Source organism: Piliocolobus tephrosceles, chromosome 19 (genome assembly GCF_002776525.5).
Source record: "Piliocolobus tephrosceles isolate RC106 chromosome 19, ASM277652v3, whole genome shotgun sequence".
Lineage (NCBI taxonomy): Eukaryota > Metazoa > Chordata > Mammalia > Primates > Cercopithecidae > Piliocolobus > Piliocolobus tephrosceles.
Genome location: NC_045452.1, coordinates 41,843,770 through 42,082,755, shown reverse-complemented (window position 1 = coordinate 42,082,755; position 238,986 = coordinate 41,843,770). Strand labels below are relative to the sequence as shown.

The following is a 238,986-nucleotide window of genomic DNA, read 5'->3' as shown; positions in this document are numbered from 1 at the left end:
GGAGCTCCCAAATTTATGAACAATTAAGAATAGACCTAAGAAATGAGATAGACATCAACACAATAATAGTGGGGGACTTCAGTACTCCACTGACAGCACCAGAGAGGTCATCAAGACAGAAAGTCAACAAAGAAACAAATGAATTTAAACTATACCTTGGAACAAATGGGCTTAACAGGTATATACAGAACACTTCATCCAAAAACCACAGAATGCACGTTCTACTCAACAGTGCATGGAACTTTCTCCAAGACAGACCATATGATAGGCCATAAAATGAGCCTCAAATAATTTAAGGAAATTTGAAATTATATCAAGCACTCTCTCAGACCATAGTGGACTAAAACTGGATATAAAATCCAAAAGGAACCTTCAAAACCATGTAACTACATGAAAATTAAATAACCTGCTCCTGAATGAGCTTTGGGTCAAAAACAAAATCGAGATGTAAATTAAAAAATTATTCGAACCGAACAACAGTAATGACACAACCTATCAAAATCTTGGGGGTACAGCAAAGGCAGTGCTAAGAGGAAAGTTCATAGCCCTAAACACCTACAACAAAAAGACTGAAAGAGCACAAATTGACAATCCAAGGTCACACCTCAAGGACTAGAGAAAAAAGAACAAACCAAACTCAAACCCAGCAAAAGAAAGGAAATAACCAAGATCAGAGCAGAAATAAATGAAATTGAAACAAACAAACAAATACAAAAGATAAATGAAACAAAAAGCTGGTTCTTTGAAAAGATAAATAAAATTGATGACCATTAGCAAGATCAACCAAGGAAAGAGAGAAAATCTAAATAACCTCATTAAGAAATGAAACAGGAGATACTGCAACTGACACCATGGAAATACAAAAGGTCATTCAAGGCTACTGTGAATACCTTTACGCACATAAACTAGAAAACCTAGAAGAGATGCATAAATTCCTGGAAAAACACAATCCTCCAAGCTTCAATCAGGAAGAATTAGATACCCTGAACAGACCAATAACAAGTAGCGAGGCTGAAATGGTAATGAAAAAATCTACCAACAAAAAAAGGTCCAGGATCAGATGGATTCACAGGAGAATTCTACCGGACATTCAAAGAATTGGTACCAATCCTTTTGACACTATTCCACAAGATAGAGAAAGAAGGAATCCTCCCTAATTCATTCTATGAAGCCAGCATCATCCTAATACAAAAACCAGAAAAGGACAGAACCAAAAAAGAAAACTACAGACCAATATCCCTCAAGAACATAAATGCTAAAATCCTTAATAAAATACCAGCTAACTGAATCCAACAGCATATCAAAAAAAATAATCCACCATGATCAAGTGGGTTTCATACCAGCGATGCAGGGATGGTCTAACATCCGCAAGTCAATGCATGTGATGCACTACATAAACAGAATTAAAAACAAAAATCATGGCCGGGTGCGGTGGCTTATGCCTGTAATCCAAGCACCTTGGGTGGCTGAGGCGGGTGGATCGCCTGAGGTCAGGAGTTCAAGACCAACCTGATTAACATGGTAAAACTCTGTCTCTACTAAAAAATATTTTTAAAATTAGCTGGGTGTTGTGCCGGGCACCTGTAATCCCAGCTATATGGGAGGGTGAGGCAGGAGAATCGCTTGAACCCAGGAAGCAGAGGTTGCAGTGAGCCGAGATCACGCTATTGCACTCCAGCCTGGGTGAGAAGAGCGAAACTCCGTCTCAAAAAAAAAAAAAATCGCATGATCATCCTGATAAATGCAGAAAAAGCATTAGACAAAATCCAGCACCCCTTTATGATTAAAACTCTCAGAAAAATCAGCATATGAGGGACATACCGCAATGTAATAAAGGCCATCCATAGCTCACATAGTACTGAACGGGAAAAAAGTTGAAAGCATTCCCTCTGAGAACTGGAACAACAGAAGGATGCCCACTCTCACCACTCCTCTTCAACACTGTAATGGAAGTCCTAGCCAGAGCAATCAGACAAGAGAAAGAAATAAAGGGCAGGCGGGGTGTGGTGGCTCACGCCTGTGATCCCAGCACTTTGGGAAGCCAAGGCAGGCGGATCACGAGGTCAGGAATTTGAGACCTGCCTGACCAACATGGTAAAACCCCCTATCTACTAAAAATACAAAAATTAGCCAGGTGTGGTGGTGTGCTAGGAGGCTGAGGCAGGAGAATTGCTTGAACCCGGGAAGTGGAGGTTGCAGTGAGTCAAGATCGTGCCACCGTACTCCAGCCTGGGTGACACAGCGAGACTCTGTCTCAAAAAAAGAAAGAAAAAAAAAGAAATAATGGGCATCCAAATTGGTAAAGAGGAAGTCAAACTATCCCCGTTTGCTGGCAATATGATCGTTTACCTTGAAAACCCTAATGACTCCTCTAGAAAGCTCCCAGAACTGATCAAATAATTCAGCACAATTTCTGGATACAAGATTAATGTACACAAACTAGTAGCTCTTCTACATACCAACAGCGACCAAGCAAAGAATCAAATCAACAACTCAACCCCTTTACAATGGCTGGGGAAAAAAAAAAAAACAAAACCTTAGGAATATACCTAATTAAGGAGTCTAAAGACCTCTACAAGGAGAACTACAAAACACTGCTGAAAGGAATCACAGGCTAGGCGTGGTGGTTCACGCCTGTAATCCCAGCACTTTGGGAGGCTGAGGCGGGCGGATCACCTGAGGTCAGGAGCTTGAGACTAGCCTGGATAATACGGTGAAACCCCATTTCAAGAAATTAGTAACAAGAAATTAGTCGAGTGTGATAACAAGAAATTAGTCAAGTGTGATGGTGCGCACCTGTAATCCCAGCCACTCGGGAGGCTGAGGCAGGAGAATTGCTTGAACCTAGAAGGCAGAGGTTGCAGTGAGCTGAGACTGTACCACTGCACTCCAGCTTGGGCAACAAGAGCAAAACTCAGTCTCAAAAAAAAATTGAAAAAAAAATCACAGAGGACACAAACAAATGGAAACACAACCCATGCTCATGGATGAGTAGAACCAATATTGTGAAAATGACCATACTGCCACAGGCAATCTACAAATTCAACGCAATCCTCATCAAAATACCACCATAATTCTTCACATAATTAGAAAAAAAAATTCTAAATTAATATGGAACCAAAAACGAGCCCACAAGTCAAACCAAGACTAAGCAAAAAGAACAAATCTGCAGGCATCACGGTACTTGATTTCAAAATACTATAAGGTCACAGTCATCAAAACAGTATGGTGCTGGTATTAAAATAGGCACATAGATCAATGGAAAATAATAGAGAACCCAGAAGTAAACCCAAATACTTATAGCCAACTGATCTTCAACAAAGCAAACAAACACATAAAGTGGGGAAACAACACCCTTTTTAACAAATGGTGCTGGGATAATTGGCTAGTCACATGTAGGAGAATGAAACTGGATCCCCATCTTTCACCTTTTACAAAAATCAACTCAAGATCGATTAAGGACTTAAATCTAAGACCTGAAACTATAAAAATCCTATAAGATAACATTGGGAAAATCCTTCTAAACACTGGCTTTGGCAAGGATTTCATGACCAAGAACCCAAAAGCAAATGCAATAAAAACAAAGATAAATAGTTGGGACTTAATTAAACTAAAGAGCTTTTGCACAGCAAAAGGAACAGTCAGCAGAGTAAACAGATAACCTACAAAGTGGGAGTAAATCTTCACAATCTATGCATCTGACAAAGAACTAGTATCCAGAATTGCCAGGCGTGGTGGCTCACACTTGTAATCCCAGCACTTTGGGAGGCCAAGACAGGCAGATCACAAGGTCAGGAGTTCGAGACCAGCCTGGCCAACACAGTGAAACTCAATCTGTACTAAAAATACATAAATCAGCTGGGTGTGGTGGCAGGTGCCTGTAACCCCAGCTACTTGGGAGGCTGAGGCAAGAGAATTGCTTGAACCCAGGAGGCAGATATTGCAGTGAGCCAAGATCATGCCACTGCACTCCAGCTGGGGCGACAGAGCTAGACTCTGTCTCAAAATAATAATAATAATAATAATAATAATAATAATAATAATAATAATAATAAAATTAAAATAAAAAATAAAATATCCAGCATCTATAACAAACTAAAACAAATCAGTAAAAAAAAAAAAAAACAACAACAATCCCTTCAAAAACTAGGCTAAGGACATGAATAGACAGTTCTCAAAAGAAGATACACAAATGGCCAACAAACACATAAAAAAAAGTTCAACATCACTAATGATCAGGGAAATGTAAATTAAAACCACAATGCAATCCCACTTCACTCCTGCAAGAATGGCCATAATCAAAAAACCGAAAAACAGTAGATGTTGGTGTGGATGTGGTGATCAGGGAACACTCCTACACTGCTGGTGGGAGTGTAAACTAGTACAGTCACTATGGAAAACATAGTGGAGATTCCTTAAAGAACTGAAAGTAGAACTACTGAAAGAACTTTCAGTAGAACTGAAAGTGGGATTGATCCAGCAATCACACTACTGAGTATCTACCCAGAGGAAAAGAAGTCATTACACGAAAAAGATACTTGCACACGCATGTTTATAGCCACACAATTCACAATTGCAAAGTCATAGAACCAACCCAAATGTCCATCAATCAGAGTAGATAAACAAACTATGGTATATATATATGTGTATGTGTGTACATATATATATATGTCTGTGTATACACACACACACACACACACTGGAATACTACTCAGCCATAAAAAGGAATGCATTAACAGCATTTTCAGGCCAGGTGCAGTGGCTCACGCCTGTAATCCCAGCATTCTGGGTCATGAGGTCAGGAGTTTGAGACCAGCCTGACCAACATGGTGAAACCCTGTCTCTACTAAAAATACAAAAATTAGCTGAGCATGGTGGCAGGCCCCTGTAGTCCCACTACTCAGGAGGCTGAGGCAGGAGAATCGCTTGAACCTGGGAGATGGAGGTTGCAGTGAGCCGAGATCGCGCCATTGCACTCTAGCCTGGGTGAGAGAGCGAGACTCCGTCTCAAAAAAAAGCATTTGCGGCAACCTGGAGACTATTATTCTGAGTGAAGTCACTCAGGATGGAAAACCCAACACCTTGTGTTTTTGCTGATATGTGGGAGCTAAGCTACGAGGATGCAAAAGCGTAAGAATAATATGTTGGACTGTGGGGACTTGGGGGGAAGAGTGGGAGGGAGGCGAGGAATAAAAGACTACAAATATGGTACAGTGTATACTGCGCGGGAGATGGGTGCACCAAAATCTCACAAATCACCACTAAAGAACTTACTCATGTAACCAAATAAAACCTGTACCCCAATAACTTATGGAAAAATAAAAAAATAAATAAATAAAGGCCTGGCATGGTGACTCACGCCTGTAATCCCAGCACTTTGGGAAGCCGAGGAGGGTGGATCATGAGGTCAGGCGTTTGAGACCAGCCTGGCCAACATAGTGAAACCCTGTCTCTACTAAAAATACAAAAAATCAGCTGGGCGTGGTGGCGGGCACCTGTAATCCCAGATACTTGGGAGGCTGAGGCAGGAGAATTGCTTGAACCTGGGAGGTGGAGATTGCAGTGAGTCAAAATTGTGCCACTGCACTCCAGCCCAGGCAACAGTGCGAGACTCTGTCTCTAAATAAATAAATAAATAAATAAATAAATAAAATAAAAAGTTAACATCAAAAAAATAAAGAAAGAAGAAACACAGACAAAAAAAAAAAAAATAAATCAGGCAACTCCATAGCCAATTTTATTCTTGAAAAATAATTACCTTGTGTGTAAAGGGAATTTTCTTCTCTTTTCTTGTTTTATTAAGAGACAGGGTCTCTCTTGCGCTGTCACCCACGCTGGTGTGCAGTGATGCCATCATAGCTCACCGCAGCCTTGAACTCCTGGGCTCAAGCAGTCCTCTCACCTCGGCCTCCCAAATCACTGGGATTATAGGCCTGAGCCACCCGTACCTGAGCTGTGAAGGGGATTTCCTAAATGAGTTTGAAAGTTTAAGTCATGTCATATAAATAAGTGATTTCAGCCTCCTAGGCTGCCAGGAAGCTCTTAATACAAGTTTGCTAAGTAAATTCCTGTGAAACCATGGCCTGTCAGCTATCCAAACCATACTTTGTAATTTCTCTGAACTCATATTATTAATTTGCAAAATGATCATGGAAGATCTACTGTCATTTTCTTGAAAAATTAAAGCATAAAATGGTTATTAAATAAACAATCAATACGTAATGTGGACAAGTGAACAGTCATGCTTTGTTGGCGGGAATGTAAAATTGAGGCTACCTTGCTGGCAATTTGGTAATCCATAAGGGTGTCAGAAATTTTCTACTCCATTATCCTTCTAAAACTCTTTCCTAAGGACAAATCAGAGATAAGGACAAATATTTTTGTTCAAGAATATTTGCTGTTATGACATTTACAAAAATGAAAATTTAGAACCATCTCAAAAGTCCAATAATAGAGACTTTGTGAAATAAATGTTAGTGCATCCCCTTGGTGCAATTATAATATACCTGCTAAATGTTCACAATATAATATTGTTTTTAAAATAAGGAACACAAAATTATATTTGCAGTGTGATCCCACTTTTTTTTGTTAAATATACATCTATAACACACACATATGCTTACACGGACTTATACAAGACTATTAAGAGTAATTATCTTTCGGTGATGGATTATGGGTGATTTGAATTTTTTGTTATTCTCTATAGTTTTAAAATTTTCTACAATGAATAGACATTACTTCTAAAATAAGTGATACTTATTGAAAAGGAATAATAAAAATATTTAAAAATCAACCATCTGGTAACATTCCATTTTCATTACTTATGTAGACTTAAAAGACTATAATCATGAAATGACCTTAGCCAAAATTTTAGAGACTTTTAATCAAGGGTATTTCTGAAATCGTCTATCGATCCATAGAGAGTGTGGTCAATGTGCTTCATTAGTGCCTTTTTTTTGAGACGGAGTTTTGCTCTTGTTGCTGAGGCTGTAGGGCAGTGGCGTGATCTTGGCTCACTGCAACCTCTGCCTCCTGGATTCAAGTGATTCTCCTGCCTCAGCCTCCCCAGTAGCTGGGATTACAGGCACCCACCATCACGCCCGGCTAATTTTTGTATTTTTAGTAGACATGGGGTTTTGCCATGCTGGTCAGGCTGGTCATGAGCCATTAGTGCCTTTCAATCACTAAGTTATTTGGTTCATGACATTGTCTTGATTAACACAACAGAAAAAAATCTGATTTGGTCCAACACACGAACTACCACTCATCTTATTGGTGACAAGAAGCTCCTGATAAGGATGGGCTGAAGAGGTGAAAACGAGGGCAAGTTTTGGGATTTAACTTCACTGAAACCATTTTCTTTGAAGGACTGGATATCTGATCTGATGTCGTTTACTTCAGATCTTTGAACAAATCATTACACAGGTATGTTTGGGAAGGAAGGAGTTAAGTCTGAAAAGTGCTTGATTCAGGATTTGTTTTGGAATCACTTATCTATTGGGTTGCTGACAGCAATAAACATTTTCTAAATACCTAAAGGAAAGAAAGTAGAGTATCACCCAGTGAGAAGGTGGCAGGTGAAACTTGGTTATTTCTTTTTATTAGTTCAGCTGAATGTTAGAGTTAAAAAAAACCCCTAAAACAAAACAAAACAGATACAAGTTACCTTTTAAATTTGTCATGCATCTGTCACTGGTGTGTGGTCCTTTATAGCGTCCAAGACGGCCTATGGAAGATATTTATTTTGTAAAATAAAGTTCAAAAAGGCAAAGAGATCATCAGCTTAGACCAAACATGCAATAACTCCTGTAAATGGATTGTCAGCAGGCATTGACATACATTCTCTATTTAGGCCAGGAAGAGGTGGAGTTATTCTCAAGGTTAAGTAAAGGTCATCTCTCTCTGCCATACTGCCACTCAGCAGTGATGGAAAAGCAAAGCCTGAAGTTGGGTACCGGGAAATTTCACTTGGGAGACGGATGGCCCAGTCTGTCTGTGCACTCAGGTCATCTCGGTTAGTTTTCCCATAATTGTACTAGATCAGCAGTCAAGTGAAATGCCAGATTCATCACTGATAGAATCTCTGTCCTGGGTTGACAGTCCTTTAATTTGTGTGCCTTTGTGGCCAGAGGCCATTATTTCTAATTGCCTTTTTGTCCTGTAGCAGTTCATCTATCTTTCACACACACCAAATTTAATCTTCATGTTAGACAATGATGGGGAATTTGGGCTGAAGTCGTTATCAAATGAGTTTTATAAACTTTAGTAACCTCAGGGGAAAAAAAATCTTAAAAAACTTACCAAAATTTGAAAATAGAAAACAATGGTGGCTTTCCAGTAATTTAAGGTTGTTACAGGATCTCCATATTGATAATTCAAAATATCTGGGTCAATTATTTGACTCCTAAACGTAAGAAAGGAAAGTTTATACTTCTTTTATTGTACCTACAGTTTAATTATAACATATCTGATAATTTCTGATAGGAATGTCTCAATTTTTTTTTTTCCTCTTCACTCAACAACCATATATATATTGTAGCTGTCCTGAGTTAGGCACTGGGACCCAAGATGAATCAATGAAGTCCCTGTGAAGACAAATGAAACAGCCAAGTCTGCCTTTGGACCACGGTGTGTACCATAGGGTATATTCAGAGAGAAATGGAAGCCCATCTGGGGGTGCGGGTGGGGTTAGGGAACATGCAGTGAACAGCAGCAAGACCATGGGACAGGCTCTGTGAATACCAGGAGTTTCACCCACTCCACCTGATTCAGCCCTCGGGATAATGGAGAGAGGAGTCTCCATCTAACAGGTGAGGAAACAGAGGATTAGGGGGATTAGGATTAGTTTGGCTCTGTGTCCCCACCCAAATCTCATCTTGTAGCTCCCATAATTTCCACATGTGGGAGAGACCAGTGGGAGATAATTGAATCATAGAGGCAGGTCTTTCCCGTGCTGTTCTCATGATAGTGAATTAATCTCATGAGATCTGATGGTTTTAAAAATGGGAGTTTCCCTGCACAAGCTCTCTCTCTTCACCTGCTGCCACCCATGTAAGACCTGACTTGCTCCTCGTTTTCTGCCATGATTGTGAGGCTTCCCCAGCCATGTGGAACTGTAAGTTCACTAACCCCTTTTCCTATATAAATAAAGGCTCAGGTATGTCTTTATCAACAGCATGAAAACTATTACAGGGGATGAACACTCCCATGGCCTCACACAGCAAGAAGGAAGCGATGGGAATACTTGAGACCCAGTGTCCAGATCTGTGAGTTGAGTTGGTCCAGCTAAGCTGGGGTGATGGGAAGCAGTTGGGGTCAGGGAACTGCACAAAGGTCCCAGTTGCCCAGCCGACCAGGACAGAAAATGCTGAACTGTGAAACTATTTGGGGATTTGTCCTTTTTTTCTTTAATGGAAAGGACTTTTCTGCACATCCGTTCACTTTCCTGCCCACGCCAGCAGCTCAGCGACCCCATTTTTTTGGGTGAACGTTGCAGGCATGGTATAAAACCCATTCTACTTCCTGCATTGACTTTGCACAGGCCACATGGTCTCTTTTCTCTCAGATTCCTCACATGGCTCTCGTGAAGAGGGGTGGAAGAGAAGTTTACATTCCAACCTTCAGAGACAAGGCAGCCAAATTATGTCCCTCCATCTGTCCATCCGACTGTCCATCCATTAGAGCCAGGGCAAGCAGCATAGGGCTCTGGGTGGACAGCCCTCAAGATATGCTTTACCTCCACTGCCACTTTCTCTGCCTGGGTTACTCATTCATTGGGCAGGTATTTATTGAGGGCCCTTCTGCCTACCAGGCACTGAGCCAGGCCTTGGGGATGAGGTGACCAAACAGGCAGGGTTCCTGGCATGGTGTGGCTTGTACAAAAGGGTACATGGGAAATCACAGTTGTGAGCACTATTGTGGAGGATGGGCCTAAGGAAGGAAGCTCAGTGTGAAGGGAGAGGGGAAGGAGGGTGGAGGAGGAGGACGGGCGTTCGAGGCAGAAGAAACAGCAGATGTGGGCCCTGAGTGGGAGGGACAGGTCCTTCTGATGACCTGAAAGGAGCCGGGTGTGGCAAGTACTGGCCCACAGCCCTGTATAAGATGCCCAGACACGCTTCCTCTCTTTGAGGTGCTTAGACAAGAGGCCTGTTACAATCATACTGCTGAGGACAATTACAGAGACTGACATACGTAGATACAGAACCAGGTATGTTTCTGAGTATCACAGATGACAGAGAGAGATATGATAAGGCACAGTCATGCATCACTGAATAACAGGGATATGGTCTGAGAAATGTGTCATCAGGTGATTTTGTCACTGTGTGAACATCACAGAGTGACCTACACAAACCTAGATGGCATAGCCTCCTCACACCTAGGCTGCATGGTACAACCTCAGGCTCCGAGGCTACAGGCTGACACAGTGTGTTACCGCATGAATGCTGCACGTAGTGGTGACACAGTGGTGTTTGTGCATCTAAACAAATCTAAAGATAGAAACGGTACAGTAGGGGAATGGTGGCTCACACCTGTAATCCCAGCACTTGCAGAGGCTGAGGCGGGCGAATCCTTGAGCTCTGGAGTTTCATAATAGCCGGGGCAACACAGCAAAACCCCATTTCTACTAAAAATTAAAAAACAAAAAAACCCAACAAAAAACTAGCTGGGCGTGGTGGCACACACCTAAACTCCCAGCTACTCAGGAGGCTGAGGCAGGAGGATTGCTTGAGCCCAGGAAGTTGAGGCTGCAGTGAGCAGTGATCTAGGTGACAGAGTGATACCCTGTCTCAAATTACCCAGTCTTGGGTAGTTTTTTTTTTTTTTTTGAGGTACAGTTTCGCTCTGTCACCCAGGCTGGAGTGCAGGGTACAATCTTCGCTCACTGCAAACTCTGCCTCCTGGGTTCAAGTGATTCTCCTGACTCAGCCTCCTGAGTAGCTGAGATTACAGGCATGCACCACCATGCCTGGCTAATTTTTGTATTATCAGTAGAGACGGGGTTTCACCATGTTGGTCAGGCTGGTCTCAAACTCCTGACATTGTGATCCGCCCGCCTCGGCCTCCCAAAGTGCTGGGATTACAGGCATAAGCCACCGCGCCTGGCCTTAGGTAGTTCTTTATAGCAACGCGAGAACATGTCCCTAGAGGAGAGAGGCCGTGGGAGATTTGATGTATACTGAAGGGGAGCACCCACAGGATCACTGAGGCAGGCAGTGGGGAGATACAGCCACAAGCCAAGGAATGCGGCGTGAGGCTGGACAAGGCCAGGCAGCGTCCCCCTCCCACCTCTGGAGGGAGCTTGGCCCTGCTGAGGCCTTGATGGCCCTGAAGCTCACCTCAGTCTTGTGACCTCCAGGACAGCGAGATAATCCATTTCCATTGTTTGAAGCCACTCAGTTTGAGGTGATTTGTTACTGCAGCCCCAGGAAACAAACACAATGATGGACAGGAATCGGTGGAGACGAAGCACCAGAGTGGTGACCACCATGACGAAAAGTGTGGGGTACAGTAGTGATTACCATTACTCAAGGCCTGACTGTGGCCCAAGCATGGTTTTAAGCATTTTATACACTTCCTGTTTCCCAGTAGCCTATACAATAAGTGATGTTTACAGAGAGGTAATGTAACCTGCCAAGGTCACACTGGCAGGAAGTAGTATAGCTAAGACTTGAACTCAGTTCTAATAGATTCCCAAAGCCCATGCTCTTTTTACTTTGCTCCTTGGAGGCTGGCCACTTAAGTGCCACTTATTTATTTATTCACTATTTATTTGAATAAAAATACTGAGTTTTTATTCACTATTTGAATAAAAATACTGAGTTTTGTTAGTATTCCAATTTGCAAATTAAAAATACATACCATTCCTTTACTTAATTTCTTAGCAACAGTGGGACAAGTGGGAATTACTGAGCCACTTTCTGGCATCTGGCTCACTTTTTGTTGCTCTATTCTGGGCCACCACATGCCTTGTTAAAAATGGGGAACTCTTTCAAAGGCAGATGGGGAGAACAAACACAGAGATGCCAGAAGCCTCTGCCACAGGGCGTGCGCCCAACCCCAGCAGTGATGGCTGCTGATCCTGAGAATGGGACAGGCGGACACAGACTAATACAGTGGGTGTGCAGCAACCATGGAGGAGGGCCTTGAATAGCGAGTTGGTTGAGAACACAGTCTGCTGGACACAGAGCTCCAAGCCCTGTGAGCCTTTGGCAGTCTGTGAGGGAGAGGAGGGAGGAGGTGGAATAATGGGCCTCAATAAGGCACAATGGCAGTGACAGCAAATACCATGGATTAAAAACCAGTATCCTTTTCCATTTTCTTTGATAGAATAAGCATAAGTAACCCAAAGGAGGGTCAGGAAATCCCACAATAAATGACTCTGAAATGTCTGTTAATAATGAACTGTGGAAAATCAAAGCATATTCAGTTAGATTAGGAAAAATGGAACATCGTTACATTTTGTATACTCCAAATTTGAGGAACAACACATAAGGGTGCATGGGTAATCCCCAATGTTGGTGTTATAGGGAGTAAATTGATAGAATCCTTTTGGAGATCAGTCTGGTGTTTTATATTAAGTGTCTTAGTCTGTTTTGTACTAGTATTATTTGTATTAGTCTGTTCTTACACTGCTATAAAGATACTACCTGAGACTGGGTAATTTATAAACAACAGGTTTAACTGACTCACAGTTCCACATGGCTGGGGAGGCCTCAGGAAACTTACAATAATGGCAGAAGGTACAGGGGAAGCAAGGTATATCTTACATAGCAGCAGGAGAAAGAGATAGAGCGCAGGGGAAACTACCACATTTAAACCATCAGATCTCATGAGGACTCCCTCACTAGCAAGACAGCTTTGGGGAAACCACCCCCATGATCCAGTCACCTCCCACCAGGACCCTCCCTCAACACGTTGTACAATTCGAGATGAGATTTAGACGGGGACACAGAGCTGAACCATATCAACATTCAAGTTCTTTGACCCTGTAGTAATTCCAGTACAAGAAGCCTAGCCCAAGGACACAATTTCATAAAGTTTATCCACAAAAGATGTTTGCTGTACTCATTGTTTAATATAGGGGAAAACAGGAGACAACGAAAGTGGCTAGTATCTGGGAGCCATCATGTTTTTGCCTCAACAACTGTAACACTTCTGCATTTTTGGGGTAGTAGTGAGGAAGCCACTTCCACCACTGGCTTCCCTATATTCTTTTTTTTTTTTTGAGATGGAGTTTCACTCTTGTTGCCCAGACTGGAGTGCAATGGAGCGATCTCGGCTCACTGCAACCTCCACCTCCCAGGTTCAAGTGATTCTTCTGCCTCAGCCTCCCGAGTAGCTGGAATTACAGAAGCCCGCCACCATGCCCAGCTAATTTTGTATTTTTAGTAGAGACAGGGTTTCTCCATGTTCGTCAGGCTGGTCTCGAACCCCTGACCTCAGGTGATCCACCTGCCTCGGCCTCCCAAATTGCTGAGATTACAGGTGTGAGCCATCATGCCCAGCCCCCCATATTCTTTATACCCTTGGGAAGAGCTGTGACTTATCCGATGGGTGAAAATGAGCCAAGAGTGACTGCATGGAGTTGTCTGCTGTCCACCCGGCCCTGCCACCTCCTGAGCATGCAGCTGGTCAGGCCCCGTGTCTAGGTCTGCAGGCCCAGTCCTCCTTACATCACTCCCCAAGTCTAGATTTAGGGAAGAAAGCATGATTTTGGCTTTAGGCTTATGCAGCACTTGAAAATCTGGCTCCATCAGTAATAAGGTAGATGCTGTATTTTAATCCAGGTGCGTAAGTCCTTCACAGAAGGGTGGTGAGGAGTGAGTGATTGAACTTTCCCCAGGATGTGCCCACCCATGGTGCATTCACTGAGAACATTCAAAAGAGGTTGCCTTAGAAACCAAAGTATCACATGGAGAGATGGTCCCCTTGGGGCAGCCGCAGCAGCTGACACAGGCTGACTCACAACTGCTTCTAATATGCCAGGCTTTGTGTAAACAGGCTTTATGACACAAGTGGGCTGATTACAGTGCAAATGGAGTGTGACATCTGAGTCACTGTGAGGCTCTAGCTGGCTTCTTCCAGCCCTGGCCATAGAGTCTCCTGTGACTGTAACCTACACAAGCAGAGCTTGGGCATGCTGGATTTGCAGAAATAACCTTAGGCAGGTATTGAATTATTGGACAATATTTTCCCCTGCATTATGTGAAAATACAAATCTTGGTCCACAAAGGCACTTGTTCAAGAATTGTGTTTTCCACAGTGCCATCATTTCTGACTCTGCGACCCCTTTGGTCCCTAATTGAGATTTCCATTGCATTTCTGACCTCTGAGACTTAAGTGGTGATAAGGCACAGAGAGGAAAAGAATATCTGGTCCTCAGTCATAGGTCCAGATACGTAATTGCTGAAACATCCACTGTGCTTGTCCGTATGGCCCTGTTCAGATTTAGTGGCTATCTCAAAGTGCAGTTCTTTGAAAACTAAACTCTGTTATGATAAGCCATTGACATTTTAGGGTTTTTATTTATTTGTTTATTTATGTATTTATTTAATTTATTTAACCATGGAATGACAAACTCTCCTGACTAGAAAAGGTGGGACACGTACATTTCCTCCCACCCCGAAGTAGTAAATAGTGCCACCATTAACCTAATTGCATTAAACTGAGTGAGACCCATGAAAACTGCCACAGCCTGACCTGTACCCCAGCGAGACGAATCAAGAAGAATCTCTCTCCTCTTCTGTTTTCTGTCTTCCTCTCCCCATGTCCCATCAAGTCTGTTCTAGTTACTGGCTGGTGGGTCTGTACTATGCAATGTACTGGGTTCCAGGACTATTGCTGTAGGAGTTGATTTATTTGGGTTTTCAAAGTTCTATGTGGATAGGACTGTTAATATGACATTTTTGTATATCCTACTGAACCTTTAAAAAAGTGAGAGATGCAGGCCGGGCGCGGTGGCTCAAGCCTGTAATCCCAGCACTTTGGGAGGCCGAGACAGGCGGATCATGAGGTCAGGAGATCGAGACCATCCTGGCGAACACGGTGAAACCCCGTCTCTACTAAAAAAATACAAAAAATCAGCCGGGCGAGGTGGCGGGCGCTTGTAGTCCCAGCTACTCGGGAGGCTGAGGCAGGAGAATGGCGTAAACCTGGGAGGCGGAGCTTGCAGTGAGCTGAAATCCGGCCACTGCACTCCAGCCTGGGCGGCAGAGCGAGACTCGGTCTCAAAAAAAAAAAGTGAGAGATGCAAGAAATTTTGGGTTGGGTCAATGTGCTTAAGGATGACTCCCATTCTTATGACAGCCTAGGCAGCAGCTTCTTGAGGAAACTCAGGCATCTGATTGAGATCATTTCAACTAAAACAGGGCAGGTCAAGAAATTAGGGGGAGCAGAATTTTGGATTTCAATTATGTAGGCTTTTCATCAGGTGATTTCATACTGGGGCTTTTATCTCTCCCTGGGAGTTGAATCACTGCAGAAGGTTTTGTTAGTATATGGAAATTTTTGAATTATTGACACTTTCTATTTGGAGTATTTTATGTTATTATTAGGGCTCATTGCAAAACAGTGTCTTTCAAACTTTTTTCTTAAATTAGGACATGCTATATATACATCACGGCAGAAGCACAATTTTTACAAAAAAAAAAAAAAAACATCTCACAGCCTGGGCAACATAGGGAGACCCTGTCACAACAAAATAAATAAATAAATAAAAAGATTAGCTAGGCATAGTGGTGCATGCCTCTGGTCATGGCTACTGGCTACTCAGGAGGCTAAGGTGGGAGGATTGCTTCAGCCTGGGAGTTGGAGGTGCAGTGAGCCATGATGGCATCACTGCATTCCAGCTTGGGCAACAGGATAAGACCCTGTCTCAAAAAAACCAAAAACAAAAAGCATCTCAGCTGGAGTTCTGAAAGCAGAGGCTGGGACACAGGCTTGTGTGCAGGCAGTTTACTGGGAAAGTGACCACAGAGAGCAGGGCAAAGTAGCAGAGGGTACAAAACACAGCAGACAGACAAGCACGTGGGCTGAGTCCACCACCATCATGGTAACCGCAGCTCAATCCCACGAGACCTTCTGAGGAGCTCATGGAATGCAGTGCAGAACTGTCTCCTTGGGGCTGAAAGGCAGATGTGTATATCCACTGACACTTGTCCCAGGTTGGGTTCCAGGCTGGTCCCATGGGTGTTAACCCCTCTCCTTCCAGAGTGTACTATAAGGGGCACTTATGTAGATTTGGTTAAATTCGCATGAACTGTTTGGGGCATCTGTGGCTGGAGTAAGAGGTGAACAGAGAGGGTCTGAAGTGGTTGCAAGAGATGTTCAGTCAAAATATTTACCCTTACTGAGTGCAATGCACTGACAATATTCTACTCTAGTTCATTATACACACACTAGTGGAGGCCCACTAACCAGTGGTTCTCAAAGTCCGGGGGTCCCAAGACCATATTTCGGGGGCCTATGAGGTCAAAACTATTTTCCTACTACTGCTGAGATGTTTTTGTCTTTTTCATCCTTGTTCTCTCATGAGTATACAGTGGAGCTTTCCAGAGGCTTTGTGACAGGCACTAATGTCACAGACTGAATGCACAAGCAGGTATGAGAACCGGCTGTGTTCCATGAAGCCAGACATTAAAGAGACTTGCAGAAATGTAAAACAATCCTACTTATCTCACTGAAGTTTTTTGTTTAACAAAATATAGTTATTTCTCACAAATATGTTTATGCTAAATTTGTCTTTTTAGAATCAGCTTAGTATTACACAATGATTTGGGTGAAACATTTCTGTAACAGAAATTTTGTTTCTAATTATGTGATATGAATTAATTTTATAACTAAAAGGTAATGGATTTATTATTTATAAACAATTACTTAAAAATTTTTAATTTTAATTTTTTTTTTTTGAGGCGGAGTCTCGCTCTGTTGCCTGGACTGGAGTGCAGTGGCCAGATCTCAGCTCACTGCAAGCTCTGCCTCCTGGGTTTACGCCATTCTCCTGCCTCAGCCTCCCAAGTAGCTGGGACTACAGGCGCCCGCCACCTCGCCTGGCTAGTTTTTGTATTTTTAGTAGAGACGGGGTTTTACCGTAGTCTCGATCTCCTGACCTCGTGATCCGCCCGCCTCGGCCTCCCAAAGTGCTGGGATTACAGGCTTGAGCCACCGCACCCGGCCTGTATTTTAATTTTAAAATATATCTACATACACAAAAGGTCTTTGGGGCTCTCACTCTTTACAAGAATAAAGGGGTCCTAAGATTTTAAAAAAAGGTAGAGAATTGCTGCACTAAACTGATCATGACCCTCAAAAACACTGCTGCCCATAGTTTGCAAAACATTGGTGTTCCTTTCATGACCTGCAAGGACAGAGTGGTTGGAAATCAGAACGAAAAGTTAATTTCAGGCTTAACGCGCAGCAAAACACTAGAGTCCATGAAGGTTCTATTCTGACCCATTTCAAACCCGTCTCAGGTCCATCACCGGTCCTAGGGGAAGACAAGGGAATACCGCTGACATGAGCAGGAGTCTCACGAAGATGGGAGGGAACTGCTCGGATAACTGCTGGCTTTCTCTTTCAAAGCTTACAGCTACTGCCCTGCTTGACCAAAACTGTTAAGTCTAGTCATATAAGGGAGTCCAATCATGTAAGGGAGTCATTCTCGACCCTGGCTGCATATTGGACGCATCTGGGAGATGTTAAAAAATTACCCCTGATGGGCTCTACTCCAGACCAATGAATCAACATTTTCTGGAGGTGGGCATTGGTACTGGTACTGTTTCCCCCCCCCCCCCTTTTTATTGAGGTGTAACTTGTATCAGAAGCAGAAATCTTAATAACTTAATGATTTTTTAAAAACATGTATTACCTCCATGTAACCATAACCACCACCCAGATCAAGATGTAGGGCATTTTCAATTCACCAGCAGGCTCCTTCATGCCTCCTCCCAGTTAATACTCTTCTCCAAAGGTAACCATTATTCTAGTATTTGCCACCATAGATTAGTTTTTCCTGATTTTGAACTTCAAATAAAGGGAATCACACAGTAGTTTATTCTTTTGTATCTGCTTTTTTTGCCCAACTTTATGGCCATATTAATTCATACTATTAGGTAGAGAAGTAATGCATTCTTGTTTGCATGGCTGTGCAGTGTTCCACTGTAGAAACAGACCATGATTTATTTACCATTCTATACTTGCTGGATTTGGCTGGTTCCCTTACACTGCCTTTTTTTTCCTTGAGACGGTTGCCAAGGCAACCATCTCGCTCTGTTGTCAAGGCTGGAGTACAGTGGCACGATCTCGGATCACTGCAACCTCTGCCTCCCAGGCTCAAGCAATTCTCCTGCCTCAGCCTCCTGAATACCTGGGATTACAGACGCCTGCCAACACGCCTAATTTTTGTATTTTTAGTAGAGTTGGGGTTTTGCCATGTTGGCCAGGCTGGTCTCCAACACCTGACCTCAGGTGATCCACCTGCCTCAGCCTCCCAAAGTGCTGGGATTACAGGTGTGAACCACCACGTCCAGTCCCCTCATACTGCTCTTAAGTGTGGTGACATTGCTCTCACTATAATATAACAGGAACTGAGATGAACTAGGGAACAGGAAAAGCAGATTCATGTTATCTATCTCATGCTTACTGGCTAAGGATATGGTTATCGTCCCCTTCCCAGCTCCTCCTCTGAATCTATTTGCCACTCACCAGTCAGAATGACTTAAAAAACAGAAATCAGGCCATGTCACTCCTTTCCTTCAAGACTCCTAACAGCTTGATCCCAAAGTGCCTCAAACTCATCACACTTACACTTAAGTCCACACTTCCTACACTGATCTACAAAGCCCTTCACAATCTGAGCCTGGTCTCTCCAGGCTAACCTGGGACCACATTCTCTCTTGTTTGGTATGCTCTAAGGACAATGCCAGTCTTCTCTCTGTTCTTAGGACACACCAAGCTCCTTCCCACCTTATGAGGTCTTTGCCTCACTTGCTTTATACTTAGATCTCAACAGCCTCTCTCTGAGAGGCCTTCCTTGACCACCCAATGTGAACCAGTCATCCCTTTGCATTCTAGAATACATTATCTTAATTCTCTGCATAGCACTCATCAAATTGTATTTCCTTGTTTATTTGCTTAGTCACCTCACCCTGCCTCTAAAAATGTAAGCTCTTTGAGAGAGAATCTTACCATTACTTCATCCCCAGTGCCTAGAAAAATACCTGGTACACACTGAGTACTCAACAAATATTTGTGTCTTAGAAAAGAATCTGATGGCACAAGTACTAAATGTACCCTCCCCCAAAACTAAGGATTTGAATTCTGGGCCCCTCAGGATAAACAGGAGGAAAGACACCATTGCCCTTTGCAAATTACAATATAAAAGCCTCTCTGGAGGAACTTCTTGATTATACTGACACTGATTTTTTTTTAAGTCTGCTATATGGTAATGTAATATTGGATTTATTCTGTTCATTAACAATTAATACTTGAGAACATTTACAATATTCATTGAATATAATCTAAGAGAAGGTCAACTGACATTTTTTACTTCTCTATTAATAAGAGAGATGGTCAAATTAATTTATGGCCAAAATTATAATGGCAAAAACTTATAAATAAATACGTGCTTGGTGTTAGTATGGTTACATACAGTTCAGTTTTTGGTGTAAAGTTCTTTGGCTGCAAGAAAGAACACCTGGTTTACTTCACTAATAGAAATATCTCTTAATGCTGGAATGGCTTCCTCTTGGTATTTCTTCTGCTGTTGATTTTTAGCATAGTTATCTGTAAGAAAAGACCAAAAAGTTCTGTTTACCCAAGCAATTTCTTCTACAGTCTCTGTAGAAGTCTGATGGAGACCCACCACATAGTTTACTAGGCCGATGTTTGGATAGTGACAAACATCATGTTTAATATAATTAAATGATTACTTAAATTCTCTCTTTAGAAGAAATGTCCCTATTAAAATAAAAACATAATTGGTAAAGTATTTTTTTCATCTCTAACTTGGAAAGAAATTAGTATTTTTTTTTTTTTTTTTTTTTTTTTTGAGACAGAGTCTCGCTCTGTCGCCCAGGCTGGAGTGCAGTGGCCGGATCTCAGCTCACTGCAAGCTCCGCCTCCCAGGTTCACACCATTCTCCTGCCTCAGCCTCCCGAGTGGCTGGGACTACAGGTGCCCGCCACCTCACCTGGCTAGTTTTCTGTATTTTTTAGTAGAGACAGGGTTTCACCCTGTTCGCCAGGATGATCTCGATCTCCCGACCTCGTGATCCGCCCGTCTCGGCCTCCCAAAGTGCTGGGATTACAGGCTTGAGCCACCGTGCCCGGCCAGAAATTAGTATTTTAATCAACCGTACAATGATGATTAAAGTCTCATTTGCACATTTCTCATGGGAACAGAATTATATCCAGGCCTTGAAAATGTATTTAAATAAACACCACAAAACTATTAAATCATTTGGTATAAATATTCATGCAAACTTAACAATTTTCCCTCTTTGCACAAATTATCTATTTGCTGTCAATTCCAATCAAGAATGAATGGAATGCAGTGTATTAGAAAGACATTTAAAAATAATAGAATTGATTTTCGAAATAAATTGTAGAGGCTAATAAAGGTTTTGAAAAGTTGAAAAATCATACCAGGGAACTTAAAAAATATCTTACTTTCTAGAATTTAACCAAGCTCAGGAGTCTGATTTATTTTCATCTTTAGACTTGAAGGAACTTAAGAAAAAATAAAACCAGACGAATGTGTTGTGGCTCTTTTATCTACTTAATTGGAATAAGGAGTACACATGATCCTGAAGAGGATACACACCCCCAAAGTCCTTTTTCTGAACAAGGTCTGCATGTACTATTTGCTGTCTCTTGATCAACAGCGTCTGTTCAGGATAAAAGAAGTTTCTCTCAGGCAAAGTTAATGGGAACATATTATAGACACATACAGTATATACTTGTCATTTTATGGGAACATACACCTGCCAACCAGTGTTATAATTCATTATAATTTATTTCCTCCATGAATATAGCTAGTGCATATTCATCAGAACTTAATTCCCCCATGCAAATATTTCCTTTTGTATAAGTTTGTATTTATTTCTCTTAGTAGCTTCTTTTTACTGTCCCAATGTGTGTGTATGTGTGTTTTCTTTTAGGATGGCGTTTCATTCTTGTCGCCCAAGCTGGAGTGCAGTGGCGCGATCTTGGCTCACTGCAACCTCCGCCTCCTGGGTTCAAGTGATTCTCCTGCCTCAGCCTCCCAAGTAGCTGGGATTTCAGGCATGCACCACCACCGTGTGTTTTACAGCCTGTTCTTTGTTGCTTTTCTGGGTAAAAGTGCTAATACTGTACTCTTTCATTGCCCCAGCACTTTCCTTTTATATAAAGTTACCTGTGATTGTATGAATGGAGTCGAGTGGAGAGGTACTCATCATGTTAATCCCAAACAAGAGCACGTAGCCAATTACTATAGTAATAAGGAGGTAGACAGGTAATGCAACTGCCCAATACCTGCCAAAGAGAATATTAAAGTACATAATAGACACTTTAAAAAAGTTGTAATTCTCAAGAGTCAGTCACAAAGCCAACACGTTTTTTAAATGTAAATTTTATAAAGTAATACGTGTACATAGAGACAAACAGTTCCACAAGGCTTATAATGAAAAACTGCAGTTCTCTATCCCACCATTCCAACCTTGGGGTCTCACTCTCCAAAAAGAAATGCTTTGAGCACTTGAGCTGTCTTCTGGTACTTACCTCCTCATTGTTACAAAACATGCTCATAGTACTATTTCTTCCTTTTTTTCCATTACAGACATTTTCTCTAGACTTGCTAATATGGAGATGAGGAATTAACCTCCTCCTATCCTCTTCTCTACTTACATCACAATTTCTCATTATAGCAGCAGGTTTTAGAAATAATTGTAACTATATAAACAAGTTTGTAATGAGGATCTTCATGCATTATTATTATATATTTTCTTGTACGACATTTAGGGTTTTTTTCTGGAATAATTACATCCTTTTGTCCGTTCACTTGGTTTTCCATGTGTCCACCAATACCAGAGCGTCAAATTCTCTGACAGGACTCTATTATGCCTCTCAGTATCATCATGTACATGGAGTGCTATTTATTTATTTTTTTTGAGAGAGCATTTCCCTCTGTCACCCAGGCTGGAGTGCAATGGCACAGTCATGGCTCACTAGCCTCAACCTCCTGAGCTCACTTCAGTTCTGCAAGTAGCGAGACTATAGGCACACAACACCATGCCTGGCTAATTTTAAATTTTTTTTGTAGAAATGGGGTCTTAAGATGTTGGCCAGGCTTTTTTTTTTTTTTTTTTAATGATTTGTTCTGTATTATTTTCTCTTTCTGGAACTTCTAACAGTTAGATTTTTAACCATTATACTTTCTTCTACTTTCAATTTTTGTGTTCTAATTTCTAGAGATTACCTTTATTTTGCAATCTTTCAATTAAAATTTTAATTTTGGTTATCATGTTTACAATTTCCAAATACAATAATTTCCTGAACATTCCTTTTCCATAGCATTCTCTTCCTGTTTCATAGTTATAATTGTTTCTTACCTCTTTGAGAATTTTATGTTATTTAAAAATTTTTTTCTGTTTCCTGCATTATCTCTATTTCCTTCAAATTCCCTTTACTTTTCTGCTTTTTCATTTCATGCTAGAGACTTTATTTTAATGTCTGGTAACTTAGAGTAGTCCATTCATATTTATTTATTTATTTATTTATTTATTTATTTATTTATTTATATTTATTTATATATTTTTTTGAGATGGAGTCTTGCTCTTATTTTAATGTCTGGTAACTTAGAGTAGTCCATTCATATTTATTTATTTATTTATTTATTTATTTATTTATTTATTTATTTATTTATTTATATTTATATATTTTTTTGAGATGGAGTCTTGCTCTGTCGCCCAGGCTGGAGTGCAGTGGCTGGATCTCAGCTCAGGCGCCCGCCACCTTGCCCGGCTAGTTTTTTTGTATTTTTTAGTAGAGACGGGGTTTCACCGTGGTAGCCAGGATGGTCTCGATCTCCTGACCTCGTGATCCGCCCGTCTCGGCCTCCCAAAGTGCTGGGATTACAGGCTTGAGCCACCGCCCCCGGCCGTCCATTCATATTTAAAAATGAAGTGCTAACAAGTGAGTTGGAGCACTATGTGTATGTGGGCAGGGATGGTCAACTGGTGAGCCTCACTCTAAGAGACTTGGCCACTTCACTGGGGTCCTCTAAATGTCAGAAATTATAGATCCTTTCTCTTGGGCTGGTCAGCTTCCTCAGGAAATAACTATCTATCTTTTTCTGTAAGGAGTAGGGTCTATAAGCCTGGAAGCCCCAAGAGGGAAAACGGAGGAGGAGGTAAACCTTCTCATTAAGCCATTTTCCCCCAAGAGGGAAAACGGAGGAGGAGGTAAACCTTCTCATTTCACTTACTTCCCTGTTTTCAGTAAGACGCCTCATTCCCACACTCAGACTAAGAAGCCCCAACGCTAGAGACTCTTACTCAACCCTGCCAGAGAGTAAAACTCCTATTTTCTGCAGGGGAGGGCAGGGCGGTCTCCCAGCTTTGAGGGATGAGAGAGCGAGATTTGAAGGCTGAAGCCTTTAAACATGTTTTCAGTCCAACCCAGAATTAAAGAGCTACCTGGTACCCCAATGTCTGAGCTATTCTGGAGTTCTAGGGCACAAATATTCTTGCTGGCTTCCCTACTTCAGCAATGTAAAAATCACAGAAACAAAGGCAGTTACTTCTCACCTATCACAATCCACTTTCCAAAATGTGGTTGATAACTCTTTTCTGCTACCCTATTGTTTCTGGGGTTTATATCTTAAGTTGTTTTATTTTTCCTGTAGGGTCATTTTAACAAGATTTTTGGAGGAAATGGATGGAGATAAATATGCATGTTCATGCTACCATCTTTAATTAGAGAGGTATCAATAGCGATCTTTAAAAAGCTTTCAATTTCTATACGGCTATTGATGAATTTTAGGAGAATAAATATTTAAGATTTGGATAGGTTTAAGAAAGGATATGATTCCTCAAAATAGCATTAATTATATCCTCATTTAAGAAATATATTAAACTTACTTTTGAGGCCAATAGGTTAAACCTAAAGAGTTTAGCCAAGATTCAGGAATAAAGGCCCACACGAGGTAAAGTACTGTAGAAAAGAAAAGGAAAAAAAAAAGAAAAAAAAGAGGAAGAGAAGTCAGTAAGACATACATCTAATCTATCAATCTATTAAGATTCAGTTAAAACAGAAAGCTCTTTTGAAGTGTCCCTGATTCACTCAGAAATGATTTTTTCCTCCTTTCAGTTCTTCTAGCTCCTTGTTTGTACAATTCTTATAATACTTCTAATTACTGTATTAGTCATTTTTTTTAACATCTTAACTTTCACACTATATTTTAAGCAATTTCAAGGACACAAATCACGGCCTAGCAATTGTTGTAATCCTTATTACCTAGCAATTTGCTTTATGTACAGTAAGTATTCAATACTTCATCCCCACAAGGTTGAAGTAATTATAGACATTTAGTTGCTCAAAGGGAAATTTACCTATCCTAGTTCTCATCCACCACATGTTGAGCTTCTGCCTTATCTCTCAGAGTACAATGTTATTTTCCTCAATCCCAAATCTCTGTGGCACACTTTACTGTTATCCCATCATAACAATAACAATGGCTAAGTTCTGAGCACTCACTGTGGGTTAAGCACAGTTCCAAGCATTCTGTACCCATTATTTAAGATAATCTTCTAAGACAATCCTCTGAGGCAAGTATGCAATTTTAACTGATGAGGAGATGGAAGCTTAGAAAGGATTCATCACCTATCCAAGGTAAGCGGCAGAGACAAATTTTAACTACCTACTACATCAGTGATGATGCATTCTTTTCTTAACAAATATGTATTACAGAATTCTGTATGCCAGGAGTGTGAGACACAATATTGAATCCAAAAGAGATGGCTTCTGCCCTCCCTAAACTTAATATCTAGTGGTGAATAGAGAAAATTGGTATTTCCACTACATTGTGATAAGTGCTCATGAATGAGTAATAAAAGATGACGGTGGCTCACACCTGTAAGCTCAGCACTTTGGGAGGCCGAGGCGGGCGGATAACGAGGTCAGGAGATTGAGACCATCCTGACTAACGTGGTGAAACCCCGTCTCTACTAAAAAAAAATACAAAAAATTAGCCGGGCGTGGTGGTGGGCGCCTGTAGTCCCAGTTAGTTGGGAGGCTGAGGCAGGAGAATGGTGTGAATCCGAGGGGCGGAGCTTGCAGTGAGCCGAGATCACGCCACCGCACCTCCAGCCTAGGCGGCAGAGCGACACTTCATCTCAAAAAAAATAAAATAAAATAAATAAATAAAAAAATAAAAAAAAAAACAAATGACATAGAAGCACATTAAAAGGCCCTCCTTCCACTCCGTATCCTCCTTCCCCTTGCTTAATTTCTCCCCATGGACTTTATCACCTGATACTATATACGTTTTTCTTATTTAATTTGTCCATTGACTATCTCCCCCCAGTGTTAGAATAAAAACTCTATGAAAGCAGGGCATTTTTGGCTGTTTTGGTCCTTCCTAGCCTGTAACAGTGCCTGGCACATGGTAAGCACCAACAAATACTTGAATTACTTTTTGGTTGTGGGTATCATGGAATTTAATTTTTTTTTTTTTTTTTTGAGACAGAGTTTCGCTCTTGTTGCCCAGGCTGGAGTGCAATGGTGTGATCACCGCAACCTCCGCCTCCCGCGTTCAAGCGATTCTCCTGCCTCAGCCTCCCCAGTAGCTGGGATTACAGGCATGCGCCACCATGCCCGGCTAATTTTGTATTTTTAGTAGAGACGGGGTTTTTCCATGTTGGTCAGGCTGGTCTCAAACTCCCGACCTCAGGTGATATGCCTGCCTCGGCCACCCAAAGTGCTGGGATTACAGGCGTGAGCCACTGCGCTGGCCAGAATTTAAGTCTTAAAGTGATTGCTTTTATTTATTCATATAGCTTCTAATCCTTGATACACTTCTTTGAACAAAGATTTACGAAAGTGCTAACAATAACATCAGTAGCTAACACTTATTAAGTCCTTAACCGTTCCTAGGCATTATTTTACGTGCTTTACATAAATTACCCCGGTTAATCCTCACAACAGTCAGAAGAGGCAGCAGAGTGAAGTCAGTCAGCGTATTTGGGTTCAAATTTGAGGCCTATCATTTAGTAGCTTTGCAATCTTGAGCAAGTTACTGAAACCACAGGATGCTCACCTTTAAAGTAAGGACAATAATAACAGAACCTACCCCATAGAACTGTTTCATGTGTCATAAGCATTTAATAACCATCATTATCACTAACCTTTTACAGATAAGGAACCTGAGGTTCAAAAAATTTGCTGAGGGTCCCAGCTCACATGGCTAATCTGTGGAGGAGTCAGAATTTGAACTCAGTTGTAACTTCTTCACTTCATTTCAGTTGTAACAGCCTGGCCATTATATTCATCTGCAAGCAGTACTGATGGTGCAGGCTGATATATTTTAGTTAGGGTTCAGAAGTACTACCACTCCTCCACTTTCCTAGTTTCCAAAGAGTTGCAGAACGTTGGATCAGGGGCACTCAATTTTCTCCCTCTTGTGTGCCTCAAAATTCCCAAATCCTTTTGGGGAGAGACTTGGAGCTTGCTGAGTGACTGGGCATACTAGTGTCTCAGTGAGCGTCAGTCTCCATATCTGTAAAACGGAATGTTACCGGGATAAAGGGAGATCCAGGATGAAAAGGACACACCTTTCAACCCGACTTCCCTGGGCTACTTCTTTTGTTCCCCAGATCCCCGCAGGGCACACTGGTGCCACACCAAGCTCCTGGGGTCCAAACCCTTTCACGCCCTCATTCACGGCCTTTCCACGTCTTCCCTCTCTCCTACTCTTTTCTAATCAGCATCAGTGCCAGGGGGAAAGGCCTCTGTAAAAGCCTTGACTTTCCAGACTGGTTTCAACGTCTCTCCACCATGTTCCCCTGACACTCGTCACACTGAGCACTAACTGTAGATTTACTCATCTGTCTCCTCCACAAGACCACGACCTCCTTAAGGGCAGGGACCAGGCTTTATTCACTTTGCCATTGCGTCTGGTGCTGTATAAATATTTGTAGAGACTAAAACCTCCTAGGCTAGTGCTGGCACACAGAACACTCAACAAACACGAGTTCCCTTCAGATTTTCTTAAAAAAAGACATAGGGAGAAAGAATCAACAGTTCATGTGTGCACAGTCTAACCAATGGATTCTTCCCTTGTCACTGAACGCCAGAAAAAGCCCCTGGCCATCCATCAGGAAAGTACTTACTGAAGCCAAACTGGGAGCTTAAGAAAAGAACAAAGCCATAAATCGCTCTTTCTGGCAATGGCGACGGTGAATTTTCCACCATTTTTCCTGGGGCTTTAGACAATCTGTGGAAAAGGAACACAATCAGCCGTCAGCGAGGTGCTTTCAGGCACCATTGGTCCATTCTCGCCCCATCGCTCCGCCGCGGGCACGGCCCCCGCCGCGCAGAATCGCCTCCTGCGCCCGGGTCCGCAACCCGCGCCCCCGCCTCGCGCGCGACACAGGCACCCAGGCTGGCGCGCGCCCCGCAACAGAAGGGGTGGCGGGGGATAGGGCAGCGAGAGGGGATCCGGGGGACAAGAGGCGCGCTCCAGCTCTGCGAGCGTGGCCTCCCTGTGGAAGGGGAGGGCAGGGAACAAGGCTCGCGCGGCGCCCACCAGCACGCGGGCCTACTGGGTCGCGGCGCCCAGGCCCCGGGCCCTGCCCACTCGTGGAGATTTACATTTCTCATTCGAGGCAGGGTACTGGGCGGGGGGGAGCCCTCGACCTCGGGTCCTTCATACGCCCACCCGGGCCCCTCTCGACACCTCGGACACCTCAGCGCTGAGTTCTCTGCGCAAGCGCCGAACAGGCAGCCGCAGTGGGGGAGAAAAGAGGAAAACCTGAGGGAAAGGCCCAGGCGCAACGGCAACCCCCACCTTGGCGCAGGCGCACGACGACCCTCCCTAGGTGGGAGCCGGGGAGAGCGAGGCCGGCGTGATCCTGCGAATCGCGACGGCGAAGGAGGGGGCGGTGGCGTGCGACTGCGCAGGCGCGCTGCCCGTCCACGTGACGCACCTCCCTTTAGCGCAGCCGCCGGCTCCCTCCCGCTGTCGGCTGACGTGGAGGGCCGGAGGTGGCGGCGGCGGCGGCGGCTGCTGCTGCTGCTGCTGCTGCCTACGCCGAGGCTCGCGGGCGGCGGGCCCGGGTGAGTGCACACCCGGCGCGCGGCCGGGCTCCCGGATGTGTCACCTTGTCCCGCTGCAGCCGAGATGCCGGGGGAGCGGGGCATTCCACACCCCCTCCGTGGGTGTGTGGTGAGTGTGGGTGTGTGCGCGTCGCCCCGCGTCCCTCGCTGTGGTGCCTGTTGTGTGTCTGCATGGGTTGGGGCCCCGCGCGATGAGGGGGTGTGGCCGCTATTGCCTGCCTTAGTGGGTTTCTCCCCTTGGTCTGGTGCCCTTTTGCGAGCGAGGCCCTGGGATGCCGGTGCGAGGGTGGGAGTAGTCCCTTTGTGCGCATTGCCCCGCTGCCCGTGCCTCGGCCGGTGCGTGGCTGACACCCCCCTCTGGGTGGAGGGGCCCGCGCTCGCGTGTCGCCTCGTGGCCCCCTTTGTGTCGGTGTCCGCGCTCCCTGGCGGCTGCGGGGGCGCTCTCGGCCTCGCGGGTGGCCCCCCTTTGTGTCACTGCCCATGTCTGTGGGCTGCGCGTCCCCCAGCGCGCGTGGCCGCGCCTCCTGTAATCGCGACCCCCGCCTAGAGCCTTGCTCGCGCGAGTGTGCATCCTCGCGTGTCTCCGAGTGTCCCCAGAGAGTCTGCGCATGGGTCCTGTCGAGTGCGTGATCTCATGTGTGCGGGTTTAGTTTGGTCGAGTGGGTATCTCTTGTGTGCGGGTTTCGTTGGTGCGTGTTCGTGAACGTTCGTGCACACCCCTTGCTGTGTGTGCGTGTGTTCACGACTCTATTGTCACCTGTTTTCGTGTGAACTGGCAGTCCAGTCCAGGGCCTGTCCCTACTGGTACAGGAGGGGGGTAACCTCGCCTCTCCCCTCGCCCCCGCCCCTCTTTCTGAGCATCCTCCCCCACAGACGCTAAAGGGAAGAGGGGTGGACAGGATCGAGTCTGGCCAGTTATTCCGCAGTGTTGACGCTGCCAGTGTGGCCTCTTGAGCCAGCCTGTTCAGGGCACAGAATAGAGGGATCAAAGATAAAACATGGAGCCGAGACAGGTGAATTTGGGCTGGTAGCAGTTCGCAGTGCCTTTTCAAGCAGTGGCGCCCTGAACGTCAAAACCCCCTCAGTTGCAGAGACCTTTCAAAATGTATGCACACGCCTGCTGGGCGATGCCGTCCTTAGCCGTTCTTGATGATATTTAATGGTTTATAGAGTATTTTATGGCATTCACCTAAATCTCTTTCCATTTTGCCCAACATCCTGGCGAGGGAAACAAGGTAGAAATCTTACAGATTTTACTCCTTCGGAGGGAGCCTTTTCCTTATAACTACGACTCTAGTTAGGACATTTTTTTGTTGCAAGAAGTTCGCGATTTAATCTAAGGAAAATGGGATATATTATAAGGATACCTAGGGTAAGAAACTTCAAACCCGTTAGGGAACCAGCTACTGCTCCGTTTGCTCAAGGTTTCATGCTCTGCGCCCAAGGGCTGCGTTTTGGTGTCTTTGTTCTGCCCAATTTTCTTATTGTCTAATTTTCGTTTTTTAAAAAATTTTTTTGGAATATTTCAAATATCAGATACAGAGGGGGGAGCTAACCAATCCGTGATTCAGATTTTACAGACGTGATTATTTAATATTTTGCCAAATTTACCTCAGATTTTTTTTAAAGAAATAAAATTGCTCTCAGTTCCTTCCCCTCCTTTTCTAGAGAGCCACTGCGTTGAGGTTTGTGTATATCTTTACTTTGCATATTTTATACTTTGATCATGGTGAATCCACACACAATATATTCCATTGTTTTAAACTTTAATGGTATTAAAATATATATGCCTTTTTGCAACTTGCTTTTTTTTTTTTTTTTTTGCTCAGCATCATATTTTGAGGTTGATATATGAACAAATTGAATAACTGTGATATCTTTGGTTCATTCATTTTAGTTACTTGTATAGAATTACATTGTATGAATATACCATATTTATTTATACATTCCCCTGTTGATAGACTTTGAACTTGTGTCGGTTTTTGACTCTTAAAAACAGTCCTGCAATAAATATCTTTGTACTTGTCTGCTCGTGCACACATTTGGAAGTTTTCTGTAGGAAATACAACTAAGTAGTAGATTTGCTGGATTGTAGGCTATGTGCATCTTCAACTTAACCAAATATCACAGAAGCTCTCGAAGTGGTTGTACCAATTTTCACTGTTACTGGTTTTGAGTGAGAACACCATTTCCTCACAACCCTGCTAACACTTTGTATGTTATTAGACTTTACATTTTTGCCGTCTCTTTACTGACCAGCTTCCTTAAACGACTTTTGGTTGCTGCTAAATTTGCTTGTAGCCACCTTGGCTTCTCTTGTAGCCCTGTGTCAGCCTATGGATTTATCTCTTGCAGCTAATTGGCTTAGTCTTTATCTCCTTTGTTCTCATAAGAGTAATTCCAATGAACATTTATTGTATACCTAATGCATGTCAGTTCCTATGGTTGATGTATAGATAGAATTTTCATGATATGTTAAACATGTACCTCTTTAGTGGCAGGTGAGGTGATTTAATTAAAAGTATTTTTTTCATATGATAAATGTTTAAAAAAATTTTTCTTTTCCTCTCCATTTTATTGTAGTATTTGATAAATTCAAAATATATGTAAAACATATGCAAGCTGTATAGCAAAACAATAAAATGAACATCTATGAATTCACCACTCAATCCAGTAATCAAAATGACCAATATTGAATGTGCTTACTTCCAGAGGTGACTACTATCCTGAACTGTGTATATTATGCCTTGTTTTTAAAAATAATTTTATCAGATATGTATACATCCCTCAAAAAATGTATTGTATGGTTTCTGTTGTTTTTGAGTGGAAAAAAAATCATATTGGGTATAGTTTTCTGGGACTTGCTTATTTCACTTGATGTTATGTTTCCGAGTTACTAATATTGGGTATAGATGTAAGTCATTAATATTCACTGCTGTGTAATATTCCGTGTGTGAATATAACACAGTGTGTGCATTCTTCTGTTGATGGGTATTTTGGTTGTTTCTAGGTTTTGCTGTTATGAAGATGCTTGTACATACTTTTTGGTTCACAGTTGTAAGAATTTCTCTAATTTTCACACTGGGGTATAGGAGCCCCACAGTAGTAATGAAGATTTACTAAGGAGTGTGTGGGTACAAATAATGTTAATGAATCAGTTTCTAGATCATTACATTCCATAGGTACACTTTCCTAAAATTGGTAATACCTGAGGCTTCCTGCTAGTGCTACTTTCTCACCTTATGTTTCTAACGTTGCACTTTACATAAGAAAGGCAAACCACAGGTTCTTGTGGAATCTTACTCTGGCACTGCCCTAAGTGGGAAAACTCCCTTGGGGAAAACAACAGGATAATTTTTTTTTTTTTTTTTTGAGTGGAGTTTTGCTCTTTTTGCCCAGGCACGATCTCAGCTCACTGCAACCTCTGCCACCCAAGTTCAAGTGATTCTCTTGCCTCAGCCTCCCAAGTAGCTGGGATTACAGGCGCACACCACCACACCTAGCTCATTTTGTATTTTTAGTAGAGACGGGATTTCACCGTGTTGGCTAGGCGCGTGTTGAACTCCTGACCTCAGGTGATCTACCCAACGTGGCCTCCCAAAGTGCTGGGATTACAGGCTTAAGCCACCGTGCCCGGCCTACAAAATGATACTTTAAAATATCACTATAGTGTTAGGGAAAGCCTCTTAATCCTGGCACTTCCCCATCCATTTCCTTAAGAGATACATTTCCAATAAAGTTTCATTTTTTATGTTATCAGGGTATATTTTTTGGCCAACTATATGCTGGTAATAATTATACATTTAAAAGAATGAGATATCCGTTTTACTTTAAAATGTTACTGTGATATTCTAGAAATTCAAATTCACCCTTTGCAATTATTTAATCTTATGGTGATATTTTTTAAATGTCATCTTAATGGGTAAAGGGTATGTAATTTTAAAAAGCACTTTTAGTGGTTGGTGAGCAAAAAACAAAAAAAGGGGAGGGGTTGGAATACCACTATGTTAATTTGTTCAGCAGCAAAAGCAAAAGAAAAGAGAAAGAAATACTGCCATACCACTATAGTAAGCTGTTTGCTAGAAATGGGATTGCTAGATCAAGGGGTATGAATGATCAGCTTTACAAAATAATGTCAGATTGCTTTCTGATGGAGTGGTATCAGTTTGTACTTTGGCCAGCAGTTTTGTCTGTTTATATACTTTGATCAACAGTGTGTAAGAGTTACAGTTGATCTACAACCTTTTCAACACTTGTTATTGTTAGACTTAATATTTGCCAATAGAATGGGCATGAAATGATGCATTGTGGTTTTAATTTGCATTTTTTTGTTGTTAATGAGATTGAGCATCTTTTGTATGTTTATGAACTTTGTTTCCTTTTTATGAAATATCTAGTCATATATTTTACCCTTTGTTCTGATGAGTTGTCTTTTAAAATAGATAAACTGGTAACATTGATTATGTGCATTGTAAATATGTTCTGGTTTGTGGCCTGTCCTTCTACTCTTTACGGTGTATTTTGGTGAACAGAAGTTCTTAATCTTATCATAATCTAATTGGAACCTTTCTTGCCCTGGGCTTATAAAGACATTCCTCTATTTCTTTTTAGAGGTTTTAAAATGATGTCTTTCACAATTAAGTTCATAATTCATCTGGAATTGATTTTTGTGTATGTTGTGAGATAGTGATCCACATTCATTTTTCCTGTGTGGTTCTAATTATCCCTGTACCATGTATTGAATTGGCCCTCTGTTCACCAGTGATCTGCTGTGCCATCCTTTTACATGTTTAGTTACTACCTGCATGGGTCTGTTTTTGGCTTGCCTTTCTTGTGTCGCTTGTCACCTTGTCTCTTTCTGTGTTCATACCACACTGTCTTAATCATTAATACTATAGTTTTACTTGAAATCTTGGTATCTGGGAAGGACTTGACTCTCACCTGTTTTTGGTCATTTGTTCTTAATAATTAACTTGTTACATGACATGAATAACCCTTTGGGTATTAATTGGAATTAATTGAATCAGTTTGGGGAAGAATCAAAGTCTTTAAGATTTTGATCCTTTTTGTCTAAGAATATGGTATGTATCTCTATTTATGTAAGGTTTTAGTGTAGTTTTATGATATTCTCCATAGAGATTTTCTACTTTTTATATGTTGATTCTGATGTTATTGTTTTTGTTGCTATTATAAATGGTGGTATTCTTAAAGATTCTATTTTAACTTATTTATTGTTAGTAAATATTTTAACTTATTTATTGTTAAATAGAAATTTAATGAATTTTTAAAAATATTGACCCTTTAGTTATCCACTTGATAAACTTACTACTAATTTTTTTTCTGAAATTCCTTTGGGTTTTCTGTGTGGATAATTATATCACTTGCAAATAGTGACAGTTTTGGTTCTTTAATTCTAGTTATTTTTGCTTTTAATTTATTCTTTTTTTTGGTCTTAAATGTGCTGACATACTTTATACTTATGTTCTATGGAAGTGATTAGGGTTGTTCATTAGAAGCGATTATAGTGGGCATAGAGGTCTTGTTCTCATTTTTAAAGAGAATATTTCTCTGCTGAGAATAACATTTGCTGTGAATTTTTGTAGATACCTTTGATTAAGTTAGGGAAGTCTTTGCAGTTATCACTTGCTTTTCTGCACTTGCTGAGAATATCTTGTGTCTTTTCTCCTTTAATCTGTTAAATGTAATGAATTCCATTTTATAGATTTAAAACTTCATTTTCTTTTATATTCTTTCTTTCTTTCTTTCTTTCTTTCTTTCTGTCTGTCTGTCTGTCTGTCTGTCTGTCTTTCTTTCTTTCTTTCTTTCTGTCTTTCTTTCTTTCCTTTCTTTCTTTCACGGAGTCTCGCTCTGTCGCCCAGGCTGGAGTGCAGTGGCCGGATCTCAGCTCACTGCAAGCTCCGCCTCCCGGGTTTATGCCATTCTCCTGCCTCAGCCTCCCAAGTAGCTGGGACTACAAGTGCCCGCCACCTCGCCTGGCTAGTTTTTTGTATTTTTTTAGTAGAGACGGGGTTTCACCGTGTTAGCCAGGATGGTCTCGATCTCCTGACCTCATGATCCACCCGTCTCAGCCTCCCAAAGTGCTGAGATTACAGGCTTGAGCCACCGCGCCCAGCCTTATATTCTTTCTCAACATAAACCCAAATTGGTCTTTATAGATTGTATTTTTATGAACTACTAGTTTGAGTTTGCTCATATTTTATTTAGATTTTTGCGTCTGTTTGTGACTAGAATCACCTCTCATTTTTCTTTATTGTCTGTCTTATCTGACTTTGGTATTAAAGTTACACTAACTTTATACCATGAGTTAGAGAGTAGTTCCTCTTTTTCTGTTCCCTGGGAGAGTTTGGATTGGAGTGATTTGTTTCTTTTTCTTTTTTTTTTTTTTTTGAGAAGAATTCTCGCTCTGTTGCCCAGGCTGGGGTGCAGTGGTGGATCTCAGCTCACTGCAAGCTCCGCCTCCCGGGTTCACGCCATTCTCCTGCCTCAGCCTCCCAAGTAGCTGGGACTACAGGCGCTTGCCACGTCGCCCGGCTGGCTAGTTTTTTGTATTTTTAGTAGAGACGGGGTTTCACCGTGTTAGCCAGGATGGTCTCAATCTTCTGACCTCGTGATCCGCCCGTCTCGGCCTCCCAAAGTGCTGGGATTACAGGCTTGAGCCACCGCGCCCGGCCTGATTTGTTTCTTAAAAGCTTGGTGGAACTTAACTATAAGGTCATTTGGATCTAATGTTTTCTTCATAGAGTTTTAGTAGTAATTAGTTGAATAGTCATAGGACTGTTCAGGTATTCTATTTCTTTTAGTCAGTTTTGGTAAGTTTTAGAAATTTGTCCTTTTATCATAAGTTTTAAGTTCTTCACATGAAGTTTATGGTTTTTTTTTTTTTTTTTTTTTTTTGAGGTGGAGTCTGTCTGTTGCCCAGGCTGGAGTAGTGCAATGGTGCCATCTCATTGCGACCTTCGCCTCCCGGGTTCAAGAGATTCTCCTGCCTCAGCCTCCCGAGTAGCTGGGATTACAGGAGTGCGCCACCATGCCTGGCTGATTTTTTTCTATTTTTAGTGGAGACGGGGTTTCACCGTGTTGGCCAGGCTGCTCACAAACTCCTGACCTCAAGTGGTCTGCCCACCTCAGCCTCCCAAAGTGCTAGGATTATAGGCGTGAGCCACTGCTCACGGTATGGCATTAACTCTGTTTTTAATCTCTGTTTTATTTGTGTATGTGTTCCCCTTTTCTCATTTTGAATGTTATTTATGTCTGACTTCTCTTTCTTGATCAGTCTTACTAAAAGTTTGCCCATTTTTAAAATCTTGGCAAAGGATTAACTTTTGGCTTAATTTGTTCTATTATTTGTTTTTTATTTCATTGATCTTTTTTCTCTTTTATTATTTCATTTTACTTTCAGTTTGTTATTTAACTATTTTTCTCACTTAAATTACACACTTAGCATTAATTTTCAACATTCTTATTTCCTAGTATAGGCATGCAAGGCTATAAACTTCCTCAAAGTTCATTTTTACTTTATCTAACATAGTTTAATTTATAGTGTTTTCATTAACTTTCAAATCAAGTATTTTTAAAATTTCTATTTTGATTTTTTCTTTGACTTATGAGTTACTTAGACATTTTTAAATTTTCAAATGTGTCTGTATTGTTTTCCTTTAATTATTGATATTTTAATTGTGTTGCCAGAGAATGTTTTATCTTTTTAATATCTTTTTTTTTTTTTTGCCCTTGCTTTATGGCCTTGTACATAGTGAATTATTAGAACTGTTCTGTGTATACTTGTGAAGAGTATATATTCTGTAATTGTTAAGTGTCTATTAGGTAAAACTTGTTATTTGTGTTGTTCTGGTAGTCTTTATCCTTATTAATTTTGGTTTATCGTATCTTAACTGAGAGAAATGTGTTGCAATATCCTACCATTACTAGTTTCTAACAGATTTCCTGTAGTTCTAACAATTTTTGTTCTTCTGTATTTTGAGACTTTTATTAGCTACGTGCAAGCTTAACATTATTTTCCTAGTGGCTCGAACCTTCACTATGTTGTGATCTTCTCTAAGTTTGCTTCTTTGTTTTGGAGGCTTTTTGTCTGATCCCATCTTTCTTTTGGTGCTAATTTACCTGGAATGTTCTTTTCTTTCATTTTACTTTTATTTTTTTAAGTGTCCTTACATTTTAAGTGTCTCTTATAAGAGACATATTACTGGATTTTTCTTTTAATCTCACCAGACAACCTCTGTCTTTAAATTGGTAAGTTCCAAGTGTCTTGGTTGGTGGTTGACTCAGTTTTAGATATTAAAAAAAATCTAAAAGTATTTTTATTTTACCTTTGTTCTTGACAGATCATTTAATGGATGTACAGTTGTAGGTTGGTGTTTCTTTTCTGTCAGTAGGATGGGAATACTAGTCTACTGTTGCTTATACAATGTGTGCTGCCAGTTATATTTATGCTTTTTCTTTTTCTTTTTTTTTTTGAGATGGAGTCTTTCTCTGTTGCTAGGCTGGAGGGCAGTGGCGCGATCTCGGCTCACTGCAACCTCCGCTTCCCAGGTTCAAGTGATTGTCCTGCCTCAGACTCCTGAGTAAGTGGGACTACCGGCACCTGCCACTACGCCTGGCCAATTTTTGTATTTTTAATAGAGATGGAGTTTCACCATGTTGGCCAGGATGGTCTCGATCTCTTGACCTCATGATCTGCCCGCCTCAGCCTCCTGAAGTACTGGGATTACAGGCGTGAGCCACTGTGCCCAGCCTATTTATGCATTTTTGAAGAAAATATCCTTTTTTTTTTGGTTACGTTGGATTTTCTGTCTTTGGTGTTACATCATTTCACTTCTAAGTCTACATAGAGATTATATTTATCCTATTTTGGATGCATGTGTTTCATGATTCTGCATTTTGTGTTTCATGAGATCTAGAAGTTTCTGAGCTCTGTATTCTTTAAATATTATGTCTCATTAATCTCTTCTCTCCTGCTGGAACTTTAACTGGATATATATACACACTAAACTGTTTCCAGATCACTTATTCTTTATCTTTCATATTTTTTATCTCTTTGTTTCTCTTTACCAGAATTTACAGTGCTGGGTAATTTCATAAGGCATATATTTTAGTTCACCAATTTTCTCTTCAACTGTGCCTAATATCATCTGTTAGGAACTTTTTGGGATGGGTTAGAACCCATCCCATCTTTTTTTTTCTTTTAATGATTACATTTTTAATTTCTAAAAGTTCTGCTTGGTTTTTTTTTGATATGCTCAGTCATTCTTCACGTTCTCATGTTATATGCTGATTTTTGTGACTCTATAGCTATTCTGTAGACTATATCAGACATTCCCAATGTCTGATATCCTTGGGGAGGGGGATATCTAAACTTAAGTGCCTTTTTTTTTTTTTTCTGTTGTCTCTCCCTCAATGTAGCTGTCACCTCATGTGTTTGGTGATCATTGATCACGAACTTCTGTTTGATCTTTGTGGGAATCTTGAGAGTCTAATTTGGGGATGCTTTCTTTCTGAAAGCATTTCTATCAGTTTTGTCTGGGAGCTAGGAAGTTTAGGTGGCATCACTTTTAAGTTCCTGCATTTTGTTTCTAGCCCAGGGCTCAGTGTCCTGATCCTACTACTGCTCTTGGTACCACCACTTGTAGCACTAAACTGTAGCCAAGTTTAATTTCTAGCTCAAGGTTTGTTGCTTTTGCATGGAGAGGGTGGCTTCAGATATTCCCCTATTTCTATGGTCTCAGCAAAATCATCCAAAAAGTGTTGTTTTTTTTTTTAAATCTAGGATCTACCTTTTTCCTCCCAATAGTACGTTCCCCCAGAGTGTCTAGTTCACCATAACTGATGGGGTCAGAAGCTCTTTATTTTAATATGTAATTTTAGTAGTATATTTTTGTTTGTATTAGAAAAAATTTTATGGTACCAAACAAGCTTTCTTGGTGATATCAGCATTTCTATTGAAACTGGTTTACATCTAAGTAAAGATTTGAGTTATCCTAAAGAAAACCATTAAGTAAATAGCAGTACAGATGACAAGTGGATTGCACAGTGTATCCTCTAGATCTATAGTGACCCTACAGAGATAAACCTGTGATAGTCAAACAGTGTGAAAACTGCTGTCAGAGACATGGGTAGGGTGCTCTTGTTTATAGAGCAGAGGTGCAAAAATCAACTTGATGGTAGTGGGAAGATCAGGAAATGCTTCCTGGAATTGGGTATTAAGAACTGATAACATTAGGTGGTTACAGAATAAGTTTTGTTAGGGAAGGACTGGGGTATGACTGGCTTCTAGGTTGTGTGTCATAGAGTGGGGATAAAAGCAGGAGCAAGATCACAAAAGGACTTCTATGCTTATATTAGGGAAGTTAGACTTTATTTTCAAGCTGAAGGGAAGCTGTTGCATGGTTTTAAGCAGTCTAGTGACATGATCAGAGTTTTAGAGGGTGCCAAGATTGAAGGCAAGCCTGACCAGTTAGGAGACTGCTTGTTAAATTAGTTCAGAGGAGAAACAGTGAAGGCAGTGGCACTGGGCATGAAGAAGTATATGTGTGCTAATTTTAGATTTCTTAGGGAAGCAGAAATGACAAGAGTTTGTGGTCAGTTGGACAGAAATGTTGAAGGAGACGGAGGAGACTAGGTTGACTCCCAGGGTTTAGGTTTGGGTAGTAAAATGGCATGTAGAACAATTAACTGATAAACAGCATACAGAAAGAGGAAAGAACTTGGTTTCATATGTTTGTTTTTGAGGAAAAGATGTTTGTTTTTGAACTTACTGATTCAGAGGGGCTTGTGGGACATCTTGGTTAAGATCCTGTTGTAGTTCTAGTAGGGTCTAGAAGTCAAGAAATACAACCTCGCCTGGAAGGATTTGGGAGTCTTCAGCATTTGGAAGTTTGGAAGCCATTGTTTACTGTAGTGCGTATGAGATAATTTAAACTGGTACATAGATAAACACTTGAAAAAATTTTAATAGATAGGAATTTAATGTGTATGAGAAACATAACTTGCACATCTAACCTTTGATAATCATGGACATCATCACTTAGGCCAAGCAAGCTCAATAAAAGGGAAATATTAACTAAAAATATATGTGATACATGGAAATGGCAAAAATCATGGTGAAGCTATGCAAATGATGCAAGTTCAGAAAGTGCTGCGTTAAGTCATGGGTGTGGTGGATAAATTCACCCAAGGAGAGAGTAAGAGTGAGAAGAAAAGAGAGTTGACATTGGGTGGCGGGGAATGGAGAAGAAGAGCCCATGAAGGAAACTGAGGAAGAGCAGCCAGACGAATAGGAGGAAAACCAGGAGAAGATGGTCTTTGGAGTCCAAATGAAGAGTTCTGAGGAGGAAGTGGTCCACAGTGTCAAGTAAGTTGTAAGCTGAAAAGTGCTCTTTGGATTTAGCAATTAAGGTAGACTATTTAGCTGGAAGCATCCAAACCGTGGATTTTAAAAATACTCATCTAACGTTAATGTTAATGATAGCTGGAATTTAGAGCATTTCCCATATACCTGGTACTCTTCTAAGCACTTGACATGTATTAACTGATTGATCAGGTAGGTAATATCGTTATCCCCATTTGATATGCGAGGAAACACAGAAGAAGCACAGAGAGGTTAAGTAACTTGCCCAAGATCACACACCCAAGGAAACAAGACAGCCAGGATTCAAGCCAAGAGTCTTGGCTACAGAGTCCATGTTCTTAACCACTTTGTCACATTGCCTCTCTAGTTAAAATACAAGGCCGGGTGCAGTAGCTCACGCCTGTAATCCCAGCACTTTGGGAGGCCGAGGCAGGTGGATCACAAGGTCAGGAGTTCAAGACCAGCCTGGCCAATATGATGAAATCTCGTCTCTACTAAAAATACAAAAATTAGCCGGGCGTGGTGGTGGGCGCCTGTAATCCCAGCTACTTGGGAGACTGAGGCAGGAAAATCGCTTGAACCTGGAAAGTGGAGGTTGCAGTGAGCCGAGATTGTGCCAGTGCACTCCAGCCTGGGTGACAGAGTGAGACTCCTCAAACAAACAAACAAACAAAAAATAGAAAATAAAATTTACCCCAGTGTCGTAATTACAGTACAATTGGTGCTGTGTGTGTTATCAGTGAGATTTGCCAGACTTGAATGACCAGTATCAGTCTGCCAGTCTGCACATTAATTGTATTGTAATTGACGCCATGATGTGTGGGCTGTGACAGTTCTTGGCTCTTTCTGTATTTTATGCCAAAACAATTTGTAAGACAAGTGAGTTTAGCATATACACGTCATATCATGTGCTATAGTTTGGGTGCTCCAGTATCTTATGTTTTCTGGTCATGGTTCACTTTTAGAGTTAAATTTTTTTAAACTCTAGAAATATTCATGCCAAATAGGTCAGATTCTAGACATTATAGATAAGCAGTCTTTTGTGAAAGGTCATTAGTGATCTTCACGAAAGCAGTTTCCCTTGAACGGTCAAAGTGGAAACCAATTCGTAGGAGACTGAAAGTGAATGAGAAGGAGGATTCAGATGGGTGAAAAACGAAGAGTTCCTGATGAAGTTGAAGAATGGCTGTGGTAGGAAATCAGGAAGACATGAGCCATAATGACTCTTGGCTATGATCAGAGAGGAGTTAATAAAAAGTTTTACAACTGGTTTTGACCCAGGTAGTGATCTGAGGTGTCACCCTGGGGTGGGAGAGCCTAGTGAGGTAGGCAGTGAAGTTCATGTTAGTTGAGGAGGCTGTTAAACTACAAGGCTAGAGTATTGTGTGCATGGACCTCGATGTGGCTGGGATGATGACAGAATTTGGAGGAAAGAGAAAAACACTGTGAACTAGTTGCCAGTGATCTTGAAACGTGACGGTAACCAAGAGATAAATAGGTGACAATGACAGGAAAAGTAGATGTAGTAAAAGAGAGTGTTTGAGAACAGAAGCTATGGCAACTAAAGACTGGGTTTGAATCCTTCCTAGCTTGGTGACATGAGCAAATTACTTGCTTTAAGTGAGCATTTTCCTATCTTTACAGTGGAGATGACGATAATTGTGCCTGCTAAGAAGAACTGCTTGAGGATTAGTGAAATAATGCATGTAAAACATTTGGTACAGTATGTGACACATAGTACAAATAATTTGCTAGGAAGATTGTTATTATTCTTCACTTGTGAGATTGTGAAGTTTTCATACAGCAATTTGGACATCATGAGATGGATTGATTAAATAAATAGATTTGTATTTCAAGGACTGGTGGTGGTCTTGCTTTGGAAAGAAGAAACTTGGTTTATCCTAACAATAGTAGGATAATAATGGTGAAGTGAGAGGTACAAGGAATAGTGTTAATGATGTGCTGGTGATGATAGGAAAAGAAAGCCATTATATGGGCAAGGGCTAGAAGTAATAAAATGGTGCATTTTCCAGTGATGTTTAGCCTATGTAGCTATTCTCTAATAACTATAAAAATCCTTATTATTGAAGTTTCTTCAGGAAAAAAAACCCCTTAGTCTGAAACTTTAGCACTAACCCCCTTGGTCCCCCATTGAAATAAGTATTTTTAAAACATGGCTTTTGATAATGTGAGGGTTTTTTCCTTTTTGCAATTTAGCAGTGCTGATTGTGTATTGCAGTAGTTGTGAGAGCGTTAGAAGCAGCAGTCGATAGGAGGATGGAAGGTCTGGATGCTGCCTTGAGGAGTTAGGAGATTGGCAGACTTCCCCTATACCACTCTAGCCCTACTCCTTTGCCCAAGATAGAAACACACTGAGAGATGAGTAGGAAAATATGAGCAGTTGATAGGAAAGTTCTCAGTGGAGTCAGTATTTAGGTCAGGCCAGGAGGTTGAGAATATAACAGTTTGTGTATGATGAAATGGCGCATTTCACAGAATGCAGTAAAAGCAGGTAGGGTACAAGTGCAGCAACGGGAAGATGTCTTTTCTTCATTCAGCAAACACTTATTTGAGAGCTTACCATGTGCTAGGCACATACAAAGATAAATAAGATGCCCTTAGTGATGCTCCATTTAAAGGAGACATGTAAACAGATTAAATTAGAGTAGAGATGGTAAATATGTGAACCTAAGGAAAGGAAGAAATAGATTAAATTATTTGGAGAGAGGGGAAAAGTCAGCAGAATGGGGACGAGAATCTTTCAGAGCTCAGTGTTCTGATAGAAGTTATATCCTTGGGACATAGGTTCCAAGTATTTTTCTAATATACCATAGAAGCCAGGAAAACTTTCTTCTGTCATCTCAAATGATGTAATTACTGACTTGAGTTTGTGTTGTCTCCTTAGACTTGTGCATCATGGACAATTTTGCTGAGGGAGATTTCACTGTGACAGATTATGCCTTGTTAGAAGATTGCCCTTACGTGGACGATTGTGTCTTTGCTGCTGAATTTGTGAGCAATGATTATGTTCGTGTGACTCAGCTTTACTGTGATGGGGTGGTAAGTAGGTTTGCTAATTTTTCATTTTTGACATTGTGTACTGAAGGTTTTCTGGTTTAGGGCTCTCTGAGTAAAGATGTTTTTGTGTTACGTGCATTTTGACAGGGAGGTACACATGCTGTTGAAAAGCTGATTTGAGAAGGGAAAGTAAGCACTGGCTCAAAAATAAGATTGTGGAATGCCAGAAGACAAGTGGTGGCAAAAGGTGGTTTTCTGACAGGGAATTAGAAAAGCTCTTGGGGAGAGCCGTAGAAGCAAACTCAGGAAATACTGTAAAAAGGGTCTCAAATTAAGACTCATTGGCTGAAGATGTGTTTGAAGCATATAAATAAATGTCCACTGAAAGTTCTTTGGTTAGTTCTAGTAATCCTTAGATCAATAATCAAGAACTGTACTTTTCCATTTTATTAGACACATATCAAAATAATTTTCTTTTTAGGGTATGCGATATAAAGATTATATCCAAAGTGAGAGGAATTTAGGTGAGTACACTGGTATTTTTAATGTTAATATATGGAAATACTATAAAGGGAGGTCCATCCATGCTGTCATAACAATACAACAGATTTATATGCCTTTTAAAAATGTATTCTTACTAGTTTTTCACTAGAATCAGAACTTTTCTTTGTTAAAATAGAGTTTTAGCCAGCACTTAAATATTCTCAACATTTAACAGGCTAAAATACTTCATTCATTTCTTCCCTCTCCATATCCATTTTTACCTTTTTACTATTAACAGTGTTGATTTATTAAAAAATGAGGCACAACATTAATTTTAAACTTTTTTTTAAATTAAGAATTTGACATCTGCAGTATATGGTGTAGTAAACCAATTTCTGTCCTGCAAGATTATTGTGATGCCATTAAAATAAACATCTTCTGGCCACTTCTGTTTCAACATCAGAACGGTTCTGTAATATCACGATTGCATCCCTGTGTGGACGCCAAGTAAGTTACTTTATGTTACTCATTTTGTATGGATAGTGATAATCATGTTACCCAATACCAAAGAATGCAAGTTCACTGGAAGGCTTATGTCTTATTCTTGTGTGCTGCTCAACTTTTGTCTAATAGGGTGGAAAAAACAAAGCTTGAGATTTGGATATGAATGAATAATTGTAACATAATCAGTGAAATTCTGAATAGAATAGTACTAGATGGTAGACTAGAAGCTGAGTCAGGAAGAATTAACATGTTTGTTTATAAATATCAGTGTTATAGTACAGAAGAGAGGAAAAAGAACAGTATTTTGTTCACTGAATAAATAGCTTAGTTATTGTTACCTAGAGTGAAGAAAAAGAGAACTTATTTTTTTAATGGTTTGAGATACATAGCTAAGCATAAAGTTCAATGAATTTGTATATATGATAATCTAATCTTTTAAAAAATAAATTTGTCTTTAAGCAATTCACGTGCTTCTGAGATAAGTGTGAAGAAATTACAACATCTTGAGTTGATGGAAGATATTGTGGATTTGGCAAAGAAAGTTGCTGTAAGTGGTAGAATGTAGGTTCCCCCTAAGCCCTTGGTTTAAATAATATAAACATTTATATAGTGTTAGGCTCATATGACTAATTTATAGCAATTAACAGGTAATGGTTTTAGTTTTGGTTAACCTGAGATGAATCTGCTATCTATCAGTGCGTGCTCAGTATTTGAGAAATCAGGGAGATGACTGCTGTCATGGTTCTATGCTGGGGACCAGGACTGCATCTTGTCATTAAAGGATAGAAATTGGAACTTGTCGCAGAAAGTGGGGCATGGGTTCATAGAAACCTTTGCCACAGGTTCTGAAAGTGATGTGCTCCATCTGTTGATATAAAATCACATCACCATCAACAAATATTTTGTCTTTGGGTAGGTAGACTTTATCAGGGTAGATTTGAGGAAGTGTCCTTCCTTACACTATTGAGATAAGTTGAGAGTTTTTGTGGTTTAAAAAAATTTTTTGAAAGCTGTTGGATAAGCTTTTTAAATTTCAGTTGGTTATGGAGTCAAGTGTTGTTCTTGGTACTATTAAATTTAGAAAGGGCGTTCTGATGTTTATATTCTGCAGTAGTTATTTGCAGTAACATACAAATGTTAGCCACCACGCCTGGCCTAGTGTGAGCCGCCACGCCTGGCCTAGTGCGATGAACTTTGAAAATTCATGTCGGCTGGTCATGGTGGCTCATGTCTGTAATCCCAGCACTTTGGGAGGCTGAGGCAGGTGGATCATTTGAGGTCAGGAGTTTGAGACCAGCCTGGCCAACATGTTGAAACCTCGCCTCTACTAAAAATACAGAAATAGTGGCACGTGCCTGTAATCCCAGCTACTTGGGAGACTGAGGCAGGAGAATTGCTTGATCCTGGGAGGCGGAGGTTGTGGTGAGCTAAGATTGTGCCACTGCACTCCAGCCTGGGTGATAGAGTGAGACCCTGTCTGAAAAAAAAAAAAAAAAAACAGCTCACATGTCTAAAGATTACACTAAGTTATTTTACTACTAGAACCCAATGGGAGACTATTTTGGAATTTCTTGTCTTAGGGTCTTAAGGGGTAACTTGGTCATGTAAATGCTTGTTGGAAGTGTACTATTGTGTACGTATAGTAGTGTTCCTAAAATGTAGGCCATTTTTCCATTAGAAAATTCAAGTAGAATTGACTGAATAAGGAAAAAATATGTCCTTTTTTTATTTTTCAGAATGATTCGTTCCTCATTGGAGGCTTATTGAGAATTGGTTGTAAAATAGAAAATGTAAGTGTTAAACACAGAACCTGACACAGCCACTGTGGATGAGTGGCAGTTACCTCACTGCTCATTTCCCCTTGTATTGAGTCCATACCCTCAATGTTCTATATGTGGGGTTTGGTAGTATTGACTTCTATGTTTTCTTTAAGCAGACTCCTCATTTTGGGGGTTTGGATCTTTTTTTTAACCCATGTACATAGTGTAATTTTGAGCTTATTTTACAAGTTGATTCTTTTTCTCTTTTAGATTATTTACCTGGCTTATGTTTCCCCAAATGAAATTATTAGGCCTCTGGTATGAGTATTTTTTGATATGTAATTACTAGGTAATCTCCAGATTCAATGTTAAACCAATTTTGAATTATACTGATGCCATAAACATCTATGTTTACCTTAAGCCCATTGTTAACTTTAATTTTTGAAGTTACTTTAGACACTAGAAGTACAAATAACGTTTCTGTGAATTCTTGATCCTTCATGGAGATCACTGTACTGAGTGCTCATTTGCCCAGACACATCTTCCCCTTGTTCTTTATCTCCTTATTCTTCTATTTGTCACAGACCACGTAAAATATGTAGTTCCTCTGGAGAACTTTAATCTATAAATTTAACCTTGGGGTAAGGATGGAGGTCTTTGTGTAGATGAGATCTGAGAACCCTCATCCACCTTGTTATATTGCACTCGCCTGCTACCCCAGGCAGTCTGGCCAGGTTGTAGACCTAAAATTCCAGGTCTGTAATAATTGCAGAAGCATCTTGAGCTCTGAGGGTGGTCTGAGGTCTCCTGAAGAGGTAACATATGTGAGTCCATGGTGTCTGTTAATTTACATGTCAGAGTCTGTCTACTCTAGGTTATGTGTCGGAGTAGCAAAAAATAAGTGGTTGCACCAGTTTTGTATTAAGGATCTGAAATACTTGCATAAGATGAATTTATAATGCCACATGCAAATTTAGAATTAATAACCAAGTCCCCATTCTTCATTTCTCTTTTGAAACAGAAAATCTTGGCAATGGAAGAAGCTCTAAATTGGATAAAATATGCAGGCGATGTAACAATTCTAACTAAATTAGGATCAACTGACAATTGTTGGCCTATGTTAAGTATTTTCTTTACTGAATGTAAGTATAAATGCTTTAAATTGTTACTTGACTCAGTTTTTAAAGTTATTTGGGAAAATGAGATGTGTAGTTATGTGATTTCTGATTTATCTTAGAAGTTTAAACTGATAAGAATAGATACTACACTTGATCTTAGCCAGAAGGCTGAGAAGCGATGTCTTCTTAGAATTTTTAAAAAATGTTTTTTATGTATGCCTGAAAAAGAGACTTTCAGACCGGTAGTTAATTTTATTCTGTATTTTTTGTCTTAATGATTTTTGTGACATTGTACTTTAAAAATTTTTGCTGAATGGATATCGTAAGTTATTATATGTAATACTCAAAGAGACCACAACTGGGCTGGGCGTGGTGGCTCATGCCTGTAATCCCAGCACTTTGGGAGGCTGAGGTGGGCAGATCACGAGGTCAGGAGATTGAGACCATCTTGGCTAACACGGTGAAATCCCGTCTCTACTAAAAATACAAAAGAATTAGCCGGGCATGGTGGCGGGCACCTGTAGTCCCAGCTACTCGGGAGGCTGAAGCAGGAGAATGGCGTGAACCCAGGAGGTGGAGCTTGCAGTGAGCCGAGATGGCGCCACTGCACTCCAACCTGGGCGACAGAGTGAGGCTCCGTCTCAAAAAAAAAAAAAAAATAGAGACCACAACTGGGTAGTCTCCTTTGTAAGAAAAAGTAACTGAAGCTAAGCTTATGATTTTCATTTTCTTCATGAGTCTGTTATTCTTTTATGTATGAGGTAACTGCCTTACATACTTCTTTTACTGTGTGAAATATTTTTCTTTAAAGCATTCGAATGTTAGCAGTGTTTTTATAGTGTAGTTATAGGAATCTTGAAACAGGAAAGATTTGGGTTTTCAGTAGATGATGACCAATAATTTACCATCTCTGCTGAGATAAAGGCAAATTTTGCACTATTGACTTAAGTGCTAGAAAGGAATTAAATGACACATCTTTCTCATAGGTTTATTAGACACTGGGGTGTATTACACTGATAGAGGTTGTTCTCTTCATTGTTTTGGAGGCCCTTAATTATAAGCTAGATATTATGGTGGAAATGGAGAAGCAGTATCTTTTATTGGGTACACCTCTTTAGGCTGATAGCTGATTTTTTACATTCTATTTTCTTTATAATAGCTCTGCAAGGTGGCTGTTATTGTCTTTATTTTAGCAGTGAGCACACTGACTTTGAGAGGTTAAGTGTTGTTTCTGCAGTCTAGTAAGTAGTAGGTAGGACTAGATAAGTCAGATCTCTCTGATCTCAAAGCCCAGGTTTTCCTCCATGTAATCTTACTCTGTTCCTTAGAATTTATTTATTTGGTGACTTTCCTAGGTCCTTTATTGAATCTTAAATTTTAGGTGCTCTTTTCACTTTAGAAATGAATATGTTTGACTAGAGGCTTAACTATAGTTTTGTTGCAGTACATTTTTTTTTTTGCCACTTTAAAACATCCTTTTTATATAATAGCTTACAATGTAGAAAATGAGGCCTGATAAACTTTGGTTACTTACTGCATCTTAGTTTATTAAATTGTGGTAATAATAGTGTTTCAATTTCTCATTGTAACATTTTACTCATGAGAGTCAAAATACTGAATAAAAACATTTGAAAGTATTTATTTAAAATAGGTTGAGCATCAAAAATCCAAAATCTGAAATGCTCCAAAATTTGAAACTTTTTAAGCTTCGCTATGACACTCGAAGGAAATGCTCATTGGAGCATTTTGAATTTTTGGATTTGGGATACTCACCCAGTATAATGCAAATATTCCAAAATCCAAAATTATCCAAAATCCAAAACACTTCTGATCCCAAGCATTTTGAATAAGAGATACTCCATCTTTATATTAAATATATTGTAGAAAGTAGTTTTCCAGGTTTTTGTTTTCATGCATTTTTATTGAATATCGTGCATACTACACCATACGTGCTTGACAGTGTTTATTGAAGTAAGTAAGTATGTGACCTATTTGGAATATTTTATGACAGTGCATTTATTAGAAATGCAATTGCAACTAATATAATAATAAATAAAGGTTTTTTATTGCTAGAAGTAAAAAGTGAGATTAGATTCATAGCAAGCAATAACTGATGTTTTCTGCAACATTTTATCAGTTTATTTTTTACTATGTTATTTAATACACATAAAAGGTTACAAGAAACGTGCTATTTAGAAAGAATAATAATATAGGACCTTTGTGGACTCACCTAAGATTTAGAATATTATCAATACCAATTATTTTTTAACAAATATTCTCTCTTGCTCTCTCCTAAAAATAAAATTTAGACAAGTACCACATAACTAAAATTGTAATGGAAGACTGCAATTTGCTTGAAGAACTTAAAACTCAAAGTTGTATGGATTGTATAGAGGTGAGAATGAATATTATAAATATATTTTAAGATTTGCCCGTTAGAACTTTTAACACTCAGAGGAAGTTAATAAAACTGCTGACAATATACAGTTCATAAAATTGGATGACATATTTGAGGGAAATAGCTAATACCTTGATCGGAGTTTTGTAATGATTTAAAAACCATTAATTGAAAGTGAAAATTTGATTTTTAAAAACTGTAGTCTTTAATGAGTTGAAGAAGTATGGTTTTCTTTGGTAACAGCTGAGATGTAATTCATGTGCTGCACTGTTCACTCATAGAAAATAGGACTTTAACTCAATTTTAAAAAAGGAATTTGGGAAAATATTTAATGTTCTATTGAATTCCCTAATGCTGTTGATATGATGTGATTTAGTTTATTTAAAAAAAATGAGTGTTTGAAGTGAAAAGTTTTTTTCTCTAGCACCCTTCATATATATTCTCATTAACCTACCAACTCATGCTTTGCAATTAGTCTAATCAACATTGCCTCTATGTTATTGATTTATATATGTTTTTCGGCACCAAGGTTTCTTGGATAACACTGTATTTGCTAACCTAAAGTTAAAATTCTACTTTGCATCTGTTTTTTAGCCTTATTACCTTATTTGCCTTATTGATAAGCTATATTTAAAAGTGGGTCTACCAAATACAGCACAAAAATTTTAGTAATTATTCATAATGTGATGGTTTTGTTTACTTTTAACATTCTCTAACCAAGTTAGTGTTGAGTCATTCAAGATAGGTTTATTTAAATATATATACTGAGGCTGCGCATGATGGCTCACGCCTGTAGTCCCAGCACTTTGGGAGGTCGAGGTGGGAGGATTGCTTGAGGTCAGAAGTTCAACACCAGCTTGGGCAACATAGCAAGACCTGGTCTCTACAAAAGTTTTTAAAAATTAGCTTGGCATGGTGGGGTGCACTTGTAGTCCTAGCTACTTGGGAGACTGAGATGGAAGGATCCCTTCGGCCTGGGAGATCGAGGCTGTTGTGAGCTGTGATTGCACCACTGCCCTCCAGTCTGGGTGACAGAGTGAGACCCTGTCTCTAAAAGTATGTGTGTGTGTGTGTGTGTGTATAGTGTGTGTCTCTCTCTCTCTCTATATATATATATATATATGTAACAAAATACTGGGTATTGTAATCTCATTTTCTACATAAATAATCCCCTAGTTATTTCTGATATCCAAGATAGAAACCCGGATCCATTTTTCCTAGGTATTGGGTTCTTGATTATCTTTGGAGCTAATTGATGGGTCTTCTTTCACCTTGGTTTCTCAGCAAGGAGAACTAATGAAAATGAAAGGAAATGAAGAGTTTTCCAAAGAAAGATTTGATATAGCTATTATCTATTACACCAGAGCCATTGAATATAGGTAAGAGCAAATAGAACCAAAGAAATCCTGTTTCTGTGTCAGATCAAGTTAGAATGGTAGTCAGAGGAAATAAAAACAAGATGGGGAATTGGAAAGTATCTTCCAGCTTGTTATGCAGAGTAGATTTTCTCATCCTTGGGCATTCGAAGCATTGAAGATGGCCTGGGTATATGAAGCTAACGTAGTAGCATAACTCAAGCAAGTTAGGCAAAATTGTGAATTTGGTTCTGCCCTCTTCCATTTTCTTTAAAACTTTCCAGTACAGAGTTATCTCTTTTGTCTTGTTCTCATTTTGCTATCAACCAAGTCCTCCCAAATTATTAACTGGTCAAAAAGGATTAAAGGATTAGTTCTTAATTCTGAAGATGCCACCCATTCAGGGTTTTTTGCTTTCTAAGAGGGAACTTTTACAGGATAATTGAGATAATACATACATGCTCTCTACCTTGTCTTCTCTTTGCTCAGCTGCTAGAATTTTGTAGCTTTCCTCCAGATGTGCCTCATAACTGTGCCCCTGTTGTCTCAGTTGGGCCACCTAATACTGTAGCAGCCTTTGAAGGGTGCTCTGTAGCCACTGCTCTTTTTCCTCCCTTGCGCATCTCCACAGGGAATGAGGGAATCCAGTTAGCGTATCACCTCTGAAAGGCTGCTGCCCTGTTCTTTTGAGGAAGAAGTGGAGGAAAGGGAGATACGTTTTACCACACATAGTCAAATAAAACTAAAAAACAAAAGTTCAAATGAAGCTATTTTAATTTGCAATTACTGTAGGCTTCCTTTCTCAGTTGTTTGTCAAAACGACGTAGTCGTAGTCCTGACTTACTGTATAAGTAATCCTATCCTCTAGAGTTACTCTGTAGTTTGCTAGCTCTTTAATATGTCTCATTTGATCCACACAACAGCCCTATGAGTTAGAGCAACTAGAGTTATCTTCATTTTGAATATAGGGAAGTTTAGGTTGGTTCAAACAAAGTTACTTATGTAGGAAGTGAAGGAACTGGGACTTAGCCAGTTAAGACTCCAGGTCCTATATTCTTTTTGCTCTGCCACACAGATGTAAAGTTTAAAAAAAAGTTTTCTTGTGCCTTATGTTTTCTGCGTGATTTTTATTTGTTTCATGTGTAATGTGCTTTACTGACTAAACACTGTGTCTTTTTAAGACCTGAAAACCACCTTCTTTATGGTAACCGAGCTCTTTGCTTTCTTCGTACTGGACAGTTTAGGTAAGTTGGTTAAAATATCTCAACCACTGAATTATTATGCTAAAGACCCATTTTTTGGAAACTTTTCTGTTTTGCAGGTATACAAGAAAATCCTTGACTAGTTCTTTGGCAGAAATACTTAAGTGGTTAAAAGAATACACTTAGGCTTTATATATAACAACAGTGACAGCAGCAGCTATTCTGATTGAGTGCAGACATATGTTAAGCATTATTTTAAGTGCTTTGCATATGTTGTTTAGTTCTCACAGCACCTGTAATAGGTAGGTAATGTTATAGTTCACATTTTACATGACCAATGTGTACTACTAGTGATACCAAGATTTGAACACAGATTTTATCTAATAATGTCAAAGTCTGTGTTTATGACATCCATATTACCTCTTTATACTCTGTTAATTAATGTATATAGTATAAAAGAAGCATTTTCATTTTTTCTCTGTTTATCCTGGTATAAAAAATTAAGTAAATATCCTTCGTATGTGAAAGAAAGCAAATAAATTTAATAGTATAAGAGTGGAATCATAATTCATTCCTAGTTCCTTATATTGAATTTAAGCTGAGTTTTTATTTATTAGCTAAGAAAGACTGAGAAAGATACTGCACTATGATTTTATTGTTCCCCCAGTATAAAATTTTTAGAACATAAATTATAAGCATTAATATTGAGCAGGTAGACTATTATATTTAATTTTGTCCTGCTTTACTGTAAGAAGGGTGTAGGGTGGAGTCAAAAATATATCCACACAGTAGAAGAATATTCAAAAGAAAACAAACCAGAAAATGAAGTTGGAATCTGGGATTCTCAGAACCGAGCTTCACAGGCATAAGGTCCTGCATAGGTATTAGAATTCATATTTGCCTCTGACCTTTAGCTGTCCAAAATGAAATGGGAAAACTTGACAAGTTACTTAATTCTCATTGTCCATAAAGAAACAGGACACCAATTTGTCAGGTGAAACAGTTTTCCTAGTGTTTAGTTTTGAAGGAAGGTGGGCTGTAATATTAATTGAGTGATGGAGTAGAGAATAATCTCAGCAGTATTCTTATGCATAGCAAAAAACTCCCTGAAAGCACAGTTTTGAGTTTCACAAATACGTTTTTTGTGAAGTTTTCTCATGAAAGCTGAGAATCTGCTGTCAGTTGTTTTTCAGTGAAAGCTCTTGTATGGGAGGGTGGGAGTGGGGAAGGTAGTATATTCTAAGCATGGAGCTTTAAAAATAACATTTACTGTGTTTTTCTTTTATTGTAAACAGAACACATTCTCATGGTAGAAAATTTGGAAAATACAAGAGTTTAAAAAGAAGAAAATAAAAATCACCAGTAATCCAACCACCTTGGAGAATACCGCTGTATTAACGTTATGCAGCTTTTAGATGGCTTAAGCCGTGGATAAACCGAGGCTATCTAGACTAGAGGAATGGATGGGCTTGACACAGTCTTCCATCAATACCACTGTCCTCAACGGGTTCTGACAAGAAATGAGCTGCAAGTGTCTTTAGGTTATTGCTTCTGGCTAGGTCCAGAATTGCATTTATTTTGTGCTGTTTAAAGGTGAATTTGTATGCTTTCAAGATCAGATGAATAGGTTGGTAACTTGGCTAGCCTCTTGTGAAAATTGAGGTGCCTATCTGAAATATTGCTTGGCAGAAGGTATCCACTTTCCACCTCTGAGAGCTGAGAGGCAAACCAGGGTGTTTCTGCTCTCTTTCATGAGCGTTGGATGCTAGACACACAAGGAAGATCCTTCTAATACCTTGCTGCAACAGGAGGTGAATCAAAGTAAAAGTACAGAAGCTAGGTAGCTTGGTGAGGTAAAGGCCAAGAGCAGCTTGTGGATCTATCCTTGTACCTCCTTGCTGATGGTCTAGCTTGTGGTTTAATACAATCTACATTTCACTAGAGCCAGAGCAGCAGCATTGAGAACCCTTTGTTTCTTACTAGGCAATCACCAATATGTATTGGATGCCTGTTTTATGCATGAAGTGTTTTACCACACTGGTTTTGCTGGCGTTTCCTACCTCCTCACATACTGTCGATATGATTTGCTCAATAATGTAGGGATGTTTTCAGAGTCCATAGTATATATAACTCATAGTATATATGTAAGTCCATAGTATAGTATATATATATCAGGTGACTAGATGGTGTGACTTAAGGAAAGAACACGTTGCCAGTAATTCGGATATGCCATTGACACAGGAGGACCCATGCCTGAGAAAGACTTTTATCTGAGTTACTGAGGTTGAGATGTTTTGAAACTCTCAAGCAGAGGGATGCTGGATCTGCTGTGGGAATCTGGCTGAGCAGCTGCAGGGACAGCTGAGGGTAAAGCACCCATTCTTCTCCAGTTTTGGTGAGGATGCACTCCTCAGCTGTTCTGCAAGGCCAGACTGCTTATCTGCTGTCATTGAAGCAAGAATTGAGATGTCCAAAGAGGACAGAAATGGGACAATTTAATACTAGAAAAGAAAGGAATAAAAGGGTTAAAGTCTTGAATGCTAAAACTTCTGAAATACTTAATCCTAAAAGATTAGAAAATATAAGTTGAAACTTCAAATGAAAAAGAGATTCAATTTAAAAAAGAGAACTTTGGTAAGATTAATCTCTCAAAGGGTAAAAATAATAATACTGTATCTTACAACATGGTTATCACTGTTCTGAGCACTTAATGTGTGTTAATTCGTAAAACCCTCACAACTGTGTGAGGTAAGTGCTACTGCCTCTTTACAGATGATGAAACTGAGGTATAGGGAGGCCAAGCAAAGTGTCTGAGGACACCAGGTGGATGTGATGGAGCCAGAATTTGAACCCAGGCAGCCTGGATGTAGAGTCTCTACTATTAATCACTATGGGAAAGTGGTGATAGAATAAAAGGGAATGTGAAAGTTGGAAAAATTAAAAAATAAATGGTCTAAATAGTCAATACACGTTTATGAGGAAATGAATATCCTTCCAGGACATGTAGATTAAAAACTATGAGTTTCTTGTTTATACCCATCAGATGGACAAAAGTTTAAAAATCTCATAATACCAAGTGTTTGAGAGGATGTGGAACAAAGGAGACTCTCATATTCAGCTGGAGAAAGTGTAAATTGGTACAATCACTTTGGAGAGCAATTTGACAAGGTGAAGATGTGCATACTCCGCAATCCACTTCTAGGCTCATATCCTCTGAACTCTCAAATGTGTACCCAAGAAGATATGTATACGCCTTCATGATAGCATTGTTTGTAAGAGTAAATAAATGGAAACGACCTCAATGGCCATCAATAGGGGAATGGATAAATATGGTATATTCATACAATGGAATTCTATATGGCAGTTAAAATGAATGCAATGTTGAGTGAAAAAGCAAGTTGCAGAATGATTTGTACACTGTGATGCCATTTATTGTTTAAAAACATGCAAAACAATATGCATATATTACAGACTGTGTATTAACAATGTTTAAAAATGCATGGGCGTGTTAAACACCCAGGGAGTGGCTGCGGAGAGAAGGAAGGAAAAGGGATTGGAGTTGGGAGGGATGGTACACAGTGGATGTCAACTGTAACAAACTGCTACAAAAAGAGCTGAAGTAAATATGGCAAAATGTTAATTTCTTGCTAAGGTGGTATGCCATTGGTACATGGGTATTCATTTTGTTAATGATGTTCTCTGTACTTTTATGTATACTTGAAATATTTGATAAAAAGTGAAACAAAATGTGATTAAAAATGCACATGAGAAAAGGAACAGAAAACAAGAATAGTGACCACTAAACATCAAGGATAAAATAGTGACCAGTGACCTTGAAAAGAGAAATAGAAGTATTGTAAGGCCAGTTGCAGAAGTGTGAAGTGTGTGTGGGGAAGCCTGAGGTGAGGTATATATGGGGAAACATGCTTCATTCTAACATGGTGGCAGTGGCAGTGATGATTTTAATGCCAAAATAGTCATGCAGTTTGTAAATCCAACCACTTTTGGGTGAATGTAAGTTAGGCCAAGAGCCTTTCAAAACCCTTCCGGTCCTGTGAATGTTGTGCTTGGAAAACACAGGAGATGGGGTTGGCGTGAGGCAGGGCTTGGGGAACCGTGCTGCCTCCTGCGCCCCCACTCCTGCCGCAACCTCTCCCCTCCAAATCTTCACATTGAGGATTGTGTTTATCCCAGGACACCTGGCTTAGAAGATGAGATGTCCGTTTTATTCTGCTCCTTCTCAAAGTATACTTTTCAAATACGAGTTGGTAACTATAGGGCATTTGAGAGCGATCATTGTAATTGAAGTAATCAGAACTTTTCAGTTTAGACAAGAATCTAGAGAAAGGAATTAGGCATATCTGTACCTTCTGCAGTTCCAACAGCTTATGTAATATACATGATTAGGCTTTGCCCACTTACAATTCAATTCATTCTTGTGGAACTCATGGAAAATTCAGATTCTTTGGTGGGATGTGATGAACTGTGTAAGGGAAAATGTTAATTGGAGAAAGGGAATGCTTAGCTTGAACGGTTTTTGCGTTGCTTTGGAAAATCATGTATTTTTAAACTTGGTGTTTACTTCAACTGTTGGTATTCGTTTAAGTACCCATCACATGATACTGCCTTCCATCAGATCCCAAATGTGATTGGTAGCAGATAGATAGACATTAACTGACTCCTCTCTTGTTGCTTTTTTCCCCCTAAATTTCTCTAAGACTAGAGATATAAAGCACTGTATGTTTCTGTGAGAATTTCACAAATTCTTGTGTGTGTGTGTTGGTTTGGTGAACTATTCCTCACTCTGCCCTCTGGTGTGTGTTCTTTATTTTTACTTAGAAGCCACTGAATTTGCTTTTGAAGAAAACATTTACTTTTTTCAGTCTTATTTGGGGTGTACCCCCTTTAAAAAAAAACAATAACAAATGCATATGGTAAGCAACAGAGTAGGAAAAGGTACACTTGCCCACTCTGACCCATCTGATTCATCTCTTCGTATCTTTGTGTATTCCCATAATATTTTATGCCTTTACAAGTGCTTATGTTGAACCAAATGAAGTGGCCATTTTTGTAAGTCAGAATATAGGCAGTTTTATTTGGTTTAATGTAATGTGTATGTCTTTTTCTTTAAATGGGTAGGAACATACTACATACGCTGTTGTACGTTGTGGTTTTTTTTTATATTTAAGTCTTGGAGCTTGTTGTGGATCTGTATATAGAGACCTACCTTGTTCTTCATGTCTACACAGTGTTTTCCTGAATGGATTGCCCATGTAATCCATTAGTTCATATTATATCAGTATATAGTTTATATGTATGCTTAGTTTATATTAGTATATAGATTATTTTATTTACAGTGTTAAATTATAGATCTATTATTATGTACATTATTTCCCTTTTAAAGATTATATATACCTATGTAATGATTATCTTTTTACTTATGTTTTACACTCAGGTTCAAATATATCTGTAGGACACATTTCTGATAAATTTATTTTACTCAGTTGAATGAAAGAACATATCATTTTAATTATAGACACTAACTTTTTATTTAAAATATATGTTTATTCAGTCCATGGTTATTATTCACTGCATATTTGTCAGTGACTGACCTTTATACCTGAATCTTGCTTTTGTTCCTTAGTTGGAAGATCTGGAAACTTGGGGAATAGTTGTTATTTCTTTATTGATCTGGTCAGGTCCTGAAAATAATTATAATTGAGGAAAAAAGCGATATCCCTTATATGGCTTGCAAAATTCTCGCATACTTTTTATGGTTTGAGAGAGTCAATAAATAGCATCTCCTTTCCCTTCCAAGTGCAGAATCGGTTAAAAAAGATGGATGGAAAAGACAGGCAACTGGTGATCAGATATTGCCTTTATTACAAATGCAATTGGACAACAGGCCTTAAGTCTGATAGTCAAGGGGCTGGTTACTACTAGGTTGGTGCAAAAGTAAATGTGGTTTTTAGAAGTAATGGCAAAACCCCTAATTACTTTTGCACCAACCAATAATTCACCCACAGTCAGACAGAACAGGGCTCTTGGGAACTTTAAGCCTGAAAGAAAAGGGAATCTGGTGTTTTAGATTCCAAAGAGTAAGGCCAGGTACAGTGGCTCATGCCTGTAATCCCAGCACTTTGAGAGGCTGAGGGGGATGGATCACTTGAGGTCAGGAGTTTGAGACCATCCTGGCCAACATGGTGAAACCCCGTCTCTACTAAAAATACAAAAATTAGCTGGGCATGGTGTTGCACGCCTATAATCCCAGCTACTCGGGAGGCTGAGGCAGGAGAATTGCTTGAACCCAGGTGGCAGAGGTTTCAGTGAGCTGAGATTGCACCACTGCTGTCCAGCCTGGGCAATAGAGCGATACCATGTCTGAAAAAAATAAAAAATAAAAAAGATTCCAAAGAGTGAGAAAAAGAAGAGGCAAAGCCACATATGATTAGTGTCCCTCCCTCGCCATTAGATAAATTATTATTCATCATCTGGGGATGTTAGCCAAGGGTGGGGAGAGGAAAGAGTTCAGGAGTAATTAGCGAATCCACATGGAAACTAGGGGAGAGGGAATAAGTATTCTTTACAAACATCGTCTTTTAGGGCAGAATGTAGCATATTTTATATGCAGTAATGAGGAGGGGCTGGGAAAATAAAAACACTTCCCCATGTAAGAGCAGCAAGTTGGAGCACCTGTACTGGAACTCTGTTTCTTACTCTGTTTAATACTCTTATCGTGTCACACAGTCTTCAAGAGTAAATAACTGTTTGCATCTTGAGTCTTGTCCCATTTTGATACATCTCTTGTGCAGGGAATTGCTGCTACCAAAAGTCAAACCTGATTATTTAGACCCTGGGCTGCAGTGGTCTGGATAAGCAATAGCATCATGTAATTGACTATGCCCACTTTGCCTTAGTTGTAGGATGTGGTCATATGCCAGTAAATGTGAAATTTTATTAGCATTAATTGCATTCATATACTAATATTGTGATATTTATAATATATGCTATTATAACTGCTGTTTGTAGTGCTATTATTATAATAAGTAACATTCAGCATTGATTCAACAAATATTGGGGTTCTGTTGATGGATAATGTCAGAAATGAGCAAAAACAGCCTCTGTGTTTCAGACGTGGGCTGGCATTGTGAGGGCCTGTATTGGGAGGAATTTGTTGTATTTGTGGTACTGATAGTTGCTAGATGGCCTGAATACAGAGGAGAGGGTAGTATGGCCGTAGGCTAAGCCAAGGAGGGCCTTGTAGGCTGTGTTAAGGCTTTTGGCCTTAAAGAGCAATAAGAAAGTAAAGGATTTTAAACTGAGGAGAGAGCATGATTAGTACTTAAAAAAAAATTGAGCACAGTGAAAATGGATCTGAAGGGGATGTAGTGTGGATGTAGTAGGAGGCTGTTACAGTAGCCCAGGCCAGAGATGATGGCTTCCAGCAGAATATTGACAGTGGAAATGGAAAAGTGGAAGGATTCAAGAGTTTAGAGGTGAAGTTGACAGAAGTTGCTTGTGGTTGGTGTTGGAATGTGAGAGTAAAGGCGGTTGGAACTGTTCTGACGTTTCTGCCTTAAGCAGCGTTATGGATTATGGGCCTGCTCACTCACATTGGGATTGCTGGAAGAGGAATAAATTTGTAGGAGGTAGAACTGCACTTCACTCTCAGACACTGAATCGGAGTACCTTTGAAGGCCAGGCGTGGTGACTCACAGCTGTAATCCCAGCACTTTGGGAGGCCGAGGTGGGAGGATCACCAAAGTTCAGGAGTTCGAGACCAGCCTGGCCAACATGGCGAAACCCCGTCTCTACTACAACTACAAAAACTAGCTGGGCGTGGTGAGGTGAGTGCGTCTAATCTCAGTTACTCGGGAGGCTGAGGCAGGAGAACTGCTTGAACCTGAGAGGCGGAGGATGCAGTGAGCCAAAATTGCACCATTGCACTCCAGCCTGGGCAACAAGAGCAAAACTCTGTCTCCAAAAAAAAAAAAAAAAAAAAAAAAAAGTGCCTTTGAAGTATCCAAATTACAGTGTTGTATAGATAGTGAGTTATATGGGTCTGGAACTCAAGGGAGAGTTTGGACGGGAGACATGTTTGGGATAGTTAGTCTCCATGATTTGAAGTTGTGGGTGAGATTGCTTACAGAAGTGTTTCTCAACCTGGACTGCACTTTGGAATCACTGAACTTTGACAAATACCACCCACCCTAGAGATTCTGATTCAATTAATCTAGAGTAAAGCTTGGGCATTGGGCTTATAGGAGCTCCCCAGATGGTACTAATGTGCAGTCAAGGTTGAGACCCACTGGCCTAGAGAGAACCTAGGCTGAGACTAGGAGAGGAATCAGGATTGAGCCTTGAACACATATGACCAGTTGGAGAAGGATGAGCCTGCCCAGGGGAGTATTAAAAGGTGATCAGAGAGATGGAACAAAGACTATGTGTGGTGTCAGAAGTAAAAGAATGGTCAGCAGTGTCTGTTGGCTACTGAGAAGCCAGTTACAGTGGAACTTAGATTTGGCAACATGGCATGGATGTCATTCAGTAACCATAGGGAAAGCTGTCAGTTCTTGGAACAGATGCCAATTAGATGGGGTTGAGAAATGCGAGGAAATGGAGACAGCTAGCATAGGCAGCTTTTAAAGGTATTTGGGGAGAGAGACCCAGTGTGTCTCTTTAAATGGTAAAGAAAACTTACCTAATAAGGAGTTCCAGAAGAAGGTGGCGCTAGGGTTGTATATTCAGTGGCTCAACAATGTCATAAGAGACTTAGATTTTTCCAGCCTCAGTGTGTGACTTGGTCCTCAGGCTGTCCCCTCAGAATGTAGGATGGCTGCTGTAATTCATACGTCTTCAGCAGAAGGACAACTTTGTCTTATGTCCTTTTAAAAAAAATCTTAATACACATGCTGAAAAGTATACAACTGTTAAGTGTAGATGGAATTTTCAGAAGTCAAACAACTGTAACCAGCGCGCAGGTGACAACCCCAGTACCCCAGAAGTTCCTCTTGTTCCTCCTCCTAGTCATGACCCACCTCCTCCCCCAGGATAACTACCAGCCTGGCTTCCGGTGGTTAATTTTGCCTGTTTTAGTGCAATGTAATGAAATAATATACTATGTATTCTTTTATGTTTGGTTTTCAGCATCGTTTTTGAGATCCATATTGTTGCATGTAGTAAAGTGTTCATCGATTGCCTGAATATACCACATTTTATCCATTCTATTGTTGATGGGCATTTGGGTAGCTTCTTGTATTTGGCTTTTACAGATGGTATTGTTGTGAACATACGTATTCATTTCTGTTGAGTGTATAATCAGGGAGTGGAATTTCTGTGGACAGAGGGTATGCTTATATGCATTTAGCTTTCCTGTGTGATTGTATCATTTTGTACTCTTACAGCAGCATATGAGAGTTTCAGTTCTGTGCCCTCACCAACACTTACTATTTTTCATCTTTTATTTTAGACATTCTGGTGGGTGATGGTGGTATACCACTGTGATTATAATTTGCATTTTCATAAATTGATTAAGGATGTTTCAGATTTTCATAAGGTTATTGACCATTTGGATATTCTCTTTTGTGAAGTGCCTGTTTAAGTCTTTTGCTATTTTTTTCTCTTGAGTAGAATGCCTTATTCATTTTTAGGAGTTTTTCTCTTGTATTCTGAATATGAGTCATTGGTCAGATATATGTATGGCAAATATCTTCTCACACTCAGTGGCTTGCCTTTTCACTGTTGATGTTTTCTTTTCACAAACAAGTTACTAATTTTAATGTAGTACAGTTTATCGGTTTTTCTCTCTGTGATAAGCTCTTTTTGTGTTCTGTTTATCGTCTTTACCCATTCAAAGGTCACCAGATTCTCTGTGTTTTGTCTAAAGGTTTGATTGTTCAACTTTGATGTACAACTTTGTATTTAGTGTGAGGTAGTGTTCAAGATTCATATGGGCCAGAAGCGGTGGCTCACACCTGTAATCCCAGCACTTTGGGAGGACGAGGCAGGAACTTTGACAAATACCACCCACTTGACAAATACCATTGCTTGAGCCCAGGAGTTTGAGACCGTCCTGGGCAACATAGTGGGACCCTGTCTCTCCAAAAAATTCAGAAATTAGCTAGGCATGATGGCACGTGCCTGTAGTACCAGCTACTCAGGAGGCTTAGGTGGGAGGAGTGCTTGAGCCTGTGATGTCAAGGCTGTGGTGAGAGGGACTGGCACTGCACTCCAGCCTGGGTGACAGAGTGAGACCTTGTTTCAAAAATAAAAAAGAAAAAGAAAAAAAAAATTCATATGGATGTCCAATTGACCCAGCACCATTTATTAAGAGAGTATATTTTCTCCATGTACTGCAGTATTACCTTTGTCATGAATCAGGTGATTATGTGTAAGAATCCGTTTCTAGTTTCTTTAGTCTATTTTGTTGGTCAGGTTATCTATCCTCATCTAGTTGGGTTTTTTTTTTTTTTATGTAAACTTTTAGTAGGTATTGATATCTGGTAGTATAAGTTATCTAGTTCTTCCTTGAAATCTCTTTAATAGTGATGAATTAGCATAAATACGAATGTGAAATGATGAACCAGCAAATCTTTATGTTGAAAAAAGTAGGTGAATAAATCAGTGAGCTGGGTACCCGAAGGAGATAGGAACAGTTGAACAAGTTAAATGGGATAACCTAGGTTGTAGTGGGAGTTGGATACCTGAATTAGTGATTGAACAGTTTGAAGTTTGAACAGTTTTGAGTGATGCTAAGTTCCAGGGGTGCAGTGATGGGTGGCTGAGTTGGGCTAGAGGTGGAAGTCATTGAAGATAAGGAAGCCAGGAAACTGATAGACTGTGATCTGGATCTGTTAGTACTTGATAGGTTATGAAAGTCCATTTAATAATGTAGTGTCTAATTTTAATATCTGCCTCAGAACAGGCAGAACAGAATGATTCACATGTTACAGATGAGAAAAATGCGCCCAGAGGTGTTAATAACTCCCCAGTAGCCCCAAGAAAATTCGTGATTCAATTAGACCTAACCCGGGTCTTAAGGTCTAGCTTCCGTGCTCTGTTCAGTGTAGCTTAACTGATGTTGTGTGAAAGACCTGGTAGTGATACATCTGGAAAGTCTTACTGACATGCAGAAATACTACAGAAAAATGTACAAATAAGAATGTTATGGGCTGGGCGTGGTGGCTCACGCCTGTAATCCCAGCACTTGGGGAGGTCGAGGCAGGTGGAGGCCGAGGCAGGTGGATCACGAGGTCAGGAGATCAAGACCATCGTGGCTAACATGGTGAAACCCCGTCCCTACTAAAAATTCAAAAAATTAGCAGGGTGTGGTGGCAGGTACCTGTAATCCCAGCTATTCCGGAGGCTGAGGCAGGTGAATCACTTGAACCCGGGAGGCGGAGGTTGCAGTGAGCTGAGATCACGCCACTGCACTCCAGCCTGGGTGACAGAGCGAGACTCCATCTCAAAAAAAAAAGAAGAAGAAAAAAAAGAATGCTATGGATAGATATGATGTTGATATGTGGAAAAAATACTTGAGAAATATTAAAAGTAGTTATTCCTGGGTAGTTGTGATTGTGACTCTGGGTGGCTTTTTCCTTTTGTTTTATTTTTCTGTATTTTCCAAATTTCCTATAATGGACGTATATTATATGGATTTTTAAAAACTAAAATTATCTTTTGATTAGATAATATACGTGGAAAATTCACAAAGAATACATATGCAAGATATAATACTTTTACTAAAAAAGAGTGAAAAATTTTAAATACTTAATTGTTTTTCTTTTTAGAAATGCACTTGGTGATGGAAAGAGAGCCACTATTCTGAAGAACACTTGGCCAAAGGTAGGTTTCTTCTATATTTTACATTGAGCAAATAATGCCATACAACATTGTGAAAAACCTGTTTATCGGGTGTGTTTGTTCATAAAAATGCTATATGAAATTACATAGAGCTCCAGAATGTGAAAGGGCAGTCATGAGATCCATGATCAGCATGGGGACCCAGCCACAGTAGTGACAGGCTGTGTGTGAGGACAGGCGGCCTGTGGGCATCTTGAGCCTTCAGGGTGCCTTAGTGATTGAGAGGTCATCTCTGCATATTCTGGGTGGGTGTGCCTGAGTGTGAAAAACCACTTAAAACTGGGAAGGAACTATAGGAGGCTGTCTTTATAGGAGGCAGGAAAAGTTTTCTTAACACACGGTGCACAAATCAGCAGTGATAAAAACCATCTTGATATATTTGGCTATATCAAACTTAAAAACTTGTGTATGTCAAAAGACACCATAGATGAAATAGTAGTTTGAGAGGAGATAATTTGCCACATATATAACTGGTAGGATTTATAGCCGGAATATGCACATAATTCCTAAAGTAAATAAGAAACCCAGTAGAAAATGGGCCAGTAAAACAAGTAAGCATTTCACAGAAGAGTAATCCTGAATGGCCGATAGAAATAAGAAACTATTTCTATTTCCTAGTAATTAAAATTGTGAGGATTTGGTACACGGAAAAATGAAACCAATAGTGCAGAATAGAGGGCCTCCACACAGAACCCACTATGTGAGTAAATTTTACAGTGTCATATTGTTTGAGTCCTTCAGATTGGCAGAAATTAAAGAGGCTGATTGTCCTGAGTGTTGGTGGGTATGTGTAGTAACAGGAAGCCCCAGTAAACTGGTGGGAGTGTGATTGCTTACAACCAACTCAGGGAGCGCTATGATAGACTCCACAGTTACTTGGTTCTGAGTGTGTGTACCCTAGAAAATTTCTAGCAAATATGCACATGGTGAGATATACAAGGTTGGTCATTGCAGCGTTGTTTTAATGGCATACTACTGCAAATACCTACATGTCTGTTGATGAAGCAGCAGATAAATGTGGTATTTTCACTTGATCAAAGTTGTTACTCTGACCTGTGTGATCTGTCCCCATCTTGAACACTTGTTATTTCTCCAACCTCACTCCTCCTGTTCTGTCCCTGGTTCACTTTATGTTGGCCCTTGGCATCCTCACTGTTCCTCAGACATGCCAGGCCCACTTCCACTTTGTACTTGCCCTTCCCTCTGCCTGGAATGCTTTTCCCCAGAGCATTGGCCAGCCGCCTTATTTCCTTTCAGTCGGTATTGAAAGGACTCTTCTCAGTGAAACATTCCCTGGCCACATTATTAAAATGCCAAACACCTCACTTCCTGTGCATTTCTTATCTTCTTTCCCTGCTTTACTTTTTTCCTCTTTGGACTTGCCATTACTGAATACATTATATCTACTGTTTGAGTTATATTGGCTATTGTGTGTGTCTTGCAGTATAATATGAGCTCCACAAGGAAAGGTTTTTTTTGGTTTCACTTCACTCTTGAATCCAGACTGTCTGACTAGCTGCCTGACACTTAGCAGGCACTCGTTAGTAAATAATTGTTGACTTAGTGATTGAATGAATCAAATAGTGGATTGCAGTTGAATTAACTGGCTTATCAACATTTATGGATTTTTAAAAGTGTTAAATGAAAAAGTCAGTGAAACATAGGCTGGAAAAATATCAAGTTCATGATAGTGTTTGCTTCTGGGCAGTAAGAGAGGGAAAGGAGATTGGAGAGGGTGCAAAGGAGATTTCAGCCATATCTGTAGCATCAGAAACAGTTTTATTTCTTTCATTAAAAAATCAGAAGCAAATATAACAAAATGTTAACAGTTAATTCTGGGTATCTGTGTATTAGTCTCTGTATTTTCCTAAACTGTAAAAATCTCCATTTTTTTTTTTAAGTGAAGCTTTAGATGCCAGGCGTGATGGCTCACACCTGTAATCCTAGCACTTTAGGAGGCTGAGGCAGGCAGATCACTTGAGGTCAGGAGTTCGAGACCAGCCTGGCCAACATGTGAAACCCCGTCTTTACAAAAAAACACAAAAAAATTAGCTGGATGTGGTGATGCATGCCTGTAGTTCTAGCTACTCAGGAGGCTGAGGCAGGAGAATCATTTGAACTCAGGAGGTTCAGAGGTATCGGAAAACCACAGCACAGGCCGATGGTTTCATCCAGCTCTAAAAACTTCTCCATTTCCAGGTGTAGGAAAGACGATGACTTAGAGACTGTTACTGCCTTCAAATATTTTAAAACCTTGAAGTTATTTATAATGTATGACATTTTTTACTTTATCTGGCACGAAATTATTATATTCTCTATTAGCAAAATATAACAAAAGTTGAACTCTTTGCTGGGGGTACAGAAATTTCTTAAGCAAAAATATTGATCCTTAGTTATTGTAATTATTTGTCTATTTATAACTTTTCACTTAGCTCATTAGGTAATTTTATTTCCTGAGGTATTAACATTTTAAATTTATTTTTCATTGGTAGGGACCTAATCTAATATTTTAAGTAATGAATCCGTTTTCAAGCAAAATAGTGTTCCTTATCTGTTTTCTTTAACTTAAGCATATTTTTGAGAAAAAATTAAATTTATCTTTTTGGAACAGGGTCATTATCGTTATTGTGATGCTCTTTCTATGCTGGGGGAATATGACTGGGCCCTGCAAGCAAACATAAAAGCTCAAAAACTCTGTAAAAATGACCCTGAGGGAATCAAGGATCTAATTCAGCAGCATGTAAAGTTACAAAAACAAATAGAAGACCTACAAGGTATTTCACCTAAGATTCTTTTGGTTACAGTCTAATTCCCTTTCAGACTTTGGAAGGTGGATTTCTTGGATTGACAGAGGACCACAAATCAATCCTCAGATGATTTATCCTTATTTTATCATGTTATCTTGGTCATGGCACTTGAGTTTTTCATTTCTATCTGTGTAGAGTTACATGTTATCCATTAGGTAATTATAAATGATTTGTACTTTTTATTTGAAACAGACAGCAGCTAAATTGTTATTATTTGTTCTTCTGTAGAAAAAAAAAATCCCTTTCAGAAATTTTGAATAAAATAAAAGCTTTTTGAAACAAAATTATTTAAAAATATTTCCTTCATTACTAAAGTTATTTCCTAAAGAAAAGACCCTTCAGTGGAGCTGCTTGATGTTTCTGCACCGTTTGTGCTAATTCTATAGTGTGCTGAACATATGTATATGTAGTGTTTTTTATATATAGCAGAAATTGGCTGTGCAGGCTAGGAGTTGTAGATTTTCATTCTGCCCTTGTTTTCTCTACTAAGTCTTTTTGCTTTCTCCAATGCCTGAAAGTCCCTTAATCTACATTTTTAGTGTATGAGTCTTCCCTGCTTTTTCTTCTTCGGGTCGTAAAATGCTGAGCTGAACAGCTCTGTTTGACTGGCAGATGTTGTTATCCATCATAACATGATTATGTAATAAGATTGTGAGTTCCTTGAAGACAGGTACTGCCTCTGATTCAGATTTACATGTTGCTGTCAACTTGTCAATGATCACATGTGATGGAATGTCAGACAAAGTTTATGTAACATTTTGTTGACACCATCCTAAAACTAAAGACATCTAGAAATGAAAAATTGCTTAGGTTTACTTTTCAGTTTTCTAAATTTGATGTTCCTTATTATCAGCTTAAAGTAAATTTGAAAATCTTTTAAAGTCTGTGTTGCCAATCCATTGATTACTATGTGTATGTGTGTGTGATTGACTTTTATAGGTCGAACAGCAAATAAGGATCCAATTAAAGCCTTTTATGAAAACAGGTAAGTTAATAGCAGGTCAGTAGCTGCTGCTAGGAATGGCTTTGCTCCATGAATGTAAGAATCACTTATGTTTGACGCTTTAGGAGCTGATAGCAACCACAGTGAAGCTGGAGATGGAAGGAAGAGAGGTAGTTTTTTAAGTGCCTGTGTTATCAGGTGACCTGTAAGTTGTCAGATTTATTTCGCTGTTTTACTGAACCATATAGATATAAGCTCAGTAGCCTAATCCTATGGGAAAAGAGGGGTGAAATGTTAATTGGACCTTACTATGCTTGAATGGGACCAGTTTGGCCATGAAGCTCCTGGCAGCAGAGAGCTGGGACATAGCCTGTACCCTCTGCCCTTCACCTCTGTGTTGGAAACATCTATGGCAAAAACCACAAGTACTCTTGGACCAACCTAATACTTCCAGCTTCCTGATGTCTTTCAAAGGCTAATACTTCCTATTAGAAATAGGCAACAGACAGACTTGAGTATGCTCACAAGAAAACAATAGCAACCAGGGTTCTACCTTTGCGTATTTGGCAGTTAAAACAGATTAAATGTTTTTCTGCGTGCTTGTTCAGATGTCTGGGATATTGAAGCTGCTCATTCTGTAGCATGCTGAACATGTAGACATAAAGAAATTGGCTGCGGAGTCTTTAAATTTAATTTTAGTATCCTAATTTAACTTAAATTAGGATATTTAAATTTAACACAAGGACATAAGTTTTTTTGTTCATTTGTTTTTTAAATTTTTTTGAGACGGAGTTTCACTCTGTCACCCAGGCTGGAGTGCAGTGATATGATCTTGGCTTACTGCAACCTCTGCCTTTGGGTTCAAACGATTCTCCTGCCTCAGCCACTCGAGTAACTGGGACCACAGGCAACTGCCACCATGCCTGACTAATTTTTGTATTTTTGGTAGAGATGGGGTTTCACCATGTTGGCCAGGCTGGTCTCGAACTCCTGACCTCAAGTGATCTGCTCACCTTGGCCTCCAAAGTGCTGAGATTACAAGAGTGAGCCACTGTGCCCAGCCTGAGCCACTGCACCTGGTTAGAACCCAGAATGCTTTTTCTGAAGTGTTATTTTTTTATTTTTATTTTTTTGAGACAGTCTCCTTCTGTCTTACCTAGGCTGGAGTGCAGTGGCACAATCTTAGGTCACTGCAACCTCCGTCTACTGGGTTCAAGCAGTTCTCCTGCCTCAGCCTCCCCAGTCGCTGGGATTACAGGCACATGCCACCACACCTGGCTGATTTTTGTATTTTTAGTAGAAATGGGGTCTCACGATGTTGGCCAGGCTGATCTCGAACTCCTGACCTTAGCTGATCCACCTGCCCTGGACTCCCAAAGTGCTGGAATTACAGGTGTGAGCCACCGCACCCGGCCCTTGAACTGTTCTTTATTTATTTTGAGTTTAATACCAAATTTAAAATAATGTTTCTTTATAAAGCCCCATCTCACAGGTAGAAAATCTTTTTAAAACAATAACACCTTGCTTTCAAGGAAAAAAGGCTGTGATTGCTGCAACCTGTTCATTCAAAGGATAACTTTTTAAAAATGTACAATAATTCATTTCTTTTTTCTCCCCACTTAGGGCCTACACACCTAGGAATTTATCAACACCTGTATTTGCAACTTCACTTAACTTTGTGGAGAAGGAAAGAGATTTCAGAAAAATTAATCACGAAATGGCCAACGGTGGTAATCAGAATCTAAAGGTAAGCTCCATTGAAAACTACAGTTTTTTTCAAGTATAGATAGTCTCATATTTTTACAGTAATATTTTGGTGGTAATAGAAACCAAATTTTTGGCGATTTGAACCCTTTTTGCCTATTGTTACCAAAAGAATGATTCTTTTTATAATAAATAATCTGAGTATCTCATACAACTACATAAATATAATATTTGAAAGTCACAGAATTTATTTTGAAATCACATTTATGTGTTTTCAAAATATTTTTTAAAATAACCATTTTGGGCCGGGCGCGGTGGCTCACACCTGTAATCCCAGCACTCTGGGAGGCCGAGGCGGGCGGATCACAAGGTCAGGAGATCGAGACCATTCTGGCTAACACGGTGAAACCCAGTCTCTATAAAAATACAAAAAATTAGCCGGGCATGGTGGCGGGCGCCTGTAGTCCCAGCTACTCGGGAGGCTGAGGCAGGAGAATGGCGTGAACCCGGGAGGCAGAGCTTGCAGTGAGCCGAGATCCGCCACTGCACTCCAGCCTGGGCAACGAGCAAGACTCCGTCTCAAAAAAAAATAAAATAAAATAAAAAAATAACCATTTTGTCACTTACTTCTCTTTGATTCTTCTTCCTTCGGTTGTTGGAAAAGTCCTCTTGTTGATAAGATTGAAAATTTCTAAGAGACTGTGTTCAGTTAGGGAGAGGAGTTTATACTGAGCATTTCCAGCTGGATCTGGAATTGTATTGAGCATTTCCAGCTGGATCTGAAGCTAAGGGTCTGTAAACACTCACCTCAGCCTGCCTTAGCAGCCCTTTTCCAGCCTTCCACCCTTTTTGAGGTCTTGAAATCAGACAGGTTTACTTGGTGCTTCTAAATGAACTCTACTCTTAGGTTCAGGCCGTTCTATCCAGATCATACTTCTTCCTCAAAACCAAACACAAATGCTATATCCTCACTAACATATTTCTTAACCACTCCAGCTTAAGTGATTTTTCCCTTTTGTGAGCTGTGAGAGATATTACTGACTATGCAATTAACATGTCAATAACAACACAGTACTTTCTTTTCTTCTTAAGGATAATTGTTGTTTAACTACTGAAGTGATGTGTCTTTTCACCCCATCTGATTGTAAGCTGTCTGAGAACAGGAGTTACCTCCTGTATCTCTCTGTATCTATGGTAGACCTAAATCATAATAATGATCACTATTATAACTGATCTTTAATAATTGATTATATTCAATAATTTATTATGTATAGAAAAATATCATCAGTAGCTTCTTTTTCGGCTTACCCTTTTGTAGTTATACTCACAAGTACCATATTGCTGCTTCTCTTTTTTTGTTTTTTTTTTTTTTGAAATGGAGTCTTGCTCTGTTGCCCAGGCTTGAGTGCAGTGGTGCGATCCGCTCACTGCAAGCTCCACTTCCCGGGTTCACACCATTCTCCTGCCTCAGCCTCCCGATTAGCTGGGACTGCAGGTGCCCACCACCACTCCTGGTTAATTTTTTTGTAGTTTTAGTAGAGACAGGGTTTCACCATGTTAGCCAGGATGGTCTCAATCTCCTGACCTCATGATCCGCCTGCCTCGGCCTCCCAAAGTGCTGGGATTACAGGCATGAGCCACCGCGCCCAGCTGCTGCTTCTGTTTTCTTCCTCCAATTTATATTTTAAAAATAGTTTTACTCTCAGGCTTGTAGATTTTTATGTACAGATGGGATAGTGTTAATTCAGGTATTACTGAACAGTTGTCACGTTAGGCATTGTGCTAGGCAACAGAAATAGAATTGTCATTCAAGAATTTGTCGTTGCATATCAGGATCCTTATCATTAGTTATCATTTTGTTTGCTTGTTTGTACATTTAGGCTTAATAACCAGCTGCATATTTTAGATGCTTGGGTGAATTCTATCCTATTCTATTCTAAATTCTTTTATATGGCTATTGAATTCTTCATGGCTGGGTTTTTGTTTTTGATTTTAGAGTCTCACTAATTTTCATTGGCAGGTGGTGGATGAGGTGTTGAAGGTAGATGATTGTGACTGTCATCCTGAATTTTCACCACCATCAAGTGAGTATTGTTTTTATATCAGTTGTTGCCAAGTTAATATAATGTCTCCTAAACTTGGGATGCCCTACAATTTGCACAAGCCTTGCTTATATCCACTCTTGTTCTCCTTTACTTTCTAATGCTTCTATGTTAAGAAATTGTTGAATATTTATTTGAAATCAATGCTCAGTCTTTTCATATTATTTAGTAAATGTAATTTTGGAAATTCAAATAAAAGGAAAGGAAAAGATGAAGTACATAGCTCTTTTTGACCTACTTCTTAATTATTTTTAGGCTGTTGTTTCTCCTTATTGAAAGTTTATTATTGCCTCCCTTCCTCCCAACTGCTAGGAGCCTGTTTAGACCTTTTTAAGTCTAATTGTTCTCCCCCATAAAATTTTAATAGCTGTTTATGTACCGTATGTGCATCTGTGCTTTATGTGTAAAAAGAATTGATATTGTCTCCCAATAACTAATTTTCACCCTATTGGGGGTGATATCACCCATGTTGAGAACGGATGCTGCTATAACAAAAATACCATAAACTGGATAGCTTATAAGCAACAAGCATTTATTTCTTACATTTCCAGAAGCTGGGAAATTCATCATCATGATGTCAACAGATTTGATGTCTGCTAAGGGTCCTCTTCCTGGTTCATAGATGGCCATCTTTTTGCCGCGTCCTCATGTAGTAGAAGGAAGCAAGACAGCCCTCTGGGGTCTCTTTTCGTTTTCTTTTTTTTGAGACAGAGTCTTGCTCTGTTGCCCAGGCTGGAGTGCAGTGGCATGATCTGGGCTAACTGCAACCTCCGCCTCATGGGTTTAAGCAATTCTCCTGGCTCAGCCTCCCGAGTAGCTGGGATTACAGGCATGCACCATCACGCCAGGCTAATTTTTGTATTTTTAGTAGAGACAGGGTTTTGCCACGCTGACCAGGCTGGTGTCGAAATCTTGGCTTCAAGCAGTCCTCCCGCCTTAGCCTCCCAAAGTACTGAGATTGCAGGCGTGTGCCACCACGCCCAGCCTGGGGTGTCTTCTTATAAGGGCACTAATCCCATGCATGAGGGGACAGCCTCATGACCTAATTCCTCCCAAAGGTTCCACCTCCTATTACCATCGCCTTGAGGATTTGGATTTCAACATGTGAATCTTGTGAGGGACACACATGTCCAGACCATAACAGTGCTGTAGGCTGAGTCTCATTTGTTTTAAGTTGTGTGTGCTCAGTGCATGTATTTATTTATATATCTAGTAAACACAGATACCGCAGAACCTCATTACTTGGCATCATTTGGAGATGAAGGTTCTGGAGAAGTGAATATTTTTGTGCTTCACCACCAGAGTGTGAAGAAAATCTTTCTAAAGTACATTACATGCTTCCCTGCCTTTTAACACGAGATTTAGGAAAATACAGTTTTTCTTGATGGCTTAAGGTTGTGGTCACACACAACAGTGACTGACCTCAAGCCTGGAAGTGTTCCTCCCAGGATTCTTAAGGTGAGATTGTTGGTTTTTTAGTTAACGATCCTCTCTTTTCCCTTCTCTTGTTTGTTGGGTGGTTGGTTTTTCTTTCCATGGTTTTGCTTCTAGCAGCCATTTCTAATTTTTGCGAACTGCAGCTTCATGTTTGCTCAGGCTCAGTTAGTTCCATAGATATAGCTACTTAGTATCGAGCATTTCCATTTGGTTAGCACATTGGCGTCATGACACGGAGGGGAAACTCAGGCAGTTGTCCTACCTGATGCAATTCCAACAGTATATGAAACATCTTTGAGGATAAAACTTTTTTTGTGGAAGATAGCTTTTAATTTCTTGATATTTCTCAGGCCATTATTATCATTTAATTAAATAAATTCTGTCTACCCTTCAGCATTTACATACAGGTGAAGAAATTGAGGTTCCAGGGTTAAGGTTAAGTAGTTTTGTCCAAGGTCACAGAATGGAAATCAAACTAGAATTCTTCTGCCTTTCCAAAAGCTGCTTTTGTTTTCTGAGGCCACCAAAGCCCAGGCTCTCATTCCGTCCTTATTACATTGGCTCTGACTTGTCTCTGTGCCCTCCCCTTAAACCTTCATCAGATGCACCCTGCTCTTCCTGCCATACCAGTTCTTCTACACAGCTCCGAGCATGTCTCTCCCTGCCCAAAAATATGCAATGGTTTCCTACTCCTGCCAGCAGAATAAAGCTGGGTTCACAGAGCTGCATGAAAAGCTAAGGGTCTGTAAACACTCACCTCAGCCTGCCTTAGCAGCCCTTTTCCAGCCTTCCACCCTTTTTGAGGTCTTGAAATCACACAGCTTTACTTAGTGCTTCTGAAATGAACTCTGCTCTTGGGTTCAGGCCATTCTATCCAGATCGTACTTCTTTCTCAAAACCAAACACAAATGCTATATCCTCACTAACATTTTTCTTAACCACTCCAGCTTAAGTGACTTTTCCCTTTTGTGAGCTGTGAGAGATATTACTGACTATGCAATTAACATATCAATAACAACACAGTACTTTCTTTTCTTCATAAGGATGATTGTTGTTTAACTACTGAAGTGATATGTCTTTTCACCCCATCTGATTGTAAGCTGTCTGAGAACAGAGGTTATCTCCTGTATCTCTCTGTATTCTATGGTAGACCTAAATCATAATAATGATCATTATTATAACTGATCTTTAATAATTGATTATATTTAATAATTTATTATGTATAGAAAAATATCATCAGTAGCTTCTTTTTCGGCTTACCCTTTTGTAGTTATACTCACGTACCATATTGCCGCTTTTGTTTTCTTACTCCAGTTTATATTTTAAAAATAGTTTTACTCTCAGGCTTGTAGATTTTTATGTACAGATTTCAGGAACAAATACTTTTATGTTCACAGGTCAGCCTCCAAAACATAAAGGAAAACAAAAATCTCGAAACAATGAATCAGAGAAGTTCAGGTATGTTTTTTCTCTTAGGTGTGTTTTTTTCCCCCTAGCGTACTCTTCCCAAGTAAAAGGAAAAAAAAGATTGTTTTTTGAGTATTAGCTACTTTAATGTATGTATTATAATGAGTATCAAAATCCCTTTCAAATATCAAAACAATATCTTTAGGAAATGATAATTTTTGGCTAAAGGATTATTAATCCTGTATATTAATATGTTGACTTCTGAAAGTCATATAATATTTAATATGTCCATATTAATTTTTTAAATTCCAGAATATGTACGCTAAAAGGAAAAAGCATTGAGAGAGATATAAGATACACATGATACCTCCTTCCTTGCTCACTTCATTTGACCCCTCCTGCAGTCCCTTCTCTAGGGCCTCCAGGAATGCACTGTTAACAGTTTCATGACTATTGGGAAAATTACTCTGCATACACAGACATGGGTATGCATATTTCAGATACCCTTTTGAGTAATTTTCGTTAGAGGAAAATATTTCCTAATGAATTCTGACTACTTATAAAATGAATTCTATCAAACATCCCCATGAAAATTAACAGTAATTAATTGCCTGCTCCCTCTTTTTTTTTTTTTTTTGGAGATAGGGTCTTGCTCTATCACTTACGCTGTGGTGCAGTAGTGTGACCCTAGCTCACTGCAGCCTTGAACTCCTGGGCTCAAGTGATTTTTCTGCCTCAGCTCCCAAGTAGCCGGGACTACTACTGCTACTATGGTGTATGTCACCGTGCCTGGGTAATTAAAACTCAATTTTTTTTAGAGACAGGATCTTGCTCTGTTGCCCAGGCTGGTCTTGAACTCCTGGCCTCAAGTGATCCTTCTGCCTTGGCCTCCCAAAGTGCTGGGATTCCAGGCGTGTGCCTGGCCTTGCCTCCTGTCTTTATAGTTAATACCCCATTGACAACAAGATATAAATTGATTACAATGTGAAATTGTAAATCTTTTAATACAGAAGTTTTTGAAGTGAATGAAAGTGATGTTGGAGAAACAGCAAAGCCATATCTGCCACAATACACTAGTTTTCAATTTCTTCTCCATTTCTTAATCTGAATCCATAATAGATGCTTCAGGGAGAATTAGTTGAATATCAAAACACTAAAAAAAATCAGTGAAATCTCATTTCTTTTCAAAAATGACCATTTTTGGATGCTGCTACAAAAATTAAATACAAAGCAAGGATATAGCATATTATTATGTTTTTCTATTATTTGATAGAAAAATCATGAGTCTTCTTCCCTGCCCTCCCCTGTACCCCTAAAGAAACCAGAGCTTAATATATGGTCATTTTTTGAGTGCAGAGTTGTAATTTTAACCTGTTTTATTTAAAAAAATTTTATTTTTGGCCGGGCGCGGTGGCTCAAGTCTGTAATCCCAGCACTTTGGGAGGCCGAGACGGGCGGATCACGAGGTCAGGAGATCGAGACCATCCTGGCTAACATGGGGAAACCCCGTCTCTACTAAAAAATACAAAAAAAAACTAGCCGGGTGAGGTGGCGGGCGCCTGTAGTCCCAGCTGCTCGGGAGGCTGAGGCAGGAGAATGGCGTGAACCTGGGAGGTGGAGCTTGCAGTGAGCTGAGATCCCGCCACTACACTCCAGCCCGGGCGACAGAGCGAGACTCTGTCTCAAAAAAAAAAAAAAAAAATTATTTTTCTGATATTTTGTTTCACTTTTCAAACTGAACACTCCTTATTCGACAATATCTACCATATGGGACTATTTCTTCATTAAATGGGATAACCAGATAAAACACTTAGACCCCTGGAACGTAGTAAATCTTCAGTGTACTTCAGCTGTCATTATTGCTATCACCATCATTTTCATTGTTATTTAGAATGACTCTGATCTACAGCTTGCTTTTTTGTCTTTTACAAAGTATCTTGTGTTTCTTCCCGTGTTCAGAACACAAAGCTCTTCCATTCTTCATTTGCTGCACAGTATTTTGTAATATAGCCATATCCCCCATTTTTGTGCATTTAGGCCCTTCCTTCCTCTTTTCTTCCCTCACTTTCTTTCCCTCTCTCCATCTCTCTCTTTTTCTTATTTCTTTCCTTTGAGAGGGATAAATCATACGGTACTTCAGACATCCTTGCACATGCACCTTTGTGCAACTGTTGATGTATATTTATAATAAATACTTTGTAAATAATGTATAGAAGTTGTTTCTATAGTGGAATTGCTGTATGAAAGGGGACGTGTAATTTTGACTTTGACAGATATTGCCAAATTGTTCTCTCAGAAAATGGGCACTGTTCACACTCCTGCTAATCTACAAGAGGGTGCGGTGTAATAAAAAATACGTGTGTTTGGTATTTGTCCCAGTTCCTGGTACAGAGCTCCCAAAACCCATGGAATTTCCTGAATGATATGAATATATTTTGTTACTCATCATGAGCCCCGTTCCATGTATTTGAGTTTATACTCAAAGTAGTGCCTCAGATAGTTCAGGAGGAGGTCTAGTTACCGGAAAGATCAAGCACCTGATTAGAGGGCTAAGACTTGCAGCCTCATACCTGACCTCCAAGGAGGGGAGGGGGGCTGGAAATTGAGGTTAGGCACCAGTGGCCAGTGGTTAATTGTACCTACATACCTACATAATGAAACCTTAGTAAAATCCTTAAAAGAGGGCTTGAAAGGAGCTTCTAGATTGACGAACACATTGATGTGCTGGGAAGGTGGCATGCCCAAGGGGAGCACGAAGCTCCTCGCACCCCCCAACCTTCCTATGCATCTCTTCCTCTAGGCTGTTTGTGAGTTGTATCCTTTATAATAAATTGGTAATAGCAAGCACTTCCTTGAGTTCCATGTGTTTTTCTAGTGAGCTTGAAGAGTTAATCATGGGAACCCTCTTGTAGTCAGCAGGGCAGGAGTGTGGGTAACCTGTGTACCCTACTTGCAGCTGAAGTGAGGGCAGTCTGGTGGGACTGATTCTTTACCCTGTGAGCTCTGTGCTAACTCTGGGAGTTAGTATCAGAACTGAATTGCATTATTGCACACTCATTTTGTGTTGGACAGTTGAATTGATATGAAAAAATGACAATATTTGGTGTTGGAAAAAATCTATACATTTGATGTCAGAAGTGCTTTCAGAAAACTCCACATCGAGTGCCTCAGATTTTCTTACTCTCACCAACTTAGGGAGTCAGACTTTCTGAAATGCTTATATCTTATTATTAGATTTTCCCATTACATTGAACATCTTTGCACTGTCTATTGGGCACATTTATTGTTTTAGGACAATGTTGTTACTAGTGACTGCAGATCAAGGCAAATGCCCCTTAATTTTTCCTTTTTTCAAAAGCTGCTTTTCCATATTTTCTTTATAATCAATTCATCTGGTTTCCCTCCACCTCTGATTTTATAGGAATGTTTCTTGAGATTGCATTGGATATAGAAATTTCTAATAGAAATATTGCCAAAATGCCAATTCCCCCCGAAAGAATGGCCAACTTGTATGGCTTACCATTTACTCAGTGTTTTACATGGCCTTCAGTAAATATATTTTTTTCTTCTGTCTGTCACATTGGAGGGATGAGAGTGAAAATATAGAATTCAGATTCTATATTTTTTTTCTTTCTTTTTTTTTTATATGATGGAGTCTTGCTCTGTCACTCAGGCTGGAGTGCAGTGGTGTGATCTCGGCTCACTGCAACCTCCACCTCCTGGGCTCAAGCAGTTCTCCTGCCTCAGCCTCCCCAGTAGCTGGGATTACAGGCATGTACCACCACACCAGGCTAATTTTTGTATTTTTAGTAGAGACAGGATTTCACCATGTTGGTCAGGCTGGTCTCGAACACCTAACCTCAGGTGATCCACCCGCCTCGGCCTCCCAAAATGCTGGGATTACAGGTGTGAGCCACTGTGCCTGGCTCTATTTTTTCTTTATATGAGTAGAACTGTTTTATTTTAAAATGATTTAAAAAATTTTTTTTTCTTTTAGTTGTAGTTCACCATTGACTTTACCAGCAGATTTGAAGAACATCTTGGAGAAACAGTTTTCTAAATCTTCCAGAGCTGCACACCAGGTAATGGAGAAGCTTTTCCAATGGAAAAAGCGAAACTCTTTGAACAAAACATTGTTCACGTGAATAAAGTTCTAATCTTGTACATCTCTGAGATTTTAAAAATATAATTATTGTATTATATTGTAGTTTTGTAGAGGTGGGGCCTCACTATGTTGTCCAGGTTGGTTTCAAACTCCTGGCCTCAAGCAGTCCTTCTAAAGTGTTGGGATTACAGGCGTGAGCTATCGCACCCAGCTGTTATAGACATATAATTTAATATATGTGACTGCTAAGAATCCAATCTATCACTAATTTAAATATTAACTTGATAATTATATTAGCTAGAGGTTTAACTAATGATTAACACTGTGGAGTTATTTGCTTCTCAAAGAGTTAACAGTAATATTAACTTTATTTTAAAAATATTTAAACACAGTTTCATTATACTTACTCTAAAGTCATTAAAGAGCAAACTTTTATTCTTTAAATGATTTAACTTAATCAGATAATGTTGTATGTAAAATTCTTTTTATGTTACTTCGTGATGGAAAATATACATTAACATGGAATAGAATGCTTGTTTCAAAACGTGGATCTTTTTTTAAGTATACATAACAGATATTTTACAAAGAACTAAAATAGATTCCTAGTAATTTGCTTAAAAGCATTTTTGAGAATTTCTTACAGTTGGAGATTTTAAATTATATCTTTTTACATTGATTTTTACTGACTCTAAAAACCATGAAATACTTAAATAGATGACAGCCTGTGAAGATGAAAAGGCTATTTAAATAAATATGATTGGTGTCTTTGAGCCTCTTTTCATTCAACACAGTTTGATTGAGTCTCTCTCTATATGCTGAAGAGTGAGAGAGACGTGTGCAGTGATGTGATTTCGGCCTGCTCTGCTGGAGCTTTCAGGACAGATCATTTATGTTGTATTGAGGGAAGTGACTTCCAATGAAAGCATGAGGCTGTATGGATCTGATTTCTAGACTGATAAAGAAAGCTGGGCATAGTGGCACGTGTCTGTAGTCCCAGATCCTCAGGAGGCTGAGGTGAGAGGATTAGCCACTGCTCTCCAGCCTTGGCAACATACTAAGGCCCTGAATTATTTATTTATTTATTTATTTATTTATTTATTTATTTATTTATTTATTATTTTCTTCTGTTTTCTTTTTTTAAGCCTCTCACTAGTTTGGGAGCCCTGTCTCTTTTAAAGAAGAAAGAAAAAGAATAAGAACAAGATTAAAATTGAATGAGTTTATAAAAGGCTAATAACTGGTATTTGTAGGGCTAGCACATCATCATTTGCAACTTCAAGTTCATATCTTAAAACAAGCATGGGTGTCTTTGAGCTTTTAAGTTTTTGTGAGAGCTGCTCTTTTCCATGCACATTCTGGGGAGCGTTCTGCCAAACTTTGATTCATTGATTCAAAAGCCAGCAGAGGCTAGGTTCAGGGGCTCACGCATGTAATCCCAGCACTTTGGGAGGCCAAGGCTGGCGGATCACGAGGTCAAGAGATCGAAACCATCCTGGCTAACATGGCGAAACCCCGTCTCTACTAAAAATACAAAAAATAAGCTGGGTGTGGTGGCGCATGCCTGTAGTCCTAGCTACCCGGGAGGCTGAGGCAGGAGAACTGCTTAACTCCGGAGGCGGAGGTTGTAGTGAGCCGAGATCGTGCCACTGCACTGCAGCCTGGTGACAGAGCAAGATTCCATCTCAAAAATAAATAAATAAATAAATAAATAAATAAAATAAAATGGCCAGCAGAAGGCTTTTGTTAATGGGTAACCAAACTGCTTTTTCCGCTGTGATTTGTGCAGTGGGGTCTCCTTTTGGATCTTCATTTTTAGGAACGGTGAGGAATACAGCATACATATTTACCTTTGATGCCCTTTTGAATGGCGCACACGTGTATAGCAAGGAGTGAGGAGATTTCAGGCTTAATGTCTAGCCTTGCCTCTCCAATCTTTATGGAACTTTGGTGACTTACAGCTATTCCCATGTCACTAAAATATGAATTCAAATTATAATGTGTATTCAAATTACAAAGTTTTTCTTAGTTTAAGGGTACATGATAGCAATTTTGTTTTAATTTTTTATTCCTTATGTTATTCCTTTTGCATTTAACCTATTGTTATCTCTCCCAGTAATTTTATCTAGTTATATTCAAATATATGTTAGGCAGGAGTACAGTTAACAATTAAAATATTTATTTCTTGCTCAGAATTAAGGTTTGTTTCAGAGCAGGATGGCAGTTGTTAAAATCTGGTAGTGATCAGAATATTGATTGTATGTTCTTAAGTGTCTAATTGTTCTACTCCCAAACAATTTATTTTAAATGATGGCTAGTGTTTTTCATATATATTGTTAAAACTTAAAAATGCTATCTGTCTAGTCTGGAGAGCAAGTGAGGCTTAGTGCCATGTAGTGTAAAATGAGCCACCTTTGTCACAGGCAACAGAAGAGGTGTTGCAATTAAGATGGTAAAGCAGTACCTTTTCATTTTTCACTTTAAAAGTGTGCTGCTGAGAAAGGAATATGATGAATAAGGGTAGTTTGGGTATTGATTTAAACATTTCATCATTAGTTATAAAATATTACTATGAACTTGGCATCTTAAGTTTTAAATTAAAAATGTGTAGATTTGGGTTACTGAAATAGAATTTCTTTTTTCCAGGATTTTGCTAATATAATGAAAATGCTGAGAAGCTTAATTCAAGATGGCTATATGGCCTTATTGGAGCAGCGTTGCCGCAGTGCCGCACAGGCCTTTACAGAGTTGCTGAACGGTTTAGATCCTCAAAAAATAAAGGTAAATTTGCCGTATCATAACTTGTTTATCAATGCCAATGCACCTCAGATGAATGCAGAAGAGAACCAAGGCCTTAACTCTTTGTAGTCATATACCTAAGACCTTGCTGAGATTGGTTGAATCTACTTCAGGCTATGGGAAGCAGGTAGTGCTCCAATTCAGACTTCACGAGTATGCTCAATAGGTGATCCCATGTTTATACTCTCTCCTTGACTGTAGTTTAGGGTCATTAGAACTGACTTTTTCTCTAAATCAAGGATTTCAACTCACTTTAGTCATACCTTTTCACCCAGGAAGAAAGTATAGGCACACCTCGTTTCATTATGCTTTGCTTTATTGCACTTTGCAGACAATGCATTTTTTACAAATTGAAGATTTGTGGCAATCCTGTGTCAAGCAAGTCTGTTGGTGCCAGTCTTCTGAAAGCATGTGCTCACTTTGTGTCTCTGTGTCACATTTTGGTAATTCTCACAATATGTCAAACTTTTTCATTATCATTATCACTATATCTGTGATCAGTGATCTTTGATGTTACTACTGTAATTATTTTGGGGCACTACAACCTGTGCCTATATAAGAAAGGGAACTTAATAAATTGGGTGTGTGTGTTCTGAGTGCTCTGCCAACCAGCTGTTATCTCCACCCACTTCTTTAAGTCTCCCTGTTCCCTGAGACATGATATTGAAATTAGGCCAATTAATGACCCTACAGTGGCCTCTAAGTATTCAAGGGAAAGGAAGAGTTGCACGTCTCTCACTTTAAATAAAAAACTAGAATGATTAAGCTTCCTGAGGAAGGCATGTTGAAAGCCAAGACAGGCAGAAAGTTAGTCCTCTTGTGCCAAATAGCCAAACTGTGAATGCAAAGAAAAAGTTTTTGAAGGAAATTAAAAGTGCTACTTGAATGAACACATGAATGACAAGAAAGTGAAACAGCTTTCTTGCCGATGTGGAGAGTCTTAGTGGTCTGGGTGGAAGATCAAACCAGCCATAACATTCTCTTAAGCCAGAGCCTAATCCAGAGCAAGACTGTAACGCTTCTATTCTGTGAAGGCTGAGAGAGGTGAGGAAGTTGCGGAAGAATAGTTTGAAACTAGCAGAAGTTGGTTCATGAGATTTAAGGAAAGAAGCCAATTTCATAACATAAAAGTGCAAGGTGAAGCAGCAAGTGCTGATGGAGAAGCTGCAGCAAGTTACCGAGAAGATCTAGTGAAGATCATTGATGAAGGTGGCTGTGCTAAACAACAGATTGTCAATGGAGACAAAACAATCTTCTATTGGAAGAAGATGCCTTCTAGGACTTTCATAGCTAGAGAGAAGTCAATGTCTGGTTTCAAAGCTTCAAAAACGATGGGCTCATTACTCATTAGGGGCTGATGCAGCTGGTGACCTAAGCTGAAGCCAGTGCTCATTTACTTTCCAGAAATCTGCAGGCCCTTGAGAATTATGCTACTTCACTCTGCCTGGAGCCCTAGAAATGGAACAACAAAGCATGAATGACAGCACATCTGTTGACAGCAAGTTTACTAAGTACTTTAAGCCCACTGTTGAGACCTACTGCTAGAATAAAAGATTCCTTGCCAAATATTACTGCTTATTGACAATGCACCTGCCCAAGAGATCTGGTACGTGTACAAGGAGATGAATGTTGTTTTCATGCCTGGTAGCACATGGATCAAGGAGTCATTTTGACTTTCAAGTCTTATTATTTAAGAAACATATTTTATAAGGCTATAGCTGCCATATTCCTCTATGATTCCTCTGTTGGATCTGGACAAAGTAAATTGAAAACCTTCTGGAAAGGATCACCACTCTAGATACCATAAAGAACGTTCATGATGCATGTGAGAGATCAAAATATCAACATCAATAGGAGTTTGGAAGAAGTGAATTCCAGCCCTCATGGATGACTTTGGGGGGTTCAGGACATTAGTGGAGGAAGTCACTGCAGATGTAGTGGAACAAGCAACAGAATTAGAAGTGGAGCCTGAAGATGTGACTGAATTGCTGCAACCTCAGGATAAAACTTGTAGGGATATGGAGTTGCTTCTTGCACATGAACAAAAAAAGTCATTTCTTGAAATGGAATGACTCCTTGTGAAGATGCTGTGAATATTGTTGAAATGAGAAACTTAGTTGATCAAGCAGTAGCAGGATTTGAGAGGATTCACTCCAATTTTGAAAGAAGTTCTAGTGTGGGTAAAATGCTGTCAAAAAGCATCACATGTTACAGAGACACCTTTTCTGAAAGTAAGAGTCAATCAGTAGGACGGACTTCATTGTTGTCTTATTTTAAGAAATTGCAGCAGCACCTTAATTTTCAGGAACTACCACCCTGAACAGTTAGTAGTCATCAATATCAAGGCAAAACCATCCACCAACAAAAATATGTAGATGACAAGGTTGATGGGTGCAGCAAACCACCACGGCACGTGTATACCTATGTAACAAACCTGCATGTTCTGCACATGTATCCCAGAACTTAAAGTATAATTTTTAAAAAAGTTTAAAAAAAGATTATGACTCAGTAAAGCCTCAGATGATCATTAGCATTTGTAGCAATAAAATCTTAAGGTGTATACATTGTTTAATAGACATAGTGCTAGTACACACTTAATAAACTACAGTATCGCTTAAACATAACCTTTATATGCACTGGGTAACCCACAAGTTTGTGAGACTCACTTGATTGTGATATTTGCTTTATTGTAATGCTCCAGAGCCAAACCCGCAGTATCTCTGAGGTAGCCTATAATAGCTAAGTAAATGTCTTAATCTGTCACTAGTACCCCTTATATGAAAAATAATATGACTTTAATTAGAAATAATCTATTATGAACCATGCCTTAAGGAACTCTGAGACAGTGATTCTGTGTTTTAAATAGCAGGATAACTGCTTTATTGGGATAAAAATCTCTTTTCTAATTCGATTTGGCCAATCATCCTGATTAGTGAGATTTTATGACAATCATTGATTAGTAAGATTGATTAGCGAGATTCTGTTACACTTCTTTTTCTGTTGTGACTAGATGCAGATTGGGCAGAATTATGTTCAGATTTTTAACTGAGGCATTTTTATTGACAGCAATTGAACCTGGCCATGATTAACTATGTCTTGGTTGTCTATGGACTTGCCATTTCTCTCCTTGGAATAGGACAGCCTGAGGTAAGATTTGTAACAGTGGTAATAAACAATTAAAATGATGTGACATACCTTATAATAGTTATTTTCTCATTTTGACCCATTTTCTTCTCTGTACCTTCTGATAATTTTGTCTGAAATATCTCAGTTTAATTTAGTTTGTGTTTTTAAAGAGTATTTAGTTTGTTCCTATTAGAAAAAGGCTTTGCCAGGCAATCAGTGGGAATCTACTTCTTATTTGTATAAAAATTAGGTCATAATGTATCATGATAGATAGATTTCAGAAACATAATCTTGGGGGAAAAGCAAGTTGGAGGACATAAACATTGTGATCCCACTTATATACAATTTGGAAAATATACATAGTAGTATTATATACTGTTTAAGAATTCTGTGCATCTTGTAAAAAAGTGGAAAAAATATGGATTATGTTTATATAGAATGGAAGATAATGGCTGCCTTTAGTGATGGCAGGAGGGAATGGACCTGGGGAGGTTTCATGTTATGCTGTTTTCCTAGAAAAACACAGGTAACAATGATAATGTTAATATCTTTTATTTCTAGGTAGAAAGTACTTAGGTATTGTATTTCTAGATTGCAGGCTTCCTATAACTGCATGTAGTTAGTGTATAGACATGAGCTGCCAGGATTTCCCTTAGTCATGCTCCTGCCTTGCTCTCCTGGAATGTTTACCTACCTATACTGTTTGACATTATAACTTTGCTTTCTGAGGTTTTGAGTTTGCTATAAATGTTGAAATGCTCTAGAATGACCTCAAGTATGATATATAATTTGGGCCCTGTTTTTCCCTGTCTAGATGAAGGTTTAACCCTAACTTGCCACCTAGTGAGGATATAAGTAGTCTTTTACGTTCTGTTCTCTCCCAGAAGTCGACAGTGCCCAAGGTTCATTTTCCTTGATCTCGGTGTCACAGATTAATAATGTCTCCCATGAATGCTGTCTAATTCTATTTTCCAAGAGACAGTTGGAGACAGAACTTAATGATTTTAATTTTATTCCTGACAGAATAATAATAAATACCATATTTTACCTTATTAGAATTGAAGAAATCATTTATTACATTTGTGATTTAATGTAAAATAGAATGATTTGGGGGAAAAAAAAACATGTTGTAGTAGAACTTACATGTTTGGAAGGATTTCATCAGAGGACAGCCCTTGCTTCAAACATTTTTAGAATGCCTCCGTTGGAACTGGCCTCAAAGCTCTATTTTGTAGTGACATTTCTTTTTTTCACTCACAGTAGGGTTACCAGTATTTCTTAGAACTGAATGTCTTTTGGATGTTTTCCAAAAACAAAATTCATTGAACTTAGTGGTTTTTCACTGTTGAGAATATTAAAAAAAGAATGTACTCTAAGTTATGTTAAGTTTTTCCTAAAGAGCTGTTTTTAAGACAGCTTTCATCCATCTTATGCCACAAAAGACTGTGATAACATCATTGGAATGGCATTCCTTCCAAGGGATTAACACTTAATAGGATCTATGTTATGGTGTGTTTACACCATAATTAGCCTTTTTTAAAAAAACAAAAACAAAAACACGATTTGACTCTTCTTAGTATTAGCCAGCACCTGCCAGGCCCTTAGTGTGTACTGGTAAATGCTTGTAGGTTGATTGTCTGATGTGTTCAGCTGGATTGGTTTGGTTGTGTCTCTGACTATCCATATGATCAGAAATTTATGTAATTCCTTTTTTGTTTTGTTTTTTTTTTTTGGAGACGGAGTCTTGCTCTGTCGCCCGGGCTGGAGTGCGGTGGCCGGATCTCAGCTCACTGCAAGCTCCGCCTCCCAGGTTTACGCCATTCTCCTGCCTCAGCCTCCCAAGTAGCTGGGACTACAGGTGCCCGCCACCTCGCCCGGCTAGTTTTTTGTATTTTTAGTAGAGACGGGGTTTCACCGTGTTAGCCAGGATGGTCTCGATCTCCTGACCTCGTGATCCGCCCGTCTCGGCCTCCCAAAGTGCTGGGATTACAGGCTTGAGCCACCGCGCCCGGCCGTAATTCCTAAGAAAGTGAAACACAGAGGTATAATTTTGCCACAGGAATTTGGGGATATGCAGTTGTTATTTTAATATTATAAAAAAAAATCAACCTTTAGGTAAAATTTATTTCAGTATTTCTGTTTGTATGTAAGTGATCATTGTTTTCACTGCTATTGAAGGAATTATCTGAAGCTGAAAACCAGTTTAAGAGGATTATTGAACACTACCCCAATGAGGGACTTGATTGCTTGGCCTACTGTGGAATTGGAAAAGTATATTTGAAAAAAAACAGGTTAGTAGAAATGACACTACTTTAAGCTCTAGGCTGGTAACTCATTTAAAATCCAATGTGATAATGATCCATTTTCTGGAATTATTTTGATATCTCCTCTGTAGCACAGTATCATAATTGTGATTTACTTTGAGGACCTGAAATTTCACTATCAATATATATATTTTTTTTTATTATACTTTAAGTTCTAGGGTACATGTGCACAACGTGCAGGTTTGTTACATATATATACATGTGCCATGTTGGTGTGCTGCACCCATTAACTCGTCATTTACATTAGGTATATCTCCTAATGCTATCACTCCCCCTCCCCCTCCCCACAATAGGACCTGGTGTGTGATGTTCCCCTTCCTGTGTCCAAGTGATCTCATTGTTCAATTCCCACCTATGAGTGAGAACATGGGGTATTTGGTTTTCTGTTCTTGCGATAGTTCGCTGAGAATGATGGTTTCCAGCTGCATCCATGTCCCTACAAAGACACGAACTCATCCTTTTTTATGGCTGCATAGTATTTCATGGTGTATATGTGCCACATTTTCTTAATCCAGTCTGTCACTGATGGACATTTGGGTTGATTCCAAGTCTTTGCTATTGTGAATAGTGCCACAGTAAACATCCATGTGCATGTATCTTTATAGCAGCATGACTTATAATCCTTTGGGTATATCCCCAGTAATGGGATAGCTGGGTCAAATGGTATTTCTAGTTCTAGATCCTTGAGGAATCGCCACACTGTTTTCTACAATGGTTGAACTAGTTTACAGTCCCACCAACAGTGTAAAAGTGTTCCTATTTCTCCACATCCTCTCTAGGACCTGTTGTTTCCTGATTTTTTAATGATTGCCATTTTAACTGGTGTGAGATGGTATCTCTTTTTTTTTTTTTTTTTTTTTTGTTGAGACGGAGTCTCGCTCTATCACCCAAGCTGGAGTGTAGTGGCCGGATCTCAGCTCACTGCAAGCTCCGCCTCCCGGGTTCCCGCCATTCTCCTGCCTCAGCCTCCTGAGTAGCTGGGACTACAGGCGCCCGCCACCTCGCCCTGCTAGATTTTTGTATTTTTTTTAGTAGAGACGGGGTTTCACCGTGTTAGCCAGGATGGTCTCGATCTCCTGACCTCGTGATCCGCCTGTCTCGGCCTCCCAAAGTGCTGGGATTACAGGCTTGAGCCACCGCGCCCGGCCGATGGTATCTCATTGTGGTTTTGATTTGCATTTCTCTGATGGCGAGTGATGATGAGCATTTTTTCATGTGTCTGTTGGCTGTACGAATGTCTTCTTTTGAGAAGTGTCTGTTCATATCCTTTGCCCACTTTTTGATGGGGTTGTTTTTTTGTTGTAAATTTGTTTGAGTTCTTTATAGGTTCTGGATATTAGCCCTTTGTCAGATGAGTAGATTGCAAAAATGTTCTCCCATTCTGTAGGTTGCCTGTTGACTCTGATGGTAGTTTCTTCTGCTGTGCGGAAGCTCTTTAGTTTAATTAGATCCCATTTGTCAATTTTGGCTTTTGTTGCTGTTGCTTTTGGTGTTTCAGACATGAAGTCCTTGCCCATGCCTATGTCCTGAATGGTATTACCTAGGTTTTCTTCTAGGGTTTTTATGGTATTAGGTCTAACATTTAAGTCTCTAATTCATCTTGAATTAATTTTCATATAAGGAGTAAGGAAAGGATCCAGTTTCAGCTTTCTACTTATGGCTAGCCAATTTTCCCAGCACCATTTATTAAATACACTATCAATATTAATTGTTAAAGTAAGGCCAGTCATTGCAGTTCTTGGTACTTCCTGATTTTAAGTCTAATAAGTCAGCAATATAGTAATTTGACATTAAAGATTGAATAGTCTAGTGTATAATCATCTATAGTGAGTGAATTGATATAAACTAATGTTTTTAAAATCTGATTGTTTAATTTTTTTGATTTAAATATTTTTTAAAAATCTGTATAAAGATGGTTTTAAATAAGAGATATCTATGTATTCAAAGACATAATGAGTTAGGAATAAAAGTCTCTCCTCTGAACTCTATTGTAGTTGTAACCCTTAGTCACAGTTTAATATTGAAGCTGTTCTCTAAATGCCTCATGTCTCTTAGTCTTGTCTCCCTGAATGTCAGTATGTCCCCAAGGGGACAGGATTATATCTTGAGCTTTAAAAAAAGAAAATCTGTTCTGCCACTTGTACCCAGTATAGAGGTAGGTATTTTAGATTACTGTATAAAGAAATAATTGTTGACCGATTGAATATTATTTATAATTTCTAACTATCTTTCAATTTTCATTTAACTTGTTAGGGGAAATTTTGTGAGATTTTGGGGGAACCCCCCGCCCCAGGCTTAGAATGTGCCTAGAATCTCCTTTATAGATTTTTTTAAATTAAAGAAAGTTTTTTTTTTGGCCAGGCACAGTGGCCCACACCTGGAATCCCAGCACTTTGGGAGGCCGAGGTGGGTGAATCACCTGAGGTCAGGAGTTCGAGACCAGCCTGACCAATATGGTGAAACCCCATCTCTACTAAAAATACAAAAATTAGCCGAGTGTGGTGGTGTGCGCCTGTAGTCCCAGCTACCGGGAGACTGAGGCAGGAGAATTGCTTGAACCCAGGAGGTAGAGGTTGCAGTGAGTCGAGATTGTGCCACTGCACTGTAGCCTGGGTGACAGAGCGACACTCCGTCTCAAAAAAAAAAGAAAGTTTTTTTTTACTTCGTGAAATTACTGTCTGTCTTAGCTGAGCTATATTAAGGATCAAGCAGATGCAGGGAAAGTGAGGACTTAGCAAGCACCTTTATAGGATTAGCAAATGAAACTAGTTTAAAAGTTTAGTATAAATTGTTTAGGTTATACCCGTTTGATGCAGCAGTCACATGCAAATTCACAAGGTCTAGAAAAACTACTTAAATGTTTAGAATCATGAAGATTGTGCAAAACTAGAAAGTCTTTTCCATACTGAAAAGCATTTACATTTTAATTTCCGAATATTACAGTGTGGGACTGAATAGCAAATACACTGTTTTTTGGTGTTACAATGTGCAGTTTCTGCTTTGAAATCCTGTGATGTATGACTGTCTTACAGTGGATGGTGGTCTAGCTTTTCTGCACGTGAATCTTACTGTAGCTGCAGGCAAAAATAAGTTTTTAAATTGGGAAGTCATTTCAGGATTAGAGAAGGCAGGAAAGTCTTCTCTAGTGTGAAGAGATGAATAAAGACTTGGTTAACTTTTTTTTTGTTGAGGCAGAGTTTCGCTCTTGTTGCCCAGGGTGGGGTGCAATGGCACAGTCTCAGCTCACTGCAGCCTCTGCCTCCTGGAGGCAATTCTCTTGCCTCAGCCTCCCAAGTAGCTGGGATTACAGGCATGTACCACCACACCCAGCTAATTTTGTATTTTTAGTAGAGACGGGGTTTCACTATGTTGGTCAGGGTGGTTTCGAACTCCTGACCTCAGGTGATCCACCTGCCATGGCCTCCCAAAGTGTTGAAATTACTGGCATGAGCCACTGCGCCCAGCCTTGGTTAACTTTATAATTAAGTACTTCAGTATTCTTTCGTTGAATGGACTGTGGGAATCTATTGACATTATTTCTTCAAATCATGAATCAAATCAGAACTAAAACATTTCATATTTATAGTTAAAGCAATTTAAATACACATTTAAATATTTGTTTTGTTAAAATAATTTACTGTTTTATGGTTGAGAGAAAACGTCCAGAATACATGATGCCTTAAAAAAAATTTTTTTAGCAGAGATTTTTACTACCGTTGTCCTAATAGAGTCAAATAAAATAAAAATTCCCCTATTTATGAATTATTAGTTGAAGTGGAAGTTTGCTGTTTCTGTATAAGAATCTAGTTTAGTTAATGAAACAGATTGAACAGATTATTCAGTTTTCTGTTTCAATTGTTGGAAACTTTAAAAAGTAAGTACCAACTTTAAAAGAACTAGTGTACATTGGCCAGGCGTGGTGGCTCACGCCTGTACCAGCACTTTGGGAGGCCTAGGCGGGCGAATCATGGGGTCAGGAGTTCGGCACCAGCCTGGCCAATATGGTGAAACCCTTTCTCTGCTAAAAAAATACAAAAATTAGCCAGGCGTGGTGGTGCATGCCTGTAGTTACAGCTACTCGGGAGACTGAGGCAGAAAGAATCGCTGAACCCAGGAGGTGGAGGTTGCAGTGAGCTGAGATCGCACCACTGCACTCCAGCCTAGGCGACAGAGTGAGACTCCATCTCAAAAACAGCAACAAAAACAACAACAACAACAACAAAAAACTAGTGTACACCTAGCACAATAAAGCCAGTGTCCAAGACGAGTTGTGTTTAATGCATATTACTTTTATAGCAAAACAGCAATAGTGACTTTGTTCTTTTAAAGAAAATTTAGGTTACATTGAATATTGCTGTTCAGTGATTCAGCAAGTGTATTTGTCCCAGTAAGCTTGAGATCTTTGGTGACTTTTGTTGAGGGGAATGAAAATACCATTTTACATATTTAATGCCTTTTTCATAATTTTGACTTTAGATTTCTAGAAGCTCTCAATCACTTTGAGAAAGCAAGAACCTTGATTTATCGTCTTCCTGGAGTGTTAACTTGGCCCACAAGTAATGTGATTATTGAAGAGTCTCAGCCACAAAAAATAAAGGTAACCATTTATTTTTGCAGAGTGTTTCTTACTGTGAATGCTTATCTGCATTGACTGACTCAGGTAGCAGGAGGCAGAGAGGTAGGAGCATTCCGTCCCCACTTCCTTTACATGCATTTCCCCTCCACAGTCTATTGAGAATCTCTGACATTTATTGAATGTTTTCTATGTGCCAGTCCTGTACCTTCCATTTATCATTATGCTTAATCCTTACAGCAGGCCTGTGCAGGGGGCACTGTGATCATTCCCATTTTACAGATGAGGAAGGTTAAGTTTAGAGAGGTGAAATGATGCACTCAAGGTGAAACAGCAAGCAAATCGTAGTCCTGGGACTTGAGTCCAGGCATTCTGACTTCTGAGTGTACGTGATCCTGCAGTATGCTGGACTTGGTTGTACTTAGAGGAAGGTATAGTATCGTTGTTTCATCATAAAGTTACCACAGTTACTGAGATGGTACTTAAAGTTTCAGAAAAATATGAATTTAGTCTCACATCCAGAAGCATAAAGATGCTTTGCTTGTTCTAGAAAGACATATGTGTGAAATGACTGAGATAGGATTTTACTTGTAGTGAACTCTCACATGTACTCAGAACTTGATTTTGGCTGAAGTCAACTTTTACAACTCAATAATAAAAAGACAAATAATCTAATTTAAGAAGTAGACAAAGGATCTGAATAGACATTTCTGCAAAGAAGATATACAAGTGGCCAATTAGCACATGAAAAGATATTCAGCATCATTAGCTATCAGAGAAATACAAATCAAAACCACAGTGAGATACCACTCCACACTCACTAGGATGTGGGTAGACAATAAATATTGGCAAGGGTATAGAAAAATGGGAACATTCAGACACTGCTGGTGGTAATGTATAATGATGCAGCTGCTTTGGAAAATAGTCTGGCAGTTCCTCAGACAGTTAAACATAGAGTTACCATGTCTCAGTCCATTTGTGTTGCTATAAAGGACTACCTGAGACTGGGTGATTTCTGAAGAAAAGTAGGCTTGTGGTTTTGCAGGCTGTCTAAGAAGCATGGTGTCAGCATCTGCTGGTGAGGGCCTTCAGCAAGCTCCTACTCATGTGAGAAGGCGTAGGAGAGCCAGTCTGTAGAGATCATATGGTGAGAGACAGGGAAGTGCCAGACTCTTTTTAACAACCAACTCTTTAGGGAACTAATGGAGTGAGAACTCACTCACCCCAGGGAGGGAATTAGTCTATTCATGAGAGATTCGCCACCATGACTCAAACACCTCCCACTGTGTCTCACCTCCAACACCAGGGATCAGATTTCAACATGTGGTTTGGAGGGTCAAACATTCAAAATATAGCATACCATATGACCCAGCAGTTTCACTCCTAGGTGTGTACAGAGAAAGGAAAACATGTTCTCACAAAAACTTGTACGTGAATGTTCATAGCAGCGTTAGTCATAATAGCCCAAAATGGGAAATAGCCCAAGTATTCATCAGCTGATAAATGGGTGAATAAGTATTGGAACCTGGGAGGTTGAGGCTGCTCTGAGCCTTGATTGTGCCACTGCAGTGCAGCCTGGGCAACAGAGTGAGAGTCTGCCTGAAAAACAAATGGCCAGGTGTGGTGGCTCACTCCTGTAATCCCACCACTTTCGGACGCCAAGGCAGGAAGCTTGCTTGAGCTCAGGAGTTCCAGACCAGCCTGGGCAACATGGCGAAACCCATCAATACAAAAATTAGCCAAACATGGTGGCACACACCTGTAGTCCCAGCGACTCAGGAGGCTGAGGTGGGAGGATCAGTTGAACCTAGGAGGCAGAGGTTTCAGTGAGCTGAGATTATGCCACTGCACTCCAGCCTGAGTGACAGAGTGAGAGCCTGTCTCAAAAAAAAAAACAAAAAACAAAAAAGTACTTGATAACATGCTACAGCATGTATGAACCTTGGCAACATTATGCTAAATAAAAGAAGCCAAACACAAAGGGCTTGTGTGAGTCCTTCGTATGAAATCTCCAGAATAGGCAAATCTGTATATAGGACAGAAAGCAGACTAGTGATTGCTGGGCCTGGGAGGTTAGGGGAAAATGAGGAGGGACTGCTAATGCATATGGAGTTTCTTGTTGAAAATGTTCTAAATTTAGATTGTGGTGATATCGGTACATCCTGTGAATATGCTGAAAACCACTGAACTACACTTTACTTGAGTTGTATAGTGTGTTAATTATATCTCAACAAAGCTGTTATAAAAAATAAAACACAGGGATTCTTGGATTTTCCTCTCTTCATATAAGATTGGGATGGAGGCACAGGAGCTATTGATAACAAAAAGCCAGCACTGGAGGCATGGCATGAGTCTTTTGGGGGCTTCATTAGCCATGGAATAATTCGCCAGGGAGTCCACAAACAATAGTGGCAGAGCTGCAAGGAGGAAGATCATGGGAGTGTTAGGATCCTGGATGAGGTGATGTCGGGCAAGAGGAGCCAGTAAAGTCCTCAGGATTCCCCTGAGGGTTATTCTGCCTTGCTTGACTTCCTCTTAACGCTTATGGGAGATTTCTGAGAGTTGTAAATTATGAAATGAGATTTGATGATTGTAACAGGACAAAATTTTGATTCTTTCGAAATTCTGTAAAAAAATTTTGTTCAGTCCTCTTTTTAAATCTCTTATGTCTTTGTATCAGCCTTCCTTTTAAAAGGAAAAACTTTCAAAGTTGTGTGTAGTTTGTTGTTGGTGAAAAAAATTTAGTCATTCTTACGCTGAAAATATTTTGATGGCAAGAGGTTATTGAAATCACAGACATTTTTATTGACAGATTAGTATTGTAATGGTATCATTTTTGTTTATTTTGTTTTAGATGCTGTTAGAGAAATTTGTTGAAGAATGCAAGTTCCCTCCAGTGCCAGATGCCATTTGTTGCTATCAGAAGTGCCATGGATATTCTAAGATCCAGATATACATAACTGATCCAGACTTTAAGGTAAATAATGAGTGTACAGTGGGACATTAATTGCAAAATCATTCCTTAAAATGGGCTCAAAACAATCTCTAATTGGAAGCACCCAAGTTCTCTGGCTAGTTAGCAGTTGTCCACCCCTTTCCCTGGACTTTTTTTTTTTTTTTTGAGACGGAGTCTCACTCTGTCACCCAGGCTGGAGCGCAGTGGCACAATCTTGGCTCACTGCACCCTCTGCCTCCTGGGTTCAAGCAATTTTCCTGCCTCAGCCTCCCGAGTAGCTGGGATTACAGGCATGTCCCAGCACACCCAGCTAATTTTTGTATTTTTAGTAGAGACGGAGTTTCATCCTGTTGATCAGGATGGTCTCGATCTCTTGACTTCGTAATCTGCACCCCTCAGCCTCCCAAAGTGCTGGGATTACAGGTATGAACCACCGCGCCCAGCCTTCCTGTACTTTTTTTTTTTTTTTTTTTTTTTTTTTGGAGATGGAGTCTCGCTCTGTCGCCCAGGCTGGAGTGCAGTGGCCAGATATCAGCTCACTGCAAACTCCGCCTCCCGGGTTTATGCCATTCTCCTGCCTCAGCCTCCCGAGTTGCTGGGACTACAGGCGCTGCCGCCTCACCTGGCTAGTTTTTTGTATTTTTTTAGTAGAGACGGGGTTTCACTGTGTTGGCCAGGATGGTCTCGATCTCCTTACCTCGTGATCCGCCCGTCTCGGCCTCCCAAAGTGCTGGGATTACAGGCTTGAGCCACCGCGCCCGGCCCCTGTACTTTTTTAGGTCTACATCATCTCACATGGGAACCAGAGCCACTGATGTATAAACACTGTGGGCTGGGGTAGTGACATGAGAAGGCAGGCTGGCTCATTCCTTTTCCTCTTCCAGCCACCTTAGGAGGATAGGAAACAAAGTGAGATTGTTACCTCTGATTTGTTGCAATTCTGATGTCTCATAAAATTTGAGTCCCGAATCTAAAGGTCATTGTGATCACTGAATTAGCTGTTAAAGACCAAAATTTGAGATAAGTCTGGCACTTAATTAAGTTATACTGGTTTATTCAAGAAGATAGTAGCTGCCCTTGTCCTACTGTTCCAATGTCCGTGGTTAGTAAATCAGATGAAATAATGTTTATAAAATATTTGATATAAAGAATAATGTGACTTTTTGCTGTGGAAATAAACATGTTAGTCAAGCTCTCTCTCTTTGTCTTTATGTGTGTTGTAGTAAGTGTGTGTGCAGAGACATCTCTGAAACGTTAATTACAAATTTTTTTGTAACCCTAGGGTTTTATACGCATCAGCTGTTGCCAGTACTGTAAAATAGAATTTCACATGAATTGCTGGAAGAAGTTAAAAAGTACAACCTTTAATGATAAAATTGACAAGGTAAAGCATAACAAGATTGTCTGAATTTTTCAGTACACTTACTGTATGTCAAATTTTTCCCCCAAGAATTCCTTCCTGAACATTCTGCACATAATTAGAAAGTTTTAAATTATAACTTTAATAATAAAGTGGAAAATCAGGTTTTGTTTTTATTTATACAATTATGAAGGCATTAACCATAGAGGCTTTGTTTTTTTAAAGAGACAGATCTCACTGTGTTGCCCAGGCTAGAGGCAGTGGTGCAGTCGTAGCTCACTGCAGCCTCAGACTCCTTGACCCAAGTGATCCTACTTCAGCCTCCCAAAGTGCTGGGATTATAGGTATGAGACTGTGCCAGACCCCACTTGAAAGTTTTGATGTGGAATTAGAGGTTTCAAAACCAAAATTTGATGCAGTAATTTGTACTAAGAAATCAACTCAAAACAATTTTTTTAATGTTGGGAAGAAGGATCAACTTCAATTTTAAACTGCCATTTCTCACCAGGGATTTTCTTATTATCAAGATAATGACGTTAATTACCATGAAGTAGACATACTTTGAGGGAAGACATAGTATTATGATCTTATTTGTATTCACAGAATTTGTTTCTGATCTGTAGAAACTATGGACCTTTTCCTACACTTCTTAGGCTTATGCAGACCACTGTTCTTATTTGGGAAAGAGTAAGGCAGTTGTACTAGGCATCTGTTAACAATAGCAATTATTAAAGTTTGGTAGAAATAAATTCTCACATTTTGTACATTTTCACATAATTAATTAACAATATAATGATGTGAGTAAATAACTGTCACCTTTGAGTCACTTCTACTATGTCGTTGTCTTACCTAAATTGAGTTTCTCTAGCGATATACCATCTTTTAGTGGTCTTAACCATTCCCATGGTTTTAAATATGCTCTTTAGATTAGTTAGCTTTCACTAGGATATGCTGAAGTAATATACAACCCAAATATCTTGTGGCATACATTCAGAGAAGTTTGTTTTTTGCTTACATGACTTGTCCTACAGTTCTGCAGTTGTTGGCTGGGACTGGGCTGTAGCAGCTTTATTCTGTGTGGCTCTATTCCTTGTTTCTCAATCTAAGTTGAAGAATGGCCCTTTTCTGGAACATCTTCCTGTGTCAGAGGAAAAAGAACAATGTCCAGTCTATAAAGTGTTTGTTAAACCTTTTGCCTAGACATGTGTACATCATGTCTGGTCACTTTGCATTGATGAAAGCAAGTCACATGGTCAGACCCACACCTGAAAGTATGCTTTTCCTACATGGAAGCCTTAGAATTCACATGGCAGTGAGTAAGGATTTTCACCACTTCCCTGAAAATGGTTTTAGTCCATATTTTGACTGTTCCTAGTGGTAAAAGTAGTATACATGTATAGATTTATCCCCCCAGACGTAACATTTTTCTTGTTTTTTTTGTTTTTTTTTTTTAAATCAAATAGGATTTTCTACAAGGAATGTGTCTTACCCCTGACTGTGAAGGTGTCATTTCTAAGATTATCATCTTCAGCAGTGGTGGTCAAGTTAAATGTGAAGTAAGTAATAAAGGGGTTAAATAGATAACCAAAATGTTTACACCTTTTGAAACATGATTTGAATTTGTAGATGTCATGTAATTTGGATATTTTCCAGGAAAGAAGCAATTACTTCATTTAAGAAAATATAGGAAATACTTGGATGTGAGAATCCTTCATTGTAATGAAAGCATTTGTATATTCTTTTATTTTTTAATAGGAAAAGGAGGCTTTTTATATCTTAGTTTTACTGTTTTTACTCTTTCTGATAACTTCATTTTCTTAATCCTGGTAAACTTTTGGGCATTAGTGGGTGTGCAGGTTTTTAGGGAAGGGGAAGAGCATCTTGAGGGATTACCTTTAACTTCTTGACATGGGAGTGGCAGGAGTGGGTAGTCGTAATAATATTTACACTTTATTAGATCATCTGCTTACTCTTAATTTTTAAAAATATTTTTCCTCAAGTGTGTCTACTCTCTTGTTCCTCTTCAGTAAATTATTTTGCTAAAGCTTTCTTGGCTTTTGTCTGGGTCAGAACATCATCACTGTTCTCTATCAAACTGAACATTATGTGTGCTTCTGAAATATTTGTCACTTGTGGTTTTGTGTTTTATGTCATGGGAGTATGAGACAAATTTTGGATGTCTTTGTTTTATTTAAAGTTTGAACACAAGGTCATAAAAGAAAAGGTTCCTCCAAGACCTATTCTGAAACAGAAATGTTCTAGGTAAGATTTTTAACAATCAGTGGTTTGATGATGTCTCTTAGAATATAATTCAATTAAATGCAGATTTCTAAATTATGCCTTTTAAAAAATTGGCTGTGTATACATATATCCAAATAAGTGTTTTTTAGAAATGATTTTTATGGAAATTTAAAGAGAACTAGCCTAGAATGACTAAATACTAAAAACTTGATTCAGAATTATTTATCTAGTGGTTGAATTTACAAGTAAAATTAGAACATTTGATGCTGTGAAATTACATGTTTGATGAATAGATTTGTCATTTATATAAAAACTATATAGTTTGCTGTCTGTTATTGAAACTTTAATTCCAAAAGCGTATTTTTCTTTTTATCTCTCTTCAATAAACATTTTGAACCTATGACTATTTTTTACCCTGAAATACTCAATGTACTGTCTAAATTATTACTTCTCTATAGCTTTTTGTGTAGATCAAATAATTCAGATTCTTTTTTCTTTTCTTTTTGGTCCTGCTTCTTGTTTTTCTTTCTAAGAAGTGATTATTTTTTAATATTTGTGACCAAGAAAAAGCAAAAGAAAAGATGAACAGAATTATTTGTTGGAGAGAATTCATTGTAACCAGATCAACCAAATTATAGTGTTGTGGGTTATTATTGGGATGTGAAAACTATATTTTACTATGGGACCTTTCTTAGAAATGAGAGTTTACATGAATTATTTTTCAGAGTAATTTGTACTGTTTCTGTTTACCTTATGAAGTAACTTACATACATGGAAGTGACATCTATACAATCTGTAGACTGCATCCTTAGACATCACCTAATCATTGAGGTTCTTGTTTTCATGAAACAAGTACCCTTATTTTGACAATACTGACAGTTTCTTATATTGAATGGAAGATGTAGGCTGGGCTCTAATTAAAAAGGAAAACTTCTAATGTATTGCTTGGAAGATGGTTTCTACGATAGTCAAAGGAAAGCAGTTCATCGAGTTATCACTAATTGTAATTGTTTATCAGCCTAGAGAAACTAAGACTGAAAGAAGACAAAAAATTGAAGAGAAAGATCCAAAAAAAAGAAGCAAAAAAATTAGCACAAGAAAGAATGGAGGAGGACTTAAGAGAAAGTAATCCACCTAAAAACGAAGAGCAGAAAGGTATGCAGAAGCCAAAGCCATGATACGAATATTATACTTTCATTTAAAAGTATAAATATAAGCATCTTTTGGGCCTTATGTTCATTGATATTGAATTGAAATGAAGATTTTCAGTTACTAATTTAATATTATCACTGTCTTCTGTTACTCGAAGACAGAATTGGGTTGGTGTAAAGAGCACTGAAAAACCTTTCAGAGATTGTATTTTAACTTTCCTTGCTTAATGACTAAACATAGTTATTGTATGTAAAGTTAAGGTAGTTGATGAAGCTGGGTTAGGATTGTTGAAGGAAGTGGCCATATTTTAGAGGAACTAAGTTTTAAATGCTACATGAATGGTTCAGAATGAAGGGTATAAAATGCTTGCTTTTGATATGTTTATTTTAATGTGCACTTTCATGTCTTTTCAAAAGTATTGTTAAATGTTTATATTTCTAATTAAAGTTTCTTGAGTTGTTTAGTAAAACAATATAATCAATCTGAATCATTTTATATTATGTAATTTTACATTATTTCTAAGTTTATATCATTGTGAATTAGTCCTATTTATCTATTTATCACTTTAACCATTGTTATTTATCCTTAGAAACTGTAGACAATGTTCAGCATTGTCAGTTCCTTGATGACAGAATTCTACAGTGTATAAAGCAGTATGCTGACAAAATCAAATCTGGCATACAGAATACAGCCACGCTTCTCAAAGAATTGCTTTCTTGGAAAGTTTTGAGCACAGAAGACTATACAACCTGTTTTTCTAGCAGAAATTTTCTAAATGAAGCAGTGGACTATGTTATTCGTCACTTGATTCAAGAAAAGAACAGAGTAAAAACAAGAATATTTCTGCATGTTTTGAGTGAGCTTAAAGAAGTGGAGCCCAAATTAGCCGCCTGGATCCAAAAACTTAATAGCTTTGGTATGTCCCTTTATATTCCAGAGCAATATACTTTAATAGGAAGGAGAAGTGTAGGTCTCTGAGTCATTTTCATTTTCTTGTCATATAATTTATAACTTTAAATGCAGGACTATACATTTGTATGGTTAAGAATACTTTTCCAGTCCCAGCTACTTGGGAGGCTGAGGCAGGATGATTGCTTAAGCTCAGGAATTTGAGACCAACCTGGCAATGTTGCAAGACCTGCCTCTAAAAGAATTTTTTTAAAAAAGAACTAAATATATGAAGGCCTTTAAAAAACAAAAAAACTATTACATACACACACATACACCACAATTTTTAGGTTATTTTATAGGTAGGTTACAGTATACTTTTTCAAAAGGTGCAATCTAAGGAAAGACCAGTCAGTAAAGAAATCCAGACCTATATTAGACTAAACTATTTGTAAATGTGTAGATGTGTGAATACTAGGCACAACCATGGTAAATAACGCATCCTGGAGTCTGCCCCTGCTCCGGAGCTGTGTTGAGAAGACAAATATATAATTCAGATTCTTTGAAGAAAAATTTAGAGGGAAGAGTGGATGAGACTTAATTGCTCAGGGTCACCTAGGGCAAATCTGTATCTAGAGATTAAGAGAAACGTATCCTGGGGTTGGACTGAGCTGTGGTAAATCACAGGATTATATGACTCTGTACTGTGTTCTGACTTTAGTAACTTGGCTGGGAGAAGGGAAGAGTGAGCAAGCCCCCTACCTTCCCCCAAAGCAGGCGCTTTGCCTAAGGCCATGTAGGACTGAAGAAGGCAGCTGCAGATGCAGTTGTTTTGTGACACGAGGTAGGGATGCTTTGGGCACCTACCAGGGCACTATTTATCTTAGTGACTGGATAGCAACTGGCCTAGCACAATAGTTTATTCAGTTGGCAGCTATTAGATAAAAGGCTAAAGGAAGCCACAGGAAAAAGGCAGGGCCTTTAGCAGCAGACCACAGAGTGGGGCCTGCCAAGCCTCTGCCAGCCGTCCCCAATGTTTAGAAACATGGGGCTATTAGAATTCTAGGGTTTCAGAGAAGATATTGGTCAGTTTCTGCCAGAAGAGACAATGTAAGATGGCAGCAAGCTTGGCATAGTTAGACAGCTGAACATGCCTGCTTTGAGCATAGATCCTCGTGGATTTGTGATCCCAGAAAGTTATTTTTAAGTGACAAGATTGTCACTAGTGAATATCAAGTAAGCACATTATAAAGTTATTGCTTGCTTTAACATGCTTTAGGAGATACTCAGGACTGGAGAAGTAGGTTTGCCTGGGTTATGCTACACGGTCAAGACTGTCGGCCCTTGTTCATTCAGGTAAATGCAGCACTTGAGCCCTCCAGCTCACTGGCAGGAAAGGGTGAACATGTCTTTTGATATAAACCATGTTTATTCTGAAGATTAAAGGTATCATTTTAATAAGGATATATGTATACTATTTAAAGTAGCAATTTTTATTTAAAGTTGTGAAATGAGTTCAAGCATGTTAATTAGTAAGGCTGTTACTGCAGTCCTGAGGTAAAATGCACACTTAAATAAGAAGTAAAGCAGTTTTCATTTCCTGGAATTTTACTTCTCATAAAACGTCTGTTGGGTGGACTTATATCATGCACATATTTAACATAAGAGAGGTCAGTTTTTATGTTCAGCAGAAGATGAAGAGAGGAAAAGAGAGAGGAAAGGAGGGAGGGAGAGGGAAGTAATAGAACACTAGTGAGATAAATTTAACATTTCAATAGTGGACACTGCCTGCCTGCATTCCCCTCACTGAGCACGATGGGCGTGTGCTGTTTCTTCACTGGGCTCTCATAAATCTTTTAGTGTGTGAGTATTCTACATGGTCCCTGATTCTGGTGTTCAAAGATCCTAATTTTCCTGCAATATGATCTCTGCAAGCTAACTCTTTAATCCGGAAGCGAGCAGTCTAGGGTAATTTTGACTCTGAGCAATCTCTGCTTCATTTATTGACTTCATTTGTTGACTGAGGCCCTTGGAAGAAGTGACCGTTTTGTATTAGAGGCATGATGGAGAAATTGGACAGAGCTCCTTTTTTCTTTTTGGTAGCCGTTCATCAGGAGTGGGGCTTCACTGTCGTTTCAGTAGGAGTGTGTATGAGATTGCGGTCACCCTGTTTTCTAATTTGGAGAGTGGAGAATAAAAGTAGGCATACTTACCACCTTGATTTTTTGTAGAGGAGGGTGAGGACCCACATTTTGGGGAATAAGGAGCAGTTATTTTAGGTGTTGGGGAATGGGTTTACCCATTTCCTCTTTTAGACACATTTGGGAAGATTTTGCATATTGTTGATGTTTTGTTACTATGGAATCCATATAAAGAAACATAAAATCTTGCTAGTTTATACTAATTGGAACAAAAGTCATTATGAATTCGTGAAAACATTGTTTGGGTTTTTTTTTTTTTTTTTAGAGATAGGATCTTGCCCCATCACCCAGGCTGGAGTGCAGTGGCACCATCATAGCTCACTGTAGCCTTGAAGTCCTGGGCTCAAGCAATCCCCCCACCTCAGCCTCCCAAGTAGCTGGGACTACAGGCATTTGTCACCATGCCTGGCTAATTTTTTTTTTTTTTTTGTAGAGATAGGGGTCTTGCTATGTTGCCAGGGCTGGTATTGAACTCCTGGCCTCAAGTGATCTTTCAGCCTTGGCCTCCCAAAGTGCTGGGGTTACAGGCCTAAACCACCATACCTGGCCTCATTGTTATATTTTTAAAGAAATTTAATGCCATACTTTCATCTCCTAGGTCTAATAAATGTAACTATGATAGTAGAAGACTTTGGTCCACATTATTCAAATCTAATAGACAAGAATTATTATAATTAGTCTAACAATGTTAAATGGTGTTTCTAAAATGCCTAACAGCTTGAACGAATCTGTTCTCAACTATTTAAATGTTTTTGCTGAGAATTTAAGCAAACTATAGTCAGCTGCTTTCAGAGATGTGAGACTGAATGTGATTTTACAGTAAATAATTTCCCTCCTTTTCTGATTGGGGTTTTGTTTTTATTACAGGCTTAGATGCCACAGGACCTTTCTTTTCTCGTTATGGAGCATCTCTTAAACAGCTTGATTTTAGTATCATGACTTTCCTCTGGCATGAGAAATATGGTCACAAACTAGCCTCTATAGAAGGAAAGCAACTTGATTATTTCTCTGAGCCAACATCATTGAAGGAAGCCCGTTGTTTAATATGGCTGCTAGAAGAACACAGAGACAAGTTCCCAGCATTGCATACTGCTTTAGATGAATTCTTTGATATAATGGGTATGTGGACTGAATTTAGATTTATATTACATTAAACCTTAAGGGGAAAAAAATCTGTGAAGGACCTAGCTTGTTTAAATACATAACAAAGAAAATAGTGAAAATTATTATGGTACAACCAGTTTATGTGGGAAAGTTAGTGATTAACAGTAGTAATTTTTTTATGTCATAAAGCTTTTTTACTTTATCAGTTAAAGAGATACTCAAATGTGGGTATGTTATGCTAACAATATACAATGTTCTTCCCGTCTTAGATATTTTCACAGCATCATGGGAAAGATTGCATGTTACATTGACAGAATCTATTAGCAAGTGGTTTGATTTGTAGCATTTTAGAAAACATTGGCCTGCAGAAGTAGATGTTTGCAAAATCTAGAATGGATACCCCACGTCTTAATGGGAAGAGCCTAGAACTAGGGGTCAGGAAAAGTAGGTTATGGCACAGCTTCTTCCTTAGTTTAGTTCATTAAAAACCTTGTGGGCCCAGTGATGGGTATTGAGAAGGAATTCAGAAATGCTTACACTTGTCTCTGCCCTTGAGGACCTTGTGTTCTAGAAAAGAGAATAAGAAACATGCACCAATAACAGTAACATGGTAGTAAGCTCAATACAGGAGGGCCAGAGAAAGTGCCAAGGGCATCAAAGGAAGGACCCAACACTTCCTTTCTCCCTGGGAGAGAGGAAAGCTGTGGTGCAGGGGTAGAGTCTCAGATGGGCTGTGAATGTGAAAGTGGAGTTAGAAAGCTGGGTGTCAGGGCTTATTTGGAAGTGGGGTCCTATTTGGGTAACGGCATGGAGTCCAGCTTGAACTAGCTAGCTAGCTAGCAGCTAATTCCTTCTCTTCTCTTAGATCTTAATTTCCTCATATTAAAATGAGATGATTTGGAGGGAGTGACTTGTGTGGTCCTGTTTTACTTAAAAATTCTCATATTCCTAGATTCTAAATAATAATTTCTTACCTTTCATGCTACATAAACATGTTATGATAATCCCCAAATCCCTCAGAATCAGAAGTCTCCTCTATGTATTGTTAGGAGTTAGATTTTTAAATGTCATGCTGTTTGTTTTAAAGAGTACATTAAAAGGTCCGGCCTTGTACGATGGTGTCACAGATGATAAAGTTCCAGTGCAGTATAAGGAAGTGGAAAGCTTACTTTTGACAACAAAAGTTCTTAGAAAAGAGCACACTCAAATACAGATGGCTTTATCTTTTCAGGATACTGCTTCGTGACTGAAGTTGACATGCTACTTGATAGCCTGAATTTATTACCATTAGTTTGCTGCTGCTGGTAATAAAATGCTGTCCCAGGACTGAGCTTACAAAATCTGATGCATGTTTGGATCACAAAACAAGACAACTAAAAAGGACACAGTTCCCTCTCAGCATACACTTGTCCTTTAACTTGTGTTCTCTACATATAAAACACAGCACTTCAGCTGCTACTGTTTCTCTGTTTCTAGTCATGAGGTCAGAAGCCACTAACCAAATTATTGGCAATCCCAATGGATTCTGAAGTCCAGTAGCTCTGCCTTCCACCTTCACCCCAAACATTTTAAGTTTTATCTCCTCATTTAAAGAAATGCTTATATTTCTTAAAACTTTTCAAAATCCACTGATCTTGTAGATTAGAGTGTTCGACAGTGTCACTAGTACTGTGATAACTGAGAGCCCCGACTTTTCCCCTGACCTCTTCATGCATGATTCCCTAGGGTATTTCTGTGAGACAGCTAAAGAACCCCTTGAAGCAGTATGACTGAACCCACCTATCACATCTTCAGAGATCTGTTTTTCCTCAATTTATCTCAGTCAATAACACTGTATATCTAGTTTTTAAACAGGAAACTCTGTAATTAGTCTCAATTCTTTCTTTTCGGTATTAAGAGTATAACTTGTTTGTCATCAAGCCAAATGAGCTTTGTCGTTGATCCATCCTTTGCTGTCCACCCCACTTCCCAAGGCCAGGACTTTAGTTGCCTTTCCATAGTTAGACTACTATAGTAGCCTCCAAACTGGACTCCATGCCTCTAGACTCTCCTACTCTTCCATCTTCCTCTTATATTGCAGGTAGTGACTCTTCTAGAACATCTCTCTGATTCTTTTAACTCTTCAATTTGGGAAACATTTGTTTAGTTTTACTTACAAATTTAATTCACATCATCTGGGGTCTGGGTTCGTCATCATCCTCTGTCTCTGAGCACACACCCCACTTCTGACTGTGCCCAAACCTGCCTTGTGCTTTCCTGACTCCTGTCTTTGTTCATGTAGTTCCCCCCGCCATGCCCCACCCCTTTGCTTGTTCATTTCCAGAGTAACTTAAATGTCCCCTCTTCCTCAGAGTCCTCCTTGCCCCTCCTGTGGGCCTCTCCCATGCAGACTGCAGACTTGAGTCCTTCATGAGCTTTGTTGCCTTGTGTTTCATGTGGTACTTAGCATGCTGGGTTACAGGTGTTTGTCTGTCTGTCTTTCTGGCAGTGGAGCAGGAGTTCATCAATGGCAGGGACTGTCTTGTGCATCTCTATTCCCAGCACCAGCACAGATGGCACCTAGAAGGCACTCACGTTATGCTGAATCCGATTGAAGTTCTATGGTTCTTTGTAGTTGGTTTCCTGTTTAGTCAGCCATTTTGCCCTTGGTTTCTAAACCACACTTGTGTCAAAGCCTATTAAAGAATAGAACATGGCCTGTGCTAGTAGTCTCAGGAGTTGTTTGAAGGCTTTAGTGTATTATATGGAAATGTAAATATTTAGTTTCCTCACAAAACCATCCGTATATTCCTGCAGACAGCCGCTGTACTGTGTTAAGGAAACAAGACAGTGGTGACGCACTGGTAAGTTACTTGATCACTTGAAATGTTATGTTCTAATCTGTGTTAAACCGAGGATGAGAGGGGGACCCAGGCCAGTGTTTATTGACATCACAGCCAGTATTCAAGAACCACATTAAAAGGACATTAAAAGTACGTATCTGGGTAGTACGTACTATTTCACTAGAAAGTCACTGCCAGTCTTCCCAGAATTGGAGCAATAATCAGCAAACTATGAGGCTTAAATTAGACAATTTCCATGACGTTTCAGAGCTGATAAACATTAATATTCTAATTAAGAAAGGAAGAGTTCTTCATCTCCTGGCATAAAAATGAAAAGTTATCTTTAATAACTAAAGTTTTAATTTTTGCTCTAGAAGGAAAACAAAGGGACTTTGTTTTGAGTGGCTCTAAATTGAGTTTAAGTTAAAACAGTTCCAGAGTTGTCTTCCTTAGTAGTTTGCAGTTGCCTTTTATTCATTCTTCAGAAATTCTTCAGTTTAGGAAAGTGAGTAAATAGAGAAAAGCACAGCATTGTGGCAGTTTTCAAAGAGAAAGATGCCTGTTTACTGATTTTCAGGAGCAAATCATCTATCTATATGAAATTTTATCTTAATCTGCTCCATCAAATATTGCCCGACTAAGCAGGGAAACACAGCTGATATACCGCATAAGGAGCTGAAGGCTTCGTTATTCACTGTTGGTGCCCCAGTGTGTGGTCAGGTGCAGAAGGTCTAGTGTGGCTTAGTGAAAGAAATACATTAATAATACAAATAGTATTATAGCATATAACTGGAATTACTTAAAAGTCTGATTAATTACTTGAAACTACATTCCAACCCTGTGGAAAATAAGATAAAAATGTTGGAACAATTTAATTTTAGTTATAACATTAGGTATTATTAAATTTTGCTTGTTTTCTATTATAAATCATAGCACTTTGGCTGATACACTGTAGTGTTATTTTTGTTAAACATTTTATGTACATTTAACTTATGGCTAGTCTGTGAAAACCAATATGGTTTCTTTATGTTGAGATTCATGATGCTGTTGTTTGAGTGTTCACTGATTTTCCCCCCATTTTTTAGTTTAGTTCTACCAAGGTGAAAAACAAAGGCAAGAAAAAGAAGCCAAAGGATTCAAAGGTACGGAGTATTTTCTGTATTAATTCTTGTCTGAACTCTCCAAAATAGTTAGTTGGACATATAAATTAGAATTGAGCAATTCTTCGGATATTTTGAAACATTTGTAGAGAAAGACTTTCTAGGAATTAAAGATGTTTTGGCAGTCTTCTACATTTTGAAGAAATTCCAGGTTCATATTGTATAATAGCAAGTCTTGAGACTCATATTCTTTATTGACCTTTTTATTTTTTTAGATGTTTCTGAGTAAAAAAAAAATTGCCATAATGTCCCTAAAAATAAATAAGTCTCAAAAAATAGATAACATATTTAAACTAAAAATGATGAATACTAATCATTATGACTGTCCCAGGATTGACAGAATCCCTTCCTTCCTCTCACCAAAGGCTGTCCTCCAAGCCCGTGAGATAAGTAGGGCATTTTTATTTTTATTTTTGAGACAGGGTCTCCTTCTCTCACCCAGGCTGGAGAGCAGTGGTGCAGTGACGGCTCACTGCAGCCTCAAACTCCCAGGCTCAAGTGATCCTCCCACCTCAGCCTCCTGAGTAGCTGGAATGACAGGTGCATGCCACCATGCCCAGCTAATTTTTTGTAGAGATGAGGTTTTGCTGTATTGCCCAGGCTGGTCTAGAACTCCTGGGTTCAAGCGATCTGCCCACCTTGGCCTTACAGTTGTGAACTACTGTGCCAGAGTAGAGCACAATTTTTAAGTCTTTGGTGGATTCTTCATGGCTCTTGTGTATGTGGGGAGCAGCAAGTCTTCAAAGGATGAGAAGAGCTAAGGAGTTCCAATACAACTTTTATTTTTATCTTTGACTATATGTATTTAGGTAAAATGGGAGTTTAAAGTGAGTAACATTTAAATTTTTTTGGAGCATTGGAAACTATCCTAAATGTTAATTTGAGCTTATTTTTGGCTGTTGAAACTTTTATTACTATGTCCTGTTTGTAAGAAAATTTGGATAGATCTTATATATTAGCAATTTGTATGTGTGTTTATATAAGCATTCATCAATTTTAATGATTTTTTTTTCTTTAATGGAATTTTATGGTAGAAAATCATTGTCATTTTTCTGTCTTTTAAACCAGCCTATGTTAGTTGGGTCTGGAACAACTTCAGTAACTCCAAATAATGATGTCATCACTTCAAGTGAAGACCATACGTAAGTATAATTTTTAAATTTTTGCTTCATTTTAACTCAAATGTCTTTACTTAATAAGTTGTGTTAATTTAATGTATATAAACTTGTGTTGTATTTCCCTAACTTTCCTTCTAAAGCTGTGCATCTGACAGCCTGATGTAATTATATCTTGATTACATTTACATAACATGGGTAGAAGGCATTAAGAATTCATTCAAACTGTGTCACAATACTGGTAACGTTCATTCACTAAGTACATACTAAGTACATACATTCACTAACAATACTGGTAACGTTCATTCACTAAGTACATATTGAGAACCTACCAAGTGCAAGGCTCTGTGGGAAAATCATAGAAAAATGTCTAGAAATTATTCTTCAAAATAGTCAATAAAGAGAATGTCCTGTTAATACTAGCATTTTTGCTGTAATAAAGAGGAAGCTGTTTTGGGAGCTGTATATGATGTTATGGTTTCACCTTATATATTAGTGATTTTCAATGCCATCTTGTTGTCGAAACTGAGTTTTCAAGAAACAAATATTTAAGAAATAAAACTAGTGAGTAGCAGTAACCCATATTCCTTTATGAACCAAAAATGTACAACATGGTTTTTTTTTCACATTTCTTAAAGGAGTTATCAGAACAGTTAAAACTTTACGTGGTCGTTTTCATGGATTCCTTAAGTAGGGTAATTGTTTTAAGTTAAAATAATAGCCTGTCTTAGTCAGTTTGCACTGCTATAACAATATACCATAAACTGGGAGGCTTACACATGGAAATTTATTCCTCACAGTTCTGGAGGCTGGGAAGTCCAAGATCAAGGTACTGGCAGATTCAGTGTGTGGTGAGGGTCTGCTTTCTGGTTCATAGATGGTGCCTTCTCACTGTGTTTTCTCATGGTGGAAGGGACAAGGCAACTCTCTGGGGCCTCTTTTATAAGGGCACTAAGTCCATTCATGGGGGAGAGCCTAATTACCTCCCAAAGAGTCCACATCCTAACACCATCACATTGGTGATTAGGTTTCAACATATGAGTTTTGCAGGAACACAAACATTTAGACCATAGCATAGCCTTTACTGAGATTAATTCTTATGTATCAGACATTGTTTTAGGGGGTTTACATACATAAACTCTTTCAATCCACTTATCCCGCCTAGGAAGTAAGTGCTATTATATTTTGTCCAGTGTACAGATAAGGAAACTCTGAGGTACAGTGCAGAACGACTTGCCCAAGAACACAAAGCTTATAAATAGCAGAGCTGGGATTTAAGTCATTCAACCTGGTTTTAGAGTCCACACTCAAACTACTACATCTTTTTAGAGTGCTAACATCTTATATTAAAAAAAAAACTTTTGTTTAGATGGAGTTTCGCTCTTGTTGCCCAGACTGGAGTGCAATGGCGTGATCTCAGCTCACCGCAACCTCCACCTCCCGGGTTCAAGCAATTCTCCTGCCTCAGCCTCCTGAGTAGTTGGGATTACAGCCATGCGCCACGATGCCTGGCTAATTTTGTGTTTTTATTAGGGACAGGGTTTCTCCATGTTGGTCAGGCTGATCTTGAACTCCTGACTTCAAGTGATCCGCCCACCATGGCCTCCCACAGTGCTGGGATTACAGGCGTGAGCCACTGCACCCGGCCTAAAAAAACCTTTTATTAATACCATTTACCAGTCTCAGTCTCCCTTTAACTTACTTAATAGCAGTTGTAATATAGTCTTCATTTGTCTTTCAATCATTTAACAAGTTATAGTTAATGCAACATTTTTTTAAAATAAGGAGTTTTAAGAATTTTGCTCTTTGGAGCAAGACTAAATAATTGAAAGTGCTTACTTAGATTGTCAGATATGATATTTCTTGCCTATAACTGTGGAAGGGTAACTTATCTACACTAAGTTCCCTGGTGCTATTTTTTTGCAACATAGAGCTGAGTAATATATTGCCATTATTGTGTTTATTTCAATTAAACATTCTTCTGGTTAAATAATAAACCAAAAGTTTATCTTTCACAAAACTGGGTGTTTTTTGTTGTTATTTACCAGCAATCGAAATTCAGATTCTGCAGGCCCATTTGCAGTGCCTGACCATCTTCGGCAAGATGTAGAGGAATTCGAAGCTCTTTATGACCAACACAGTAACAAATATGTTGTCCGCAATAAGAAGCTATGGGACATGAACCCAAAACAAAAATGTTCAACTCTGTATGAGTAAGTGGGTTGAAATGTTTACAATCATTATTTTATACTGAGGCTGCCAATTAAACATCAGAAGTTGTTTAATTTGTGCCTGTTTTTAGAGATTTTGCCACATTTTACACAAAGTTAATTTAGGACTTTTTTTTTTTTTTATTTTGAGACAGAGTCTTGCTGCGTCACACGGGCTGGAGTGCAGTGGTGCAATCTCTGCTCACCACAACCTGTGCCTCTCAGGTTCGGGTGATTCTCATGCCTCAGCCTCCTGAGTAGCTGAGATTACAGGCTTGCACCACCATGCCTGGCTAATTTTTGTATTTTCAGTAGAGAAGGGGTTTCACCGTGTTGGCCAGGCAGGTCTCCACCTCCTGGCCTCAAGTGATCTGTGTGCCTTGGCCTTCCAAAATGGTGAGATTATAGGCATGAACCACCTCGCCCCGCTCTGAGTATTTTTAATTATTAAATTTAGAGTCCTAATGATTATTGATTTTGTCAGTTTGAGCTACTAGATCGATATTGAGTGGGGTGGATAAAACAAGTAAAAAAAATCAGGAAAATCTCAGAAATAGCTTACCATTTTGAGCTTTGTGTTATTAAATAGTGCCTGAGGCCTTCCTTTTAAGAAAATAAATCAAGGGCTGAGGTCTGTAATACAGTATTAATTTAAAAGCCAACTCTTCTCCTGGAAGTCCTGTCAGTAGCATATCCACCATATGGCCCTTTCTTCTGTTTTCCTCCATTGCATCGTTCCTATTTAGTTCTGTGCTCTTAGATCCTTCTTCATAGTTTTTCTTTGGAGTTGAAATGCTGAGCAAATCATATTTCCAGAGAACTCTTGAGTGACAGTGTGGAAACAACTGTAAAATTACACTATTATTTCTTAAAATATGCTAGAATTTGCCTCAGATATCCAAAAGTAAAGCTAAAGTATGTAGTCTTCAGTATTTACTGTACACAAATTCAAATAGGATTTGTTTTTGGATTTGATTTTCTCTTTTTATTTAAAATTCTTATTATTAGCATTATTATTATCTTTCCTGAATAAATTTTTTTTATTGTTTTTAGAATAAATTGTAGTTGAAAGTTATAAAATAACTTTGATTTCATTTTGCTTTCCCTCACTCCCAGAAAAGTTTTAAATGATCATTTTCTAGGAGGTATACAACATTTTCTGTATAGTATCATTGATTGCAGTTAACCTTATGTTTGTTATATTTGTTGTTGGGGAAAGGTTGAGATCAGTGAAAAGTGAAACAGTGTTTTCCTTTGGGAGAATAAAAGTTTTTTATTTATAGACGTATTCAAGTACTTCCTTATAGTAACTCATGTAAATGTAAATTTTTTCCAAGTTACTTCTCTCAGTTTTTGGAGGAGCATGGTCCCTTGGACATGAGTAACAAGATGTTCTCTGAAGAATATGAGTTTTTCCCAGAAGAAACTCGACAGATACTAGAAAAAGCAGGAGGTTTAAAACCTTTTCTCTTGGGATGTCCTCGTTTTGTTGTGATTGACAACTGTATTGCATTGAAGAAAGTTGCATCACGGCTCAAGAAAAAAAGGAAGAAGAAAAACATTAAAACAAAAGTAGAAGAAATTTCAAAAGCAGGAGCATATTTACAAGTTAAACTACCTCTGAATCCAGCTGCTAGGGAATTTAAACCAGATGTAAAGTCTACACCAGTGTCAGATTCATCTTCAGCACCAGCTTCTGAAGATGTAAAACCCAAACCTGTGTCTGCAAATTCTCCTGAGCCAGCTTGTGAAGATGTGAGGGTCAAACCAGTAGCCGACAATTCTTCTAGACAAGTTTCTGAGGATGGGAAACCCAAAGGGGCCTCTTCCAATTCTCCCACACCAGGCTCTGAGGATGCAAATTACAAGCGAGTCTCCTCTAACTCCCCCAGACCGGTTCTTGAGGATGTGAAACCAACTTATTGGGCTCAATCCCATTTGGTCACAGGATACTGTACGTATCTTCCTTTCCAGAGATTTGATATCACCCAGACACCGGCAGCATACATAAACGTGTTACCAGGTTTGCCCCAGTACACCAGCATATATACACCCTTGGCCAGCCTTTCTCCTGAATATCAGCTACCAAGATCAGTACCAGTGGTGCCGTCTTTTGTAGCCAATGACAGAGCAGATAAAAATGCTGCTGCCTATTTTGAGGATCATCATTTGAATGCTGAGAATGCTGTTGGTCATCAGATTGCCTCTGAAACACAGATCCTTGAAGACTCTTTGGGAATATCTGTAAAGTCACACTGCAGCACAGGGGATGCTCATACAGTCCTGAGTGAGTCTAACAGAAATGATGGGCACTGTGGAAATTCTAACAACAAATGTGAAGTAATTCCAGAAAGCACCAGTGCAGTAACAAACATTCCACACGTGCAGATGGTTGCCATACAGGTAAGAGTTAAATAGAAAAGTCTTCTTAATACTGAAGTTAAATTTTCCTTTTCATTTTTCATTGCCGTTATATTTACAAGAATCCTTAAAGTTGATTGACTTTATAATGATTACTGAAGCTTTTGCCTGAAAATATTTTAAAAATATGAACTATTTTGTAAGGTGTGCCAGGTAATCTTCTCAGAAAGAAGCTTGGGTCCAGTAAATAATACCCATCTTTGCTACTGAAATTCTGCGCACATTGAGAAATAAGACAGCAGGTGGAGCCAAAACGTCATCCTAAGAATTAATAAAGGGGCTGGAGGAGAAGGTGGCTGTTTGTAGAAAAGTCAAGTGCTGGCTGGCTGTGTAGCTTGTATCACAGTGCCTTACCTGCCAGTTACAGGAGGGCCCACTTGGAGCCTTCCAGCGTGGGGTGCCTGCCCCATAGGACTTACTGCGTGGAGGAGGAAGGGAAAATGTGCTGGCAGCTACTCAGAAAGAAAGAGAAGGACCCTGACCTACATGTGCCCAGCTTCTCCTGTCAAACCAGGGGAGGAATGAGAAAAAAAGAGACAGCCAGATAGAAACAAGAGAGATGTGTATGAGTTCCTTCCTAACAAGCAAGAGATGAAATCAAGATTCTCCCATGATTGCCTTTATAGGGTATGAATTCATTAAATCCTTATTGAATTGCCCCACTCCTCATTATGTTTTCTAGGAAGCTTTGAAAAAAATAGATTAAGAGCAATGGATCATAATCATTTTCAGTTATACTAATTCTAAATAATTTTCCTAATATACATGTTTATAGAAAGTATGGAACATGATCTAAATGGAAAAAAAACCTTGAAAAAATTGTGGGTGTATTTTAAAGTGCTATTTATTACTTGATGGGCTTTACTAGAGCAGTTGAGATAAAGTGAATTTTAATTTTTTGTTTTGCCCACAGGTATCTTGGAACATAATACACCAAGAAGTCAATACTGAGCCATATAATCCTTTTGAGGAACAACAAGTGAGTCAGAATTATGTTAAACTGTTTAAAGGTTTAGTTTTCATTAATTTATCCAGATGGAATGATAAACTAGAACTATTTTGGAATCAGCTTTTTCCACACAAAGTTATCATGGAATAAGCTTGAGAACATAACAAAAAAATGATTTTGTTTTCATTGTTGAAATTTGAGAAGGGAAGGAAAAGGTAAATTTTTTCCAGCATATTTATTTCAAATTATAACGGCATTATTGTTATATTATTTTTAAATTTTTATTTTATTTATTTTATTTTAATTATTTTTGGGACAGGGTCTCGCTGTCACCCAGGCTGGCCAGCTTTATTGTTTTAACTGGTATAATGAGCATGTAATAATTTATAAGTAAGCTTATTCATGTGAATAATACAGAAAGATATTATAAAGACCTTCTCTACTATAATAATGATTCAGTTAGAAAACCTAGTAATATAATTTACTTCGTTAATATGCATCATAAGAGAAAAGTTGTCATATCAACTCAAAGTTACTGAAAAGGTATTGGATAAAATCCAGGTCACTGTCTTGACCAAAACTAGTAAGAAAATGGGAATTGAGGAATATTTCTCAACATGCTAATATTTTAAGCCAAAAGCCATCATCTTGCTTAGTGGTAACGCCTTACCATTAATATTTCTTGTTATCCTGGGTATATTAACTGAGAAAGCAGGTATGAGAAAGAAAGAAGACAGAAAAGAGAAGTGACTATCATTATTTACAGAGGCTAAGACTGTGTAGCAGGAAAATCCAAAATGATCAACTGAAAACCTGTACTAACCTCTATAAACCTATACTTGTATATAAAAATATATACAAACAGTTACCTGTTAGAAAGTATGTTGAAAGAAAGTATTTTCAATACCAAAAAAAGAGATAAAATACTTAAATGTATATAAAGAAAATTTTTAAATGCTATGGAGAGACACATAGAAGCCTTAAATGAAAAGATATTTCCTGTACTTGGATAAGAACACCTAATTTGATAATGAGATTGGTTCTCCCTAAAGCTTTTTAAAATTTAACACAATCCCAGTATATACATGAACAGGTCTAATTAGTTGTGTATATTGCTGTATATATAACAAACAACTTTAAAACTAGTGGCTTAAAACAGTAAATATTTCACAATTGTGAAATCTCACAGTTTCACTCTAAGTCAGGAATTCAGGAGCAGTTTAGGTGGATAGTTCTGGCGATTCTCACATGGCTAGCCAAGATGTTGACCAGGGCTCGATCATCTGTGGGAGTAACTGGGGCCAGAGGTTCTCTCCCAAGATAGCTCACTCACATGGCTGGCAAGTGGGTGTTGGCAGTTGCCAGGAAGCTTCAGTTCCTTGCCTGGTGGACCTCCACCTAGCCCCACTTGACCTCATGGGGCTGGCTTTTCCCAGAGTGTGTGATCCCAGGCAGAAGCTGCAGTGCTTTAGGAAGTCACAAATCATCACTTCTGCTGTATTCTCTTGGTCACATAGACCAATCCACCAACCCTGATACATGGTAGGAGAGGTCTATACAAGGCTGTGACTACCAAGAGGCTTGGTTACTGCACAGGATTAATTTGAAATTAGACAAATTGATTTTAAACTTCATATGTAAAAATGAATATCAAGAATGGGTATGGAAGAGAAACTGTAAGAAAAGGAGTTGTGCAACGAATATCAAAACACAATATAAATCTATCTGTATTACCACATACATAGACCATTAATATGAGAGTACCTGGCCAATATGTTGAAACCCTGTCTCTACTAAAAATACAAAAATTAGCCAGGTGTGTTGGCTCACCTGTAATCCCAGCTACTTGGGAGGCTGAGGTAGGATAATTGCTTGAATCCGGGAGGCAGAAGTTGCAGTGAGCCAAGATCACGCTACTGCACTCCAGCTTAGGTGACAGAGTGAGACTCCATGTCAATCAATCAATCAATCAAGATGGTAAATTGGCTGGGCGCGGTGGCTCATGCCTGTAATCCCAGCACTTTGGGAGGCTCAGGTGGGTGGATCACGAGGTTAGGAGTTTGAGACCAGCCTGGCCAACATAGTAAAACCCCATCTCTACTAAAAATTAAAAAAAATTAGCTGGCATGGTGGTGGGCACCTGTAATCCCAGCTACTTGGGAGGCTGAGGCAGGAGAATCGCTTGAACCCAAGAAGCAGAGGTTGCAGTGAGCTAAGATTGCACCACTGCACTATAGCCTGGGCAACAGTGCGAGACTCTGTCTCAAAAAAAAAAAAAAAACCAAAGATGGCAGATTACCAGTGAGCAAAAATTGGATTCTTAAATACATAGGAGAAATGGATTGCCATCTAGAAAAAATCAGTCTTGGGCCGTACCTCATTTCCTTATACCACAATAAGTTCCAGGCAGATTAAAGATTTTAGCATAAAAAATGGACCTATAAAAGTATCCAGGAAAAAAATGAAAATTTTTTTATAAGATCAGTAAACAGCATGGGAAAAAAGTATGTTTATATACCTATACACATGCATGTAATGTGTATATCCTATATGCATAGCATATGTATAAGAACAAATTATATATACACATACACATGTCAAAATACAAATGAGCATATGTATAAGAACAAATTATATATACATATACACATGTCAAAATACAAATGACAAACAAGGAAAATTATGTGCAGTGTGAAACAGATAAAGAACTAATTTCCTTAACATACAGAGTTTCTATAAATCAGTAAGGATAAGATTAACAGCCTATCACAAAGATGAGAATGGATGTGAATAGACAATTCACAATGAAAGAAATACAGATGATTTTTAAACATATAAACAGATGCCCACCCCACTTGAAATAAGAAAAGCAATCATTCACATTTTGAAAGATAGTGAAACTGAAATTTCTGGGAAGGCAGTTAGGAATCGATCTGCACTAATATGTATAGAGAGAGACCAGTGAGCCAAGGGGATTCGTGTGTTTGTTTAGTCTGTATTTGAATCAGCAGAAAATTGAATACAATCTAAACCTCTATCAATAGCGGACTAGTTAAATTATGATATACCTATAAAATGAAATATTATGGGGTCATTTAAAAAACAGTTCTATAGTTAGATATGGAATGATTGACAAGATCAATGTCTAGTTAAGTAGGAGGAAGGTCAGAACTTGTGTTTCCTGCTGCTGTTTGTACAAATAGCATTTAGTTGTTGCTAATGATAAAAATAATATATAGAGTTCTTAAATTTTTTAAATGAATAATACCAAAAATTATGAAAGAAAAATTGAAAATCATCTACCTTCCCATCACTCATGTTAATATTTTGATGTGTAGCCTTCCAGGATGTTTGAACATTTACATATAATTAAACAATAGTTTTTAAAAGATGGGATCACAGCATATATATTGTATTTGAAATCTGCAACCTTTAATTAATATATTGTAGACTTGTTTCCATATCAGTAAATATGATTTATAGCATCATTTTAAACAGATACTTGGTTTTCCATTTTATTAATGTGTGATAATTTATTTGACCAATTTCTTGTTGAACATTTAGATTGTGTCAGCTTTTTATGTTTACAAACAGTCCTATAGTGAACGTTTTGGCCTGTTTACTGTTGTTGAAGTCCTTATGCTGTGCTTAGCTTTAAACAAGGTAGGCTCTGTTGTTTAATGAGTCAGTGCTTTTGACTCTCAAATGAGTGTTTTTATTAGTGATGGGAACGTTCAGAAATGCTTTCTTAAATTAGTTCTTAGTTTTAGGACCTCTATGCTAGTGTAGTTGATTGTTGGCTTCTCAACCAGTGAGACTTGCATTTGAATCCCAGCATTGGTACTTTCTCCTGGGACTTTGAGAAGTTGCCTCACTTGGTTTTCTGATCTATTAAAGGCAAAAATAATGTATTTCTCACAGAAGTATGGTGAAGTTTAAGTGTAATAACATAGAGGTGGCATTTAGCTTCCTGCCTGTCTCTGTTGGTAATTTGGGGCATGTAAATTCATTCATGATAGCAAGTTACTATTCACCGTGATCCTTTTGCTGAATTAAAAATTAAAATGGAGGTAACTAAAGTCTTAAACCATAAAGTTTTGCTCCTGGGTGATAGTAAGGTTGACTGTTTAATTAATTTAGTTAAGCATGGACTCTATTTATAGTACTAAACTTTCAGTCTGGGCAGACAAAGGGGCATGCTCCAAGGCAAATGGGCATGCATGGTCAATCTGACCGTAATTCACAGTTCTCTAACTGATCATTCACAGAGTTTCAAATACTTGATTCCCTGCCTTTTTATACTCGAAAAATACTAAGGTATTGGGGGAAGGTACAGGAAGTGTCAGAGCTGGACCAGGTTTGTGCTTGGGATAGATTTCTAAAGCCTGGCTGCCACGGGGAGGACAGTTACCTCCAGCTGGAGAAGCTGCCAGCATCAAACAGATGCTCTTTTAAAGTTATATGCAGTTTGAAAGGTTTTAAAAAATAATTACATAAATGACATTTATTGTTTGCCAACAGAATGGTTTCTGGGTCTGGGGTTTTTTTTGTTGTTGTTAAGCTGGTACAAGAAACATAACTGACAATAATTCATTGATAATATTTTGTCATTTTGAAATAACCCACAACTATTTATTTGAAACACCTAAAAGTAAAGCCAAAGTTAAAATGTTCTATTTATATCTAAAATATGTATAATATGTGCAACTTTTTAAACCTAATAAATAATCGTTGGTGTTAATTGTGGAGAGTGACATTTAAATCAAACTGTTGATCTAATATTGAACCCTTCTAAAACAAATATTCAGAACTAATTATAGATTGGAGAATTTATGAATTCCAATAATATGAATGATTATATTTATAAAAGAGCTGGTTTTGCTAAACACTGTTTAGAGGTTTTTAATTCTTGAATTATTGTGACATTTCCCTTGTAAATTTTCATCTGCCTTTTACTCTCCTTTGTTTAAGAAACAGTAAAGAACAAGATCATAAGTAGGCATTTTAAATAATTTTTAATAGATTGTTTTGTAATTCACTTTTAGGGGGAAATTTCGCGGATTGAAAAGGAGCACCAGGTATTACAAGAGCAACTTAAAGAAGCATATGAAAATTATGAGCAGATGAAACTTAAGGGCTTAAAAGAGACCAGGGACCTAGAAGAAAAGTTGAAAAGGCACTTAGAAGAAAACAAGGTAATCCTATCTGAAACCTGTCTTTAATTGCACATAGCATAGTTAGAAGAATATGAGTGTAACTGTGCTGGTGCAGCTTCAGCTGAACTTCTGCATTGTTGACTAAACAAAAGATTCTTTCTCAGAATTGCCTGCTTCAGATTTCTTCACGACATATTAAAGTGGCTGTTTCTTGCCGTGCTTTAGAACCTCTGCAAACTTGCCGTGCTTTAGAACCTCTGCCTTATGAGAAAGGGGCTGTAAATCTGGGTTTTCGTTTAGCTATAGTTCAGTTTCCTTGGTTAACTAAAACTCTTTTTTATGGTGACTGAGCTCTGAGATAAATTCTTGTTTATATTGAGAGGCAGCATAGCAATAGAGGTTCAGAATGAGAACCCTGGAGACAGACTGGCTGGGTTCAGATCTAGGCATGGTTCTATACTAGTTCTAATCTTGGGCAATTTACTTAACTTCTCTGTGCTTTTAGTTCTTTACCTGGAAAATGTGAGTAATAATAACTCACATTATGTATGGTTAGATTAATACTTATAAAGTACTTAAAACTGCCTTGTTCGTAAGGACTCAGTACGTATTGGATGCTACTGTTATCATCATCTTCATCTTATTCCTAAGGAAGTATAAGAATAACACATGGAGCCTTAGACATACTAGAACTGTAAAGTCACCCAGAGTATCTTGTTGAGATCTGCTGACCTTGAATTCTGTTAGTGAAGACTGATCATCAGATACATGGCTAGTCTTGGAGGGATAGCAATTAGTAGCAAAGCCAGATTGAATTAGTGAAAAAATGGAATCATAGATGTGAGGAAATCAGGTGCATTTGTTTTTAAAAGCTACCATCATCTGTTTAGAAAGGTAACAAAAGCATATTAATTCATTTAAGAAAGGATGAATTTGTTCCAGAAGTCTGGATCAATAGCTGGGGTAACATAGTAAATAGAAGAAAACTAGCTTATTGGGACCTTAATCAGGAAACCTATTTACTAAGATTTTAGTAGAAAGCCTAGGGTCAGTTTGTAAAGGTAACTGTCATAACATTCCCCAGGACCTGTTTATACTCAAGATGAGACAGGGGAGATTCTAAGGACAAGAAGAATTAGATAGATCCTGAGACTTGACTCAGTTTCCTGGCTGGGAGAAGTAAAAAAGAACAAAAGCAAAATCCTACATAGCATAGTGACACATGAAACACAAGTTTCTATAAGCTACTTAGGGGTTTAACAAAACAAAATAGTTTTATAAACCTTATTTTGCCTCAGGAAACTTCAGTTTTAATAAATGCATGTGGGGAATGCCTATAGCTGCCTGTTTGAGTGATGAGGCAGATTGGAAACACAGTCTTAAAGGCAGCATTCAGCAGGTGAGGTATCTTTCTTTCTGGCAGAGGCTTTCCCGGATTTATAAATTGCTGGTCTGACTGTGTGCTCTGTGTGTACAGTTCATCAAGGTTCTTTCTTTGTACAGTCAGTCCAGAAGAGTCTGGGAAATAAAGCACCCATGGGGAGGGCTCCAGCTGTCAGGCTTTTTTTAACTTGTTAAGACTTTGAGTCTGCTGTTGGGTGGCCCTACTCAAGAGTGCCTTAAAAGGGCAATTACTAAACCCCCCAAATTATAGGCCTGATAAGTTATTAGACTTACCACATAAAATGTATACCTATTCCCTGCCAGGATAAGTTGCTAATCTGAGTTCCTTGGGTTGGTGTCCACATAAGAGTAGATGAGATTTAGCCATAGTCATTTCTTTATTAATGGTGGTTATGCTCATAGCTCATGGAGAAATTTCTTATAAACATAGAAAGAAACGAGTGGCTTTTCCTGATACTTCCCTTTGGCCTTTGACTGCAGATTGCTGAGGTTATGAGCTAACCAACTTTTCCTTTTACTCCAGTTACTTGATGCCATGTTTGAATGTAGCAAATGTACACCCAGCCCCTTATAGAGAACAGAAAAACAGGGAAGCTCTAGAAATCTGAGTGCATTAGAGTCCCACGGCCCACACCACACCACAGCACCTCCACGTAATAGCTTTGTGATGTTAGACAATTTCTTCAGCCTCTTTGACTCTCAGTCTTGTCACTAATAATGTATTGTCTACTTCACAGCTTTGTGAGGTCCCACCTGGGGTGGTTGAAAAAGGACAGGGGATAGCCAGAGATAGTAAGTACAGTACTCAAGGAGGAACTGTCCCACCCAAAATTCTACCTGTGCCTCTGCTAAGAAAATTGTTTTTTTACAAACCACTTTAAGAATGCTTCGCATATGGCCCGGCGCGGTGGCTCACGCCTGTAATCCCAGCACTTTGGGAGGCCGAGGCAGGTGGATCACGAGGTCAGGAGGTCGAGACCATCTTGGCTAACACGGTGAAACCCCATCTCTACTAAAAATACAAAAAAAAAAAAAACATTAGCCAGGTGTGGTGGTGGGCGCCTTGTAGTCCCAGCTACTCACGAGGCTGAGGCAGGAGAATGGCGTGAACCTGGGAGGTGGAGCTTGCAGTGAGCTGAGATCACGCCATGTACTCCAGCCTAGGCGACAGAGCGAGACTCTGTCTCAAAAAAAAAAAAAAAAGAATGCTTAGCATATACAGGCCAGCACAGGCCAGGCACAGTGGCTTACACCTGTAACCCCAGCGCTTTGGGAGGCCAAGGCAGGCATATCACCTGAGGTCAGGAGTTCGAGATCAGCCTGGCCAACATCATGCAACCCCATCTCTACCAAAAGTACAAAAATTAGCTGGGCATGGTGGTGGGCGCCTGTAATCCTAGCTACTTGGGAGGCTGAGGCGGGAGAATCACTTGAACCCGGGAGGCAGAGGTTGCGGTGAGCCAAGATCGTACCACTGCACTCCAGTCTGGGCAACAAGAGCTAGACTCCATCTCAAAAAAAAAAAAGAAAACAAAGAAATGGGGTTCTATTATTATTCATGAGCTAGGAATGGCCTTTATAGGTAGTTAGGCCAGTTATCTATTCTCTGCCAGTGGAAAAGTGGCTTTTTAAATTTTTTTTAGTTTTTAGATGGAGTCTTGCTCTGTTGCCCAGGCTGGAGTGCAGTGGCACAATATCAGCTCACTGCAACCTCTGCCTCCCGGGTTCCAGCGATTCTCCTGCCTCAGACTCCTGGGTAGCTGGGATTACAGGTGCACGCCACCAAGCCTGACTAATTTTTGTATTTTTAGTAGAGACGGGGTTTCACCATGTTGGCCAGGCTAGTCTTGAACTTCTGACCTCCGGTGATCCTCCCACCTCGGCCTCCCAAAGTGCTGGGATTACAGGCATGAGCCACCGTGCCTGGCCAAAATTAGCTTTTTTAAAGCCAGAATCTCTTGTTGTTTTTATTGTACCTTAACTATGACTGGCAGGTTATAACTGGTTGCAGTATTGCTGAAGGACATAGGTTCATTTTTTTTTTGAGTATAAAGTTCACATAACATAAAATTTGCTGTTTCAACCATTACAAAGTGTACAATATAGTGGTTTTTTGAATATTCACATTATTGTGTAACCGTTACCACTATCTAATTCCAGAAAACTTTTATCACCCCCAAAAAGAAACCCCATATTTATTAATCAGTCACTCCCTATCTGCCCAGGACATATGGTCTTAAGGTGCTTTAATGAGATGCTAAAATGGACAATTGAGTCAACATCAGCTCTTAAAAACACTGTCAAATTATTTGGCCCAGAATAATTTACAGGGTAGATTTTTGGACCTTTGTCTGTATTAGAACAGAATCTTGGCCCTGCCTGTCAAAACTTCCCTAGCCCACACCGGTGCAGAGGTGGGATTCTCCTCTTCAGTCATGGGTCCTTGTCAAGTTCAGCCTTTTTAAAATCTAACATTTATGAAGCTCCTACTATGTGCCATACTCAATTGTTTTTACATGTATTTAATCTCAAAACAGTCCTTATACAGTAGTGTTATACTCTGGTACATAAATCTCCATGTTACTTGTGAGGAAATGGAGGTGGGAGCAGCTGATGCAGCTTTCCCCAAGCCACACCAGTACAAAGTGGCAGAACAGGTCATGTCAGGCTTCAGAGCCCGTGCATTTGTTCTCCCTTAAGAGAAGGTCAGCTCCACAGCCCCGTTAAACTGTTAGGAATGTTTCTCACCACTTTACAGCAGTGTGGGTGTATCAGTTAATCACTGTCATAATAATGCTGAGTAACTCCCAGCCACAAAACCCCAGTGACACGTGACTGTAATTGCTTAGCATAGGAGTCTTGATCAGCTGGTCCTGCTTGGGCTTGGCTGGATCAGTTCACCTTTGGGCCAGCAAGAGCTCTGCAGCATCTTTGCTGTTCCTGCCTACATATCTGGGGTCAGCTGGCTGTAGATTGATCCAGAATGGCCTCAGCTGGAATGACTGGGACAACTAGCTCTGCTCCACATGTCTTGCATCTCCCACCCTGAAAATCCTATTCTGAAGGCAGTAGGAAGGTGCAAGGGCAAGCAAGGATGGCCACACGGCACCTTTCAAGCCTCTGCTGACTTCAGGTCTGCTTAGACCCTACCAGCAAAAGCAGTCACATAGCCAGCCAGAGTCAGGGCTGGGAAAAATAGACTTTGCCTCATTAGTGAAGGGAACTGCAAGTCACATGACAAATGGAGTGGCTGCAGAGTGTGAAGGATGGAGCTATGAATGCCATCCCTCCACTACAGTAGGTCAGCACCAGTAATTTACTAACACTCAGTAATTACCAAGAGCCTTCTGTGTGCCTGCTTCATCTTCCGCCTTCTCTCTTCCCAGCTCTCTGCATTGTTCTCTAATTTAATGGATAATGTTGGTCATTCGATTTTTCACTTCCAAACCTTTTCCCAGTGCCATCCCTTCTGCCTGGAGTGGTTTTCCTTCTCCCTGAGCCTGACTCCCTCCTGCTTCTCCTCTGGGCATCACTTTCTTGAGGAAACAGTTGTTGATGGCAACCTCAGGCTTACCTACAGGCCTTTGTTAATGCAGTGGTGGTAATAATGACTATGTGATACAGTAATTATCATTTTATAACATCTTTATTGAGATATAATTAACCATAGTGTAACATTTACCCATTAAAAATAGACAGTTTAATGTTTTTGGTATATGCCCAGAGCTGTGTGTAGCACAACCTAAGTTTCAACCATTTTCATCAACCTAAAAAGAAATCTTATACCCACTAGCTGTCACTCCCCATTCTCTCCCGCATCCCAGCCCTTGGCAACCACTGATTTACTCTCTAGATTTGTCTATTCCGGGCATTTTGTTTAAATGGATCATGTTACATGTAGTCTTTTGTAAGTGTCTTCTTTCACTTACAGTGTTTTCAAGGTTCATCCCTGTACATCCATCTATGTTAATATGTATCAGTATGTCATTCCTTTGTACTGTGGAATAATATTCTGTTGTATGACTATATCACATTTTATTCATTCACTGGTTGACATTTGCGTTCTTTTCCACTTTTGCACTATTCTGAATAATGCTGCTGTGAACATTCATGGACAGGTTTTTCTATGGACATATGTTTTCTTTTGGATATATGTGTAGGAGTGCAATTGCTGATCATATGGCAATTCCATATTTAAGGGTACGAGGAACTGCGAGCCTGTTCCAAAACCATCCTGCCAGCAGTATATGAGGATTCCAGTTTCTCCATTCTTACTGACAGTTATCATCATTTGTCTTTTTATTTAGGCCTCCTAATGGGTATGGAGTGGTATCTCATTGTGGTTTTGATTTTTATTTCCCTAAAGGCTAATGATATTAAGCATCTTTTCATATGCTTATTATCCATTTGTATATCTTCTTTGGAGGAAGGTCTACTCAGATCCTTTATTCATTTTTGAATTGAGTTTGTCTTTCTATTATTGACCTTTAAGAGTTTTTGGGCCAGGTGCAGTGGCTCACACATATAAAACCGGCACTTTGAGAGACCAAGGCAGGAAGATCACTTGAACCCAGGAGTTTGAAACCAGCCTGGGCAACATGGCAAGATCCCTTCTCTACAAAAAGTTTAAAAATTGAGAAGGCATGGTGGTGTGCATCTGTGGTCCCAGCTACTTGGGAGGCTGAGCTGAGAGGGTCACTTGAGCCCAGGGGTTTTGAGGCTACAGTGAGCCAGGATCATGCCATTGCACTCCAGCCTGGGCAACAACAGAGTGAGACCCTGTCTCGAAAGGAAAAAAAAAAAAGAAACAGAACAGGGCTGGGCATGGTGGCTCACGTCTATAATCCCAGCACTTTGGGAGGCTGAGGCAGGAGAATTGCTTGAGCCCAGGAGTTCAAGACAAGTCAGGGTGATGTGATGAGACCCTCACTCGCTATAAAAAATTAAAAAACTAAATAGTTAGGTAGGTATGGTGATACATGCCTGTAGTTCCAGCTACTGAGGAGGCTGAGGTGGGAGGATCACTTGAGACCAGGAAGTCGAGGCTGCAGTGAGCCATGATCTTGCCCCTGCACTGCAGTTTGGGCAACAGAGCAAGACCCTGTCTCAAAAAAACAAAAACAAAGAGTTTTTGTATATTCTGGATACAAGTTGCTCATCAAATCTGTGATTTACAGATATTTACTTCCATCTTCCATATTTGCAAATGTATCTCCCGTCTCCATTTTGTGGGTTGCCTTTTCACTTTCCTAATGGTATCATTTGCAGCACCAAAGTTTTTACTTTAAGTACACTAAGTCCAATTTCTCATATTCTTTCATTGCTTGTGCCTTTGGTGTCATAGCTAAGAAACCCCTGTCTACTTCAAGGGCACTGCTTACCCATTTAGGTCTGTGATCCATTTCAAATTAATTTTTCGAACAGTATAGTATAGTAACTATCATTTATGCATATTTTATCTACCAAACTGTGATCTTGAAAGTAAGGACTGTTTTTTTTTGTTTTGTTTTGTTTGTTTGTTTTTTGAATGGGGGTCTCATTAGATTGCCAAGGTGGAACTCCTGGGCTCAAGGGGTCCTCCTGCCTCAGACTCCTGAGTAGCTGAGACTACAAACACATGCTACCATGCCCAGAAGGGTGGTTTTTAAAGTTATCTTTGATAGCACCTAGCTCAGTATACAAACTAGGAGCTTTGCAAATGTTTATCAAAGAATGTGTGCTTGGCCCCTAAAAAGCTGCATTGAATGAGTTGTGTTTCCATATTCTCTATCAGCCTACATCAGAGTACATACATCAGGCTCACATTCTGTGAAGTTTGCTGCTTTATTTACTGCTAGTATGGACTTGGGGATATTATCCATTCTTTCATGTAACAAATATTTCTTGAATGTTCTTTTAAGTGCCAGGCACTGTGCTGGTCTTGTGGGGTGTTTCTGCAGCATCCTCTTCATGAGGCCCTTCTGTCCGCCATCACTTCCAGAGCCTCTCTTGTGCAACTGGTTTGTTTTTATGTTTTATATCGAATTGTACAGCTCATTATATTTTCTCTTTGACCTTGTCTGCCAGAAAGTTTTAATGTTGTTTCTAAAGAATGGTTAGGAGCGCATGCCATTCATTTTTGTATTACTCTCCCTCATGGTTTTGTGTTGTCATTCCTCTCTTTTTATTCTATTTTCTTTACATGCTTGGCATTCTTTTTCTTTTTTCTTTTAAAAATGTATGTATATATTATCAAAGGTACCTCAAATATTTGTTTCAGAACAACACTGAGGTTTAATAAAAAAGATAAGAAAACAAGTTTTTTTCTAATTGAGAAAAAGAAAGTGTTTATAGTTATGTCAATAAACTGTAATATAGCAGATACAGTTGTATATAGCCTATTTGTTTGTTTTATGCTAAGTTTGAAAGAAAAAGGTTCAGGAGAACATTCTGTCTTCCATGAAGTCAGAAACAAGCTTGTGATAGCTAACCTGTTTAGCATTGTGAGGCAGCTATGGCATTCAGCAGTGGTTAGTACAAACAGAAGATGAACTCATGTAGTATTTTCACTGCCTGAGCTATATTCGTGTGTATGTGCGCGTGTGTTTATAATACTTTGTGCTTCTTGATACTTGAACTCCCTTAGGTACTTGTTGCCAACTAGGTTCTTATACCTCAGCATAACCTTGTGGTTGCACATAATCTCCCAGCCAAAGGGATGGATCCCAGGTGAGATCATTGGCTCAGAATAGGAGCACAGGATAGGTGAGAAACAAGATTGGCTTGGCTGCCAGCAGCAAGGCATGCAAATTCACGTTGGTCCTGGTAGAACCAAACCAGGTGGAACACAGGATTCTTAAGTAGAATAGGCATGGTGGTCACCTCAGTCACAGCAATGACTCAAGAAATTCAGGATCAGCAAGGTTGCAGCTAAGAAGATGTGGGAAGGACTGGTTCCCATGTTAAAGGGAATGTTACTGAGCTGTTGTTCAGTTTTTGCCACCTAAGAACAGTTGTCCTGTGCCAAAATTAACCTTATCCCTGCTGTAGGATTCAGAAATCTTAAAGGACCTTGACTGGTTAGCAAATCTGCCTTTAAAAAACATTGAGAACCTTGGTGTCTAAGGCTGAAGAAGGAGTAGTGGCCTCTTAAATTGATAGAGCTTTTGGCCTGAAGGCCATGATTTCCTATGGAATCCATGTAGGTTGACTTTAGTGTCCTTTTTGACAGAGAAGAACTCGAGTTTCCATAGCTGAACTGTATTCCTCAGTGACCTATGCATGCTGTAAGCCTAAGCAGGAAGTTCAGGCTGTAGGGAATCTGATAGGAAGTAAAAAATTACAAGTTTCCCTAAAGCAAATGTGAAGTTAGGATTTCATTAAGCCATCATTGATAATAGTGAGATTTTAAACTAGAAAATATTAGTTTCCTTTAAGTATGCTTTGATTCACGTTTAAATTAATTATTAGAAATATTAATATAGGAAATGTTTTACTTATAAATGACTGGTATTTATAAGCATGTGCCCCACCCAAACTGCTTGCTGCCATTGAATAGATGATACTTCAAAACAAACATCAAACCTTTAGAGAATGTGTAGATTCAGAAGTTTCAAAACCAGCAACTACATAAGAAGTTGACAGAGAGGGTTGGGTGTCAAGTGGTGCTGTACCAAACCCTCCAGGGGAATGGTAACTAGCATTGACTCCAAAGAGGTTTCCATTTCTCTTTGTCACACTGCCTGAAATTCTGGCAGGTATCTCAACCCAAATGCCTTTAATGACCAGCAAGAGAATTACATTTATATTTATAACAGCAAACAAAAACTATTGGCCTTGCCAACTAAAACGTGTACAGACTCCTTGTAGATTATAGAATCATTTAGGCTGGAGAGTGAAGTGTGAATACTTCTGGGCACATCAGAGTGGTTCTTCAGGGTGCCTTACTGTAATCAGGTGCACATAGTGGGTAGGATGTGGCTGTCTGGTGTGACTTGATGTCCCAGGCTTGGCTGGGGGGCATAGCCTGCCACAGGGCACCAGCTTGGGAGTGTCTGTTCCACTGAACTTGAGTCATTGTTTAAGCTATGACGCCGTCACAATTCTAGCCTTTCAGTCTCTTTTGTTAAAAAGTATATTTTGCCATTTATTTAAGTACTTTCTAAATGTTTTTAGATCTCAAAGACGGAATTAGATTGGTTCCTTCAAGATTTGGAAAGAGAAATTAAAAAATGGCAGCAGGAAAAAAAAGAAATCCAAGAAAGACTAAAATCACTAAAGAAGAAAATTAAAAAAGTTTCAAATGCCAGTGAAATGTAAGTAATGATTGAAAGGCAGTAATTTTTATTTTTTAAAAATTGTGACTTTTGGTTATTTTCGCATTTTGATATTTAATTTTAAACTATATCAAGTAAAGTAAAAATGAATAGCTACTGTTTTCAGTATTTGTCTCATTTTAAAAAGTATTCATTGAGTAATTATCTCACCTAAATTTTTTTCTAAACTTAACATTTTTTCAGATAAATTATATAAAAGTGAGAGTAGCATGGAACTGAGAATCCCCAAGGAACTGACTTCCTTCCGGTTTGAACACCATCCCTTTCTCTGGCCCTTTTTTTCAGCAAAACATGGGGGCTGGTCTAAAATCTAAGATTCCGTTCAAAAGTAAGATTCTGTGATGATGATGATGATTTTTTTTTTTTGAGACCGAGTCTCGCTGTCGCCCGGGCTGGAGTGCAGTGGCTGGATCTCAGCTCACTGCAAGCTCCTCCTCCCGGGTTTACGCCATTCTCCTGCCTCAGCCTCCCGAGTAGCTGGGACTACAGGCGCCCGCCACCTTGCCCTGCTAGCTTTTTGTATTTTTTAGTAGAGACGGGGGTTTCACCGTGTTAGCCAGGATGGTCTCGAACTCCTGACCTCGTGATCCGCCCATCTCAGCCTCCCAAAGTGCTGGGATTACAGGCTTAAGCCACCGCGCCCGGCCTGTGATGATTATTTTATTTATAATTACTTTTATCCTGAATCTATACATTATTAAAATTTGTCTTGTAGTGTGAACGATTTGATAACATACACAGATCCTAGGAATGACTGTCAGGTGGACCAAGAGTGTGTTTTAAGATTCTCTATGATCCGTCCCTAACCTCCCTCTGCTCTAAACAGTGATAGGTCAAATTCTTCAGCTTGTTTTCTACCACTGTGTAAGAAAACACCCAAAAGTCAGTGTCTTGGTTAGCAGCCATTGTATTTGCTCACGGTCCTGCAATCTGGGCTGAGTTCAGCTGGGCCATTCTTCTGCTGGTCTTGCCAGGAGTCTTCGTGTGGCTGAATTTAGCTGGGTGATGACTGGGGCTGGCCTCAGCTGGAATGCTGGGGTGTCTTGGTCTCACTTTCTCTCTGTGTAGCCTCTCTCTGATTTTGATTTATGTGGTCTTTCCATGTGATCTCTATTACGATAGCCAGACTTCTTACGTGGTGGCCAAGGACTTTAGATGGTGCAGAAGTGGAAGCCACTAGGCCTCCTGAAAGTTCAGGCCCAGAACTGTCACAACATCATCTCTGCTACCTTTCATTGCTTAAAACAAGTCATAGGCTTGGTCCAGATTCAAGGACATGAATAATGGGAGGCCGGGTTTGTTGGGGGGCCACGCTACACACTCACCTTTCAAAGGCTTTTGTATTTTTCCATGCCGCATGCCATATGATCAGATGACTTACATTACGAGTCTTGCTAGCATTGCATTTAGGCAGTTTTTAGGCAGTCCTCAAACAATGAGGAAGAGTAAAGCACTGCCTCAGAATTGTCACTCCCTGTGTCATGTCATTTTGATGATCAAAGGAGCTTCACTAGTAGAACACACTTATGGAAATGATAATGTCTGTAAAGGTTTTTATCTCTAATATTTGAGCCTGACCAGTCTTGGTCATTTTGTTACTAAAAAATGTGGAAATACTTATATTTAACATACTTTTTATGTTCATTTCAGACATACTGTCAAACTAGACAAGGTAACTAGAGGCTGTTAATGATAAGAAGAATTTTTTTTCTGTACTTGCATAAAAGTTAATTTCAGCTAAAGAATAAACTTTTTATTGTTGACTTTTTTCCATTTTATTAATAGATTTCTTTACCTTTCCTGTCACAATTTAAAGATAAACCGTAGGCTTCTCTCTAAGTTTTTTACTTTTTTTTTTTTGAGACAGAGTTTTGCTTTTGTCACCCAGCCTGGAGTGCAGTGGTGCAGTCTCAGCTCACTGCAACCTCTGCCTCCTGTGTTCAAGCAATTCTCCTGCCTCAGTCTCCCAAGTAGCTGGGATTACAGGTGCCCACCACCATGCCTGACTAATTTTTCTTTTCTTTTCTTTTTTTTTTTTAAGTAGAGATGGGGTTTCACCATGTTGACCAGGCTGGTTTCGAACTCCTGACCTCAGATGATCCACCTGTCTTGGCCTCCCAAAATGCTGGGATTACAGGCATGAGCCACTGCACCTGGCCTGCTTTTTACATTTTTCATATAAATGCTTTAAAGCTCAATTTTTCTATTTAGATTTTTAAGTAACATCTTTAAACTTTTTGGATCTCTTTCTTAGAGATGCACAAAGGACATGAAAAATGATTTCTTGGATGTTTCTGTGCTCTTGATCACACTTAGTATTCATTAAGAAATGACTAGAATGTAGAGCTCGTGATTGGTAAAGTGACACAAACCACAGGCGGCTATGAAAGAAGGCAGGGCTTCCATGAGATTGTTACCCAGTATTTGTCTATTTAGAGGAGGGAGGAAGTGTTTTACAAAAGAAGTAAAATAATAGTTAAACTGGCTTATATTAGAAACAAGTGGCTTTAGTAAACAGAGATGACTGCAAAGGTATCTCACGGTAGCATGAAAGAAGAGGCAGAACCCGCCTTGTGCAGGGCATGGCTCAAGAATTGGGGATTCACACACTTGTTTTGAAGGATTATCTGTGTGTGTGTGTGTGTGTGTGCACCCGCATGTGTGCATGAATGCTAGTTTTGACTTTGAGTTCTGTTTTAAAGAGTAGAAGGCTGTTTTCATTTTGAATGAGAATCCACATCATCTCATTTTCAGTAAGAATCACTGGTTACACTGATGATGATGCCACAATACCTGTGTTCTCTGTCTCCTGTTGAAACCATCTTGAGCTGCACATCTTAGACTGAGATAGGGTGATTTACCTGTAAGCATATGACTTAGAGTGAAGAAAAAGGTGATCTGGAAGGAAAATTTCCCAAAAGGGAAATGACCTCAAATTATTTTCCTATTTAGAAGATACTAAAAAAGAAACAAGATGTAAAAAAATATATATTACAAAATCAAGAAATGTTTGTAAGGATAGGGGTAGAATTTACTGTGTGGGAGTACTGTTAAAAATTTTTTTTCAAAATTAATTAAAATTTGGTGATTATGCTTTTATAGGTATACCCAGAAAAATGATGGAAAGGAAAAGGAACATGAATTACATCTGGATCAGTCCCTTGAAATCAGGCAAATTAAGCTTAAATTTATTTTTAATATCTTTTAATACTTACAATGCCAGGGGTACAAGCACAGTAGACTTTGAAATATATTGTTGCTTGTCCATTTCTTTTAAATAATTATGTTTCTATTTTCTTTATTTCTATTTCTGTTGCATTTTAAAAATTAATTTATAAATATTCTTTGAATATTTAAATATTTTTATTTTACAAGATTTCTGCATTTCTCATTGTCAATATAGAAATACTGAATTTATTGCTGTCAATAACTTTTTTTGGATTAACTTGAAACTAAAAACGTTTTAAAAACTTTTCTTTTGTGTTACTTGGAATATTCGTCTCCACTGTAGGCTGGTAGTTTGTTGCTCTTACTGCTCTATAATTATAGGTTCATTAAATTTTTATTATGACTCTATGCAGAGTTTCCCTTTAACCCTTGCTTGCTAATGGAAGTAATATGTTTTCACATACTGGTAACTGTATGTTCAATGATAAGCAGTTGTATTCTGCTTTTCTCACTGAGTATTGTTTCATATGCACATTTCTATCCTTTTTTGAATAATTTTGTACAGGTTTCTTTTTCCCTTTGGGTTCTGTCCTTGTCATATATGTCAAAACAGAATTTCTGGCTCAAAGGATAGGGAATGTTTTATAAAGCTTATTTTTAAAATGTATTTATTTATTTATTTTTTGAGACGGGGTCTGGCTCTGTCACCCAGGCTGGAGTGCAGTAGCGTGGTCATGGCTCACTGCAGACTCCATCTCCTAGCTCAAGCAGTTCTCTCGCCTCAGCCCCCCGAGTAGCTGGGACTACAGGCACGCACCACCATTGTATTTTTTGTAGATACAGGGTTTTGCCATGCTGCCTAGGCTGGTCTTGAACTCCTGGGCCCAAGCAATCCACCTGCCTCGGCCTCCCAAAGTACTGGAGTTACAGGCCTAAGCCACTGTGCCCGACCTATATAGTTTATTAATGTCACCAGATTGTACTCCATCTACCCTCATAAAATGGTGAACTGGAACAGTCCCCTCACCTGCTTCTTAGCATGCCCATCTAATGTGCACTTCCATTTCATATCTGCCTTTGATCACTTGTAAAGCAAAAAGAGCACATTTGAGTCTGTGTGTTGTGCAGTAAAATATGAGATGAGAAACTGCTCTGGAAGATGTAGCTGAGGCTATGGTGGTGCGGTTTCAAAGTTCATCTAGCCTGAAGCTTTTGTCATCTCACTGTGAAATTTTGTTCAAGAAGGTTTTTTTTTTCCTTCAATATTTGTAGCAACACACTTACAAATGAGAAAATGAAAATAGAAGAGTGTATAAAGAAAGGGAAAGAGGATTATGAAGAGAGTCATCAGAGAGCTGTGGCTGCAGAGGTGAGTTCTTAGTGACCACTATGGCATTTGTCATTTGTTTTTGTGTTTCTTTAATGACATATGAGGCATAACAGACATTACTGAGGAGTGTGGTGCATAAAGGATATCCTGTCACCATAGTATATCCTCCCTAAAATGACCACTCTTTTTCCTTGCCTATAGCCTTGTAATGTTTTACTGGTATGCTTGTGTTGTTACTCAAATGCACTCATAGTGTACACCAAATTTTGTAACCTGCTGTCCTTCTTTACCATTATAATTCAGTCATTTCCTATATTATACACTTTTAATACTTTCATCATATGTAATCAAGTGATGTACCATGAAGTAGCCAACTATATTTGCCAATACTTGGAAAGGAACTTGAAAATAATCCATGTATTAGGAGTACACTCCTCCCGCCCCTAGAAGAATATATAGCAATGTCAGTACACTGTTTGAGAAACTACTGAGATGAAAATCAGAGTAATGACATCTGACTGTATTTTATTTAGTTCCTGAAACATGATTCTCTGTGTTTCTCTAGCTGAGAAACAAATGATATTTATTGGCATGTGTGTCTGTGATTATTCTGGTAAAATAAGAAAAGGCTTAGTTTATACAGTCTGCAAACATTAGGCTTTTCAATTAAGAATTGACTGTGCACCTGCTTCTAAGGAGAGGGAAGGAAAAAGAGCCAAAAGTATGAATACTCTATGGGTCCTACACCTGCATCCATACTCCTGAGCTTGTTTAATTCACACCACCATTTGGTAAGCTGTTTGCCTGGTGGGCCCTGTCAGGTTTACTGACACCTGGATTAAAAGGCTATTTGATGGATCATTTGGACCACAAGACCATTCTACATTTCCTGCAGTGATTCTCACAAAAATGGCCAGTTGGCTTGTGGGGAAGCCACAGAGAGCCTAAAATCTTAAAAGCATACCCCAAAGGCTTTTGATGCCTTTGCTGAGAACAGCTTCTCTGAGGCTTTTCTATTGCAGAGGATGCAGCCTTTATTAAGGGTTATTCTGCTGCAGGACCATAGGTAATGCACACTGGTGTGCACATGCAGTTAACCTGGCTCTGTGCTTATATACAACTTAAGCAGAAAACCATGTACAGTTATTCATATCTGCAAAAAGAATCATGGAAGTTATGCATTTGTAATGTCATTTTGTTACTCTGTTTTCAAATCTCAAGTCTAATTCATGTTCACCTATGATATAATCAAGTTCTGGTGATTCTGTCATCATGCTTCATTTAAGGAGAAATGGGAAAGTGGCTTGGAATGTTTAAGTTTTAACCTTTAAAATAGTTTCAGGCTGTCATTTGTAAAATACTCGTATGTCCTCTAATCTACTGGCAGGTATCCGTACTTGAAAACTGGAAGGAGAGTGAAGTGTATAAGCTACAGATCATGGAGTCACAAGCAGAAGCCTATCTGAAGAAGCTGGAGCTAATTAGCTGGTAATGCAGTTTCGTGGGTGTTCTTAGCAAGTTATTTAGAAGATAAAGCTACGACCATTTGAGAGAAACATTATTTTGTATTAGGACCATTTTATTTTTAATAGTTATATAATTGATACATGTTCACTTGTAGAAAAGTTAAGACATACAAACAAAAATAAAAATCACTCATAATTCTAAATGGCAATATAGCATTTCTATTTTGGAATACATGAAGTGTTTGAAAAAATGAAAATTTGTGAATTATTTTTACTAAATAGTATATAGGAAATTTCTTTTCATATTGGTAATTACATTTCTCCAACCTAATTTTGAAAGGTTGGGTAGTATTCGATCATAGAAACATGTCATGATTTATCAAACACTGCTGTGCTGGGACAGTGAAGTTGTTTGTGAATTTGTGTTAATATAAGCCACCCTGCAGTGAGCATCCTTATAGTTAAATCTTTATGCACATTATTAGTCATTTCCATGCAGTAAAATTTTGGAATGAAGATAACATTTTCAAGTCTTTTAAAATTTTTTGCCAAGTTGCTTTCCTAATAACTATTATTTAACACTCTGTATGACAGCATGTGAGAATGTTACTACAAAGTATATTCACACATGTTAAATTTTTTTCAACTCTCCACATAATCTCCACCTGTTTTTGTTTGTTTGTTTTTTTGAGACGGAGTCTCGCTCTGTCGCCCAGGCTGGAGTGCAGTGGCGCTATCTTGGCTCACTGCAAGCTCCGCCTCCTGGGTTCACACCATTCTCCTGCCTCAGCCTCCCAAGTAGCTGAGACTACAGGCGCCTGCCACCACTCCTGGCTAAGTTTTTGTATTTTTAGTAGAGACAGGGTTTCACCATGTTAGACAGGATGGGTCTTGATCCCCTGACCTCGTGATCCACCCACCTCGGCCTCCCAAAATGCTGGGATTACAGGCATGAGCCACTGCGCTGGGCTGGCCTTGTTTGTTTTTAAGATAAGGCTTGCCTGGGATTTCTAGAGGATCTTCTTCTAATATTTAGCACTTCTCTATGTGGGATTACTTTTCATTGAGTCCTTTTATTGTGTTCTATACACAGGTTTTGCATTTTTAATCCCAGGATTTTGATCCTTCCTGGTGCTTGCCTTTTGATTCACATTTCAAACCCTCAGCATTGAACCAGAGATTGTGTGAATCACGGACAAACAGTTTTAGTGTATAGTTCTTCTTCTTAATTTTCTTTTTTCCTCTTTCTTTCTTTCTTTTTTTTTGTTGGAGTCTTGCTCTGTCATGCAGGCTGGAGTGCAGTGGCGTGATCTCGGCTCACTGCAACTTCTACCTCCTGGGTTCAAGTGATTTTCCTGCCTCCTGAGTAGCTGGGATTATAGGCGCCCATGGCACGCCAGGCTGATTTTTGTATTTTTAGTAGAGACAGGGTTTCACCATGTTGGCCAGGCTGGTCTCTGACTCCTGACCTGGTGATCCGCCTGCCTAGGCCTCCCGAAGTGCTGGGATTACAGGTGTGAGCCACCACGCCCGGCCCCTTCTTCATTTTCAAGATTTAATTTTTTTCATTAGAAAACTTTTCTGATTAAAAGTAAACTAATATGCTGATTTAGAATACAGGACTAGTACAGCTGAGGTTGAGACCAAGTGGTGGTCAACCGCCTGTACTAAGCACCCGCCATAGGCTGCATTGCATCTCATCTGGGAAACAAAGATAATCTCAGACTCATTTCATCTAATAGTATCAACTCTTCCAATAAACCGTAGAATATACAAAGATTCTTTCTTCAGGATGCCATGCTAACTCTGCCTCCTCCACCAAAGTATAGAAACATAGAAAAGGGGTAAAAAGAAGCCAGGCGCAGTGGCTCATGCCTGTAATCCCAGCACTCTGGGAGGCCGAGGCGGGCGGATCACAAGGTCAGGAGATCAAGACCATCCTGGCTAACACAGTAAAACTCCGTCTGTACTAAAAGTACAAAAAATTTAACTGGGCATGGTGGCTTGTGCCTGTAGTCCCAGCTACTCGGGAGACTGAGGCAGGAGAATGGCGTGAACCCAGGAGGTGGAGCCACTGCACTCCAGCCTGGGCAATAGTGCATGACTCCGTCTCAGAAAGAATGCTCTGGTTTTTCTTCAAGATGTATGATGAGGTCTTACCGTACCCACAGATTGGTAGTGTTTTTGATCTTCTCAATTAGGAGTAGTCAGTTTATCTGTCACTTTCAATAGACCAGATTCATGAGGTGCTGAGATGATACATTTATCTCAGGCCCATCCTTTATTTTCATAGTAAGGTAATGATTAGGGTTTGATTGGAATCTTTTGAATGTTTCAGACTACCTTTTAAAAAATCTTTAAATGCAGACGCTGGTTTTAATATTAAACATAAAGATGTTAAATGAAGAGTGGTCAAACTTTTAAATTTGGGAAAAGAATTTAAAATTCAGGAGACTTACTTTCCCTCTGCCCTTCAATTTTAGAGTTTTTGTTATATTAATAATTAAAATTTTCTAAAGTGTCTCTAGTGGCAAATTTACAAGATAAGCAATCTTTAAAAATAGTTGGGTTTTTTTGTGTGTATGTGATCATGTTAAATGTATCTTTCTGTCATGTTTAGATGTTTATTTGACCATAAGTGCTTTTAATTTTTTAGATTTCTAAAGCAGTTTTATATTTTACTTTTTCAGTGATCCTGCAGCGTATCCTGACATGGAGTCTGATATATGTTCATGGGAATTGTTTCTTTCTAATGTTACAAAAGAAATTGAGAAAGCAAAGGTAAGTTGTAAAAAACATCTTTTAATCCCATCAAAATCTTTATGATAGTTATAATTCTCAGGAGGCTAGTGTCATATTGAAACTATTTCTTTTTTATCTATTATTGTCAATAATTTTTTTTGTTGAAAGTAGTATGAGCTTTTCATGGAAGCAATGGTTTTGTTTTTTATTTTTTATAATTTGTTTTGAGACGGAGTTTCACTCTTGTTGCCCAGGCTGGAGTGCCATGGTGTGATCTTGGCTCACTGCAACCTCCACTTCTCAGGTTCAAGTGATTCTCCTGCCTCAGCCCCTGAAGTAGCTGGGATTACAGGCATGTGCCACCATGCCCGGCTAATTTTGTTTTTTAGTAAAGGCAGGGTTTCTCCATGTTGGTCCGGCTGGTCTCCAACTCCTGACCTCAGGTGATCTGCCCGCCTCGGCCTCCCAAAGTGCTGGGATTACAGGCGTGAGCCACCGCGCCTAGCCGAAAGTAATTGTATTGTCTTAATTAACCATCTTGACCTCTGCCTTGATTGGTAAGATTAGAGGAGTTACCTTTGAAAAGGCTTTGGAGCATTTGGATTAATGAGGTCTTATTTTGAATTTCCTTACAAGACAGTTATGTTTCATTTATAACGTATAGGAAGAAACAAAGTATTAATTGACAATTGTGGTTTTCCCACACTTTACTTTCTACTCACAGTCTCAGTTTGAAGAACAAATTAAGGCAATTAAAAATGGTTCTCGTCTCAGTGAACTTTCTGAAGTGCAGATTTCCGAGCTTTCATTTCCTGCCTGTAACATGGTAAGTCTAACACATCATTTTTATTTTTTTAAAAACCATAATTCATTTGTTAACTAGCCAAAGTAGTTATTTGTTGTTGTTCCCTAGGAGTGAGGATGAGATTGGTTAATAATTGCCTTAATGTTTCATTATTGGTGCTACTGATGAACCTTTTAAGCTTTATAACATTCTTATATAAAATAGATCAGTCTTTCTGCATCTGTATGAGGAATGGACTGAGGTGAATACACCATTGCTACCTTTCTATCACTCTTCTGTACCTTGGCCTGTCTTCTGTCTTTTCTGTGTGTGTGTGTGTGTGTGTGTGTGTGTGTGTGTGTTGTATATGTATTCTTTGAATGAATAATCCAGGAGTAGCAGGTGCCTGTGATTCAAGCAGGACCCTATCACCACCTCAGATTATACTCTTATTCCTAGATATTCGGGGCATAAGACCAAAATCTAAAAATTAAGAGGTTTCCTCCTCAAATACAGAATAAAAGCTGCTATGCCTGAGACATACAGGGTTTTGTGGGTCTGGCACATCATATTTTACTACTTGTTTGAGGTATTTGCCAAATCTTGTGAATAACAGTGAATAATCTTGTCTTTTTATTTTAATATGCACAGCACAGAAAAGAAAAGCATTAATTGCATTTTGTGGACTTTACAACATGGCTAAACCCACATTTCTTAGATTTGGACACAGATAGATGCTTAGTAAATACTAAATTGAAATGAATTAGGCCCAGAGGAGATCAGACCATAGGAATTTAAAGTTAGATCTTGTGAGAAAACTTAGGTAAAAAAGAAAAACAAAATTAAAGGAGGACTGTATGTGAGAGTTGAAAGATGTAAGTTCCAGAATGTTGTGACAGGACAGTGAAATCTTCTGGTTTTTAAAGACAGAGGAGACTCTCTCCCAGCACCTGACTTGCACCCTCCCACTATTGCCAGATCTTTGCCTGGGCTGTTCCCGGCCTGGACCACTGTCCCCGCTCTGCATCCTGCCTTCCCCTGAAACGCCATCAGGGGCTGCCCTCTTTTGGCCTCCCACTGTGGCCCTTCTCTCACGTGCATTAGATCTCAGCCTGGCCTTGAATGTCTCTTTCTCACCAGTACCTTGCACAGTAAACATCCAAACTTACTGTGAATTCATCTGAAAAAAAAAAAACAATTAATTGTAGAAAAAGTGTGACCACCCTGAACTGAGTAAAATATTCTGTTGAGATCCAGTTTTTTCTCTCCATTGAATGTGCAATTTTAGTTAGAATTACACTAAAGGGCACTTATCATTTATCGTTTTTCTAAGTTCATATAACAACAGATATATAGAGAGAAAAATTGGCTCTCAATAGGATGTTTTACTATTAGTTTGTAATCCTAGCTTATGTTATTTTATAAATACTCAAAAGAATTTTCATATCCCAAATTCTGGGAACTCTTATTGTGCCAGGAGCTTTAGTAATAAATATGCCTAAAAATTATTTACTTTGTATCTCATTTCTCCCTCATTCATTCATTGGGTAATTAGTGGTGATAAAGATTGTGGGCTGTGCCCTCAAAGTGCACATGGACTTGGGGAAAGACAGACTTTAAACCCATCATTACCTGCAGCAGAGTGAGGTTTCTCATGGCAGAATGCTGGAGCAGCATGAATTAGGGGCCACGAACCTAATCTAGAAGTGTAGCCTCAGCGGAAGATTCCCAGTTGGAAGTCTCTCAGAGACGGAGATCTGCAATAGGAACTGACCCGACAAAGGAGTGGGAGGGGTGTGTTTGGACGGTCAGAGTTCCAGATGGAACACACAGTGCACCTGGAGCCTAGAGAGATAGAGAATACACTCCTTTCATGCTGTAATAGAAGCCCAGTATGACGCAGGGGCAGAGCCAAGGGAGCCTTCTTCTGTAAGCTGTGTTACAGCAGTTTGGACACTTCTAGCTTCTTTAGACCACACAGGATAGGTCTCAAATAAGGGAACAGCAGCAGAACAGGAGTCCCTCCTTCTTCATGGCTTCGCTTTTCATGGTTTCAGCTATCTGCAGTCAACCGCAGTTAGAAAATACTCAATGGAAAATTCCAGAAATACGTCATTTGTAAGTTTTAAATTGCGCACTGTTTTGAGTAGCATGATGAAATCTGGAATCTCACATGGTCACACCAGGGACGTGCCTCCTCCCTTTGTCCAGTGTTTTCATGCTGTTGCTACTCCCTGCCTGTGAGCCACTTAGAAGCTGATTTGGTGACCAGATGGACTTCTCGCGTTACCCCAGTGCCTATGTTCAAGTCACCCCTATTTTACTTCTTAGTGGCCCCAAAGCATGGGAGTAATGATGCGGGTCATTCAGATATGCCACAGAGAAGCAGTATACTGCTTCCTTTAAGTGAAAAGCTGAAAGTTCTCAAACTAGTAAGGAAAGAGAAAAGATCATACCCCGAGGTTGCTAAGATCTACGGTCAGAACAAATCTACCGATGAAATTGTGAAGAAGGAAAAACAAATGCGTGCATAGTATACATAGGGTTCAGTACTCTTTGTGACCTCAAGCATTCACTGGGGGGTCTCAGAATGTATCCCTGAGGATTACAGGGAGCTACTGTGCTTTTTGAAGATGAGCTTGCCACTAATGTGGGGGAGTGTTGGGGAGGGGCTTGAGTGATTTCCAGTTGTTCGATTATCAGCTTATTGGCATCATCCTGTCCTGGATAGGGCGTGGCAGTAGGGGTGGAGGGAAGAGAACAGATGTGAGAGGTGATTAGGGGTACATTTACAGGCGCCATGCTGCTCAGGAGACCAGGCCCCATGTGTCCACGTGGAAGTCGAGGGTGAGTCTTGGGCTTGTCCAGGAGTACTAGGGGAAGGGCAGGACTGGGGAGGCTGCCTGAGGCTGGTTTCCAACACATTGACTTTGAGTTGTCTTGGAATCACCCAAGTGGATTTGCAGATTTGGATCTCAGGAAAATATTCTAGACTGCAAACTTAATATTCTAGACTGCACACTTTTAAAAAGTTTCAGCCTCAGGCAGCCGCATGGGGAGGAGCGTCAGCACTGCAGGCATGGACGGAGGCCTGAGAGCTGCCAAGAGAGATGGCAGGGAAGAGGAGGCAGCCCGCTGGGATGGAGACAGCTCTGGGGAGTGTGGTGGCCATGATGTTGCATCTGTCAGCTACAGGGTTTAGCTCGGAAGCGGAGAAGTGTAACCAGGTAGAGGCTGAAGGAGGGCCAGTAGGCAGGCGAAATGGTCTCATCTTACAGAGAAGATAGTGACTTACAGAGATAATTATTTAGAAGTCTCAACCCTCCTACTCTTCTTCTAATAACTAACAAGTTATTATCAAGAATTCTTTTAAAACGAAAATATTTAATTCATGGTATCAGGTTTCCTGTGCACGGAGCCTCTGGGCTGCATTACTGTATTTATTCATCGACCTTTGCCCTTGGGCGTTTCGTCCTTTTAATTCAAGGGAAGCCCTAAGTGATCCTGGTGTGGTGTGTTCCTCACAGGTTCATCCCAAGCTACTCCCTGAGTCTTCAGGCCATGATGACCAAGGGGTGGTGACTTCTGCAAGCGACGTGACTGGAAACCAGGCAGCACTTCACAGGGATCCCAGTGTGTTCTCTGCCGGCAATTCCCCAGGGGAGGCTCCTTCTGCGCTGTTGCCAGGGCCACCCCCTGGTCAGCCTGAAGCCGCCCAGCTGCCCGGGCCAAAAAGGGCAGCTCTGTCAGAACGAAGCCCTGTGGCTGACCGGAAGCAGCCTGTTCTTCCAGGACGTGCTGCGCGTTCAAGTCAGTCTCCAAAAAAGCCGTTCAATAGTATTATTGAGCACCTGTCAGTGGTATTCCCGTGTTACAACAGGTATGAACAGAAAATGACTGTGACTGTGTTCAGTACTTTATTGAACTGAGGCTTCCTGATCAGATAAAACCAATTAGGTGTTAACATGAAAAGGGTTGCATAATTGTTTTGCTCAGAAAGACAGCTGCTACATTTCCTTCTTTTTGTAAATATAGAGATAAGTATTTTCAAATAAATTGGTGGGGTTTTGTTTTTGTTTTTGAGACAGAGTCTCACTCTGTCGCCTAGGCTGGAGTGCTATGGCATGATCTGGGCTCCCTGCAACCTCTCCCTCCCAGGTTCAAGTGATTCTCCTGCCTCAGCCTCCTGAGAAGCTGGGATTATAGGCATGCACCACTAAGCCTGACTAATTTTTATATTTTTAGTACAGGTGGGGTTTTACCATGTTGGCCAGGCTGGTCTCGAACGCCTGACCTCAAGTGATTCACCCGCCTTGGCCTCCCAAAGTGCTGGGGTTACAGGCATGAGACACCACACCCAGCCTCAAATAAATGTTTTAATGTGCATATGTAAACTGAAAACACTGACCACTGAGTAATTAACACTCATCGGAACCCATGACAATTTGCTAAGATTTTGATGAGACCAATAGCATTGTCTAAAACTAGTGTTATAGACTCAATAAATGAACTGCAAAACAATAATTTTGCATCATTTGGGGGGACAAAATTACATTCAGCAAAGAAGGCAGCAGCAATTTATACCTTGTTAGATAAGACCTCTGATTTGTTAGAGTGTGAGGTTGAAGACTAGATGGAATTCCATAGTGAATGGAGCATGTGGACATGTTAACAAGGGGTCCTTGTGAATGTGGGAAAAAGCTGCCCTTAACTGAGTGAGCAAGAGCTGTAAATAGGGTTGGGATGACGGCAGGCTCTTTAGTAGCATTTCTGCCTCCACCTCTGGTTTCTGCTGTTCAGGTTGGTGCAAGGAGGGCAGAGTTGCCTCTTGTCTCAGCTGTGAGAGATGATGACATAGAGGCAGTGTCTCTGAAGTACAGCTCGGAGCAAAGGACTCTACACTCAGGAATGACCTTTGGCATCTGCCCTATTATTTCAGTTTCTGAGACAGTGTTAATTAGAAGCTTCAGAACTGAAATTTGTAACAGTGGAGCAGTTAAAATATGATTAGCCAGCAGGTGAGGTGGCTCACGCCAGGCTGAGGCAGGTGGATCACCTGAGGTTGGGAGTTCGGGACCAGCCTGGCCAACATGGTGAAACCCCATCTCTTCTTAAAAAATAAAAAATACAAAACTCGCTTGAACCCAAGAGACAGAGGTTGCGGTGAGCAGGGATTGTGCCACTGCACTCTAGCCTGGGTAACAGAGTGAGACTGTGTTTCAAAAAAAAAAAAAAAAAATAGCTCTGCTTGTTAGATACAGTTATGGTTGTTATTAGTAGTCTTCAAATTAATTTTGTGTGCATTTGTCTTTGTGTCTTTGGGTTGGGCTGTTGGATTGATATTGGTGTGTAATATTGCTTAGCAGTAAGGAACTTTATGTTGTCACTTAACACTCACTATCCCTTTCAGCACCGAGCTTGCTGGTTTTATTAAAAAAGTGCGAAGCAAAAACAAGAACTCACTCTCAGGATTGAGTATTGATGAAATTGTCCAAAGAGTGACAGAACACATTCTAGACGGACAGAAAAAGAAAAAGGTATTTTATCCAGATGTTCCACTTCATCCTTATTTATAAAATATGGAAAGTGTTTAAAAAAAAAAAAAAGCTTCAAACCAAAACCTAGAGAGCAATGTACTAAAGACAGAAGATGGTCAAGTTGTTGGATAACTGAACTTTGCTTCCCTCTTGTCCCCCCACCCCGCCCCACACCCCTCTTATCTTCACAGCCAAACCCAGGAAAGGACAAGAGGACTTATGAGCCCAGCTCTGCCACCCCTGTGGCCAGGTCCTCCCAGGGCCCACCCTCGGCGGTTGTTGCACCATCACCCAAAACCAAGGGGCAGAAAGCAGAAGATGTCTCTGTGAAGGTTGTATGTATAACTGTATAGTTTTGTTTTTTAATGAAAAGAAGCAAACAATTTTTAATCCATGATTTAGCCCCATTCATTTCTAGACCTAATTAATTTGATCCTAACATTAGAAACTGAATTTCAGTGTACTTGAATGTGTCCAGTTAGAGCAGTCAGTGAATGGCCGAGGTCATGGTCTCTGCTCTGACACCTTGGGTGTCCAGCATGGAGAGAAGCCACTACATGAGTGACAAGGGTTCTGACCACTGTGGGGGATCTGGGCCTTCTCTCTCTTCCTGTTTTGCTGCAGATGGTCAAATACATGAACTCTGTACCTCCAGTGTGGTATTTTGAACAGTTGGGGAAATAATTTTTGAATAATTTTCTTCTGTGTAACCATGGCTTTGGAATTGCACAGATTGGTTCCATCACTTATTAGCAATGAGCCCACATCCCGCTGCTTGCCCAGGCTGTGGCCTGGATCAAATGCTGCTGTAGGATGACTGGGTCAGCTGTGTGCTCCAGAGAGCCTACTTGCTGTCCTTGGCCTCTTCCTCTAGTGCCTGAGAAGGGACTGGAATGGGCTACACTTGCCTGGAATTCTGTGTAGTGATTTAAGTTGTTTATTTTCCTTTTACACAGTAAGAATGTTTACATTTACATAGAACATTTCATAAAATGCTACAATATCTATGATCTGAATTGATAAGGCAATATAATTATTTTAATTTATAATAAGGAAACTGAGGCACAGAGCGCTCACATAGCTTGCCAGTGTTCACTTGACTGTTTGAAGACCGGAGGTAGCTCAGTGGGCCTTTCGACTTGTGTGCCCCCATGTAATTCATCCTCACCACCAGGACTGGCTGACGTTGGAACCATGCAGTAGGGACCTCAGGGGTGGCTGCAAGAGGGCCTCTCACTTGTGTGGCTCGGGGCTGGGGGCTCTGGATGGAATTCTGGTGTCAAGCAGACACCAGAATTTTTCTCTTTGTCCATCTCTGTTGTCAGAGTATAACCAACATCCACAGGAGGAGTTACAGGCCCCGTAATCTCAGCAGGGAGCCAGCGGTAGGAGATTGCACAGAGAGTACTGGTTTGCTAACTTGAGTCGGCATTGAGTCTTTTGTAAACTTAGGTTTTTATTCCTCCCATACGTTTTCACTTTCCACCACCCTTTGGAAACTTTCCACACCGCATACACTCAGCTCCAGAGGGTCTCGGCCCCACCCACACCCAAGTGAGGGAGCTTCTGAGCATGTAGGGCATTCCTGCAAGACCTGGCTAGAGTCCCTCCTCTCCCGGGGAGTTCCCTGATGGGTCACGTGCACTGTGGTTCTTCACCCAGGCAGAATTCCCAGTCACACGTGTGGGTGTGCATGTGCACAAGTCAATGTGTTGTGTGGCCACACCCACCCCAAGATAGACCGTGATCTCCTGGAGAAGAGTTCCCTTTTTGCTTCATGATGGATGTTTGTAGTAATGAAGATACAAAAGCTGACTTACTGAAACTTCACCAAATTGTATGAGAAAGAAAAAATGTATTCAAGCTGGGACCTAATTTGATAACCATAGTTTGTTAAAAGTATTAATTTTTAAATTACAGACTATTACATACTCACAATAGAAAATACAAATAAAAAGGGCATTTAAAAACCCACCCTGTAATCAGTATTACCACTTTGATATATATTTTTCTAAACTCTTGAATGCATTTATATGTGAATTAGTCAAAACTGAATATGCTAGTCATACTTTGTTCTCTGAGGGACTGGATTTTTTGGTTGTTTTCCTTTTTTTTTTATTGTGGTTGTCCTTTTTTTCTTTTACTTAGAAATATACTGTGCCCATCTTTTCTAGGAAACAGAAAACTGTGAAGTTAAGTGTATGTTTTTTTCAAACTAAACCTGGCTCCGAGCTTTGCACTGGGCATTGGAGAGGCCTTCACTGGCTCTTCCCCGGTCTGGCACTTCCTATTCTTCCCTGACCCTGGAGTCATGGGCAGCAGTGGAGGGGCGTGAACCCTCCTTCTGCAGCATCTGTCCCATCTCCTCCTGGGCCAAGTCATGCCTTGGGAGAGACAGCAAAACCCTGGACAGCAGTTCAAGGTCTTTTCAGTCCTCGGGTGGTGCGCCCAGTACTACTCCCTGAACTTGATCCCACTACCAGGGCTGCCCACATTCGCCCGCTCCCTCAGCAGGGGTTTTTAGAGCGTGAGTTTGGGCTGGGTTTTCCACCACCTGCTAAGGACCCAGATGGGACTCATTTTGTGCCTTCAAGGTGCTCAGAGTTCAGAGGCAGTGAGCTAGAATAGAAGTTAATGATGCAGTATAGGGTAAGTGCTGTGAGAACTGTGCCTGGAGTCCCAGGCGACACTCCGGTCTGCTCTCACATCGAAAGCACTGTCTGTGCTCACCAGACTGTGAGCTGCTGAGGCCGGAGCCCTCCATTCATCTCTGCGTCCAGCACCCCAGACCGCCCCTGCCCATGGATGTTTGCCGGATGAGCCATCCGTTTGTTTTGTTTTGATTTGCACAAGTAATCCATGCTCATAGAAACTAGAAAATAGTAAAGAAAAAGATTAAATCTCCCTTACCCTGAGGCAACCACTGTTAACTGTCTAGGCATGTATGTATACACGCAGCCTCTTTATTAAAAAGTGAGTTATATATGATACATGCTGTCTTGCTAGCTGCTTTCATTCAACAGGCTTTTGGGGCCAGCTTTCTATGTCAGGGATTATGGGCTTCCATCATGATTTCCCTTTTGGTTACACAATAGCCCATTGTGTGGATGTGTTGGAATTTACCACCCTCAACTGTTAAGATGATTAGATGAATGATTAATTCACACCATGCCATGTGATTATCCCATACTGTACTTTAGGTATGGTAATCTTCACCTGGGAATCTTTTAGCCACACAAAACAGTTTTTTCTCTGAGGCAATTAGAACTTTAAAAGTATACTTTTTTTTGTATTTTTATATTTTTTCTTAAGAAACGCTACTAAAAAGTAAGTTGTTTCCTCAGACTGTTTAGCTGTAATTGTGAATAATTTGCCACCCTTTGTGGCAGAAGATGTTTGAAGGAAGAACTCCTGTCATAAAAACAGCTGTCGTTGTTCTGTATTATTCAGATGTGTTTGTTTCCACAGGCACCGGGTGCAAGTTCCTGTGAAATATGCCACGAGGTGTTCAAATCAAAAAACGTGTGTGTGCTCAAATGTGGGCACAAGTATCACAAAGGGGTAAGAGCTCTTTTTGGCCATCCTTACAGCATGCATTGGGACCATCAAGTATTTTCAAAATAAGAAAGGAATTGTTTTCTAGTCATCAGTATTTATTGTGCTGTCAAACCATTTTCTTTGCAAACCTCCCATGTCATTGTTCAGTGCCTCCCTGTCCACACACTCGCGCTGCCAGAGGGGCAGCTCCGCAGACTGTCCTTTGCATCCCGTGTGGGGAGAGGGGAACGGCAGCTCCAGCCACTTGTTGCTGAGATTCGAAGCAGTGATTGGTTCCTTGAAAGGTGATTTCTTACACACTTGACTAAACGGAGAAACAGTGAAACCATTTTTTTGACTTAGTGTAGTATATGAAGTCAATTTAACATTTTAGAGGAGAAAAACTAAACCTAGCTGAGTCCCTTCTGCCTGACCTGGGGACATTCCTGCTCATACCATTCTGGGATCTGTGTGTGAACTATCATGGTGTTCTAGGTACCGTGAGCATTTGTGTGCACCCCTGCTGCTGGGTTAGAACAGATCAGGTCTCTGCCATGGGGGTTTACTAATCCCTTGGAACGGGATCAATACAGCATACTCACTGAAAGGAATTGAGACCACTTGCCGAGTCTCTTTGGTGTGGTGTGCCTCCTTTGGGTACAGGGTCTTATGTCTGGGCCGGCTACTGTCCACAGCCTCTGCAGTGTGGGCAGCAGCAGCAGGAGTATGGCATGCAGGCTGGAGGGCTGTTCCAGAGCCAAGGGCCAAGGCCAGGCCAAGGGATGGGCTAAGAGTGAGTGACTGGGTCATAGGGCTGAGAATGTCAGGCTCTGGAATTTGGTGCAGCTGAAGTGGAAGAGCCGAGACTGGAACCGGGGCTTAGGGCAAGGCCACCCCGAGGCCAGGTTGAAGGCCCAGAGCGCTCAGGATCTGACCCTGTGGTGGGATGTTTTGCAGCTGGGACTTCGTCCACACTCTGGCCTGAGCGGGCGTTGGTGTCCCCGAGTATTGGGCAGCTCCAGGCCCAAGAGACCAAGGGCAAGTGAGCCACGCCTGCCAAGGAGCCCAGCAGCACAGGGGAGCTAGGCTTCCTCGTGGTCCTGAAGGCATCTTCTGATTTTGTTTTCTCCTTTTCAGTGCTTTAAGCAGTGGGTTAAAGGGCAGAGCGCTTGCCCGGCCTGCCAGGGTCGTGATCTCCTGTCAGAAGAGTAGCCTGCACTTCTGGAAGAGGCTGGCCCGGTGAGAATCAGGAGCCGCCTTCCTGCTCCTCTAGGTAGTCACACTTGACTAAAGCATCATCCACCAGTACTGGTGTTGAATCGGAATGACAATTTCCTGCCACCACTGGCGTAAAAAACAAACATTTGAAGACCCTTGTGCGTTGTGTGTCACAAAGCTAAATACGTGGAAATCGTTAATATCGTTGAGATTAAGTAATTTCCCCACTCTGAGTGAATACTTTGATGACGGCCAAGCAGTGGCTGGCTATTAAAATGACGGCCACCACACTCGTGGGTCGCTGGGGCTGCGTGGGGCTCTTTGAGGTGGGTGGCTTCTTCTGGAAAATGCTGTGAGCGCCTCGAAGTGCAGTATTCTAGTGATAAGAATTCTTAATGTGTCCAAGCACCCCACGTTTGTTCCCCTTTTGTGTTTGAAAAACCTTTTCTAGTAGCTCGGCAAGAGAGATGATAATGACTTTTTAAATTTTTTACAAGAGTCTGTATTCCTGAAAATATGCCTATATTTTTCTTCAAAGATTCTGCATTTTAAGAATGGGCATAAGCAAACTACATTTTAATAATTTATAGTTAATGTTAAAATATTGGCTGATTTAGACCAAAAGATTCAAATCTCCTCTTTGTGAAATCCCATCTGCATTTGATTTTTTTATTATTTTATGTTCCCCCGACAGATTGTTTTAAGTGTTTACTTTTCATCTTTTATAGATGTAATCTGATTTTCAAAAATGATTTAACACTTTTTGATTAGTATCGACTAAGACTTTTTCCCCCTGGAATGGAGGCTGTGTGTCCAGCATCCCAGCCCCCGGCTGGAGCCTGCTCTTTGAACTCCGCCGCCCTCCTCAGTAGCTTCTGTCCTCTTTCATGAGTCAGCCAGCAAGTGCTTGGGATCCGCATCTAGCCGTGCTGAGCACACAACAGGCTGTGTGTGGAAATGGCCACCACCCTTCTCCTTCCCTACCCCACCCCAAAAAGAGAAGCTGTGTCTTTAGACAACCCTGAGGTGTCTGTGTTACAGTCGCTCTGTGTTTGACATTTGTGTAAAGTATGCATGCAGTCTTAAACTGTGGTCTAAAACAAACTGCATTAGAAACCATGAAAAAATTAGATACTGTTTTGTGAGTTTTATATAGTGGTAAATATAGAACCATGAATTCTGGACACATTCCATTTCTCTCCAACATGAAGGATCAAAAAATGTTTTTCAGTGTGTTCTTTGTTCCACTGGATACTTGGAGTCATGAGTTTATGAGCTGATTTGGTCACCTTCCTCTGCCTTTATTCACCATGAGTTCTGATGTCTTAGTGACTTAGTTCGTAGAAGCTCACGCCTTAGTTTGAAACATCCTCCACGGTGGTCCCCAAAACATTGTCTGCATATTCATAAGAATTGAGCGCTGTGGGTGTTAACGTGCATAAGGATCAGTTTGCAGCAGCAAGTACAAAAGGAGAAGAGGAACATCGTCAAATGAGTGTGTTTTGTACATAACTTCAGATACTTGTGAACATGCCTTATATTTGTCCAACAACTGTCAGAATAAAGAACATTCTAAACGAGAAGTTCACTGTCACTCTTGTCCATTCTTTCTTAATTTAAAAAATGCATTCTCCCGGAAAACTTAGGACATGTATGTAATGCTAACATTTTAAGAGTGCTTTCATCAGGAAAGAACAGCCACACCACGCTGTGTCTGAGGAGTCTGACCAGGGATCTCAGGGCGTTTTAGGGCCTGGGCCAGAACTTTCCTTTGTGCCTGCATAAGATCGACTACTTCAGTGTGTGAATGGCATTCACAGAGAGATGACAGAGTTTACTTCTTACGGCCACATTAAGAGAGTTTTCATGTGAATACATACAAAGATGTTGAAGATCAATTGTATTCCTTGGTTTTTTTTTTTTTTTTTTTTTTGAGGCATTTGTGGATTTATGGGCCGCCAAGGCTGTCGATGGGGTTTCCTCTTTGGAGGGGCTTCTGGGTGTGCGGAGCACTCAGAGTTTGAAGACAGCGCATTTTCACAATCTGTCTTCCGTTTATTCAAGTGTATTCAAAGTATTATCAGTACAGATTTTTAGTCTGATGGCATTTAATTTAAAGCAATGACTATTCCTTAAGAATTTAGATTAGTTTTCCCTGCTGAACTGCTTAATCTATGTTATGAGTAATGGATAACCCGGTATAAAATTGAAGTGGTGCCCCAGCAATGCAAAATGTCACTACGGTTTTAAGACTACGGAAGTGGCCCCACTTATTAGGGATTTTGATTTCCACAGTTTGTTACCCACGGTCAGCCGTGGTCTGAAAATAGGCGAGTACAGTGCAGTACAATAAGATATTTTAAGGGAGAGAGACTGTACTCACATAATCTTTATTACAGTGTAATTGTTCTATTTTATTACTAGTCCTAGGTGTTCGTCTCTTACTGTGCCTAATTTATAAATTAAACTTCATCATAGGTACATATGTATAGGAAAAAACGTTGCATATGTAGGGTTTGGAATTATCTGTGGTTTCAGGCATCCACTGGAGGTCTTGGAACGTATCTGCCACGGATAAAGGGTGTGTGTGCACGTGCGCACGCATGCATGCACGCAGTGGCGGCAGGTGGTTAAAGTGATCAACACACTGCAGACTGAAGCAATAAAACTATTTTAGAGTAGTTTTTGTAGATGACTGGAGAAGGGGATTAAAGGAAACAGTGGGAGACACAATAGCAAAGATGGAAGTTCATTCTGTCCGCTGAGGTACTTAGGAGGCTGAAAAAGCAGAGGCCATAAAGTGATAGGATGGTTGGTCAGAATGAGGACCAAAAACCATCTGTAGTATGACCTCATGAAAGAAATGGGAAATATGTTTAGGTATTTGAAACACTTGTGCAACACACTTAACTGAAAGAGTAATTGTAAAAATAATTGGTCATCCATCATGTCTAGTTCCTTTTTATTTTCTTCACACTGGTGTGATTGGCTGAGAGGAGAGGTCCGCATTTGGTCACCATATACCTTAAGTGCTTTGCTGGGAAGAATGGGCAAGGCCTGCCACAGGCACCACTAAAAACTGGGAACCATTCATTCAGCAAGTGTGCATTGAGTACCTACCACCCATGCGCTGGGCGCCAGGCTAAATGTTTTGATACAATAGTAAAGGAGACAAGGACCCCATGAAACATGTCTTTCAGTTGAGTAGACACCAACAAACAAATACATAACGTAGCTTCAGGCAATGAGAAGGGCTCAGGAGGAGAAGCCAGGAAGGTATACAGATGAGTAAATTCCTAGTGAAGTGCTCAGCACAGTGCCTGCACACAAACTCGTGATAACCGGAGCTAATAACTAAGATTAAGGGCCTGGAAATTGCACGGGAAAGAGTTAGGATGGTACAGCAGGAAAGCCTCCGTTAGGTGAGGAACTCCACCTTCCTCAGTGTGGCCTACACTGGAACACGATCCAGTGGTGAAAAGAGCAAGAAGAAATCAAATCACCTCGAAGTCATTTTGGAAAATAACAGCTTTGTTCCTGAGATCTCCCTGAATTGACTTCAGGAATATTGTGATTCTACAGCAATGGATCATTTCACCTTTTGGCTTTCCCAGATTACCTGACTGAGCAGTTTTGAGTCAACCTTTCCTATCCAGTTTGGGTTCAGGATCAGAGCCCCGTGGTGGGCTCACTGCGGGGTTGCCCTGGAGTATTGGTGTGGCCGGCCAAGGCTCACTGTAGTGGAGGTGTGTAGTCCAGACTCCCTGGCTTAGGGTGAGAACTGTTTCCACTTACTCCATCATCGCCTCCACATTTTTTTTTTTTTTTTTTTTTTGAGACAGAGTCTCGCTCTGTCACCCAGGCTGGAGTGCAGTGGCACGATCTCCACTCACTGCAACCTCCACCTCCTGGGTTCAAGCAATTATCCTGCCTCAGCCTCCCGAGTAGCTGGGATTACAAGTGCACGCCACCACAGCTGGCTAATTTTTATATTTTTAGTAAAAACAAGAGTTTTATCATGTTGGTCAGGCTGGTCTTGAACTCCTGACCTCAGGTGATCCACCTGCCTCAGCCTCCCAAAGTGCAGGGATTTATAGGCATGAGGCACTGCACCCAGCCCATCGCCTCCACTTTATACTGTCTCTTCCTGTTCTCCCTTTAAAGGTGAAAAAAGAACTATTACTTAGCAAGAATACAGAAATTAAACAATTTCAACTAGAAAATCCTAATGAGTCATTGGTCAATCAAGTCGGATTGATAAACCATCAAGGCAAAAAAAGACTTTTAGCTACTTAAGAATAATAATTTGGGGGCCAGGGCCTGGTGGCTCATGTCTGTAATCCCAGCACTTTGGGATGCTGAGGTGGGCAGATTGCTTGAGCTCAGGAGTTCGAGACAAGCCTGGGCAACATACTGAAACCCCGTCTGCAAAAAATACAAAAATTAACTAGGCATGGTGGCACATGTCTGTGGTCCCAGCTACTTGAGAGGCTGAAGTGGGAGGATCACTTGAGCCCGAGAGGCGGAAGTTGCAGTGAGCCGAGACTGCACCACTGCACTCCAGCCTGGGTGACAGAGTGACTCTGTCTCAAAAAACCAAGAATAATTTGGGATTTCCATATGAAAATAAATGAAGCTTGACCTCTCACAACATATACAAATGTCAATTTCCAATGGATCACAGTCCTCAATATGGAAAGCAAAATAATGCAGCTTCTACAAGAAAACAGACAATCTTCCTGCCCCTGGAATAGGCAAAGATTTTAAGGAAGCACTAGCTCCAAGAACAAAAAGTTGATAAACTGGATTCTGTTGCACTAAGAACTCTTAAGTTTCCAATGAGAGTGAAAAGGCAAACTATGATGAAGTGGAAGATGTTGGTAATCCACACCTCCAACAAGACTCCTCCAGAATCTACAAACAACTACAAATTCAACAAGAAAAAGATAACAATATATTAGAAATAGGCAAGAGATGTGAATAGGCACTTCACGAGTATCCAGATGGTTTGTAGGCATTTTGATAGCCACATTTGTTCAAAATCCATTACCAAGGAAATATAAATTAAAACATTGCTGGCAGGGTGATAGTGTTTGGATTCATGTCCCTACCCAAATCTCATGTCGAATCGGAGGAAGGGCCTGGTGGGAGGTGACTGGATCATGGGGACAGATTTCCCCCTTGCTGATCTCATGACAGCGAGTCCTCATGAGAGCTGACAGTTTAGAAGTGTGTGGCGTTCCCCCTTGGCGCGCTCTCCTGCCCCCATGTAAGTCATGCTTGCTTCCCCTTCACCTTCCTCCATGACTGTACACTTCCTGAGTCTCCCAGCCATGCTTCCTGTTAAGCCTGTGGATCTGTGAGTCAATTAAACCTCTCTTCTTCATAAATTACCTGGTCTCAGGTAGTTCTTTATAGTAGCATGAGAACGGACCAACACACAGTATTTTAAGTTGTCTTGAAGTGTCCTGGTTCTAGCAGGTAGGACCCTGTACTTAGCAAGGACCTGTTTTGCTGTTCTCCGGGGCATGGGTGAAGGTCTGGGGTGTGAGAGGCTGCAGTGAGCTGTAATCACACCACTGCACTCCAGCCTGGGGGATACAGTGAGACCCTGTCTCAAAATACAACAACAAAAAATTGAATTATATATGCACTTACATCAAAAACCAATGTACTCCTGATTACCTCAGCTTATTATGTTGGGGTTATTGATGTCTATAGTATCTGTATGGTGGAAATACCGTATAATGCAACTCTTCCCAACTCTTTGTTTAGTGGGGTCACACTGGTAGCTTGAAATCAACCACTGTGGGAGTACTTACACCACAGTCATTGGCAAATGCTGCTTTGCTTCCCGAAGAAGCTGGTAAAGCCTGGAGTTCTGCTGGTCTGACGGTGCTGGAGATGTCCTTGATACCGTTCTCATTTCACATTTGAAATGGTGATTCAGGCACTGAGCAAACCCTGCTGGGATGACTTCTGCTGAGGGAGCTCCTCGCCACTGCTCTTTGGCAAGGGTCCTCACTTCCCCGCCACTGCCTGGCCCTGCCCGGTTGTCTGTCGTCCTGGAAAGGAGACACTGCTCTCTGCAGCGTCTGCCCCAGAGACAGGCCCAGTCTGTCATTGCATCAGCCTCTTAGCGGTTCCTTGGGAGCCACTCCCAGCCTTGCCACAACAGGTCCTGTGCTACGAAACAACAAGGAAGGCCCCTTTCTGCTTCTGGCCAGGCCCTGCCTGGGAGGGTGCATGTGAAAGCAAAGCAGGTCTGTTTCAGGAGTGCCCAAGAAGCCACCGGGAGGACACCTCCACGCCAGAGGTCACTCATCTTACCTCGCAGAGGAAGGACCGGGGCCGGTCCCTTGGCCTTGCCAGGAGAGCCTCCGCCACTAGCAGCTGGTATGTGTTACGGGGCTCCTGTGGCAGGCACTTCAAAGCGACAAGCTCGCTCTCTGTAACATGTGCCTTTGTGTCAAACAGACCTGTCATTGTTTTCAACAAATACCTTGGGACTCCAGTGCATAAATACCATTCTGGGTTTTTCCCCACCCTCCGTTTTTCAGAAGTTATGTATAAAGGCATTCTGCCTAATTCCTTCAGTCCTCTATTTCAGTTTCTGTTTATTTGGTGTGATAGAAAGCTCTTAATTTAGATCTCCCCACCGCCAGTTCCAAGAAATCTGCCACCAGCTCCAAGCTTCATGTCCTGAAGTGCCACCTCATTCCCGCGGGGTGAGCCAGCGGCCTCTGAAAAGAGGAAGCTGTTGAACAGATCACACTGTGCCTCCTGCCGCTGGCCGCCGCCCCAGCGCCAGCAGGACTCCGGCTTTGACTGGGGCCTCATTGGAGTCCACATCGCTTCTGCTTCCAGTTTCCAAACTGCCACCACCTCGAAACTGCCAGACCTTTGAAAGCTGAGGCACAGTGCCTTACCCTTTCCTTCAGAGGACTGTCCAGCCCCCCCTCCTCCCTCCCCGACGGGGGACCTCTCCTAGGGGAGGGGTCTGGTGTCCTCAGCTGGCTCCTCTCCACCTTCGCTTTTACCCGGGGGCTTCAGTAATCTGGCTTTATCTCGGGGTGAGCCATGCAGCCCTGGTCACCTGGACGGGCCACTGCACTCCGCACATTCACCTGTTCACTGGCTGATCCATTCATTCATCCGGTCTCCCATGCACTGCACTGTTCTGGGTGCTTCCATACAAAGGGGGACAGAGGAGACAATGGAAGGCCTCAGCACTGCAGGGGGGGAGACGGATGTCATCTGCGGTCGCACAATACATAGGAGGTCACGGGTGATCCCGAGGAAAATGGAGCTGGGAAGGGGATGAGGGAGTCTGTTTGTCTAAACTTGACCCAGGTTTAGACAGAAGCCAGGGACAGCTCATCTGAGTGCAGCCTGAGGGATGGGGGAGGAGGTAAGGGCAGGGGGCGCGGGCAGTCAGGCAGAGAAGCCAGAGGAGCAATGCCTGGCAGGCTGTCTCCAGAGCCCTAAGAGGCCAGAGCTGCTCTTTGATTGGGGGACTGTACAGAGGTGGAGATTCCCAGGGGGCGGATGGGGATGGGAGGGGGGTAGTGGCCTGAGCCTGGCAGCTCGGGGATTCATCCGGCAGGCAGTGCAGCTTGTTGGTCAGCCTCATGAAATGCTGGTTCCACATGTGGCCTTAGACTCTGGGGACTTGGTCTGGGGCCAGGTAGGGGGCATTTCTGATGCCATGTCACCTGTGTTACTCTATCCATCAGGGCCTGATGGAGCCCCTGCTTCCTCCAACACCCCCACCCCCCTTTCTCCCATGGCTTAATATTGACCTAGTCAGGCCTGCCAGTGGATCTACCCTGCAGGGCCATGGGAGCACCCATGGATCCCCAGTCCTGGCCCAAGCACCTGCCCTCACTGCTACCTGCCCCAAGCCATCAGCCTCATTCTCACTTGACCTCCTCACACCTGGTTTCACTGGAGCCTGAGCCAGCCCCGCAACCCCTTCCCAAGCTCCCATCTCCCCCTGCCACAGCCTTGCTCCCTGCAGCAGGGGCCTCAAAAGTTAGTCAGTCTCTTGGAGCGCTAGGATTAAATGAATGTGCCTTGCACATACTAGCTGCTCAGTAAACACAAAAAAACTCAACCCAGGCTCCAGAATAAGAGTCACACCCCACAAGCTGGCTGTGGTGGCCTCTGAATCTGAATTCCCACCTCCATGTGACCTTCCTTAAGCCCCTCACTCCAGCCCTGCTCTTCACCATCTCCCAACATGGTATTTGGCCAATATATTGCATTTTTAAAAATTATTTTTTAAATTTAAAAAATACATGAATAAGGTAAAAATTCAAATAGCACAGAAAGTAAAAACACTAGAAATAAAGATTTAAGGCCGGGCGCAGTGGCTCAAGCCTGTAATCCCAGCACTTTGGGAGGCCGAGATGGGCAGATCACGAGGTCAGGAGATTGAGACCATCCTGGCTAACATGGTGAAACCCCGTCTCTACCAAAAAATACAAAAATCTAGCCGGGTGAGGTGGCAGGCGCCTGTAGTCCCAGCTACTCCGGAGGCTGAGGCAGAATGGCGGGAACCTGGGAGGCGGAGCTTGCAGTGAGCTGAGATCCGGCCACTGCACTCCAGCCCCGGCGACAGAGCGAGACTCCGTCTCAAAAAAAAAAAAAGACTTAAAATCTGTTTCTCTGTATCCCTCTACTCTGGCTCCTTGCCCCCAAAGAAACCACTTCTAAGAGTTCATTGTGGATACTTCCATACCCCTCTCTGATGCACGCATATACATGACAATGCACGTCCTTTTCAAACCTACACCAATGGAACCATTCTATATGTGTTATTTTTAGGCCTTGCTTTTCTCACTTTATACTATTAATATATATGATCTCTCCATATTAGCACATTCAAATCTACTTTATCCTACTGAACATCTATCTACCACAACATTGTATTGATACTGATGAAAAATGATGACTGTTTTCATTTTCATCAAGTTTAGAAAAATTTCAGTCATTGCTTCTTCAATAATTTTTCTGTCCCCATCCAGCATTTTTCTAGGACTTCGGTTATCTGTATGTTAGACCACTTGCTATTGCCCCATGGGTCACTGAACCTTCGTTTGTTTGTTCCTCCATTCACTTATTTTTAGTCTTTTCCCCCACTGTGCTTCAGTCTGGGTCATGTCAACTGCTCTTTTTTCAAATTCACTGATCTTTCATCCTTTAGAGCCCATGAGTTATTATATTAAACCAATCCAAACAATTTTTTATTTCAGAACTTTCATGTCTAGGAATCTGATTTGTAAAAAATATATCTTCAATTTGTTTTCTCATCACATCCACATTGTGCCACAAATACTTGAGTGCATTTTCAATAGCTGTTTTTAAAATTCCTTGTTTGCCAATTGGACCATCTCTGCCACTTCTGGATTTTTTTTAACCGATTTTTCTCTTGTTTATGGATCACATTCGCCTGCTTTTTGAAGTGTCTAGTACTTTCGATTGGATGCCAGATATTGTGTGGTTTGCTTTTGAGTGTCTGCATTTTGTGGCTTCCTTTATAGAGTGTTGAGTTTGTTTTGGGTGGCATTTAAACTTGCCGATCAATTTGATCCTTTCAAGGCTTGTTTTTAAAATGTGTTGGGACGGATTTGCAAGGGCCTTTATTCTAGGATTATTTTAGCCCTACTACTTAGGTGTGACCCGTCTGGAATCCTTACTGAATGCCTCAGGTGTTCAGTGAAGTCTTTTCACTCTGGCTGACTGGAATTCAAATATATCCTGGCACTGTTATCTCTGCGAATGATTCGGCTTTCAGACAACTGGTACTTCTCCCTACCCTTTTGAGTTTTGCCATGCACATGCACAGCTAAGTTTTCAGAAGATTCTAGGGCACCCTGGATGGTGAATACTGAGTGTCAACTTGATTGGATTGAAGGATACAAAGTACTGATCCTGGGTGTATCTGTGAGGGTGTTGCCAAAGGAGATTCAAATCTGAGTCAGTGGACTGGGAAGGCAGTTCCATCATTAATCTGGGTGGGCACCATCTAACCAGCTGCCAGCATGGCTAGAATATAAACAGGCTGAAAAATGTGAAAAGAGAGACTGGCTCAGCCTCCCAGCCTATATCCTTCTCTCATGCTGGATCCTTCCTGCCCTAAAACATTAGACTCCAAGTTCTTCAGTTTGGGAACTTGGACTGGCTCTCCTTGCTCCTAAGCCTATTAGTTCTGTCCCTCTAGAGAACCTTAATATAAACCGCTTTCAGATTTCAGGAGCTCTTTTTCTATTTCAATTTCTCCTCTCCAGTATTCTGATTCTCAAACTCCAATCTCTAACTCCTCAACCCATTTGCTCTAAAAACTAATAAGTTATCTCTAATACTTTATTATTGCAGGATCATGTTTCCTATTATTCAAACTTGCTGTGGAAATTTTGGCTGATAAAGTAAGATTTACTAAAAAAGATGGAGCTGGTCACAGTGACTCATACCCGTAATACCAGAGCTTATAGAGGCCAAGCTTGAGGATCGCTTGAGGCCAGGAGTTTGAGACCAGCCTGGGTAATACAATGAGACCCTATCTCTACGAAAAAATTTTAAAAATTAGCTTGGGTAACAGAGCAAGACCCTGTCTCTTTAAAAAAGAAAAAAGTTAAACACAGAGCTACCATATGACACTGAAATTCTACTCCTAGATATAAATATATATGAGAAATAAAACCATATGTTGATACAAAAACTTGTATCTGTGTGTTCATAACAGCATTTTTCTTAATAGTCAAAAGGTGGAAGAACTTCAAATGTCTGTCAACTGATGAATGATTATACACAATATGGTATATCTATACAATGGAGTGTTATTTGGCAATAAAAGATAATGAAGTACTAATATATGCTACAATATGGATTGCCCTTAAATACTCTATGCTATGTCAAAGAAGCCAGTAACAAAAGACCACAGAGTATGATTCCTTTCATAGGTAATGTCCAGACGTGGCAAACCTATGGAGACAGAAAGTAAATTACTGGCTGTTAGGGCTGAAGGGAGAAGGGGATTAGGACTGGCTGCTAATGGGTTCAGTGTTTCTTTTGGGGGTAAAAAGGAGTCTTAAACTTAGATTGTAGTGATGGTTGCACAACTCTGAATATACTAAAAACCACTAAACGGTACACTTTAAATGGGTGAATTTTATGATTTATGAATTGTATCTCAAAGATATATCTCAACAGAATAGGTACCTTTTGAGTACAACATAATCTATATGTTTCTCTCTTTTTGTATACATCTGAAATTTCCAAAATATAAGTTAAAATAATATATACTTCATGGTATCCATTAGGAGTATCATGCGTGTCCGCTCCTTCAACCCAGTAAAGTGATAAGTTGTAGTAACAGATTTCCTAGTGGTGAGCTGTCCTTGCATACCTGAAATAAACCTCCCTTTTTGGTCATGATCTTTTAATACACTGAAAAATCAACTTGCTAATATTTTCTTTAGGATTATTGCATACATATTTTAAGTGGTATAGGTTTGTAGTTTGCTCTGCTTCATCAATATGGCAATGCTGCTGGTTTTCAATTTCTGCTTTTCTAAAACCTGATTTTTTTTTTTTTTAGGCAAATGACTACACAGGATAAATACTGTTTCTTTGCAGCTATGTGTGGCCATGGCGGTAAGCTCTTGATTATAAGATACAGGCTGAAGCTTCACGTGGCAGCATCTGGAAACATTCCTTCATAGAGAGCCAGCACCTGGTCTTTACACCCCACTTTCCACCCCCCCCCCCATCCCTTTCCCCATCCTGCTGCCCAGAATGTAGATGAGATGACTGGAGTTAGGTGCTACTATCCTAGACCATGAAGAAGAGGGCCACACCCTAGAAAAGGTGGCACAGTGAGCTGAAGTAGCCTGTGTCACTAAGGACCACGGCTCTAAGCTGCCATGCCAGCTCTGGACTGCCTACTTGTGGACTTTTATGTGAGTCTTCTTTAAGCCACCCTTAGTTTGAATCTCAATTCACAGCTAAACATAAACCCAACTGATAGGTCAGGTTTTGACATAAGGGATATGCCAGCTTCATAAAATACACTGGAAGGCTTCTCATCTTTCTCTGTAGCCTGCAACAGTTTAAGAGCAGAGGAACTATCTGATCCTTAAAGGTTTGATAGAAACCTCCCGTAAAACCATCTGGGTCTGGCACCTTTTTAGTGCTATTTCTTCAACAATTTTTTCAGTTTCTTCCACAGGCTAACATTTTATCCAGGTGGTTTACCTTTTCCAGAGTCACTGTGCATTTTAATGAGGTTAGCAAACTTGTTAACAGGGAAGGCCCATGCTGTAGTTCTCTAATGTTCTTCAGGCTCTGCTCTTTTATCTGACGTTGTTCCTGGGGTTATAGATTTGTTTTTCTCTCTTTTTATTTTGTTCTATTAAAGATCTGCCAACTGAAGTAGTCTTTTCAAAGTACCAACTCACGGACAATGAATTTTCCAGTGTTTTGCTTTCAGTTAATTCTTGCTTTTATCATTATCCGTTCCTCTTGAATTTGTTCTTCTAGACTTCTAATCTGAATGTCTAACTCATTAGTTTTCATTTTCTCTGGTGCAACACAAACAGATTTAAGACTAGGAATTGTCCTCTGGTTGCAACGCTGGCCAAAGTGCAAAGCTTTTGTTATAAGCATACTCATTTCCACTAAAGTTTTGGTTTCCTCCTTGAAGTATGTTATAAAACTTACAAGTGGCTATACTAAGTTTCATTTTTCTTTTGGTATTAATTTCTAATCTTATTGTACTGTGGCACAGTAGATTATGTGGCTTGGGCAACTGCTACTTAAAATTGTATTGCGATTTTTTTGTTTGTTCAGTTTTTTGAGACAGAGTCTCGGAGTCTCGCTCTGTCACCCAGGCTGGAGTGCAGTGGCACGATCTCGGCTCACTGCAAGCTCTGCCTCCCGGGTTCACACCATTCTCCTGCCTCAGCCTCCTGAGTAGCTGGGACTACAGGCGCCTGTCACCACGCCTGGCTAATTTTTTGTACTTTTAGTAGAGACAGGGTTTCACCATATTAGCCAGGATGATCTCCATCTCCTGACCTCGTGATCCACCCACCTTGGCCTCTCAAAGTGCTGGGATTACAGGCATGAGCCACTGCGCCCGGCCAATTGCGATTTTCTTTGTTGCTATGCATGTAATTGATTTTTGCAGTTTCCATGGATTAAAAAAGATGTATTTGCTACCAGATATAAAGGAAAACGGTGGTAAAAGTACACTCACTTCTTAAGTTTATCTTTTTTATGTATGGGATTTTGTTTTTTTTTGTTTTGAGACAGTGTCTCACTCTGTCATTCACGCTGAAGTGCTGTGGCACGATCTCAGCTCACTGCAACTCTGCCTCCTGGGTTCAAACAATTCTCATGCCTCAGCCTCCCAAGTACCTGGAATTACAAGTGTGTGCTACCATGGCCGGCTAATTTTTGTATGTTTTTTTAAGTAGACATGGGCTTTTGCCATGTTGGCCAGGCTGGTCTCAAACTCTTGGACTCAATTGATCCACCTGCCTCAGCCTCCCAAAGTGCTGAGATTACAGGTGTGAGCCACTGCGCCCAGCCATGCAGGGGATTTTGAATTTGACTTTGACTTGTGTTCTCTTAATACATTTTGGTGTCGAAAATTGTTTTAAAACAAACATGAATATTTAAGATTTTAGTTTTTTGCTCCTTTCTCTCACCTTTCTGCAGCTAAGCCTGGGTGCATCCTTTTTGGTGTATCATGTGGCAGTACATCTGGGCTCTTGGCCCAGCCTCCCCAGGTGGCCCCATCAGAGGCTATACATCTGTAGACAGAAAAGCTGGTCCTCTTCCTTTCACTTAAGACCCAGAGGTTGTGGTCTAGTTCTTGAAGGTCTAGTCCTTGACACAGGTGGGAGACAGTGACCCTTGAGAAAGGAAGTGACCACACCCTACTTTATGGGGCCTTTGCTGACCAAACCCTACCTCTCAGTAATGCTTTTCTTTTGAGTTGCTTTCTCCTTAAGTCTTCATGCTCAGCCTCCTACCACAGCTGGACATTTGTAAAGGGAACCAAAAACATCTTTTGGGGAAATGACCATTGATGCAGATGACAGTAAACCATAATCTTTTGGTATTATCCTGACCCTTGGTCCTGATCAAGCACTCCCCAGAATCAGACAAGATCTAACAGACATAGGTACAGATTCTGTCTTCGTGCTTTTCTAAGTACTTAACACCTCCACAGCATATGTCTTTTGTATGTTATACACAAGACTGTAAGGAGACTGGCTGGGGTTGGACGTGAAAAGCCCTACAAAGTCAATCCTGGCAACCTGGATGGGGGTCTATCCAAGGAATTCCCATCTTACCAGTGACATGCACAGTAAAGCACAGGGGATCCTCAGTCTGCCTTTCTGCATCTTTTGAGTGATATACTCTGATAATTTGACTGCATTTTGTGTGAGGATAGCTGGATCCGCTTTGATTCTACAAATTAGGTGCCCTTCTGTTTCTGAGTAATGTCACATTCTCTGACCACTGTAGCCACTTAAGATAGTCTCAAATATGAATAACTTTCAGTGGCCACAGTGGAGAAGATATTGACCCAGGAGGCTTATTCTCACCTTCACCTCTTCGACTCACATATATGATTTTTTTTCCTCCCTACCAAAGTGGCTAGTTTTGACAGCCTTTAGGTTGCAGAATTGTTTATATTCGAAAGAAGACTTTACCTTCACAGAGCATTTTTTTCCGGGCAACTGTTCTGCTTTGTAAGTTTTTAATATCTACTCTTATTTGGAGTCCCAAAATGAGTTAGCTTGGGTAGATCTCACAATGAAAACCAATTTCTTTGCATAAAACTTTATTCTATCTTTTTGAAAACCTGCTGGAAATGATTAATGGTGGCTTCAATAGTTATGGTTCACGAAGAACTGATCGCGTCCCCATCAATGAGGTCTTACCCATGGCAGAGCAGTGGCGATCTACTGTAATTCTTGTTGGTTGTAGTAAGTTGAGGGAATATCAGGCCAAGAATCAACAGAGCTACGTGGCTTAGGCAGGTGAGTTTTTCTGTGCCTCAGCCCGCTCAGCTGTCAGATGGGAATAATTAACACCCCTCAGAAGGTACTGTGAGGTCACTCACTAAAGGACATTTCAGTGCTTTGAACGGGTCTGGAACATACCCCGGTATTTTTACTGTACATAGAAGAAATCATCCTAGAATATAATTAGATCAGACTTTCTGGTCCTTTAATCATTCACCTCCTTTCTAAACTGGATCCAGCTGCAGATGACTGCGTTAGTCTCAGGACTTCATTTTCATTTGACTCAGCTGATCAAAACTGAGACCATTCTGACGCAGGAGAATAGGGTCTGGAGGCAGTAAACCCAAGGCCGATTCACGCCAACTTCCTAGAACTAAATCAAAAGGAAAACCCCAACTTTCTACATCCAAGTAACAAAAGGACCAGAGGCTACTCCCTTTGCAACCCCCCTTTTTCCACGTGGCAGATAAACTCTCAGTACCTCTGACTGGTCCCCTCCCACAGCCAATGAAGCTGTTCACAGGTCAAGACTTTATTTACATAAGAGTGTAACTTTGTAACTTCAACCTCTGAGTGGTTGCTTTCTGCAACTAATCAGATGCATAGGGTATAGCTTTATAACTTCGCTTCAGCCTCTGGTTGGTCTTCTCCTGCAACCAATCAGACTGATTATGGTCCACTACTTCATATACATAGGGTGTGCACCAAGTAACCAATGGGAAACCTCTACAGCGTATTTAAATCCCAGAAAACTCTGTAACCCGGCCCTTGAGCCTCATGGGCTGCTCCCACCCTGTGGGATGTACTTTCCTTTTCAATAAGTCTCTGCTTTTGTTGCTTCCTTCTTTCCTTGCTTTGTGTGTTTTGTCCAATTCTTTGTTCAAGAACGCCAGGGTGACAGTAACAATTCAAACCATGAAAAAGGTAACAGAGCCCTTGGGACGTCTCAACATGAGGTGACACAGCAAATGCATAGAAAAGCTTGTCAATGACACAGCAAAGTAAAACCCAAATGAAGCAAGGTGAAAGAATGGGCTGCACAGCAGGTAAAACTGCACCAAGTTACAGACTGCTCGCCTGGGATGGAACGGTGGGGAGGTGCGCAGGATGGACAAGCGCCTGGCAAAATGGATTTCTTTCCCCAGGCTGCTAATGCTACTAACACTTCCCTCCTCACAAGGTCGCTGTAATAAGGTAACATACAGCACTTAGAAGACGGCCTGACCCAGAGTAACACTAATGTTCACATGACTGGACTCTCAGACCAAAATCAATAGCTAGTATCTACTGACACTTCAGCAAGGCGAAACCAAGGGAATGGTGCTCCTTTGAGTAGAGCAACGCGCATCACATCACATCCTCCGTAGGGGGAGGCTCCGGCCTCACCGGAGCAGCACTTCCCGGAAGAGCCCAGGATATTCGGGGACCGCCACCCGACGGCAGTCCAGGCCCCCTGGCGCCCAGCCTGCCGCCCTGTTGCAGCTCTCATGCCAAGACGTGCGCCTAACGGCAGGGATTCCGGCGGTCATCATTTATTTTTGGCGCTAAGCTGCCGCCTCTCTTTTCTATCACCACCGAGTAACGCAGACCCCACCGTTTCCTTCCATTCTGAGTCAACCGCTCCAGCAGCTACAGGGGTGCTAGGTTGTGAGGCGGTTGCACCACCCGGCCCCAGGCTTTTGAAGCCACGCCCAGGCGCGGAGGATGGGCAGGATTTGCCAAGTGAACTCGCGCGCACGCAGGCTCCGTGCCGAGTCCCGGACGCCCGAGCGGGAATTCTCTTCCCCGTTACCAGCTCCAGGGTGGGGTCCCCCGGCTGGGGAGCCCAGACCCCGGCAGTCCAGCAGCCTATAGACGATCCACGTCCGCCCTGTAACTCACCGCGCTGGGGATACGCCTCCTCCCGCCACAGCAAGGGCGCCGTCCTCCCGCGTATGCTGCGCAGGCGCGCCCCGCCTTCCCGGTCACGTGCTACAGTGCTCGGGCACGTGATCACTCCTACAACCCAGGAGGCTGGGAAAATGCTGCCCTGTCCCTGAACAGGAAGCGGAAGCAGGAAGGAACTGAGAACACTGGCGTCTGCTGCCGTCCTGAAAAATCAGCGTTAGCATGTGGAAGCAACCTCAGCCCCCAGTTTTTTAAAAAGGTAATTCGGATTCAGACCCAGGAATTACGGTGAGGATAGAAATGGACTGGAAGGTTCCTTCCCCTGGCCCACCAAGACTCCAGAGCAGGTGAGCTCCTGATGTCTACTCTGCTTGGAGCCCTGGGCTTTCCGGACCTCCCTACTTTTCCTCCGAACTCACAGCACAGCTGAGCCAAAATGCATTCCTGCCAAAACGGGCATTTCCCAAAAGACAATACTGTTTTAGATTCATTGTTCACAGCCTCTTTCCCAAAAGAAAATACTGTTTTAGATTCATTGTTCACAGCCTCTTTCCTTCGTCTCCCCTTCCTTTCCTCATCTCTTGCTCTAATTGGAGAATTTGACAACTCTGAAACTCTGACCTTGGACAACCCCAACTCCAGCAAGCCCAGGCAAGAGTGGGCCAGGTGCAGCCCAAGGTAGCCAAACACGTGAGTTTTGTTTAGTTACAGACCATGGAGAGGTCAGACCAAGAAGTGGAAGGAAGTGACTGGCCTGAGGCCTTTGTTTGGGCCACTTAGGGTTGAATGAAATGATAAAGGTATAGCCACATTGTCTGGAAGCGCTTCAGGTAATAACTGTTCTCTAAGGAAAGCAGTCACCATATTTATATCCATAAAATCCGTTTATTAAAGAAGTTACATAGCAATATACATCCCAAACCTTTTCTCAGAATTGTCATTAGCTTTTTAAATTCATTAAATGTTTTCATCTCATTAAAAATGGTTTCTTCCTTTAAAATTTCCCAGAAAGCGTGACCTCTGTTTTTTGCTACTCAGTTTAAACACATCATCAGGGATAGATAATTAATAATGTCATGTGAGCATAAAAGGAGATTTATAAACCAGAAATGTATTTTCTGGGAACCAAGTTTCAAGTGACTCAGATAAGTTTTATTAATTTCACGGGTGAAGCCCTTGGATAAAGCAGTGCCTAAATCAGGCTTGTTTACCCTTGGCATCACGTGACCAAACACTGTTTCAGGATAGTGGAAGTACAGCTTGGGAGGCCTTTGGCCTGAGCCTGTTTTGCCCAAGCCCATCCAGAATGAAAAGTACAAAGGAAGGCTAGTGTGTATGCAAAGCAGCATGGCTTATTTTGAGGTCCTATAGTTGTGGGCCAACAAAACAGTGGCAGGATCTGAAGGAAGAAATGTATTGCAGCAGACCATATCCTTCAAACCACAAAGGGAGACTGAGGAAATGCTGGCTTCAGGCCAAAGAAACCCTGGCTCAAAACACAGTTTCCTCCAGTGGCTCAGAGGCAGACCAAGTTCATCAAGTCAAGGACCTTTTCCTGCTACCACCTTGGGGAGAGGGGCCTTCACCAGCCCGCCCTGCACATGGGTCTCTGCCGTTCAGAACCTACCCAGTAACAGTAGCAAACATCCATGTTTTCCCCTTATGTAACTTAGGAAACTGTTGAGCACAGTGGCTCACACCTGTCATCTCAGCACTTTGGGAGGCCAAGACAGGAGGAACACTTGAGTCTAGGAGTTCAAGACCAGCCTGGGCAACGTAGGGAGACCCATCTACAAAAAAATTTAAAAATTAGCTGAGTGTGGTGGCACTCACCTGTAGTCTCAGCTACTCGGGAGGCTGAGGGGAGGGATTGCTTGAGCCAGGGAGGTTGAGGCTGCAGTGAGCTGTGATCCCACCAGTGCGCTCAGCCTGGGCGACAGTTTGGAAGACTCTGTCTCTCCCTATATATGTGTATGTTCAGGGAAATGGCAGCGTGAGATTTTATGGCAGTTCTTGAGATTTCAGAAACACTTCAGCACCAGCCAAATCCCCCCATGAAAGCAAGGAACACTTTTCCAGTTGCCTAAACATTTTAAAGTTACAATGAAAAATGTTGTGAAAATAACTACAGAGGCTGGGTGTGTTGGCTCACGCCTGTAATCCCAGCACTTTGGGAGGCCAAGGCGGGTGGATCACGAGGTCAGGAGTTCAAGACGAGCCTGGTCAGGATGGTGAAACCCTGTCTCTACTAAAAATACAAAAATTAGCCGGGCACTGTGGCAGTCACCTGTAATCCCAGCGACGCAGGAGGCTGAGGCAGGAGAGTTGCTTGAACCTGGGAGGCGGAGGTTGCAGTGAGCCCAGATCACGCCACTGCACTCCAGCCTGGGTGAAAGAGTGAGACTGTCTCAAAAAACAAAAACAAAAACAAAAACCAAAAAAACCTACAGAATAGAGTAGGAGTGGAAAGAAGTCACGCATTTCCAGCGGCTAGCACTTTGCGCTCCGCCTTGGCGAGTATCTGCAAACTCCCTGACCATCGAGTGTGCCTCCAGCCATCCTGGATGCCTACTGGCCACAGACCCTTTGCTATGGGGAGTCCCTGGCTACATCCATTAGCAAGTTGGAGAGAGGTTTCATTTTGTCCCCATGATCCCACTCTCCAGCAAAGCTTACACTGCTGTCACAATTGTTTGCACCTAAAAAGGAACACAGAAGGCAAGAGCCACAGTCAAATGTTTTCTGTGAAATGGTGTTGCAAATAGCATTAAGAAATCTTGAGTTTCAAAGAAAAGGTCTGATTAGAGGTGCCTGTTGGAAGCAGAAGCCTCAGGAAATGAGGAAGGAAAGTTAATTTGAGGGTCTGTTTCATTTCTGATACAGAATAACCACAAAAACAAGTATATGCCGCTGGCTGTAGCTCCCCTTAGGATTTGGATAACCAGCTGGATTTCCAGATGGCCACTCCCGTTTTCTGTGCTTCCCTCCTCCGGGCTATATCCTGCAGAGCTTCAGCGGGAAGTTCTCCGTGATGAGGTGGTCCGGGTGAAGCAGCACCACGATGTTAACCTCAAATTCTGAGATAAGAAAAGACAGTGGGTTTATGCTGACGGTCACCGAGCAGCAGAACCACACGCCACCACCACTGCAGGCGCAGGAAGCTCTGACGGCGAAGGAGCACCCGCCGCGGGTGGGTTTCACTGCTGTCCCCTCAGCGCCACCCTGACCTTTCAGCCAAACCAGTGGAGATGACTATGCTGATGTCTGACTACCTCTGTCAACTTTCTCTAAGTGAATTTTTGTCCTCTCATCTTGGAACATGAGTGATCAGGCTTCACCAGCTACACTTTCCCTGTCCCTTTGCTTTCCTAAAAAGGATATTCTAGAACCCTTTCAATTTATTTGTATTCCTTTGCCTTATTTTTACATTTCCCACGGTTCTTAATGAAGTAGCAGACTGTGAACCAGCCCGTAGCTGTCTGGGCCCATGTCCCCAGTCCCCAGGTGAGAAACAGTCTTCAGACTGGATCCTATTCATCCATCACCTTTCAGCAAACAGGCTTCCTTCTCCACCGACTCTTCAGCTGCTATGGGTGAGCCTCGTTGATCATAACAAAAGGGGTGTGTGTGAAGAGGAAGCACGTGAAGACAAATAAGCGCCATGTCCTTCCCCAGTGTGACGAGGGGTGGCAAGGGCACCATGTGGGCAGAGGGCACCCTGTGCCGAGCCCCACACTGTGGCAGCTCAGCTGCAGAAGGGGCCTTGGAGTCAGTGCCCACCTGTGGCTGGGGTCGGTCTGCAGGACAACATCCTCGTGTGGGGGTGTCCACCTCTGCCCAAACAGCCACGAGAAGAGTTGGCCACCAGCAGTGCCCAGCCTGTCCCTCCTCACTTTATTGCCACTACATTAGAGCCCTTCAATGGGTTCCCCATCTTTTTTGGTGTGCCCCCCGGGAGGGTGGAGGGTGTGGCTGGAGTGGACAGAGAGGGATGCCCAGTAGGCATGAAAGGGAGCTGGCGGGGGCTTTCCTTTTCAGCAGGAAAACAGCTGCATCGGAGCCGCCATGCTTCCCAGGCCGAGTGAGTTCCAGTGTCGGGCCTGACCATGCATTTGCGGTCACTTGCACAGAGCTGGAGGGGAACACACAGAGGTGCTGCTCTTGATGCGGACGCAGTGCTCACTCCTGACCTCCCACCTAGAGGTCCCCGAGCCTTTCTGAATCACTGTCCCTTCCTACTGGGTCTCTCTGCTCCACTTCTTCATAGTGTCAGGTGATCTCCCAATTAACATGATTCTTATTAAGATGGATGTACCATTAAAATATTTATAGGAAGAGTTAAAAACATAGAACTGTTCATGATATAATGTTAAGGGGAAAAGGCAGAATATAAAAAGGTGTCTGTGACCTGATTCAGATCCCATGGTTAAAATACGAACACACAGGTTCCTGGAAACTCACTAGAGGCACCCTAGGCTGCAGGGCTCCAGGCCTTCCTGCTGCTGAGCGCTCACTCTGGGGTTCTCACCGGCCCCGGACCTTCATTCGGAGCCACCCTCAGCAGCCACACCACGTGGTGCCCACTCGTGTGAGTTTTCTTTGTGGAGCTCGGCGTCACCTGCCCTTGTCTACACTGATACGGGTCTGTGTGTTTCCCCATGTGACGGTGGAAGTTCCACAAGCACCAGGACCGCCTGTGGGTGTGTCCCCTGTGCGACACAGCAGCTCCTTACCGAGGTTTTGTTGAGCGGCCGAAGGGCAGCAGGCTCTGAGCTGTGTGGCCTGCAGCAGGCCCTGGCCCTGAGGGACCGAAGGGCAGCAGGCTCTGAGCTCTGTGACCCACGGCAGGGCCTGGCCCTGAGGGACTGAAGGGCGGCAGGCTCTCAGCTATGTGCCCACAGCAGGCCCTGGCACTGAGCGGCCCTTCCCATGAGCCCATGAGGGCTGGAGGCGAGTGCCACTTACCCACTTTGAAGTTGGTGGTCTCCAGCGTCGGGCAGGTGAACAGCCTGGGGAAGACCATGTAGATGGGGACAGAGAGGCCCCTGCACACGTCCCCGTCGGCGATCTGAATGTTCTGAATCTCCGTGGCATCACGGGCATAGCCTTCTGCACAACCTGGGGAAGGGAGGCCACATCACGCCGTCAGGGCCAGCAGAGGCTGCGGGTCCATACCTGCACTGGCACCACCCCCCAGTCTGCTCCAAGAATCCTCCAGGGTCCCCTCACTTTCCTCAGACACGCAGTTACTACCATGAACAGCCACGCTCTTACTTTTGCTTCCCCAACATCCCCTGTTTCTCGAGACAGGGTTGTGATCTGCTCAGTTGCCCAGGCTGGAGTGCAATGGTGCGATCTCAGCTCACTGCAGCCTCAGATGGTCTTCCCACCTCAGCCTCCCGACTAGCTGGGATTACAGGGGTGCACCACTGTGCCCGGCCCCCAGCATCCTCTTAACCACGGAACTCGAGGGTGGCAGTCGAAGGGAACAGGCAAGCACAGGGCCTGGTGGCGCAGCCCTCACCGCATGTCTCCACGCGCACCAGCTGCAGCTCCACGCTTCTGATGGCGGCTTCCGAGCTCTCCACCACCAGCTCTCCCGTCAGCGGCTGCGTGATGACACAGTTTGTTGAGTTGAGATGTCCTCGAAGGAGAAATTTGGGAAGCAAAGCTCTCTAAAACAAAACGAAAACAAATACCTCAGAATGCAGGAAGCGGGGGAAACTGCTCCATACTTTGGTGTAAATAAAACCTGGAAGCGAAGCTGGGTAGTGGTTACACAGTCCACCAGGACCGTCTCACAAAACGGGAAGAAAGGAGCAAAGTACTGAAGTCTTGGACATAACCAGGCTGGATTATTCAACAACTCTCTACATATGGCACCTGACTGACACTCCCTGTACAGAGAATGACTCAGAACCATCCTAATTGCCTAGACTCAGAGCTAGAAAGCTCCTTCTTACCAAGAAATAAGATACGAAAAAGTCTGAGGGAGTCGCCATGGTGTTCAAGACAACCTGACACACACACGGTTAAAAAAAAAAGTCCCGGCCAGGCACAGTGGCTCAAGCCTGTAATCCCAGTGCTTTGGGAGGCAAAGGCAGGAGGATCACTTAAAGCCAGGAGTTCAAGAACAGCCTGTGTAACACAACAAGACCCCATCTCTAAAAAATGTTTTAAAAATTAGCTGGGCAGGCTGGTGCACACCTGTAGTCTCAGTTACGTGGGAGACTGGCATACTACTGTCCAACAGAAACATAATGCAAGCTGCAAGTGGAAGCCACATGTATAATTTAGAATTTTCTAGTAGCCACATTAAAAAGGAAGGTAAAATTAACCAATATATCAAAAGTGTTATCACTTCCACATATAATCAATATCAAAAATATGAATGATGTTTTACATTCTTCTTTTCATCCTGAGTCTTTGAAATCTGGTATTTACATACCCATCTCATCTACGTGGTCCAGCCATGTCTACAGGGTCAGTGATGATGTGTGGCTGGTGGCCACCTGACCAGGCAGTGCAGCTCTGGACCTGAAAAGCCTGGGGCTCTGGACCTGGCAGTCCCCAAAGGTACAGACCTCTGAAAACGTCTGCATTCAAGATGGAGCTTTTATTTATGTATTTTTATTATAAACATCTTTAGAGACAGGGTCTTGCTCTGTTGCCCAGGCTGTAGTACATGGCTCACTGCAGCCTCACCTCCTGGGCTCAGGCAATCCTCTTGCCTAAGCCTCCCCAGTAGCTGGGACTATGATCGCATGCCACCACACCCAGCTAATTTTTACATTTTTCTTCTGTAAAGACAGGTTCTCACTATGTTGCCCACGCTGGTCTTGAACTCCTGACCATAAGTGAGGCTCCTGCTTTGGCCTCCCAGAGTGCTGGGATTACAGACATGAGCTACTGGGCCTGGCCAAGACAGAATTTTAAAAATAACTAAGAGAAGCTATTTGTGTAGAAAAACAAAAAGCAGTAGCAGTTCACATGAAAATGCTTTTAGGCGACTGATGAAAAAGGACGGCTTTCAACATCCAGCTCAAGATACTGACTAAACAATCATTGTCCCTCTCCACCCACTGACATGATATTAACACAGACAACATAAACCTATACTACTTTGAGTCTGAGCTCCAGCCTTCCTGCAGTTCCTGTAAAGCTACCTTGTATCCTTCCAATACATCTCTGTGCTACTTAAAAAGCAAAACAAAAAGCCACCAGTGGCATTTTGTGAATAAGAAATTTTATCTTATTTGCTTTATGTGTTATTTTCTTATTTTCCAACAATAAACACGAATGGTTCTGTCAAAAGAAAAGTTCTTTACGTTTATAAATAAACCTATACCTAGAAAAGCCACAAGGAACGCCCTGTGGGGACCACCCAGTGAAGCGCTGCTGTGGGACAGAAAGTGGACAGACAGTCTGGCTCCCAGGGGTTCGGGGCACCCGTCTTCCAGGTGGCAGGGGCCCGGTGAGAGCGGGTACGCTCAGGGGCGTGTGGTCAGCCCGCCATCAGGCGGGGGCCTGTGAAGGGCAGTAGGCGGGTATCACAGGTGAGCTCGCCAGGCCGGGGAAGCTGCCACAGGCTAGCACCACAGCTTCCCGCAAAGGGGATCTCCCACCTGGAAAAGCAGACTCAGGGCAAGGTAGGACAAGTGTCCCGTGTCATTCACGGCCACGATGCAGACAGCGAGCCTCTGGACTCAGGAGACAAGCTGCCCACAAACACCCCCGCCACGTGCCACACCCAGGGCAGAGCACCTCTGACGAGTGTGTGCTGAGGACCAGGAGAACAGGTTGTCACTGGGGCTAAGGACACAGCCTCTTCAGTAACACCACACACACCAGATCCTCTTTCATAAATGTAAACTGACAACCAAGGATCAATACACATTTAAGGAAAACAAAAGCAAGAAAAAGACACATGCACTCGACAAGCAGAACCAACCCCTGAGAAACAGAATCAATACAGGAAATGGAGATGAAAGGCCCCTGCATCCGTAATGGCAGCAGCAGCTATCCTGAAGAAGACACGGTGTCCAGAAATGAATCACATTACTGCCGAGGTCAGCGCTTCCACAGACAGGCTACAGAGGGGTGGGAGGCGGGAGTCTGAGTGGCCCACTGGGGTCGCGTGCCCTCAGAACCCGGAGAAGGGAGACGTGCAGAACAGACAGAGTGTGGCCTTTCCTCCCTCACCTGTCTGAAAGGCTCCCCACGACACACGTCCAGCCTCTGAGGGACAAGGCCGATGACCTCCCAGGGCCCAGGCCTCCCAGCTTATAGTTAACTTGATCCTAGTCACCGTGGTCCAGACAGCAGAATAAAGAATTAGAGGAAGGATGAAAAGTTCCATCCAGGAAGAACTACAGGACTCCACTGTCTAGGGGAAATGCATGGCAGTGGACGAGAGGGCAAGATCAGGGAGGCCGGGGCCAGGCAGAGTTTTGAACGGGCCCAAGTTCACCACGCAGCTCGAGTGACCAGCTGAGGCTCCACTAGGGGCTGCCACTGAGAGCCAGACAGCCCTAGTCCTGACGCAGGAGGTGGGAGGACTGGGCCAGCACTGCCCAGGCGTCTGTGTCCTCACTGTACCTGCCCCGGCCGTGAGGCGTCCACCACGGAGGCACTGCGGAATCTTTCAAAAGCAGGTGCTGCCCGGCCTCTGTCAGGTGGGAGTGCTAGGGGAAGAAACTGCAAACTAAACCTCTGTGGAGGATGACAAGAGGCCAGGGGGCCGGCGCAGGCTCTGGCTAACCATGAGAAATAAAGGGACATGGCTGTGTCACGGGCAGCGGGGGATCTTGGGGGCCTGTGATGCAGTACAACTGAAGGAAAACAGTGAAATGAATTGACATATACCCCTCCCTGAGAAACTCTTCAAAAAGCAGTCTTCTTTTAAGCTGCTTTTCTGAGCTTAAAAAAGGATATCAAATTGAAAATACTGAGTAATTTGGGTACAAATAATCAGGAATCTCTGCTGGCTGTGACGTGACTTCCAAATAAAGACCACCCCGGCAACAGCCAGTCCGTGGGGTCTGGCTGCTGGGAAGATGCCCACAGCATTCGTCTGCGCAGGCCGTCTTACCTCTTTGACGTTCTGTAGGGTTTCAGGTGTAATTGTGAAGTCCACGGGACTGGGAGTAAATTTCCCCTTCTGAGGCTAAAATGAGAGGTGAAACCGAAATCAGTAGGTGAAGGCCAAGAGTTCTGCAGGCCAAACAGCTTGTCCCCTTCCAAAATGAACCAACGGCAGCCTGGCGATGCAGGAAGCACGGGAGACTAAGAGGAGCATGCCTGGGTCCCGGACACAGTTCTGTCAAATTTCCCCATCTCGCTGAAACTCAGTTTCCCCATCTGTAAAATGAGGGGAGGGATGTCTTAATCTCCAACGTGCCTTTCAGATTTGGAATTTTAAAATCAGATCTAAGGAACAGAGCAGTGTTACTGGCAAGTACTTATTTGAAACCTCTCAGCACAGTGGCCCTCCAAAGGGCTCTTCACACCTCCCAGATGGTCCCACTTCACAGACAAGGAAAGTGGGGCAGAGAGCTCAGTGACCTGCTCAGCTCAGTGGTAGAGCTGGGAGGCTGAGCATCAGGTTGCTATTAGCCTCTGAGCTATAGAGCTGTCTACCTGAAGAATCATACCTATAAAATAATTATAAATGTTACCAAAACAGCAGTTAACAGTGATCACCTCCACGTTACATAATTTCACAATCTATCGATACAGCCGAGCTTCATGAGAGCCTGCCTGGCATCTTTTATCCAGGGGCTGGGATGCAAAGGGCCACTCTACCACCCAGAGAGCCGGGGGAGGAACGGTCCTGCCCCACGTGCTGATGTGGAGTCCCCCTGGCCCGCGGCCTCAGCTGGGGGACTCCGGGCCAAGCACAATGATGCACGCGTGATGCTCATGCCACTGACTGCCTCTGACCCAGGAGTCTCTTGTCTAGTGCCAGCACCCATGAAACAGTAAGAGGCTAAATTATTAGCTTGTAAATACGGTAAAATCTTAGACCCCCCGGGAGATTCCTATCATCAAGCACCAGAGTCCCCGAGTGAAGCTTACAGCGGAGTGAACGATAAATTCACAGGTCTTTGTCAAGTCCTTGGCCAACAGAGACCGCCTCATGTCGCAGCGCAGTGTGTACTAAAGGGAGAGTTGGAGGAAAAAGGTCATTTTAGTGGGATCTGCTTTCATCTCGGAATTATATTCAAAGAGACAAGTCAGTCAATGTATTTTAGAGAAACGTTGTACAATCAGTGTCTTCTAGAAAATTAACATACATAATACATAATAGGATAATGTTCAAAACAAAGGCATTTCTATTTTTAAAATGAACCACTTTAAGGTTATTGTTCAATCTGTTTGCACAGCTGTCCTGCAGTTGGACCCACTGGCAAACAGGTGCACGGTCCCACCCGTAGCAGGAGCAGGCTGGCGGGACAGAAAGGACAGGGCGCTGAGGAGCAAAGGCTGGACCAGATCCCATTGTCTGCCTTATTGTGCAAGCCCAGACAGATACACAACTAGTCTGAGCTTCGGCTTCCCTTCTGTAGAATGGGCTCTCAACACCCACCCGCAGCGAGACTCCAGTGAGATCATGTGTGACAAGCACTTAGCACAGGGCTGGCAGACAGCAACGCCTGGAACACAGCAGCTGCTTGTAAGTGGGATTAGAAAATTCATGCAGTAAGGACTGCAACCCTGGGATAGTATCCAGCATGTCACAACCCTTCCTTGCTGGGCACCCACTCTGAGTGCAGAGCACTGCCCTGGGCACCAGAGCCAAGCTCAAGGTCATACCTGGTCCTCAGGGAGCTTCTAGTTGACTGAATATGCAGTAACCCACACATCCATCAGCCAACTTCCACAGGGTCAACTCATCGCTAATCTTATTTACTGAAACATCTCTGAGTTCTCTCTCCACCTGCCAACACTCAGATGTAGCCTGCACCTCAAAGAAAAAGTGGGTTGGAAAAAAATGTAGCATCGCACTTGCACACTTGCTTTCTTAATGTGGCAGAGCCGCGTTCCATTTCTCTGCTGTCCCTAGGTTAGTTTTCTGAGCTGGTTGCTACCAAGGTGCCTACTGCAAGGTGGGCTCTATTCCCCCAAGGGGAGCCCCACTGCAGAGCTGGTATTGAGCAGGCTTTGAATGGGGACTGTTGCTTCAAATCCCTGTCCGTGAGCTGAGAAAATGTTTAAAAATGTAATTCTACAGCAAGATCACTGTTGTAATGCCAGTCTCAAAAAAAAAAAAAATCACATAATCCATGTTTAATAAAGTTCTGTGGTTTTAATCATCCAGGAAAAACTTTAGAATTATGCCAAAAATAATTTTCATAACTGGGACTCTATGCAAAACTGAATCTTCCAAGAAGCTATATTTGTATGAACAACCTGTCCACATGAAATAAGAAGTTACCATATATTTAAGGTACTACTGGGAGAGTAAAACATTGTTTAAAAGAATCATCCCTTGTCTGCAAGGATCTTTACACAGAATATATATACAACATATATATTATCTTTTTAAGATGGAGTCTCACTCTGTCGCCCAGGCTGAAGTGGGTGGAGTGATCTCGTTTCACTGCAACCTCCACCTCCCGAGTTCAAGCAATTCTCCTGTCTCAGCGTCCTGAGTAGCTGAGATTACAGGCACCCATCACCATGCCCAGCTAATTTTTGTATTTTAGTAGAGACGGGGTTTCACCATGTTGGTCAGGCTGGTCTTGAACTCCTGACCTCAGGTGATCCACATGCCTTGGCCTCCCAAAGTGCTGGGATTACAGGTGTGAGCCACCGCGCCTGGCCTAATTTTTGTATTTTTAGTAGAGACGGGGTTTCACCATGTTGGCCAAGCTGGTCTTGAACTCCTGACTTTAGGTGATCTGCCCACCTCGGCCTCCCAAACTGCTGGGATTACAAGCGTGAGCCACTGTGCCCAGCCCTGTCCACAGTTTTAAAGTAGACCCCTATAAAAGGAATTTTTAACTTTGACTAGGATCTCTATAAATTAGTGCTGAATATACAATTTCAGCAGACATATTTTATGTTTTAGTATAAACTCTTGCTAGCACAGTTACAAGAGTAGAATAAGCCTAATAAAACTTGCTTACAATTTAAATTATTGTAAAAAGAAGTAGTAGTTGCACAAAGGACAACTCCGGAAGACTGATGATTGTATGAAGTATCCAATAACAAAGACAAAAATGAACGCAACATGACTGAGAAGAATGTCAGTCATTTTTGATCTAAAAAATGACAAGCAAACCAAGCCTCTGGAAGTCAGGAATATAATACTTGCGTTTTATACATATACATATGTGTGTGTGTGTGTGTGTGTGTGTATGTGCATATATATATATATATTTCTTTTTCAATTGAAAATTTTTTTTCTTAAGAGATGAGGTATTGCTATGTTGCCCAGGCTGGACTTGAACTTCTGGGCTCAAGTGATTTTCTCACCTCAGTCTCCCAAGTGGCTGGGTTTACAGGTGCACGCCACTGCACCAAGCATGTCTATCTTTTAAATCCTTTATTCTGCTTTATGATTTTTACCATTTTACATTGTTACAACACAATTTAATTTATAAATGAAAACTTTCTTGGCATATAATTTAAGAAAGATGATATTAGGGTTTAGCAACAGAAGTTTCTATCCAAAGAAATGTGCCTATGCTAACCTTTAGAGTAAGCGCAGTACGCAGTGGGGGCCCAGGAGTGCTGGTCTGGACCCGCAGGCTGAGGCTGGCCCGTGTGACCACAGAAGCCGCTGCCCTTTCTGGGCAGCACCTGCTCTACTATAAAACTGTAAGAAAAAGACCTGCCAAATAATGGCATGAATGAATGAATGGATGAAGACAGATTTTAAAAAATCATAATCTTAGTTTTTCTTATTTTCTCAAAAGAAGCAAAGACAAATTCCGATATGAATCAAGAATTAATCAATACTTGAGAATTTTTACAAATTCTGATAGGTGTACAAACGTTAACTCTAATTACAGAGACGAACGTCCTTAGTTTTTGGAGATGCGCAATAAGGTATTTTGAGATGAAGTATCAAGAGTCTGAAACTAACTTTAAAATGATTTAGAAAAAAATACAGGTGAACAAAGATGGTAAAATACTATTAAGTGCTGAATGACGATAAGTGTGATAAGCCCATGGAAATCAGAGGTTAAGCTAAGAAATCTCTTCATTGTTAGAAATGTGTGAGATAGTTGGGGAGGTACTGAATTCCAAATTGTAGTACTCTGAGGTTAACCCTCAAATGGTAAAATCTGATGATGAAAAGACGAGGGTAGGGGCAATTATTCCCTTTACTAATGAACTGACCACCTGTTAACTCTCCTATATATTTTAAGTAGCCTCCAATTTACACACAGCTCTGCAGGAACACAAGCACACAAGTTTTTTGTTTTGTTTTGTTTTGTTTTGTAGAGACGAGATCTTGCTTTGTTGCCCAGGCTGGTCTTGAGCTCCTGAGTTCAAGCAGTCCTCCTGCCGTGGCCTCCCAAAGTGCTGGGATGACAAGCGTGAGCTCCTGTGCCTGGCCAGCCATGTTTTCTATGTGTATCTGAACATCTGTCTTGGCAACATGTGGAAAAGGATGGGGTCTCCAATTCGACTTTAAACAAATTCATCTGCTTTCGGTAAGTCTTGCTAAACGCAGGAGTTAACAAATATGGTCACTGAAAACGTGATCTTATTCCAGTTTCTAATGAACATATTCTTGTATTTTTAAATAAACCACATTAAAGAACTATCGTGCAGATAAAGCAAGTCGATACTGATTCTGGGTAGGTAACAAAAATAATTTTCAAAATGAAATGTTCAAGATATCTTCAGTATTGCCAAAAAGGCATTTTTCATTCAGTTTCTTTCATGGTGGAAACAGTCCCAACCTAGAGAGCTGATCAGAAGACTCCCGCCCACATGCCAGCAATTGGTATTTGTATGGCTACGTCAGCAGCTTCCTCTGAATCCGGGTACTACTCAGTCATCACTGTTGCTTCCTTGTCCAAAGCCTTTGGTGCTAACAATAAAGGACTAGGAACACTTTTTTTCTTCACGGAAAGATGTACATCACACTCCACGTGTTTCTTCTGAACAGATATCTTAGGCAATTCATAAAACTCATATACAGATGAATCTTTAAACATTCACAGGGGTTTGGGGGGCTTTTATTTTTTTAATTATTTTTTTATTTTTTTTTTGAGATGGAGTCTTGCTCTGTCGCCCAGGCTGGAGTGCAGTGGCCGGATCTCAGCTCACTGCAAGCTCTGCCTCCGGGGTTCACGCCATTCTCCTGCCTCAGCCTCCCGAGTAGCTGGGACTACAGGCGCCGCCACCTCGCCCGGCTAGTTTTTTGTATTTTTTAGTAGAGACGGGGTTTCACCGGGTTAGCCAGGATGGTCTCGATCTCCTGACCTTGTGATCTGCCCGTCTCGGCCTCCCAAAGTGCTGGGATTACAGGCTTGAGCCACTGCGCCCGGCCTTTATTTTAAAGGTTCTATTATTTTCAGCAGGAGAATGTATCTACTAAGGCCAAATTATTGACCAAAACTTAATAAATCAAAAAAATTCCTGACTTTCATCCCTGTTGCATTTAAGACTGAAGAGTTTTGTCTCAACCAGCAAGGGAAGTGCTGCGAGGCTGCTATCACAAAAGTATCTTTCTTTCTGCTGAATAAAGGAAAGGCTCTCTCACCCCGCGTGGACTCCACACTGCTCCTCAGACAACAATAGCAGACTGTGAAAGACGCCCTTAACCAGCAGAGGTAGACAGGAAGTCATGAACCCACTTCCTCTCCTTGACAAGGTTTGTTCAATCAAGAATATCAGCCTATGTCAAAGTAGTAGCCTTTGGGTGTTAAACAAAGAGACACTTATAAGTATAGAATGGACAAGTTAATGCTAGTGCCAGAAAGAAGTTGGGGCATATCTGTTACCAGACAATAAAAGCATCCCTTACAATGTCAGTGCGGCCTGAAAAGAACCCAAAAGAAACAGAGGAAAAAGAAGTTAGAGCACGAGTGCTTTGAGGCTCCCATCAAAAATAACGGCCATACATAAAATGTATTTATCAGAGAAAAATGAGAAATTAACGTAGAACACACATGAGCAGTCTCGGCAATAAACACAGTATTAAATTCTTGGGCCCATCTACTAATGTTGAGTGAAAGAAAGGCCACACCGTTTTTCAGAAGAAAACTTGTGATGTCAGGCGCGTGGGACTAGGAAGCTCTCACCTGAATGTTGACAAACACGCCATGATACGTCTCATACAGAACTTTGTTCCCCTTCGCGTGCAGAGGAAATTCAAACGGGATTTCTGTTTTGCCGCTGGGAAACTTCCCTGGCTTCACCATTTCTATGGTGCTGTTGATAATCTGGATAGGCTGTAAACAAAAATCAGTTCAGTCCATCAGCATGCCCTTGGAGATGTCCTTTCCAATTACGGTGTCTACTAATAATCTTCTGAAAGACACAGCACCCTGACCTGCTGGAGGCTACCATCCTGCTGTCTTGGGCAGCTCTGTGCTGGGTCTGGAGATGAACAGCGACTTGGCTCTGTTTTTTAAGACTCTGGCACAATAATGATTGATTTACAACATGAGACACACAGGTGCTTGACACACATGGGAACTGAACTGATACATCCCTCTCTCCTCCCCAAGTATCTCATTTAACTGTTTTAACAACCCCGATCTTCAGGATCAAGAAGCAGACCCAGCACAGTGAGGCTGCCTGGCTAACAGGGCTGACCTGTGAACCCGCGGCTCCCCCTCACCCAGCCCCGGGCTCTTCCGGGCAGCACTGCCTCTGCTCCTGACAGCCCACCAGCTTCCTCAGAGCCTTCCTGCTGCAGCCGCTTGGGGAGAGCAGGCCTTTCCTCCAGCCCTGAGGCCTGCACAGACCTCCTCAGCTGGGCCTCCAAGGAGGAGCAGGAGGGTACTAACATTTGGAACCTGCCTTCAAGGCAGGCATTCATGCTTTTTAAGCATTTATAGTTTAACATCAGTGGCTCTGAGAAGACCCATGACTTAGGAAGTGAATCTCTTAAGTACTGATGGATTAAAATAAAATTGTAGAAAACACAGGAAGCCCCTAAATCTGAACACTGTGAATGCACCTTTCTCTATCTTCACTCTTCTCCCCGCAAAATTTAAAGAGTTAACATGTCCTTCAGGAAAAGGAAACTATAAGAATAGAGAAAGAGTTTACATTCTGGAACACAAAACTCTACCCTAAATGACAAAAAGAACAGTTACTCTATTTTCATCTTACCGTAGTGTCCAATCAACAGTAGCATAGACACAGCTAATAAAACAACAGTTTTGATTTTGGAAGGCATGTAACGTAAGCCACAGGCACAGCTTCTCAGAAGAGCTGTGATTGTTTGTTTTTGTTTTTTTTTTTTGGAGATGGAGTTTCACTCCGATTGCCCCAGCTGGACTGCAATGGCGCCATCTCAGTTCACTGCAACGTCCGCCTCCTGGGTTCAAGTGATTCTCCTGCGTCAGCCTCCCAAGTAGCTGGGATTACAGGCACATGCCACCATGCCTGGCAAATTTTTTGTATTTTTAGTAGAAATGGTATTTCACCATATTAGCCAGGCTGGTCTTGAACTCCTGACTTCAGGTGATCTGTCTGCCTCGGCCTTCCAAAGTGCTGGGATTACAGGCATGAGCCACCATACCTGGCTGTGATCTTTTTAATGGCTGAAATTAATACATTTATGGTTCTCCTAATCCTATTTATCAAATGGGAATAAATATAAGCAGACTTTCAATAACAGGATATACTTAGAAGCAAAGTATCTCCATTTTCGCAGGTTGATAAGTAAATATCAGAAGTATAACTACCACCATCCCTTGCAAAATAACAACAGATAACAATAAAGGAACATAGCAAGTGAAGCCCACCATAAACATGTCCTTTTTAAAAGACATGGTGTGTTGCTCCATTGCTGAGGCTGGAGTACAGTGCTATGATCATAGCTCACTGCAGCCTTGAACTCCTGGGCTCAAGGGATCCTCCCCCCTCAGCCTCCTGAGTAGCTGGGACTACAGGCACGCACCACCACAGCCAGCTAATTTTTAAAGTTTTTAGAGAGATGGGGTCTTGCTATGTTGCCCAGACTACTCTCAAACTGGGCTCAAGCAATCCTCCCGCCTTGGCCTCCCAAATTACTGGGATTACAGACCTCAGCCACTGCACCTGGCCCTGAGCCACTGCGCCCAGCCCAACATTTCAATATTGAACTAAAAACTTGCAATCTAAGCATTCTTTCTTACCTTAACAGAATTATAAAAAGCTTCAAACACACCCACACTTTTGGCACTGAGCTGGAGGTTTACAGTTCCTTCCATGGTCAAAGACACTCCCTGGTGTTGGACTGAATCCTTACTCGATATGACCACCACGCCGGAGAGCACTTCCTGAGAGAGAAAAGATAGCCACCCATCAAATTAGCATGCTTCCTTCATTCACCTTGTTTATTAGCAAAAGTAAGTCTCCTTCACAATCAATTTGTCTAAAGATCCAGACGTTCACTGAGACACCTGGATACGAGGGTGGAGAAGGCCCAGGCCCTGGTAGGGGCCAGGTGCCCGCTGATAATGACATGGCAGCCTGGACACACCTGACGGGGAGCACCAGAGTGTGGGGATGAGAAATCTCGTCCTGTCACTGCCTTTCAGACATGTCTTCATTTCTGGTTGGGGAATCTCAACAGATGTCTGAGTTCAAGAGTGCAAAGAGAAGGCCCAGGGCAAATGGTAAGTTCCCGGTAATATCACGCATGGGCATGGATGACATCCCTTCAAAAGGAACACAAGAAAATAAAACCCTGTTCATTAGGCTCTTTCTCAGTAGCACTGACTAAAATGACAGCACATCTGTAAATGCATGAGTAACTGAACACAACGGTTAGCCTGGTATCCTTTCTGCCCAGTAATGCCTACTGTGGGTGAGATTGGAGGTTATTGGTGTCATCCATGAGGCAGCAGCATGCCACCTTCCGGAAGGACTGCTCTGTCCTTGTAGTTCCTGCTCACACCGGGAGGCATCAGTGCCTCGATTCCCTCGGTTCACACATCGTTGAGAGACTTCACAGCAGATCATCTGTGCGTTTATCTGAAGGTAATTACTGAGTAATAGATTACGGAGAGTAACTACATTCGCTATTGGAGAGCAGTTTCTTCCTGTCACCATAGAACTGGACAGTCTCAATTTGTTACAGGGGCTTGAGTGGAAGAGGAAGTTGAGATGATGAAACAGCATCAACCAGAATAGAAAGGCTGAATCCACAATCCACACAGAATAACACATCTCAGGCTGGGCGTGGTGGCTCACGCCTGCAGTCTTGGCACTTTCAGAGGCCAAGGTGGACAGGTTGCTTGAGCCCAGGAGTTTGAGACCAGCGCCTGGGTAACATAGCGAGACTCCATCTCTACAAATAATAAAAAAAATTAGCTGAGTGTAGTGGTACCCGCCTGTGGTCCCAGCTACTGGGGAGGCTGAGGTGGAAGAATTGCTTGAGCCCAGGGGGTTGAGCCTGCAGTGAGCTGTGACTATGCTACTGCATTCCAGCCTGGGTGACAGAGCAAGACCCTATCTCAAAAATCAACAGTAAAAATAAAAATTGGCCTGCAGATCAAACCATTAAAAAACATCTGTCCTACTGGTGTTTAAATCTGCTTATCTTTTTTTTTTTGAGATGGAGTCTTGCTCTGTTGCCCAGGCTGGAGTGCAGTGGTGCGATCTCAGCTCACTGCAAGCTCCGCCTCCTGGGTTTGCGCCACTTTCCTGCCTCAGCCTCCCGAGTAGCTTGGACTACAGGTGCCCGCCACCACGCCCGGCTAATTTTTTGTATTTTTAGTAGAGACGGGGTTTCACTGTGGTCTCGATCTCCTGACCTCATGATCCGCCCGCCTCAGCCTCCCAAAGTGCTGGGATTACAGGCGTGAACGACCGTACCTGGCCTAAATCTGCTTATCTTTTATTTCTTCTAGTTATCCAGTGAAAAATTTTTACCAAGTTCTTTCTTTAACTTGAATTTTGGAAGCAAGAAATATTCTATGTCCCTTAAATGTGCTAAGTGTTTTGTTTTTGGTTCCACTCCCCAACCCAAAGCCTTCAAGTCTAATGAAAACAAACACGATCATCTCCATTTTAAGCAATCGTAAGAATAAAATGAGTTCTCTTTGAATTCTGCTTAAAATGGAGATGACTGTGTTTGTTTCAATGTTAATGTTTAATGTTTAATTTACTGCTCCTAAAAAATTCCTAAGCAGACTTAAACAAAAATTCCTGTGAAGTAACTTAAATTCTAAGTTTAATTAACATTAATTATATTAATTTTTTGTATAGCCCAGATTCAAATAGAAATTTAATATTAAAAATTTAGGCCAGGTAAGGTGGTTCATGCCTGTAATCCAGCACTTTGGGAGGCTAAGGCAGGAGGATCACTTGAGCCCAGGAGTTTGAGACCAGCCTGCGCGGCATAGTGGGACTCCTTCTCTACAAATAAAAAATTTTTTTAAATGAGCCAGGCCTGGTGGTGTGCTGAGGAGGCTGAGGGCGGGACGATCACTTGGGCCTGGGAGGTGAAGGCTACAGTGAGCCATGCATGACTGAGCCACTGCACTCCAGCCTGAGTAACAGAGTGAGACCCTGTCTCAAAAAGAGAAAAAGAAATTTCAATCCACTAGTATATTTTTAAAAATTTACTTGACAAATATGTCCCACAAATAAATGAGACAACATAATTTGTGAGCTTTATCAATTAAACAACACAGTGGCACTCGAGGATGCTTCCGTTCCTATGTGATCATAACACTTTCCGTCAATCTCACGGGAACAGATCTCTGGGTCTCACTGATTGGCATATTCTAACTATGACATCAGTAAAGCCGTTTCCTTCCTTAATCCCTGCAGCACAGGAAGAAAAAGTAGTGACATACCTCGGAAGTAAGCAGAGTAAATATTTTATGACTCAAAGGATTCTTTCATCACTCTTTCAGTGAGACACAATATAGTACAGAAAATACAAAATTAACGTTTGTAGATAAACTAGATATTCTTACAATATACAGGTTTATTCAACTCCTACCAATGAAAGAAGGATAGGGAATTAGCCACCTGAGGCCGAGGAGCCAAGGGATTTAGAAACAGAAGACAGTTTAACAGAGAGGCACGATCTGTCTACACAATGCCGGATTCATCCTGGCAGAGGAAGACAGGATACACCAGAATAACAGACATTAAGGAAAACCCGAGATCTCACCAAGAACTTCTCCCTCAGATTTTTGTCTAGACTTTCACCAGGAAGACATAAGATTTATGGCTCCAGATAGTACTAATACCTCGTCCAACATCACAAGCAGAGGCCTTCAACTGGGAGCATGACTACAAACAGGTACCATTCACAGACTGGCAATAAACCCAGAAAGTTACACTGAAATCGTGTGCAGGGTGCCACCGTTTTGGGAGAATAGCCGTAGCTTTTGTCTCATCATCAAGGAGGTGCCTGGCCTGGGAAAGGCCATGTTGTCAAGTGGGAGGAGGAAGAGGGGCAGCCCCGTGGGGTGTCCGTGCTCATCACAGAAGCCGGCACAGACGCTGGGACCCACCCGCACTAGGAAGAGCGGACTTCTCTTCAGGGTGAGAAAAGAAAAGAGCTTTCCTTTGAGGAATGTGAATACTTTTACGTTATCCAGCCCAGAGACACTGAAATGAGACGGTTGTACTCATCTCTGGAAACTACCTGCTTTTGCCACCAGCAGCTAAGCTATAAATTACCTCAGTCACACCACATCTGAGACTAGAGCCCGCACCCTAGAGCTTAACAATGGAGAGCCAATCGCCCATCGATGTCATTTCCATAAGCCAATGAGAATTCCTGACAAACAACTTTTATCACCCCACTCCCTGTCCCCCTTTCTTTGCCTTAACAACCTACTTGTAACACAGGTGAATGGAGTTCACATCCAAGGTCACTGGGTCCGTATCTTCTGCGCAGCTGTCCTCCCTTTTGCTCACGTCAGCTCTTTATTATACTTTGTGCCTCAGCCTCTTTGTTTTAGGTGGACAGAAGCGATGCAGCCAAGAACCACACCACTCAGAGCCTGCTTCGAGGGGCCAAGTCCCTGCCCTGGAGGAGCTAAATCTGGAGAGAGGCCTGAAGCTGTCCATCTTCAACCTCAGCCCAAAGACCAGCCTGGGAACAAGCACTCCAAAGGCTCCTGGCCATCCTTGCTCATCTCAGCTCTGCTGGCTCTCACAGCAGAAACCACTGGCAAGTTTGTTCAAAGGGGGGCAAAAGCAACCACAGTTTCTAACTCTGTATTCTCTTTTTCTCCTCATTCACTCTGTCACCCAGGCTGGAGTGCAATGGCACCATCTGGGCTCACTGCAACCTCTGCCTCCTGGGTTCAAGCAATTCTCCTGCCTCAGCCTCCCGAGTGGCTGGGACTACAGGCGTGCACCACCACGCCCCGCTAATTTTTTGTATTGTTAGTAGGGTTTCACCAATGTTGGCCAGGCTGGTCTCAAACTCCTGATCTCAAGTGATCCACCCGTCTCAGCCTCCCAAAGTGCTGGGATTACAGGTGTGAGCCACCGTGCCCAGCCTAACCTTGTATTCTCTAAATGTAAAAGGCCACTACCAAACTATACAACTCTTTTTCTTATTTGTTTTCTGGAATAAAATGCCAAAACCATAATTGGGACTCTGGATTTGAAAATGGTGGCATCAAGTCAGCGATCCCCTCTTGGCTTCCTGGAAATCACCCAAAGAACAAGAACCAAAACCACCAACTGCATTTTCGACAAAGCAAGGAGACAGCTAAATACCATGAAATAGGTGAAAAGAGCTGTTAAAAGAAGTGAAGACTGAGCAGGGGGACATGTGATGAAAAACGGAAACAAGGCCCCCGGCTCTGCAAATGTGCTTCTTCTGGAAAGTGAGGGTACACCTGGGAACAGCTGAGACCACACCCAGAGAGGCATCCTGTCAACCCGCCCCATGCTGGAAGCAGTAGGTCTCTGCAGCGGTGGAGACAACGAGCCCCTCTGCAAGGTGCAAACGCCCTGCAGCTGGTTACTGCATGGGTTCACGCAAAGTAAAGATGAAATAAACTCACACGTAAATCCTCTGGCTATTAGAACACTCCAACCAGCCTGTTCTAGGAATAAATTCATCTCCTGCAAGGAGAGGTTAAAAGGAATCAGCAGAGGAGCACATGACATCTAATGGATTAAAAAATGAGAGTGGGAAGGGAAAGGAAGAAGGCGAAGTGAGGAAGGAGAGAAACACCAGCGGCAGATGAACACGAAACCCAGATCAGGTCACTATTCTACTTAGATTTTTAAGCAGCTCGCTGTCTCATGCACACAGTAAGAGCCACAGCGGCCTACAAAGTGGGACCCACCCTCTCCTTTACCTGACAGCCCTCATGTGGGGCCCTCTGCTCCCTCACTCCTGCCCTCGCCCCCTTGCCACTCCTTTCAGAGGCCTGCACATTTCAGCCTTAGGCACCTGCCCATGCTCCTTGCTCCACCTCCTTGTTCTTCTCAGACACCTGCAGGGCTCGGTTCCATGAGCCCACATTTAAAACTGTACTACTCCCTCCCTAGCACTCATTATCCCTCCTCCCTGAGTGCACTCTGTGACACACCTTCCAAAATACGACAAAAGTGCCTCCCTATTTTATTTATTGTCTGTCTCCTGCCCCTGAACATAAACTCCACCAGGGCAGAGTGATTGGCAACAGTATGCATTCAAAGAACACTTACTAAATGAATCAACGATCATTCACCAGAAAAAAAATCCATACCATCAAGCAGATGAAAATGGTGAATGTGCATTTTACCATGAATTTTTAAAGTCCAAAGAGACAGTTGCTTCTATAAAGGATGAACACAAAACAGAGCTATAAGAGCTCAGAGGAAATGGTGAGGCAAAAGGGAGAGATAAAAATAGAGGAAAACTCAGAAGGGGAAGGAAAAAATCAAACCACCATAGAAAATAAAGTTAAAAGGGTGTAAGGATATACGCAGGGCAGAAATGACAAAATCCAAATAAATTAAATGGAAATTTAAGAAAGAATTCAAAAAGAACCACAAAGACAGAGATAAAATTGGAGACAGGTGACAAGCACACATCTGTGCCTAATTAAGCTCCAAATAAGAAAACTGAAATAACGAAGCAGAACAAATATTTACTGTGATAATTAAAAAAACACTCAAGGGCAAAGGAATTAGGAGCACTCAGTGAAAATACTCTGTAGCAAAAGTGTTCTTATTAAAAAAAAATATCCTTTAGGAGTAAGGAAAAAAGATCAAGTCACTCATAAGAGGAAAAGAAACCATATTTCTCCATAGCAAAATGGAATTCAAAATGCAAGTAGAATGATACAACAATGCTCAAGGAAATGAAGTGTGACCCTAGAATTTATACTCACCTAATTTGTCATTCCAATGTAACTGAAAGTTTTAAATGTGCAAAAATAAAAAAAATCCAACCAAACTAAAAAAACACATATACCAAGCAATACTACATAAAAGTCCTTCTTGAGGAATGTACTAAATAGTAAACTATAGCTATCCACAAGATGGCTAGAAAAACTATGTCAAAAGAAGCAACTGTGAGGATTAACTCCATTTAATTGTAAGAAGAAGACTGAGAGATGTGATGATTATAATGAAAGAAGAGAATGTAAAATGTAAGTCCTGACAATGTAGAATGCAACTGACACTAGTTGGGAGACTAACAGAACTAGAATCTAGGAAGTAATATAATGTACATGGCTTCCCCATCTTTGACAGTTGGGATTTAAAAATGTATTATTCAAACCATACTTCCATACTTTTTTTTTTTTTTTTAAAGACAGGGTCTTATTGTCAACCAGGCTGGAGTGCAGTAGTGTGATCATAGCTCACGGCAACCTCCACCTCCCAGGCTCCACTGATCCTCCTGCCTCAGCCTCCTGAATGGCTGGGACTGCAGGCGCACACCACCACACCCAGCTAATTTTTGTATTTTTTGTAGAGATGGGGTTTTGCCATGTTGCCCAGGCTAGTCTTGAACTCTCGGGCTCAAGCAATCCTGCCGTGGCCTTCCAAAGTGCTGGGATTACAGGTGTGAGTCAGTCGCACCTGGTCTACACTTTTCAGTATGGTAGCCGTGAGCCATATGTGACTATGCAAACTTAAACTTACATTAATAGTTAAAATTCAGGTCCTTCCATTTCAAGTGTTTAATAGCCACACTATGGCCAGTGGCCATCATAAGGGACAGAGCAGATAAGTGCATTCACATCATCACAGAGAGCTCTGCTGGACAGTGCTGATTTAAAATTAATAAACCAAATAATGTCGTACAAATAAACTTAACAGAAGTAAACAACAACGAATACTGTAAGTGACTAAGATCAGGTAGTAGAGGGAAGAAAGGGAAAGGAAAGAGGAAATATGCTAATTTACCATTGTTCACAGTAGGAAATTAATAAATAATGTCTAAAATGTGAAGATTCAGGGACAATAAGAAGCTGCAAGGGTAACAGAACAACAGAAAATCATACAAACATAAAGCAAACAAGAGAGACTGTAGAGAGAAAGATGTTTCAAAAGCTACTTAAAAACACATTCCCCTCCAACCAAGCAGGAATGACAGAACTAATGCCAAACATATGCCACGTTAACAAATGAGCCAAATTAATGCCTATTCAAAACCAGACATTAATATTATATTACAAGGCAAAACTCAATTTTATGTTGTATGACAGAGAAGCACCTAAAATAGCAGGGGTGGAGGGGGGATTTGGAAAGGATAAAAAAGAAAGGATAAGCAAAGGCAAAGAAAGAAGGCATGGATTGACATCTTAATATCAGACGATGCTGAATTCAGAGAATGAAGGATTAAACAAGACAAAGGGTACTTTACAATTCTAAAGGAGCACTCGCAATGAAGACTTGTGAGGCCGGGTGTGGTGGCTCATGCTTGCAATTCTAGCACTTTGGGAGGCTGAGACAGGAGGATTGTTTGAGCCCAGGAGTTCAAGACCAACCTGGGCAGCATAGCGAAATCCTGTCTCTAAAACAAGAAAAAGACATGTGGTATTATTATATTATTATCGGATCAAAAAGTGTCAACATTTCTAAAGCAAAAACTACAGGGAATAGATTAAAGGAGAAACTAAGTAAAAGAAATTCGTTGTGGGAGATGTTAATTTACAGATCATGACCAATAGAGTAGACAGAAAGAAACGAGGATACAGAAGACCTATGTTACGTATCAACAGAGTATAATGAACTTCCACACATAGATCTCTACACCCTGAAAACAGAGCATATGTTCTCTTCAATGTCCATGATATACTTTTACAAACTGGCCAAACCGATCCCTTAATAAGTCCAACAGGTCTTTCTTCAGGGCAGGGGGAAGAAATGCAAATTATTAAATAATCTAATCAAAAAGAAAAACACAAATATCCAAAGTAAGAATTAACAGGCAACTACTAGAAAAATGGAGGTAATTAAAAGATAATATTCAACTTATTCAACTATATGTAAGTAAATTTGAAAAGCTAAGTGAATTATTTTTCTGGGAAAATATAATTTATCCAAAATCACTCCAAGGGAGACATGAAATCCAAGCAATCAATCATCATAGAAAAAAATAAAGTTATAAATAAGGTCCCCAAACCTGACAGCTTCACAGGAGATCATTCCCTGAATTTCCCTGTGTAAAGAACAGAAAATTCCAATATAAAACTGTTAGAAAGCAAGGAACTTAAAAAAAAAAAACAAAGCAAACATAACAATGACAGCAAAATAAGACAAAAATCTACACACTCAGAGAGACAGTGAGAGAGAAAGACAGGAGAAGAGAGAAAACTAGACTATTCTCATTTGTAAATACCAGTGCAAAGGTCCTAAATAAAATATTAGCGAATGCAATCCAGTAGCAACTTAAAGCAACACTATACATAACCAAGTAGAATTTAGTCAAGTAATATAAGCATAGTTTAATAAAGAGAAAACCAGTGGTACAATTCATATTAATAGCTATTAAGAGAAAAATTATAGTCATCTCCATAGATGCTGAAAAGGCATTTCATAAAATTTATGCATTCCTCATAAAATTCTTAGTAAAATAATAGAAGGATACTTCTTAAAACGACCAAACATATCTACCTTACCCAAAAGCCAGCATCAAACTTAATGAGAAAACAAGATATCATCCATTTAAGTCAGGAATAAAAGAAGGATGTTCACTATCCTTCGATTAACGTTCTGCAAGTACTAGTTAATACAATAAAACTAGAAAAAGAAAGAAGTAATTCAAAGGGATAAGGTAAAATGATCACTATTTGCACATGAGTGTATACCTAAAGAAACCCAAGGGAATCCACTGAAAAACTACTATCAAAATGAAGAGAATTTCAGAAAAGATGGCAGCTGGGTACAAAATTAACATAGAGAAACCAGTAAGTATCACATATAAACCAAAAACTAGTGAGAAGATACAATAGAAGAAATGGCCTTATTTTCAAAAGGAAAAAAAGTTAAAATATTATAAGTCAATTTAACAGGAAATGTCTAAAACTCCCAGATGACAAAACTTAAAACATGCCTGAAAGCCACAAAAGAAAATCTGAAGAAATGGCAAACCACGCCCGCCTTTGAGTAGGAAAGATTTAACACCCTTAAAAAGTCTGCTTTCCCAGAAGTAGGTTTATAAAGGCAACCTCATCTTAAAGAAAATACTACCACAATTGTTTTTCTTTTTGAGGGGGAGATGGTGGGAGTGGGAGGGATACACTAGACAAGCTGATTCTGAAGTTTATATGCAATGATAAATCCGAAAAGAAGAAAATTGGAGAAGCTAGCACTGTGAGGTATTACGATGCTACTATAATTTACAAAGTGTGGTACAGGACACATGTTCAGGCTGAAAGATCAATGAACAGAAAGTCCAGAAATAGATCCAGATAGTATAGGAAGCTAATATTTGATAAAGGTAGCATTTAAAATCCATAGGGAAGAGAGGGAATATTCAATAAGTGATATCGGAAAACTGGCCAGAGAATTCGACCAAAAAAAATTAAGTTGGGCCAGGCGCAGTGGCTCGTGACTGTAATCCCAACACTTTGGGAGGCCAAGGTGGGCAGATCACCTGAGATCAGGAGTTCGAGACCAACCTGGCCAACATGGTGAAACACCATCTCCACTAAAAATACAAAAATTAGCCAGGCATGGTGGTGCACGCCTATAGTCCCAGCTACTCGGAAGGCTGAGGCAGGAGAATCGTTTGAGCCCAGGAGATAGAGGTTGCAGCAAGCTGAGATTGCGCGACTGCACTCCAGCCTGGGTGATAGAGTAAGACTCTGTCTTAAAAAAAAAAAAAAAAAAATTAAGTTGGACCATACTGAAACTTTTTGTGTATGACAAATGTAGCAAATACTTAACTGTAAAAACTGAAATAATAAAAATTTTGGACAAAACTATAGAGAATAATCATATCAAAGTGGGAAAGGCCTTTCTATGAATGACTCAAAACTCTGAATAAATATGACTACAAATATGACTATGAACAATATTGCTATATAAATGATATACTAGGTAAAATATCTACAACTTAATATAACAAATTAGCAAAGGGTTGATTTCCCTAATATTTTAAGAACACCTAAAAGAAATCAATGAAAGGCTGGGCACGGTGGTTCACGCCTGTAATCCCAGCACTTTGGGAGGCTGAGGTGGTTGGATCAGGAGGTGAGGAGTTCAAGACCAGCCTGGCCAAGATGGTGAAACCTCATCTCTACCAAAAATATAAAAATTAGCCAGGTGTGGTGGTACATGCCTGTAATCTCAGCTACTTGGGAGGCTGAGGCAGAAGAATCGCTTGGACCTGGGAGGCGGATGTTGCAGTGAGCCGAGATCACGCCACTGCACTCCAGCCTGGGCGACAGAGCAAGACTCCATCTCAGAAAAAAAAAAAAAAAAAAAAGAAATAAATGACAAAGATAAATCACTCAGAAGAAAAATGAAAAATAATGGGCAAATGATCTGAACAAAGAGCTCACAGAAAAGGGAATGCAGATTGTTCCTAAACACAGAAAAATATGCTCAATCTCAACAAAAACATGATAAATAGCAATTAAAACAAAGACTTAAAAATGTCATTACACTGTGTTGCCAGAGGGGAGGCAACAAGCCTTCTCTGCATTGTTGGGGATAACCTAAAATGTTGCAACCTCATGCTGGCTATTTGGCAAGACCAAAAACATTTTACGAACACATTGGCCCGGCAGATACATGTGCAGATGTGAGATGACTTATGAACATAGTTATTCATTGCAACACTGTTTGTAAATAACAAAAGATGTCGACAAACTAAATTCCAACAATAGGAAAATTGTGAGTTTTCTTTCCACAATGTCGTGGAGATCATTTACATTAGTACACATGGGGGTGCAGGGCTAGTTTCCTTCTTTTATCTTAAGAACTGACTCCTTATTGCATATGAATCAGCATGTGCAGTCTATGCCCCTCACTCCCATACATTCTTTTTCTTTTTTTTTTAATTTAAAAGCTGTATATTGCACCATTTGTGAAAAAGGGGGAGAAAAAGCACATTTGTACATATTTACTTGTAGATGCGTACAGGATCTTTGGAAGGAATCACAAGAAATTGATAGCTGTGGTTGCCCCACAGGAGAAGCCCTTGATGAATAGGGTGGGCGAGGCAGGGGGGTATCTATCTTGAAATTCATGAATGTTGAACGCTATGAATTGATTACCTATTATAATGAATCCATTTTTAAATAAAACAAAATCTCAGAGTGGGTAGCCTTTAGACCTTAATGTACAAAGTTCTAAGCCTCTTAACTTTTGATAACCCACGAGCATAACAGTCTCGCCTTAGGAAAAGATCTGAAGATTTTGTGTTAAGAAGTCACATTTCTTTGGGTTATTTCTTATTTTGGACTTGAACACAACTGCTAGAGAAGTAAAAGCCTCTTAATGCTCTCTGCAATGCTTTTCATAAATGGCCCTGGCAGTGTGATGCACCGTGACAGCCCATCTTCGTTCCCCACAGTCGTGTGCATATATCTAAATAAGGCCTTCCCTCCTAAACCACCTGAGATTCTTTCATCTCATTTAATCTAAAGATCTGGTACACCTATAGTGAAATGCCTTTTTATTCACCAATGAGGACCAAATGTACTTCACAGTTAACTAACATGAAAACAAAACACCAAGGAAGTTACTGAGCTGGGTGGGAAAACATGAGAGAGACAACTGCTTGTTGAAACACTCTACCCTTTCTTAGCAGCACCGAGAGGCCCATTATGATTAGAAAGCGGAAATCAGAAACATTTAAGAGATTTCAATTTGTTAGGTATCCCCATCTCCACTATTTGATATAACTGTTTTCCATCTTGTTTGAAAAACAGGATAAACAATCCCCAGATAGTTCTCCACATGGTAAGTAATGGCCAATATTATGTAGTATTTACTTAAGTACGTGGCTTACGTACCTGTGCTGCCAATACAGAGTTCCTCGTACAGAAACAAACAAACAAAAAAAAAAACTAAGACAATGCCACTCAGCCACCCCATTCCTAGATTTTAAAACCCAAGTGAAATGAAAGCTATGTTCACACAAAAATCATGCACAAGTGCTTCTGGCAGCTTTATTCATAATCACCCAAACGTCTTCTACAGGTGAATGGATGATCGAACTGTGATACACCCATGCAAGGGCAGATAACTCGGCTATCAAAACGAATGAACTACTAACACACAACTTGGATGAATCCGAACGAAATGCATTAGGCTAATGATAAAGCCACATTCAAAGGCTACAAAACACATAATCATATTTATGCCATTTATGTGACATTCTGGAAAAAGCAAACTATAGGGATGGAAAACAAGGGCTACAAAGGAACATGAGGGAATTTGAGGGGTGTCAGATCTGTTCTGCATCTTGAATTGTGGATGGCTACAGTCTCAAGGAACTCTACACTGAAAAGAGTCATCTACTGTTTGCAATTATACCTGTTTCTAAAAAACACAGAAATTATCATGTATAGAAGGAAATACTTATATTACTTTCTGGACAATTGAGTCATTCTAAAATTGATTAATGTTTAAGTAAAATCTACAAAAGTCAGTTCACTAGCAATGAAACTGTAACAAAGTAACAAGATGTCAATTTACATGGCTTATGTACATGTGCTGCCAACATAGAGACATAATACCATCATTTGACAAATGGTTTGGCATGCTTGCTGTGTAAGACACTGTTTTAGGCACTTGGACATGGCAGGGAATACAACAGGTGAAGCCCATGCTCTGGGGGCTTTACTATCACATTCTGGGACAGAACCAACATGGTGAAACATAGCTGGTTCCTTCTAAGTATGGCATAGTATCCACACAGGCATCAATACCAAGTAAAATGGGCTGACAAAAAGCATGCTGTCCAATAGTGTGATGTGAAACTTCAAGATCTGAAACTTCTAGCTCTGAAACTTTCTTGAGAGCCTGGAAAAGAAACTGAAACCACTGAATAAAAGTTTAGAAGGGAAAAATACTATTCACAAAAAGTAAACATTAATAAATTTAAGTATATGCAGGGTCTTGAGCAGCAGAGTATTAAATTCTAATCGTGGTGTGTTGTGTGGCTTCAGGAGTTAGATAGTACATATTAGTCAAATTATGTTAATACAGACTACCTGATTTCAGATTTCAATATAGATTGAGAATCCCTAGTCTGAAAATCTGAAATCTGCAATGTTCCAAAGTCCAAAGCTTTCTGGGCGCTGACATGACATTCAAAGAAGACCCTCACTGGAACATTTCGGATTCTGGATTTTTGGATTAGGGATGCTCAACCATTAAGTATCTACAAATACTCCAAATCTGAAAAAATTCCAAAATCCAAAACACCGCTAGTCCCAAGCATTTCGGATAAGGACTGTTCAAGAAATAACATTCAAACTTGTAGGTTTACAAAGTTGACACTGGTTTGGAAGTATTGGCATAACTGCATGTAAAGACTCCAGACTATAAACCAAACATTTAGGAGGGCTCCAATTACAAAGGAGCCTGGAGTTGGCATAATTATAGGCCAAAGTAATGACCATGGAACATAGGCAGTCCGCCAAAGAAAACGCTCTGTAGAGTCAGCCCACACTTACATAATGAACAATCCAAAGAGCCATCAGACTGAAATCCCAGTCAGAGTGAAATCATGTATGAATGACAATAGTGCAGTGTTCAGTCCAAGCCAGGATGCAGGCAAACCTCAGAGTAGAGGACAAGAGATGAGTCTAGCAGCAAATGAGGCTGACAGCCTAAAGGGCCCTAGTTAGAAAGCAAGAGCACAGCTAGGTGGGGTGGCTTGCACCATACTCCCAACCCACGTTGGGAGGCTAGGATGGGAGGATCACCTGAAACCAGGAGTTTAAGACTGCAATGAGCTATGGTTGTGCCACTGTACTCAAGCCTACGTTAACAGTGCGAGACCCCATCTCTAAAATAAATAAGTAAAGAAAGAGCTCAGGCTGGGTGAAGTGGCTCACACCTGTAAGCCAGCACTTTGGGAGGCTGAGACAGGCAAATCACCTGAGGTCAGGAGTTCAAGACCAGCCTGGCCAACATGGTGAAACCCCATCACTACTAAAAATACAAAAATTAGCCAGGCATGGTGGCGGGCGCCTATAATCCCAGCTACTTGGGAGGCTGAGGCAGGAGAATCGCTTGAACCCGGGAGGCAGAGGCTGCAGTGAGCCGAGACATTGCATTCTGCCTGGGTGACAAGAGCGAAACTCCGTCAAGGGGAAAAAAAAAAAAGAAAAGAAAAAAAGAGCTCAGCAAAAAGAGCACTGTAGGGCAGATCATATGTTAATGAAGCAGTACGGAACAGGGTCTCTGCTTCAGGTTACTCCAGGGTGGGCTCTGGGGACAGATCACCTAAGGCTGCCTTATGAGACTACTGTGAGATGCGGAGAATGTCATGTGGTTAATTCTGGGCATTGTTCATGGGGCAGTAGAGGAGAAGGGGCAGAAGACATTATTTTGTATTAGTTGCATTTTCTTAGTAAGTAAAAACACATATTTTCAATTTACAAAACAGTTTTTTAAAATCTGAAACATACGGTCAAACTATCATGACTGTATTTTTTTTAGATTAGAAAAAGCTTATTTTTTTTCCTGATGATTAATGATGAATGGGATTTCTGCCCATCGGCTCCTAATTTTCCATCAACAGGACTGCTGCTCCTTTCCCAAAGATGAAGATTTGGGTTTTAGAGAAATTGTCTTAAGTAATTCTTTCTGATAAAACAAAAGAAGAGCTAATTTTAGGCTGACATGATGCCTGGCATGTAACAGTAAAACCATAAACGTAAATAAGACACTGTCATGGGGAAACGCTAGTGAGGATGAAGGGAACTCGGCCATCACTGCAAAGCATGTGAGCCAATGCTACCTGCCACCAGAGACCTGCCCAACAGATCAGAGGACACACGGCAGGTATAACCCTAACAGCTACCCAGAGGTCAATTCTGTCAGAGCATCAGTAATCCAGGGTCAGGACAGCTTGCTCCTATCAGAAGCAGAAGAGCCATAATCTCATGTTGTCCTTCCCAGCTCAAGTTCCCAGGACAAGTACGACAACAGTGAAGGTCTCTAGAGCTCACCAACTTTTGCTGAGACTGCTAGACTAAGAGCCCCAGCTGAGTAAATTCTCAAGGAGGAAAATGGCAGAAAGTATCCAACGATAGTCAGTAAACTGGTGGGTACCTTTTTGGCTTCAATGCTCCAATAAATAAAGGCAAAATATTTAAAGCCTCATTCTATGCACTGCAATTTTTTTTTTTTTTTTGAGAGAGAGACTGGAGCGCAGTGGCACAATCTCAGCTCACTGTAACCTCTGCCTCCCAGGTTCAAGCGATTCTCCTGACTCAGCCTCCTGAGTAGCTCGGATTACAGGTGCCTGCCACCACACTAGGCTAATTTTTGTATTTTTAGTAGAGACAGGGTTTCTTCATGTTGGTCAGGATGGTCTTGAACTCCTGACCTCAGGTGATCCGACTGTCTCAGCCTCTCAAAGCGCTAGGATTACAGGCATGAGCCACCGTGCCCGGCCCTAGGCACTGCGTTATATCTGAAAGCTGACAGAACTTATAAGTTTCAACATAGGACCAAATTAAATAGGCTGGCATGAAAAAACTTCAACCTTGTTGCCTCTCGCTGGTCACGACATCCTATAACTAATACTTTACAAGAGAACCACTGGCCCTAGGCTTGTGAAGACACCTCAGCAGCCACTTTGGGATGTGAGGAAGAGTCAGGGAAGGCAGGGAGAAAACAGATATTCTCACTTAAAGTAGAACAGCTCTGCCTTTATCTGTTTATAAAATAAAGTATTTTAATATGTATTATTAAAATTGACATATTAGAATTTTATGTAAGACTTCATTTAATAAAAGGGTTTCATTGCTTTTTTGGAAAATCTTTATCCTAAACAATGTTCATTTTATTGACCTATTTACATGAGGAAACAACCATTTTAACTTACCAGATGAAAGGTAAAATATATTTTCTATCACCTTGGGAAAAGCACTATTTCTCTGAGCCTGGATTTTTTTTCTGCCAACAAGTGACAGCACAAGCTCTCCATTACAGACAATAAAAAGCCCAGGCAGTTTTTTCGTGGCTGCTCGCCATATAAACATGTCCATAAAGTGTTCTTGTAGATAAGTTAGAGGACAATAAGAAGTATTTTACAAAAATTCCATCTTTACATATTTGTGTTTGTATGAAAAATATCCAGGACATACTTTTTTCTTTTATTCGTGGTAATAAATTTAAGTTTTACCATTTTATAATTTAAAAATGTAAATATGGAGTTGGGCCATGGTGGTTGGGAGGCTGAGACCAGAAGATCACTTGAGCCCACGGGTTTGAGACCAGCCTGGGCAACATGCGGAAATCCCGTCTCTACAAATAAAAAAATAGCCAAGCGTGGTAGCACACACCTGTAATCCCAGCTACTCGGGAGGCTGAGGCAGGAGAATCGCTTGAGCCTGGGAGGTGGAGGCTGCAGTGAGCAGAGATTGTACCACTGCACTCCAGCCTGGGTGACAGGATGAAGCTCTGTCTCAAAAAAACAAAAAAAAAAAAGCAAATATACGTAAAAAGAGGAAGTGCAGTTTCGCAAAATGAGGTCTGTAAATAACTGATCTAGAAAATGCCCTGGAAAAAATAAAAAAGGATCAGGTTCTGAGGTCAACTTGACCTCTCCCTGAGCTCTGGACAGCAAACAGGCAAGGTTTTCCTCTCAGTTTCGGTCATAGGGGCTTCTCGTGGGCGAGCCCCTGTCCGCAGGTGACGAGTGGACCAGGCACTTCCGAAGCGTCTGGCCTGTGTGCTCTCGGGGACGGGACGCAGGTCAGCCCATCTGGCCGATGGCTAACAAGTCAGTCTGTTTTCTGAACGTAAGCTGAAACCTAGAAAAGTAACTGGTTGGGGTGGGGGTGTAGCCACATGCAGTAAAAGCACTGCCTGTCTGTGTAACAACAACCTGATGGAAAAAGAAACGCGTGAAATAGGGAGCATTACGACGTCACAAACTCCAGCGTGGTTGAAATGAAAGCGGAAAGCAAATGGCAAACTGGCTTTCCCTTCCAGCTTTTCACAACCCTGCCTTGCTCATGGTCAGCCCAGAGCAAGGGCGGAAGAGAGGACTGGAAGGGAGGGAAAGGAGTGGGGAGCAAGGGCACCAGAGGCGTGCGAGGTTGGGGACAAAGGGGCAGCAAGGGCAATGGCAGTCACGACTTCCCAGGACAGGGGACGGCTGGGACCGGCGGAAAGTCCGCGATAGCTGGATTTGAAACCGAGTCCAGACAGAACAGATGGGCTCTGTTGCCTCCGGGTGGGGCACCAAGCGGGGAGCGGGGCCACGGGGCAGGGGACAGTGAAGCACCGTGCAGTGCCCACCAGCCTGCAGCGCCCACGAGCCTGCGCTGCCCATGGTACCCGCGGCTCCAGCTGGCCAGTGTGTGGAGATGAGACCTTCGCCAAGAGACTAAGCGGCCACAGCAGGGTTGCTCACATACCCCTATATCGTTCACACTAGGAGGTTAACTGCCGTGAGATCTGCCTGCAGTCAGACAGAAACCTGTTATAGCTAAACGTTGCCCAGCGACTTCAGTGAGTGCCACTGACCCGGGCGCCTCCGCCCCGGGGTCCGGCAGCAGCACCGATTGCGCAGGAGGCGCCCTGCAAGCATCCTTTCCTGATCCGTGCTGCGGTTCCCGGGTGGTTGCAGCTGGCTCACAGAGACTGCGCACGCAAAGCGTCTCCATGCCCTGCCATTCACCTTTCGACATACAGAGCCGCATTCCAACTTTTAGTGATAAAACCCGGCGCCAAAACGAACACGCGATGTTACGTGTGTTACCTCTGCGCATGCGCCGGGCATTCCCGGCACTCCCGAACCTGATGAACGCGCGGTGGGGACCCCAGGCTTCCGTGCTTTCACTTTCCCAGAAGCTATGTGTCCTCAGTCTACATATTGTTACCTGGAAAATAAAGTTTTCTCCTTTTTCCTTCCTTTGTTAACAGGCAGGTGTCGGCTGCAGGTTTCGGGCCTAAGAGAGGGCATGGCTGGAGACACAGCATAGACTCCTAGATGACATAACGGAGATGAGCGTCTGCGTCGGGGACTCGGCATTAGGAGGAGGCAGAGGAAAAGCCCACCACCGTGGCTGAGGGAGATCTGGCAAGCAGCTTGCAGGGGATGAAGGGTGTGCGGAACAGGCTGAGACCTGTCCGGTGCCGAAACACGCCGCTGTGGTCAAGCAGGCTTTACCACTGCTCAGGCCCAGGCTCGTACAAGATTTGCGGCAACAAACACCTAGTGTAGAACTGCATGAACACTTTTTGCCCAGAGCAAGGGCGAAAGTTTTTATCGCATCCCAGTTTTCAGACAATCTCGGATAATTCTGAAAATGCTTCTTATGCATTACATAAGAGTTTAGGTTATGATTTAGCAGACAACCTTTTTCAGGAGGATGAGGTTATTAGCGGAAAAAGAGCGCTACTTAAAGTTTGGATGACTCTATTCCTAAAAGGTTCATACCTCTCCAAATTATCTTAAGATCTCTCCTATCAAAGATTTAAATTTTTATACCCTGAGTCCTTACAACAAGCATTCACTACAACTGATCATTCATTTACTAAGAATCCAGCAGGTTAAAGTAGAATACTTAAGCTTAAAAAAAAACCTAGCATTTTAGCTTTGCAATTTTTCTTCATAATAATGAACTCTTATATATAGGGTTTCTCCTCTTCTTTTCACAAGAAATTACGGGCATGCCAAATTCAGGTAGTACTGAGGTTCTTAAGGTAACGGTAACAGTACTCAGTCCACAGTGTATAAATTTCTTCTCATTGTAACCTGGCTATGCTGGGGCGTAAATCTCTTATTTACGTTTTTCACAACCATAATATTTAACAATGTCATTTTCATGAGTACATGTGCCAGAATTTAAGAATGTAAAACATTCTGAATTTGTAAAAACAAATGCATTAAATTTACACTACAGAAAGATTTACCGCAGGATTTTTCTAACCAGTAAGCTCCCCCACGGCGTTCCAAGACATAAAGTAATTTACAATGCATTTGAGTCCAACTTTTTGATCAAGAACACATCTACTGCACTAAACAAAGGAGCTGCAGCAATACCAAAATCACCCTCGGCTCTCAGGGCCAAAAACGCTGTCTGCTCTGTATGTTGTCCTTGGTCACTGACTCTCCTTCCTCCAAGTAGACATAGACAGTGGGCACATATTTGACAATCGGTGAAGCATCTGACAAGCACTCCTTATGCCATCTGGAGGGTGTACTAATGTAACTAGCATTGTGGCACACAAAGGGCAGTTCTAAGGGTGAACAGACCTTGGAGCGTGGAAAAAAACTTGACAGTGCCACCACCTATTCCTGCGGTCCCTACAAGGTGTTGGAAGCTAGGATAAGTGTCTTAAAACATGATCTCATTTAATTTTCAAAATACAGCCTTTGAGTAGTATCATCTCTATCCTACACATGAGAATTAAGACCCGGAGAAGGCACACAGAATCCTAGATTTAGGAATAAAAAGGCGCAACTTCAAATATTTGCTCTCATCTGAACCACAAAATAGGGAAAACACCACCTCTTAACAGTGTGTGGAAGGATTAAAGCACTCTGGGAGCTGGAAAAGGCTGTCCTAGTCTACCTAATTATAGAACAGTATTAGTTAGGTATTTCCATGGGAAATTTAATCTTTCACTGGAAGTATGGAATTAGGGAATTTTTAACACAATTCCTGATTATCTCATACCATACATGGGTCTTTGGAAAGAGAAGTCAAGTTTTTAAGCCAGGCGTGGTGGCTCATGCCTGTAATCCCAACACTTTGTCAGGCCAAGGCAGGAGGATTCCTTGAGGCCAGGAGTTTGAGACTGACCTGGGCAACATAGCATGATTTCATCTCTATTTTAACAAATACTTAAAAAAGAAGTTTTCTATCCAAGGGGAAGGATGCTTAGGGAGCAGGTGCCCCAACAGCAATGCTGCAAGCTTGGAGAAAGGGTCTATATTTGCGATGAGCCACAGGAACTAGGATGAAACCATGGAAAATCAAACCTTGGACAATTTTCTATCATATTCCATTCCCGAATCAGACAGGAAACCATATTTATAGGAATTCTGGAATCTCTACTCCCAATTTATTTGAATCATGATCTTAGGAGTGACTATTCTAAAACAAACACAAGTAATGGAGGGTGCAATGTGTAGCTCTGGGGCTATGTCAAAATAAGAATAAATCTCCCCAACATCTGTCTGGAATTGATACCTAGAATATTATTTATAATTACGAAGCAAAACCCGTAATATGCCTACAATACCATAGTTTCCCCTTTCTGATCAATGCATTTATAAAACTAGCAGTCTTATGCATTTTTAAAAATGTTTTAAGGCTTCCACTCATCATTTAATAGAGTTTTTGAGCACCTATTAAGTGGCGAGTACTGCCAGGCCCAGGAATACAAAGATAAACAAAACCAAATATTTTAATTGAGTGGACTAATAGAACAAAGTCACTACAACAGAAGGTAATCAGTGCAATGACAGCAGTATACACACAAAGTATTTGTAAACTATTGCCAGTTACTACTAAATTATAGAAAACATTCCCATGTTATTCTGTTCACTTTGTTTCCTTTGCTGTGTAGAAGTTTTTTAGCTTGATGTGAACCCATCTGTCCATTTTTGCTTGGGTTGCCTGTCCTTTTAAGGTATTGCTCAAGAAATCTTTGCCCAGACCAATGTCCTGGAGGATTTCCCCAATGTTTCTTTTAGTAGCTTCATAGTTTCAGATCTTAGATTTAAGACCTTAGTCCATTTTGTCATTCCCATGTTATTCTGTCTTTTCCTGACAATTAGACTTGATATTCCATTATCCCATCATAATCTCATTTTCGTTAGTTACTCTTTTTGTAATTCTGCTTATAAGAAATTTTCTAAAATTTAAATATTAAAATTAGGATTTTTTATAAGGCTATGGGTGACAAGAGTTGTTGCTATAACAGAAACTGAAGCACACATTTCTAAACAACTCATTTCAAAAAAAATAATGGAAATTACAAGATATTTTAAGTTGTACAATAATAGAAAATACTCCCAATCAAATCTTGTGGGACACAATTTTCAGACATGGCAGTGGAGCATTATCTCGGGGTCCTCTGACATTCCCACAGCGCATGAGGTTACTAAACCATGAAACCTCATCAGGGTCCTCTGGAGCAGTGTCTTCTCCCAGAATCTAGATGAAGTGATCCTACTTCCACTCACCTCTCCAGCAGGACGTGTGGAGGGTTACAAGGGTTTGCTTTACAATAATTCAATCACCTATTAAAAACAAAAAGACACTTAAGGTACGAAGTACTACTTTAGAGTAGTACTTAGTGCGAAATGTCTGCATTTTTAAAAAGGAGGCTACAATTCAATATGCTAAACAGCCAACTTACAAAGTTTAAACAAACAAACAAAAAAACAGAATAAACCCTAAGAAAACAGAAATATTTTGGAAAGACAGTCAACCTAAGTCACATTAAAAAACTGCTGTTGCTGCCAGATTAGATGAGGATGAACAACTATAAACACCTGGTCAATCAAGTAAAAGAAACAGTCTACAGGACACAGATTGCATCCCAAACGTCTGCAAGTTCTTGTTCACTAGGTTTACATTGCCTATTCCTCATGACTGAGACCAGCAGTGAATGGTGGGCACTTAGTTTAATACTTGATTTTCAAACTAGATTCTAATGCTTACTTTTCAAAACTAGATTCTAATGCTTAGTTTTCAAAACTAGGTTCGATGAAGCTCCAGAAGGCCCCCAGCTTCTCACTTTTCCCCCTAGATGACTACACCCTACTTTATGCTCCTTCATACACCACAGATGCTCTTATTTGAGCACTTGATCATCTTTTTAATCATCTCTCATTTTATATATTTGCCTTTCTCTACTAACCTGTAACCCTCATGAGATCAACAGACATTGGTTGAATGAAGTTGATTAAATAATATAAAAAAGAATGGGACTGATGAAAATGTTAATATGAAAAGGTATCAAGATAAAGGTACATTATTAGGCAAAAGAACAAGTTGCGTGTGTGTGCACACGTGTGTCTGGAACAGTACAGAAACCATCAGTGAATACGTCCAAGGTCAGAACAGGGGGTCTGGAAGAGGAGGAGACTTGACTTTTCATTTTACCTTCTTCTGCAGCATGTTACTTTTTTTTTTTCTTTTTCTGAGACAGAGTCATGCTCTGTTGCCCAGGCTGGAGTGCAGTGGTGTGATCTTGGCTTACTGCAACCTCCGCCTCCCGGGTTCAAGTGATTCTCATACCTCAGCCTCCCAAGTAGCTGGGATTACAGGCGTGCACCACACCCAGCTACTTTTTCTGTTTTTAGTAGAGATAGGGTTTCGCCATGTTGGCCAGGCTGGTCTCGAACTCCTGGGCTCAAGTGATCTGTCTACCTGAGCCTCCCAAAGTACTGCAATTACAGGCATGAGCCACCACACCCAGCCGGGATATTATGTTTTTAACATGTCATGTATTATGTTTATATTTTTTAAATGCTTTAACTGTAATTTTTAAAAAATCATTTTGTCAATATTTTTTCTTAAAAAAGGTCAATTTAAAATCTAAGTATAACTTAGGTTTCTCTGGTGTCCATAGAATCAAGCCATTTTCAGATGCTTCCACAACTAAGATACTGAAAAGCACAATAACAGAATCAGCATATATTCAAAGTAGAAGACGTATCAGTCTCTTTTTATTGAAATATCTCAATGTTATTCACAGCCCTACTAGGAAATGAATAACATTTCTATATTACAAATTCCTCCATTTTGCATAAAAATGGCCAATCCCAGGGAGGCAGAATAATAGTGTTCGATGGACATGCTTTGAACTGGAACTGATCTGAGTTGGAATCCAGACTCGGTCATTAGTCGAGTGAAGTTCTTCAACTTGTCTAGTTGGTTTATGAAATTCTTCAACTTGTCAAAGCCTCCATTTCCTCATTAGAAAAATGAGAGTGATACTGCCTGGCTGTCAAACCCGACCCGAGAACCTCTGCTGGAACATAAGCTTGCCTTATGTGCTTACAATGACAAACACGTTTCACTTGAAAGACAATCACTCATGACCTCAAGCCTGGGATACTACTGCTTAGAATCAGGCTAAAGTAGGTGGCAGCCACCTCAAGCAACCCAGGAGAATTGTAGGTGTGGTGCTCTGGCAGGCCCATAGGTAAGTCAAATCTTTGGTAACTGAATCTTTACTGTCACTGTTGAGATGTACGGAGAAAAGAGAAAACGTGTATGCTATCAGCTCCATTGCAGCCAGCTAAGGGTGAGAAGGGTAGGAGAGAAGGGCCGCTTCTCCCACAACCACAGTGCGAACTAGAAGTGACATATGCACTGCCTGCGGTCAGTGAGGCCTCCTGGAGGACCAGACAGCAAGGGTCCTGCTACATGGGGCTTGGAAAGCAGCCATGACAGTGCTAGCTGCCTACTCCACCTGCCCTGAGTCACAGATCATGGGGTCTAGCACATGAGTCATGGGCACCCATGTCAGAGATTTTTGTCAATTGATTAATTAGTTTAATAACTTTCTCTTTTCTGTTGCCTTTTTAAAAAATATGGCAATGTTTTCCTTTTATATTCACCATATAATGTTTCCTTTAAAATGTATGTAAGTGTAAAAAGTGACTGAAGGTTGAGAGAAGCTGCCTTCAGCCATCAATTGCAGATTCTGTTCCTGATACTAGCATCAGAAGATGTAGTCTAGAGGGACAGAGCTGACTCTGTCTTCAACTCTGCGACCCGCAGGAAGTGGTCCTGGCTGTGGATGACTTCTGCTGGGGCAACTTTATCATTCCATTGCTTGCCTCTTCTCTAATGTACTTTTCAGTACGTGTATCATATTTATTTATTTACTTTTTATTTATTTATTTATTTATTTTGTTTTTCTGAGACGGAGTCTCGCTCTGTCGCCCAAGCTGTAGTGCAGTGGCCGGATCTCAGCTCACTGCAAGCTCCGCCTCCCAGGTTTACGACATTCTCCTGCCTCAGCCTCCCGAGTAGCTGGGACTACAGGCCCTGCCACCTCGCCCAGCTAGTTTTTTGTATTTTTGAGTAGAGACGGGATTTCACCGTGTTAGCCAGGATGGTCTCGATCTCCTGACCTAGTGATCCGCCCGTCTCGGCCTCCCAAAGTGCTGGGATTACAGGCTTGAGCCACCTCGCCCGGCCTTGTATCATATTTAAAACCACAGAAGATATCTCAGCATCCCAGCTAGAGTAACATTTCTGAAGAGAATGTGCTAACTTGTTAATGAAATAATGAATACTAAAGTTAAATGCATACAGTCTCCTGTCACTGCCCTCCCATTGTTATTTTGAAACATTTCTAAGCTCCAGAAAAGTTATGAAACTATAAAGTAGTGGAAAAATTGGAACCGTCATACAGTGCCGGTAGACTGTGAAGTGGTGCAAGACACTTTGGAAAATAATTTGGCAGCTCTTCAAAAAGTTAAAGTAGCTCAGCAAAATCCACTCCTAGGTATATACCCAAGAGAAATAAAAATATCCTCTCACATAAAAACTTGTACTACAATGTTCATGACATTATTAATAGCGAAAAGGTAGAAATAACTCCAATGTCCATCAAGAGATGAGTGGTTAAACAAAATATGATCTGTCCATACAATGGAATATTATTCAATCATAAAAAGGAATGAGGAACTGACACATGCTATGACAAGCATGAACACACCGAACATTACTCGAAGTAAAAGAAGCCTGTCAGTCAAAAGGGTCACATACAGTACGATTCCATTTATATGAAATGTCAAGAATATGCAACTCCAGAGACAAAGTCAATTTGTCACGGACCAGGGGTCAGGAGGGAGAGGGAATGAGGAGTCACAGCTAATGGGTTCAGGGTTTCTTTTTGGGGTGAAAATGTTCTAGAATTAGATCGTGGTGATGGATGCGCAACTCTGCAAATACATTAAAAAACTACTGAATTGTATACTTTCAAAGGGTACATTTTGTGTTTTAAATTATCTCTATAAAGCTGTTATTTTTAAAAAAGAATACAAAGGCCCATGTAGCTTTTAACTTCATTCAGCAATTGTTAGTATTTTGCCACATTCACTTTCTCTTTTTCTGCTATACACACATGTGCACAAACATATGTGCACAGTCATGGCTGGACACTTTGACCCTAAATACTTCAGCATGTGAAGTATTCTCCTATATAACCAAAATATTACGCTGGAGAAATTCAACACCAATACACAACAATTATAGTCCATATTCGAATTTATATTTTATCAGAAATTAAGCATTCTGTTTGGCTCTCATGTCCCTTTAGTCTTTTACTCTAGAAAACTTATCTCGCCTTTATTTTTTGACATTGATATTTCTGAAAAAACCACGCTACTTGTTTCACAGAATGTCCCTCAATTTGGATATGCCTGATTGTTTCCTTATGAACTGACATGGATTAAACATTTCTGGCAGGAATTCTACATAGCTGAGTTGTGACCTTCTCGGCACATGATGCCAAGGGGTACCCAATGTCAGTCGTCTCATTAGTTGTGACGATAAAGTGGTGTTCATTGCTGTGCTTGGCTAGAGTGTGACTACCAGATTTCTCCATTATAAAGGTAGCTTTTTCCCTTTTGATTTTTTGAGACGGGGTCTCACTCTGCGGCCCAGGCTGGAGTGCAGTGGTGCGATCTCAGCTCACTGCAGCCTCTGCCTGCTGGGGTTCCAGCGATTTTTCTGCCTCAGTCGCCGGGGTAGCTGGGATTACAAGCGTCCGCCACCACGCCTGGCTAATTCTTCTATTTTTAGTAAAGACGGGGTTTCACCACGTTGGCCAGGCTGGTTTCGAACTCTTGATCTCAGGTGATCTGCCCGCCTGGGCCTCCCAAAGTGCTGGGAATACAGGCGTGAGCCACCGCGCCAGGCCAGCTTTTTCCCCTTTGTAATTAACCATCAAAGGGATGACCATTTGAGCTTGTGGAAATACTAGGTTTCCCCAGTTGTCTTTTGCCCAAAAGTTTCAGCATCCATCCAAGACCTTTGTCTGGTACTCTGTCCCTTCTGAGATTACTTTGCATTAATATGACCAACCACTGCTATCAATTTTATTCCAAAGAGTGTTGGGGCTGTGATTTCAACCCTAGCTGCACATGTATCACCAGTATCGCCGAGAGTGGAACCCGAGCAACCATATTTTAAAATTCCTCAGGGTGACTCATTCTGATGTAGAGTAAGGGTTGAGATTCCCCGAGTCAGAGGAACCTTACAACACCCTCATTTGCAAATAAGGACACTGAGGCCCAAGGAGATTGAATGACTGGCCAATGTCACAAAACCTGTTAATGGCAGAGTCAAGATTTTATTTTTTTATACTTGCATTTTAATAGCCAATCCTTTATCTCAGTCGAAGAATAAAACCAGAAAAAGGAGTAACTTTCGTGGTATGTTGTTAAAAGTGACTGCCACTTAATATATGCTGCCGCCCGACATACCCATTACTGCTTCCGAGGTTAGTTTTAGCTTTCGTTCATTAGACCTTTGCGGTCACCTTACGAGAGAGGTAAAGGGGGGTCTGGTCGTCAACTCCTCTGCTCTCAGCGCTCACTGCGGGAGCTCAAGCCTGAGGGCCCAATGCCCACCGCCGGGTGTTCAAGGGGCCAGATGGGAAGAGCTGCAGCCCCGGAGCCGGGCGCCTGCCCTGCACGTCCAGCAGATGCTTTGGCGGCGCCTCCCGCGGGGCCCCTCGCAGGGCAGGCCAGCCTCGCGCGGGAAGCACCTGGCGGGGACGCACCTGGCGGGAACGCACCCACCTGGCGGAGACGCACCAGGTGGGACAGCCCTGCCCCGCCTAGGGACGCGGGACGTGTGCAGGGCGATGGAGACAGCGGAACCTGCAGACCCGCCCAATCCCACCTCCACCCCCAGCCCCCACTTACCCCGGCGTGATAAACTTTATTCGCTCTTTTAATCTTGATGTCCAGGGCCGTTCCCATCTCCAATTCTGCACAGCAGCCGCCACTTCCGGCTGCGCGTAACCCCAGGGAAACAAGGGGCGCCTCGCCCCTCCGTTCTGGGCCCCGCCCCTTTCCCTCTCAGCCGGCAGCAGCTCACGTGACCTCGCTCCTACGTCGCACACACTTCCTAGCTCTGAGAGGCGAACGCCCCACGCCTTCCTCCTTCCGGCACAGGAGCGGGCCTTAGTGCGGGGAGAAGAGCTGTCACTCTTCATCCCGCCCCCTCCGGGCGTGAAAGGCGGGACCAAACTAGCCCCACCCGGGATAGTCTTACGCCGGAAATGCTCCTTTTCTTTCTGGGTTAGCTGAGGGAGGGAAAGAACTCTCGGCTCTCCCGGCTTGCCCCGCGGCCGGGGGCGGGACCGAGGCCGTCTCTCGGACGCAGCCTGCGCAGGAAGCTTGATGCTCCCGTCAGGCTGCGCGGCGCAGAGCGGTAGCACTATGGATTTGTCTTTCTGGTTATAACTTGGGAATGCCTGTCCTCCTCAAATGTCCTTAATCTCAACTGTAGCCCTCTACCGCTTTCTCCCTGGGGTTCTGAAGAGCCGGCGCCCCCTTGTCTGTCCGTGGCCAGGCGCCGTTCCCTGCCCTTCCCACGGGAACGGTTCCGGTCACCCTCAGGGATGCAGCCCCTGCGCGCTCGTCCTGCAAAGCGCTGATCGTCTGGCGGCTCGGCTGCCCAGCGTCCCAGCGCCAGCCGGGCCTAGGGCCAAGGTCTCGGGAAGCGCCAGGTGACCTCGCTCCGCTCGGAGCCGCGGCATTGGGTCACCCGCCGGCCGGGCTCCTCAGGCCGCGAGGGATTGTGGGTGTTACCCAGGCGCATGTCCTGGAACCGGGTATTAAATATTCAGGTCCGTGCGCCCCGCGCTAAAGGGTGGAAAGGCACGGCCCGCAGGCTCTGGGGCTTGGAGATTGATTGCAAATAAAGGACTGGAAGCTGAAGTGAATCTGCCTATTCTTATTTCCAGCAACAGCTGACCCCGATACAGTTTGTGGGGGTGGGGGGCGTTACTGCAGGGCAGGGCCATGCACTGTTAACATACTTCGTTTACTGAGTTACAATCTCTTGTAAATGTTATAAATGAGGATTTTGCCAGTAAGCAGAAGGTCTGATTTCATTTTGGCAAGTGATTTAATTAATGCAGTGAAAAGTGCTTTTTGTTTAAATTCTTTGCTTTTTGTTTATTTGATTCTGATAATTGTTTTTAAAAGTGCTTTACTTTGGGGATGACATCAGAAATTAATTATTTGTAAAACGATTGCAAGAATTAGTATCATGAATGCCTCCCTCTTGAGAATATAAAATGTTTTACAGGCCAGCAGTGATGGTACTGCAGCTACAACTGCTTTTGAAGGTTAATAAATGGTATTTTCAAATATTCAGGTCTTGGTTTGCAGCTCCTCTCTGCCCTCAGGGCTTTGGTCTCTGCCTTGAATGTTTTCCTGGCAACTCAAACTCAGCGATTTTAGAACAATTCATTAGGGACTTGAAAATCACAGTCTAGTCTATTAGAATTCAAGAAGTGGATCCCTTTCCACTAGACTCACCCATCATTTTCAAATGGTAAAAAATCAATCTCAGTAGACACTGCAGAGAAACAGAAAAAGAAACACATGTATCCACACTGTATACTTGTTTTTTTGTTTTGTTTTTGAGACGGAGTCTCGCTCTGTCGCCCAGGCTGGAGTGCAGTGGCGCTATCTCAGCTCACTGCAACCTCCGCCTCCCGGGTTCAAGCGATTCTCCTGCCTCAGCCTCCCGAGCAGCTGGGACTACAGACACGCACCACCATTCCCAGCTTATTTGTGTATTAGTAGAGGTGGGGTTTCACCATGTTGGCCAGGCTGGACTCTATCTCCTGACCTCGTGATCCGCCAGTCTCGGCCTCCTGAAGTGCTGGGATTACAGGGGTGAGCCACCCCGCCCAGCCTCCAATCGCTATCCTTTTAAATCTTTTCCATCCCTCACACCTTAGATGATACCTTAACTTTCTGGTCCATATGAGTTACCAAAAATCAGACCTTGTTAAAGTGTCGATTTCATGTCTCAAGCGGGACCCTATATCCCTTAGTGTGAGTGGGAAGCTGCAAAGCGTGGTTCTGGCACGCCGACACTTCTGAGCGTCTCTCTGCAAGGCCTGGCTTCTGTGTTGAGATAAGGAAGAGGAGAGAAAATGAGATAAATTTATCTCTTAACTGGCCACTGCTGAATTTTCTTAGTTGATTCCTGCTTCTCTTGGTAACTGTGGTTTAAAATTCCTTTCGCGGGGTACACATGGGGAGGTCGGGTGGCGCCTCCTCCCTGCCACACAGTTCCACAGGAGATCTGTCCCCAACTTGATCTTTTCCATCACCCCCCTGTCAGCACCCAGTAGTACACTCAGACTCTCAGGCAAGATCGCTCAGGACCGTTTATCTTCGGCACAGGAAGGATTTGACCCAGGAGAAATACACATCTTTGCCACAAAAACGGGCTGGACTGAAGACCACCCCATGGCTGCGCCTCTCTCCCCTGCTGTCCTTCTTCAATTTTCTTGTTCCCTCTTGCAATACAGACAGGGATAATTTAGCAAGAGTGCTGGAGGAACAGATCTGCAGGCAACACATATAGAATACCAGACTCCCCTTCCAGTAGGCCCCCTGATGGAGATGGTGCTATGTCCTTCCCAGCTACATCACTTCGCACCGGCAACACTGCCCTCCACAATACTGTCTCCTTTCATTCCTTCCCCTGCCTTCCTGTACAGATAGAGGAGAGGACTGGGGAAGTATTTGGTGGAAGAGGGGGCCAGATCTGCAGCTTTTTCTTAAGCCCTGGTGGGAAGTGGCCCTAATTATAGGCATCTTTCATTAGGAGATGGAGTACTATGCCTGTAGTTTTCCATTGTGAGCCTAGTGCCAATTCTAAGACAACAGCAGAGGTCCCACTAAACATCCTTAAGTGGGTGCTAAGATTCTCTGCCCAGACCCTTCCTTCAGGACTGAAGGACATGTTCCCTGAGCTGCTAGGAGTATTGATCTCAACAGCTCTCAGCTAAGTCACTCTTCAAAGCTTTCCTTTAATGAAGAAAACTGCCTTGCCTAAGGTCATTCCCCCTTCTTGGGGGCAGTCCACACGTGACGATTAATCCATTTAGGATCTACAGGCCCCTCCCCTTGTCCCAGTTTAGGACAACTCTGAAGGACCATTCCATATCCAAAACTCCTAGTATTAGTTAAATACTGATGTGTAGCAAATTAGCCCAATCTGTAGTAATTTTAAATAACAAACGTCTCATGTCTGCGAGTTGGAACTCAGGAGAAGCTTCCCTGGGTGTTTCTGGCTCAAGGTGTCAGGTTCTTGCAGTCCTCTGAAGACCTGTTGTGGGCTGGAATATCCACTTCCAAGATGGCTCCCTCACGTGACTGAGGTTGGGAGCACTCACTTCCACTCCACAGGTTGCTTGAGAAGCCTCACAATATGGCAACTAGCTTCTCCCAGACCAGCCAATCAAGAGAGAGTGCAATTAGGGAGCTGCAATGCCCTATGTGGCCAAGTATCTGAAGCACATCTACTTTTCTTCTCTTCATTAGGAGACAGTCAACTAAATCCAACCTACACTTGGGAAGGGGAATTTAGCTCTACCTTTGGAAGGCAGGGTCAAAGAATTTGAGGGCATATTTTAAACCACGACACTCCGCATTGAATCCAGCTTCCTACACCCAAACCCTGTGCACCTCTTGATCCTGGGAGCACCTCCCCATTAAACTTCCTGCACATTAAATCTCCATCTCCTAGTCTGCTTTCTGGCAACCTAACCTCAACAATCCAGTTACGCTACTTTCTTAATAACCCTCAAGACAATCTTATGATACAGGAATAATTACTATTTCCTCACCTTACAGAAGGGAAGACAGGCATAGAAAGATTAATGTACTTGCCCGAGGTCATATAGCAACTAAGTGGCAGCCACCAATTCTGACTCCAGAGTTCACATAGGCAATTGCTGATCAATGCGCCACATACATGCACACAGCAAACGCCTGGATGCATAACAATGGGGGGCTCATGATCTTAATCAAAAGACTGGACAAAAGACTACCAATCAAATGAGAAAATCCAGCAGAGGTGCAATGTCATAGTTAAAGGCAATCTTAAAGAAAGGAATTGGGGGTCACTATATCAACTGATAGTGAAGATAGAGTATTAAAACTACTGCAGAATAGTATAATGCTTTTTTGCTAGGGCTGCCACAGTAAAGTACCACAAACTGGTGGCTTCAAACAACAGAAATTTATTCTTTTACACTTCTGGAGGCTGCAAATTCAAAATCAAGATGTCACAGGGTTGTTCTTCTGAGGACGGTGAGGAAAGAATCTGTTCCAGTTCTCTCTCCTTGGCTTTTAGGTGATCCTCTTATGTCTCCTCACTCTATCTTTAAAAAATATGTCTTCATGGCTGGGCACGGTGGCTCACACCTATAATCCCAGCACTTTGGGAGATCAAGGCAGGAGGATGCCTTGGGCCCAGGAGTCCGAGACTAGCCTGGGCAACATGGCAAAACCCCCTGTCTCTACAAAAATATAAAAATTAGCTGGACATGGTGACACATGCCAGTAGTCCCAGCTACTTGGGAAGCTGAGGTGGGAGGATCGCTTGAGCCTGGGAGGCAGAGGTTGCAGTGAGCCAAGATCATGTCACTGCACTCTGGCCTGGGCGACAGAGCGAGACTCTGTCTCAAAAAATGAAATAAAATAAAATGTGTCTTCACGTTCAGTGATGTTCTTTCTGTATGAGTGTCTGACTCCAAACTTGCCCTTTTTCTAAATACACCAGTCATCTTGTATTAAGGTCCTTTTAACTTGATTACCTCTGTAAAGACCCTACTTCCAAATACAGTCACATTCTGAAATACCAAGGGTGAGGACCTTAATTTGGCAGGGAGGCAATTCAACCCAGAACACATCGCAATAAAATATGTACAACAAAAACATGAGATGCACAGTGATAAATGGACAGAGACAGCGAGTAGGAGATTTAAACACAGCGCAGTCTATCAGAGACTGAGTGGAGACAAGATAAGGACGAGAATTTTTTTTTTTTTCTTTTGAGATAGAATCTCGCTCTGTCACCCAGGCTGGAGTGCAGCTGCACAAACTCGACTCACTTCAACCTCCACCTCCCAGGTTCAAGTGATTCTCCTGCCTCAGCCTCCCAAGTAGCTGGGACTACAGGCGCCCACCACCACACCAGGCTAATTTTTGTATTTTCAGTAAAGACAGGGTTTCACCATATTGGCCAGGCTTGTCTTGAATTCCTGACCTAGGACGGACAACGGTTTTTAACAAAATAAGAAGTACAATTTATAAATAAGACAGAATCATGGGGACTTCACGTTTCAAGTGCTTGTGGTGCATTTGTAAGCACTATTGCTTATCAATTATATCCACCCTCATAGATGGGATTAGTGCCTTATAAAACGAATCGAAGGGAGCAAGCTAGTCCTTTTGCCCTTCTGTCCCTTCTGCCAAGAGAGCACTTGCCATTTGTCCCTTCTGGAGGACTCAGCATTCAAGGCACCATCTTGGAAGCAGAGTGGAACCAGACACAGAACATGCTGGTACCTTGTTCTTAAACTTCCCAGCCCTTGGAACTGTGAGAAATGAACTTCTATTGTTTAGAAATTACCCACTCTGTGGTATTTTGTTATACCAGCATGAATGGACTGAGACAGTTGCATGTATGGCCACCAAAAGAACATCTCAATTTTGATTATGTACAAGTTTGATTTAGGATGTCCCGGATACCTTAACTACCACAACTTACACCACTTTGCAGTTAAGACACACTTTCTCAAATAACAAAATGTGAAGCATTCTTTGTAAACAAACAAAAATACAATATTTGTTTTTTATAAACAAATAATATATATGAAATTTATGTATAAATAAACATAAAAATAAAATTTTTAAATAAAATAAAATTTAAATTAAAGATAAATTAGCCAGGTGTGGTGGCTCATGCCTGTAATCCCAGAACTTTGGGAGGCCAAGGAGGGTGGATCACCTGAGGTCAGGAGTTCGAGACCAGCCTAGCCAAAATGGTGAAATCTCATTGCTACTAAAAATACAAAAATTAGCCAGGCGTAGTGGTGCAGGCCTGTAATCCCAGCTACTCAGGAGGCTGAGGCTAGAGGTTCATTTGAACCTGGGAGGCAGAGGTTGTAGTGAGCCAAGATCACATAACTACACTCCAGCCTGGGTGACAGAGTGAGATTCCATCTCAAAAAAAAAAAAATTAGTTAAAATAAGATAAAATAAAATTGTAAAATAAAATAGAATTTTCAATATAAACATACATAAAAATTTATATAAAAATTTTTATTTATAAATTTTACCTTATAAAATTTATATGTGAATTTTATATTTTATATAAATTTTTATTAAAATATGATTAAAATATAATATTTGTTTGTCATGAAACAAATAAAAATATAACAGACTAAAAATAACAAAGTATGAATGCTTCACACCAAAACCTATGGGATACAGCTAAAAAAAGAATCCTCTGAAAAATTATTGGAAAAAATTTGGAAATTTGGCCAGAGTGAAATGATATGCTATCTGGGATTTGCTTCTAAATAACTCCAGGAGGAGAGAGAGGGAGAAGGAGGGGAAGGGGGAGGGGAGAAAGAGGAAGATGAGGAGGGGTGGAGAAGGAGGAGTGGGGAACGGAGAAAGAGTAGGACGGGGAGGGGCGGAGAAGGAGGGGAGGAAATGGAGGAAGAGGGAATGGGTATGGGAGGAGAAGGAGGAAAGGTTTTATTCACTTGTTCACTCTGCCTTTGTATACGCTTGAGTTCCGTAACAGAAGAGAAGATAAATTTACACAGTAGGATAATATTTTTGAAATATTAAGCTGAAGTATTTTCAAAATTCCTTGTCATTCCCAGCAGGTGCCTCTCAACTCTCTCTCCATCAAGTTTATACCCTGAAGCAAAAAATGTGTGTTGAAGAGCACTTTGCCAAAGATCTGAAACATGTTTGGTCTAGCGGAAGGGGAATAGAATGAGAAGAGCAGAAGTAGCTCCTGGGGTGGGGTCCAACCGTATGTCATGCTTGGAGTCAATGTCCCAGTTGGGGTTAGAGATGCGCAGGTTCATAGAAAACATGATAGGAAATTCGGAGTTCAAGAGAGAGAAGAATCAAAGGATTAAAATAACCCAAAATTTAGAGGTATGGGCTGAGTCAGCCAGGGGGGAGTCCCGGCTCTTTCTAGTGGTGCCTCTAGTGTGCTATGGCCTGTGTAGAGATGGGATTTCGAGATACTCCAGCTGGGATATTGGCAGACACCCAAGGGACGTGGCATTTTTGAACCGTATGCCTCTCTCCATCCCAAGTAGAATACTTTTGGGGAAAGGTAAGCAGGAGACTGAGGATGTGAAAAGAAAATTCTAAAACACTGGCTATTAGCTGACTTCCAACTGAATAATGAGACTGATTTTCTTCTCCCCTGTCCTCAGCAGAAATGGTTACTGGGGAGCTAAACTGGGTTAATTTATAGAGAAATGAAGACTTTTTTGGTCATCTATGTGTTATGCCTGTAAATTTTGAAACAGCTACATATACAAAAATCAATAGGCATTTCGATTTAACAGCAACAACCAGTTAGAAAATAAAATGAAGATAGAGACTGTATTCTCAACAGCAATCAAAATATAAAATATTTGGAGTAATTTGAATGCGATCTATGTTTGAGTTATATGAGAAAAGCTATAAAGCTGAATTAAGAAATGTGAAATATGGCAAAATAGATTTACAGTATTTCTGAATAGAAAATCTATTTTAAACTGTCCAGTTGTATACAATTAGTTTTTAGAGCTAATTTATTACTCTCAATATCCTAATATAATTTTTCATGAGGAAATTTAATGAAATGATATTAAAGCTTTTCTGAAAAAATAAAGTATTTTGAAATGACATCTCTTTAAAGAGTTAATTGTAGGAGAAAGGTTTTTAGTAGGCATAAAATATAGTAAAACTGTAAGAATTAAAACAGCATCATCCTGACATAAGAGCAATTGGATAGGCCAGATCGTTCAGAACAAATCCCAACATATTATGTATAGGATTATTTATTTATTTATTTATTTTTGAGACGGAGTCTCACTCTGTCGCCCAGGCTGGAGTGCAGTGGCACAGTCTCGGCTCATTGCAAGCTCTACCTCCCAGATTCACGCCATTCTCCTGCCTCAGCCTCCCGAGTAGCTGGGACTACAGGCGCAGCCACCACGCCCGGCTACTTTTTTGTATTTTTAGTAGAGACAGGGTTTCACTGTGTTAGCCAGGATGGTCTCCATCTCCTGACCTCATGATCCACCCGCTTCGTCCTCCCAAAGTGCTGGGATTACAGGCGTGAGCCACCGTGTCCAGCCTATTTATTTTTTATTGTATATATTCAAATTGTATATAAAATTTCAATATATGATAAAAGAGGCATTGCATATCTATGAAGAATAGATTACTCAGTAAATGATATTACACTAAATGACTAAATTTATTTATATTACACTAAATGATATCACACTCAATGGTATTTAGAAGAAAATTTCCTTTAGATTTTACTATCACAGCATATATCAAAAAAAAAAAAAAAAAGGAGAGAGAGAGAGAGAAGAAAAGACCTAGTTGGATTAAAGAGTTCAGGAAATAAACAAATTAAGGCATAGACTTAATGAAAAGTGTGAAAAACTTATAGGAAAGAAGTCTTGCCTGAGACATCACAGTAGATTTGAACAGAAGGCAAACATACCATACTCTTGGATAGGAAAGTGTAACATCATAAAAATGTTAAGTCTCTTCTGCTTAATTTATATATTTAAATTAACACTAATAAAAATATTAATTTACTTATGGAGCAAGGCAGGTTGATTATAAAATTTATTTGGAATAATAAATAAGGAAGGATAGCCAGAACAAGTCTCAAAAGAGATGAACAGGTCGGGGGCAAGGGGAGGAGGAGGAGCCTAGGCTGTGTTGTACAGAGAATGGCACCTGGGACTCATTTTAGCCAGTGGAAGGCAGTGAGAGTTCTGCACCTAAATGTTTTTTTTTTTTAACGGAGTTTCACTCTTGTCGCACAGGCTAGAGTGCAAAGGCGCGATCTCAGTTCACTGCAACCTCCACCTCCCGGGTTCAAGTGATTCTCCTGCCTCAGCCTCCCGAGTAGCTAGGATTATAGGCATGCGCCACCATGCTCTGCTAATTTTGTATTTTTAATAGAGATGGGGTTTCTCCATGTCGGTCAGGCTGGTCTTGAACTCCCGACCTCAGGTTATCCCCCTGCCTCAGCCTCCCAAAGTGTTGGGATTATAGGCATAAGCGACTGCACCCCCCAGCCTCTGCACCTAAATCTTAAAAAGGCCTGGCAACAGCCTTGGCACAGTGGCTCATGCCTGTAGTCCCAACACTATGAGCCAAGGTGGGAGGATCACTTGAGGTCAGGATTTTGAGACCAGCATGGGCAACCCAGCGAGACCCTATCTCTACAAAAAAAAAAAATTTTTTTTTTTTTTAATTAGCTGGTCACAGTGGCATTCACCTGTAATCCCAGCTACTCAGGAGGCTGAGGTGGGAGGATTGCTTGAGCCCAGGAGTTTGAGGCTGCAGTGACCTATGATTACACCACTACATTCCAACCTGGATGACAGAGCAAGACCCCATTTCGAAAGAAAAAAAAACAAGGCCTGGCCTGGCAACTTCTGCTTTCACATGCTGGGAGAGCTGAGTATGATGTAAGGAGCCCAGCGACCCTGATGGAGAGACTGTTGAAGGACCACAAAGAGGAGAGGCCCCGAACAATATGGAGAAAGAACAGGTGGGAGAGAGAGAGAGAAAACCCCAGCTCCCCCAGCGTAGCGGGGCGTGGTGGTGCATGCCTGTAATTCCAGCTACTCGGGAGGCTGAGGCAAGAGAATTGCTTGAATCCGAGAGGTGGAGGTTGCAGTGAGTTGAGATCGCGCCATTGCATTCAAGGCTGGGTAACGAGAGCGAAACTCTGTCTCCAAAAAAAAAAAAAAAAAAGGAAAGAACATTTTGGGAAATATATACAAAAAATATGACAAGAAAAGTTCACATTTTGACCATAGAGCACGTGTTAGTTTTCTATAGCCGTGTAATAAATAACTGTAAATGTAGAGAGGTGAAACAACACCCACTGATTAGCTCACAGCCCTGTGGGTTCAACTGGATTCTCTGCTTAGGGTCAAACAGGGTTGAAATCAAGGTGCCTGCCAGGCTGGGCTATTACCCGGAGGCTCTGGGAAGCACTCACTTGAAAGCTCATTGAGGTGACTGGCAGAATTCAGTTCCTTGTGGTTGTAGGACTCCAGTCACGTGCCCTCGCTGACTGTCAGCAGGGACCACTCTCAGCTTTTAAAAACCTCTCTCTGATCAGTAGGCAGGGCCCCTCCACCATCAAATCCAGCCATGGTGCATCAAATCCTTCTTGTGCTTTGAATCTCTTTGACTTCCCTTTCTGCCGTTCTTTCTGCTGCCAGGCAGAGAACATTTTCTGCTTTTAAAAGGCTAATAATGTTAGATTAGGCCCATCTAGAAAATCTCCCTATTTTAAGATTAACCATGCCAGGTAACATAATCTTGGGAGTTATACTTCATCATATCCACAGCTTCCACCCTCACTCAAAGGGAGGGGATTATAGAAAGAAGAAGGCCATTGGGGGATCATTCTTAGAATTTTGACTACCAGAGGGGATACCATTCACAACTATAAGAAGAACTCTAAGACACAGGACATGAATAACAGTTTGCAAAAGACAAAATCAAGTAGTTAGCAGACATATGGGAAACTGTTTCACTTCAATTGAAATAAAAGAAATTCTAGTAGGAATCTTCTACTTCACAGATTAAATTAGCAAAAAATACTAAATATTGGCAGCTATGTGGTGAAACAGGCACTTCATTCATTGACGATAGCAATGTGAATAGTACAACACATGTAGAAAGAAATTTGGCAATATATACCAAAGCCTTTAAAATGTTCATATTCTTTGGCCCAGTAATTTGACTGCTGGGAATCTATATAAAGATTAATCCAAAATTTGGAAAAAAATTTTTCCCAGCAATCAAATAATCCTAAATTTGAGGGAAAAAAACATTTTTTGAACACTGATATGGTTTGGCTCCGTGTCCCCACCCAAATCTCACCTTGACTTGTAATAATCCCCACGTGACATGGGAGGGACCTGGTGGGAGGTAACTGAATCATGAGGGCAGGTTTTTCCCGTGCTGTTCTCCTGATAGCAAATAAGTCTCACAAGATCTGATGCCTTTATAAAGGGGAGTTCCCCTACACCAGATCTCTTGCCTGCCGCCATGTAAGACATGACTTTGTTCTTCATTTGTCTTCTGCCATGATTGTGAGGCCTCCCCAGCCACGCAGAACTGTGAGTCAGCTAAAGCTCTTTCCTTTATTTTTTTATTTTTTTGAGTAAAGCACACGGTTTTATTATGGTAAAATATCTCTGAGGTAGACATTTAATTCAAGTAAAATAAACTATGCTTTTACTATATATAAACATGATGCAAAGCACCCTAGGCCGCAGACTTCACCTGCAACTGTCAGCCCAGGCCCGAGGCTTCAGCCCATCCATACCTGGCTTGAAGGTGGGGCTTCGCCCAGAGCGGCCCCTTACCACCCAGGAATCTGTCTGCCTCCTGCTGCCGTCAATTATGTTGTCCATTGGGTCAAGGCCGTTCATGCTGAGGGTCGCCTGCAGGCTAGCACCACGCTGCCGCCCCTAGTCCTCCTCAGCCTCCCTCCTGTGCTTGTTGGTGCCCAAAGTCCAGAGGGAGCTGAGGCATGGGGGCGGGGGCTGGCGTGTCAGCACCACCCCCAAGCACAGGCACACCCAGCCAGGTTGCAACAACGCCCAAGCTTGGCTTCAACTTTGTTCCAAAATTGGACTGGGCGCCAAAAGCAGGGAGAGGCCAAGCAGTGGCAACAGGCACTTCCGAGCCTGCAGGGGCAGGTGGGCTTCCCGGGCCACTAAGAGCACGGGGATGCTGAGTGGCTGCAGCTGCAGCTGAGTGGCTTCAGCTGCGCCTGGGAACGCTGGGCTCCTGACTGCTAACTCAGAAGGGGGCGGGACTGTCGCCTGTTCCTGGCTCCCACTTGCTTCACAGAGCATGCAGCCCCAGCCAGGCCTCCCGTGCTGGAGCCGGCATCCTCAGTGGATGCTCCAGATGGGCTGCCGCTGCCTTCACTACCTTCTGCATGCTTTGGCATGAAAAGGTCTTTGAGGTGAGTGTCAACAATTGGCAAACTATGCCCAAATCTGGTCTGCTGCCTACTTTTTGTAAATAAAGTTTTATTGGAACTTAGTCATGGACATTTATTTATGTATTGTCTATGTCTTCTTTTGTACTAACATGGCAGAGTTGAGTAGCTGTGATTGAGACCATATGACTCAATAAGGCTAACATATTTAACATCTGAACCTATACAGAAAAATTTGCTAATGCCTAACTTTGGTTACTGACTTAAGACTTTTCTTCTTTTCTAATAAATGTTTAATGCTATTATTTTACTCCAATTACTGCTAAACTGCATCCCTCAAATTTTGGTATGGTCATTTATATTGTTATTCAGCTCAATTTTTTAAAATATTTCTTTTTAAGTCATATTTTATTTGAAGTTTTTTTAAATTTTAAAATATGTGTGCTTTTTTCAAGGTCTGTCTATTACCAGTTTCTAGTTTAATTTCATTGTTGTCAGAAAACATAATTTGACAAATCTTTTAAAATTTATTGAAGTTTGTCTTGTGTCTCAAAATATGGTTTATCTTGGCAAATATTCTATCTTTTGCACTTGAAAAGAATTCAAGTCTGCTGTTGTTTTGTATAGTGTTCTATAAATATTTAAAAATATCAATAACCTCAAGTTTGTTGATAGTGTTATCCAAGTCTACTATATTTTTGTTGATTTTCTGACAACAGAGTCTGTCAGTTTTTGAGAAAGATGTATTTGTTTACTGTGGATTTGTCTAAATCTTCTGCAATTCTATCAAATTTTTATGTATTTTTAAATAATGTTATTAAAGGTATAGGTGTTTAGAATTGTTATGTCCTTTTGATTAGTTGAAACCTTTATTGTTAGGAAATGACCTTCATACCTGGTGATATTAGTTTTACTCTGAAATATACTTTGATATTAAAATGTAACTTATTTTATACTTGTCCTTTAACATCTCTATATCATTACATTTAAGGTATATGCATTGCTTTTATTTTTAAATCTAATCTAATAATATATTTTATTTGAAGTTTTAGACCATTTGTATTTTTTTTATTATTATTATACTTTAAGTTCTAGGGTACATGTGCATAACGTACAGGTTTGTTACATTTGTATACTTGTGCCATGTTGGTGTGCTGCACCCATCAACTTGTCGGCACCCATCAATTCGTCATTTATATCAGGTATAACTCCCAATGCAATCCGTCCCCCCTCCCCACTCCCCATGATAGGCCCCGGTGTGTGATGTTCCCCTTCCCAAGTCCAAGTGATCTCATTGTTCAGTTTCCACCTATGAGTGAGAACATGCGGTGTTTGGTTTTCTGTTCTTGTGATAGTTTGCTAAGAATGATGGTTTCCAGCTGCATCCATGTCCCTACAAAGGACGCAAACTCATCCTTTTTTATGGCTGCATAGTATTCCATGGTGTATATGTACCACATTTTCTTAATCCAGTCTGTCACAGATGGACATTTGGGTTGATTCCAAGTCTTTGCTATTGTGAATAGTGCCGCCACAAACATACGTGTGCATGTGTCTTTGTAGCAGCATGATTTATAATCCTTTGGGTATATACCCAGTAGTGGGATGGCTGGGTCATATGGTACCTCTAGTTCTAGATCCTTGAGAAATTGCCTTACTGTTTTCCATAATGGTTGAACTAGTTTACAATCCCACCAACAGTGTAAAAGTGTTCCTATTTCTCCACATCCTCTCCAGCACCTATTGTTTCCTGACTTTTTAATGATTGCCATTCTAACTGGTGTGAGATGGTATCTCACTGTGGTTTTGATTTGCATTTCTCTGATGGCGAGTGATCATGAGCATTTTTTCATGTGTCTGTTGGCTGTATGAATGTCTTCTTTTGAGAAATGTCTGTTCATATCCTTTGCCTACTTTTTGATGGGGTTGTTTGTTTTTTTCTTGTAAATTTGTTTGAGTTCTTTGTAGGTTCTGGATATCAGCCCTTTGTCAGATGAGTAGATTGCAAAAATTTTCTCCCATTCTGTAGGTTGCCTGTTCACTCTGATGGTAGTTTCTTTTGCTGTGCAGAAGCTCTTTAGTTTAATGAGATCCCATTTGTCAATTTTGGCTTTTGCTGCCGTTGCTTTTGGTGTTTTAGACATGAAGTCCTTGCCCACGCCCATGTCCCGAATGGTACTACCTAGGTTTTCTTCTAAGGTTTTTATGGTATTAGGTCTAACATTTAAGTCTCTAATCCATCTTGAATTAATTTTCGTATAAGGAGTAAGGAAAGGATCCAGTTTCAGCTTTCTACTTATGGCTAGCCAATTTTCCCAGCACCACTTATTAAATAGGGAATCCTTTCCCTATTTCTTGTTTCTCTCAGGTTTGTCAAAGATCAGATGGCTGTAGATGTGTGGTATTACTTCTGAGGACTCTGTTCTGTTCCACTGGTCTATATCTCTGTTTTGGTACCAGTACCATGCTGTTTTGGTTACTGTAGCCTTGTAGTATAGTTTGAAGTCAGGTAGCGTGATGCCTCCAGCTTTGTTCTTTTGACTTAGGATTGTCTTGGCAATGCGGGCTCTTTTTTGCTTCCATATGAACTTTAAAGCAGTTTTTTCCAATTCTGTGAAGAAACTCATTGGTAGCTTGATGGGGATGGCATTGAATCTATAAATAACCTTGGGCAGTATGGCCATTTTCACGATATTGATTCTTCCTATCCATGAGCATGGTATGTTCTTCCATTTGTTTGTGTCCTCTTTTATTTCACTGAGCAGTGGTTTGTAGTTCTCCTTGAAGAGGTCCTTTACATCCCTTGTAAGTTGGATTCCTAGGTATTTTATTCTCTTTGAAGCCATTGTGAATGGAAGTTCATTCCTGATTTGGCTCTCTGTTTGTCTGTTACTGGTGTATAAGAATGCTTGTGATTTTTGCACATTAATTTTGTATCCTGAGACTTTGCTGAAGTTGCTTATCAGCTTAAGGAGATTTTGGGCTGAGACAATGGGGTTTTCTAAATATACAATCATGTCGTCTGCAAACAGGGACAATTTGACTTCTTCTTTTCCTAACTGAATACCCTTGATTTCTTTCTCTTGCCTGATTACCCTAACCAGAACTTCCAACACAATGTTGAATAGGAGCGGTGAGAGAGGGCATCCCTGTCTTGTGCCAGTTTTCAGAGGGAATTTTTCCAGTTTTTGCCCATTCAGTATGATATTGGCTGTGGGTTTGTCATAAATAGCTCTTATTATTTTGAGGTACGTTCCATCAATACCGAATTTATTGAGCATTTTTAGCTTGAAGGGCTGTTGAATTTTGTCAAAAGCCTTTTCTGCATCTATTGAGATAATCATGTGGTTCTTGTCTTTGGTTCTGTTTATATGCTGGATTATGTTTTTGATTTGCGAATGTTGAACCAGCCTTGCATCCCAGGGATGAAGCCCACTTGATCATGGTGGATAAGCTTTTTGATGTGCTGCTGAATCCGGTTTGCCAGTATTTTATTGAGGATTTTTGCATCGATGTTCATCAGGGATATTGGTCTAAAATTCTCTTTTTTTGTTGTGTCTCTGCCAGGCTTTGGTATCAGGATGATGGCCTCATAAAATGAGTTAGGGAGGATTCCCTCTTTTTCTATTGATTGGAATAGTTTCAGAAGGAATGGTACCAGCTCCTCCTTGTACCTCTGGTAGAATTCAGCTGTGAATCCATCTGGTCCTGGACTTTTTTTGGTGGGTAGGCTATTAATTATTGCCTCAATTCAGAGCCTGCTATTGGTCTATTCAGGGATTCAACTTCTTCCTGGTTTAGTCTTGGGAGAGTTTAAGTGTCCAGGAAATTATCCATTTCTTCTAGATTTTCTAGTTTATTTGCGTAGAGGTGTTTATAGTATTCTCTGATGGTAGTTTGTGTTTCTGTGGGGTCAGTGGTGATATCCCCTTTATCATTTTTTATTGCGTCTATTTGATTCTTCTCTCTTTTATTCTTTATTAGTCTTGCTAGCGGTCTGTCAATTTTGTTGATCTTTTCAAAAAACCAACTCCTGGATTCATTGATTTTTTGGAGGGTTTTTTGTGTCTCTATCTCCTTCAGTTCTGCTCTGATCTTAGTTATTTCTTGCCTTCTGCTAGCTTTTGAATGTGTTTGCTCTTGCCTCTCTAATTCTTTTAATTGTAATGTTAGAGTGTCAATTTTAGATCTTTCCAGCTTTCTCTTGTGGGCATTTAGTGCTATAAATTTCCCTCTACACACTGCTTTAAATGTGTCCCAGAGATTCTGGTATGTTGTATCTTTGTTCTCATTGGTTTCAAAGAACATCTTTATTTCTGCCTTGATTTTGTTATGTACCCCGTAGTCATTCAGGAGCAGGTTGTTCAGTTTCCATGTAGTTGAGCGGTTTTGATTGAATTTCTTAGTCCTGAGTTCTAGCTTGATTGCACTGTGGTCTGAGAGACAGTTTGTTATAATTTCTGTTCTTTTACATTTGCTGAGGAGTGCTCTACTTCCAATTATGTAGTCAATTTTGGAATAAGTGCGATGTGGTGCTGAGAAGAATGTATATTCTGTTGATTTGGGGTGGAGAGTTCTATAGATGTCTATTAGGTCCGCTTGGTGCAGAGATGAGTTCAATTCCTCATCTTGTTAACTTTCTGTCTCGTTGATCTGTCTAATGTTGACAGTGGAGTGTTGAAGTCTTCCATTATTATTGTATGGGAGTCCAAGTCTCTTTGTAAGTCTCTAAGGACTTGCTTTATGAATCTGGTGCTCCTGTATTGGGTGCATATACATTTAGGATAGTTAGCTCTTCCTGTTGAATTGATCCCTTTACCATTATGTAATGGCCTTCTTTGTCTCTTTTGATCTTTGATGGTTTAAAGTCTGTTTTATCAGAGACTAGTATTGCAACCCCTGCTTTTTTTGTTCTCCATTTGCTTGGTAGCTCTTCCTCCATCCCTTTATTTTGAGCCTATGTATGTCTCTGCATGTGAGGTGGGTCTCCTGAATACAGCAGACTGATGGGTCTTGACTCTTTATCCAGTTTGCCAGTCTGTGTCTTTTAATTGGAGCATTTAGTCCATTTACATTTAAGGTTAATATTGTTATGTGTGAACTTGATCTTGCCATTATGATATTAACTGGTTATTTTGCTCATTATTTGATGCAGTTTCTTCCTAGCCTCCATGGTCTTTACATTTTGGCATGTTTTTGCAATGGCTGGTACCGGTTGTTCCTTTCCATGTTTAGGGCTTCCTTCAGGGTCTCTTGTAAGGCAGGCCTGGTGGTGACAAAATCTCTAAGCATTTGCTTATCTGTAAAGGATTTCATTTCTCCTTCACTTATGAAACTTAGTTTGGCTGGATATGAAATTCTGGGTTGAAAATTCTTTTCTTTAAGAATGTTGAATATTGGCCCCCACTCTCTTCTGGCTTGTAGAGTTTCTGCCAAGAGATCTGCTGTTAGTCTGATGGGCTTTCCTTTGTGGGTAACCCGATCTTTCTCTCTGGCTGCCCTTAAGATTTTTTCCTTCATTTCAACTTTGGTGAATCTGGCAATTATGTGTCTTGGAGTTGCTCTTCTCGAGGAGTATCTTTGTGGCGTTCTCTGTATTTCTTGAATTTGAATGTTGGCCTGCCCTACTAGGTTGGGGAAGTTCTCCTGGATGATATCCTGAAGAGTGTTTTCCAACTTGGTTCCATTTTCTCCCTCACTTTCAGGCATCCCAATCAGACGTAGATTTGGTCTTTTTACATAATCCCATACTTCTTGCAGGCTTTGTTCATTTCTTTTTCTTTTTTCTTTTGGTTTCTCTTCTCGCTTCGTTTCATTCATTTGATCCTCAATCACTGATACTCTTTCTTCCAGTTGATCAAGTTGGTTACTGAAGCTTGTGGATTTGTCACGTATTTCTCATGTCATGGTTTTCATCTCTGTCATTTCGTTTATGACCTTCTCTGCATTAATTACTCTAGCTGTCAATTCTTCCACTCTTTTTTCAAGATTTTTAGTTTCTTTGCGCTGGGTACGTAATTCCTCCTTTAGCTCTGAGAAGTTTGATGGACTAAAGCCTTCTTCTCTCATCTCGTCAAAGTCGTTCTCTGACCAGCTTCGATCCGTTGCTGGCGATGAGCTGCGCTCCTTTGCAGGGGGAGATGTGCTCTTATTTTTTGAATTTCCAGCTTTTCTGCCCTGCTTTTTCCCATCTTTGTGGTTTTATCTGCCTCTGGTCTTTGATGATGGTGACATACTGATGGGGTTTTGGTATAGGTGTCCTTCCTGTTTGATAGTTTTCCTTCTAACAGTCAGGACCCTCAGCTGCAGGTCTGTTGGAGATTGCTTGAGGTCCACTCCAGACCCTGTTTGCCTGGGTATCAGCAGCAGAGGTTGCAGAAGATAGAATATTGCTGAACAGCAAGTGTACCTGTCTGATTCTTACTTTGGAAGCTTCCTCTCAGGGGTGTACTCCACCCTGTGAGGTGTGGGGTGTCAGACTGCCCCTAGTGGGGGATGTCTCCCAGTTAGGCTACTCAGGGGTCAGGGACCCACTTGAGCAGGCAGTCTGTCCCTTCTCAGATCTCAACCTCCATGTGGGGAGATCCACTGCTCTCTTCAAAGCTGTCAGACAGAGTCGTTTGCGTCTGCAGAGGTTTCTGCTGCTTTTTTTGTTGTTGTTGTTTAGCTGTGCCCTGTCCCCAGAGGTGGAGTCTACAGAGACAGGCAGGTTTCCTTGCGCTGCTGTGAGCTCCACCCAGTTCGAGCTTCCCAGTGGCTTTGTTTACCTACTTAAGCCTCAGCGATGGCAGGCGCCCCTCCCGCAGCCTTGCTGCTGCCTTGTGGTTAGATCGCAGACTGCTGTGCTAGCAATGAGGGAGGCTCCGTGGCCTGGGACCCTCCCGGCCAGGGGTGGGATATATTCTCCTGGTGTGCCGGTGTGCTTACAGCGCAGTATTGGGGTGGGAGTTACCCGATTTTCCAGGTGTTGTGTGTCTCAGTTCCCCTGGCTAGGAAAAGGGATTCCCTTCCCCCTTGTGCTTCCCAGATGAGGCGATGCCTCGCCCTGCTTCAGCTCTCGGTGGTCGGGCTGCAGCAGCTGACCAGCACCGATTGTCCGGCACTCCCTAGTGAGATGACCCCAGTACCTCAGTTGAAAATGCAGAAATCACCAGTCTTCTGTGTCGCTCGCGCTGGGAGTTGGAGACTGGAGCTGTTCCTATTCGGCCATCTTGCTCCGCCCAGCTCTTTCCTTTATAAATTACCCAGTCTCGGGTATGTCTTTATTATCAGCGTGAGAACAGACTAACACAAACACCATGGTATTCATGGCAAATTATTATTGATGAAAAAGTGGAAACAATCTAATTGGCAAAATGGACATGGTCAGATACATTACGCTTTCAAATCAACGAGATATTAGGCAGTCACTGAAAACGTGGTTATGCTGAAAGAAAATACAAGATCTAATAAATGGAGAAACATTCTATGTTTATGGAGCACAAGACTCAAGATGTCATCTCCCCCTCAATGCAATTCCATTCAACAATCCCAGTTTTTGGTTTAAAAATGTAAACACTTGTATGATAATGCAAAGATCCTATAACAGCCAACACATTTTGAAAAAGTAGAGCACAGCGGGAGGATTTACACTGCCTGACTTTAAGACCTTGTGTAAAACAACAAGGATCAATGCTTAAAGATAGATAAGCAGATCAATGGAACAGATTAGGGAGTCCAGAAATAAAACCATACACACACAGTCAACAAAAATCATATATGACTTTCAACAAAGGTGCCAAGGCAATTCCATGGGGACAAGGAAGCCTTTTCAACAACTGGTACAGGAACAACTGGATATCCATACAGGAAAAAATGAACCTTGCCTGTTACTTGGCACCATATACAAACATTAACTAGAAATGGATCATAGACCTAAAAGCTAATACTATAAAGTTTCTTTTTTGTCTTTTTCTTTTTTTGAGATGGAGTCTCACTCTGTTGCCCAGGCTGGAGTGCAGTGGCACTATCTCGGCTCACTGCAACCTCTGCCTCCCAGGTTCAAGCACTTCTCCTGCCTCAGTCTCCCAAGTAACTGGGACTACAGGTGCCTGCCACCATGCCCAGCTAATTTTTATATTTTTAGTAGGGACGGGGGTTTCACCATCTTGGCCAGACTGGTGTTGAACTTCTGACCTCATGATCCACTCGCCTCGGCGTCCCAAAATGCTGGAATTACGGGCATGCCTGGGCCTGGCCTCTTTCTTTTGAGATGGAATCTCACTCTGTTGTCCAGGCTTTGGAGTACAGTGGCACGATCTCGGCTCGCTGCAACCTCCACCTCCCGGGTTCGAGCAATTCTCATTCCTCAACCTCCTGAGCAGCTGGGATTACAGGCATGCGCCACCACTAATTTTTTTATTTTTAGTAGAGACAGGGGTTCATCATGTTGGCCAGGCTGGTCTCGAACTTCTGACCTCAAGTGATCCGCCCACCTCAGCCTCCCAAAGTGCTGGCATTACAGGCGTGAGCCACTGTGCCCAACCTAAAAGTTAATACTATAAAGTTTCTAAAAGAATACACATTGGGGCCGGGCACAGTGACTCATGCCTATAATCCTAGCATTTTGCCAGACTGAGGTAGGAACTTTGCTTGAGGCCAGGAGTTCGAGACCAGCCTGGAGAACATAGGGAGACCCCCATCTCTACAAAAACAAAAACAAAAACAAACAAACAAAAAAGTTTGCCAGGTGTAGTGATGCATGTTTGTAGTCCTAGCTACTTGGAAGACTGAGGTAGGAGAATGGCTTGAGCTGTGATCATGGTCACGACCCTGCCCTCCTGCCTGGGTGACAGAGTAAGACCCTGTCTCAAAAAACCCAACCAAACCAAACCAAAACAAAAGACTATATAGACGATCTTTCTAACATTGGGTCATAAATTGGAAGAAAAAAGTAGGTAAATGATATGTCTGTTCCTCAAAATACACCCCAAGATAAGAAAAAGGCAAGCAATGAACTGGGAGGAAATAGAGCAGTGGATAAATCTAACCAAGGGTTTGCACTCAGAATATATCAAAACTCACACAGGTCAATCATAACACAACAATCTAATTAGCAAACGGTTAAAAGATTTGAGTAGACACTTCGCAAAAGAAGAAATATGAGTGTAACAACATAAATAGAATAGAAATAGAAATAAGAACAGTTAAAGATGACTGGCACCAGGGGCCTTCAGGGAACTGCAAGTTAAAGTCATACTGAGATAAAGTTTGACAATTCCAGGGTAGGTGAGGACTCGGAGCAACTGGGACTCTCGTATTTTGTTGGTGGGAATGCAAAAGGAAACAACCATTTTGGAAAATAATCTGGCAGTTTCTTATAAAGTTAAACATACACTTACCATAAGGCTCACCATGCTCACCCCTAAATATTTATCCAAGAAAATAAAAACATATGTCCACACAAAAACTTGGACCTGAATACTCATAAAAGAAACTATTCTATTATTCATAACAGAAACTAGAGAAATCTAAATGTTCATCAAATGATGAGTGGACAGACAAATTGTAATATACCCACGCAATAGAACACTGCTGAACAATACCAGTGAACAAAACCACTTCTATACTTCAAAAGAAACAAAAAACCTACTGATACACACAACATAGCTGAATCCCAAAAACATGCTGTACAAAAAGCCAGCCATGGAAGAGTACATACCTAATATTCCATGTATATTCAGTTCCAAGCAGCCAAAACTAAGCAACGGTGACATAAAAACAACCAATGGGCCAGGCACGGTGGTTCATGCCTGTAATCCCAGCACATTAGGAGGCCGAGGCTGGTGGATCACGAGGCCAGGAGTTCGAGATCAGCCTGACCAACATGGTGAAACCCCGTCTCTACTAAAAATACAAAAATTAGCCAGGCGTGGTGGTGCACGCCTGTAATCCCAGCTACTCAGGTGGCTGAGGCAGGAGAATCACTTGAACCCGGGAGGCGGAGGTTACAGTGAGCCGAGATCGCGCCACTGCACTCCAGCCTAGGTGACAGAGCAAGACTCCGCCTCAAAAAAAAAAAAAAAAAAAAACAAAGGGAGAAGAAGAACACAGGGCAGAGTCCAGGAAAGAACCTATCACAGAGCTTGCGTTGTTGTTATCTCCCTGGGAAGCCACGGATAGTGACACTTTCCTGGCATTAACATGGACAACACATGTGGAGTTTGCCTGCCAGGGAAGCCCACCCAAGTCTAGAGTTTTTATTGGGGTTCCATTGTGTAGTAATGATTGATTTCCCATGTGGTTGATCTCAGCCCCCAGCCCCTCTGGATGTTGAGCTAATATGACGTGACCCCAACCCCCTCCCTAAATCACACTGTTAAGACTTCCTGGTGTGGCCAGCACCCAATCTAAACAAAGATACTCCCATCGAGCGTGATTTTCCAAGGGCTGAGAGATTACCTACCAGAAGCTGAAGGCAAAGGCTGGACCTCTCTTTGGGCAAGGTCAAATTCTTTATTACACAGACGCACTGTTCTACAATAATGGAACCTCCATTTCTAACTAGCGCGAAGCAGCCAGAATCAAGAATCCCAACCTCTGCCAGAATCCCAGCCTTCTGTGCATCTGCTTACATCCCATTGTGACCACGTGACTAAATTCTAGTCAATGGGATGTAAGTGGAGGTTGTATTTGCCACTTCTATGAAGTGTCCTTAAATGGAGGGGCCTTGTTTTCCTCTGCTTTCTATCTTTTTGCTTCCTATATGGGACTTGAGGAGCCATCTTGGCCCATAGGTGATGCTTGGGGGAGCAAGAAGGTGGAAAGAGCCTGGGTTCCTGTTAATTGAGGCACCCTTTATACCTGTACCAGGCTGCCTGGAGAAACTACTTCGATCATGTTAAAGCTGCTGTCATTTTGGGTTTTCTGCCATTTGCAGCCAGATATAATCTCAACATTTTGCTCGAAACTTACATTTATATTGGTTACATCCAGATTTGCAAAGCTCTGCTCATCAAATCGACGATCTCATCTTTAATCCAGCTCACACTCATGCTGCCAAATTTGGCCTGTCACTGGAACACTAGACAGGGTACTGGGCGGTTGCTTCTCTGAAACACTGGCCTTTATTCCCAAGCCTTCATCACATTCAGAAGGGACTGTTTTCTTTTTCTTTTTCTTAAGAAACTCACAGTCTACATTTTCTTTTTTTTTTTTCTTTTTTTTTTTGAGGTGGAGTCTCGCTCTGTCGCCCGGACTGGAGTGCAGTGGCCGGATCTCAGCTCACTGCAAGCTCCGCCTCCTGGGTTTACGCCATTCTCCTTGCCTCAGCCTCCCAAGTAGCTGGGACTACAGGCGCCCACCACCTTGCCCGGCTAGTTTTTGTATTTTTAGTAGAGACGGGGTTTCACCGTGTTAGCCAGGATGGTCTCGATCTCCTGACCTCGTGATCCGCCCGTCTCGGCCTCCCAAAGTGCTGGGATTACAGGCTTGAGCCACCGCGCCCGGCCACAGTCTACATTTTCTAAGTAAATAATCATCACACTTTCTGTGGCTCACCAGTTGGAGATTGGACTGAACATCTAAACTTTACTAATGTTATATCTAAACTTTCAAGTCAATTTTTGCTACACCTTTAAAAAACTGACTAAAAGATATTATTTAAATCAAAATGAACACTTACAGATCTTTCCAAGACCACTTTATCAAAGTGGGCCAGAATTTCCTATGTGCAATGGCTTCGCATCGTGCCTATAGAAAGCAGTATAAACACTGAATCTCTGCCTTTTATTTTTTGTTTTTAGTGTTTTGCCATCCTTTGTTCTTCAAAAAGATCTTATGGTAGCTTTTACAAATATCTCTAAAAAATTAATCTTTAAAATATAAAAGATGGACAAAAAACCCTTTGTACATTGTGAAGACAGGGATTCTATCCTTCCTTCATTGAAGAGCAGCAAAATATTGAAACGTGGATATGGTCCAGCCTCTGTTGTCATCTTTCCTGTTTGTCATCTTGGGATTGGAGTTTGAAAGAGGATGGAAGAAATGGCACTAGAAACCAAAAGTTGCATTTCTTTTTTTTTTTTTTTTTACACAGAATCTTGCTCTGTTGCACAGGCTGGAGTGCAGTGGTGTGATCTCAGCTCACTGCAACCTCCACCTCTCAGGTTCCAGCGATTCTCCTGCCTCAGCCTCCCAAGTAGCTGGGACTACAGGCGTGCGCCACCACACCTGGCTAATTTTTTGTATTTTTAGTGCAGAAGGGGTGTCACCATGTTAACCAGGATGGTCTTGATCTCCTGACCTCGTGATCCTCCCTCCTCGGTCTACCAGAGTGCTGGGATTACAGGCGTGAGCCACTGCGCCTGGCCCAAAAGTTCCATTTCTAATTTGTCTATCTTAATGACTTGATTTTCTTATTTTCATAGTAAATAGGAATGTGTCTGCGTGTTGAAGAAATATGAACGTTAATTTTCTCAAAACTGCACAGTCAGAAACAATGTTTACAACTTTAATAAATGCCAATGACTTGTTTCTTACTTTTCTCCATTACAAACAAAGGAAAGAAAAGATGTACAACATCTGAAGAATAGGAATATCATCAAGCCTCAACAGGGTCACCTAACAGTAATTATGAAGCAAGAGAGTCTTGCCAGAGATTTGTGTCCTCAGTGAAAAAGGCCTCATGGAATTTTCTTGCTAAAAGGAACCTGAGATTTATTGACACATGTATCCTCCTTTTCCAGATGAAACACTCAAGGCTTAGGGAAGTCATAGTGTACAGAAAGTCACCCGCTAATTAGCAGCAAAGCCAGACTGAGCACCCAGGTTGTTCTCGCTCCTGGATCAGGGTTCTTTGTGAACATCCCACGTCCTCTTTATGATGGTTACAGATGTTTCATATCATCAAGGTTAAGATGAAAGATCTCAGAAGCTGCGGAAGTGCTTACACAGAAAATCACCAGATCCAGCTAACTCACTCTTTTGTGATTGGAAAGAAACATAGTCTGGTGAAGCAAAAGATTTCTATCTCCAGAATAATGCAGAAAGCATTTTTACCAACCAAGCCACAACAAACCAGTGAAAGAACGTTTAGATTTCCAAAGTCCGTCGTCAGCAATACAAAAGTCACCTAAGGAATAATGCCAGAGGCATATCTTCTCCTGTAGATTGTAAATTCCTTGAAAACAAGAACTGCTCAACTTCCTATCTCCTATGACACCCAGCACACAGTTGATGCTGGAATTTCTTTTTAATGAATGAAACACATAAATCATTGCTTTAAACCCTGGAATTAGGCCGTTTTCAAAAGAAGCACTTAATAGATAAGTGTCTAATTTCCTGTGCTGTCAGAAATATTATTTAATCACACTGTTAAAAATAAAGAACTCTGGGGCCCATTGAACTACATTCTCCAGGCCATTAGCTGCTCTTTCCACTTTGGGCCTCTCAGCTGTGCGGCCGGAAATGGATCGTGGGGAGAGGAGCTACCAGTCTTCTGCAAATATCCTGGAATCTTGGCTATGTCAGGAAGTGTTTGGAGAATGCCTCGGAAGCTGAGAAAGTATTTCCAAAGCAGCATGCACACAAAGATATTTGAAACAGAGAACATCTACTCTGAAATAGATGCTTGGAGTACATTCACAGAATATCATGTTTTCCTCAGGTTTAAAAGCTACAGCCGAGTACTCTGAACCCAAGAATTAAGGTAACTGTAAAAAACGAGTGCCTCAGATAGTTGTTATGTTTGCAACAGGTCACTTGGTTTTACATCAATCTCATGGTAAAATACATATAAAGTTGTGATGAAGCTCATAGAAATATTTTAATAGTTCTCTGGTAAATGACACCAGCATGTTGCATAAACAACTATATCTTTTAGGCTGGGAGTGGTGGCTCATAGCTGCAAACCCAGCACTTTGGGAGGCCGAGGCTGGTGGATAACCTGAGGTGAGGAGTTCAAGACCAGCTTGGCCAACATGGTGAAATCCCGTCTCCACTAAAAATAGAAAAATTAGCCGCGTGTGGTGGTGCGTGCCTGTAATCTTAGCTACTCGGGAGGCTGACGCAGGAGAATCGCTTGGACCCAGGAGGCAGAGGTTGCAGTGAGCCAAGATCACGCCATTGCACTCCAGGCTGGGCAAGAAGAGAGAAACTCCATCTCAAAAACAAACAAGCAAACAAACAAAAAACCCCAACGAAACAAACAGAAAAAACTATATCTTTTAAAAAAGATAGCCAACGGTTTTTCACTGAAAAATAGGTATTATTAGTTAAAATCTGAGAATACAAACCAGCCACAGTAAGAAAACTGTCCTCTCCTCTTTGCCGCCAGTCTATACAATTGAGATGCTGTGCAGTTTTCCCCTTAGCTCGTAACACCGACACAGCAAGAAACTGTCTAAGGTCAGAATTTCTAGTCATAGGAAACTTCCATCAATGCCAATGTGAAAACATTTTGTTTCATTTCAGAGAGTTAAGAGAGCAAATCAAGACACGAAAATGATCCCCCCGTGGAATACGCCCCTGCTACTGAGAGAAAAAACTACTGCTCTACGCAACGGCATGGATGAATCTCAGAGACCTTTTGCTGACTGAGAGAAGTCGGACACAGAAGACATAGTCAATGACTCCATGTGTATGAAATTTCTAGAAAAGGCAAAACTATAGAGACAGAATGGTTGATCAATGTTGTGGCCGATCAAATCGAGGCACAGAATGATCAATGGTCTCCTGGAGGTGCAGGTAGGAGCAGGTGTGACTTCAAAGGAGCAAGGGGAACTTTTGGAGGTGGATGGAAGTATTGGGAAACTGGACTGTGATGGTTCCTAAGTGCATCAGTTCATGAAGACCTATCACACGGTACCCTCACAACATTTACGATATGTAAGTTAGACCTCAATAAAGCTGTTTGTATTTATTTTATGTATTCTATTATTATTATTATTATTTTGAGACAAAGTCTCACTCCATCACCCAGGCTGGAGTGCAACGGTGTGGTCTCAGCTCACTGTAACCTCCGCCTCCAGGGTTCAAGCGATTCTCATGCCTCAACCTCCAGAGTAGCTGAGATTTCAGGCATGCACCACCACACTTGGCTAATTTTTTTCTATTTTTCGTAGAGATGGGGTTTCACCATGTTGGTCAGGCTGGTCTTGAACTCCTGACCTCAGGTGATCCGCCCCCCGCCCCCCCGCCCCCCGGCCTTCCAAAGAGCTGGGATTGCAGGTGTGAGCCACTGCGCCCAGCCAATAAAGCCGTTTTTTAAAGAAAGCAATTAAAAGAGGCCGGGCTCAGTGGCTCGCACCTGTAATCCCAGCACTTTGGGAGGCCAAGGCGGGCAGATCACCTGAGGTCAGGAGTTCAAGACCAGCCTGGCCAACATGGTGCAATCCCGTCTCTACGAAAAATACAGAAGTTAGCCGGGCGTGGTGGCAGGCACCTGTAATCCCAGCTGCTCAGAAGGCTGAGGCTGGAGAATCTCTTGAACCTAGGAGGCGAAGGTTGCAGTGAGTGGAGATCGTGCCATTGCACTCCAGCCTGGGTGACAAGAGCAAAACTCCATCTCAAAAAATAAAACAAACAAACAAACAAACAAAAGGCAATTAAAAGAAAGGATTCTTTCAAGGCCAGTGCAAAACTGCTTTGCAGAAACAGGTGACTTCCTTTGTAATAGTCATTGTAGCCATCACACTTCCCAAGTGTGGGACAGTTTGTCCTCAGCAGGGGTTCTCTGAGGTGCACACCCAGATACTGTTACACCAAACCCGGCTTGGTGGTGCTTCAAACGCTAGAATTTATAATTTCTAAACATAATGATTATGATATTAGTCAACTCACAGTACCAATGTTGAGTCCAAGAACATGAATACATGGAATTGAGCAAAACAAAGCATTTCCCTAATTTCGGGGGATGGCGGTATGACTGGGAGCCAAAGACAGCTTTGTGGGCTTTTGCTGAACTACGCAGCTGTTTGGGGCAGCTCCTGGAACGAGGAAAGGTATTTCGGGTGTAGACTGAAATGCCTTCACTAACAACTGCGGAATGCTGGCTATACACATCACCATCACCGCAGAAATGTGGGGAAATTATTTTAGGAAAATCCATCTTGCTCGGAGGCAAAAGCATAAATCGAACATTCTGTAGTCCACCTCACCAGCGTTTCTATCCACAACAAGGGGTTCTCAAACTTGGGTGTGCATCAAAATCTCCTGACCTGCCGAGAAGGCAGATTCCCAGGCAGGGCCCCAAGGCTGTAGAACTGGATGGCTGGGACCAGGTGCCAGAGTCTGAATCTTTAACCAGCCCTCAAAGTGATGAGGGTCCTCAAAACACAGCGTAAGGAACACTGGCCTCCAGCAATGAAGAAGGTGAAGACACCCAGTTAGTCTGTGCTGTTTGGGCACCTCTGCTGAATTTAGTTCTGCTTCTTTCCACACCTCTCTATCTCATCTGCACATCTCATGTTGTGCCTTGGTCCTTACCTGCCTTAGAGTCTTGGTCTCAGGGACGGGAGTCCCCCCAGCCATGGTGAACTGGAGACAAACACTTGTTAAAAGGTTTTCTCTTGCCTGTGCCCCTTCCCCTCCATGGGACAAGATTATAACCAGAGGCTGATTAAGCCTGTGCCTATTGGCTTCTACACTGGTTCTCACTTGATCACTGGAGAGGAAGCTGCAGCAGATTCTTGGTTCTAACACCCTGCTGAGGTTTTAGATTGATGGCTTATGCCTATATCCTGAAGCTTTGGGAGGCCAAGGTGGGAGGATGGCTTGAGGCAGAAGCTGGAGACAATGTCTCTACAAAAAAGTAAAAAAAAAAATTTAGCTGGGAGTGGTGGCACACGCCTGTAGTCTCAGTTACTCAGGAGGCTGAGGTGGGAGGATGGCTTGAGTCTAGGAGTTAGAGGCTGCAGTGAGCCGTGATCACATCACAGCACTTCAGCCTGGGCAATAGAGTGAGACCTGTCTCTAAAATCAATCCATCAGTCAAACCCTGTTGAGGGGGAGGGAAGCATAGACTTGGCTGAATTGGACAATCCAGCCCGGGACAGAGCCCTAGTGAGGCCACCTGTTCTGCTGTCCCATGGGAGGGGAGGAATGGCCCCT

General features: G+C 41.3%; 3 protein-coding genes and 2 pseudogenes across 10 annotated transcripts; 2 read left to right on the top strand and 3 right to left on the bottom strand.

Annotated features, from left to right (window-relative positions):
- Positions 1 to 19,437: 19,437 nt before the first annotated feature.
- On the bottom strand, positions 19,438 to 28,167 carry PIGP (phosphatidylinositol glycan anchor biosynthesis class P). The gene is made up of 5 exons (XM_023191480.2): positions 28,045 to 28,167; positions 27,368 to 27,471; positions 24,119 to 24,191; positions 21,394 to 21,512; positions 19,438 to 19,782 (listed from the first exon to the last, which is right to left on the bottom strand). Exons 2-5 carry the CDS (start codon positions 27,447 to 27,449, stop codon positions 19,652 to 19,654), a joined length of 405 nt encoding a protein of 134 aa, XP_023047248.1. The 5' UTR covers positions 27,450 to 27,471; positions 28,045 to 28,167; the 3' UTR covers positions 19,438 to 19,651.
- On the top strand, positions 28,137 to 149,536 carry TTC3 (tetratricopeptide repeat domain 3). Of its 6 annotated transcripts, none has more exons than XM_026456032.1 (46): positions 28,208 to 28,313; positions 42,602 to 42,756; positions 43,196 to 43,238; positions 43,554 to 43,704; positions 44,161 to 44,248; positions 45,438 to 45,491; positions 46,483 to 46,603; positions 48,889 to 48,974; positions 50,262 to 50,356; positions 51,514 to 51,576; positions 63,324 to 63,378; positions 66,008 to 66,170; positions 67,143 to 67,188; positions 68,770 to 68,893; positions 70,871 to 70,934; positions 73,787 to 73,847; positions 77,794 to 77,878; positions 80,545 to 80,679; positions 83,764 to 83,844; positions 86,002 to 86,114; positions 90,624 to 90,744; positions 93,575 to 93,697; positions 94,959 to 95,060; positions 96,500 to 96,592; positions 97,234 to 97,298; positions 98,296 to 98,432; positions 99,019 to 99,345; positions 102,386 to 102,637; positions 105,419 to 105,465; positions 106,530 to 106,586; positions 107,673 to 107,746; positions 109,768 to 109,932; positions 111,267 to 112,332; positions 113,264 to 113,329; positions 118,345 to 118,494; positions 128,014 to 128,153; positions 131,277 to 131,345; positions 132,615 to 132,711; positions 134,060 to 134,160; positions 136,829 to 136,919; positions 137,605 to 137,706; positions 141,192 to 141,544; positions 143,075 to 143,201; positions 143,393 to 143,533; positions 146,670 to 146,762; positions 147,876 to 149,536. In XM_026456032.1, exons 2-46 carry the CDS (start codon positions 42,613 to 42,615, stop codon positions 147,948 to 147,950), a joined length of 6,006 nt encoding a protein of 2,001 aa, XP_026311817.1. In that variant the 5' UTR covers positions 28,208 to 28,313; positions 42,602 to 42,612; the 3' UTR covers positions 147,951 to 149,536. The 6 variants fall into 6 exon arrangements, with proteins under 6 accessions (XP_023047188.1, XP_026311817.1, XP_026311816.1 ...); XM_026456031.1 differs by having other exon boundaries at positions 143,393 to 143,536; XM_023191420.2 differs by lacking the exons at positions 42,602 to 42,756; positions 43,196 to 43,238; positions 43,554 to 43,704; ... (4 more) ...; positions 50,262 to 50,356; positions 51,514 to 51,576 and having other exon boundaries at positions 28,137 to 28,313; positions 143,393 to 143,536.
- Positions 46,661 to 46,759, bottom strand: LOC111527438 (annotated as a pseudogene).
- Positions 149,537 to 163,922: 14,386 nt separating the features above from the next.
- Positions 163,923 to 166,688, top strand: LOC111525850 (annotated as a pseudogene). Its single transcript, XR_002726218.2, has one exon. The product of XR_002726218.2 is annotated as a Down syndrome critical region protein 9-like (transcript).
- On the bottom strand, positions 165,751 to 210,401 carry VPS26C (VPS26 endosomal protein sorting factor C). Of its 2 annotated transcripts, XM_023191459.3 has the most exons (8): positions 209,544 to 210,243; positions 182,203 to 182,346; positions 180,154 to 180,303; positions 174,965 to 175,045; positions 173,979 to 174,053; positions 170,412 to 170,562; positions 169,853 to 170,005; positions 165,751 to 167,964 (listed from the first exon to the last, which is right to left on the bottom strand). In XM_023191459.3, the coding sequence occupies exons 1-8, from the start codon at positions 209,598 to 209,600 to the stop codon at positions 167,882 to 167,884; spliced, it is 894 nt and encodes a 297-aa protein (XP_023047227.1). In that variant the 5' UTR covers positions 209,601 to 210,243; the 3' UTR covers positions 165,751 to 167,881. The 2 variants fall into 2 exon arrangements, with proteins under 2 accessions (XP_023047227.1, XP_023047234.1); XM_023191466.2 differs by lacking the exon at positions 174,965 to 175,045 and having other exon boundaries at positions 209,544 to 210,401.
- Positions 210,402 to 238,986: the final 28,585 nt, after the last annotated feature.

What these genes read in the sequence shown, in the direction of transcription:
- TTC3 (XM_026456031.1), top strand. Translation starts at nt 42,613, where the DNA reads ATGGACAATTTTGCTGAGGGAGATTTCACTGTGACAGATTATGCCTTG. An exon ending in GTGGTAATCAGAATCTAAAG is followed by an intron (nt 68,894 to 70,870) that starts GTAAGCTCCATT and finishes TTTCATTGGCAG; the next exon opens with GTGGTGGATGAGGTGTTGAA. An exon ending in AGAGAGCTGTGGCTGCAGAG is followed by an intron (nt 132,712 to 134,059) that starts GTGAGTTCTTAG and finishes ATCTACTGGCAG; the next exon opens with GTATCCGTACTTGAAAACTG.
- PIGP (XM_023191480.2), bottom strand. Translation starts at nt 27,449, where the DNA reads ATGGTGGAAAATTCACCGTCGCCATTGCCAGAAAGAGCGATTTATGGC. An exon ending in AAGCTCCCAGTTTGGCTTCA is followed by an intron (nt 24,192 to 27,367) that starts GTAAGTACTTTC and finishes TCTTTTCTACAG; the next exon opens with TACTTTACCTCGTGTGGGCC. An exon ending in CTCCATTCATACAATCACAG is followed by an intron (nt 19,783 to 21,393) that starts GTAACTTTATAT and finishes CTTTTCTTACAG; the next exon opens with ATAACTATGCTAAAAATCAA.
- VPS26C (XM_023191459.3), bottom strand. Translation starts at nt 209,600, where the DNA reads ATGGGAACGGCCCTGGACATCAAGATTAAAAGAGCGAATAAAGTTTAT. An exon ending in GCGTGTTTGTCAACATTCAG is followed by an intron (nt 175,046 to 180,153) that starts GTGAGAGCTTCC and finishes CTCTCCCTTTAG; the next exon opens with TACACACTGCGCTGCGACAT. An exon ending in GGTGCGCGTGGAGACATGCG is followed by an intron (nt 170,006 to 170,411) that starts GTGAGGGCTGCG and finishes TCCCTTCCCCAG; the next exon opens with GTTGTGCAGAAGGCTATGCC.